Source organism: Lissotriton vulgaris, chromosome 12, assembly GCF_964263255.1.
Source record: "Lissotriton vulgaris chromosome 12, aLisVul1.2, whole genome shotgun sequence".
In the NCBI taxonomy this organism is placed as follows: domain Eukaryota; kingdom Metazoa; phylum Chordata; class Amphibia; order Caudata; family Salamandridae; genus Lissotriton; species Lissotriton vulgaris.
In genome coordinates, this window is record NC_141700.1 from 699,972,806 (window position 1) to 700,237,423 (window position 264,618).

Below are 264,618 nucleotides of genomic sequence, written 5' to 3' on the forward strand. Positions count from 1 at the left end.
CCTTGCCCTCTGCCTCTCTTTGCAAAGCCTCTGCCTTTTGAGTTTTCTCCTTGCGCTGCGCTTTTTGTTTGCTTTTCTTCGTTGAGTTTCCGCTGTTGGCGGGTTAACGGTCGCAGCGTTTTGTGTCTGTCCTCCACGAGAAAACCCAATTCCTCAGATGGTGTATATTTAGTAGGAACTAATCCTCGATTAGTGCCTCCTGCTGCTCCTTCATCTGAATCATAACTGCTACTTCTAGAGCTCATTTCTGGTTCTGATGTCTCCAATCTTTGCTCATTACCACCTGTTGCCTCAACATTTTTTGCTGCCAGTGCTTGTCTTTTTACGTTATCGAATTTGCGCGCAAACGTGAAAATCCTACCAGTTTCGTAGTCATTTTTATCTCGTGCAAACTTATATTGCTTGCGCTGGCTAATTGTTTCCTGGTGTTTTACCAGCCTGGCGTCTATCTCCTCTCTTTGTTTTTTAATGAATTCCTTGTTATCTTCCATTTCCAACTCCTTATTTAATTCCTCTATTTGCTTAATGATTTCTATGCGGTCAATCTCAGCATATTTTATGAGCAAACAAACCATGTTCATTGAGGCGTCTAAATTCATCGTGGCCCACTCTTTCAACAGGAGGGGATTGGGGTTCTCAAAAGATGGCGCTGTGAGTATCCTCAATCCCCTAGGCACCCGCCCCACATCTTTATATTTTTGCAATGAACGGTGCTCCCACCATTTGGTGGTTTCAGTTCTCAAAAGTTTCTCCAAGCGTTTCATTTTGCTTTTCAAATCCGTCGTTTTTTCATTTGCCTTAGCGTTGTCATTTTTGGCTTTCAGTGTCGGCAAATTAACAAACATTTCTTCTGCCAATGCCTCCCGGTTTCTTAAAGCCTCTGCTGGTAAGGACATTCTGCTTCGAGCAATAAACCAAATGCCTTTTACCAGGGAACGGAAATACGATCCCCAGCAGTCTTTCAGTACTGAAAACGCAGCTCTCCTTTCACCCGCAAACTGGTTAGCCGGTAATTCGGCACTCACGGACTGGTCGGCTTACCCGTCTGGGATCCACACGGTGCTTCGTCGATGTCCTCCGACTTCTCCAAAGCTCCGCAGCGGAAACCTCCAGGCTGTCCGACACTCCGCTCCGTCTCACACCAATGCGGGGGGCTGTATGCTCTTCTACTCCTTCCGGGTCAATTGTTGCTTCGCTTCCGCGTTCGGCCGTATAACACAGCAACCCATAGACGAAAGGAGGGTCTGTAGAGGCGGCAACGGCCGTTAACCGCCCAATAGAAATCCGTTCCAACTCCTAATTCTCGGCAAAGGTACCGAGTCCTCGATGTAGGTACAGACCACAAACACTGCGATTTGATTTCAATTCAAGGGTGGTTTATTGTTCTTCTGTCCCCAGCATGACGCGTTTCGGCTGCAACAAGGCAGCCTTGATCACATGACTTAAAAGAACCAATAAGTGCACTTATATACTGTGAGTGTCCCCAATGAGACTCAAGTACAACATAAACATGGAAGAAATACTACGTAAACGGAGCTATTATCTAAAATCCCATTAATAATGTACAATGGTCCACGAGCAAAAGGCAAATTCATTTCATAATGATATGTTTCGATATATACACTTGAAAAGGCAAATTAATATATTTACACACTATATACAAATAAATATATCATTTTATACTAATGCCTGTAGAATAAAGTGCATTGCCCATCATATTCACGATTCTCTCCAAGTTACGTATATAAATATTCCCAAGTTGCAAGAAGTCATAATTAGGGAACGTGCAAAATATGCTGTTTAGAAAGTGCAAAATAGTGATAATGTGCAAAATTGTGCTAGTTAAAACCGAGTGTTATACTCAAATGTTTATAGGGAGTGCATTGGTGGTGGCACGTTAATTTAATCTCTATTTATGAAGAGTTACATGCCACCCTCTAACAGTAGTAAATGTGTGTAACAGTCACAGTAACGCCAAAAAACCATATTCAGACAACACATTTGATGTGGCACAACGGGAACATCATGGCATAGTGCCCAATGTCTGATAAAAAAGCTCCCCACGGAAGGTACGGGGCCAAACGGGTATATATACTGGTTACAGTGAATATATATATTAAATAATTAAAAAAACATTTTCAGCATAATTTTTGTATTATTCATTAGATTTGATTAAAACGTATTTAAATTATTTTATTTGATTACAATTTTAAACGTTTTGTTTAATTATTTCTTCTATTTCTATATTTCAAATACTCATTTTTAATTAATTGTAAAATGAATTTATCTTTTAATAAAGCATATATGTAAATGAAAATTTGAAATAAACTATTTTATTTAACATTGTTGTCTATGAGGTATTGTCATCAATCCCATGCTCCATTGATTTTCAGGGGGGTGTATTGCAGTACCTATGAGCGGTCTTGCGTGGTGCTGGATTTACTCCAAGGCTGAGCTAGAGTATATTTATGACAGTTTTTGGGTCCTATCGGATTTAGTAACTTTAGAAGTTCAGTTTGCGAATAGCAATAGGCTTGCTCTTTTGGCAGGTTGTTTTTGTATTTGCATGCCCATCCCTGAACCCCTCCTTACGCCTCCATAACCCCCTGCCATATAGTAGTAAGTAGTCTCCATTTTTCAGCCACTCGCCCAAGTTTCTTCCACATAGGCTGCTAAAAGGTATACCTATGTGCAGTTGCGTAGCTAGACATACTGCCACCCTTGGCGGCCCCTAAGTTTGCCACCCGATGCAGGTGAGAGTTGGGGTGGGTAGGTTATCGCGTCCGACTTGTCCCGGGGATGGCAGTAGTCGGCAGACATCACTTTCTCACCTCAGCCGCCTCCAAAAAGTGTGACTCCCATGAAAAAATACCCAACCTGGCTTACCTGCTGTCTCTGTGTGTGGAGGCCTTCACAACTGGGACAGATAGCTCTCTACAGAAAAAAACTGGTGAAGCAGAGGTTTCTGCACATAGTTGTTTAAGTACCATTTTGTAGTACATAAGGAGCAATATTGTAGTACTACTAAACATACTACAAAGTGCAGCTTGTGAATAGGTCTCTGTGAGACTTTCAATTCGAAGTGTGCAGTCCATGGGGTCTGTCTCTTCACTCACTTCATGAACTATATTGGATATCTCTACTTTGAGGTCTGTCTCTTGTCTTTCTACATACTTCACCCATTGTCTACCTCTCAATAATCTCTTTCATTCCCTCTGCCCTGAGTCCTCTCTTCCCAATCATTACATCCATGTCATTCAGTTGCTTCACATTCCACTGTGATCTGTCTCCCCATTCACTTTATTCTTTAGAGATACTCCTCTCCTGATTGATTCAGAGGGTTGACCCTCACTCCTTCTGAGCTGTGTACTAAACGTCTGAGTTCCTGCTCCTTCCTAGGCCTCTCTTCTCACCCCTTATGCCATGTGCCTCACAGAATGGCCATGACCACGAAGGATTCTTAAGGGATAACTAAATGACCATAGCTCACTGGGCTTGCATGAACAACCTTATAATCATAAACTGGCAGGAAGAACTGGAAGGTGTCACCTGAAGGCCCCTCCTGTTGGTTCCTGACAATTGTCCTTAAAAGGCTGTCAGCTTCTGCCAGGGTCATAGTTGGGTTGTACTGGTGTTTGAAAAAGGGCAGGCAGCTGGGCAGCACTCCACACCCTTTTGCCAGTAAAAGTCCATACCATGTGTGACAATCACTCACAAACAGGAACTAGGAGACTCAATATAGTAACTCATGAGTCCATGAAGAATCCACAGGTTTGGCTTGGCTTTAATATTGGCCACATCATGCATGTTAAAATATTAACAAATTAAGGTAGGGTATGAAAACGCTGAGCACAGTTCATCTTCCTGCTCCTGTAATCAGCCTGAAATGTAGCAAAAGCTTGGGTTGCAGGGTTAATTTCTTGTTGGTTTCTCCCTTCCCCTATGACTTGGTTGGTTTCAGTTTCAATTTATTTCTTGTTTCAGCTTTCAGGTAAGCCATACAATAATGATCAATATGTTAACAATCTACAGATTCTTTAGATACATATAATACATCAAAAATGGGCAGATACATATAACTTATCTACAAATAACCTACAGAAAAATGAAACCTGCAACAAGCTAATAAAGTGCTGTGTGTAATATTCGAATGAGCCAACTCTATTCTTTGATGCCTTAAATTGTAAATCCATCTTGCTGACCTAGTTGGTCAATAGCTATTAAATGCGTATATGTAAAGCATGACCTAGAGATGTATGGCGCACAAACCAATAAAATCCTGGGTTGCCTCTAGGCAGTTACATATTGGCAGTCTACTAAAAGGTGAGGGAGGCAACTTTACTTGGATATAAAAATTACAAATAAAAAGAACATTTATTGGTATTCTGAACTGTTCAAAAAGCTAATAAAGTTCTACGCGAGATTATCATAAAACTCATTGCTAGTGTTTACGACTTAAAGTGTCAATCCATTCAAATGACCTTGTCTAGACGAGTGGCTTATAAAAATATATTCTTACAAAACATGACCTCACCAGTGGTGAATCTGCGCTGTCTATAGGCAGTCGAAAGGACTACACTATAATAATGTCACCAATAGCCAGCCACTCACATATAAAGTGGAACCTGGAAGTAAACTTTGTTGTGGAGTAAATCGTAACATTTAAGAAGCTTACATAATCTCCTCTAGAATAGAAAAACACTCAGGCGCCAATATTAAACATACTACAACCTCCATCAATGCTGTACAAATAGGATTGTAAAAGCAGAAGTTCAAAGCAATGGTGGGTAGTGGTCTTGCTTAATGAGCAAGCTTGCTATGATTTTTAATCTTACGTCTCTGGTTTTTGTCCAATTCTCTGGCTTTCCATGCGGCGTATATGTAAGATGCTACAACCTGATACATTTTCAAACAATCTGTTGTGTGGCAAAGTGTTAGTGCATTCTTGCAGTTCCTCATATGATGTTTTAAGAACAGAGGACAGAGATAAAACCTTTGAAGAGTTAGTGACGTGACACAGAGAAGCATAAAAGGCATGAGTGTTTCTTGGCCACCCTGAGGGCAGCCGCATGAGTCCTCAATTGGCCCTCGAACCTTGGACCAGGAAAGACTGGATCTGTAGGGGGTCTAGCCTGAGCCTGAGATTTAAAGTCCTTTTCTCTGATGGCCAAATCAGGTCGAGGTATGGTTCGCATCCTGGTTCAGGCTTCAGAGCCACATGTTTTGTCAGTAGAAAAATTTTCATTGCCTCGTGCATCTACCACATACACGCCCAATATTTATTTTTGACCACTCGTGATGTGGCTTTATTCGTCGTTTCTGGATTATGCCATAAATCTGAGTAGTCTATTCACATGAGATTGTGCTCAACATGTCCAAACCAATGTAGTCTGCTACAATTATGTCTTTTCAGGAGATCCTTCAGGGTCTATCAGTACACTACAAGGTAGCTGGGGTAGACCAGACTCACATGCAGTAGCCTATGAGAAGAAAGGCAATGAAGTCCTCCACAGATATCATTCCCAGCTCTCCTTTGAGTACCACCATTGAAGTTCCTGAGCCTTGGTGTAATAATTGCTCAAAAAGGAATTTTCCAATTTTTGATGAGCTTGCACTTTTGTTTGATGCCATATTCCTGCAACGTAAGAACTTGCTGACACAGCTTTTGTTTTATATGCGGTAAGTACTGGCTTTATTATGTGATTTTTGCAGTTGTTTGCAAATCTCCATATTGCTCCAGCCAGTTGGGACAATATTGCCTTGGACTTGGCTGCCCCAGTGGAGCAGGCCATCCCTCTGAATGCCCAAGTAGTCATAGGTTGCAACTTGGAAAATTAGTTTCCCATAGATCCTGAAGGTCGATTTTAATTTAGCTTTAGATGTTATTATAACAAATGTTGTTTTTTCTTTGTTCATACTTAGCTTCCTTCTTCTACAAAATAGTTCAAAGACTTCCAACAGTTGATGCATTGACAATTCTGATTGTACCAGGATAACTGCATCATCTGTGAACATCAGGATTGGTATATGCTCGTTCTCCAGTTTAGCTACAACAAGGCAGAGATTGGCAAGAAGCTTCCCCATGCCATTGATATAGATGTTAGATAGGGCTGGGGTGAAAATGCAGCCCTGCCTACCACCTATGTGTATACCAAATAAAGTTGTGCGTTGCCCTGTGCTTCCATATTTCACTGTTCTGTGTTGCCATTATATGGATTGATTAGCACTCTTAATAGATTATTAGGTACTGCTTGTTACTCCATGAAGTTCGAAAGAACTGATCGATCAACACTGTCAAAAGCTGTCTTTAGGTCTAGGAAGATGAGAAAAATTGAAGAATTCCTCAGATTTGTGTACTTTCGGCAGATCATGTACAATCTCAAAAGTTGTTGAATCACACCTTCTGCCAATATGGCATTAAAAGCCACCGTCAAAGGATGAGTCAAATGTCCAGATTGCATTAAACACATGGATTGGCACCCTGTCTAGGGGAGGGGATAAACCCGATTTTTGATGCTGGATGGCCTAAGCTACTCCCGTTTGATAAAATGTGTCTCCTATATTACAATGGTAGCACAGGAGGTATAAGAGCATGTTGCCTCTTTTGGCTTCTATACGGGTCCTTTTCTGTGTTGCTCTTTTCAACCTCAGTGGACTATCAATATAACAAGGCAAAATGCTCGACCCATCCATAAGGGCTCATATTGGCCTTCAGATATCTGGGCGGACCTTCACAGTATAATGCTCCAGTACTTTTTTGTGTCCCTCTGGTCAAATGCCCCTTGCAGAGCTTGTCAAGCCTTGGTAAAATGGTTATTCTTCTTGTATTTTATAAGTTGTTTGTATGTTCTTCTGGCTTCCGCCAACTGTGCCTCTACCCCCGGTTATTTCTTCTGTTTTTGAGAGCTGCAGGAAGTTCTTTTTTCATTTTAAAGCAATCCGCATCATACCAATCAAGATAGGAGTCTTGCAGGTTAGTTCCCCTGTTTCTTGGTTATCCAGTAATACTTGATTGGTAACTTGGAGAAATACCTTGAAAGTTTGGACCATCTCAGACTCTGGTACCTTACCCTCCATACTCAAAGCTTCATGTGACACTTTCCTCTGCTGATAAGAAAAAAGATTGACTGTTTCCCATTTGATGGCTGCTCTGGATAGTTCTTCCTGTTTACATCCAGGCTCAATTTGAAGCTATATGAAGGTTTTGTGTTATACCAATGCTTGAGTTGAGTGTCTGGGAAATCGAGCACACTGTGTTGTGGATCAGGATCATGTCCAATCCTCTCTTCGACGCACATATCAGTGACCAGGTACCCAGCCTTCCAATTAATCATGATGTAATCAATAGTACTGACTCGCTTTCCTATTTGCAAGGTCGCTTTGGAGGATTATCAGATGTACTTCTACAATTTAGTGGTCTTAATCCCACATTTGAGATGATCGCACATAGATGCTCCCCTTTCCTAGTTGCTCTGTAACCTTTAGGGAAGCCCTCATGCAAGGTCCTCCTCCATTACTGCTTGATCCTGCAAGGGTGAAGACTGGTGTTCAAGTAACCGCTTAGTATTTTTATTCTATTCGGGTTATCAGAATACGAATTGGCAACAGCACATTACTGGCTCAAGGTAGTCAACAGTGCGTCAAGAGATTTTAAGAGCATAAAACTTTCCTCCTCCCCACACTGTACTAAACAAACATTGATAAAGTGTATTATACCTTCACCCTTTTCCAGTTTTAGATGTTGGGCATTATTATTTAAGGAGCTAAAGGTTATTTTAACATTGTCCATAAGACAAGCTTTTGCTCAGATTTGGAGTCCACCCTTTGCTCTTCCTTTTTTCTGGCTTGTGACAGGGGTGTTAAAGGAGATAAACCGCCATTGATCAATGTTTCCCTAAACCCAAGTTTCTGCAGGCAGTAAACGTCTTGCTTCTTCATGCAAGCGACCCATCTTCCATCTTTAGACGTAGTCCTGCAATATTCCAGCTTATAAACTGAAGTGAGTTGGCAGCAGGATATAGGGATTGTTGTGTTTCCTATGACTGATTACATGGTTGCCCAGGAGTTTTAGTGGGATCCTGTTGGGACGCTCGGCCTGTGTTACCTCGTCCCTGAATAAAAGACCAGGAGCCAGGAGTGAGGTACAGACACGTCTTTATTTTACTCGTGCCTACCTGTAACTAACTTCACTTTTCCTCTTCCGGCGTTCCCCCGCCCTTTCCTATTCCGCGTGCCCAGTCTGTGTCCCAGGTCAGGCAATGACGATACAACACTTCCCCCCTTTGTACAAAGAGTCTTACTGTCTCTCAGATTTTTTCAATGAGGCGTGCTGGTCGTCTGACATGTCGCTGGGGGCGGCTGAGCTGTGCCGATGTCCGGATTCGGTGACTTGCAGCCTCTTCATATCTTACCGGACTGGAATGATCTCTGTCACTGTTCTCACTTTGACTCACTGACTCAGTGGTAGACTCATATGGCTGAGTCTCATCATGACTGTTAAAGTTGCACTTCTTGAAGTACGAGATGTTGCGAGTTATCCGTTTATGATCTGCCTCTGCTGTGATCATGGTCCCTTTCTGTCTACTGACTCTCAAGGGATGGGCAAGGTAACGACTATCCGCTTTCGTTCTTCGGTCACGCCGAACTATCACCCAATCTCCTTCTTGGATGTCTGCATGTTTCGTGTGTCTGCGTTGATCGGCATAGGTCTTCATTTTTAGTTTCTCCTCATAGTCCAGTTTGACCAGTGTGTCATGATCAATGTACACAGCTTGAGGCTGTAGGGCACAATCTAGTGTAGCCAGCCGTGTGCGAGGAATTCTCCCTAGCATCAGGGTGGCTGGGCATTAGTTGGTGGTGCTGTGAGGTGTGGTGCGATATGCTCGCAGTACTTCATTTAAGGTTTGTTGTATGTCTCGATGAGCCAGTTCTGCTTGTTGGACCGCCTTCTTGACAGTCCCCATAAAACGCTCTACCATGCCATTAGCTTGAGGCCATAACGGTGTGATCATTTTATGCTTAAAGTTGAGGTGCTTTGCAAAGTCCGCGAATTTGTGGCCATTGAACGGTGGTCCATTGTCAGACTCCACTCCCAGCGGAATACCCCAAGCTGCAAAGGCCTCATCAAGGACTGGGATTACTGCAGTCGCCTTGGTGGATGACACTAGATGCGCAATTGGGAATCGGGAGTACTCATCCATGATGACGACAATGTACTGGCCCGATTTTAAGGTGCCAAAAAAATCAACGGTTATTTGCTGCCATACTCCATCTGGCAGCTCTGACATTTGCAAAGGCGCTGGCGGTTCATCACGGCTCACCAGTTGACATGAGACACAGTCTTTGGGAGTGGGCTCCACCATCTGATCGAGTGACGGGAACCAGACACGCTCTCGTAGAGCCTTCTTGGTGGCACTTATTCCTCTGTGGCATTCATGGGCAAGGTTAATCATGCCTTGCCGTAGTCTTTGTGGGATTACTATCCTCCCCCCTCTCAATAACAAACCATCCGCACTTATGGACAGTTCTTCTTGGATGTGTTTGAATGCTACGAGTTCTTGGATATTCTGAGAAGAGTTCTGGGGGTTGTCTTTTACGTGTCTCCACGAGTTGTTGCGTTTACGAGCCATGACATCTTGGAAAACAGGGTCTTGACTGGACGCTTCACGGATCGCCTCCAGGGGCACTGTGGGTGGACATGCGGTGTCAATGACAAAATGAATATACTCCTCTGCCAACGAGCACCTTTCACTGGTATGTGTCTGAGGGTGTCGGGAAATGTAGTCCGCCGGATTTTCCGATTTCCCTGGCTTGTGGATGATGGTGTATACGTAGTCCTGGAGACGTAGTCTCATCGTTCAATGCGCTGAGGCATTTTGGCTTTGGGATTACCAAATATGGTGATGAGGGCTTGGTGGTCCGTGATGAGAGTGAAATGTTTGCCATATACGAAAAGATGAAAATGCTCGCAGGCCCAAACCACCGCAAGACTCTCCTTTTCAGGTTGAGAGTACGCCTTCTCGGTGTCGGTGAGGCTGCGACTGGCATATTCGATGATGTGGCGTTGGTCTGAGTCTTCATGATATTGGGCCAAGATGGCGCCCAGGCCCACCGGGCTGGCATCAACAGTAATTTCTGTTTTCTTCTTAGTGTCGAAATAGGCTAGGTTGATGGCAGAGCTGACAGCTTTCTTAATCTTGTTGAAGGAGTGATCACAAGCAGGTGTCCACAGAAATTGCTGGCCTTGACGGGTGAGTTCCCTGAGGGGATAGCTGATGGTAGCGTAATCCCGGATGTAACGTACGCAGTAACTCGCCATCCCCAGAAACGATTGAAGGTCGCTGACGTCTCGTGGTGTCGGAGTGTCTGCAAGATCGGATACTTTCGCTGGGTCTGGCTTCATGCCGTCTTTGGAGAAAATGTGACCATAACCTCAGGGTCGATCTGTGGAATTCGCACTTGTCTGGGTTCAGAGTTAGATTAGCGTTCAGTAGTGCATGGCATACTCCATCCAGAGCGGTGTCATGCTCAGTTTGATCTTTCCCGAACACTAGGATATCATCGCTGTAGTTAAAAGCGTTTGGGATCCCCTGAATTACTCGCCGGATAGCTTCTTGGAAAATCTTGGCAGCCGAGGATATGCCGAAGTTTAGGCGTTTGTAACGGAAGAGTCCTTGGTGGGTCATGAAAGTCGTAATATAGCGTGACTTTTCGTGCAATTCCAGTTGATGATAACCCTTATTGAGGTCGAGCTTCGAGAAGACAGTAGCACCATTAAGGCGAGCGATCATGTCGCTAGTGTGTGGTCCTGGATGGCGCTCCCTCTCGATGGCTGTGTTGGGCGCGCGCATGTCCACACACAGGCGCACTTTGCTGTTGTGCCCTTTCTTGGGCACTACCACCACTGGGGATACCCAAGGGGTGGGCCCTGATGTGCGTTCAATGATGTCTGTCTTCAGCAAATCTTGGAGTTCATCATCCACTGCCTGTTGTAAGTGAAAATGTACTTTCCTGTGGTGTTGCGCCACTGGGGTCACTTGTTCGTCGATGTGTAGCTTTACTCTGAATTGATTGAGTTTTACTAGCCCTTTGAAGAGATTTGGAAACTTGCAGACAATGTCTGGGGCATCCTCTGTCATGTAAAGGAGTTCCACAAGTCTCAGGCGTTCTGCCGTTGGCAGACTAAGTAGGCAGTCGGCCAGATCTGGGCCTTCAAATACATGAACATAGGTTGGAATCTGGCGATCCTTGTAGGAGAGGGTCACGCTAAAACGACCTAAGCATGGCAGTGGTTTTCTGGACATCCAAGTGTATACTCGGACAGCCGCGGGTTCTAGTTTCAGCTTTGGCGTCATGCTTTGATATTCAAGAGCACAGATGTAGTTTAAAGAGGCTCCTGAGTCCAATACAAACTTGGCAGGGTGATCTCCTATTCGGATATCTAATATCGGGTATCTTTTCAGCCGGTCTGGGTCTGACACCATGCAGATGTATTCGTCACTATCCTGTGACACAGGTGTGGGTAATGATGACTCACTAGATGTCGATCTTCGTGAACGACATGAACTGGCGGAGGGTACACTCGATCTGGATGAACTAGAAGAGCGCCCTTCTCTTCCTTTTACTGCTCGAGCGTGGTGTTGTGTGCTTGACCGCGACGTGGACGACCTTCGCCCTGATGGTCGAGTTTGACAAGCTACTTCAAAGTGGTTCTCTCTTCCGCAACGATGACATAGTTGACCAATGGCTGGACATTGTCCAGAGTGGGGGTATTCTTGGCCGCATCTGTAGCACGTTGGTGCCGTCTTGCTGTTCTTGGTATGTCGTGCCTCCTGACGTGACGACGTCCTTTGTGAGGTTGTGAAACGTGTAGGTTTTCTGGTCTTGTGATGGTCCGACCGGTGTTTCTCCTCCCTGTGTGCTTGCATCCTAAATGCTTGCTCTTTCTTTTCAGTCTTGTTGACTTCCATTTTCCTTGCGTGATCTTCTGCTTGGTCGTTGATTCGTGTCATTTCTTCAATCTCTTCGAGAGTATAGTGTTTCTTCAGCAGTCCCCGACGCAGAGATTCAGATTGGCAGCCTTCAATTATGCGAAGTCGCAACGCATCTTCAGTGGTGAAAGCGTCAAACTCACAGTGTCAGGCCAAATGCCTGATGCGGACGATGAAGTCACACATGTGTTCATCTTTTTCTTGGTATGCTAGATTAAATGTGTAACGCTTATAATCCAGGTTGTGTTTGTGTAAGAATCTCCGATCAAGGGCCCCTTTTACGTCATCATAGGAGGTAGCATTTGCGGCAGGCAGTTCTTTGATAATCTGCGCAATGTCTTTTCCAACTAAGTTTTGCAAGGCTGTTAATTTTTGCTTAGGGTCTTGCACCTGAGTCCCAGTCATGTAGTCTTCAAAATCTTCCGCCCAGCTTTTCCATTTGGGCCCCATGCTGTTTCCGGACGTCAGCTCTAGTGGGTCTGGTGGCCACAGGTATGGTACCCCCATGAGCATTTGGGGAGATGGTGCGAGAGGTGGTGGGGTCGGAGCCGCTGCTCCTGGAGCGCCTGTCGGGTTGGTGTTTGACATCGTGGCTTAGATTCAGTTGCTTAACTGACTGCCGCTTGAATTTTTTGGCTGTTTGGGTGCAAAATTCAGGGTTGCCTGACATCAAGATGGCCAACCCAAAAATTCAATGGGAGTCTATGGCTGGCGCCTGACCTCAAAATGGCCACCGCTCAGGACAACAGTTTCCCACTTGAAATTCAAATCCATCTTCTTTCCTGTCTTTTGCCCTTGGAATTTTATTCTGGCCGGTTGTTCCAGCAATCGGGACTCACCCTCACATGCTCTGCTGCAGCTGGCAGGGTCAGGGACGTTCTCCGGTGCCTCGCTGTGGCTTCGCGCTGTTTTCAGGTCGGGCGGGCAGATCAGAGTCAGTTTTCGGGTCGGGCAGACTCGAGGCAGCGATCGGGGCAGCACAGGCAATTTCCTGTAGTTAGGAAGCCGTCGCGCTTCCAGGCAACTTCAAATGTGATGCCCAGAGCATTCTTCACTTTTCGCTCTCTTCTGCGCGATTCCGATGACAGGCTGCAGGCTCACTGATTTTCTGGCCGTGCACGGACGGCAGGGGTTTCCGAGGTATGAGGAGGGTTTGAGGATCCCACCCTCGTCGCCAGTGTTACCTCGTCCCTGAATAAAAGACCAGGAGCCAGGAGTGAGGTACAGACACGTCTTTATTTTACTCGTGCCTACCTGTAACTAACTTCGCTTTTCCTCTTCCGGCGTTCCCCCGCCCTTTCCTGCAGCCTTGCTGATTTCCCAGCCCGCAGCCTCGAGCACACGCCCAGCTGGATGACACAAGTCAGCTGGTGAAGGCAGTGTATGAGAACTACAAAAGTAGGTGGTCTAAGTCAGGAACGCGCTTGGCGTTTCGTCTTGGACCCCCGCCTAGCCTTTCTCAGTTTCCCAGGAATTTTCACCCGCACTTACCTGAATCCCTGCATCAGTGTCAGAGAGTAAAATGTCCTTGGCGTTCTCCTCCCGACGTCTTCTGTACTTTGATTTCCGGGTTACCGCTCCTCTTCAGCAGCTTCCTGCTGTAAGGCATTCCCTCGCCAATCAGCTTCATTGCTTCTCATTTTATCCAGCATTCTCTAAGCTGTTTTTCCTATACCTGGGAAAGAGATAAAAAAACAAAGAGAAGTATTTAAAGAACCATTGTTTTCTTCACTAAATACTAAACTTTCTATATCGCTTAGTGTAGAAATAAGATACTTATCTGATTCTGCCTCTTTACAGCGGTATGGATTCATGCTTCTTCTCTTATGCTGCAAAATAAGAGAAAGATATTAGTTCCTTAAATTTGAATGGCTTAGATAATTTACCTAGCCTAACCCTGCACCATTTTTGTGCACCAATTCTTTTGGTTTTTCCTTTTTTGTCCTGACTAGGCAAACACGTTTTTTGGGGCCAGATGTACGGCCCTTTTTTCCGGCGAAAATGGGAGATCCTCCCATTTGCGACCACAAAAAAAGGTAATGGCATGTACAAATGCTATTTTGTGAGACACTGACTCGCAAAATAGCATTTGGGACTCTCGCTATTAGGAAGGGACGCACCTTCCTAATAACGAGTCACCTTGCCATGTACTATTGATTTGTGACCACATTTGCTGCCGCAAAACACTCGCAGTTTACCACCTACTTCAGGTAGGTGGTAAACCACTTGCAAACGGGAAGGGGTCCTCATAGGACCCATTCCCCTTTGTGAGTATGTGAGAAAATATTTTTAAGAGCAGCAGAGGTACCAGGGACCACTGCCTGCCCTTAAAAAAATAAAACTGAAAAGTTTCATTTTTTTTAATGAAGACAGTTTTCCTTTAAGGAAAAGGGCTGCATTTAAAAACAAGAACTGCTTTATTAAAAAAGCAGTCACAGACATGGTGGTCTGCTGACCACAGCAGGCCATTATCCCTGTGAGTGCTAGCCATTCCTAATGGGGTCGCAAATTGCGTCCGCCTCATTAATATTAATGAGGAATGCAATTTGCGACCCCATTAGGAATCGCAAACAGTGTTTCAGACACTGTTGTACATCCCAATTTGCGAGTCGCAAATCGCGAGTCTCAAATGAGACGCAATTTTGAAGTCTCAAATTGAAGGGGACGTAAATCTGGCCCTTTGTTTTTTCCTAGTTCTTCAGAATAATGACATTTTTATGGATCTATTGAATTATGATGGTTGTCTCCGTTAAGGTTGGTATGTTTCACACTTAACATTGTTTAATGCTTAACTTTTGCAATCAAAAAGAGTAGGATTTGCATATTTTTTTTACCTTTTAGATATCACTGTCACAGTTCCAGGTTCTAGTTGTTCATGTTTTCCTTATCCTATCAATTGTTTTTCTTTTGCTTCCTTATCCTACCAGCAGAGCATTGAACAGGTATATTCCTACCTTTAATTTCCCATTTTTATTGCCCTCTTATGATTCCAGGGTCATACTTATATTTTTGTACTTTTGCCTATTAGGCAATACGTGAAACACCACTCCGGACGGACCGGTGGATGATGCTCCTTCTCCCTTTCCTTGTTTTGTTTTCCCTTCTCCCTCACCTTCTCCTCTTTTTGCTTTGACATTGTTAGGCGAAGGAGGAGGGTGAGGGATGTTGGGATTTAGTATCTGTTCCTTCCACTTCGCCTCTGCGAAAACTCCAGGTGAGCCTCACAGATCCCACCTACATTGATGCTGTGTAATTAAAAGATAAGAAGTGATTTTGGGTTGTCTGTCTGTTAAACAATGTGGAATGTATGACGTTACAACGCATACGTTTACAACGCATACCTTTACAACGCATTTTTTACAATGCAACATCCATTACAACGCATTCCATTATAACGCATGCCATTACAACAATTTATTCAAAACTACCTTTACAACGCATTCCATTACAACGCATACTACCTTTACAACGCATACCATTACATTGCATGTATGGTAAGTATTGGATAGTGTAGGGGTAAAAATTACTATTCTAACTTCAGGGGGGCGCAACAGTAGGGTAAGTGTTGGATAGTGTAGGGGTAAAAATTACTATTCTAACTCCAGGGGAGTGCAACAGTAGGGTAAGTGTTGAATAGTGTAGGGAGAAAAATTACTATTCTAACTCCAGGGGGTGAAACAGTAGGGTAAGTGTTGGATAGTGTAAGGGTACTATGCATTGTGATGGTATGCGTTGTAATGGTATGCATTGTAAGGACTGCGTTGTAATGACATGCGTTGTAGTGGTATGCATTGTAGTGTCATGCGTTGTAATGGTTGCGTTGTAATGGCATGCGATGTAATGGATGTTGCATTGTAACACTTTAGTTGTAATGGTAGTGCGTTGTAAAAGTTGCGTTGTAAAGGTTGTTTCCCAACAATGTGGATCAGCCACTACACCTTGAGTTGTCACTACATGGAACCTCCGTTTCTTGAAAGTGTCTTTTGATGTGAGGGGAAGAGAAGGGCCGCATGCTCTATTCAGGGCTGGAGGGTTAACAGGCCATATGTTAAAATTCAGGTTTGGGTACTTTTTCAATCACACCTTAAACATTAGAGAGTATGGTTCAGGGGAGCGGCTTGTCGACTATTACCCCCAAATGCCAGGTCTGGCGTGCTTTGTAATGGGGCCCACAGCAATACTGTGATGTCATAATGATAGAGTCTGTTCTCTTCCCTGAGGCTCCAGCTGAGGCACAAAAAGTACGCGAATCAGATCATTGGATGTTATTTGAAGCGATCCTGGTAGTGACCTGGTTGGTGAATTATCACACATTGCCTTCTTTTGACAGGATGATCCGTAACCAAATGTCAAAACCCCTGCAACTAAAGGGAGACACCCTGCTCCTCACCATCAAACTTTAGTCTTCAGAAAGTGGTGCCTTCCCCTAAATCAGGTGAGTTGGTGCAATGAGGTAACTCTGCTGGTATTGCTATACCAGTATCATACCTTGCTGTGACATAATAGCCAAACAGCCGCAGCACAGTCTTAAAAAATGGTGCATAGGTAATACCTTAAGGGCCTGCTGCATCAAGGGCCAGATGTAGGAAGCCTAATACCGGTCGGTTACGGACGAAATTACCGAATTTCGGCCGTTACCTACCGGTATTAGGCTTTTCAGATGTAAGAGGCCACATTTCAGGATTTGGTAATTTACCGAATCTGTAATTTAAGAAATCGGTAAATTACCGAATTCTTAAAATACCGATTTGGTAAATTACTGAATCCTGAAATGTAGGGAGCGCTCAAGTGAGTGCTTCTTACATTTAAGGATTTGTTATTTACCACCAACTATTAGTTGGTGGTAAATGAAGAATTCCTTTTAAAAAGCAATTTTTTGCTTTTTATTCAGTGCCATGTGCCAGACATACATGCCCTTGGGGCATGTATGTGTGCCACATGTGCACCCATGCACTATTCAGGGGTGCAACAGGGTTTTAATGTGACACCCTGCCACCCTTGAAAGTGTTCTCCCTATTACCGATTCAGTATTTACGGAATGGTATTTACCGAATCGGTAATTCCCATTCATTCCTATGGGCCTCCAGGCCCATAGGAATGAATGGGAATTACTGATTCGGTATTTACCGATTTGGTAAATACTGAATCGGTAAATATTGATTCTTAATTACCGAATCTTACCGATTCTGTAATTTTTACCGAAAAATTATCTACATCCCATTTACCTATTCTAATAGGTCAATTGAAATTACCTACATCTGGCCCCAAGTCCCATAAAAAACATGCCAGCCTATGCAGGCCTCATTTAACAGCAGTGAAGTGCGCCTGCCCTGCATGTTCTGATGAAGTCACCCAGTCAGTCTGCTAAGGAGCGCTTTGCATCCCCAACACGTTGCCACTCTCCTCCACACAAATGCCCCCCTTCCGCCTTGATGCATCTGGCATAAGATAGTGGTTGGGAGAATGGTAGAGTGCTGCCCAGGCCTCCAACCTCAGTTTGCAGCTTAGAGTCAAGGGCACCAGTCACACTTCATGCACAGGTAGTGATCTGGAAACTAGAAATAATTGGACGCAGCAGACCATAAATGCACTATACCTTTGACTTGGCTGAGGGAGATTGTACTGCCAGATGATTGTCTTGCCTGCAGTGCCTCACACTGTAGGTGGCAGACCTGGATGTGTGTTTGGGGTGTATAGGTCCCTTGGAGACACACTTTCCCAGAGGGCAGGGCCATGTTTACCCACTGCCCACAGAGGAAGCCTTATCTTGGGTTTACGTCACCTGGAATGGATGGCATTGCTGACACGCTCCAATCACAGCCATCGGCTGGGTCAGGCTGTCCTAAACACCCCAAGCACTACTTCTATTTTAAGATCTGCTCCTGGCCCTGCATTCTGTGCCGTGGCGGGGTGGCCGGGTCACGCACAGTGGCAAAGTTGGCATAGCTGTTGAATCAGATGTTTGCTTTATAATAAAAGAAGAAGGGATAATCTTGGTCAATAGAACGGTGCTCAAATCTAACACTGGCTGTTCCTCAGTTCAAGGTGTGCAGAATTGCTTTTTCTTTTGCGTTCATGGAGCATGACTATTTACACATTTGTCTCGGATCTCCCTTTGTTCAAGCCTATTTCTTCAATTTCCTCATACTTTCCTATTGCATAATTCTTCCTGTTTGATTCAACCCACCTTGACTAATCTTTTCACTCATTTTATACTTCTCATTCAGTGGCTGCGTTAACCCCACTGGGATATTTCTCTCTATTCACTATAACCTTCATGGGAGACTCTCTTCTCACTCATTCTGGGGTTTGCCCCTCACTCCTTCTGAGATCTGTATCTTAAAGTACTATCTCCACAAGATTTTTCAGGCCTGTCTTCTCACTCCTGCCATGTGCCTAACTCACTGGCCACCACTAGTGCGGGAATCAAAAGGCACAACTAGGTGGCCGACATGAAGGATCCTGTAACCTGGATCTGACTGATATAAGAAAGCACTGCCAGTGACCACCTGTCACGTGTCACCTTAAGGGAAGTGCGCAAACAGCGCCACCTGTTGGGCACCAGTAGTTTTTGGGAATTAAAGGTGGTGAAAACCTTAAGCACATCCCTGGTTTCTGTACTGAGGAGCATTTCCGCCAGGGGTCTGGCTAGGTGGTTGTGCTGAGAGAAGGTCACACAGATGCACCACACATGCACACGAAATAAAGACGCCAAAGCTTAGGCTTGACATTGAAATTGACTACAACAGACATTTTGAAATAATAACAAATTAAGGGGCATATTATCAAGAAGCGGCGTTAAAATTATTGCCGCTTTAGCAGCAGAAAACTGCAGCTAAAGCGGCGATAATGGGCTTGATAATATGCCCTTGAGAATTCCAATGTTCTGGTGTCAACATGGGCTTCTTGATAATATGCCCTTGAGAATTCCAATGTTCTGGTGTCAACATGGGCTTCTATTGGAATTCTCAAGGGCATATTATGAAGCCCATTATCGCTGCTTTCGCTGCAGTTTTTTGCCGCTAAAGCGGCGATAATTTTAAAGCCATTCTTGATAATAGGCCCCTAAGATAGAATAAAAACACCCTGGCCACAGTGCACCTTCCAACATCCTAGACCAAGTCTGGAATCTGCTAAGGGCTTGGCCTAGAGCACGCAGTCCCTGGTAAATCCACCCTGCTCCTATGACTTGGGTGGTAATGATCCCACCTGGCTTTCTTTTCGTACACCGACTTATAGCTAGTTATCAAAATACCTGCAACTAAAGGTGGACCCTCTTGATCTTTCACCTTTCAAATGTAACTTACAGGTGGTGTTACTTAGCACCCATACTAGGTGAGTCAGAGCAACCTAGTGTCTCCCCTGGTACTGCCTTATCAGTATCATACTCTACAGTGAGAAAATTACCTCACAACTGATGTACAATGTTAAAGAATGGTGCAAGGTTGACCTATCTAAATGAAAAATTGGTTTCTTGACATGTGTATATTGTTTTAATTCATATGAAATTAGTTTTATGTTTGCTTAGGTATATTAGTTCTTTTTAACTAAACTAGGGACCACTTAACTCCATTTTGAGGCCACCTATTTTAATAATTTAACTGTGTCTGTGATGTATGAAATAATTTTGAATAAATAAATACATATATTTTTAACTTGTGATTAAGTCAGTGCATTGAGGTTCCAATATATGTTCTATTGAGCTGTTTACCTGAGCACGTTCAGGATATTAGTTGCCTAGGAAATTTTTCAATAAAAAAATGTTATTCTGGATTCAGGGGGTCCTTGTTTCAATATAAACTTATCTGTGGGTATGCCACATCACAACACATTATGAAAACCACGCACCCCAAGCACGCCCCCTTTAACAGCAGTAGCGTGTCTGTGGCTGGCGACGCACAATGAAGTCATCAAGTCTGTCTGCAAAAGAGGATTTTGTGACCTAAGTGCCTTGTCTCTCTCCCTCAGTCAAAATCCCCCGCCCCTGGCAGATATGATACCCGGCCACGGAATATTGGACTGGGAGGTTGGTAGGCAGCTGGCAAGGGCTCAAACCCCATTTTGTTGCCAACAGGCTATCACACTTCATGCACACACAGTAATTTGGAGACAAGAAATATTTGGACTCATGGGACCAAAACATCCACTACAATTTTGATTTGACTCAGGTTGATCAATCAATCAATCAATCAATCACAGCATTTATATAGCGCACTACTCACCTGGAGGGTCTCAAGGCGCTAGGGGAGGGGGGGTCCGCTACTGCTCGAACAGCCAGGTCTTGAGCTGCCTCCTGATGGCGAGGTGGTCCTGGGTCAGGCGGAGGTGGATTTGCATGAATGCCTTGTCCACAGCGCCTTGCTCTGTGCACGTGACAAAGCTGATCATGTGCCTGGGGTAGGCAGGTCACTTTGTGGCACACTTTCCCAAAGGGCAAATCACTTTAACCACTGATCACTTGGTATTGCCTCAAAACGTCAAAAATAACACTTCTAAAAATAACACTTTCCAATTATTGCTTCTAAAAATAAATACTTTGGAAAAGGAACACTTTCCATGGTCATTTTTCCCAAAATGTATTGAAGAAAGGACATTGTGAAATGGGTAAAAGGTTTAAGAGTTAGGAGTTAAGTGTATATGGGGATATGTGTATGGGGTTTGGGACATACAAGTCAGTGTATACGGTCAATGGTTTTCGGTGTAGGGGTAAGCATTAGGCATTAAGGGCATAGGATTTTAGGGGTTAAGAATATAGGGCTAACAACTAGAGTGTGGGGATATGGGGTTAAGGATTAAGAGTTTGGGGTTATGGGTACAGGGTTAAGGGTTAAGGGGTTGGGGTAGAAGATTAAGTGAATGGGGTACAGTGTTAAGGAGTGGGGTATGAGATTAGAGTTAAGGGTTAGGAATTTGCATTCTGATGTTATCGGTAAGAGGTTGGTGCACAGGGTAAAGGTATAAGGCATACAGTGTCGAGGTTAACGGCTAGAGTACAGAGTTAAAGAGACTACGCATAGGGTTAAGTGTGTATGGTACGGATGTATGATTTTACAACGCATATATTTACAAAGCATGCCTTTACAACGCAGGTTTTACATTGCAACATCCTTTACAATGCATCCATTTACATCGCATACCACTACAACTAATTTTTTTAAACTACATTTAAAACACATTCCATTACATCACATTATACCTTTACAACGCATCCCATTACAATGCATAGCATTACATTGCATTTAAGGTAAGTGTTGGATAGTGTAGGGGTAAACATTACTATTCTAACTCCAGGGGGTGCAACAGTAGGGTAAGTGTTGGATAGTGTAGGGGTACTATGCGTTGTAATGGTATGCGTTGTAATGACATGCGATGTAATGCCTGCGTTGTAGTGACATGCAATGTAATGGATGCATTGTAGTGATATGCGTTGTAAAGGATGTTGCGATGTAATGACTGTGGTGTAAATGTAGTGCTATGTAATGGTTGTGTTGTAAAGGTTGTTTCCCGTATAGTACAGGATTAAGGATTCGAGTTTTAGGCTTGAGGGCATATCATTAAGGAATTATGGTTAAAGGTAAAGGGGTTTAGTTATAGGGTTATGGCTAAGGGTAAAAGGTTAAGGAGATATGGTTAACAATAGGGTTTGCAGTACAGGGTAAGAAGTTGGGTTAAAGGGCTATCCACTATGATTGCATTTTTTTAGTGTCGCCATTGGAAATGTGTTTAACCCCTTCGCTGCGGGGGTTAATCCTCCGCTGTGCTGGGTCGCCCCCATGCTCATGACGAGCTGAGCTCGTCATGAACTACGGCGCTCCTGTGCTCATGACGAGCTCAGCTCGTCACAGGTGTATTGACTCCCGTGGAACGCTCAGCACAGCAGGGGAATTCTCCCCGCACCTGAGCGTTCCACGGGCCATGACGAGCTGAGCTCGTCATGAGCACCGGAGCGCTGTGGCTCATGACGAGCTCAGCTCGTCATGAGCGTCGAAGGAGTTAAAGTATGTAGGGGATTGTTACAGTTAGTTTTAGTCTATATGTTTAAATATTTTTTTAATGAGTTGTTTTTTTTCACAATAACAATGCACTTCATGTCAATGGAACAGATTACTAGTGATGTGAGTAGAAGAGTTAAAAAACAACTGATGCTACTTCATGGAAAAGCCTTTGAGTTAGCCAGTACATGAACCACTGAGGAGGTGTTGTCTTAAATTCACATCAAGTAGGACAGATGGCACTGCGGACACGCTCTAGTCACAGCCTTCGACTGGGCATGAATCCCTCCATTGCACGCCAAGGACTAACTCTATCTTGAGGTCCGCTCCTTGCTCTGCAATGTTCCTGAAGTGTGACCAGGCTCGGCAAGAGGGCAAAGGTGACATTAAGGTTGTGCCAGCGGTCTCCTTCTCAATAAAGGACTAAGGAATAATCAGACCCAGTTCAATGGTGCTAAAACCTTCCATTCAAGGGGTGCAACATTGCTTCTGCTTGTCCATCGTCGAGCCCTGTCTCTTATTTCACTATAAATTTTAAAGATCTTTATTGGATCTCACTTAATTCTAACCTGTCTTATTTCCGTCATCTTGCATCCTCTTTTAATCATACCATCCATCTTGTTCGCCTGCTTCGTTCTTCCTTGAGATATCTAACTCTAAATTTAATATAAGATTCCTTACTCATTCAGAGATTTGCTTCTCACTCATTTTGTGGTATTTACTCTAAATGCCTGTTTCCTCTGTCCTTCTCAGGACTGTCTTCTCCCACTTTTGGCTATGTGCTTCACACAGTGACCATGACCTTCAGAGCCATACAAAGGGATATCTAGCTTGGAATAGGTTGACACACCGCACAGAGGATCCTGTGACATAAAGCAGACCAACCAAAGGAAAAACTGCATACCTGTTGGGTGTCACCTGTAGGATAGAGAGCAAAGGACGCCATCCTTTGCGGCCTGGCATTTGTGAATGAAAGTACTGTGGGCTCTTTCAGTGCAGCTCAAGATTCTAGTCAACAGTGCACCTTTGGTGGGTGGTATTTGTGTTGGGAGGCAGGCACTCAGCTGCCTCCCCTCAACCACCTTTCTGCTAAGACTCCAGAACACATATCACAATCAAGCACACACAGTCAGTGGAAAACACAAAATAACTTGTTCAGTAGATAATAAAGATGGCACATTCTTGGCTTGCCTACAAGTCTGGAAAATGCCTATATTTTGGAACATTCACAAATTAAGATGAGGGAAGAAATCCCTGACTACAGTGCACCGAATTGCAACTAGGGGAAGATCCTGTTTTGTGCCATGAGGTTGGCATATAAAGTGTAACCCTTATGGCTCCACTGTATGCCTAGGACTCAGTTGGGAATTATCCAACTCAGCTCTTTTCTGGTACACTCATGTCCAGCCAGATGCTGACCCTGTGACCTTTCAACTTTGAACTTTAACTGTCAGTAGATCTTACTTTGGAACCCACTTCCCACAAAATGGCTAGTTGGAGAAAATAGGTGACTCCTCTAGTACCACTACAGCCGAGCAGCGAAAAGTCCCCCCCCCCCCCACCCCCTGACAATTACTGGAAAAACACACTGACAACTACCCAGCACGCACTGCAGAACTACACTTACATACACCATACCACTCTCCAAGAGCTTGACTCACTGCATAATTGTTGCCTATCCTCTTCCTCATGGCTGATGCCCACCAAAGTAAAATATAAGAGAGTGAGTGAAGCAACTAATGCTCATATGTTGCATCTGAACAACAACCTCATCCCTCTGAAAGGGGAAGGAGAAACCGTCATCTTCATACATCTTTTTGTTTCCTTTCTAGCCATCAGTCTCAACCATCATTGATGTTGTTGCAGCACCAGGGCAGAGTCAGTCAAGGTGAAAACCCACTTGTTTACAAATACCAGTAAGTGAAAAAAGCCAATGCCAGAAAAATCTTCAAGCGTCCCTCAGTAGCAAGGTGTGTGCTTTCATAAGGCCCCATGGATTTATGGTAGATGTAGTCCTTCTATCTTTCATTTCATTTTCAGTCTTCACTTAACAGAAACTAGTGACTGATTTTAAATGAGCTAACCTTCTTTCATTTGAACAATCCCATTTTCTTAAGGTACCTTCCTGACACCATGATTTTTTGCTTTCATTAAAGCTTTCCAGAGCACCCTAACTTTGTTAGATAGTGCTGAATTTGAATGTTGCTGAACAATTCAAATAGTAAAATACCCAGGTACAAGTCCCTGCCATCGAACAAACCCTCTGAGCAAACACTGGGCCCTGAAGATGCAAGTTTCAAAAACACAAAATAGATTGTGGCATTACTCAAACATTGCCGCACAGGACTTTTCACAAGCATTATAGCTGACAGGGGTGAAAATCCACCACCTTCAAAACACCCAGAAGTGAAAAAATCCATAAAGTGAAATTTAGTCCTCTTGTGGCAACCAGCAATTGTTCGGCTCATACTGGTTCTGTCCTTTCATCAAAGTGTGTGATGAGTTGTGGAACATGTCCATAACCAACTCATATTCTTAATGACGTCCAGCGGCATTGCTACATCTAATGTCTCCAAAGGCATGGAAAGTTATTCAGTCCACTTATCAAAGACTAGAGGCCTTGCAGAAAGGGTGCTCTACCATTGGGATGACAATCTTCTGAACTCCTTCTATTTAAAATGAGTAAAGCAGTCAGCAACTTTGTTTTCTATGTAACATCTTCCCTGTAACACGTAAGATGGCCCCCAGCACAAAGCCTTTTTCTTTCCCCGTGTTTTATTTGTATGTGTATAAAAAACCATAAATAAACATTTGTAAAAAAAATTTAAAAAGTGAGTACAAATTTACTATAGAGAACGTACTTACCTTTAGCAATTAAGGATCAGTAGTAAGAAGAACGTCTCCCGTTTGCACACCTAAAGCAGGATCATGCTCAAGCATACAATGTACGCTCAGAATATCACGCACCCTATTGGCCAATTGAAGCAATGTCTCACCACTGCAAAACCCAAAAGCGGATGGCGAACTGGATGAACTGGCAATTGCCTACATGCAAATTTAATACCATCCTTGCCCAGCAGAGCCCTACTATAGATCTTTAAATCTTACATAATCTGCCAAAAGATGCATAGAAATGTGAACAAACTTCTTAACCTAAATAAATACTTACAAAATTCTTCTTGTGATCAAAAAACGCAGAATCATGGGGAAATACTCTTGCTTATTCTTTCATAGGTGTCACGCCTAGCGGGTAAACTTTAAAATCTTTTTCTGCAGGAGACACAAATGGTTCTGTTACCATCCCTTGTTCACATTCCTAATGCACCTTCATTGAATGTACAAGCATTTCCCTGGTCAATTTCAAATTTACTGGGTAAAAAAACTGCTGAGGACCACAATAGGTAATAAGAAATTCCTCTGTGAAATCAGTTCTGTAATTATCGCCAGAGGAGGAAGCACCCATCCTGTGTGGCCTTACTGCGGTACAGACATGCACCACAATGCTTCTGAGGTTGCATCTGCTCACACTTTGACCTAGAGTGTCCCGGTCTGTACCACCTGCATTTCTAGAAATACTTGCAAACATTTCTTGACTGGCAATAACCTACTTCAAACTGTTAGTAAACTATAGATAGTTGTGCTGAACATCCCCCACTTCATGGAACCTATGCAAAGGACTGGTTAGCTGTTCTACACTTGGCTTCACTCCCGAGGTTACTATTCACCTTATCCACACACCAGTCATGATATTTCTGCAATTTGGAGTACCTTTGTGTCTATTGTGTAGTCACTGTACCTCTTGAGGCTAAAAGAAGAGACAGTCTGTTCAGGTGTTTCCTCTGTAAATATGGTGGCCAGAATTGAACATCTTAGGTACGAGTTCTCTAGTCTCAAGAGCAGGGTCATCTAATATGCTTGCTCTCAAGATATAACCATGTTTCCCCAGAATGCAAACACAATTCTTCTTGCCTCTCTCGTGTAGAAAATTCAGTGATAAAAATGTCCATATTACCACATCCATCTGGGTTGAATAATTTCAGCGTTTCGCACCCCCATCCAATCCATATATACACATACATGATTCGATGCTGTAGAGAAATAGTGCTCTTGAGAAGGAGACCAGACCTTGGAATATGGGACTATTTCACAAGTTTCATTATATGCCTGCATTCCAAACTTAAGTTTCTTTTGGCAAATATATTTAGTAAAAATTCTGTTATGTACAACATTTTGTATTAAAAAGCATTGGCAAAGTTAAGACATCTGGCTTTAGATGCTGTGTTATTGGCTGTGCCAATGCTTGTATCATTTGAATTTTTTTTTTTAAGTAGGACAGAAACCATTAAAAAAGGCACATGTGCATGCGCATATGTGTAGATACTCAGCTGGCCATCTTGTAATCCTTTTTAGGTCTCGGGACTGTTAAGCTGCGAAGCAGCTTCCGGTCATTAGGTCTCGGGACCGTTAAGCTGCGAAGCAGCTTCCGGTCAGGAGAATTAATGTGGCTTAGTAGGGCTTCAGAACCCGCCTCCCTGCTCTGTCTCTCCACCATTGGCTGGCTTCCTAAACAGAGGCCAGCCATTGGAGGAGAGAGCCGTCCCTCCAAAGAAGCCCCGTCTTTTTCGGATTTGGGGGCGTCATTTTTGCAGTTCTTTAGACAGTGACGTCGTCCGTCACTCAGAACAGCAAAGCACGCCCCCAATCCGAAATTTTTCAGAAGTTTTTGGCCACCATTGTTGCCTGTCCACCGCCGAGTCTTGAAGTGCAGAGAGCCTCCTCCTCCAGTCGCCCGCGAGCCTGAAGGCAGCACCGCAGTGAAGGTGAGCCGTTTTCCTGCCTACCCCGGCCTTTGCAAACAGCGCTTGAGCTCGCGACGCGCAAAGTGCTCCTCGTGCCCCCCCCCCCCCGCCGTTCAGGTCTGTTGCCGTGTGAAGCTACGCGAGCTCCGAGGCCCGCATGACACTGTTCTCTTGCTGCTCCCGACTTTTGACCCAGATGTCCCCGTTTCCTTGCTGCTCCTCGCTGTTTCTTATCATTTGCATCCAGCCTGATCCCGAGTTTCTGTCTATCTCCCCCAACCCCCCCTTCCCTCCTTCGTCTCTCGTCGCACACCCCCCTACCCCCCTTCGTCTCTCCTCACCCCCCATTTCCGCTGCTCACCTCCCCCCACTCTCTCCCCACGGAGCTCCCATCTCTCTCGTCTACTTAGCTCTGAAGGACACTCCAGCAGTCGCGACGCCGTGGAGCACACACCTCAGCCCCAGGACGCAGAGAAGCCCCCCGAGCCCCCATTTTGAACTTGCGCAGAGTAGAGGACAGCACCTCATGCCCTCACGCGGCGTTGTCGCGGGCCGCAACTTTACCTCGCCAGCCTGGACTCTGACACTTAGACACAGTAAGTACTGAGGCAGCCTGCTTGCCATTTAGTGCGCTGTTGCTAATTGTCACACTCTGCTCCGGTGCCTGATAGCTGAATTCAGATCCCCAAAAGATAAGGAGCCTTCCACGTGATATGTGTCTCAGTGTTCTGTTATTGTCAAACAAATTAATGCGACCCAGCAGACAGTGCGTGCCCAGCACCCCCTCGTGGATCCGCGCCCTGCCTGCTGTTTTTTCCGGAAAGGCCTTCGCCCTGCTGGCCACGCGTGCGGTGCCCTTATTGGCCAGAGGCAGACAGATGGAAAACTAGCAGGCAGCTTTGATTTTCCTTCCCAATACACTCGCTGCCTGCCTAAGTGGCCGTTTTAGTCCACAGCACCCGGCCCACATGTGCAGCCTGGTATGCAGGAGATCTTGGGGCCAGTGACATTCAAGGCAGTGTGGCAGGACAAGGGAGTCTGACTGCTGTAAACAACAAATCGAAAGGTTTAATAGGTATGTTAAAAGGTACTGGGGATGTGTGTCATGCCACCTCACTTAACATCTAGATAATAATTAGCTGCGGAATTCGGCACATTTCCCAGTTCCAACCGTTTTTTCTTAGCATGTAAGATTCATAGTTCAGTTTCTATTAGAAAAAAAAAACGTAAGCAAAGGATTAGATGATAATCTCACCCCTGGCATGTTCTGGAAAACTTTGGAGCTTTTGAGTTGATAGCGGTGAGATGCTTTCACCAGATCATGGCCTATGCAAACATAGTTTGTGTCTGTTTCCATACTTGTTTTTTTAAAGGGGATATTTGAAAGTACACATTTATGAAAACATTACTAGGTCACTTTACACTTACAAGAAGTATCAGATATTACCTTTAATTGAATTTTGGATTACAATATGGACCACACCTTTGCTGCTGGAGTGGACCGGAAGACAACACAAACATGAATGTTTCCTAGTGTAATGTAACTGGTGCTCGTTTAAAGCGCTCCAATACCTTAATATCAAGTTCAAGTGATGCTCTATATAAAGAACTGAAAAAAAGGTGCCTCAAACAAATTTTGGGTTGCCCCTGGTGCATTAACATAGTTTAAGTAGCTGTTTACAGTAAGCATTGAACTGCAACATGGGTTAGGTATCAGAACGTCAAGCCTTCACTTGCCTTACCTCACTTGTGTGCAGAGTGGTGTGTGCTGTTGAGTGCAGTGTGTGAGTGTGTGCAGAGTGGTGTGTGCTGTTGAGTGCAGAGTGTGAGTGTGTGCAGAGTAGTGAGTGCAGGTGCAGAGTGCAGAGCTGCGAGTGGAGGTGCAGAGTGTTGTGTGCTGTTGAGTGCAGAGCTGCGAGTGCAGGTGCAGAGTGGTGTGTGCTGTTGAGTGCAGAGTGTGAGTGTGTGCAGAGTGGTGTGTGCTGTTGAGTGCAGTGTGTGAGTGTGTGCAGAGTGGTGTGTGCTGTTGAGTGTGAGTGTGCAGAGTGGTGTGTGCTGTTGAGTGCAGAGTGTGAGTGTGTGCAGAGTAGTGAGTGCAGGTGCAGAGTGCATAGCTGCGAGGCAGGTGCAGAGTGTTGTGTGCTGTTGAGTGCAGAGCTGCGAGTGCAGGTGCAGAGTGGTGTGTGCTGTTGAGTGCAGAGTGTGAGTGTGTGCAGAGTAGTGAGTGCAGGTGCAGAGTGCATAGCTGCGAGGCAGGTGCAGAGTGTTGTGTGCTGTTGAGTGCAGAGCTGCGAGTGCAGGTGCAGAGTGGTGTGTGCTGTTGAGTGCAGAGTGTGAGTGTGTGCAGAGTGGTGTGTGCTGTTGAGTGCAGTGTGTGAGTGTGTGCAGAGTGGTGTGTGCTGTTGAGTGCAGAGTGTGAGTGTGTGCAGAGTAGTGAGTGCAGGTGCAGAGTGCAGAGCTGCGAGTGCAGGTGCAGAGTGTTGTGTGCTGTTGAGTGCAGAGCTGCGAGTGCAGGTGCAGAGTGGTGTGTGCTGTTGAGTGCAGAGTGTGAGTGTGTGCAGAGTGGTGTGTGCTGTTGAGTGTGAGTGTGCAGAGTGGTGTGTGCTGTTGAGTGCAGAGTGTGAGTGTGTGCAGAATAGTGAGTGCAGGTGCAGAGCTGCGAGTGCGTGCAGAGTGGTGTGTGCTGTTGAGTGCAGAGTGCGAGTGTGTGCAGAGTGGTGTGTGCTGTTGAGTGCAGAGTGCAAGTGTGTGCAGAGTGGTGTGTGCTGTTGAGTGCAGAGTGCGAGTGTGTGCAGAGTGCTGTGTGCTGTTGAGTGCAGAGTGCGAGTGTGTGAAGAGTGGTGTGTGCTGTTGAGTGCAGAGTGTGAGTGTGTGCAGAGTAGTGAGTGCAGGTGCAGAGTGCAGAGCTGCGAGTGCAGGTGCAGAGTGGTGTGTGCTGTTGAGTGCAGAGCTGCGAGTGCGTGCAGAGTGGTGTGTGCTGTTGAGTGCAGAGCTGCGAGTGCAGGTGCAGAGCTGCGAGTGCAGGTGCAGAGCTGCGAGTGCAGGTGCAGAGCTGCGAGTGCAGGTGCAGAGCCACGCTCTGATGCCTTCAGTGGAGCAGGGGGAGCTCTGCAGATGGCCACTGCCCACCACCTGCCAGAACCCCGAAGCTTTGAACTGCATGACGAGCACCACTGCCTCTCTGGAAACCCACACCGGGGTCACTCGCAGAAAAGCAGAGGACCTCTTCCTCTGGCCGGAGGTTGACATTAAAGCAGGCGGGCAGGCTGCCCCAGAAAGCATAACATTTTAAAAGAAAGAAGCCTGGTTTGTGATGTGTCCGTGCTGTGCGCTAAAACAATGCTTTGGTGAAAAAGTACTGATACAGTTATTCGCCTCAAATATAAATAGTCGGCACTATTGTTAGTAAAAAGCCTCCATTGTATTCTATTGACAAATGGGTTATTTACCACCAATTTAGATAAAGCAGTGTGTCTATGAGCGCATTTGATGTTATGTTTTTTCTTACTACCCTAGAGAGTTGCGAAACGCATTTCAGGTCATGCTCATTAGCTCAAGCTTAATGGCAGAACTGGCTAACATGCGTGGGGTCGGTAAAGATTGACAACCCTCTCACAGCATTCCATCAGGCTGAAATACTCACCGCTCATTGCATTAGACAGATGCTGTTCTATGTGCACCATTTGGTAGTTGAACCATGTGGTTCTTGTGCATTGTGTGTCAATCCTTAATTAGAAATCAGTCTACGCAAGGTTGTTGTGTCACAATCAGTAACTAGTCCACATCACCAATATTGGACCGTTCAACTTGAGGTGTTAACGACTCAATTTTATCTTTAAGATTTTTAATATGAGCGATGCCTAGTTCAAATGACCAGGTTACAAATAACAATTTTTATTTAAGTATGAATATTCAAGGGCGATGCACAAGAGATAGTATGGTGTGTGGATTCGAATACCAACTGAGTTGCACCAGGATGTGGTTGGACTGGAAAAGAAGGATGAAATTGGGATAGTGCATGATACAGCATTTATGTACGTATCCATGCTCTTCTTGCACCCTGGGGCTCATTAATTATTTCTCTGCATTCTATTGTTTACAGCAGAGTACAGTGAAGGTAAATGCCACTGCAAGGGCAAGCCCACTGTGTATGTGTCTTTTAAAAATCAGCGATGCACAAGATAATGTTGTTGGCATTTGCTTTTTTCCCAAAGCCCTGATTAAAGCCTCGCTGGAGCAAACAAGTTGTTTTTGAGAACTCCACCGAGGTACTGCCGAGCAAAAAAAAAAAACTGTCCCACAAAGCGTTTCCCTTGTGGGAGCGAGCGGGGGCACCATCTGTTTGCAAGTTAAGTACAAACAGATGTCGCTAAAGCTCGCTCCCGCAAGGGAATCACCAAACGTGCACGCGTTGCCATTGAAAGCAATGCAATGCGGGCACGTTTTTGGCCTAAAAAATGAATCGTTTCCAAGAGGTCTCCTCCTACGCAGCACATGCGCGCTGCGTAGGCAAGACCTAAAAGAGGACTGATTTTGTAAACAATGCATGTAAATGATAAACAGTATGATGTGTGGTGATCCAGTGCACTTAAGAGATGTAAAAAAGCACCTCTTGTATTCAATGCAATCACTCCATAGGAGACAGAATGATACTCCCAATAACCAACAGCATTAGGTGAGAAGGGAAACACATCGCTAGGCACAGCCAGGGACCAAAAAAGGGGAACTGAAGGAGACTATTTTGGTGTGACATCATTGTGCTTAGGCAGAGTGCCATCGCTAACACAGAAGGCAAAAAGTGGGCCACCTCCTTCCCTCATGTTTTTTGCTGTGGTGGGTGGAAGCAAAATGTGAATGACATTTCAACAGACAAATAAAAGAAGAGGTCTCACTCACGATATATATATTTTTAAAGATTTCTGGGAATATCAATATCTTGGCTTACATTAGACCTGAAAAGAGTCCTTGAAGGAGAATAGTTCCAACTCCTGCTGGCGATGGTTGGATGATCGCCACAGTTGTGTCTTAGGTTCATTATGAGGTAGAGTTTTAAAACATTTTTCAAGGGCTACACTAAACAACCAGTCCAGACATGGGTAGAGTTTTATCTTCTACAAGCTTCAGTTTTCTCATATTGACTGCTTTTGCACAATTCCTCAAAGAGTCAGCCTTGCTGCACACATATGTAACTTTTATCTATAACCTTACTGCGTTCTTTTTCCAAGATCCTGATGTTTTTCACTTGCTGTGCTGATTGGTCTGCACCTGAAAGAGACATCACAGACGTACACATCAGGCAGCCTGGCGTGCTCTCCATCGCCTTATATGTGCGCCGGAGTCTGCCTCACTCTATGTGCTATTTGGAAGCCTTGGGCAGTTTTATGTGCAGTGGTCGAAGCGCATAAAAAAAAATATGGCCACTGTGATGCTGCTTGCAAGGGGGTGGAGTGAGTGAGCATGAATGTGTGGTCAATGGTGTGGCTAAAAATACAAATATTATGTAACTTTTTGGGTGTTTCACCTGAAGGTGAATACAAACAAAATAAAGCGCAGCTTAAGAGAAAATTACATGCAGGTTATGTTAATCAGTGGAAAATGCACTATTGCAAACCATTAAACCTCTATTAGTTAATGCACTGCACCAGAAAGCCAAAGAATTGAATCCTGGTTGGTGCAGTGAAGAAGTTTTACTTGTGCATGTTTAGTGCTAAAGGTCCTAGTTTGTGGCAGAATTAACTGTGAACATGTAAGTCATTATTTTAAACTTGCATTACACACAGGATAAGATGTGTGCTACAAAAAGGTAAAAGGTACAAAAATGCATCCAAAATATAGATTTTAGTAATACCCCCACTGTACATAGTGCAACTCTTTTTAAACAGTTTTTTAAAAGCACACACTTCACAGCTTAATTGGTAGCTCCCTTACAATAACTCTAAAAAACAATAAATGTGTGTCATCAAAAAGCAATTTTTTCCATAACTGTCCTGTAAAAGCACACATTTCACAGCTCAGCTGCTAATCTCCTTGTGACACCACTCAAAAAAAATCTGTATTATCAAGAAACTTCAAGTGATTGAAGCACCCTTTATATTTGCAGATTAACCAGTTGCGCACATTTATATTTCTTTCAGGTGAGAGGGTATCCTGGCAACATGGGCGTCAGCGGGGGGGGGGGCAAGGAGGGGTGCTTGCCCCCCCTGCGGACGCCCATGAAAACCGTCACTTCAAGACAGGGTTCTCACTCTCTTTCCTCTCCTTTCCTTTCTTTTATTTGCTTCCCTGTGATCCAAAAAAGAAAGACGCTTTTGCTGGAAATGTCTTATTTTTCTGACATTTTAATTCCAAAGTGCGGCATTGGGAATAAAAGGCTAAAAACATGAAAAATAGATAAATAACTAAATTAAGTAAGACAGAGTGGTAGCAAACTGGACAAACTGATTTTATTCACACTGAAAAACAGTAGCGCCACTTTTACAGAGTTTGCCAGTGAAGTACAGAGTTTGCCAGTGAAGCGCTATTTTTGTTTTCTTGTCTTTGTTTTCCCTGGATTTGGAACTAGTGCACCAATCCTGGAGGTACTGCAATCTGTGGATTGGAAAACAAAATGCTGCGGCTCTGCGTCCAAGAATGTGGTCTTTTTACCATACTGCTTACGTTTAGAAAGGATATAAGCAATGGCCATTGAAATGGGTCCATTCAGGGCACTGTAGTCGTGTCCTTAACTTTTCAGGCAAAAGCACTCACTGATTTCTGAATAGTGAGTGTAAAAGCGTTACGGTAACCATGTTGTTCCTGCTTACATTTCCCATGGTTTGCTAAATTTTGCATTCCCTATATGTGTTTGCTTTTTCCAGGATGTTGTTACTTTTTTTTTGCAGGCCGCATATTGCTCTTGACTAGTGCGTAATTTAAATTGAGCCGCATGAGGGGCGTGGCCAAGATGGCGGGCTGAGAGGACGCACTTGCCGTGAGCTCGCGAGCCCCTGGAAAACCTGCACCTCCCCACACCGCTGATCTCCCCCAGATCGAGCGGACAACGCACCCAGTACTCCCCGTGGTGGTGTGGAGCAGTCCGCAGCCCTCAGTTACCCTGCCGCGGCGGAGGAGCCGCTAGAGAACCAGCCGAGGCGGAGGCCGCCGGAGGATTTGCCGGGAGGCCCGAGGACCCCCGATCACGAGGCTTTGGTAACCCGACGAGGGGGGCCTGTAGCACGGGGTGGATCAACAGATTGCGAGCGACTCGACACAGCGACCGTCCCCGGTGGATGCTGGGTCGGCCTTCCTCGGCGGAGCGGAGCTGCATTGCCGGTGGAAGCGGAGGCGGAGCCAACAGGAAGTAACTACGCAAGCCCGGGGATCGGGTAGGCCGCGGGGCCTGCACCACGTGGCCCGGCCGGGAGCCCCTCCTTTGACCACTGCTGGGCGCTGCCGGGCCCTCTGGCGCCCTCGATCACCTTTGCGACCTCCGGCTCCGGCCGCCGCACAATCTGCGAGCTTGGCCCCCGGCTGTGCGATACTCGAGTGGACCAGTGGGGAAAGCCTGCCACGATCCCCGGAAATGGGCTTAGCCGGAATCATCGGATGTGGTTTCGGGGGCGATCACTGGAGAGACTGTTTGGAGAGGCCCCCGATGTACTGGTAGACCCTGACCTCCGCATCGGGCAGCGCGACACAAAGTCTGGGAATTGAGACTACGCCAGCTCGGCGCTGGTTCCCCGAGCCAGAACGAGCGGCCATTTTGGACGGGTGCGGAGCGGTTGCATCGACCCTCATCCGAGGCGTGCGGGGGCACCTCACTGGGAGTGATCCCACGTTGGCACGAGCTGTGTGAACTGCCACCCACTGCTAGACTGCGGCCCAGCCTGTAGCGCCTCCTCACCAAGGCCCGCGGGCTTGCGTGATCCCCGCCTCTCCGCGATGTCGAATGCCAGGGGACAGAAGAAGGGTGATCGGACTTTGCCGGACATGCTGGGACGAGGCGCGCCGAGGCAAGACAGGAACCAGCCCGCTCCGAGCCCCCCGACTAGCTCACGGGGCGCTGAAGGTGGGGAACCCCCGGTGACTAGATCGTTCTTGGAGTCCCTGTTCAGCTCTTTGAGGGAGGACTGTCAGGCCTTGAAGCAGGAGGTGGCCGGGGAGGTCCGGGAAGTCCGGAGAGAGGTGGACTCCCTGGGAGAGCGAGTGAACACTGTGGAGATGGCTGGCCACTCCAGAGACGAGGAAATCACCCACCTGCAACAGGAGGTCCTGAGGCTGAGGGACCAACAGATCGATCTACAAGCCCATGCCGAGGACCTTGAAAACAGGTCCAGGCGGAACAACATCAGGGTCCGTGGAGTTCCATCCAACGAGGAGGGTGAAGACGCGGCTGCCTACTTAGGAGCCCTGTTCCGTGAGATACTGGGGGAGTCCGAAGACTTCCCAATTCGGATCGACAGAGCACACAGAGTTGGCCGGCCTCGCAGGGCTTCGGCGCCTCCTCCGGACATTTTGGCCCTCTTACCGGATTTCCCCTTGAAGGAGCGGATTCTCCGTGAGGCAAGGCGGCAACAGCATTTCCGCTTCAGAGACCACCCGGTGGCTCTCTACCAGGACCTGTCCGCGATAACACTGCAGAAACGGAAGGCCTTTAAAATTGCACGGACTTCTTGAGGGAACACGACACGCAGTACTCGTGGGGGCATCCCTTCCGCCTAATCTTTCGATGGAATGGAACTTTGCACCAGCTCCGGTCCCTCCAAGATGTCTGCAGGGTGCTAGGAATCACTGCATCAGACATGGACACCCCGGCGCCTCGTCGCAGATGGAGCACGCGAGATGGCTGGCAACTGGTCAGGGAACGGCGATCCCCGCTGCCCGCGAGGCCTGACTCGCCCACAATTTGGGCAGAAATGACTAGCGCCATACAGGAGGCCTCCAGGACTACGGCGAATGGCGATGTGGCCTTGACGGCCTGAACTTGCTCCGGGGGGAGTCTGCAGTAGCCTATCTTCATTGCAAGTGCGGGGGTTCCGGGGGTGGGGGGTGGCGGGGGTGCTGGTGGTGGTGGCTGGACGTCCATTAGAACGACTTTCCACGGCCGTCCGCTGAGGACCAGACTGGGACAATGACGTATTTTTAATGGTTTGGGGAGAGGGGGGTGGGCAGGGGAGTTGGACGGGCAAGTTCGGGGGTTGGGGGTTCACTGGGTGGCGGGGGAGGAGGGGGGTGTGTGGGGTTCCAGGGAAGGGGGGGTTCACACAGTTGGGGGTTTGGGGGTTCGGGGACTGTACTGTGCCGCGGGTTGGTTTGCTTTCACTGTGCGCTGGAGCCACTTGCTGTGGCCTTTGAGTTTCGTCCGGTGGGCCTTGCCCGCATTGGTGAGCGTTTCTGGTGTTCCCCTCACTGATGGCCCTTAAGATTGTTACCTTGAATGTGAAGGGGCTGAATAACCCGGTTAAACGAAGGGCTGTACTGTCCCTCCTGGAGGACTCGCAGGCAGACATTTGTCTTCTGTAGGAGACCCATCTGCTGGCTAAAGACTGTCACAGGCTGCGGACCCCAAAGTTCCCCACGCAGCTTTTCTCTTCCTGCGCTTCCAAAACGGCAGGGGTAGCGCTCATGTTATCTAGGAGGTTCAAGGGGGAGGTTATGCATAAGGTAGCGGAACAGAAGGGGAGGCTCTTGGCGTATAGAATCAAGGCAGGGGGACTGGTGTTTACTATAGGCTCCATATATAGCCCCAATGATCGTCAGGATCAGTTTCTACACAGGGCGCTGGAAGACGTGACGTCCACCCCTGATAGACACATCGTGATTGGGGGGGATTTGAATGTGGTCTTTGATGCATCCTTGGACAGGTCGGTGCAGAGGCGCCTACAATCGGGGGAGCTTTCGGGCTCGGTTCGTACCCGTTTGGAGGAGCTTGATATGCACGACATGTGGCGCCGCCTCCACCCCGCGACTCACGCATACTCCTATTATTCCCACGCCCACAAATCATATGCAAGGTTAGATCATCTCTTGGTGACGGGCCCGATGTACGAACTGGCCTCGGGCGCCGACATGGGGGTCCTGTCTCTCTCGGATCCTGCCCCGGTGGAAGGCACTTTCCGACTGCCTCCGGTGTCTCCCTCGAGAGGGGTCTGGCGCCTCAGGGACACTCTGCTGCACAAGCAATCGGTAGTGAAACAGATCCGTGAATCCATAGCGGAATTTCAACGTATTAATGACAACGATGACACCACCCGCGCGACGCAATGGCCAACCTTGAAGGCTGTGCTCCGTGGTGAGTTTATTGCCATCTCCTCGGCGGAGAACAAAGATCGCCAGCTTAAGAAGGACGAACTTACCCGCCAGGTGCAGGAGCTAGAACAGGTGCATCAACGGACGGGAGCCCCTCGTGTCTGGAGGCAACTGAAGGCCGCCAGGAAACTCCTGACCGCGCTTGACATGGACAGAGCGGAGTACGCAGTACTTCGCCTGAAACATAAGTACTACACTGGCGGAGACAGGTGCGGCCGGCTTCTGGCGCACAAACTCAGGGTACAGCACCAGCAGCATCGGGTGAGGGAACTAGCGGTCCCCACTGGAGGGACGGTCACGGAGGATGGACAGATAGCGGAAGTTTTCCGTGGTTACTATGCTGACCTCTACGCCGGCGTTCCCCCCTCAGCGCGAGCCGAAGCAGACTATCTAGAGTCGGTGTCGCTTCCGTCCCTGACGCCGGACCAGGCCCAACATCTTGAGCGGGAGATTCGGATTGAGGAGGTGATCACGGCGATCTCCCGACTCAAAAACGGGAAGGCCCCGGGACCTGACGGTTTTATCCCTCTCTTCTGTAAGACCTTTTGTCAGGACCTCGCACCACTTTTGACGCGCCTATTTAACTCGTTCTATGAGCCGGGCGCTATCCCCCCGGAATTCCTTCAGGCTACGGTATCGGTGATTCCGAAACCGGGCAAGGATCGGACTGCTTGCGGGTCCTACCGACTGATTTCACTTTTGAATACCGACCTGAAGATCTTCACCAGTATCCTAGCGGCACGTCTGGCACTCCACCTCCCGGGTATGGTTGACCCGGATCAGGCGGGGTTTGTACTGGGCCGGCAGACTGTCGACAACACTAAAAGGGTGACCCATATACTGGAGAAGGCCTCACGGATACCCGGGGAACGCATGCTCCTTTCCATTGATGCGGAGAAGGCGTTTGATAGAGTGCATTGGCCTTATTTGGAGAAGGTTTTGGGCAAATTTGGCATAGGCGAGAAGTTCAGGCACCTGGTGTTCAATTGCTACCGATTCCCAGCTGCGGTAGTGAGGGTGAACGGATGCAGCTCTCAGCACTTCCCAATAGAGAGAGGCACCAGGCAAGGGTGCCCACTGTCACCGTTGCTTTTCACTCTTTATATGGAGCCGTTCGCACAAAGAGTCCGCCAGAACCCTAACGTCACAGGTGTCCGTATGGGGGAGTTTCATCACGTAAATACTAACAGGAGGGGGGAGAGAGAGAGTCAGTGGATTCAGTCTCCCGAGTCATATACATAAACAAAGTGGAATCCACTCAGGTGATAGTGATCCCTAAGGTGATGGGGAACACACAGTGTTGTTTAAATGCCCCTCACACACCAACAGGCCCCTTGGTGTCATGCTTCATCATCGGGGCCTTCGCACCCCTCTACGGGATGCGGCGTGCTACGACTCGCGAATACGCAGGAGCACTTGACGTGAACTATGTGTGGGGGTGTGTGTTTTTTACAAGGATGTGAGTGAGGTGAGGTGAAAAAAGTGAGTGGTTAAAAAATACCTGGCACGTGGGAAGAAAAAAACTTTATTAAATCCCCGGCTGGTATTATTAAAATTTAAAGTGCAGGGCGTGGTTATAGAAAGATACGTATTAGGGTATCAAACCACTGTATTAAAAGTCAACATGTTTCGGAGGTCAAAGCCCCCTTCTTCAGGACAAGGGTGTAGAGTTTCATCACGCCCTTAGTCTCTACGCGGACGACGTGATATTGACGCTCGACGATCCTGGGAGGTCATTGCCTGCTTGTATTGCAGAACTGGAAACCTTTGCGGCCGTAGCGGGTTTCAAGGTAAACCTTGGGAAGTCAGCGGCCCTTGACATTTCGCTGTCCGGCTCCACCAGGACTGACTTACAGAGGCTTTTTCCCCTGAGCTGGTCTAGGGATCAGGGACCCTATTTGGGGATTCTTCTAGCGCCCTCTCTTCCTGCTATGGCCACGGCCAACTATACGGCTTTAAGTACAAAGATCAAAGAGGAACTGGCCCGCTGGGACAGGGGCACGTTGTCGTTGCTGGGAAGAGTGGCCGCGGTAAAAATGACCCTCCTGCCGCAAGTCCTGTACCTATTTCGAGCTCTCCCGCTGCAACCCCCCAAGGGATGGCTAGCACAGACTCAGTCTGCTATCACACGCTTTGTGTGGCAGGGCCGTAGGCCTAGGATCAAGAGAACCATAGCTACGCTAGCGCCTGAGTCTGGTGGCCTTGGGATACCGGACCTGCATAAGTACTTTCAAGCTGCTCAACTGCGCTACTTAGTGGAGTGGAGCCGGTGGGAATCGGACAAACACTGGTTGTTTCAGGACCAGGCGGTGGCGGGCAGGACGCTGCAGGAGGTGCCCTTCCTGTGGAGGCCCCACCGCCCCCCCAACCTCTATGCGTCCTTTGTAACGCGGGTCCCGCTCCGAGTGTGGGACTCTGTGTCCACCAGGCATGACCTTACCACTTTTCCCTCTCCTTTCACGCCAATAGTTGGTAACCCAGACTTTGGCCCAGGTATGGAGCCGGGAGCCTATGAACTCTGGCGAGCGGCCCGCTGCTCCGCCTTATTTCATATGTATGGCCCGGAGGGTGCGGTTTCCTTCCAGGATCTACGGCGGGACTACGGCCTACCCGAGACGGAGCGCATGCGATATATGCAGGCGCGCCACTGGGCGCTACAACCGCAGGTGCGAGCATCGGCGGACCGGAAGCTCACAACATATGAGCGTTGGCTGGTAACTCGCTCATCGGACGCCAGACTTATTTCTGACCTTTATAAGATGTTGCAACCTCCCCCCTTTCACAGCTACAATCCCGGGAGGGAGAGGTGGGAATGAGAACTTGGACGGGCGTTGAGCCACACTGATTGGGACCACATTTCTTACCGGGCACGACACTCTGCCTACCACACTGGGCTCACGGAGACTTTCACAAAAATTACGACTTATTGGTATCGCACCCCCGAGAAACTACATGAAATGGATCGCTCAATACCCAAGACATGCTGGCGCAACTGCGGTCAGACCGGCACACTCACTCATATACTATGGGACTGTCCCCTGCTGACTCCTTACTGGGAGGAGGTGCTGAATGAGATTGACCAGTGCTTTGAGATTGAATTACCCCGCTTTCCCGCCTATGTTCTACTGGGCTTGCCAAATGGTTTAATGTACCCAGTAAGATCTAAGAGAGGTAGGCAGATAGCGATCGCCCTGGGATCGGCTGTACAGAACATACTCATTCACTGGCGCACTACCACACCTCCTACTGTTGTTGGCTGGCTACATAGATTGTGGCATGTCCTAGGCATGGAAAAGCTGTCCCTGGTGGTGGCGGGGGAGGTGGACACCTTTGATGAGCTGTGGGCACCATTTCACACATTGTTAAGATCGGAATTCAAGGAAATCACTTGCCCTAGATATCTTAGATTGCTACGGCTGATGCCGCCGCCAGATCAGCCAGCCTGAGCTGGCCTGGTAGGCAGTTAGAGGGAGGGATGGATACTATGCTGCCACAGTGAGAAGGCGGAAGGTTGACGGCACAGTACAGGGGGAGGGGGAGGGAGTTGGGGGGTTGGGGGGGGGGTAGTTGGTTGGGGGGGGGGAGGTTTGTCTTTCTCCTTCCTTTTGTTTTGTTCCCACCCACAGGCCTTGTGACTTTGGCACGAACGTGCCCATCGCACTGAACGAACTGCCTTCACGCATCTGTTGAATTGTACACACTGATTTGAGGGGTGCACCTGTGGTTATTTGTCTGTAATGTTGTCCCCCTTTTTCTTTTCCTACTGCAATAAAATACTTTAAACCTAAATTGAGCCGCATCCAGGTGTTCATAGCGGGCAACAATTGGGTTGTAGTTGAAGACAGTGGGAGTTTTTCTCAGTGGGGCAGTACAGTGTTCAGTGGGGGTAAGGATGTGGCACTATGGTCAGAGCTGTTGAATTTGGAACTGGGAACCAGGTTCAGCCTTAATAACCAGTCCACCAGACCACTCTCCGGCGAGAGCACAATCACATGCTAGACCTTAGAAGGCTTCGCAACACCTTAGAAGTCCTGGTGTCTTCGCACCAGCAGCTGGACCCTAGCCTGACAAGTGTAGGTCAACCTTCAAGGCTTGTCCACCACTATCCGTACTGAAGTTCACCTCCAGTCTTGCGGGCAGGCCTATGAAGCAGCACACCCTAGAACAACAGTCACTGAGGTCACAAGACCCTTGAGAAGGGCCAGCTCCAGGGCAGTGCAACCAGTGTGACCGCACCAGGTGCTGACTTTAGGTGGAGCCATCATGTTTGCAAGTATATTATGGTTTTAAAAACGCTTGCTGCCTCCTTCCTGGCCTCCAGCAATTTTCGGCAACAATAAAAATGTCATGATGACTCTGGTGATTAATGTTCTTCCTAGAGAGAGATCAGAATTTTGTCTAGTGGAAGTTTTGACTCATGGAAAGGTAGCTCAGAGGGTTAATGTACCGGCTGCAAAGAACATGCGCCATACAGATCACAAAGTGCACATAATGTAAATAGGTCAGTGGGCTACTGCTTTTGTCAGAGAGATCCTTTTGTTACTTGCAGTTTATAAGTTAAAATCCTAACTTAGAACAGTGAGCTATTAACTGTCATCTAGGAGCTGCATTTAAACTGCAAGGTATAAATTAGATCGTTATGTCCCCCCCCCCCCCTCCCCCCCCAGTCTTTGATTATCCTAATGTCCCAAAAAGTGTTCGTTTGGACAGAAATCAATTCTGATTATTAAGGAGAACCCCCACCATGGTATTACGTTTTAAATTACGGGTATTGTGTTTCTCCAGACCAATCACTATAAAACTATACGGGCTTCTAGTATGGTTGTCATGTGACTCCTACACCTTGTAGTCCTTAGTCTTATGAAACATTTTCTATACAGTGATTTACACACATATTGATTGTCTCTGTGTAATGTGTGTGATGTAAAGTGCTCTGACGCTCTACAATGGTATGAGTGGCGCTGTAAATCAAATAAAATGCATCTGAGAGAGAGTGGTCATGGAAACTGGGGGGCACAGTTAAAGGGTGGCAGCGAGGGAATCCATGGCAGAGGTGGTCATTGGGGGGCACTAACAAACATTAATGCACAGGACACCACCAGTGCTGTGGCTGGCCCTACCCTTGAGGCCAGTCTGCCTCACCCATAGGTACCTCCATTGGCATTGTTTTCAGCAATAATAGCTGCAACTCACCAGGGATTGGCAATGCAGGATTTCCACGCACACCTACTAAGTTCGCAAACTTACAGTCACCAGGCTTCATTCACAAGCACTTTTAACATGTGCTGCCTGCTGTGGGGCCACTGGGATTAATTATGCAGCAAAGGATGACTACATTATGCCGTAGTGTTGACTAAATTATGCATTAAAAAAAATGCTGCAGCGTAATGCAGTATATTTTCAGATATTTTATTATTTTGACATGTGTACACATGCTAACAGTCTCTGGAAAGATGTTTCCTTATTTGTACAAGTGTAATATACAAAGGCAGCAGTGAGAAAGGTGACCAGTCAACCTTTACAATAGGCCATCCACTCCGCACCAACTTAAGTCACATTTTATATTAACGTTTGATATGTTTGAGCTACAAACAATTTATTAGTTTAAATGGTCAGATCATGCAGCAGATCTTGCATTATGAGGCAAATATGGCAGAGCCATAATTTTAGAGAAAACATTTGCAAACTAGGATATTTTGCCATTCATGTTTGAACTGCTGTTGTGGAACAAGGGAGTAGTGCTGATGACAGAAACTCCATGACCTGGAGACAAATGGCTAGTGTTTCCACATTTTATCGTATTTGGTACATTCTGTGATTAGAAGCATATCCAACTTTGTGAATATATTTCAATGTCAATAACTCATTACAACCTTAAATAATCATGTGTATCCATTGGTTGATTACACTGGGCAGTGAAATGCCAAACAAATACAAAAAATTGGGATGTCTGCACATTCTGGCCACACCTCTGGCTCCACCCACAGATCCAATCTCTGGGTTATTCCCGTCCTTTGATTCTCCGCCCGCTGTTCCCCTACTTTTTTCCCCCACTTCGACCACTGTGTAATACTCAGCATCCCTGGACCTGTGATGTGCCGCCGCTACGGGCACCGCATGTGCCACACATTTACGGTGCCAGGCTTCCGCATAAGGGAGCTGGCCATTATTGTATCCCTAAACTTGGGCACGTTGTCAGTTTGACATTGACTACACGTAGAGGGACTCTGTTTCTTTTAAAAAATATAGCTAACATTTGGACCTATACATTTTATTTTGGTATAAATTAATTGATTGTGTGTAAAAGTTAGCAATGCCCGGGGAATTCTAGTAAAGGGAGCACCCATTGGCGAATCACTAGCGTGTGTGATTGCTGAATTATTAATTACTAACTTTGACGTTGTGCTTCAACTTTGGATAAAAGTTATCATGAATTCTAGCACCAAGAAGCCAATATTGGTAAATATGTGTGCTACAAATAATCCCGAACATACACTGTGCATACAATATATTTAATCTGATGCTTTAATCATAGGCTGTTTTAAAGTATTCTGATAAAAATCTAATCGTGCTGAAGACAGCCTTGATTGGTGTTGGATCGAGGACCCGGAAGTCTGCACACCTAGCAGTTAGAGATAAGCAGCTTGTCAGAAAGTTTAGCATTTTCCCTACAGGCGGTGTTTGTTGGCCTGTGGCCGTGTCAGTCACATGTCCTGGATTCCTGTCATTTAATTGAGTCTATCCCTGTACTGCGCCCCAGTGTTTCATGTGCCCCACCTGGCACACATCATGTTGGAGGATGGTGATGATGTTAACATTTTGCCCCCCCCTGGAAAAATGTCTGCGGACGCCCATGCCTGGCAAGACAGTTTGTTTAGTTGTCTGCCCCTCCCTCGATTTGATTTCACAGCACAGGAGACTCCCTGCCTTATACTTCAGCAGAAGGATTTCAAGTGTCAGAATTAACCGTCCCGCGCAGGTTTTCTTTTCACAAAAAGCAGGGGAACTGTGTTTCTAAAATTAAAAAAGTATGGGCACATTGTGTCCCTTTGATCCCCCTTACCCCAACCTTGAACACCGATTACCTGTAATTTTCACAAATGCAGCAATAAACTTGGGTGGTCGTATGTGAAAATTGAAGGCTGTCCTCGCCTACAAAAGTCACACAAGAACTTTTCATACAGTTTCTCATGAGATAAACATTTCTAACGCAATGCCAGTGACAGCGTCCCACTTCCAGATAAACAGTTACCAGAGTACATTGTCTCTTTTTACCATCCTCCCGACAGTTAAAGTTATGCCAACAGGATAAGTAAAAGAAAAACTAAATCACACAAAATACGTTAAATCCAATAACTGGAATATAGCGAAGTTGCGCTCATATAAAAACTATTTTGTCTATGCCTATCACTTGGCATGGTATGTCAGGAAACTGACAAAACAGGCAGAAGGCGCCATTCCACATCCTGGAGGCCAGAGTAAGTAAAAGGGCTGCAGGTGTAAAGAAATGTGTAGGGCTGGGGCAGCAAGATCCCTGCTCTCAGATATGACCAGTGAGAGAGCGCAAACTGAACGAATTGTAGTAGTGCATCACACTTACACGTAGTACGCACAATCATGAAGAGAAATGCCATGAGTGCCGAGAATATTCATCTATAGTTGAAATGTGTGGTTAATCTAGAGATATTATATAGAAGTGGAACTAATGCAGAGATGTGTGAAAATGTATAACCTTATTAGACGTGATTAATCCAGATCCATGTCGTGTAGCTGCTAAAATGTAAGGATGACATGCTACAAGCACAGAACGAAGTAGGCCTCAGGGCCAGAGCTGAAGGGGTTGGGAATGGTATTCATTTGCACGACGTGGATTGCACTAAAATGATATTTAGTCTGTTTTCGATAGGTTTATATTTTATAGATGTGCTTACTTAATCATAAAGTAGAGTATTAACATGGAGAATAATCATTAAGAGAAATGTTGTAGGCCTGAAATGTTTAGCCATGCTTGATTTACACGTATTAGTATGAGCCAAGTGCGCCGAGACGGAATGTTGCAAACTTCTGTTAGAAGTTTATGAGAATTGGGATCCTGGCTGCAGATGTCTGTCTGCAAGTGAGAAGGGGGATCCAATTATACATAGAATGAATAGAAGGTTGTTCAGGGAAATGAACCAGACATGGAGGAGGGTTTAGGAATGTTTGAGGGGTATCAGCGGGCCGGAGAAGAGTCTGAGAAGCAAGGTCAACTCTAACGCACGAGGCCCCAATGAGGATCATCATGGAAAAAGCCAGAAGCAATATCACGTGAGGGGCGTCTCTCGAGGGGCGTCTCAAATGAGATTGTGTTTTTGTATTAGGGACAGCACCCCTGGGTGGAGTTAGAGCAGATGCCTGAGGACCCTTTAGAGAGCGGATGGGTAGGCAGAGAGGGGTCATGACTGGTGATCATAGGTTTTCATCTAGATACTAAGAGTGGGTGATCTCCCCAGGGAGTCATTCACCGCTGACACCTTTTGGTAGGTTGAGATTCTGTTAAGTAGGGATACCATCTAGAACAGGGTAGGGACAGCCTAACCTGACCCTTTTATTCCGGCTGTAAATGATTGAGAGATCACAATACGTGTCTATGCTTGCAGCTCTTTTAATTTTGGAGCTAGTCCTGGTAGTTTTCTTTGCTCGTCTGAGGGTTTTCAGAGAGCACATGTATGTAATCGTACCCATGTATTTGGTGAATATCATGCTGAGATGCTTGTATTTGCAACTTACCCTAACCTTATAATAAACCTTTGAAAGCTAGAAGTAGTTTGTGGTTCTTCCGAGCGGAGTCCATTATTGATTGAACTAACCTGGTAAGAAAGGCACTTTCTTCCCTCAATGACAGGCAATAAAGGTTCAGTCGACCAGAACGGGGTTTAGATCAAGGGTGACAAGATAGCGATCAAAATCCCGCCCCCGCAGTTGGTAGCTATAGAGGATGGTTGCCTTCTTGAGGAAGGTGATCTAGGCCAGGTTAGATTACCCCAAGGCCCCTAGAGATCGATGATCGGAAGAGCCGCCCGCCGAAGAAGGTCCGGATGACGTGAGACAGAAAAGCAGCAGTATCGGTCGAGAGTGAGTATAAAGGGTCATGCGTGTTAGATTGCGGTGTTTTTGTGTTGTATCTATGTTGTAATGTCTGGCGGAGTTGAATGCCTGTAGAGTGACTGTGGAACAGGTTGTGAGCGCGCGCAACCGGTGAAAATCTTGAGTTCAAGGAGAGCTTAAGTGGTTCGGGTGTATCGGACATCCAGAGTAATTGTCAACCAGAGTGAAGGGGGTCATGAGGTACCATTGATCGCCCGCAGGACCGAGATAGGGGGAACGTAAGAGTGAGTGTATGAGTAACGGACGCTGGTCGGAAGTTACTGTGTGTAAGCAACCTATCTGAGGGACGGAGGATGTTTCGTCAATTGGTGTGACAATTACAGATAGACTGTGGACGTACAGTCAAGAGAAGTGACGGCTTGGTCGGAAGTAGTAATTTTTCGGTGTATGAATGGGACGCATGCATGACCGGGAGACGAGCTGAGAAAGGAGGGGTGCTGCTGCGAAGCAGAGACGAGTGACGTCAGAAAGTGCCGCGCTGAGATTGGCCGGCCGGAGCAAGACCGCGCTGTGATAGGCCAGCTAGCAAAGCCGCGCTAGGATTGGTGGATTGTCATCAGGAAGTAAACAGAATAGTGAGGCTGGAAATTGTGCGTATAATCATGAAGTGTTTTAAATGGTTAAGTGTTGGATCTAGCCCTGATCTCTTGACTGGGTGAGAGCTTTCTGCTTAATTCAGAGACTCTGTCCCTCACCACCCCTTGTTGTAAATATTTAAATGGTTAAGAGCGGCGTTTAAAAGAGAGAGGCGGAGATCTTATGAAGGGGAAGAAGCCCCGCCGGAGGGTACGCCGGCTTATTATATGGCGGCAAATGTCGGGCTTCACACTATAATGTGGATATCGGAGTGGAGTAAGATTACAGAAGGAAATGAGGAATTGACGTTTCCAAAGTATGGGACGTTTAGATTAGAGGTGCTACATAGATTGAAAGCAGTCATGACCTCAATGAGACCTATGCCTAGACCGACCCAGTTTGAAGCTCTCAATGCTTGGATTAGGGCAGCGCACGAGAGAAACCTGAATAGACGACAGGAGAGGGTGAAACGATCGGTAAGAGCAGTGCAGGATGCCAAATGGGATGCGGATGCTAAAAGATGGAGAGTACATAACATTGAAGTAAACAAACTGTACCCAGTATTAGAAGTGCCAGGAAACAAAAGCCCATTAGAAGAAGATGATGAGAGTGAGACAGAGGACAGCTTGATAAATAGGTTACTGACAGATAGGCCACCCCCGTATAACAAAGAGTCAGGAAAAGGTGAGACTAGTGGAGGGGGGGGCAGCATAGGGGAGAATAGACCGCTTCCCATTACAGATTGGGATCCCACTGCAAAGAAGGAATTGTCCCAACCTAGTCCGGTGCAGCAGGTGGTCGGAAGGTTTGTGGTACAACGGGTGCCGGAAACGGAGTGTGCCACCTCTTACGCACTACCAGATGCCCTGCAAGTACCTGTTACTATAGGCCCTATAGTATCGATATATGACCCAGAAAGAGGTAGAGGGGAGGAACAGGTACGGAGGGACAGGGAAAGAGTGGAGACGGCAAGGAGGAATGACATGGTCAATTCTCCAATCAGCTGCCAAGGCCAAGGGATTGGAGCACCCCGGTACATACAGCAGAAGATCAAATGGGAGGTCCGGGTGGCCCTAGATGGCCGGAGGATATGCGGGGATCAGGACGGAAATCCTTTCAAGAGCTAAGCGAATACATGAAGAAGTGGGATGAAGCAGTAGAGGCTCACAAGAGCATCATAGCAGCAGAAGCTAAAAGGGAAAGCCAAGACAGCAGAACCCGGACTCACTGCGGGGCTGATGAGAGCAGTCCGGAGTGGGACGGGAGGGGACAGGACAGTAGGGGGGACACCCATCTTTCCAGGGGTAGAAGAAGACCAGACCTGGAAAATAGGAGCCCTGAGTGTGGGGGGGGTGTCTCGCCAAATGCACGGTGATGGAGACAGGAGAACTCAAGAGTATAGAAACAGTTTCAAGTGCACCCACTATGTGTCTGGAAATAGTGGACAGAACGGGAGTTGCGAGAGGCCTCGCCATACCCCCTGCGATTACGAAGAGGAACGCAGTCCAGGGGATATGGGGAACCGAGAGGGATCTTACCAAATATTGAGTGACACTAGACAGAGAGAGAATGACAACCGAAGGGAGAATAGCAGGGAAACTGGCCGTGTGGAGAGAGAAGAAAAAGAGAGTGGACAGAATAAGATTGGGGGTAACAGGCCCGTGTTCCATCACCTTCCAAGATCGGATGGCCGAGCATGGGACCTAGAGAGATGGGAGCAAGGGAGAACTCTCCTTAACTCTCCTGAGCCCAAGCGTAGGGCTCGGAGTTGGGATGGTAGAGAGGCCAGTGAAACCCCTTCGAAAGACATACTGCGGGCTAAGATAAAAGCCAAGAGACTCGATGTCGCCAGCTTAAAGTCAGATCTGGATGACATGATAGACGGTACCCTACCTCTAGAAAGAATGGAAATGTATGAGCAGGATGAAATACTGTTCATGGCAAAGGACATCACTCGAAAGGCGAGAACAATCCATGAGAAGTTAGTTGAACTGGCAGGAAAATATATGGTGGACCTGTCAAGGACCAAAGCATTACAGGGTAACCACAGGCTACATTATTCAGACCGAGACCTAGATGAGAGAAGAACAATAGGACTGAAAACACACATAAGGGAACTGATCACTGGGATAAGGACGTGGAGGACACTAGATAAGTGGGAGGAAAGGTGGTCCAAGAAGGGGACCGTCAGGAGAAGCATGCTTGGTATGACACCAGGAGGATTACAGAGAATAGAGGCATACCCTTTGCGGGAGGTTGCAAATGGGAACTATGTACATGTGCCATGGAGCAGGGGGGACTTGGCAGCTTTTACCAACTCCTTCCCGAAATTGAGGGAGAACCCGGTAGAGTGGTATAAGCAAGTAGAGAGGTTTGTAAAAATCTCAAAAGTCCTATGGATAGATCTGAACACCCTGTTTGACATAGTGGTACCAGGAGACTTGTGGACAGCATGTAAGGTTAGTGCTGAGTGGCCCACCACAGAGCCAGAGAGAGATGCACAGACTAATGGACCGTCCGAGATAGTAATGGCAAAATACGAGAGAGTGATGACTTGGTTGAAAGACAAGGTGCCCATGCAGGATATAGATTGGGTCAAAATAGATCGAACCAGACAGGAACCCAAAGAGACTGTTCATGAATATTACGAGAGATTGCTGAAAGCGTTTAAACAATATAGTGGGTTGGATGTAATGGACCCGAAAGACATAGGGCAGTTCGTGTCTAAGTTTGTCTTGGGTTTAAGACCGGATATTAGTTTAATGATTCAGCAACACTTGATTTGTTGGCAAAATAAACCTTTAGATGAAATTCTGAGATATGCCAGGTACTGTTGTGATGAGATAGACTCCAAGGCAAAGAAGCTAAAGGAGAAACTGATGGTGGTGCAGATGCAGTCGGCTGGTAAGGGTGGACAGCAGCAACAGCAGCAGGGAACAGGAACTGGGGGTAAGAAACAATATAGCCAGAACAAGGGCAATGAGGAGAACTCCACCTTTAGACCAAGGGTGGATATAGCCGCATTGAAGAAAACGACTCGATGCCACCAGTGTAACGAGGTGGGGCATTGGAAACGCGAGTGTCCCTACAACGTAGAAATTGGAGAACAGGAGGTAGAGGAGGAAGAAGTTCAGAGTACTCCGGTGAGAGGGGTAACACCCTACCAAGGAAAGGTGCTCAAAGGGGGGACCCCACTCCCACGAGCCCAGTTCCCCCAGCCACCCAGGGTAGGGACCATGGGTAAGACATATAGACAGATGCCTCTGTTTGTAGGAGGGGAAGAATGCTACTACGTTGATCCGTTAACAGGACAGAGAGTGGAAAGAGAAGACTGTGCCCTCAGGGCAGCCTTAGACGTGGACCAAAGGGGACCCTACGTTGAGGCCGAAGTGGCAGGATGTCCCACGACATTCCTAGTGGACACAGGAGCCACTCGATCCACCATAAGATCAGCCGCGGTTCCAGGCCTGCCCATGTCTGGAGAGACCATACAAGTGGTGGGGGTCGCAAACAGGAGAATGACTAGCCCATTGACAGAACCAGTGCAGGTGAAAATAGGGAAATACAGCGATGAGCATCAGTTTGTGGTTTGCGATTCTAGTCCTGTATGTCTGTTAGGAAGAGACCTTTTGTGCAAATTAAATTGTACAATATACTGCACACCACAAGGAGTGGAGGTGTTGACCAATGATGACGATGCGGACTTCAAAGTCGCAAATTCAAGAATATGTGTGGAGCTGTATCCCACTTTGACCGTGGATGAGCTCCCATGGGATCTGAGAGAGACTGTAGCACCAGAAGTGTGGGATTTCACTGGGGAAGAGATCGGACTGGTCAAGGGAGTGGACCCAGTGAAAATTGTAGTGAAACCACATGCCGAATTTCCAAGAACACCCCAATATAAATTGACTCCAGAAACGATTGCAGGCATAAAGCCTGTGATCGAGTCCATGATTAAGCAGGGAATATTGAAGGAAATCGTGGGTAGTCCATGCAACTCCCCGATTATGGGTTTGCAGAAACCAAATGGGAAATTCAGGATAGTGCAAGACCTCCGAAAGATTAATAACATAGTTGTTTCATGTTGTCCAGTGGTACCGAATCCATCAGTGATACTGTTTCAGATACCGTTTCAAGCCGAATGGTTCACTGTGATAGATCTTTGCCAGGCTTTCTTTTCGATCCCATTGGACGAGGATAGCCACTTCCTTTTCGCTTTTAAGCTGGAAAATCGCGTATTAACATGGTGTCGTATCCCCCAGAAGGTATACAGAGAGCCCATCGATCTTTAACCAGCTATTGAAGAAAAATCTTGAAAGTCTAGTGCTGCCCCAGAAGTCGGTTCTGGTCCAGTACATAGACGACCTACTTGTGGCGTCAGAAACTGAAGAAGCTTGCAGGGAGGACTCCATTGCTTTGCTAAATCACTTAGCTGTAAATGGGCACAAGGTGTCCCCGGGAAAATTGCAGTACTGCCTGACCGAAGTGCAGTACTTGGGGCACAGAATTGAGAAAGGCAAACGGAAAGTGTCACCAGACAGAATAGAGGCGATCATGAAGATGAATGCGCCCAAAACACAGAGAGAAGTCAGGATGTTCCTAGGGATGGTGGGGTATTGCCGACAGTGGATAGCGAACTTTTCACTGAAAGCAAAACCCTTGCAAAAACTGACGCACAAGGAGGTGAGTGATCCGGTACCATGGGACAAAGACTGTTTGATGGCGTTCCTGCAGCTGAGAGAGGACCTGTGTCGCGCTCCTGCTCTGGGAATGCCTGATTACGATAAACCATTCTTGCTTTACTGTTGTGAGAGAGAGGGTTGTGCGTTGTCTGTGTTGGTCCAAATTCATGGGAATGCCCGTAGACCAGTTGCCTATTTCTCAGCTACTTTAGACCCAGTAGCTGCAGCGTTGCCCGGATGTCTCAAATCCGTTGCTGCAACAGGTGTCAGTATCGAGCGATGTGAGAACATCGTGATGGGGCACCCGTTAGAGGTGTACGTGCCCCACTCTGTTGAATTGTTGATGACCAGGACCAAAACACAGCATCTGACCAACAGCAGGCTCACGCGCTATGAGCAAGTCATTCTTGCTGCAGAGAACGTGACCCTCAAGAGATGCTCTGTTTTGAACCCTGCTACCTTGATGCCTCTCCCAAGTGATATCGATGATGATGGATGTACAGACCATGATTGCCTCGATGTGACTGAACTATGCACCAAACCGAGACCTGACATCGTGGATGAGCCACTGACTGACCCCGATGAAGTTTTCTTTGTCGATGGCTCATGCGTAAGAGACGAAGTTGGGCAGTTGAGAGCAGCTTACGCTGTTTGTACAATTTCTGGAGTTGTGGAAGCCGGATGCCTGGAAGGAGTACACTCCGCTCAGGTAGCCGAGATTATTGCATTGACGCGTGCCTGCCTGGCAAGCAACCAAATTCGAGTCACCATATACACCGACAGCCAATACGGTTACGGGGTAGTTCATGATTACGGGCAGTTATGGTCTCAGAGAGGTTACATGACGTCTTCAGGCTCTCCCATTCGAAATGGAGAGTTTGTGCGTCTACTGTTAGAAGCTTTGCAATGTCCGGCAGGGATTGCAGTTGTAAAATGTACCGCTCATACTCGAAATATGGACTTCGTGTCACAAGGCAATAGATATGCCGACGAAGTTGCGAGGTACTGCGCGGAGCAAGGGTACTCTTTCACGGAGGTGGAGGTGGGTGGAATAAATGTAAGAACTGAATTAGCCATGATATTGGAAACTGTCGACACTTGGGATGAGCTGAAGTGCATGCAAGATAATGCTCCGAATTTTGAAAAGGAAACATGGGAAAAGGCAGGATGTGTGATGGGTGAGGCTCATTTCTGGGTCTCGGCAGATGGCAGGGCAGTGTTACCCAATGAGCTGGTGAGCCCAATGGCTAGACAAATTCATGGTCCAGTACACCTAGGAAGAGACGCTATGTTGAGAGTATTTAGACAGACCTGGTATAATCCTAAATTCAGAGTAGCAGCCGAAGCAGTGTGCCAACGTTGTGTGACCTGTCAGCAGTTAAACGTAGGAAAAAGAACACCAGTTGCACTGAGCCACATAGGGAGGTCTGGAGGTCCATTTAATCGAATGCAGTTAGACTTCATTGAAATGCCAAGGTGCAACCGCCTCCGTTATGTCTTGGTGGTTGTTTGCGTATTTTCCAGATGGGTCGAGGCATACCCCACACGCAGGTGTGACACCCTCACAGTAGCCAAGTTACTGCTTAGGAAACTCATCCCCAGATTCGGGGTGCCGGCCTCTTTGGAATCAGATAGGGGAACGCATTTCAACAGCGAGCTTATGAAGATGATTTGTGCGGCCCTGAACATAGATCAGAAATTGCATTGTAGTTACCGACCAGAAGCCTCAGGAATCGTGGAGCAGATAAATAGCACCATAAAGGCCCGAATTGCAAAGATGTGTTCATCTACGTCCCTGAGTTGGCCTGATGCTCTGCCACTGGTCCTTATGAGTCTCCGTAGTACCCCAGACAGAAGAACGGGACTGTCGCCTCATGAGGTGTTAATGGGGAGAGCAATGAGGTTGCCATCTGTACCAACTACTGCACTGTTAAACATCACAGACGATATGATCCTGGACTATTGTAAGGGGCTGTCTGACGCCATTCATTCTGTGTCCCTTCAGGTGCAGGCTGCCGAAGTTCCGTCGTGCCAGGACCCGTGCCATGACCTGTGCCCTGGTGATTGGGTGCTTGTGCGAAAGCACGTGAGAAGAAGCTGCCTGGATGTTCGCTGGCGTTGGCCCTATCAGATCATCCTGATCACGAACACCGCAGTAAAGGTGGGAGGCCTGCCCAATTGGATCCACGCGTCGTATACGCGGAGGGTTCCAGCACCTCTGGAAGAAACAGCTCCTCTCTCGGATGGAAGTCCAGCTGTGGACCGAGAAGCCATAGAGGGGGCTAGCCAAGCTGTAGAGGTGCCAGAAGAAGCAGGGAACGAGTCTGATCAGCCTGAGGACGGTCAGTACAAGAGCGAGACAGACGACGCTACTGAAGGAGAAAGTAGCTGGGAGTACAAATCCGATACTGACCAGGCTGAAAGAGAGCGAGAACAAAGCAGGAGGACAAGGAGCAGGAGGGTAAGACGTGGAGAAGCCAGCTGGCCTCAAAGAAGGAGTTCAAGCCTGAGGTCGACTCCAGAGAGAACCCTCCCTCCAATATCTGAGGACTCAGACCAGGAAGGAGGTGCTCAGGGCTCTGAAGCACCAGATCTAAGGAGATCAAGGAGAGTACGTGTGCCTAGCAGAAGATACGCCACCCCTGAGTGGACATATCTGGCGACAAATGTCTTTGGAGCGGGAGACAGGGAGGATACGAGCGGTGGTGGTGTCCAGTTCTGAGCCCATCATCACGGTGGAAGTACAGCTGTTAGTACCCGGAGTCGAAGCAGAAGGGTCACTAACTTTCACACTCCCCAGTCCTCTCCGCCTGAGCAAGTTAAAGCACATGTTTTTCACCGAATTGCAATTCCCCGACTTTGGGACAAAGATAACCAGCCATGAAGAGCACGTTCTTCGTTTGGAAATATTGAACTATGCTATTCAAGCCGCAGGTCCGAAATTAATCGTAGATGCTTAAAGACTTTTGTAAATAAGCAAGAAAAAGAAGATTACCTAGCGCCTAGGAAGCAGAGAATCTTAGGGACCTTCCTATAAGTTGATGGAGAAGGGCTAGGGTTGTCTGTGTTAAAAGCTTTTAAAAGACTTTGCAAAGGAGTTGCCAGCTTCCAGTCGTGGGGTTTTAAAGACTGAAGGAGCAAAAGAGACTGTAAAGGAAAGAGAAAGAAAGAACTTTTGCGTAGGAGCAAGAAAAATCCTACTGTCTGACGAAATGGACGCCGGCACCCCGAATCGTAGAGCCAAATGTATAAAAGGCACATTAATAGTAGGAGTGATACTTCTAATAGCTTTAGTCGTCACAGTTTCATATGTAGTGGGACATGAGAGGGAGGCAAGGGTATCAGATGAGAAGTCCGTAGTGACACCAAAACCCACTGTTGCTGGTGAGAAAGGAGAAAACATACAGGAGAAGGCGTTATTAGCAGCAGAAGCCCGTAGGTTACATATGGATGAGTCCCAAGGCGACTTTAGGTCAAATGCTTATGCTAAACTTTTGTATGAATATGTGGATGCCATGGAGGTTAAGGACTGTTATGTCTGCATGCAGTTGCCGGCGTCTGTAGATGAAGGCATTAGATACCATCACCTCCCGCTGACATATGGCATTACATGTAGCTTATTGCTTAGTATATTTTATGGGAGAGATAGTTTTGAATACTATTTCTCCAATTATGATTCAGTGTTACCAGAAGTCCCAAATTACAAACAAATGAACAAATGGGACTACTGGAAGAGTGAAGACAGATTGGCCAAGTTCTTCATTCCTTGGATTACCTTAGATACTTCACATGCCCGTAGAAATAATCTGACATGCAAGGTGTCAGAGGTCGAGAAGAAGTTTATAGGGCAGGTGGATGATAGATACAGAAGGCAAAAGATTTTGAAAAAATCAGGACAATGGAAAACAGATTGGACCGAAGAAGGGAAGGCACACAAGAGAAAGGGTAGTAGTGGTCCAATAGCTTTGGATAAAACGCAGAGAGGAAAGTTATGTCTTCACAGAGCCAAAACGTATTATGAAAATGTATACGTAGGAGAAGTCAGTTGTGAACATGCTTTCAATTTAGAATATTATACAAAAGATTTCTTGAAAGGAATGCAAGTGATTCCAAATGTATATTTTGTGTGTGGAAGAAATGCTTACGTGAGACTGCCTGACAACTGGTATGGCTCATGTTATTTGGCAATTATCTTCCCCAAAATATACCATGCCCAAGACTTAGAGATCATCGAGGGCAAGGCTCCAGCAAGGGGGAGAAGAGACCTGGGAGATGCAGAAATGGTTGGAGATGTATTTGGAGCCGTATTTCCTCTTTTAGGACTGATCCTCAATGATGTCAAAATTAGACGACTGGCAACAGTCGTAGACAGATTGTCTGCTAGCACTGCTAGGTCCTTAATGTTGGTGGAAGGAGAGATGCAATCGATAAGGGCCATGGTGCTTCAGAACCGTCTTGCCCTAGACGTCCTGTTAGCAAAAGAGGGCGGAGTCTGTAAGGCTTTGAAGGTCCAGGAATGTTGTACTTACATTCCAGACAATTCAAAGCCCCTGGAGAAAGTTATCATGAACATAACAAATATCCACAAAGAGATCGAAGACCTGAGTAGAGAAAACGTTTGGGAAAAAGTGGGTCATGGAATGGGTGACGTTGGAGGTTGGTTTGCCAACTTGGGAAAGAGCTTTGTGTGGTATGTGCTGAAACCTATCATCATAATATTGATCTGTGTGATCATGTTGTGGGGATTGGTGAGGGCATACAAATGGTATAGATCAAAGAGATTGGAGAGAGCCCGGAGAGAACAGCTACAGAGACTAGCTGCAATACAAGACAATCAGTATAGGAGCCTGAGGGCTCTAGAAACACAGAAGCGAGGGACATTAGCAATTAGTTCAGTTTAAATGTTGATGATGACCCTAGAGGTCATCAAAGGGGGGAACTGAGAGAGCGCAAACTGAACGAATTGTAGTAGTGCATCACACTTACACGTAGTACGCACAATCATGAAGAGAAATGCCATGAGTGCCGAGAATATTCATCTATAGTTGAAATGTGTGGTTAATCTAGAGATATTATATAGAAGTGGAACTAATGCAGAGATGTGTGAAAATGTATAACCTTATTAGACGTGATTAATCCAGATCCATGTCGTGTAGCTGCTAAAATGTAAGGATGACATGCTACAAGCACAGAACGAAGTAGGCCTCAGGGCCAGAGCTGAAGGGGTTGGGAATGGTATTCATTTGCACGACGTGGATTGCACTAAAATGATATTTAGTCTGTTTTCGATAGGTTTATATTTTATAGATGTGCTTACTTAATCATAAAGTAGAGTATTAACATGGAGAATAATCATTAAGAGAAATGTTGTAGGCCTGAAATGTTTAGCCATGCTTGATTTACACGTATTAGTATGAGCCAAGTGCGCCGAGACGGAATGTTGCAAACTTCTGTTAGAAGTTTATGAGAATTGGGATCCTGGCTGCAGATGTCTGTCTGCAAGTGAGAAGGGGGATCCAATTATACATAGAATGAATAGAAGGTTGTTCAGGGAAATGAACCAGACATGGAGGAGGGTTTAGGAATGTTTGAGGGGTATCAGCGGGCCGGAGAAGAGTCTGAGAAGCAAGGTCAACTCTAACGCGCGAGGCCCCAATGAGGATCATCATGGAAAAAGCCAGAAGCAACATCACGTGAGGGGCGTCTCTCGAGGGGCGTCTCAAATGAGATTGTGTTTTTGTATTAGGGACAGCACCCCTGGGTGGAGTTAGAGCAGATGCCTGAGGACCCTTTAGAGAGCGGATGGGTAGGCAGAGAGGGGTCATGACTGGTGATCATAGGTTTTCATCTAGATACTAAGAGTGGGTGATCTCCCCAGGGAGTCATTCACCGCTGACACCTTTTGGTAGGTTGAGATTCTGTTAAGTAGGGATACCATCTAGAACAGGGTAGGGACAGCCTAACCTGACCCTTTTATTCCGGCTGTAAATGATTGAGAGATCACAATACGTGTCTATGCTTGCAGCTCTTTTAATTTTGGAGCTAGTCCTGGTAGTTTTCTTTGCTCGTCTGAGGGTTTTCAGAGAGCACATGTATGTAATCGTACCCATGTATTTGGTGAATATCATGCTGAGATGCTTGTATTTGCAACTTACCCTAACCTTATAATAAACCTTTGAAAGCTAGAAGTAGTTTGTGGTTCTTCCGAGCGGAGTCCATTATTGATTGAACTAACCTGGTAAGAAAGGCACTTTCTTCCCTCAATGACAGGCAATAAAGGTTCAGTCGACCAGAACGGGGGTTAGATCAAGGGTGACAAGATAGCGATCTAAATCCCGCCCCCGCACCAGGATCTCACAGGTAAGTGATGTGGCGAGAAAGACAGATAAGTGGTCATAGAGTTTTTTTTGCTAATCTTGTAATGAATGCTATCAGAAGTTTTGGCAGTGGAGAGGGGGCCATGGACAGAACTTTACCTTACAGAGTTTTGAGAACAGGGACATTTCCCCTACTAGCTGGGTCTGGTGGCTGAGTTGACTAATGCATCCACTGTAGGGGCTTGTGTTTGACCTCTTAGCCACATGTTCAAATCCGCTTGGGCTCACTCAACCCTTTATCCTTCTGAGGTAAATAAAATGAGTACCATTGAATTGTATAACAATAAACATCTTTTATTCAGCACCAAAATACCTTTCTGAGTGCACATGCGCTTTACAAACACACACGTTATGTTATGTTACTAGCAGATGAGCGACAAGTATAGATTTTGACTGAAATAAGAGTAGGCTGTTGAATCCCTAACCTTGATCAGGGTGCTCGAGGAAACCTTTCATACAGGAAAATCACGTAATATTTGTTAAGAAACAGACTGTATGAATATCCAGGTTCGACTCGCGTCATCCAACTTAAGAAAAGTCAACAGAGGTTGACATTGCTGAGCCGCACCGCCTACGAAGCATTAGCCTGGCTGATACAGAGGCAGTTTGTGATAAATGTGATATCACGCCTTCGCTTATCAGGAACGTTTGCTTTGGTTTGAGGTGTGGCCACCTCATTGTAATACGTGAAATGTGAACACAATGATGAAGTATTGCAGTTTGAGCCTGACTGAGTCAGAGATCAGAAGACAGAATCACTGCTCTAACTCGATCGAAGTAGTCGCACAAGGAGGAACTTTCTACCAGCAATTTTTGTGAGAAAGGTGGATTCACCAAGGAGCCTTCATCATTGACTACCTGTGGTCAAGGACTCACAAAGGGGATAACCTTCAGTGTGGCCCAGGTGGAACAAGCAGAATAGACTTCTTTGAAAACTGTGTATCTACAAGGACAAACAAATGGAATAACCTTCTGCACAGACTACGTATGGCCAAGGTCTTCGTCACATACCGCATACATAAGCAGAGTGTGCCCAAGGACTGACACCCTGGGGAGCCTTCTGCACAGACTACAAGACCAAAGAGTAACAGAAAGAGGAGACCTCTGCATAGACAAAGTGTGACTGCAGAGAGATACAAAAACACTAGCCTTGTGTATCAAAATCAACTACGTTTCAGCCACGACTGCCTACGAAAGGGTCTTCTGCATGGACAAGGGAGTATCCAGGGACTGACATATATTGGAGCATTTGGCATAGAACAAGAGGAACCAAAAACTTAAAGACCAGATTTCCACACTTCCAGACCACAAATAAAGGGGATTTCTGCATGAATATACCTTCCTCGCCCTTAGACTGAAAGACAGTCCAACATAGTTAGTTTCCCAACAGACGTTAAAGGGACAAGGCAGACTGACAAAGAAGGTACATTTAAAAGGACTTGGTCATAGAATTGGGGTTTTTTGTGAAGTTGGTAAAAATCTGCAAAAGCATCCCTCTTCTGTCCACCTTTTGCACATCATGTGGATCCCGGCACGTGGCGACTGAAGATGAAGCTCAAAGCCTGTGTGATCCAGGGCCTCCTGGGGCTCCTCTTGATCCTAGACGTGATCTGCGGTGAGTTTTTTAATTTTGGGGATATTGCCTTTTTCGGTTTTATAATCCCATCTCTACTGCCCTGAAATAATATGTCTCCCATACCTGTGTTCTACCTAATGATAGTGAGAAAAAGCAGAAGTAATGCAGGGAGGAAGGGATAAAAAAAAACTAAAATCTAAAATCGGTTAAACATTTGTCAAACTGACCATGGTCTTTAAATGTGAAGAAATTAATCTACAAAATGATGGCGGGAGGTAAAAACAGAAATAGAATGTTAACAGTACACTTAAATCCCTTTTTAGGCCAATGCATCGATATATCAGTAGAAGACGGTTTAATTTGAGTTTTGAAGGGATCTTCAGGCAAAAAGAAAAACAACCTTGCTTTTTTTAACCATTGCAGTGTCACCAGCAATGATAAGAAGGATTCTTCCACGTACCATTATTTGATAATGTTTATTCGGGTTTTGTCATTATTGTGACTGTTGTGGCATCATTCATTGGGTTACTTTTTACAAGGAAACTGGGGAAAAACATAATCGGAGTGAAAGGCAATGCTAACGCTTACACGCTCCATGGTGCATATATATATATAACCTATGTGACCACCCCAGAGTGACGCAGGGTCTTTCTCGCAAGACTGTTCTGCTACTAAATCAGAAAAAAGTACTGTAAAGCAACCAGATATGCTTCATGATATGTGTCTGTGACAGACCAGCTACAGTAACTAGACCCAGCTCTTGGTCACTGACACACCAGCCTATTCATTTATTAATGGCCCGGCTACAATAATGGCCTGAAGCTCGACTTGACATTTATAATTTGCATCTGATCATCTTACTGGTCGTGTGTGAGCTGCTGGACCAAAACGACCTAATGAATTCACAAAAAAAGTAGCATTAAATATGATGAAATAATTAACCCTGGGTGAAGCACTACGCTACGCTCGCAGAGTTTGCGAAGTTTGCGCAACTTTGCACTACGCGAGCTGCACGTAGCACAGTGTGAACACGCGCAGTGCAGCGTAGCGTAGTGCAGTGCTCATTTTTTGCTTGTTCGCGGTCCTGAACGTCATGTTCGCGACCGCGAGCTAGCAAAATGACATCCCGGCGAGATTCTCAACGCGGGAAGGTAAGGTTTCTCATTGTGAGTGGTTGCGCATGCTCGCAACCGCTCTCAATGAGAAACTACCAGTTCGCGTTGAGAAAGCTGCAGCTCGAGTAATAATCTACTCGAGCAGCAGAAAACTACAGCTCGCACTGTGCAAGATGCCGTTTTCAATGATTGCACAGTGCCGGATGCTTGTCCGCACTGTGCAATCATTGAAAACGCATCTTGCACAGTGCGAACATGCTACTACGCAGCTCGCGTAGTGCTATGTGAAGTTCGCGTAGTGCGAAGTGCACTTCGCGTAGCTTCGCGTAGCGTTACTTCGCAAACTACGCCCACCCTTAGAAATAATAACAATACTGTTGAACACCACTGAGACACATTTATGAGCTTTAGAAACACATAAATGGTACAACAGCGTAATATGGTAATTATATTGGCTTATGGCTGTAATCAATATAAAATACGTGCTTTAGCCTTCATTTTTACTAAACTCTATATATGGGGGTTTTATTTGGTGCCCAACTAGCCAAGGCTAAGTAAGCCCATAGGGGCAGAAACCCAGATTACAATGCAAGTGGTTTTCACAAAGAGGAAGAGTTGAGGGGTACCGGAGTCAGTAGAGAGAAGAAAGGGTGCACAACACTGGTACTTCAGGTCTGGAAAAATAATTCAATAAAAAGTGCAATATGTCTTTCGAATGCAGTGTATAGCAGCTATGTTTGATAGAAAGAAGCAAGGATGCACTTGCAACTGTAGTGAAAAGCAAGCAAGTCTAATCTCACTTAATTGACTATTTAAACAAAAGATACATCATTTTGGAAATTTAAGCAAGGAGAGATGGTAAAAATAAAAATGAAATACTGGCTGATTGGCAAACTGTATTTTGTAGTACTTAAATTAGTTATACAGTAGTGCAACTCACATACTGCAAAATGACATTCATAAAGCTACGGATGGAGGCCTTCTCCTTCGCCTCTCCGATAGGTTTTATTTGGAGATCTCCGCCACAATAGCAGTAGGAGCCGGTGGATTAGTCCTGTTCTCTGGTGTACTTAAAAACATGGATTCTAATACTGCATTTGTTTCAGGCAGCCATAATGGAAGAATGCGCACCTGCTTCTTGGGAAGGAAGTATGGCAATATCTAGGAAAAGTCAACCCTGATTGAAGGAGTCCACCAGTGTTTCTATTGGCTTATTACCCAGTGACGTATTGCAGAAAGGCTACTTTTAGGTTTAGCCTGTGAAACAGCTTCAGAAGTCTGCCTGACTATTGTTCATTCCACACAATGTATGCATAATACACAATATGTATATCGGCTTTTGGTCAGTGGCTTCATCAACTGGTTTGTTAAATTGCATTTCATATTCTGCTTTTGCCCATCGCAGCATGCAGAATGGGGCAATGGGACCACCCAATTTACCCATTGGCTATTTTCACTTTGAGTGACTGCATAAGTCCTGTGCACATTGTTCATTTCTGCCTTAATATGGTCCTTTTCTCTTCAGTGGCAAGGCTTGTTCAAAAGGATGCATTTGTTTTTTTAACTTCGCTTAAATAACTGCTACTTATTTTATCTGCAATTCGGGTGCCCAGTTAGATGATGAGCTATTTTATACATCCGTTATAAAGTTTCTGCTATAAAGTGACAAAGTAACATTATAGGTGCATGCAGCTTGAGTGTTTGGGGGGTCTTTTTCCATCACAAATAATAATATTATGTGTGGGACAACTGAAGGGCGTATTTGTTAAAATCCAATCAGTGAATGTTTTTTTTTACCTTCATGGTGGGCATGTTAAGGTGGCAAGAGATTTATTTTATTTCTGTGGCATCTGCTTGCAATCATTTAAAAAATATATGTATTAACCAGCACAAGCTTGCCAAGACCAGATATTATGGCTTTGCCAGTGCTTGTTTCATGCTGTTGCGTTAGATCAACCCCTCCCCTGCTGATGACGGAACCGCTCCGTCATCAGCTGCGGTGGCGCTGTGCTGATGACAGAGCGGTTCCGTCATGGCCCACCCGACGCTCCTGCGCGGCGCGAATTCCGCGCCTGCGCTGAGTGTTCTATTGAGCGGGCGGGGCATAAGCACAGCGCAACCGACGCTGGTGACGGAACGGTTCCGTCACCAGCATGCGCCCGCCGCATTTCCGCCCCGCCCCCTTAGCACTGCGGCGGAATAGCCGCCGCAGTGAAGGAGTTAAAGACTGGACAAGGAAATGGGGAATATTTACTACCACTTTCTGTGGACACTCATGTGGCTCAGAACATGTTTCTCTTTAGGTACCATTAAAAAGTTCAATGCAGCGCAAAACTGCAGCACGCCACGTATAAAAGGTACACATCGCTTGCAAAGCCTAGGCCAAAATGCGCTTCCACAAGCTCAAAGTGGCCATAGGCTGTCTGTATCCACTGTGGACCAATGTTTTATTATCCACTTTAGATTTCCTAAACTTATCAGAAAAATCAATCTGCAAGAATAGAATCCAATGGGTATTGACGCAGCAACCATAACACAATGCTGCGTTCCAGCTCAAGGGTAGAACATTTGTTAAAAGGAGAGATGTCAAAAGGACTCCCAGGTGCATTCTGGGGTAATAAAATGTGTTCTATTACAAATGTATTCTACAATCTTTAAGAAAAACGGATTTAAGGCCAGTAAATTTTGTTTTCCTCTCGGCTACACCTTTTAGCTGTCTGCTGGCAGACCTTTTGTTTCCATTACAGAATATACAGAGTGGCTTTTGGGTCAGCCCCTTGTTCTTGAATGGATGGTTTTGTTATCTATCTCACATGCCTGCTTGTGATTGGATGGCTTTCATCCCTATCTTTTGTTTGTCCTGCCTAGCAGCATTCCATTCTCACAGTGTTCATATTGGATGATTTGCATTCTTCCACTACTGACCTGAGGGGTCCCTTTTTCATTTAGGTTTATTTATTTCCACTGCCATGGCAGTGGAATTAAACATGGATGAATTAAACAAGGCTGTGATCAACTCTTTTATTAAACACACATTTAGTACTGAATAGCAAAGGACAAATTTGAGTTTCCTACTACAGTACAGTCAAATGGACATAAGAAATAAACAGTTTTACTGCCTCACAGAATGCAGGCAAGAATTACTTTACCCAAAGAAACAACTCTACAAATAGTCATGAGAGCTCTTCAGTGCGATTTTACATTCTGCACAAACTTGACCGGTTACGTCCTGGTTTGGTGAAATAACTTTTGTTATAACAAAAGCAAAACCACCATAACATACAGCATATATGCGGATGCACAGAGTATAAAATGCTGTTCCTTGCCATTTTTCAAGAAGGGGAGAGACATCATGCCCCACCTGAAGCGTCTCCTATTTTGAGTCCTGATACAGTCCTACAGCCAGCAATGTAATAAATAATACATTATAATAGATAATATGTATGCATATGTGGGGGTAGGTAGTCATAGTTAGGTCTGCATTTCAATAAGAAAAAACATTGTTTGTTTTCCTAATAACTTTGGCTCTGTTTGACAAATCTTCACAACACTTTCAAGAAAAAAGTCTCATGCACCTCAGCTCCCTCCTTGAAAGTTTCAGGGTGATCCGTCAAGAGGAGGTCCAGAAACGGTGTCCCAATATGCAATTTCCCCATTAAATTTTCAATAGGAAAATTGACCAGCGATACCACAGAAACTGCTAAAGGGATTTACACCAAATTTGGCAGAAAGCTAGTTTTTGGTCCAGAAGTGTGCCTTTTTATGTGGTGAAAATCCGTTCAGCAGTTTTTGAGCAGTCAGCACTCCAAAAATGTATAAATGTCATGCTTCAGAGGATTCACGCATGGGAGAGATCTCAAGCTGAGGTCTAATTGCCACCCAGCTCATCAATAATGATGTGCCGACAGCCATATTAGGATTCGGAACTCAGTCCTGAGTCCTAGAAAAATGGTAAATAACAAGTTTAAGGAAGCAGGTCAGGAATACCTAAACCCCTAGGCCTGGTAGTAGGGCCCCACAGGGAGCCCGCCTTCGGCCAAACATTTTTTTAAAAAGGTTTGCTGCAAACTCACAGAGGTTCCATGAATCCACTGCAAAATTATTTTTAAAAAATGTGGGCTTCCATGTTATTGAAAAAAATAACCTTTGGGTGGGATACGGCTCATGGGGGTGGCGGACAAACACATTTAGGGCCAAGGGTGTTGCCACCCTTCCCAAGCCTCTTGGAGGCCCCGGGATCCCCTTTCCCTGGAGCCAACAATAGGATAAAGGGTAAGGGGGCATGCAGAACCTTCCCTAAGCCTAAAAAGGCTTTAGGGGCCCCATCCCCCAGGGCCATACATAAAATAAAGGGAAGAGTGGGTGCGCAGCTCCTCCCCGAACCTCAGTAGGCTCAGGGATCCCATACCCAGTGGTTCTATAATGTACAGTGTTCCTGGGGAGCTCACCTCTGTGACATTGTACTTCCTTGTCTGCCGGCACACCCTACCCACACTATCCTGGGCAGAAAAACTCAACTTCGCTCCCGCCCAGCCAAAGCTGAAGGTGGTAACTCTCTCCAGCACCTAGTATGGCGTTTGCTGGGGACCAGGCTGGGGCCACGGGGGCTTGGGGGCACCACCTGAGGGCCCTCAAGAGTGCCAGCAGTTTGGGTGCCCTGTGGGGGCACTGGGGGACCCACTTACTTTTAAAAAAAGGTCCCACAAGAGGAGCTGGCTAGGAAATCAAGGGCCCTGGGGCCCCAGTGGTCTCTAACCGAAATTGGTGCTCTGGGTGTCCAGGCTGGGCACCAGGGCACCCATTTAATAAAAATATGGTTTCTCCTGCCAGCACACACAATGTGTGCCAGCTGAGGCCGCAGGGGTCCAGGGGTTTCCTCACGGCCCCCATCTATAATAAAACATGTAGGCTTCCCGGATGAGCACTAGGACACCCATAAAAATATTTTAAAAAGAAAAATAAAATGAGTGGGTGGAGCCTCTCAATTATTATTCACTGCGCCATGACGTAGCTCTGCATGATGCCATGCGAGGGCTAATTACAATGTTTTTTAGCTTGATAGTGTCCCTACAAGGAGCAGGTTCACCACCAAGCATTTTTTTCAATGTTGTTGGGGTGGGGGCTGGAAGAGTGTGGTAGCCCCCCAACTACATAAAAATAAACAGTAAATATCCTAGGTCATTAATTCCATAGCTTGAGGAGAACTGACCATATGTTGTAAAGCACTCCTAGCAGAAGCTCTATGCTCTTTAACAGGAGTGCAGAGGCCCCTTGTGGTTATTTTTATAATTGCATTTTGTAGGCTAAATGTTATAAGAAAGACTCATAGACATGTTGGTTTTATTTTAAAATAAAATGTGCCTGAGTCTTTACTATAGCATTTTTCAGCCTACAGAATGCAATATTAGAAACTATATCAAAAAAAGTCACAGCCATTTTTTTAATTAAAACTTACTTAAACATTTTACAATAATCACAATTATGAAACATTGCTTTGTGTGAATTACTGAAATATACATTAGATTAACAATATTGGTTATTTTTTGAGAAAGAAGACAGGTCTGCTTTATATATATTGATATGTTCACCACTTGAGAAAGCCAATTGGCTTACTTTTTACATGTCAATGTTGCAACGCTTCGACAAAGTCAATAAGTCTGCCTGAGTGTGGCTAGGACCTGCAAGACCAACCGCAAGCTATGCAGCCAGAAGGCATTTGTTCTATGGGGTTGGCTGCTTGTAAGGCGATGAATGCATGGCCTAGCAGCAGGCGAATCCCTGCAGCCAACCCCATTCCATGCACAGCTGCTTGCCTGTGAGGGGCTCTATGTAGGGCTCGGCGACCAACCCCATGCCACGTAAGGCCAAAAGCCTGCGCCGCAGGGGTTATTGTTATTTTTGATTTGTAGCGCGCTCAATCACCTACAGGCCTCTAAGCGCTCGGGAATCGATGGTAAACAACAACTTTGACAGTACAGAGGGCATCCACCAGCCTAGGTGGCTCACAGGGCTCTCCTGAATAACAGCGTTTTCAGCCCCTTTCTGAAACGTAGGAGGTTTCCTTCCTTACGTAGTGGCTCAGGTAGTGTGTTCCATAAATGCGGAACCAGCACCGAAAAGGCTCTTCCGCCCTTGGTGGCAAGTTTGTACCGAGGGCAGACTAATAGCTGAGAGTCTGAGGATCTAAGAACTCTCTTTGGGCTGTACATTGCCAGGCGATCTTTGATGTAAGCGGGTGCCATGCCATAGATGGCTTTATGGGCGATGCACAGGTTTTTAAATTCCATTCGCTCCTTAATAGGGAGCCAGTGGAGGCTTTGTAGCAGGGGGGATGCTTTAGTGTGTCTTGGCTGTCTGAAGATAAGACGGGCGGCATCATTCATCACCACCTGTAGCCTATTTGTCAAGGTTTTTGGTAGGCCAAGGTAGAGGGCATTTCCATAATCTATGCGTGAAATCACAGTAGCTGCGACGATGGAACGTAGCATAGATTGGGAAATGATAGGCACCAATTTCCGTAGCTGTCGGATAATATTAGAACAGCTGCCCACAACTGAGGAGATTTGGCTGACCATAGAGAGGTCACAATCCAATTTAATCCCCAGGCTCTTCACGTTCAAACTGGGTTTTGGGGCTGGACCTAACTCTGCGGGCCAGTAGAGGTCACACCATGGTGAGGTGGCAGATGAAATAACCAGAACCTCAGTCTTATCTGGATTGATTTGTAGGAGGTTTCCTGTCATCCACTGGACCGTGTGTCTCAAGATATTCTGAGTGTGGAGTTGGGCGGTGTTTGTATTGTCAACACTCAGCAGCAGCTGCGTGTCGTCTGCGTAGTTATATACTGTGCAGCCCATAGTCGCCAGGGAGGCAATCAGAGGCTGCAGATATAGGTTAAACAGCAGTGGGGATAGGGCCGAGCCCTGAGGTACCCCACATTCTATTTCTCCCACTGCGGAGATTTCTTCTCCGAGTTGTATTCTTTGTGTCCTTCCTGACAGAAAGGACTGCAACCACTCGAAAGCCCGGCCTTTGATGCCAAATTCACTCAGCCTTTCCAGTAGCAGCGCATGGCTGACGGCCACCCAATGCAATTACCCCACATATTACAACACTCTTGGCATCTTCTATGATATAATTGATAATATCACTGCAACATTTGCAATGACACCATTGTTGACAAAATTGTGCATGGCGGGGACTACCTTTAACAGGGAGATCAAAATCATAAAGGTAATGCTGTATTGTGCTTTTTTTAATGTCACACATTTCTTTGGGCCTGGCAGCAGCATCCATCTTAGGCAGTGATTAAGGGTGACCAAATTTTGATAGGAGCAATATTTCCAGGTGGAATTCTGCCACCTGCAATTTCAAGTGTCTCGGGGCCCGGAAGTTTTGAGTCCTCAAACTTCAGTCCTGATAATTCCAGGTCTGGGGACCCCAGACCCGTATTTTTTGCTACAGGGGCTTATAAACAGCAGGACAGGCCAGCCTCAACCAACCCATGCAGCAGCACAGGCGAAGAGGCAATGCTTTTCCCAGACAGATGAAAGCAGTGGACTTGAGGGGGCAAAGTACATGCACAGGGCCCCCGACGCTCCGGAGCCAGTTCAGAGCTCTCATGCCAGGGAGCTGCCAGTGCCAGAGGGGGCCCCCAGGAGCTCGGGGCACCCGCACCACAGGGGTGGTGGGGACTTTTGTTACGCCACTGGACTAAAGCCTACCAGGCTCGCCTGGTCCTCAAACTTGCAATGGGCCTGACTGAAAATATGAGCATTTTTCTATTCAGAATCGATTTATACTTCCTGGTAAAGAACTTGGGGGCATATTAGTAAGGGCTTCATCGCTGCTTTAGCGACACGTTTTGCTGCGATATTCAGGCATTTCGCCGCTATCGCTGGATATTGTAGCACAATGTAGATAAACGTTGCTAATAGCATGTTTTCTACGCTAAAATATCCAGTAATAGGCAGCAATAAAATTAAACGTGCTAAGCGCGTTTTGTGATAAACATAGCAAGTTCTTGCTAATATGCTCCAGGGTATCTCTGGGTCTGTGTGGGTGTTGTCGGTTCTTTAGAGAAAACCTATAATCACTGTGGGGCATATTACCAACAACTAGCGATAATTATCGCTATGTTGGTTTAGCGGCGATTTTTTTATCGCCGAGCTGCGGCGATTTTTATCGCTTAGGACCCTTGCTATTATCAAGGTATATCTCCTAAGCGATAAAAGTCGGCCGAAATGCATGAATATCGCTGAAAAGTCAGCGATATTCATGCATTACCGAGCTAATGCTCTTAGCCATGTTATCCACCTTCCATTGGATAACATGGCTAAGAACTGCTCAGGGCAGGCTTTAGCTTTTGGAGATATTCTCGCTTAGCGCGAATATCTCCAAAAGTTGGTAATAGGAGATAGCGATGTTAGCGACTGTTTCCAGTCGCTAACATCTTGGCACGCCCACTTGTAATGTCATTAGTGATAAATATCACTGACATGCAAAGCGGGGCCCAAGATGGTCGCTATCTCCTACTAGCTGTCGCTAACTGGTGTTAGCGACAGCTAGGTAATAGGGAGATAATTTTATCTCCGCTTTCTTGGCTTTTAAAGCCAAAAAAGCGGAGATAAACCCCCTTGATAATATGCCCCTGTGTTTTTTTAGTATCGGTCAGAAACTGATTCTGGCTCTCTAGTTTCCCCACACAAAAAACTGGCGTACCTGTCATCAGGGCTTTAAGGGGTACATGCAAGGGTGACAAAATAGGTCTTAAAGTCTCGGTCGATATGTCTTGCAGACTTTGTGACCTTGAATTTAAGTACTGTCCCCAAATGGACCTTCGGTTTCACCATGATTTCTGGGATTCACTGAATAATGTGTGACTTTGGAAATATCACTATATGTTTTCATGCCACAATTGTTAAATATATTACATGCTGGGTTTTTGTGAAACTGGGATGGTGCAGTGAGCTAAAAAACGGTGTTGGATCTAGCCCTGATCTCTTGACTGGGTGAGAGTATTCTGTTTAATTCAGAGACTCTGTCCCTCACCACCCCTTGTTGTAAATATTTTTGTCCACCCTAAGCGTGGAAGGGTATACTCAGATGTGAGTCCCTTGCTCATTGCACCATCAGGATTCAAGCAAGCCGGGCCGAAGAGGCTGAAATGCCAGAAACCGGTCCCCGGTAGCTTGTTTCCTTCCCAGTGTAAGAATTGGCTTTTGTAGTTTGGTTTGCCCTGTTCCCATCATGCACTGGGACAGGAACAGACTAATTTGCATACAGTCAGGTTCTGAAACTGGGATGGTGCAGTGAGCTAAAAAACGGTGTTGGATCTAGCCCTGATCTCTTGACTGGGTGAGAGTATTCTGTTTAATTCAGAGACTCTGTCCCTCACCACCCCTTGTTGTAAATATTTTTGTCCACCCTAAGCGTGGAAGGGTATACTCAGATGTGAGTCCCTTGCTCATTGCACCATCAGGATTCAAGCAAGCCGGGCCGAAGAGGCTGAAATGCCAGAAACCGGTCCCCGGTAGCTTGTTTCCTTCCCAGTGTAAGAATTGGCTTTTGTAGTTTGGTTTGCCCTGTTCCCATCATGCACTGGGACAGGAACAGACTAATTTGCATACAGTCAGGTTCTGAAACTGGGATGGTGCAGTGAGCTAAAAAACGGTGTTGGATCTAGCCCTGATCTCTTGACTGGGTGAGAGTATTCTGTTTAATTCAGAGACTCTGTCCCTCACCACCCCTTGTTGTAAATATGGGTTTTTGTGATGGCACTAATGCATTTCAACATATTTTTTTTTACCTTACCTCCCTACTTGTATTAGTCATTCTTTACTGCATTTATTTGTGCTTGTGAAGTCAGTGAATCCGTTTACTTAAACATTCCTTTCAAATTTTACAGTAACTTCAAATACAAGTCTTGCTTAACTTCTCTGTTCATCAATATTTAGTTTGTATTCTTTCCTGGGCGAGGTATTTTACAAGTTACTTATTTTCTCTGTTGGACAGGTGATGTGGCATTTGACTTAAGCTTCCTTGTCCTAAGCCAATTACATTGTTTACCTATCTCGTTTTTGGCCCTTCAGACTTGTTTTTCTGCATGAGGATCGGATATGCCTATCTTGAACTCGAATAAAAATATCGTTGCTTTTTTATGACCTTGTTTCTGATTGGCCATGTCAAAAACTACTGTCGTACCCATGGCTCTTGAGACCTAACTCCGGCTTCTGTATTTCATTGACAAACATCATTTGTAGCGCACAAAACTTGATGTGCTATTACTTGCAGCGGCAAAATATGTAAACTTGAATGACAAACAGTAATTAGATGTTTTTCCCTGTTCGCCTTTTCTTATGTTACTTTGTGAAACATATCGTGCTTGCAGTTGCTATTCTGATAGGTCCACTCAATTCTCTCAAACTTGCTGGGAATTGTGGCCTTCTCTTTTGCGTTCTTTTACTTGACGACTTTAATCGCTTTAATTTTGAGTGTGTGTGTACTTGGTTGCTTTCTTTCCAGTCTCATGTATGTATGTATGTTCTTATATAGCGCTCGATTTTACCCTTGGGCATCTCGGCGCTTGCATTGTGAACCCGTCCTGGTTTTTCCCTGTGAGATCACCCGTGCTGGGCATCCCCAAGGTGAAAGTCAGGCATCCCGCCGCGGGGGGCCGTTGTGGAGATTAAGCAAGCTTGTTGCCCAGAGCTGCATAGTGTGAACTCGTGCTTAGAGTGGGCACCGAAGCGAGAATTATCGAGTCCGTGGACAATTGGGTTCAGGACCCTGCTGCGTCGGAATCGAACCCTGGTCCCGGGTCTGACCTCAGCTTCAGGGTCTGCCTCCTCTAACCAGTGAGCCACACTTCTCCACTAAATTTCTTTCACTGCCATTGTTTTTGGCGTCAAAAGGCTTTAAATGTTTGTCTGCAGAGGGGCGAGGAATGGTAGAAAAATAGGTTATCTGTTGTTTTTTTTGTATTTTTTTGTATTTTTTTTTTACAGTTGCTGTGGTGAGGATGTTTTCTATTTCATTTACCACGTTTGCAAAAACAAACACATAAGAACACTATCAGGGTCTACATGTTTGCGTTCTAAGCATAAGTAATAACGTTTATTGTACCAGATTAATTACAATAATTACAATCACCAAAATATATAACATAGTATCGTCTGGTTTGCATATAATATATACCCTCGTCTTGTCTGCATATTCTGACAAATAGAACAACACGGTCTTCTACTATATAGGATGCACTAAATGCATGCTCTAATAATTCATGGGGAAAAAAACCTTTAGGAAAAAAACATTCAATACTAAAAACAGTGAATACATTGATTTATAAACCATGGGGCAGACTTACTCAAGCTTTGCTATTGTGCCACGCAATGTTACGAAGGGCAATACAAAGGCTTATTTGGGATAATCAAGGCCATTTTTGCATGGCCTTGCGTAGTTTTTTAAGGAAATGTAACGCAATGCAGCAGCGTGCGTTACATTTCTTAGTGGAAGGCTGACATGGGCGGAGCATGGGCGTTCCAGTGCATCCACCCAGGGATTGCACGCATTTACAAATTTACTAAAGTTTGTAACGCTGGAATTGCGTGAAATTGGTAAGTCTATGACAAACAGATGCAACCTGGAGAAAAAAAAACATTGTCCTCAATATTTCCTCTTTTTATACTTGATGGATTCTGCATCAGGCATGATCAATCAGGGAGATTGTAAGCAAGCTACTCACCTGCGAGGGTCTCAAGGCCTGGGGCGGGGGTCTCTTTTTGGTACGTGGCAGGTGATTCTATCGTTGAGGTATTGGGTTCCGGTGTTGTGGAGTCATTTGTATGCGTGGGTGAGTATCTTCGAAGTAACTCTCTTCTCGATGGGGAGCCAGTGGAGATTCCAAAGGTGTTGGCTGATGTGTTCATATCGAGGGATACCGAGGACTAGGCTGGAGGCGGTTTTCCTTATTGTTTGGAGCTTGCTGAGTAGAGACTTGTTTATGCCGGCGGAGAGGGAGTTTCTGTAGACTAGTCCGCTGGTTATGATTGCGTGGGTAACTGTCTTCCTTGACTCGAGGGGGATCCATTTGAACGTTTAATGGAGGATGCAGAGGGTGTTGAAGCAGCTGGAAGTGATGGCGTTGACCTGTCACTTCATGGAGAGGGAGGAGTCGAGTATGATGCCGAGGTTCCTGGCATGGTCCGTTGGAGTGGGAGGCTGCCGAGGGCCACCACGTGTTGTTCCATGCTGATGGAGTGGTTCTGAGGACGAGGACTTCTGTCTTCTCCAATTTGAGCTTCAGGCAGCTGTTTTTCATCCAGGATGCGACATTATGCAATCCTTCCTGGAAGTTGAGTCTGGTGGTGCTGGGGTCTATGGTGAGGGAGAGGATGAGCTGGGTGTCATCGGCATAGGATACTATGCTGAGGCCCTGCTGTCTGACGATGGCGGCAAGGGGGGCCATGTAGACGTTGAAGAGGGTTGGGCTCAGAGATTACCCCTCGGGTACTCCGCAGTTGATTTCCATGGGTTCGGAGAGGAAGGGTGGCAGTCTGATCCTTTGGCTTATGCCGATGAGGAACAAGTGGATCCAATCGAGGGCGGTTCCTTGAATGCTGGCATTATGTAATCGGGTGGCGAGTGTGCGGTGGGAGACGGTGTCGAACTCTGTTGACAGGTCGAGTACGATCAGGGCTGCGGTCTAGCCTTGGTTGAGGATTGTGCATAGGTTGTCTGTGACGGCGATAGGGCGGTCTCGGTGCTGTGATTGCTTCAGAATCCGGACTGAGAGGGGTCGAGCATGGAGTTGTCTTTGAGGAACCTACTTAGTTCTGCGTTGACGGTCTTCTCAGTGACTTTGGCCGCGAAGGGGAGGAGCGAGATGGGCCGGTAGTTCTTGTGGTCCATGGGATCTGCTGAGGGATTCTTGAGCAGGGGTCTGACTTCTGCGCATTTCTAGTCGTTCGGCAAAGTGCCGGTCTTAAAGGTGGTGTTGATGGTGAATCATAATTCTGGCACGATGGCAGCAGCGGCCTGTGGTAGTTGTGAGGTGGGCAAGGGTCTATGGGGGCCCAAGAGAGGATGCCTTTCATGTTCGAGGCCGTCTCTTCGGTGGTGACCGGTGTCCAGGCAGAAATGGTGGGCTGGGCAGCATTGCTGGAGGGTGGGATTGTTGTGGAGTCAGGAGTTTGGTTGTGGAAGCTGTTGTAGAGGTTTTTGACCTTCAGGTGGAAGTAGGATCCGAGCTTGCCGCAGAGGTACTGGGAAGGGGTGATGTCTGTGGTTTCACTGAGGGGTGTGGTGAATTCCTGGATGACACTGAAGAGTCCCTTGGAGTTGCTGCAGTTGTTGAGGATTTTGTTGTGGATGAAGGTTCTGTTGGTGGTTCGGATCCATTGGTGGTACTCTGTCATGGCTTTCTTGTAGGAGGTGTGGTTTTCAGGTGTCTTGTTGTTTCTCCAGTTCTTCTCGAGGCGTCTGCAGGTGCGTCTGGCTTTCTGGAGGTCGGTAGTGTACTAGGCGGCCTTCCTGGTGCGCTGTTTGTCTGAGTTGCGTAGTGGGGCGAGCTTGTCTCTGCAGTTGGAGATCCATGTGGGACATTCCCTGGCTGCATGGTTGGCGTTGGTTGCCGCGTTGCGGTGTCCTGGGTGAGGGTGGAGTTAAGCTGCTCCTCAGTGACTCTGCTCGAGTTCCTTCATGGATGGCGCGAGCGGGTTAGGGTGGCTTGGATTTGTTGACAAAGAAGTGTACGTAGTGGTGGTCTGTTCATGGGGGTTGCGTTGTGTGGCTGATATAGAAGTTGTTTCCTCTTGCGAAGATGGGGTTGAGGGTGTGTCCTGCCTTGTGGCTTGGTGTGTTGATGAGTTGTTTCAGTCCGATGTTGGAAAATTTGTCAAAAATGAGTGTGGTGGAGTTGGGGTTGCTGGGGTTGTCGAGATGGAAGTTCAGGTCTCCAATGAGTACGTAATCCATGGAGGCAATGGCGTGGAGTGCAATGAGGTCGGTGATCGTGTCAGCGAAGAGGGATCGGGGGTTGGGGGTCTGTAGGTGAGGGTGCCCTGGAGTGTTGAGTCAGAGCGGGTCTGGATCTGGAAATGGCGGTGTTCGGCCGTCGAGAAGGTGTCACTCGAGGTGGAGAGTCGGAGGGAGTTTTTGTGCGTGGAGTCCTCCTCCCGGTTGGTTGGGGCGGTCCTTTCTCTGGATCTTGTACCTGTCAGCGATGGCGATGTCAGGGGCCGAGGAGGCGTTGGTCCAGGTTTCTGTAAAGAAGGTGACGTCAGGTAAGAAGGTGTCCAGGAGGTTCCAGATTTCTACGGCTTGTCTGTTCATCCAACGCACGTTAAGGAGGATGTATTTAGGGAGGCGGGCGGTGGTGAAGTTCTGGCTGCAATGATGGCATGAGAACTGGCCATGGGTTGTCTTCGGCATGGACAGTTGGCAGTTTTTTCTTCCGGGGTTGAGTGCCAGGAGGGTGGCTGAGTCGTAGCGTTGAATGGTCGGAGATCCAGGGTCCCTAGCGCTGGTTGCCGTCGGGTTGCCGACGGGCACGGACGGGCTGGCCCTTGGTGCGCCTTCGGCGTGCCAGCTGCTTGAACCCACAGCAGGCGCCATAAAATAGGGGAGGGGGAGAGTTGTGCAGCTGGGAGGGGGGAACCAGCAAGGGGGAGGGGCCACAGGGGAAGCAGCGGCTGGCTGAAACACAGGCTAAAAATACAATAGAGATAAAAGCAAAAATACATTGGGCAGTAAGGGAGAAGAGCAATTCTCAGACCAGGAGGTCAGAGGACTTGCCTAGAAAGAGGAAAATGCCTTTTTGGGTTGTTTTGTGCAGGAAGGTATCCCTCTTTCACTATGGAGCAAGGGTGCCTGCGCTGGCATTGGCACTAGACAGGCTCAAGTCTGCCAGTGCAGGGAGAGAAAAGAAAAGTGCTACATCATAGCAGGTATGGTGCTTTTCAGCTCTTTCCCATTTAGGCTACGCAGCTCAGCAACGTGTCTTGCTGCACTGTGTTGCGTGAATTCTTAATAAATCTGTCCTCTAACATTTTACGAAGAAAATTAACCCCTTCACTGCGGCGGCTATTCCGCCGCAGTGCTAAGGGGGGAGGGCGGCCGAGCGGCGGGCGCATGCTGGTGAGGGAACCGCTCCGTCACCAGCGTCGGTTACGCTGTGCTCATGATGAAGCGGTTCCGTCACGGCCCCGCCCGCTCAATAGAACGCTCAGCGCAGGCGCGGAATCCACGCCGCGCAGGCGTGCCGAGCGGGCCGTGACGGAACCGCTCCGTCATCAGCACAGCGCGACCGCAGCTGATGACGGAGCGTTCCGTCATCAGCAGGGGAGGGGTTAAAGTAGTTTTCTAAACGTGCCCTGCAAGAATTTAGCAGTGCGACTCAATTCTACTATGTTTAATTTAAACAGTGATTTAATGCTTTTGTGCATCTTGAGAGTCTGTTAGCAGGAAAGACCTGTTTATTTTAAATCTTTCTCTGTGTTGTAACCCCTTGGCAGAAGTATATAAAAGATGCAGGATTGTTTCTTTGTAATAGTTACACAGCCTGCATCTTTGATTGACAATAGCTTCGATAAGTAAGTTGACCTTTATTGTTATGCTCTTTGAACAATTTTGGTTAAAATATTTGAACTATAAAAATATTTTTTCTAATAAAGTTAAAAAAAAAAAAAACGACATAGAGAGGCTCGTCAGTAGGGTGGCAGACTTTCCTGATTTCTGCAGCCTTGTTCAGCAGTTGCGGTGCCTATCCTGGCTCCTGCAGTACAAGAAACCCAATGCCCTACTCTTTATCTTCAAGCAGGACAGTGCCAGCGAGGGGACTTGGGCAGACAGATTCCTCTCTTCAAAGCAGTTCATCAGTCAGGGGCTTGTGAGACAAGAGGGCTGGCCGGCATGTCTTGAGTGGCCTGGCATGATGTACCAGCCCTGACACTCCACAACATCAGCACAGAGGATTGTTCACTTTTTATTCCCAATTGACTATCCAAGGTGCTCTGAAGGCTGAGATAGCGATTGGCCAAGGCTAAGTAGAAGAGGTGGAAGAAGGACTGCAACTCAGAAGCACATTTGATAAACGCCATGTCTAGTCAGATTTACAATCTATTTAAAAGACAATAGGGCCTGGTTTAGGAACATTGAAATAACCCCCCTCCCCTCACCCCAAATCCCCCCAGCAACTCCTTCATGGGGGGAGGATACAAAAAAAACAGGGGGAACTTTTATTAAAAATCAGAAATCGGATCTTTTTAAAGGTCACCTGCAGAGCAAAATCTGGGTACGATTTTGATCCTCAGGCCAATCTCAAGACAGTGCAGATTGGACATTAAGGGGGAGATTTACTAAAATTTTATGCTGTGTTTTCGTTACAAAAGTGACGCAAAATAGCGCAAAATCTTTTTTTCCTAATGTGCTTTCCAGTGCTAAACTTTGCGGGGAATGAGATTTTAATATCAATTTATGAGCAATTTAATAACTTATCTCATTCGTCAATTTTGGACCGGTTTTTATCTGTCATTGAGTAAAAGACAAACCCCGCATAGGTTAGATAAGCCCCATTAACTGACGCCACTCTGAAGAACCACTTACAACTGATGAAGTTTGAAAGTTTTATATAAAAGTCAAATTTAAATGCGAATACAATCCTCTCAGGATAAATCTCAAAACGTATACAAAAGAATACAAAATCAATTCAAATCAGCAAATTAAAGCATCGATGTGAAGTGGTTCCTTTGCGTCATCTACAGAAAGAGAAAATAATCAAGTTAAATCTGTCCCTACTCTATACTACGTGACATCCCTACTTCGCAAGTTCCTAACCTAAAAAGGTGTCAGCAATTTGACTTCCAAAGAAGTTCAAACTCTCTTAGCCTCTAAAGGTAACTTAAGTTTAAGAAGCAGTACCCTCTCTGCCTACCCATCCGCTCTCTAAGGGTCCTCGGCCTACTGCTCTCTTGCGCTCTGATCTCTCTCAGCGCATCTGCTCAAGTCATCTATTCTGAGCTCTCTATGATGGCCTCTGCTCGGAGCTGTTCGCTTTCGCCTTCGCCCTTCGCTCTTCGCTAATTGCTAACTTCTCCCCGGGGTGCTGTCCCTAAAATACACAATCACAGTGTGGGTGGAACGCCCCTTCGACGCCCACCACGGACTTTCCCCGTGAGGTCATCTTCTAGCTTTTTTCATGGCTTCATCTCTTTGCGTCGTCCGTTAAGTTGACCTTTCTCCTCAGATGTCATCTTCGTCTTCTTGTTGGTGACTTCATTCAATATTACAATTGACATTTTCGGAGCATAAGTCAATTACCTCAGCAGAACCCTAATCTTTATAGTTATGTATATAACCTTTCTTGGTCCTGTGAATGGACTTCTCAAAACAACTCTCAAATTCCAAGCGCTTCTTATCACGTTTAGGCCATAAACTTTGTCCAGCGTTGTCACCTTAAATCTAGCAAGCACTAGACTCCTTGGCTCGCACGTTCACATCAAGGCTATTCACGACTCCTGTGAGCCCACTAAATTACAAACAGCGGACTACACTCCTGCGAACCCTTGGTCAGTCAGGTTAAAACCACAAATGACCTAAACCCTTCTAACATTTCTTACAAGAAGCCTTTAACACACATTTATATATATTCGTATTTAGCAAATCCTTTACATATAAGTGAATATATTGTACATATAAATTACATAGAGTATAACTTTATATTCTCATTTGTTACATCGCCGTATATGTTCTCTGCACATTTCTCCATGTTACATTTCACGCGGTTTCTCCATTTAAAGCTACACACGTACATGAATTCTACTTTGCAAGTTCTACATTTCGTAAGCATTTCTACAATTCTATACATTAGCCCACTACGTATACGGGCCTTCTAAATCTAATACATGTTCAAAAGTGAATACAGTTACATTTCCTATATAACTTTTGATTATAACAGTTAACTTTATGCTATAAGTGTCAACTTCACGTTACAACTCCTATGTTTATGCGATATGCTTGTAAATATGGTTCATACATGTTTTTTATTCAAATTGCGCTCTCTCAGTTCCCCCCTTTGATGACTTCTGGAGTCATCACTAAATGCAATTTGAATAGCACCCTTACACAGAACTAGTTACAATATTCCCTCTTTTCATCGTTTCGAGAGCTCTTAAACTTTTGTACTGTTGGTCTTGTAATACAGCCAATCTCCTTTCTTGCTCTCTCATGGATCTTTGTAACCGGTTCGACCTATACCATTTATACAATTTTACTAACCCTAATATTGTAATTATGCAAATGAATACTATCAATACAGGTTTTAATATATACCACACTATGCTTTTACCAAGGTTGGCAAACCAATTTCCAACCTTTCCTACTCCATGACCTACTTTTTCCCAAACATTTATTTTTGATAAATCTTCGATCTCTTGATGAATCTGTGTAATGTTGCTTATGACTTTCTCAAGTGGTTTTGAATTATCAGGAATATAAGTACAACATTCCTGAACCTTCAAAGCCTTACAAACTCCGCCTTCTTTTGCTAGCAGTACATCTAAAGCAAGTCGGTTCTGAAGAACCATTGCTCTAATCGACTGCATCTCGCCTTCTACTAACATTAATGACCTTGCAGTGCTTGCAGATAGTCTATCTACAACTGTAGCTAGTCTCCTAGTCTTAACATCGTTAAGTATTAAACCTAACATAGGAAACATCGCTCCAAATATGTCTCCAACCACTTCTGCATCTCCTACTTCCCTTTTCGCTCTCATCGAAGCCTTTCCTTCTATTATCACTAAATCCTTGGCATGATATATTTTGGGGAAGACAATTGCCAAGTAACACAAACCATACCAATTGTCAGGCAGTTTTACATAGGCATTTCTTCCACATACAAAATACACATTCGGAATAGCTTGCATCCCTTTCATGAAATCTTTCGTATAGTACTCTAATCTAAAAGCATGTTCGCAATTTACTTCACCTACAAATACACTCTCATAATACGTCTTGCTTCGAGTTAAACATAACTTTCCTTTCTGCGTCCTATCCAAAGCTATTGGACCATTGCTACCTTTCTTTTTATGTGCCTTCTCTTCTTCGGTCCAATCAGTTTTCCACTGTCCTGACATTTTTAGAATCTTCTGCCTTCTGTATCTGTCGTCTACTTGTCCTATGAACTTTTTCTCTACCTCTGACACTTTGCAAGTTAGATTATTTCTGCGTGCGTATGATGTATCTAATGTATCCCACGGAAGAAAGAATTTGGCTAATCTATCCTCCTTTTTGTAATAGTCCCACTTATTCATTTGCTTATAATTCGAAACTTCAGGCAGGACCGAATCATAATTTGAAAAGTAGTACTCGAATCCTTCCCTACCATAAAATATACTAAGCAGTAAACTACATGTTATCCCATAAGTCAATGGGAGATGATGGTATCTAATGCCTTCGTCTACAGAAGCCGGCAATTGCATACATACATAGCATTCTTTGGCCTCCATGGCATCGATATACTCATATAATAATTTAGCATATGCATTTGACCTAAAGTTTCCCTGTGACTCGTCTACATGTAATCTACGAGCTTCATGTGCCAGTAACGCCTTTTCACGTATTACATTGCTCTCCTCCTTCTTCCCCACAAGAGCAGGTCTCAAAGTCGTTACAGGCTTTACATCTGCTGTTTCTTTATCACTTTCATGTCCTATTATGTATGATATTGTCACTACTGTAATTATGAGAAAAATTACTACCGTTATAAGTGTACCTACTATGCATCTAGCTTTTCGGTTTGGGTTGCCGTTCTCCATGTTATCAAACAGCTTAGCTTCTTCTTTTGCGAAAAGTTTTTCTTTTCCAGTCTTTGTTTGCTTTATTTGCTTTCTCAGTCTGTAAAGTGCTCTTTATCAACAAAGTCTCTTTTTCGCAACAATGTCTTTTCTCTTTTAGCAACAGACAACCCTAACCCTTCTCCGTCCTCTAAATGTAATCCCTAATTTTTTCTCTTCTTTCCACTCGGCGCTAAATTATCTTCTTCTTTATAGCTTATATACAAAAGTCTTTATGCATCAACAATTATTCTCGCGCCTGCAGCTTTCACAACAATTTCCAATAATTCAAAACGAATGACCTTTTCTTCTTCCTCTGGAATTTGATGACCAAAAGTCGGAAACTGTAATCTATTTAGCACTAGATCTTGGATTTGACTCAAATATGGGGGTATGGGAAGTGTGAAAGTCAGTAACCCCTCAGTCTCGAGTCCAGGCGTCAACATCCATATCTCCACTGCCACAAATGGATCGTGATCGATTACTTTCACTTTCTTCACTCTCCCAGATTTCTGTCCCCAAGACATCTGCTAGATAAGTCCACTCTGGGGTGGTGTACCTTCTGCAGGGCACACGTACCCTTCTCGATCTTCTTGGACCTTCAGTTCCTGAGTCTGTAGTTTCCTCTTCCTGATCCGATTCTTCAGCGATCGGGACAAGAGCTCTTTCTTGATCTGCTTTTAAGCTTGGCCTTCTCCTTCTCTCCGGCCAACTAGCTTCATCACTCCTTGTCCTCCCGCTCCTTGTTCTTGGACTTGTCTCTTGGTCACTTTCTGCTTGCTCAGTATCTGATTCGATCTCCCAATTACTCTCTTCTCCTGAGGCGACTTCGGTCCCACTGGTGTCTTGACCTTCGTCGACCTGTTCCGTCTCAGTCTCAGCCTCTTCGATCACCTCCACAGCTTGGCTTTCCCCCTCTATGGCTTCTCCGCTTTCCGCCGGATTCTCCTCCGAGAGAGGAGCTGTTTCTTCTAGAGGTGTTGGCACTCTTCGGGTGTGTGAGGCATGTATCCAGTTTGGCAAACCTCCACACTTTACTGCAGTATTCGTCACAAGTATGACTTGAAACGGTCCTCTCCAGCGCACGTCTAAACAGTTCTTCCTGACGTGTTTTTTCACCAAAACCCAGTCCCCCGGACTCAGGTCATGGCACAAATCTTGTGCTGATGGAACCTCTGCAGCCTGGACCTGGAGGGACACAGAATTAACGGCATCAGATAGTCCCTTACAGTAGTCCAAGATCAAATCGTCTGTGATGTTCACTAGTGCTGCAGTCGGAACCAATGGCAATCTCATGGCTCTCCCCATTAGCACTTCATGAGGAGAGAGACCTGTTTTCCTATCTGGTGTGCTACGTATGCTCATAAGAACCACTGGAAGTGCGTCTGGCCAACTCAGGGATGTTGATGAACAAACTTTGGCAAGTCTGGACTTGATTGTGCTGTTGATTTGCTCTACAATCCCTGAAGCTTCTGGTCGATAGCTGCAGTGTAACTTCTGATCGATACTCAAAGCTGAACATAGCATCTCCACTATTTCGCTGTTAAAATGAGTTCCTCTGTCCGATTCCAAAGAGGATGGCACCCCAAACCTTGGTATCAACTCTCTAAGTAACAGTTTTGCTACTGTAAGTGTATCGCACCTACGTGTAGGGTAAGCCTCAACCCATCTAGAAAATATACAAACAATCACTAAAACGTATCTGAGTCTATTGCATTTAGGCATTTCTATGAAGTCAAGCTGCATTCTATTGAAAGGCCCCCCAGACCTCCCAATGTGACTCAAAGTGACTGGTGTTCTCTTGCCCACGTTTAGTTGCTGACAGATCGCACATCGCTGACACACTGCTTCTGCCACTACTCTGAACTTCGGGTTGAACCACGTTTGTCTGAATACTCTCACCATAGCGTCTCTACCTATGTGTGCTGATCCATGCAATTTCCTTGCCATTGGACTAACAGGTTCATTTGGTAAAACTGCTCTCCCATCTGCAGATATCCAGAAGTTCATCTCACTTCTAGTACAACCCGCTGTTTCCCAACTCTTTTTCTCATCATCTGGTGCATTTTCCTGAACACTCCTTAGCTCATCCCACGTATCTACAGTATCCAACAACATTGTCAATTCAGTTCTTTCTTGGATTCCCCCCACTTTTACATCAGTGTGAGAATATCCCTGTTCTGCGCAGTAACGCGCTACTTCATCCGCATAGCGGTTACCTTGGGACACAAAATCTACATTTTTTGTATGCGCAGCACATTTGACAACTGCAATGGCTGCTGGACCTTGCAATGCCTCTAACAATAATCTCACGAATTCTCCATTCCTAATTGGAGAACCCGAGGAGGTCATGTAACCTCTTTGAGACCATAACTGCCCGTAATCATGAACTACCCCGAAACCATACTGGCTATCGGTGTATATGGTGACTCGAAGTTTGTCGCCTGCTAGGCAAGCACGCGTCAAAGCAACAATTTCAGCTACCTGAGCGGAGTGTACTCCTTCCAGGCAAGCGGCTTCTATTACTCTCGTAATTGTGCAAACTGCATAAGCTGCTCTCAGCTGACCGATATCGTCTCTTACACATGAACCATCAACAAAGAAAATTTCATCGGGGTCAGTCAATGGCTCATCTACGATATCGGGTCTCGGTTTGGTGCATAGTTCAGTCACATCAAGGCAATCATGGTCTGTACAAATTTCATCATCTATCTCATTTGGAAGTGGCATCAAAGTTGCAGGATTCAAGACGGAGCATCTCTTTAGGGTCACATTCTCGGCAGCCAGTATGACTTGCTCGTAGCGTGTGAGCCTGCTATTTGTCAGATGCTGAGTCTTAGTCCTGGTCATTAACAATTCTACAGAATGCGGTACGTACACCACTAACTGATGTCCCATTACCACGCTTTCAGAACGTTCAATGCTGACACCCGTTGCAGCTACGGATTTGAGACATCCGGGCAACGCTGCGGCTACTGGATCTAATGTAGCCGAAAAATACGCCACTGGCCTACGCGCATCTCCATGTATCTGAGCTAAAACTGCTAACGCGCATCCTTCTCTTTCGCAGCAGTAAAGCAAAAATGGTTTTGTGTAATCAGGCATCCCTAAAGCCGGGGCACGACATAAGTCCTCCCTCAGCTGCAAAAATGCCATCAAACAATCTTTGTCCCATGGTACCGGATCACTTACTCCTTTGTGCGTCAGTTGTAATAACGGTTTTGCCTTTAGTGAAAAGTTAGCTATCCACTGCCGACAATAACCGACCATACCTAGAAACATCCTGACTTCTCTTTGTGTTGTAGGCGCGTTCATTTTCATGATCGCCTCTATTCTGTCTGGAGACACCTTCCGTTTTCCCTTTTCAATCCTATGGCCCAAGTATTGCACCTCAGTCATACAATATTGCAATTTACTTGGAGACACCTTGTGTCCGTTCTCGGCCAAGTGATTTAGCAAGGTTATGGTGTCTACTCTGCAAGCTTCCTCAGTTTCTGACGCAACTAGGAGGTCGTCTATGTACTGGACTAGAACCGAATTCTTGGGCAGTACTAGACTTTCAAGATTTCTTTTTAATAGCTGGTTAAAGATCGATGGGCTTTCTGTATACCCCTGGGGGATACGACACCATGTTAAAACGCGATCTTCCAGCTTAAAAGCGAAAAGATACTGACTCTCTTCATCTAAAGGAATCGAAAAGAAAGCCTGGCACAAATCTATCACGGTAAACCATTCAGCTTGGAACGGTATCTGAAATAATATCACTGATGGATTCGGTACCACTGGACAACATGAGACAACAATATTATTAATCTTTCGAAGATCCTGCACTATTCTGTATTTCCCACTAGGCTTCTGCAAACCCATAATCGGGGAGTTACATGGACTTCCCACAATCTCCTTCAGTATTCCCTGTTTAACTATGGATTCGATCACAGGCTTTATTCCTGCAATCGTCTCTGGTGTCAACTTGTATTGCGGTGTTCTTGGATATTCAGCATTGGGTCTTACCAAGATCTTTACTGGTTCTACTCCTTTGATCAATCCTATTTCCTCTCCAGTAAAATCCCACACCTCAGCTGACACTTTCTCCCTCAAATCCTGTGGAAGCTCCTCCACTGTTAAGGTAGGATATAGTTCCACGCACTCCTGCGAGTTTACAACCTTAAAATCGGCATCCTCATCATTGGTCTGCACTTCTACTCCTTCAGGTGTGCAATGTATTGTGCAATTTAGTTTACACAACAGATCTCTTCCTAGCAAACACACAGGGCTAGAATCACAGATTACAAACTGATGTTCGTCACTGTAATTCCCTATCTTTACTGACACTGGTTCTGTCAAAGGATTCGTCATCCTCTTGTTTGCGACTCCTACCACCTGAATCGTCTCTCCCGATATTGGCAGACCTGGGACTACCGCTGATCTCAGCGTGGATCGAGTGGCCCCCGTATCCACCAAAAAGGTTGTAGGACATCCAGCTACTTCAGCCTCTACGTATGGTCCCCTCTGATCTACTTCCAGGGCTGCACCTAGAGTACAGTCTTCCTCCCTATTCACTCGTTGCCCTGTAAGAGGATCAACGTAGTAGCATTCTTCTCCTCCTACAAACAATGGCATTTGTCTATAGGTTTTCCCTCCGTTTGTAATGCGAGGTGGTTGAGGAAACGGGGCTCGCGGAGTCTGAGTCCCCCCTTTGATAAACTTTCCCTTCGGGACTGCGGCTCCCTTAACCACGTTATTCTGTACCTCTTCCTCCTCTTGTTCTAATTCCCCTGTCTCAACATTGTAAGGACACTCGCGTCGCCAATGTCCCACCTCATTACACTGATGGCACCTCGTTGTCTTTTTCAGTGTCGCAATATCCATTCTCGGCCTTGGTCTTTCCTCCTCATCTCTGCTCTGATTATTCTGTTTCTTTGCTTGCGTTCCTGTTCCCTGTTGCCGCTGTCCACCCTTTCCAGCTGCTTGCATTTGTACCAGCATTAGCTTTTCCTTGAGTTTCTTTGCCTTCGAATCTATTTCGTCGCTACAGTACCTTGCATATCTCAGAATCTCATCTAAAGGTTTGTTCTGCCAACAGATCAAATGCTGTTGTATCATCAGGCTTATGTCTGGTCTTAATCCTAGAACGAACTTCGACACAAACTGTCCTATGTCCTTAGGATCCATTACGTCTAACCCACTGTATTGTTTAAATGCTTTCAGTAACCTCTCATAGAACTCGTGAACTGTCTCTTTGGGCTCCTGAGTTGTTCGATCTATCTTAACCCAGTCTATGTCCTGCACTGGCACTTTCTCTTTTAGCCATGTTATTACTCTTTCATATTTTTCCATGACTCTATCTGATGGACCATTTGTCTGGGTATCTCTCGGAGGCTCACAAGTGGGCCATTCAACATTAAGCTTGCATGCCGTCCACAAATCTCCGGGTACTACGATATCGAACAACGTGTTCAAATCGATCCACAGCACCTTTGAGATCTTCACGAACCTCTCTACCTGCTTGTACCACTCTACGGGGTTTTCTCTAAGCTTCGGGAAGGAATTAGTGAATGCCGCTAAATCCCCCCTACTCCAGGGTACATGAACGTAGCTTCCGTTCGCGATTTCTCGCAAAGGGAAAGCTTCCATTCGCATTAGGTCTGTATCCTTGGACTTCCCAATTGTACTTCTTCTGACAGATCCCCTCTTAGACCACTTTTCCTCCCATCTATCCAGATCTCTCCATATTCTAATACACATGATCAGTTCCCTTATGTGTACTCTTAGTCCAATGGTTCTACGTTCATCTAAATCTCGATCTGTGCAATTTAACCTATGATTGGGCTGTAAAGCTTTAGTTCGTGACATGTCTATCATATACTTCTCTGCTAATTCGGATAGTTTTTCATGAGCTGCCCTTGCTTTCCGAGTAACATCCTTGGATAAGAACAATATTTCATCTGGTGCGTACAGATCCAACCTCTCTATTGCCACTGTGCCGTCTATTATTTCGTCCAAGTCTGATTTTAAGCTCATTACATCAATCCGTCTTGCTTTTATTTCAGCTCTCAGTATGTCAGTCCTAGGTGGTTCGCTCATACCCCTCTCACCTCCACTATGCGCCCTACGCCTAAACACAGGTGAGTTATGAGGAGTTTTCCTTCCATCTCTTTGTTCCCACCTCTCTAGATCCCAAGCCTTTCCATCTTCCCGTGGGGTGTGGTGGAACATTACTCCATCCCCCATCCCTACATTGCGTCTTTTCGGCTCGGTTTCTCCAGATACGAGATAGGATCCACCGTCTTGTTCAAAACCACTATAACTCGCTTGCTGTCTGGTGTCGCTCAATAAACGATAAGGTCCTTCATGGCCCTCCATGCTCCCGCGATCTCGATCCTGATCACCAGAAGTATGGCGGGACGTTTCGCGACTCCCTATATTCTCGTGACTTCGCTCACGTTCACCGGATGCATGGCGAGACCCTTCACGACTCTCCATGTTCCCGTGATTCCAATGTTGTACTGTTTCACCCGGGGTATGGTGAGTGCATCTGAAAGTATTTCGGTACTCCTGCGTCCTTCGTTCCCCTTCACTAAAGGTGACGTGAGGCACTTCGCCACACCCTGCACTCCTGTCGTCGCACATTTGCCTATTGCCGCTGATAGTAGGACAATTATTTCCTCTGCTTTCCTGGCTCCCTCTCTCCCACTCCGGGCTGCTCTCGCCAGCTCCACAATGAGAGAGAATCCTGTTATCCTGGTCTCTCCACTCTGCTCCTGTTTCTAAACTTTTATTCCGAATCTCTTCAGCAGTATCCCATTCTTTCAGGTATTCCCTTAATTCCTTATGGGATTTCGGTTTTGGTCCCCTCAAGTCCATTGGCCCTCTTTGGCCCCCCTGTTCTACCCAGGGACCTGCTGCGGCATCTAATGGGGTACTCCGACTCATCGGTGCTAGTATCTGCCTCTGAGGATTCATCATGGTATTCCTATTCTCCATCTCTGCCCTTTCCCTGTCCCATCGTGCCTGTTCCTCCTTCTGGACCCTTCTGGGTTGTAGATTGACACAATAGGGCCTATGGTAACAGGTACCTGTAAAGCGTCTGGCATTTGGTAGGACCTTGCATGTTGCGTTTCTGGCATTTTCTGGACCACGAATCTTCCCACTACTCTCTGTTCGGAACTAGATTGAAGTACTTCCTCATCTTTCTTGGGATCCCACTCTGTTACTGGGATTGATTTATATTCCCCCCATCTAGCTCCGTCTTCCTGTTGTAATATGGGACTTGCGGCCCCTCCGCTGTACGGAGGTGGTCTATCTGTTAATAGCCTCTCTATCAGATCCTCCTCCGTCTCGCTTTCCTCATCTTCCTCTAGAGGTTTCTTTTCTCCCGTAACTTCTAGCATCGGGTACAGTTTGTCTGCTTCTATCTTTTGTACTCTCCACTTTTTCGCTTCCTCGTCCCATTTAGCATCCTGCACTGCCTTTACTGATCTTCTCACTCTTTCTTGGCGCCTTTTTACGCTCTTTTCGTGTGCTGCTCTAAACCATGCACTAAGGGCTTCAAACTGTGTTGGCCTCGGTAGAGGTCTCGTTGCAAGCATTACCGCTTTCAGTTCGTTCAACACGTCTAGCTTAAACGTTCCGAATCTCGGAAACGTCAGTTCCTTATTCCCTTCAGTTAACCTATTCCACTCGGAAATCCATAGTATCGAGTGTAAGCCTACATTTACTGCCATATGATAAGCTGGTGTGCCTTCTGGTGGAGCTTCTTCTCCGGCATATACATTTCTTCTATTCCTCCTAAAGATTGCTCTTAAACTCTTAAAACACTTCATCTTTGATAATCTACAATTTTCCCTTTACTCTTCCTTGTTTACGTCCCGATGACAACCACCAACCAATCCCTACACGGCTCTCGCTAATCAGCCTATCTCAGCGCGACTCTACGCTGACCGACCAATCTCAGCGCGGCTCTACGCTGACGTCACTCGTTCCCTCTGCAGCAGTTCTCCTTCTTTCTCTACTTGTCTCACGATTCCGCATGCGTTTTCATTCATACGCTGAAAAATGACTACTTCCGTCCAAGCGATCACTTTTCTCTGACTGTACGGCCACAGTCTAACTGTAATTGTCACCTCAACTGACGAAACGTCTTCCCTCTTACGGTCAGACGATCGCCTCAACTGATAGGTTACTTAGACACAGTAAACGTACGACCAGCGTCCGTTACTCATACACTCACTCTTACGCTCCCCCTATCATCGGTCTGTCGGGCGATCAATGGTACCTCATGACCCCCTTTCAATGGTAGACAAATTACTCTGGGTGTTCGATACACCCGAACCACTTAAGTCCTTCCCTGGAGCTTAAGATTTCATCCGGTTGCGCGCGCTCACAACCTTCCCTCAATCACACTACAGGCATTCAACTCCGCTTGACATTACAACACAGGAACAACATAAAACCGCAATCTTACAACGCATGACCCTTATACTCACTCTCGACCGACTCTGCTGCTTTTCTCTCGATACACCGTCAGCACCGTCTTCGGCAGGGATTCTTCTTCTGGTCGTCGATGACTAGGGACCTTGGGGTAATCTAGACCTGACCTAGGTTGTCTTCCTCAAGAAGAAAACCATCTTTCTCTGCTACCAACTGCGGGGAATGAGATTTTAATATCAATTTATGAGCAATTTAATAACTTATCTCATTCGTCAATTTTGGACCGGTTTTTATCTGTCATTGAGTAAAAGACAAACCCCGCATAGGTTAGATAAGCCCCATTAACTGACGCCACTCTGAAGAACCACTTACAACTGATGAAGTTTGAAAGTTTTATATAAAAGTCAAATTTAAATGCGAATACAATCCTCTCAGGATAAATCTCAAAACGTATACAAAAGAATACAAAATCAATTCAAATCAGCAAATTAAAGCATCGATGTGAAGTGGTTCCTTTGCGTCATCTACAGAAAGAGAAAATAATCAAGTTAAATCTGTCCCTACTCTATACTACGTGACATCCCTACTTCGCAAGTTCCTAACCTAAAAAGGTGTCAGCAATTTGACTTCCAAAGAAGTTCAAACTCTCTTAGCCTCTAAAGGTAACTTAAGTTTAAGAAGCAGTACCCTCTCTGCCTACCCATCCGCTCTCTAAGGGTCCTCGGCCTACTGCTCTCTTGCGCTCTGATCTCTCTCAGCGCATCTGCTCAAGTCATCTATTCTGAGCTCTCTATGATGGCCTCTGCTCGGAGCTGTTCGCTTTCGCCTTCGCCCTTCGCTCTTCGCTAATTGCTAACTTCTCCCCGGGGTGCTGTCCCTAAAATACACAATCACAGTGTGGGTGGAACGCCCCTTCGACGCCCACCACGGACTTTCCCCGTGAGGTCATCTTCTAGCTTTTTTCATGGCTTCATCTCTTTGCGTCGTCCGTTAAGTCGACCTTTCTCCTCAGATGTCATCTTCGTCTTCTTGTTGGTGACTTCATTCAATATTACAATTGACATTTTCGGAGCATAAGTCAATTACCTCAGCAGAACCCTAATCTTTATAGTTATGTATATAACCTTTCTTGGTCCTGTGAATGGACTTCTCAAAACAACTCTCAAATTCCAAGCGCTTCTTATCACGTTTAGGCCATAAACTTTGTCCAGCGTTGTCACCTTAAATCTAGCAAGCACTAGACTCCTTGGCTCGCACGTTCACATCAAGGCTATTCACGACTCCTGTGAGCCCACTAAATTACAAACAGCGGACTACACTCCTGCAAACCCTTGGTCAATCAGGTTAAAACCACAAATGACCTAAACCCTTCTAACATTTCTTACAAGAAGCCTTCTACACAGTATAACCTTTAACACACATTTATATATATTCGTATTTAGCAAATCCTTTACATATAAGTGAATATATTGTACATATAAATTACATAGAGTATAACTTTATATTCTCATTTGTTACATCGCCGTATATGTTCTCTGCACATTTCTCCATGTTACATTTCACGCGGTTTCTCCATTTAAAGCTACACACGTACATGAATTCTACTTTGCAAGTTCTACATTTCGTAAGCATTTCTACAATTCTATACATTAGCCCACTACGTATACGGGCCTTCTAAATCTAATACATGTTCAAAAGTGAATACAGTTACATTTCCTATATAACTTTTGATTATAACAGTTAACTTTATGCTATAAGTGTCAACTTCACGTTACAACTCCTATGTTTATGCGATATGCTTGTAAATATGGTTCATACATGTTTTTTATTCAAATTGCGCTCTCTCAACTTGTTCTCGCTGGAAATAACGTAAAAGGAATGCGAAGCAGCGGATAGCGCTGCTTCGCATTTCTTTGCGGCATGGGGGCATGCCAAGGGTGGTGCATGGGCGTTCCCATGCAACCCCCCATGTTTTTTCACGCTAACCAAATTTACTAAACACAGTAGATTGGGTTTAGCATGAGAAAGCTATGCCTTTTTAAACTAAGCGCAAGGAAGGAGAAATGCTTTCATTTGTCCTTCCTATTCCGCCTTTGCATGCTTGCTGCACTGTGCACCACGGAAAGTACGTGGGAAAAGCTTTCCCTCGTGTCTAAGCATAGTATTTTGTACAGGAAGGGTAGCCTTAATGTGCCTTTGCAAAACCTATGCTAGACTCACACACACACCCTAGCGCTATGCCACTAAGGTGGTTCCTGGCGCACAGCAGTTGTAATCAACGCCGGCGACAAGGAAACGGGAGGAGAGAGCTATATCTTTGAAAATATGGTGCTTTCCTGCTCCTTCCCTGTCGCGCAACACAGCGGAACCTCACGGGAGGCTTCGCTGCGTGGAGATTTGCTAAATCTCCCCCTCCATTTTTTGTATCATATATAGTATTAGAAGAAACTTAATGCCAATGAAACAACCCCCCCCCCCCCTCCACACACACACAATACAGTCCGTGGCCCAAAGGAGACAAATGTTAATTAAAGTGCTCTGGAAGTGAAGGAGTCATAGGATTCAGCATTAAACTTCATGAATCATAAGGCATCTAACACCAAATTCTCTTCCTCCTGCCCCACGACAACATCTCCCCACCCCAACACCATCCTTATTAACAGCTGCCGCCATTGGGACTTAGTACTTGAGCATATGCTTTCCCCGCGACTGCTTCTGAAAAGGATGCTGCTTGGGAGATGGTCTGTAATTGTCATTGACCTAATAATTGTCTCCAAAAGGAAAACTGTCCTGCAAAGAGACATTTAGGGGAGATGTGGTGTAAGACCTTTTAGGATATAGATGTTCAATACAGAAGTGGATTAGTCAGGAATGGAAACGTACATTTAGATGCATCAAGCCAAAAACCGCTCACTTTGCGACCGGTATTTTTGCATTTGGGATGCATCATCCCAAATGCAAAAATCGCAATTAAAGAAATCGCAGAATTGCGATTACTTGCATTTAAGGACTTTCAAATTGAGATTCCTTAAATGCAATGCATTAAAGTAAAAAAATTAGCGATTTCGCTAATAGGGGTCGCAAATTACCATGAAGTTGAACTACTCAGAAAGGGAAAGGAGTCCCAAAAGTCCAGCACATAGGCCCAGATGCATCAAGCTTAAAACCGCTCGTAAAGGGGCAGATTCTCAGAATCTGCCCCTTTGCGTCCGGTATTTTTGCATTTGGGATGCATCATCCCAAATGCAAAAATCGCAATTTAAGAAATCGCAAAATTGCAATTACTTAAATTGCTCTTGCATTTAAGGAATATCAAATTGAGATTCCTTAAATGCAATGCATTAAAGTTAAAAAAATTGCGATTTCGCTAATAGGGGGCAAAAATTACCTTGAAGTTGAACTTCATGGTAATTTGCAAAAACTTAGAAAAATGCACTAAAGTGCATTTTTCAAAGTTCCATTTTACACACAAACATGCCCTTAGGGCATGTGTGTGTGCAAGATGTACCCATATGCAGATTTCAGGGGTGCAACCGGGTGTGCTTTTGACACCCTGGCACCCTTGAAATTGAAATCTCAATTTGCAATTCTCTAATTGAGAATCGCAAATTGAGATTGTCTTCCCATTCATTCCTATGGGCCTCTAGGCCCATAGGAATGAATGGGGAGGTATTCCTTAATTGCGAGTCGCAATTAAGGAATTTTAAGAAATCACTATTTTTTAAGCGAGATCTTCGTGCAAGCATTTTGCTATTCCTTATTAGCGAATCCTTATTTTTCGCTAATAAGGAATCGCAAAATGGGTGCTTGATGCATCTGGGGGATAGTGCATAAATAGTCAGTCGAAACGAGGTGTAAGAAAACACAATTGAAACAAAAGCATACCTGGAGTAAACATGAAAGGAAAACCAGCAGTCTAAAGAGGGCACAAAATTATAGAACAATATTGAATCACTGGGGCTGGAGGACATGTTTACCACTTGGTCACTGCTGAGGAGGAAAATGTGTAATCAGATCCTGCCTAGACGTGAGTGTTGAGTCTGAGGCAGATGGGAGTACGGAAATCCCCAATGGCCGAAGCGGTCAGGTAAGGGACAAGCAATGGAAAAGCCTCAACAGGTCCTAGATTGAAGCATGATGCCTAGATAGGCAGGCGTGCAGCCACTCGAGACCTGATAGATGGTGCACTACTGCGTACGTTGAAAAGCCTAAACGTTACTTGGAGTGGTGTGGCCTAGTCTGATTGAATGATCAGAATTGGAGTAAAAAACGCCTAAAAAGGAGCGGAACTTGAGTGGCCCATCCAATAGATTAAAAGTACATAGAGTAGTGCATTGCATATACACATCTAACATGTTATATCACCTTTAAATTAATATATAAAAGTCGAGAAAATAGATATAGAAACCTGTTATAGGCCTATATACAATGAGGAATGGGAAATTGTAAAAAAATAAAACAAATAGCGATTAAGACTTTAGAAGTGGAATAGAATAATAAACAATATGCCTGTGATGCATGTCTCACTTGTTGGTAATGCTCTACTAGAGGCACTTTTGCTGTACTACAGCATATTGTAATTGTATGTGCTAATATTCTGCATCAGATGCATGATGAAGTGTTGCCAACATAGATGTTAGCACATGGGCACCAAATTGGGTGCATTGCGTTCAAGAATCATAGTTGATGTGGTATTTAAAGGAATAATGTAAGGTTCAAAAACCTTAGTGTTAATTTGTGATAGGGCAAACACTTCAAGTGCCATTATTTTAATGACCCGACAATGGTGGCCTTTTTGTAGCTTGTGCTTGTTACAATAACGGGGGAGATGTGATCATATTTCCTAGAGAAGGTATTCAAGATGGTGGCAGAGTGTAGGTTTGCCTGAGGAGGAGCTAACCTTATTTGAAGACACCTCTCAGAAGAACATTTCCATAGTCGATTTGTGAAATTAACAGTTCTTAGTCGGCTTTTTTGATCTGGTTTGGGGAGGAAAGGTTTGATGCTCTTTAGTAACTTAAGTTGGCAGCCAGCAATGTTGGTTTTATATTTTAAAAAGGGGGTTCTTTAGGGAGGAGAAATACTCATTTGTTGGTGGGAGCAGGTTTACTGAATATGCTAAGCCAGAGTGATGGGGAAATTGTGATACAGGTAGCGTCTGCCAAGAGGCCGGTCTTTGGTGGCCTTCCCACTCATAATGACCCCCTGGCATATTGAGGAGTATTAAGCAATACAAAAGGGATGTAGTTCATGGGTGAGGGAAGGGAAGGAGGATATAGGTCAGGGAAAGGGAGATAATAGATCAGGGATCTGCTCTGATTGCTCAAAAGCAAGAGCCCTCCACATCCTTGTGGGTGTTATGCTTCATCATGAGGCAGCTACTCGTTGGGCCGGCCCTGCCGGCTTTGCCGGAGGTCTTTTGAGCAAGAGATGTGTGTTGCGGTGTAGGGTGGAGGTGCTGTAGGTGTAATTGGTGCAATGTGTATTAGTGGTTAAAAATAGCTAAGAGATACCAATTAAATTTAATAGGTGGACAGAATGCAGAACAATGTCATACATTCACCCCAGTACAGAGATCTGGGCCTAATTCCATTCGTTTTTTTGCACTCCACACCACCCCAGTTCAGACAAGGCCATATGCAAATCAGTCTGACCCTGTGCCTCATGGGAACAGTCCAGCCCGAACTGCCAAACCATGTCTTTCCTGGACCGGAAACAAGCTTCCGAGGACCGGTTTCTGGCATTCCAGCCGTCTTCAGCCCGGCTTGCTTGAATCCAGTGGTGTGAAGAGCATGGGGCTCACGTCTGAGCATACCCATCCCACTCGGGGTGACAAATGCAAAAACCACAGTTGATAGACAGAATGCAGAACAATGCCATACATTCACCCCAGTACAGAGATCTTGGCCTAATTCCATCTTTTTTTTTTCTTGTTATGATTAAAAGGCAATGGGTAACTGAATGTGGACGTAATTGTCCTATTCAGCTCATAAAATAGGTTGTGTCTAGATCAACATGTTTCTTGCCTCAAGCGTAACCATCGATCTGGGCAATTCTTCAGGACAAAAAATGTAAACCTAATCTACTTGTGGTTGCGGAAAATGTATATAATATTAGCAAACGGTATCCCAATCATACAAACAAATCCTTTCAGTAAAGTTTACCTAAGGATACCCAAAACCCGACCTATGTTCGGTAAGGTACTGACCCCTTAGGTGAGACCATGCTAGATGTGGAACAAAAGGTTTCCATCGCGCTGATTCAGCTGTGACCTACCCCTTCTCTGCTACCCTGGAGGTGTGAGGAAATTGTGATACAACTAGAGCCTGCCACAAGGCCTGTCTTTGGTGGCCTTCCCTCTCATAATGACCCCCTGACATATTGAGGAGTACTAAAAGAAAGGTATTCACCTTGTCAAAGAAACATAGAGTATTATTAACTATTTAAAATAGGGAGGTTTCAGTGCTGTGTCTTCAGAAAAAGCTGGATTTCAATTTGCTTATCGGTTGATTGTCAGAAGTATAACTTCAAGACTGGGAGGCAACACACCTCTATAGACGTTTTGCCATGTAGGGGAGGTCTTTGATGGGTTGGTAATTATCTAATATTTTAAGGGTGGTCATCATTATTTTATGGCGATGATGGACATGGCCTCGTTTAAGCAACTCTGAGACTAAGCCATGTTTGAGGGGGCAGTAAGGAGGAGTGAGTTATTCTGTCTATTCTGAAGCAAGCAGGAAAGGTCAAGTCAGATGAGTACTGGTTGGTGGTATTAGAAAATTGTGCCTCGAGGACATGCAACCTCTTGTTAAATTAATCAAAGTGTGCTGCATGGAAGGTTTTGAGAAAATTATAGATTATAAGGGTGTTAACCATCTTTAAGGAGAGGCAACTTGGAACCCAAAGGATTTAAAATTTCATATAAAAATATTTGGGTGAAAAGTAAAATTGAACCTACCATTGTTAGTGTGGGCCTCGATAAAAGCAAGGTGTTAAAAGAAAACTCACCAAAAAAGGTAGTAAGTAACAAGTCTACTTTTGGAGGATTTTCTGTCGGTGCAGAAGCCTGTGGTGGATTTACCTCAAGAATAAGAATAGGAGAGAGAAGATAAATCTTTTGGCGAATTCACTAGAGATGTAGTATTCTCCAAAGGAGGACTTACCTCTTTCTAAATAAACCAAACTCTAAATCTATCAAGTACACCCTCTAAATGTTTAAGTACTTAAAAGAATAAAACAGGTATATTCTAAAAGAGCAGCATAGAAAAACCTGGAGAGAAACAATTTTAGTATTGCTAGGAAACAAATGGGAAAACAATGTAATTAATAGCTATGAGTGGAAAAAAGCCTTACACATGACCCATGGGTATGACCTACATATACAGTGAATATACATATAGCCATCCTTGCAGAGGGAGCCTTGAAGGTATACCCCCTAACTAGCAAAACCACAATATCGATAGGACACAATATCGAGTACAGAACATCAAAAGAATATCGACTGGTAAGTAAAGTATAGATTTTCTATACCTAACTCCACATATAAGCACCTACGTGGCACATATATCTTCAAGGTATGTAGATGTGAAGTTAGGAGTAGTGCATTTATTTTTCCCTGTATGCATTTACCTTTCGAAATGTTATCCCTCCATATTCTATCCTCGATATTCCTGTACCACTATATTATTGGTGGCGATATTCAGCAATATAACCAAAATCCAAGGCTCTTTTAAGAAAGTCTAAAGTCCAGAGGTACAGCAGAGCTTTATCCGGTCTACTGGGCTGAGTAGCATATGATATTTGCGTAGCTTTTTTAAGCTTTGCGACGGGCTTTGAGAAAGCGAGATAAGTTTGAAATAAGTGGAATTTTACTTGACAGGACAGCCCAGCCATGTACACAAATGAAATTGAAAGTGTACTTTAGACAAGTAATAGTAAAGAAAATTGATGGTAGTTTTAATTTAGAAATATGGACTTGTCAGGAATTACTATGGACTGCACAACTGCAAGATTCGCACGTAAAACAAATATATATTTTAAGTTTAAACAACATGGTATAATTGATTTATTAACTAATATAAATAAATGTTTCATAGTGAAGAAAGTCGTGAAGTGATGTTTGATAACATGCCGTACAGTGTTCTCTGTAATTTTCTTATTATATAATGTTCTTAATGATTTTGCTTTCAACAACATCACATTAAAGTCCAGGAGAACACTGAAAGAAAAGAATGTGAATCACAGGTTAAAATCATAGTTAAAATAAGAATGTAATTCTTGTGTACTTTCACTTTAATTATGCCCTACGTAATTTCAGCACTTTACCACATTTTGCATCTTATTACTGGAAAGGCATACTGAATAATGCGGTTGGTTATTTGTGATTGCTATCATTGGTAAATATTGCCCGATACAGAAGGACAAATTTCCACCGCCTAGTAAAATTTGGTCCGCCGGGGTCAAAATGATCCATTACGCAAATTATGCATTTTCCCAGCATTAGCTGCATTGACAACAATCATTACGTTTACCAAAACAAACATACTAAGATGTCCGCCTCCCAAACAAATAATCAAGAATCTATACTGGGACTGGGTGCAGGCGGAGGAGTTGCATAGTTCCAAATGGGGGCCCCTCACCGAGCAGTTCATGGAGCATAAACCTGTCAGGAAGCTTGAACCTTTCCTTGACTTTATTCAAAAGCCTAGAGACAGGTCACTCTATTTAAAGTTGAGGTATGGTACTCTCCCGATTATTGAAATCACAGCAAGCTGGAAACAGTGCAATTGCCGATCTGTCTCCTGCCCAGGTTGCACAGCGCCCAGGGAGTCCCTAGCCCATTTTCTTTTTGTGTTCAATGAATATAGGGTGGCGAGAAGAATATGGCTGAAACCCATCTGTAAAGGGCTGGGCTTCAGGAGTCACAGGATGGCACAACGTATCTTAACATCAGATACTACATCCCTGGTTGTTGTCTGTGGGGTAGCAAAGTACTTGGGTAGTGCCTGGTTGGCCCGTACAAAGCTGTTAAGGGAAAAAAGTGTTAGGAGATAGCGGGCTCACACAGACTGCCTTGCTGTGATTGTATTATAGCAGCACTCAGGTTTTTATATGTGTATAATTTTATTGTATTTTTAATGATTTGTACAATGGTTGTATGTGTAAATGGATCTCTTTTTTATAGCTGGAAGATGTACATACTTTTATGATAAAAAGTTTTATCGAATAAAGTACATACAACAACAACTAAGATCAGACCTAAACCAGTCTTAACATTTTAAATGGGTAGAAAGGAACCATAACCAAATACAGCAGCGTACAACTTAAATTATGTTTTATACATAGTTACTCAGGTAATGATCCAGGAGTTATTTTCTTGTTGGGTGGATCACTGTCAAAATATCAGAAACAAAAATATTGTGTGGACAGAATATCGCGTCAAAAATATTGAGGACAATAATATCAAGAATGTAAGTGCAAATATGTAAGCATAGATTTACTTTTCTTAACTCAACATCTATGTACCTTGAAAAAAAATATATACATATATAACTCTAGGGAGAGTGGTAAAGATTCTTAGACATTGTCTCCTCAGAGATAAGAAACAGCCCAATAAAGATCAAGGGGAGACACCGAGATTCATCACAACATTCTAAAGTGAATGGAATACAGTAAGACAGATTAACTCACGCAACTGGCATATCCTCAAATCAGATAGTGTGATTGGTAAAAGCCTATCAGATCATCCTAAAATTACCTACAGGCGCTATCGGTCCCTTGAGGACACTCTTGTACAGAGTCACTTTGAAGGAATTCCTCAAAACCCAAGAGTGAGCAGCCTAACTGGATTTGTCCCCTGTTCCAAATGTAAAGCTTGCAGGAACAATACTAAAACACTTGCATACGAGATCCCTGGGAAAAAACAGAATAGAACTATTAATAAATTCTTAACCTGGACTACTCCCTATTGCATTTACTGGTTAGTCTGCCCATGCAGAAAGTGTTACGTGTGTAGCACCATACACCCAGTGAAACGTAGAATTCTAGTACATGCCAGGGCTATTGAGAAGACAGATTTCTCTTATTCCGTGGCGAAACTGTTTCCCAGATTTCTGCAAAAACCACAGTTGATGGACAGAATGCAGAACAATGTCATACATTCACCCCAGTACAGAGATCTGGGCCTAATTCCATTCGTTTTTTTGCACTCCACACCACCCCAGTTCAGACAAGGCCATATGCAAATCAGTCTGACCCTGTGCCTCATGGGAACAGTCCAGCCCGAACTGCCAAACCATGTCTTTCCTGGACCGGAAACAAGCTTCCGAGGACCGGTTTCTGGCATTCCAGCCGTCTTCAGCCCGGCTTGCTTGAATCCAGTGGTGTGAAGAGCATGGGGCTCACGTCTGAGCATACCCATCCCACTCGGGGTGACAAATGCAAAAACCACAGTTGATAGACAGAATGCAGAACAATGCCATACATTCACCCCAGTACAGAGATCTTGGCCTAATTCCATCTTTTTTTTGCACTCCACACCACCCCAGTTCAGACATGGCCATATGCAAATCAGTCTGACCCTGTGCCTCATTGGAACAGTCCAGCCCGAACTCCAAGCCATGTCTTCCCTGGACTGGAAACAAGCTTCCGAGGACCGGTTACTGGCATTCCAGCCGTCTTCAGCCCGGCTTGCTTGAATCCAGTGGTGTGAAGAGCATGGGACTCACGTCTGAGCACACCCATCCCACTCGGGGTGACAAATGCAAAAACCACAGTTGATTGCCAGAATGCAGAACAATGTCATACATTCACCCCAGTACAGATTTCACCTAAGTGATAGAAATTTCCTGAGATTCTACTGTTTAGACCATGTTCCTGCTCACGAACGGGGAGGCAACAGAGAATTAAAATTACGCAGACTTGAATCCAGATGTATAGTTGATTTGCAGACTACATTTCTGATAGGATTAAATATGGAGGAAGAGTTAGCAATTCATATGGGATAGAGACTGCGATACTATATTCTCATAAATGGATCTGACTGTGTTTCCTTACACTGTGAATTATCTGAAAAAGTTCAACTGTACTCACAAAGGTGCTTTCCTATGTCCTAAGGAGTGTAATTTAGACTATGATTCTTTCTCATGTATTATTTAACAGGCACCATCATGAAAAGCATGATTTCCTATTTCTATAATCATGTTTAAGATGTTTTGTATCTCTCAGCCATGTGAATGCTTGATTAATTGCTCATACAGAGCTGTATTGAATTTATGTATTGTTATGCACGTATATGAATCACTGTGTTGCTTTTTGATATTTTTACCCACTATAAGATGGCACCCACGGGCTATACAGACTTGTTAGTCAGTTAATTATGTTGATGTTCATGTGAAGAGCGTACCAGTAATGATAGTTTTTTTGCTTTTTTTTGCATTTCTGTTTATTTAAACATGTTGTCACCCTGTCTCCTTTCACAGTGGAAAAAGGCGCAAGCCGAAACGCGCCCTGTCCCCTTTCATTTCTCAGTAAAACAAAATAACCGAGTTTACCCTTAAACGTGAGCGGTCTCCTCACTTCTTTTGATGTGAGAGTTGGAGCTGATATGGTTGGTGAACAAGCCGGCGTTACCGGCGAAACACGTTCAACAATTGTGGCTGACAATTAAAACCAACTTTGTGCACGGAGACACGGCGTCGACATTTCTTTTTTGGAAAGTAGCTTCATGTTATCGGACTTTGTCTGGGAGTCCGTTTGTCGACGCGCCCTCTGTTTAGGAGGCGGGAGGAATAACCCAGCGTTGTGGAGTTATATATATATATATATAGCATTTGTGTTTCCAAGTCCCCGTTTAATCCAAACCGGACGTTTCAGGTTGGAACGGTTGGGGAGATGAGGAGACACCGGGTCCAGGTAACATGAGGCACGGATCACAGACATTTACGCAACACCTACCCGCCCTGCACCACATCGCCCAGAAGTGCTACACAAAACAGTGCATGCTGGGACTGGTAGTCACAGGACATGGTGTGACTTTCCAGCGATGGTTACGATAGGCTCTCTAAGTTCCGACTAGGGAACCCTTCTTTGCAGCCACGGTATTTATAATACCAACTCCTCGCTCCACACTGTGAAACGCCCCCTGGGGAACTTTGTACTCTGCTGCTAGCTCTACGATAGGCACCTACCAATTGGGGGCGGAGCTGCATAGAACCAATCAACGAAGGGCACGATACTATATCTGTGAAACCCGCCCTACACTTGAACTAACATACCACTGGCGCTGAAGAAGGCTCAAACAACTGCCGAAATGCATTCGCCGAATACGGTGGCAAAACTGTTTTCTGTACCTGCAAAGGAATAAATGGTGTTTCTCCCTGCTTCCCCTGGTGTGACCTCGCACTTTGTCTTCGGAAGAGGTGTGGATGCTATATTCAGCGCGATCTCCAGTGTCGCGCAGACGAGGTCCCCGTTCCTAGAAGCAGGCTCTGGCTCACTTGTTTCCACGTCGTGGTACTTTGGATTGGATCCGGGTGACCGGAATGACCAGAGCTCACCTGGCAACGCGGAATGAGAGGAGGCGGTGTCGAGGCAATTCTGCTTCACGTTGGGCAAGGAGCATTTGTGTTTCCAAGTCCCCGTTTAATCCAAACCGGACGTTTTCAGGTTGGAACGGTTGGGGAGATGAGGAGACACCGGGTTTAGGTAACATGAGGCACGGATCACAGACATTTACGCAACACCTACCCGCCCTGCACCACATCGCCCAGAAGTGCTACACAAAACAGTGCATGCTGGGACTGGTAGTCACAGGACATGGTGTGACTTTCCAGCAATGGTTACGATAGGCACCTACCAATTGGGGGCGGAGCTGCATAGAACCAATCAACGAAGGGCACGATACTATATCTGTGAAACCCGCCCTACACTTGAATTAACATACCACTGGCGCTGAAGAAGGCTCAAACAACTGCCGAAATGCATTCGGCGAATACGGTGGCAAAACTGTTTTCTGTACCTGCAAAGGAATAAATGGTGTTTTTCCCTGCTTCCCCTGTTGTGACCTCGCACTTTGTCTTCGGAAGAGGTGTGGATGCTATATATGTATATATATATATATGTATATATGTATATATATATATATATATATATATATATATATATATATATATATATATATATATATATATATATATATATATATATATATATATATATATCATCAAGGTACATATATGTGGAGTTATATATAGTAAAACTTTGCTTACCTATAGAAGCTCACCTTCGCAAAATATTTGCTCTTGATATCCTTGACACAATATTTTGTCCTGCGATATTTCTGTTTTCAATATTCTATCCAAACAGCTTGTCCGGCTTTATTCCCAACCAGGAAATATAATTTTTGCTCGTGATATTTTTACTACATGGCAGTAGATTTTATTCCTACTGGTATTTGTCCAGCTGTAAAATTCATACAACACAGGCTGCATTTTTTTCCGCCCGTAGTAATGGCCCTGGCAATATTTAGACCCAACGTTATTTCTACACTTCTGTTGGTAATAAGAGCATTTTTGGCAGGTAATAACTCAGTTGACCGTAGGGTATTGTGGTCATGCTAGAAAGGCCTGGTAGTTCATTCCATAGACAGTCACCTATGCAGCACACTGCTGTTGTCCATGAACAGAATTGCATCCTAAGGGTCATAATTCAGAGCACAATTATCAACGCTTTTAACACTATCCTTATCTGAATCACCCATGCAGTGCCTATTTAAGCCCCTTCAATGTGTGCTACAAATTCTCATTAAAAACATATAAAACCCTGGGTGAACTTATTTTTATATGTAAGTTTGTCACCTTACTTTGAGTCAGTGCTTAATTTAGGCCTATAGTTACAGGTGGGGCCCACCGGTAAATTTTTGGGGGGGACCGGCAGTTATTTTTCCTCAACAGTCTGTGCTCTAGAGCAAGAGATAGGAAAAGACCAAAGCGGGAAAAGAAGGAGGAAGAGAAAGATGGAAATCTGTGACAAACTGAGGAAGCAGGAATTTGCAGTGGAGCCATAATGGGGCAGGGAGTTCTGGGTACCATAGTAAAGAGGCATGATGTGGACTCAAGTGTAGGCAGCCTTGGAGTATGCCATATTGTAGCGTCAGCCTCTGACTTCTGGGTAAAACTTATCCCCAGTGAGATGTTCAATTAAAGCTCACTTATCACGAGTCCCAATGCCGCTATTACTACCTAAAATTAAACCAGCATTAATGATCCAGCCACAGAGTGCTGTTCATATTTTCATTCATTGTACTGATATCGAGTACTGTAGATTACTAAAACACCTCAATGCAGCGCTTTGGTGGCGATACTTGTCTTCAAACAACGGTCATCAGCTCATAACACATAGAACTAGTTTTCTGTGCGAGGTAGTCACAGGGCATTCGTGTAAGAACTTTGAGGAACATCAAAATCGAGCCTTCCAAATGCTATTCTTTGATTTCACTTTCTCTTATCAGATATTAGCCCTTCAAATTTGTAGAACTCTTGTGTACTTGGTGGAACATGTGGTGTTTGTTCCTTGTAGCAGATGAGCTCTCTCACAAGCAATGTCTCGGGCAGTTATCATGATTGGTCATCAATTTTCCAGCATTATATTCACCTTGATTCAATGAAGACATAGTTAATAAAATGGTACCACTGTAGGGAAGTGCAATGAGGGTCTGTAGAGCATCATTTCTCCCAAAGGGTGGACAACCTCCCACATCACATCAGAGACTCAACATCTCTTCTTGAATTCTGCAAGAAGCTGAAGACCTAGCTCTTTGAGTAAGTCCCCTCGAGTCTTGCCTCACTCACCTGCAAGCGCCAATATACTCTCACGAGTGATAGTGAGCTATAGAAATACACATACCAACATTAGAGGGTCACCCAGAAGTTTGATACAAGATGTGACCATTCTGTGAAGCCCTCCTTGATGTCGCTTCTTTATTCTCCCAGCCCTCCCCACACATACTTCAAGTGTGCGCGTTTCTTTTCAATGGTACGTGCCTGGCAGCTCTGAAGGCACACCTGCCAGAACACTCTTTAGGTACACAGAGCAATCACCCGGCAGCCACCCTCTGTGATAACGTTTATCAAAATGTTATACTGTGCCAATGCACACTCTCTTAAGATCTTGACTTTGTAGGTCCTCTCTACTACAACCACCACTGTCACAAGACCATTACCACCACCATTACTATCAGCATTGCTACCAGTATTACTACCACAACTACTGTCATTACAACCACAACCACCATTAACCACTATTGCCATTACCCCCACCAGTACTATTTCACCAATATTACCAGTACCGTTCCTACCACCACAAACATTAGCAACACCATCATAACCATTACCACCCCACCACCATTATGATCATTGCTAGTACCGCTTCTACCATCATTACCACCACCATTACTTTCACCACACTATCAGGCACATGCATCAAAGGATTTTGCAATCGCAAACGGTGCAAATCGCAAAAATCAGCCGTTTGCGATCGCAAAATCTGCTTTTGGAATGCATAAAGGGTGAAGGCCCTCACAATTTCAGAATTCGCAAATATTTGCAAATTCTCAAATTATGATTGCATTTAAGGAATCGCATTTTGCGAATCCTTAAATGCAATACATGAAACTTTTAAAAATTGTGAATTCGCAATTAGGGGGAGCAAATTACCATGAGGTTGAAACTCATGGTAATTTGCAAAAACTTTGAAAAATTCACTTTGTGCATTTTTCAAAGTTTCATGTTGTGCACACACATGCCCTAAGGGCATGTGTGCACACAACATATGTGCACAGATTGATTTCAGGGGTGCAACAGGGTGTCCTTTGGACACCCCTGCACCCTCGAAATCGCATTCTCAATTTGCGATTCGCTAATTGCTAATCGCAAATTGAGAATGTCTTCCCATTCATTCCTATGGGCCTCTAGGCCCATAGGAATGAATGGGGAGGTATTCCTTAATTGCGATTCACAATTTGCGAGTCGGAATTAAGGAATTTTAAGAAATCGCAATTTTTTTTGCGATTTCTTCATGCATAGGCTTTTGCGATTTCTTAATTGTGATTCCTTAAAAATCGCAAATAAAAAATCGCAAAAGCCAACAATGATGCATGTGCCTGTTAGACCACTGTTATTACAGTTAGCACCACCACCACTACCATTATTACCACCACTGATACTAGTATCACCACCATTGCCACTACCAGCGCTAACACTACTACCACAGCCCTCCCGCACATGCTTGCCAGGAGCACTTGCTTTTCAATGGTGAGTGATGGACAGCCTCTCTGACATGCTCACCAGACCTCTCATGTGGTAAGCAGTGTGCCCAATGCATAACCTTTTGAGATCTTGACAATCCAGTGTCTTACTGCTACCATCACAATAACCATTTCTGGTACAACTATTATCTGTTATCACCACCACAATTACCACTAACACCATTAGCATTACCACCACCATTGACACACCCTTCACCACCCTTACCAGCAACACAACTACTGTCACCATTATTAGCAGCCATCAATTCCACTATCACCACCACTGCCATCACCTGTTCATGTGTGCATGTGTGTAAGAACAGTGTGTGTTACACAGTGCTGAGAGTGCATGTGTAAGAGTAAGGGTGATTGTGTGCAAGAGACATTGTGTGTGCGCGCCATCAAGGGTTAAAAAAAAGCCCAGGCACATTTTTACTGTTTTTTTTTTCCCTCTCGAGATCATTTTTAAGTTTTTCTTCCTCTCCTGTAACACTCAACTGTTATAAATCACTGCTTTTACAGCACCTATATGTATAAGTAAACAATTCTGGAGGTCGTTCTGATCCTTGCTGTACTCTCTTACAATGCTGAGGCAGGTGCCCTTTCCCTCCCTCACTCTTGGCATGTCCATGGACGTCAGTGTATGGTAACCAGGGGTTGCAGCTGATAACCCTCCCTTGGCATGTGGCTACCGGTTGTCTCAGGATGATGGATGCAGTTGCAGTAAACAAGTCTCTACCAGCCTTGTTCATTCTTTGTGGAGTCAAGGACCGGCTCCTCGCCTTGCCCTCAGCAGCAAACAGAAGATCACTGAGGCGCTAAGGGCGGTGGTGAAGCGTCAGATGGGCATGAGAAAATGTCCAATATCCCTGGCATGTTGTGGCATCGATGCCCATGATCTTTTTATTTATATATTTTCTGAACACCAAAAAGCAAGGAGTGACCTGCAAACATAGCTTCACAAGTCCTTGTTGTTGGTCTGAACATTGAATGGATGAATGACCAATTTATAAAACACAAACCAATGCCCAATGCCCAAATGAGTCCCTGTGTAGAGGTATGAATACAAGCAAATGGTTTATGCCTGGAACAGTATCGGATAGGATATAAAATGTAGAGTCTAGAATCTGAGCATTTGTTGTCTTTCTATTTACCGGTTTCTACGCTGCGGTACGTGGGTGTGAAGGTGCTTTACAACAACGGTGCAAAAATAACATTTGACAGCTTGTGTGGTTGGTTGCGGTAAACCCACATTTTGATACATTTGAGTTTAAAGTGTACATACATCAGGGAAGAAAATAATGAAATATATATATTTTTTAATGATTTATGTACTTTTTTTTTTTTACAAATTTATCCCAAACAAGCAACTTAATCAAACATATAATTACATAGGTTTAGGTTTTACCACCTACTTTTAATTATCCATGAAATGGCACTATGTCAACTTAGCCATCTATTTTTCTTATATTTTTATATTAACTATGGCCTGTTAATGATAATAGCAAAAAACACAGTTGATGGACAGAATGTAGAACAATGTCATACATTCACCCCAGTACAAGGATCTGGGCCTAAATCCATCGTTTTTTTGCACTCCACACCAGCCTGGGTTAGACACTGGCTATATGCAAATCAGCTCTGACCCTGTGCCTCATGGGAACAGTCCAGTCCGAACTACCAAGCCATGTCTTTCCTGGGACTCACGTCTGAGTATACCCAGCACACTCTGGGTGAAAATTGAAAAAAACACAGTTGATGGACAGAATGTAGAACAATGTCATACATTCACCCCAGTACAAGGATCTGGTCTGGGAAAGACATGACAACTGTGTTTTTTGCAATTTTCACCCCGAGTGTGCTGGGTATACTCAGATGTGAGTCCCAGGCTCTCCACACCACTGGAGTCAAGCTATCCAGGCTGATGAAGGCTGATAGCCAGAAACCGGTCCTTGGATGCTTGATTCCGGTCTGGGAAAGACATGGCTTGGTAGTTCGGACTGGACTGTTCCCATGAGGCACAGGGTCAGAGCTGATTTGCATATAGCCAGTGTCTAACCCAGGGTGGTGTGGAGTGCAAAAAAACGATGGATTTAGGCCCAGATCCTTGTACTGGGGTGAATGTATGACATTGTTCTACATTCTGTCCATCAACTGTGTTTTTTGCTGTTAATGATAATAGACATGTGAGTTCCATGTCAGTTCTAAGTTCCCATTAGTTACTCAATGCATGAGAGGGTACCAAAGGTGAATGCATGCTCTTGTTGTATTTGCTCATAATCACATCTTCACCGAGCTAAACCATGCGCCTCAGAAGCAAGGCTTTGGACGTCCAGTAGTAATTGGGATTGGGGACACTGTATCTATTTTGTGAAATTCCTCTGCCTTCCACAAAGATGTCATCCTGTGTTGTAACAGTGAATGCGTCTGCCATTTTGTAGGTGTTTCTACTTCCCGTAACTTGGGAGGAAGGATTTGGTGAGGTCCAGCGACAGTGTCGACACGAACTAAAGAATCAAAAATCAAAATGAACTAAAAAAGCAAAATCGCTCCAGATGCAAACAGCTCCCATTTTGCAAAAAAGGGAAACCACTGGGGAATGCAAGATTTTCTGTGTAGGGTATTGCAGGGAAGAAGCTGTCTATGTTCAAATTTCATAAGTAATATTAAACCCTATGTAATAGTCCTTAAAGTGAAGTCTGAACAAATTATAGACTATACCTCTAAACAGTGATGGTAAAAGGAGGAGGTCTTCGTGCTAGCTCCCTCCTGTCCAGCTTGCCCGCAGTCTGCTACTCTCTGCTGCCTATGGTTTGTGCTTGCCTGTCCATTTTCTACTCGTTTTCTGCCTTGTTTTCTGCTCATCTTTCTGCCTTTTTCTGCCCACTCCTGCCCTCTATTTTTGACTCTCTCTGCTCATTCTGCCTATTCTTTTGCCTTTTCTGCTCGTTTCTGACCTTTATTTTGCCTCTTTCTGCTCGTTTCTGGCCCATTATTTTGCCTCTTTCTGCTTGTTTCTGACATTTATTTTGCATTTTCTGCTCGTTTCTGACCTTTATTTTTCCTCTTTCTGCATGTTTCTGACCTGGCTTTTTGACTGAGACGTCACATCCACAGCACCCAGATACACCTAGGGGTGATAGTGCTGTGCTATAAAAAATGCTGATTGATTGATTGAAAGCCGTTTTCTCTCTCATGTGCTCTGCTCAACTGATATGGAGCCTTTTGCCAAAGAGGTTAGAAAATCCTCCTTGAAAACTGACAACAGTAAAAACAATGCAATAGGTCAATGCAGACAGCAGTGGGGACAGGACACCACCACCACTGTTTAGCTGAAAGACATATGGCTTGTTTCTTCGGGTTCATGTTATGTCGACATGTGGATAGGCTCTCAAATCTCCATGATAAATAAAGTAACAAAGGTAGTAAGTGCGGACTACCCCAACCCTCTCCTTTGAGATCCTCTGACATCTTGCCCTTCTTCACTGAGCCTAAGCCTTATGACTGTGGCAATGCCCATTCTAGAGCTTGCCCACAGTTCCTACTGAGGCAACAAGAAAATCCTACTGGCAAGGCTTGACTTGACGTCTTCGACCCTTGGCGGCATGAACCCCGCTGAATCTAAAGTAACGTGACCCTATTTAGCCACTATTCACAATATTGGCTAAGGGTCACTGAATGTACAATGCCCAGATCTTTATGCAAAGACATTTAGAAAAAGCTTCGTTTCATGAGGCACAACTTTACACCCTACTGACCCAAACCATGCCTGAGTGCGGCTAGAACATCTCTCCTTACTATCCCTAATTATAAGCAAGTGAATGGGGTGGCGGGTCTTTTCAGCTGATGCCTCCATTCTTTGAACTGACATCCATAAAAAACCAAAGAAAGCCTGATAGCTCAATGCCATTCAAAGGGAAGTGAAATCTTTCAGTTTTAGAAAATTTACCTTTTAGCCAGGATCTCAATTACTTTCAATGTATGCGCTTCTCCCAACTACTACTCTAGCGCCTAGAGGCTGCTTCAGCCATGACTGCTGCACTGTACTTATTTTTCCAAATGTATGCAACTGCAGCAGCTTGAAACAGTCTATGGGCAAGAGGTGTGCTACTAATCATGAGCATGGACCAAATAAAACAGATTAAGCTGGTATTTCACACAGATGGGCCCAGGTGCAACCCTTGTGAAAGGAAATTGAGGAGTAAAATCCCAAAAATCTAAACCCATTAATGCTGGATCAAGACTCTACTGAACCCAGTGGCTGGCCATTAGCCTTACTTGCCTCCTTGGTCTCTCAACACATGTAATGAAATGAAGAATTTATAAAGCGCTACACAGACCCATGGGTATCAAGTCGCTGGATAGACAAACAGGCAGTGAAGTCGATTGGTAAAGCAAGTTAGCAGAGCCAGGTCTTTAAGCACTTCCTAAACTGTAACAAGTTGGGTTCTGTTTTAAGGGAGGTAGGCAAGGAGTTCCATAGTTTGGTGGTGGTGCATGCAAATCTTTTTCCTCCCCACTTTACTTTACGCATCTAGGGGACAATCAAGTTGCCACTGCCTGAGGCTCTCAGTGATCTAGCCGGGATGTAGGGCCTGAAGAGTAAACAGTCAACACAGAATGGAAAACACAGAAAGGAAAAAGGGTTGAACACGCGTACTCTAATCTAAGCTGCAATTGTGGGCAAGCTTGGAACCCCCGATCAACAAGCACTACAGATGCTTGGCCTATCAAAAGGCAGAGGAGGAAGTGGCCTTTCGCAGTTAAGGGAGAACAGTGACAGATACCGACTGCGAAAGACCTGTCCCTCCTCAAGCACCATTCAGCCATGCGACTGCGCGATGAGAAGAAGCCAGGTTCACAGAGATTAATGTTATTCTCAAGGTCCTCTTGGAAGGTGCTCAGAGAGTAACCTACTTCCTGTGATCCTCAGACTGATATTCAGGTAGGTTCAACCAATCATTGAGGGGCAGCAAAGCCTCAGCTAAAGGATGCCATATTTACCACAGAGAACATCTGACCCTTCCCTGGAGTGTTATCTCATGTAATGACCTATGGCTTTTTGCTTTCTATAACCATTATGCTTAAAGTTCAAATTCAAGTTCAAAATATATTAATATTTATATTCAGGTCTTTTAACCCGTTTGATGCTGATGACGGAACCGCTCCGTCATCAGCTGCGATTGGGCTGTGCTGATGACTGAGCGGTTCCGTCATGGCCCGGCCACCGCGCCTGCGCGGCGCTGATTTCGCGCCTGCGCGGCACGTTCTATTGAGCAGGGCGGGCCATGACGGAACCGCTCCGTCACGAGCACAGCCCAACCGTGGCTGGTGACGGAGCGGTTCTGTCACCAGCATGCGGCCGCCCCGCCCTCTTAGCGCTGCGGCGGAATAGCCGCCGCAGCGAACGAGTTAAACATAAATAGATGACAATTTAAATTTACATTAGCATTAAAATGAACAATTCTTCTAATACAGATTCAGTCTTTTTTGTCCTACCCAAAGCCCTAGACCTCTGCCACAAAAACTTGGGTACACTTCATCAATAAAAGACTTCTTCCCTCAGGGTTCCTACATTTCTAGTCTATACATATTTTCAAATATCTTGCCATGGCAAAAGCAACATCTAAAAATTCCATATTCAACAAAAGTGCAAGTGCAGTTTTGCGATGTTTTATATCATACTTTATGAAAAGCATTTAAAAAAAAGAAGGACGAGGCCTATAAAAGTGACAGCAATCGATGAAATATGCTTAAATTGTTATGAAACAAGTCCAACTTGACTCTTGGTCCTAGTTTGCGATAATCTTGAATGTTGGACTAAACGAGTACGGCAACCTACCAATAAGGCCATTCTGGTAGGCTGCATGGTACTTCCTATCCGAGGAACTACCACAGCTCACCAGAGCTCGTTCTATGATCTCCCTGGGTGGTGGGTGCCAGTGAGAAGCAGAATAAACAGAGCTTGTCTCCTAAAGAGTAAATTCAATCTATCCTGGACTGAGCTCCTGTGCATCAACTCCAGGGAGAACTTGGTATTCCATGGGGGAGCAGGTTGTGATTGTAAGCCTAGACAAAGCCTCACTAGAGACATTGACATATTTCAAATATTATTTATTGTGATACAAACAACATTACTAGAAGATAGTACTTGCCTTGCAGGTTCAGGAAAAAGCGAAATTACTTTTTAGGTCTTAAATGTATTCATGAAAATACTGCAGTATTTAACTTATTCAGTGAGGAACTGTGACAGTCAATAACATGATGGTGCAATAAAAAACACACATTGATCAGTGCCAGTAGTGAGTATTGTAAAACATATGAGAGGTCATTAAAATTAACCCAAAGGTTTGAAAACGTAGATTCAACAATCACACATATTTAAAATAATATAGAATCTTTTGCACTATATAGGAGTGGGCGTACTGACATTAAAATTCTGTGAGATTCTGCAGAATTCTGCGAAGGGCGGAGTGACCATTTAGCGCTATTTTTTTAGCGCAAAATGCACCCTTGTCTCCAAAAATGGATGCAAGGAACTAAAATGGAACTAAGAAATAGCATAATCAAATACCAAATGCACTGCAGTGCATATCCCGGGCCATTAGCGCCCTTATATACTCTGCAGTGACTACTGCTGATTATGTAAGGGCGTCCTGGGGTATGCACTGAAGTACATATCCCTTTGTGCCCTTACATACCCTGCAGTGATCCTTGCGGAGTATGTCATGGAGCTGAGGGGTATGCACTGCAGTGCATTTGACATTTGGCACTGCTGTGCTTACCCCTCGGTGCCCTTACATACTATGCAGTGATTACTGCACAGTATGTAAAGGCACCGAGGGGTAGGCACTGCAGTGCAGTCAGTGGTTATTAAATGACTAGAAGTGGGAGCTATACCTTTGTGTATAGAAATCAGTGCAGATTAAAGCTCAATCTGTAGTTGTTTTTAAACATAGAGGGACTGCTCCCTCTTCCCGCCCTTTTTTTTAATTTCAATTTTTTTTTTAAATTAAAATATAGATGTACATATCAGAAGATACAAACAGTACAGAGTATGCGGGGGGGGTACGTTCGGGATTGGGCATAGTCTTGCCACCAGGTTGTGCGCTGTGCATGTTGAGATATCTTCTCGGCTTGACATTCCGTGTGCAGCAGTGCCCCCCCTCGGGAAGAGAAAGAGGAAGACAGAGGTGAGGGAGGGGGGGGGGCGTTCTCAGGCTTGTTCCAAATGTGCGTCAAGGGCCTCCCACATGTCAGTTTTGGCGTTGTGCTCCTTCGAGAAATTGCCCGTGATGTTGTCTGCGCCTCTGAGGAAGGTGACCCAGTTTATCCAATTTTTGAAGGTGGCTTTGGCAGTGTTTTTCCAGTTTGTTAATATGATTTTAACTGCCGTTGTCAGTAGGATGTCCACTAGGTCCCTTTCCTCTTTGTTTCCTAGGCTGTGTGTCATGAACCCTGTGGCTAGATCTACGAAAGTAATTGGTATGTCCTTGCCTGTCACGTCATTGATAAAGTTGTTTACTTTCTTCCAGAAGTTCCTGACTTTTTGGCATTCGAAAATAAAACCAAACACAGCAGATTAATTTCGCTGGCGGAGTGGCAGACTTTATTAGTAATTCCGCATTATAAGAGTAATGCATAATTACCAAGTTCATCAAATTCCACTGGCAGAATTTTAACAATGCCGCCCAACTGGTGTAGTATAATCATTGATGTTTCAACCACGTGTAAGAATTGTGAAAGGGTCATCATCTGGTCACAGTGGTGGAGCTCAGCTCTGGTAGGGCACTATGGTGTGCTACAAGTAAGGGTACCAGTTCCTGGTGGTTGAGGGCCCAGTGATATCATTGATGGGTTTCCTGGAAGAGTCTTGGTACTCTGGTAGCTAGTGTTGTGGCCTGAGGGCAGAGTGGGGGGTTGGCATTGGAGTACTTGACTGACCATGCGTTCCTTACCTGTACACGGCCCGCTTTTCGCAAAGTGTTGTGCTATTGTGAAGAGTAAATGTATGAGCCAGACCTATTTCTCCAAACAGTCAAATGTAATCCTCACTATGTTGCATGCAGCCCTACAACCTCGCGGACAGTGGGCAGGTGGAGATTACCGCCTGATGCTGGCTGCCCTGTGGACCAAATGGTGTCTAGATAGAGGTGCTGTTTAGAGATTCTTTCGCCTCCCACTGACACTGCTGCAGTTGCAGAGGAAAGGAGTTCCAGCAGATGCCATGATAGTGTTCAAACTTCTCAAAAGTATTAAGAGAAATGTTATGTCTCAATCTGTATTGTGTCCTTATTTACACCTGCAACTAGACTTCTAAAGTAATGCATGCCTAATTCTTTGACCTAACATTATAACTCCTAGGCCCCAACAAGGCAATACTGGAACATAAAAATACTTCGAGTTCATTTTAGCACAAGGGTAAAATGTTGAGTACATTTCAGGCGTCCATTCGTTGTTATAGCGTATTATAACTGATTATAGGTTGAGAGCTGGAGCAGCAACTCCCTATAAAGGGCATGGGAACTGGACCTAAACCCAAGTATAAACATTGATCTCTAGAAGCAGGTTTAGTAATTTGCCAAGATCAACAACTGGCCAGACAGAGATAAGATACTTTTCTATAAAATAATGTACTGATATCATTACACGCTGGGAAGGCTGCACCGCCATCTCTATTCAGGCCGACTAGAGTTAGCTGTGGAATGCAAACAAGATACAGCACACCTGGATCACTCATTGTATTTGTGATCAAAATGGTGCCGGGTATGTACTGACGTTGCGCGGAATAAATAATGCGTAGTCCTTTGATGAATATTATGCATCATATCTCCAAGGAGACTAAACAAAGCGGACGCCATGTTAACGTAGCTAGTGTCGTGTATGAAAAAAGATGCAGATTGGGTGTCCTAAACATCTAAAGATATCCAATGTCATTCAGCCCAACACTATTCAACATATACCTGTATCCAGTTGCATCGCTCACTCTATCTTTCGGCCTCCACCTTATGGCCTATGCAGATGGCACTTAGATCATTCTCAAGTTGGATGGTGCTCTTCAGGCTGCTCAAGCTAATTTCTGAAACTATGCCTTCTGTAGCACTTGGATGAACAAGAATGTATTCAAGTTCAGCTCTGAAAAGATAGATTACTATTTGTGGGTGGTCCTGTCTCACTCCTGTCTTGCAATTGCTGGCTTTCATCCCTTGCCCCCAAACCGTCTCCAGTTCCAGACTCGGGTTTTCCTTTTGATTATCCCCTTGCTCTCTCTCCTCACATTAATAAGATCTCTTTTATTTTCTACCTGAGACAAATCCTGTCGCTGCTCATTTCTGGGCTTCACAGTAATCCAGGCAGTGATAGGTTCTCACCTGGATTGCTGTAATTCACCATATCACAGCCTCATCATCTGTCTGACTAACCAACTGAAGTTTGTGAAAAAGTCGCCAGCCCAACATTTGCCCTGTATTCCAAGTTATGCCACCAAACTAAGCTAGTCTGTACTCCAATCATTAGACATCCAACTAAGCTATTCTGTATTCCAATCTCCAGCCACCAAACTAAGCTATCCTGAAACTCTTATGTGCCTGTGTCTCTACTAGAAGCCTTAGGTCAGCCAAGGTTAGGTTTTTAGTTGAAACCAGAACTTAGAAAACTCATCAAGTCAGTTGGTGCAATGTCATTTTAAGCAGTTAAGAGACTCCTCCATCGTTGCAAGGTTATTAAGCATCTAGATATCCCTAAGCATTTAAAAAAATGTATTTCTGCAGAATGCTTGTCTTGACCTCTGGAAGCTAATGCTGCCCTCCCAGCACAGAACACCCTAATGTGCATCTGTGCCCCAAACAAATGAAAATAAAGTATATATAGGGGTTAGTCATGGGTCTCGTATCTGTTGTTTTTCAAATTGGTCTTTTATCAATATAAGCTTGTGACTGGAGAGCTACACAACAACCACTACACCACAGGTTGTGCTATGAATAGCAATGCTGCAAATATTGTTCTTATGATATTCACTAAATTCTATGGCACAGGCCAACCAGATACCGGACTTCAAACAAAAGAGCAGGGCCGGGGGTATAAAAACAAAAACAGTGGAGCAGAGAGGGAGTGAGGCCTTGAGAAGTTGGATGACCATATCCTTAAACTCAACGTAAAATTCTACAAAGGATTTGATCAAACGGAAAACCCACTGATCAAGAAACTTGCTGACATTTCTGCAAACCAAGTTTGACTGTTATCCACAGTCCATCACAGCACTGACCGTGTGAACCACTTTCACCTGTGACAAAGTGTGGGTATCAAAAACACACTACTGTCAGGAGGAAAACAGCCAGAGAAGAAGACGTCTAGACAGAGAGGGAGTGTGCTTGCCGGGCTAAGTGATATTTCATCTCTCCTGCCTTTGTAGGTGTTGATTCTTTATGCAGCACTCCTCTAGTTGCTGATGAGAAGTAAGACTTTCAAGGAACTGTGCCCCATCTCTGGAGTATCTGGCCTGGTTCGGGTTTAAAGAATGGCAAGATGACCAGCATCATAGGTCCATGAAGCAGAGCTACAACAGGAAGTACAAGTTTCTTCCTAGACACATAAACAATACTCATTCTGATTCTGGAAGTACCACAGTAAGGTCCATTGAGGTATCTTTCAATGTTGGTCTCAACAAGCAAAAGGGAAACTTCAGATGATATATCTAGTTCTTATCAGTTGGGCGGGTGGTGAAGCCCCGGCCAATCCACGCCAATGGCTCTACATCTTCAGAATCCAAATGAATCACCTTGGGGCACAATTTCCCTCCTCAGTAGGGTTTCAGATCAGCGCCCAACTTGCACTCTTCCCAAGACGTACTGTGGTGGATAATTCCTATGTGACACATGGCAGGTACAATGTCAGGGGCCTGCTCTGATGGAATACCTTGCACATACCTCTGACACTTGGCATGGAGACAAATGAAGAAGGAAAAGATGAAAAAGAAGTAAAGGATATAGCTGTTCTTGATAATTCTATGTAGGCAGCAGCCAACTTCCATCTTACAGTCACTGATGCACATAACCATCTGTGAGGCCTCATTAGCCACATGTCACAGGATTATATTTAGGTAGCAAGGCCAGCAAGCATTACCTTTGAGTATATATACTAACTCCAAAATACCATAAGTGCTGCCACCAGCCTGGACTTGGACAAAGACTAACCACTCAAAACTAGAGGGTGGGCAGAACAAATGAGCAAATGAGGCTTGCCCCATTCTTAGGGAACACAAGGCTGTCCCTAAGAAGCAACCAATCTGTAATTTGAGGGATTATTTGGGATAAAGGAACAGGGACGCAGAGGCAGTATGAAGTTAGGCAAGCAATTGTATGGGCGCAAAATGTTGGAGCTCTGCCAAGCACTCCTTTTCCCTGTAGAGAATTTGATGATCTGCTCAAGGTCTGTTGCTTCCTAGGTGTTCCCTGCTTCTTTGAGTGTGTATTGCCTGCGAGAGTTCTAGAGAGGGCTCTAGGATCAGTCTGCTTGTCTTCCTAAGATTAGAAGTTGCTTACAAAAGGAAAAAGCGACACAAGTAGTGCCAGATGGGACAGAAATGATTTTACCTCCAAGCATCCTTCTAAGAGCTCTAAGATGAAGGTGAGGTGGGGGCCCCTGTTGTGTAATTATCCCAGAAAGAGTCCCTTCTGATAGGCTTGCTTACTGGCCACTACGAGTAATGTGGTAAAGACGGTGATCCATGAGTGTAGGAAACTTGCATCTAGATGTAGGTGGCCATTTACCGACCGGTAACGGCCGATTTTGGCCGTTACCGATCGGTAAATGGGTGACAGGTATGTAGGGGGCATTTTTTTACCGATTCAGTAAAATTACCGAATCGGTAATTTTACTGAATCGGTAAAATAAAAATTCAGTAAATTTTCCGAATCTGAGGCACCCAGATGTAGGTGGGACTCTTCTGAGTCCCAGAGGCCTTACCGAATCGGTATTTTACCATCAAATCCAATTTGATGGTAAAATACCGACTCCGGTGTGCATGCACATGTGTGCATGCACACCTATGCCATGTGACAGGCAGACCTGCCCTTAGGGCATGTATGCCTGCCACATGGCACCCGAGCCTGTTTTGGGGGTGCCAGAGGGTGTCAAAGTGACACCCCCTGCACCCTTGTGAAAATCGGTATTTACCGATTCGGTAAATACCGAATCGGTAATGCCCATTCATTCCTATGGGCTTCAAAGCCCATAGGAATGAATGGGCATTACTGATTCGGTATTTACCGAATAGGTAAATACCGGATTTTTCCGAATCGTTATTCCAGCACATCTAGAATACCTACATATCCACCCCTCAGATTTACCGATTCTCAATTACCGAATCGGTAAAATTCGGTAATTTTCGGTAATTGAGAATCGGTAAATCTATTTTACCTACATCTGTACATCTGGCCCTTGGTTACTAGTGGAGGGGATGAAGCCCTACTCAAACAACAACCACATTTTTTGTCAGGGTGAAACACAAGTAAACCCCAAATTAATCTGTGTTCTACCCTCTGAGAGCTTGGCTCAAAAGCAATCAGGCTTAACTTAGAGGCAATGTGAAAAGTCTTTATGCAGCACTTCAAACAGTAATAAAGTGAAAACACAACACAAGAAAAATCCCACACCAATTTAGAAACATACGGCCACAAGCATCATTGTTGCCGTTTGCGATTTCTTAATTGCGAAAATTAAGGAATCGCAATTAAGAAATCGCAAACGGCTATGCACCAAGAAATCGCAATTTTTTTTGCGAATTCTTAAATTTCCTTAATTGCGATTCACAATTTGCGATCGCAATTAAGGAATCCCTTCCCATTGATTCCTAGGGGCCTAGAGGCCCATAGGAATGAATGGGAAGTAATTTTCAATTTGCGATTTGCAATTTGCGAATCGCAAATTGAAAATGCAATTTCAAGGGTGCAGGGGGGGTCCAAAGGATCCCCCCTGCACCCCTGAAATATAACTTTAAGTGCATTTTCACACACACATGCCCCAAGGGCATGTGTGTGTGTAAAATGAAACTTTCAAAAATGCACTTTTGTGCATTTTTGAAAGTTTTCACAAATTACCATGAAGGTCAACTTCATGGGAATTTAACTCTCCCTATTTGTGAATTCGCAAATTTAAAATGTTCATGCATTGCATTTAAGAAATCTCAAATTGCGATTTCTTAAATGCAATCGCAATTTTAGAAATCGCAACATGATTGCGATTTCTAAAATTGCCAAAAACATGATGCATCCCAATTTTTTAAATTGCATTCGCAAACGGCCGAAAATTGCGATTCGCACCGTTTGCAAATGCAATTTACTTTGATGCATGTGGGCAATATAGTAATATTAAATACATTATTTGACACCAAAGTGACAAAAATCCAATCCCTAGAATCAGAGGTAGATTTCGGTAAGAGCAGTGCTTTAAAGCACAAAGCGTGAGCTGTAGTTTTCGGGTCACACCTGACCCAAAGTCAATGAAGCGCAGACTGAATACAAAGACCATGGTAAACCCGCTGGACAAAGAACCTTAAATCCTGATTGCAGACCATTGTGAGGTCCCTTGTTAAGACTGCGTTGTGCAGCAGTGGTTCTGAGGAGCTGCGCTGAGAGGTCCTGTATTAAGGGTGTGCCAGGCAGCAGCAATTCCTAAGAGCTACCCCACTAGTAGCATGTAATTTACAGGCCCTGGGTGCATGTAGTAACACTTTACTAGGGTCTTACAAGTGAATTAAAGGTGGCGATTGGAGTAAGCCAATTTTACCATGTTTAAAGGACAGAGCACAAGATCTTCAGCACTGTTTAGCAGTCGTAAAGCGTGAAAAGTTCTAAAAATCATCAATAAAGGGTTCAGAAAACAGGAAGGCGAAGGCAAAAATGTTGGGAATGACTCTGCAGAGAGGGCAACATCCAACATAACCCCCCTCCAGCCAAAAGTCGGGTAGACTATTCAATACCTTGATGGACTTCGTGCTTAGACAATAGAACATGGATGAAGACCCTCCTATTGCATGGCACTTGTTGATTCTATGCCCCTCTGAACTTTTCCTCCGTCTACACTGTCCTGAGCCATTGAGCTCACCCATGGGGAACCCTTCTCCTCATCTGCGGACCCCATATGTGCAGCACATACCCATAACTTGATCCCAGGAGGCCGACAGCACCACCTTGGCCAACAAAGTGATGTGGCACATTCATCCCTTTGGGTCAGAATTCTGTCCTCAACCCAAGGAAAACTCTGCCCATAAGGACAGAAACCAACAAAGGCAACTGACTTCTGTCAATGTCAAGAGACAGGGTTCTCTGTGAGGAAATAGAAATTTTCAGGTATCCAGCGTGTCCCCCACTCGCACCCTATCCATGCACCCATGTTCCCTGTATGTCACATAATTCCCTTCCCGTGCCTGCCATGAAGACGCATGTGCATTTGCATCCAACGTTAACATGTCAGTTATTCAGCCCTCCAAGAAAACCACGTTAATTTGGCTTCTAGGCCTATGGTGCCAACGTCTTTACATGGTGCACTTTTAAATAACGCGAAGCACACGTTTTCCACGTTTTTCTGGCTCAGTCGAGCCAGGCCCTTAATTGAGGCTCCGAGTCTCTTCTGACTCTGAAGCTGCAGTTTAGGTATGCATCCCTGACCTCTGTCTTACTTCCTGCCCAGCAAAGCGGTGCCCGGCTCGGCCTGGCCTGCCTGCCAAGACAGTATTTTGCCTACAGTTATCTGCTCAGCCTCCTCGAAAACACATTCCAGTCTAGTGAAATAGGTAAACATGTTTCCGGCTGCAGAGCAAAAGGCCTTGCCTTCCCGTCTCCTTGCAAGTGATTTACAGCACCCGTTACCATGGTAGGCCCATGGCCCCGCGCATTGCGCATTACACCAAGACACGTATGCACCCACTAGCATTCAGTATTGTACGGCCTCTGCCCGAGAGACCTTTTACTTCAGATAATACATCCTCCAAACATAAGATACCAGATATGTATAGGTGCAGGTCGTTCTGACATCCCAGACACCAAGACTCTTCTACTAGAGCTAAAGTCAAGTCCTCCAGCTCTCCCCAGTTACACATCTTTACCACGTCATGCCTAGTTGCGCACGCACTCAGGGTAAAGGTTTCTGCTGACCCTGCAGAATCTTTCTATGCATCCACCCACCTATGACACTTATGTGACGTTTCCAGTACACACTTCCGTGTACGCCCCTGTACACGCCTGTTTTTATGCCCATGTGTTCTTATCTCTTCTCTTTTCACTTGTTACGCCTACTGTATCCATTTCAACTGTACAGTTTTACTATATATAATGTGTGATGTTAATAAAATATTGAATGTCCCTTCCTGAACCTTAGCGGTGATGGAACTCGATGTCCCGGTTCTCGAGAATCTTAATTAAAGCCCGTATGACTCAGATACCACGGACTCTGCCTCTCATTTTATTGAGCTATCCTTATTGTCATTTAATGTATAGAAAAATAGTCCCAGTAATTTTATTTACCACATAATCTGGCGCCCGAACAGGGACCCCTCCCCTTCATCACGCGCCGGCGATGTAACGCAGGCCCCTGACCCCTTCTACAGCCGTGACGGATTCCTGTGCGCACCTGCGGGTTTTCCTGCTGACTCCCTCAGGCCCACGGAGGAGACGGAGACTGCGGTCCGGCATCCAGACGAGGCGGTGAGGAATGCGGAGAGTCCCGACCAGAGCCCAAGCCGAGAGAGCAAGGTCCGAGGTATCCGGAGGCCCACCTGTTCCGAAGCGCATGCGTAGTATGCGTAGCAGTAGTAGCAGCCAGACGCCGTAGCAGTCCAGTCCAGTCCAGTATCAAGTATCCGAGGCCTTCAGTTTTGCTTCACGGTGAGTACCGTTGTTGGGAACGCATCTAGACGGGTTCATTAATTTGTGCCCGGTCAAGACGGGTCTGGGTACACAGACCCGGTCCAGACGTGTTCACTTAGGTGAATACGGTATGACGTGTCTCCTTACGGGACCGGTATGTCTGTACTGTTTTAGCAGTACATCTAGTAATCCAGTATTCTAGTATTGTTTCTCGAGATTTTCAGAATTGTGTTTTTCTATGTACCAGGTAGTATTAGTCTGAAATGTTTTAATGTGTTTTATGTCGTGGTATGAATGATTGTTTGATATACATTACTGTGTTTATTGTGTTCAAGTTCAAGTAAATTTCAAATATGCCACTGTTTTCGAAATTACGTCAGATAGGAACTAGAAAAGGGATACTCGAAGAAGCAGTTCCCGTCCCGCCTAGGGACACTCCCGGACATTTTATGTACCATAAACATGGCTTAGATGCCATACTGTACTTAGACTTATGGGTTGATTACACTAAGGATCTGGAAGAGAAATATAGATGGCCTGTCTCAGGGACATGGGATGCTGAATGCATCATGAGAGTAGAGGAAGTACTATGGAAAAAGAAAGCCAGACAATCCCAGAAAGATGCCATAGAATTGTGGCGTAAAGAAGCGCATAGAAGGACAGAGAAAGAAATTAGGAAAGCAGAAAAAAGTAGAGAAGAATCAGAAAAAGCCCAAGAAAGAGAACTACTAGAAGAAGGTGAACGAGTTAGAGCAGAACAATTAGACCGACTAAGAAATGCCCTTATTCAAGGCATGTATCCTCTTCTCGCCGAGGGCCTACCCAAGGCGACCCCGGAAGTACCCAGTAATTTACCGCCACCACTGGTTCCAACTAAATTACGTCATAAACAGACCGCAGCTGATATTTTCCTTTCATCTTACTTAGATGACACTGTCCCAGTTTATACAAACAGAATTCCAAATATTAATCCTTACGTCCCTGTTCAAGACACGATTCCCCCTACCGTTTCTCCTGCCACTGGTCCTGCCACTGGTCCTGGCAATCCTTTTACTACACCTGCAACCCAGGGCCAACCGACATTACCTACAACCACTCTTCCAGCTACCTTACCACCAGTGACAGCACAGCCAGTAATGGTTGACGATCACATTTCAGGGGGGGCAGTAGGAGGTCTCCCTATCACCCCGCCTCAAGTTAAACGAACCACACTCAGAGAAGCAGCATTACAACGCACACCGAAAGTAACTACATACGCAGCCCTTAAACAGTACCTTACTGATTGCAGATATGATCCAATATCAGGCGAAGATCAGATGATATTATATTCAATACGTATACGACGTGTTACGAACTATTTGATTATTCTACCAGAAATGAAGGAACATCTAGACAACATATATCATTTTATTAGAACAGGAGAAAGACCAGAAAGTATTCACGAGGCCATGGCACACAGGAAGGTGGAGATTCAAAGTATGATCTTACAGTTTTTGATAAATTGTTTGATAAGGGAACAAGACCAGCCAGGTAAAGATAAAGAAGAGATGAAAATTCTGATAAAATGGAGTGACAACATAGCTGATGGTAAACATAGTAAACAAGGTTGTATAGAATCCATGTACAGAAAGATTCGTAAAGAAATTCTAGACATACACGCAAGGGAAAAAGCAGCAAGAGAAGCTGAGAAAGCGGATGATGACGTCTCAGAAGACGAAGATATAGCAACTGCAAGTGCAGATAGAATAGCTTATGTAGGTAGGGCGAACACCTTTGACAGACCCGTACGCCCAGAATGCAAGAAACGTTTTCTTTCTCCCATACCAGAACAGTGTTCTCTTGAACATCTATTCCAAGCCACTGATAAAGTATTGAAACAACGAATAGGTTACAGTGAACTTAGTACCATGCATGAACAAGAACTGGCCCGGTCAGCAGTCCAATGGGCTGGCAATACTAGTGTATATAAAGATGATTCAGTAGCGCAAACGTTTTTGAATCTTTCCCCAGACGAACAGCGATTAGCTGGTATGTACATGATTCAACATCTCATTACGTTGTATGAGAGTCAGCATTCTGATCCAGGTCCCCTATATAATATATTGGAAGAGTTACTCCCGAAGAGATGGAGAGGCCTAGGTACCGATTTAATTAATGTCATTCTAGAACAACGACACAAGTACAGAACGTTCTTGACTCCACATTTTGTTCCCGTTCCACCCCCAGTAAGGAAGACATTTTACATAGACAGACAGAATCCCTACGAGAAGTTCATCCCGTCCGGAAAACAGACGGTACACTTGAACGAGTATTTGTTTACACACCCTTGACCAAAATGGAATTATTGGAAATGAAAAAATTAGTACCGTGCCATGATAAAGATCCAGCAGGGTTTTACCGCGAATTAAAAGACATGCTCCGCATGGGGGAGTATACATATCCCGATATACTTAAAATGTTAAAAGTTCTGTTGCCAGCCGGCATTTACGAAAAACTGAAAGAAAAAGAATGGGAGGTGGGAGAGAAAAAGATTGATTGGGCAGAATTAGAAAACGAAGAAAATACGCGGGTCCCTGGTACTGGTCTTGGAGAAAAGGCTAAAGGATTACCAGAATTATTAGTACAGGTCTTGCCGAGGTTATTGACAACTAAAAAGGAAGACTGGGATGCAATCTCAGCCTGCAAACAGAAACAAGACGAAGACACAAGTGATTTTTATTCCAGATTCGAAAAATGTTTCATTATTAAGAGCGGCCTGAAAACAAGTAGTGAATCATACCCACATCTTTTTGTGACCAAAGTAGTAGAAAATTCCTTACCCCAAGTTAAAAATAGAGTACTGAAAGTCGAGAGTACATGGCAAGCAAATAGTCCTTCCCAAATGTTACAAATGTTACAGTATCACCAGAATCGAATCAGAGAAGAACACGAACATGAACAGAGACGTATTAGAGATACGAAGATGAAAGTACTAGTTGCCCAGTCCGTCCCAGCTGACAGTCAGAAGAGGGGTAAGACACAGACTAGTCATACTGCAGCTCCTGTTAAAGGGAATTGCAACTATTGTAAACAGCCAGGTCACTATATAAACGAATGTGCCGTTCTAAAATACAATATTGCTACAGGCAGGACGAAAGAAAGACCGCGTCCACCTTGACAAGAACAAGTTCCGCAAAATATTCCGCAGAACACGCGATCTCCTCAGAACACACAACAGACAGTAGCAGTACCCCAACCCCAACCGATTGCTGCCACGCAACATGTTACACAGCAAATGTACCAGTATGCTCAGTCAGATTATCCCGATTATCAGCAGTATTCATGAAACAGCCTAGAGAGGGAGGTTGGCTTGCCCCTTATTGAGGTTCCTGTAGATCAAGAGGGTCCCTATGTACATAGTCAGGTATTAGGGAAAGACAGAAAATTTTTGATTGACACAGGGGCGAGCAGAACTACCATCAGTCATGACGAGGTTCCAGGGGCACCCCTCTCAGGCTCACAGAATGTTTCCCTGGGATTTTCAGGAAAGCCTATTGTTAACGAAGTGTCAAAGCCAGTTTCCCTAGAAGTTGGTCCATTGTCCCGTACTACAGACTTGTTACTCACGAAATCATGTCCAGAAAACTTGCTTGGTATTAAAACATTGAAAGCACTAGGAGCAGTGATTTGTTGTTCTCCGGAAGGAGTGAGATTGTTTTTACGTGATTTTAAAGGCCATTATGTGTTAAGAGATTTTGATCCACGATTGCAGAATGTACCACAGCACTTATGGGCACAAGGTCCAACTGATGTAGGTTGCATGCATATTACACCATATTGTGTCACTCTCAAACAAGGAGTTGTATTACCCCGAATCCGACAATACAAGTTACCGCCTGAGGCTGTAGTGGCCTTACTGAAAATTATAGACGAGCTCATTGCTCAAGGAGTGGTTGTAGAAACTGACTCCAATGTATGTAATTCTCCAATTATCCCGATTCTTAAACGAACTGACCCTAATGCACCTCCAGTCTACAGACTGGTGATTGACCTTCGAGAACTAAATAAATGCATCATACCCCAGTACCCAGTGGTCCCAGACATTTCTTCCCTATTGACTGCCATTGATTCCGAAGCAGCGTTCTTTACTGTAATCGATCTCAAGAACGCCTTCTTTAGTGTCCCCATTCATCCGGAAAGCCAGTATCTCTTCGGATTCTGTTTAGATGGCCGAAGCTTCAAATTTGCACGTGCACCTCAAGGGTTCACAGAAAGTCCTAGTATTTACAGTCAAGCACTGAAACGACAACTAGACTGTATTCACATGCCAACTGACACTGCCCTGCTCCAGTATGTTGATGATCTATTGATCACAGCACGAACAGAACGAGATTGCGAACGTGCATCACTGACAGTCTTGTATTTCTTGGCCGAAAAGGGGCATAAAGTGTCCCCTTCGAAGCTACAATTCTGTGTCCAGCAAGTGGTTTACTTAGGACACTTGCTGTCCAAGAGGGGTAGACAGTTGACGCCAGACCGCATCCAGTTAATTGCACATCTTCCACAGCCCAAGACACAAAAGGAAGTACGGGCCTTCATTGGCCTCACTTCTTACTGCAGGCAATGGATTCCTCAGTATGCATATCTAGCCAAACCACTCATACAGTTGACAACACAGGAGGCAGCAACTTCGACTGTCCTCCCTTGGACTCAGGAACATACACATGCCTTTGATGAACTAAAGAAAGCCTTGTGTCAAGCACCTGTTTTAGCGACACCATGTTACAGCAAACCTTTTACACTTTTTGTCACTGAACGCGATGGCACAGCATTATCTGTTCTCACACAAGATCAAACAGGAAAACACAAGCCTTGTGCTTATTTTTCTAGTACATTGGATCCAGTAGCCCAGGCTCTGCCTGCGTGCCTAAAATCAGTTGCAGCAACAGCTCTAGCTATCAGACAAAGCGATTCCATAGTATTAGGACATCCTCTGACAGTACAGGTTCCACACTCCGTGGAAGTTCTCCTAAACAGGACACAGACTCAACACTTGACCATAGCACGATTGACAGGATATGAACTGACTCTGTTTCAGCCACACATAGAGATCAAACGTTGCAACATACTGAACCCTGCTACACTGTTACCCTCAATCATAGCAGATCCCGTACTACATGATTGTGTGGACGTCATTAATACCGTAACAAAGCCAAGACAAGACTTGACCGACATTGCATTGCCTGACCCAGACCTGACACTTTATGTGGATGGTTCATGTATGAGATCAAGTACAGGAGAGTTAGTGGCCGCATATGCAGTGACTACTGAAACTGAAGTCATAGAAACACATCGTAATGACACACTGTCCGCTCAAGCTGCAGAGCTCATCGCTCTGACCCAAGCCTGCATACGAGCCAAGAACATGAAAGTAAACATATACACAGATTCACAATACGCATTCGGAGTCGTTCACGACTTCGGCGTTCTCTGACAAGAGAGAGGTTTTCTGACCTCCCATGGAGCCAAGATACAGCATGGTCCCCTCATTCAAGCTCTGTTAGAAGCAATACACTTGCCTATAGCCATAGCCATCATGAAGTGCAAAGCACATACTAAAGTCACTGACACCATTTCCCAGGGTAACGACCTGGCAGATCGAACAGCTAAGCCTACAGCTCAGACTCATACAGACATACCGACTGACACGACAAAGACTGAAGTAACTCCACTGACACATTGTATGACGGTCAGGGATCCCACACAAGATGTACTCGACATACAGTCACATGCTACTCCAGACGAAATAAAGAAAAGGACTGAACAAGGAGGGGTCCAGACAGATCAGGGATGGATGACGAAGGGAAAAGCCACATGGTTTCTCCCCGACTCAATGGTTCAAGTTATCATTAATACAGCACATAGTCCAGCACACTTAGGAGAGAAAGCCATGTTAGACAGCATCCAGATTCTCTGGTTCAACAAGCATTTACGTGCAGCAGCAAAACAGAAAGTGCGTACCTGCATGATCTGTTGTCAGTTCAATACAGGCAAAGGTATCCCCGTGGAACAAGGTGGATTTCATCCTCCTGACCATCCTTTTGAAGTCCTCCAGATGGATTATATCCAGATGAACAGATGCTGAGGATTCAAGTATGTCCTCGTAGTTGTATGTGCCCTTTCCAGATGGACAGAAGCTTACCCAGTCCCAGATTACACTGCCGTAACCACTGCCAAACAGTTGGTCCGTGAATTCTTCCCGCGATACGGCTTGCCCCGTGTCGTGTATTCAGATAATGGACAGCCATTCTCGTCCGAACTCATGAAACAGGTATCACTCCTGTTAGGTTACCAGTGGAAATTTCATTGTGTACGACACCCCGAAGCAGCTGGGCTCGTTGAGAGACACAATCAGACTCTGAAAACCAGGTTAGCGAAGGTCTGTGCAGAAAAAGGTGTAGATTGGATGGTAGCCCTGCCGGTTGCCCTCTTTTACATGCGTATGGTAGCCCATTCCAGAACCGGAATGTCTCCTTATGAGATCGTTTTCGGTCGCCCCCCCCAATATGTGGGGTACGCCTATGCCCCGTAAAATCACCGATGTTGACAGTAATATGCTGACAGATTACCTGGCTTCCTTGATGTCTGCACTACTCTCTTGTCGTTCACAGGTCGCGGCTGCCTTCCCGGACAATACCCAGGTGAAACCGCATGAAATCGTTCCAGGAGACCTGGTATTGGTCCGCAACTTTGACCGTTCAAGCCCCTTGGAGCCCAGGTGGAAGGAACCGAAACTGGTGTTAATGACGACGCGGACCGCTGTGAAGATCGAAGGCAGAAAAGGGTGGCTTCATTCCAGCCACATTAAAAGATTTCATGGACTGTGTCCAAAGACTTTTCCCAAGGACTGCCCCGTTTCTGAAACAGACTCTAAACTCCCCCTGTTAGAGAAAACTCCACAACAGGAGTACCGAGCCAAGTTGAGGTCTAGTAAGTCAGACAGCGTTTAATTGTTTAAGTCCCCCTCGGGTGAAGCGGTTAGACAGGTTTCTGACATGTATAAGATAGACCCAAATAGTCAGAGAGATAGGCGAATCGAAAAGAGAGAAAAATATTGCAAAAACCTGCACAGCAGATGTGTCATTACTTTAATTTTTATGTTTGTTCTGAGTATATCGATTGTATGCATAAGCTCAATGCTACATGTTTTCTTTCCTCCTCATGGTTCACATGCACATTCCTTTTCCAATGACACTATAGAGCACACTTTCCGTGACCTGCCCCCTCACGAACTCTCCTATCATCTAGCACTGCGCAACAACACTTTTATCCGTATGTTACACCATTCTCACCAGACCAGCAATGCCACGAATTGCTGGGTATGTGGCCGACTCCCTCCCTATCAGAAATACAAGGGAGCTCTGCCTCTCTTTCCTTACCCGTTTACACATAATGGTTCGTGTGGAGCATGGTTTACTTTAATGTCCTCATTAGACAGTGAGTCTAAAGTTTCCCAAGGCAATTGGATATGGGGAAACTTGAATGCAATTATGAATAAAGTATGTTTCCCAGACAAGGAAGGTTTTCCCCAAAGGACAGGAACCGATCTAGAAAATGAAGTGTATGGATTAGGAAATTTTACACTTAACCTCATGATTCTGAATGTTCAGTCCGAGACTAATTCGGACTTGCCATCCATTACAGTTTTACCAGTGAAAGGTGAATTATGCGTCAGAAAGAATGGTTCAGTACACCTAGGACACAGTGATTGTAATACTGTGGTCGAATTCAGTGATAAAGGAAAGTCTACTTTCAAAGATTCCCGCCATTCTTATTTTATTTGTGGTCAGACAGCTTATGTACGTCTGCCATTAGATTGGGATGGAACGTGTTATATTGCGTTCCTACTGCCTCCTGTTTTTCTAGCCCCACCTGATTATCATCGAAATTCACATCTTGTGCATGTAAGACATAGAAGGGAGATTGAGTCCCCGATTGTCGATCAGACTGAAACAACGTTGGAGCAATATACAAATTTCAATAAAGGATTCTTTTTCTTCATAGGCCCCATTCAAAATAGTAAATTAATACGTAGGTTAACACGAACTTTGGAAGCAGTAGTGAATGAGACTACTTCTGCTTTGGGTAACCTGACCGAAGAGCAGTCTGCTATGAGACTTGTTGTTCTTCAAAACCGCCTTGTCCTTGACGTCATCCTGGCCGATAGGGGCGGGGCTTGTAGAGTGATCGGATCCAGTTGTTGTATTTTCATTCCTAATAACGCACCGTCTGTGTACAAAGCGATCACAAGGCTTCATGAGATAGCTCATCAGATACATCAGAATCCAGGCACCTGGACTTGGTCCGGTTGGCTCTGGAGTGTGATATCCGCCTGGGGATGGAAAGTACTGTCGTTCCTAGGACTAGTATTCCTTATAGTATTCAGTTGTTGTCTCTGTCTACAATGTGGGCCAGCGATTTGCGGCTTGTGCGCCACAGCTTGTATTCCCCGTCCAAGTTCACGATCCCGTTCCCGAATGAAGAAAGATGAGCAAATGATGTTATATGAACAGATAGATGGTCTCATGAAAATAGATATATCCTAAAGGGTGTAGTAGGGGCCAAGGAGGGAATGAGGAAATAGAATTTTTCAGGTATCCAGCGTGTCCCCCACTCGCACCCTATCCATGCACCCATGTTCCCTGTATGTCACATAATTCCCTTCCCGTGCCTGCCATGAAGACGCATGTGCAATTGCGTCCAACGTTAACATGTCAGTTATTGAGCCCTCCAAGAAAACCACGTTAATTTGGCTTCTAGGCCTAAGGTGCCAACGTCTTTACATGGTGCACTTTTAAATAACGCAAAGCACACGTTTTCCACGTTTTTCTGGCTCAGTCGAGCCAGGCCCTTAATTGAGGCTCCGAGTCTCTTCTGACTCTGAAGCTGCAGTTTAGGTATGCATCCCTGACCTCTGTCTTACTTCCTGCCCAGCAAAGCGGTGCCCGGCTCGGCCTGGCCTGCCTGCCAAGACAGTATTTTGCCTACAGTTATCTGCACAGCCTCCTCGAAAACACATTCCAGTCTAGTGAAATAGGTAAACATGTTTCCGGCTGCAGAGCAAAAGGCCTTGCCTTCCCGTCTCCTTGCAAGTGATTTACAGCACCCGTTACCATGGTAGGCCCATGGCCCCGCGCATTGCGCATTACACCAAGACACGTATGCACCCACTAGCATTCAGTATTGTACGGCCTCTGCCCGAGAGACCTTTTACTTCAGATAATACATCCTCCAAACATAAGATACCAGATATGCTATAGGTGCAGGTCGTTCTGACATCCCAGACACCAAGACTCTTCTACTAGAGCTAAAGTCAAGTCCTCCAGCTCTCCCCAGTTACACGTCTTTACCACGTCATGCCTAGTTGCGCACGCACTCAGGGTAAAGGTTTCTGCTGACCCTGCAGAATCTTTCTATGCATCCACCCACCTATGACACTTATGTGACGTTTCCAGTACACACCTCCGTGTACGCCCCTGTACACGCCTGTTTTTATGCCCATGTGTTCTTATCTCTTCTCTTTTCACTTGTTACGCCTACTGTATCCATTTCAACTGTACAGTTTTACTATATATAATGTGTGATGTTAATAAAATATTGAATGTCCCTTCCTGAACCTTAGTGGTGATGGAACTCGATGTCCCGGTTCTCGAGAATCTTAATTAAAGCCCGTATGACTCAGATACCACGGACTCTGCCTCTCATTTTATTGAGCTATCCTTATTGTCATTTAATGTATAGAAAAATAGTCCCGGTAATTTTATTTACCACATCTGGCCTCTGAGTTTTCTACGAGTGGAGGGCAACAGTCTTTGTTATCAGGTACCCTAACTCCCCTCTACTTCCCAACAGTCCTGGTTGATATCCTGAGACTCGATTTTTAGCACAGGGTCCATACCCTGAGGTGGAACAGGGGAAAAATATGAGTCCTTACTCAGCCTCCCCCTCCATCTGGGCTCCGTACCCTCTGCTTGGGAGTAATACTCCCAGAAAACTGAATCTGCCATGAACGGCTGCCCTTCCACCTCTCCTGGTGCTGGCGGCAACTCAGTCCCCAGAATGCAGTCTATGGGCTTCTGAGGACTAACTATGACCCTCCTCTGGGTCACCTCCCCACCCCACTCCAGGGACACCGGGGCCATGAGGCAGAAAATGTCCTGCCCTTGGACCTGACTTATCTTACACACCTGGCCGGTGTACTGCTCTGGAGAAACTAGCCTCTCCACTACCATGGCTAGCCACAGTGTCCCTCAAAGCAGTGACAGGGATCCTAATCCTCTTCGCCCGGTGGAAGTGATGACTTCAACCCTCAGGGATCATAAGCTCACCCTCTGAGTCTATCTCCCAGCTAAGGGACATCATGGCATGCCCTACGACCTGCCCCTGGGGCTACAACCCCCTAAGGCCACATTGGCCACTCTTGCAGAATTCCCACCAGTGATGGTTTTCATAAAACAGAGAGAGTCCTCCTGCTTGTGTCCTAACTTAGAACACTCAAAGCATAGAGACTTGAAGTGGGACACCCTGAGCCACTGCCCACCAGAACCTCGCTTTTTCTCAGATGGAGCATTGAAATCCCTTCCTTTCGACCTTCCCCTCAGTCTGCTGGAGGGAACTTGAAAAACCCTTTTTGGGGGTCACTATGAGGTACCTTGTTGGACTTTCTAATACTGAACCAGAGATCCGCTCTTAAGCAAGCTCGCTGAGATCAGAGAACTTAATGTCAACCAGGTGTTCGCGCAGCTCTGCAAACCAAAGGCTGAACATGTGCTCTCTAGCAATCAGAATGTACAGCCCCTCGTAATCCATCACTTCACTGCCCTGATGACACCCAGATTATAGTCTCAGTGGCAGGCTCCCCTGATGACACCGTTGCACAGTTTCACACCTGTCTTTGTCAGGCCGGGGATTGGATGGCTGCCAATTGTTTGAAACTGAATTCCAGTAGGACCGAAGTCCTACTTTTTGGCAGCCATACTAATTTTTGGTGCCCTACATCGGGCCCATTACCAACACCTACAAATAAGGTGAGAAACTTGGGTGTCACGTTTGACTCTATGCTTTCTTTTAAAAGCCATGTCAATCAGGTCACATCCTTATCTTTTTTCACACCAAAATTACTGATAAGGGTTCTTCCATTTATACCGGTTGAGTTGCGGAAGTTAGTGGTTGCGACTCTGGTGTTATCTAGAGCCAACTACTGTAATGGCTTATTTATCAACCTTCGGAAGAAGTGCCTGTCCAAACTACAGATTGTGCAAAACGCTGCTGCACGTCTTTTGCTGAACATTTTAAGACACAAATCTGTCTCACCAGTGCTTAGGGAACTAAACTGGCTGCCAGTGAGGAGGTGGGTTGAGTTTAAGGCTCTTAGTATCGCTTTTAAGGCCACGCATGATATAGGACTGGGCTTTTTTAAACATAATCTACAGCCTTACATACCTGCTTGCAATCCTCATTCCTCTCATTCCCATAACCTGATAACTGCCAGTTGTAAAAAATGTTCCTGGGGTGGAAGAGGTTTTTTGGTCGGTACGACCAGACTCTGGAACTCCCTTCCTCTACGGTTAAAACAAGAAACGCATCTGCTGGCCTTCAGGAAAGCCTTGAAGACCTGGCTGTTTAACCTCTGACATGGCCCTGAATTGTCCAGTTAATTTCTGTTTGATGAGCTAGCGCCTTGACACCTGCGGGTGAATTTTTGCGCTTAATAAGTCTCCTTTCATTTGATTTCTTCACCCAACCATTCAGCGCCTTGCAAAATTAATCCACCCTATCGACCCAGGACAGATGGATCAGTTCTGGCTCTCCTTAAACTTCTAGAAATTCGAGAGTGGGACCCCTTTAACCAAAGGAATAGGGTTCAAGTTGCAGAAAAAGTGAAGACTTCCTTTGGTGTTGTGCTACTTCTTGCCTTCTCACTCTGGCAATCCTCATACTCTCACACTTATACAGGAAGGAGTCTGGTCATTGACAGAAAACTTAAACAACAAAAGTGTAAAAAATATATGTGTCTGATTTATTTTAGTATATTCAAAACATTTCATAATAAAGCATGAATTAAAAGCATTAACAAAAGATATTTTGTATATAATTCTAAAAACAATTTTTCAAATTGGCATTCTATACACAGATGAAAGAACCTCCAAGACATACAACACTACCAAACAAGCATTGGCATAGCCAATAGGTCTCGCCTTTAGGACCTTATAAGTGTTTAGCCATACAACAGTTAATGTTGTTGCAGTAAGGATATTGTACTGCATTACTAAATACTTATAAGGTCCCAAAAGCGAGACCTATTGGCGATGCCAATGCTTGTTTTTGTTCCTATAGATGCCCTTAGTGGGTCTATGAGCCCAGTGCAACCCAAGAATGAACCAGTGGCCAAGCAAAAGAAAGAAAGATTCCCTAAGAAGACTGTGCAACCTGTGAAGAAATAGGAACGGTTTGTGTAGGTCACTCTACGTAGCTCAGGCATTCCATCATGAGGGTTCTAATCAACTAAACTCGTTAGAAGGGTTGTGGGATAAGTAGGCGATTTCAGGAAAGGAAAATTAGGAATTAGGGCCCTTTATTGCTTCATTTGTTTGGACGGGATATATAGTACTATGTCACAGACTGCTGAGGTTTTTTATTGTATGTGTTTGATATAGTGATATCTGTTCTAGAAAATTGTTCCTTCAGTGGTCATAAGTATCCATAAGCAATATACATCAAATAATTAAGAAAGGTGACAGAATTGTATAACAGTGATTACTTTATCATAGTTTTTATTTTCATTTAAAGCAGTTTTTTCATTTCAGTTTTTCATATAAAAAAGACATGATTCATCATAAATACATTTTTAGGACTCATATTTTATGCTTTTAAGAACACACATAATTAATAACGCACCAGTGATAGAAAAAGTTAATACAAAATTACAATAAACAATTTAATTATAAGGAGGCCACCTGATATTGGATACTCAACTCAATTCGCTAACATACACACATGCATACCACAACCACACTACCAAAAGGGGAAAAAGGGAGAAACTAAGTATTAGTTGACAAGTTCACAGGTTGTCAAATTCTAGGGTCTCAGAAGTATTCAAGACCCCCGCACATGATCGGTCGACGCGCGTTTCGGTGGGTGAACCACCTTCCTCAGGACCTTTTTTCTCTTGTGGATCAAAGATATCAGGGGACGATAAAAGGCAGGCCGATTTATGTTCCTTAGGTACTCAGTTGCTAGATTTTAGAACCGGATATTTGTTAAGAGGCACCAGTTTAGTTGCAAGACAGGGTGCAATTACTCCAACCTGTTCAGAGATAGTTATCTGTTCTCGAGGGAGTCAAATAAAACTTTTAGTGATTGATGGTGCCCTCAGCGGTGCAATACGGATCGATAAGAGGCAGTCTCAACAGCTACGGTATCTTGTTACTGGCACAGAAGAGAAAAGCATTCCTTTCTTTAATCAAAGTTGTAACGCCATTCTTCGGACAGAGGATGAGGATATTCCTTTCTTCGGTTGGGTAAATGACCCCGTTCTTTATACTGCATACATCCGAACATACGAAGTCGCGGAGTCTGTCTTCATCTACCTCGTCCGTCGGCGGTAAAGGTAGATGAAGACAGACTCCGCGACTTCGTATGTTTGGATGTATGCAGTATAAAGAACGGGGTCATTTACCCAACCGAAGAAAGGAATATCCTCATCCTCTGTCCGAAGAATGGCGTTACAACTTTGATTAAAGAAAGGAATGCTTTTCTCTTCTGTGCCAGTAACAAGATACCGTAGCTGTTGAGACTGCCTCTTATCGATCCGTATTGCACCGCTGAGGGCACCATCAATCACTAAAAGTTTTATTTGACTCCCTGGAGAACAGATAACTATCTCTGAACAGGTTGGAGTAATTGCACCCTGTCTTGCAACTAAACTGGTGCCTCTTAACAAATATCCGGTTCTAAAATCTAGCAACTGAGTACCTAAGGAACATAAATCGGCCTGCCTTTTATCGTCCCCTGATATCTTTGATCCACAAGAGAAAAAAGGTCCTGAGGAAGGTGGTTCACCCACCGAAACGCGCGTCGACCGATCATGTGCGGGGGTCTTGAATACTTCTGAGACCCTAGAATTTGACAACCTGTGAACTTGTCAACTAATACTTAGTTTCTCCCTTTTTCCCCTTTTGGTAGTGTGGTTGTGGTATGCATGTGTGTATGTTAGCGAATTGAGTTGAGTATCCAATATCAGGTGGCCTCCTTATAATTAAATTGTTTATTGTAATTTTGTATTAACTTTTTCTATCACTGGTGCGTTATTAATTATGTGTGTTCTTAAAAGCATAAAATATGAGTCCTAAAAATGTATTTATGATGAATCATGTCTTTTTTATATGAAAAACTGAAATGAAAAAACTGCTTTAAATGAAAATAAAAACTATGATAAAGTAATCACTGTTATACAATTCTGTCACCTTTCTTAATTATTTGATGTATATTGCTTATGGATACTTATGACCACTGAAGGAACAATTTTCTAGAACAAATTTCTTTTCTCCCCTCTGTTCCTTGGTCGCAAATTATCTTCTTGAGGGGGTCCCATCTTTCATGCTGTGATATAGTGATATCTCCAAAGAGTTGTGAAATAAGAACTGGGTCAACTCTGTTGTAGCACCACTAAAGCAGATGTAGTTCTGTTTCATCCAAACATCGAACCCCATTATTGAAATATACTCATGTGAGCGTAGGGAATTTTTCTGAGAGCCCATTTCCCACAGAAGCTTGCGTGCAGAAGTACCATCTATGTTTAACTAACAAAATTAAATAACCTTTGACATTTCACCGTATGAGTTGTATGTTGTGAAAGACAACGGATGGGTAAATCTTAGAACGTTTAACCAAAAACATTATGGGATCCCATATGTTTTGTGATCATATGTCTCCAAGATGCTGTAAAGAACGCTGTCTACTGTATGTTTATTTAAATAATCAATGCTTGCTGAGTCTTGTAGATACAGTTAGCTGTCATTGTCCTGATGGAACTAAAAGAATCAGAGTATGTCAATTTGTTAAAGTAAAGATCATAACTTGAAACACATCTCCTCACTGGCTTGAAAGCTCACAGTGAAGATACCCATAACCAAACAAAATGAGATGGCAAATAAATTAATTGTTAGAAATTAGAGATGACGTCATCAACCAATACTAGATTTTCAATGACCACAAAGACCTTATAGTAGGTATACCATATACAAGGGGTAGCCGGAAGCTCAAAAGCCGAGTTGTAAGTAATTGGGCCCAGTACCCATTAGCGTAGTTCCAGTGGACATTCGAAGGTAAGTCGTCATGAGGACTGTAGAAGAGACAGTGGACAAGGGTGCAGTAGTCAGGGTAGGGGACTAGGACCCGGAGGTCAGCGGGCACAGTCTTAGGGAACAGCGGGCCGGAGATCAACAGCGGAACAATCATAATTGACGAAGGGATGAGATCAAAAGAGGCCTGCAGGTCAACACTCACCCTTTTTGTCCATTAGCCACATGAAGATGAAGCAAGGCAGGAAGCCGATGGGCCCCCACAGCACCAACAGGGCAATATCCAGGCTAGAGAAGCCGTATGCCTGCTTGTCCGAGCCGACGAAAACACCTGCTTGCATCAGCGCTGGGTGCCGGGTACTAGGACTGTAAAAACAAAACAAGCCCTGTCCCAGCGCATGTGCAGCACGTACAGCTGGCTCCTCTTGTTTTAACTCTGCGTTACACAATATTCTATAAGGAAACTAAGAGGAAGGGGAATGAAGTGCAGGGGTCCTCAGGGCTAAAGGCAAGCCGGGGAGGTCAAAGGGAAAGAGAAGGGATACATGCGACAGATGAAGGAGAAGAGAACAGCTCAACGCAATTTAGATTCAGCACAGGTATGATGAACCATAGGAGGGGGACACAGCATGGAGATAAAATAAAGCGAAAGGTTAAACTGAGAAGGCGCTGCGCAACGCCGCGCGGCCTTGAAAGCGAAAGTCATCGCGATCGCGGTGAAAGCGAAAGTGATCACGATCGTGATGGCGCGCTCTATGCTTTGCAGGTAAGGGATGCGCGTGCAGCAGGGTAGATGGCAGAGGCGGAGCGAGGTGCGCGCGTTTGTGCGTGTAACCGAAAGCTGGTTGCCGGCAAAAGCCTTTCGAAGCATTTCCAAAAGCCAATGACTAAATGTCTTGCAGGGCAGCGCATGCGCTGACTCAGCAAGACCTAAAAAGGGTGCTATAGAGAGTACAAAACAAGACAGTACACTTTGTCATAGACAATACATATCCATTTAGAAAAGATGTTTAGCTGGAACTTGATAGACTTTATCTCCTTTTCTATCTGTGGTTCCAGCTACTACACAGATTATGAAAACACACCATAGACGCGTTTCGATGGTAGCCAATTCATTTAATAATAGGTAAAGAAACTATAGCAAGCTAAACTGACATGCAACAAAATATTCTAGGTGTAATACATAAAGGTAACCACTAAATATAGTCTGTAAACAAATCAATTGTACACTGATATTATTAAAGAAATATATAGTTTTGTTCATTTACAAATCTCAGTTTTTGTTTTTCTTTAATTCATTTCAATTTAATTAATATACAATAACAATATTCATTAGCAAATGTATATACAAAAATAGAATTCGAATAGAATAAATCATCATATTAGTTCCAGCTACTACACAGATTATGAAAACACACCATAGACGCGTTTAGATGGTAGCTAGTTCATTTAACAATAGGTGAAGAAACTATAGCAAGCTAAATTGACATGCAACAAAATATTCTAGTTGTAATACATAAAGGTAAACACTAACTATAGTCCATAAACAAATCAATTGTACACAGATACTATTAAAGAAATATATAGTTTTGTTTATTTACAAATCTCAGTTTTGGTTTTCCTTTAATTCATTTCAATTTAATTAATATACAACAACAATAATCATTAGCAAATGTATATACAAAAATAGAATTCGAATACAATAAATCATCATATTAGCAACACAGTTCCAAAATTAGAACAAATAAAGTTGAATATACGGTAGATGTAAAGTAGATAGAGGCAATGCGGTAGATGTGAGCTACGCGTGTTTCGGCAATACTGCCTTCATCAGGAAACCGTTTATTGTAATAAAACTATGTGAGTCATAAAATAACATGGAACTCTTTCCCCCTCGATATTCGAGCTTGCCCGAAACTCATGAAATTTAGAAGAGCACTCAAAACCTGGCTCTTTCAGCAAGCTTACAACTAAGGTCCTCTCTAGCCACACACTCTGTCTTTTCTACAGCGCCATGAAACCAATCGGTGTAAGAGCGCTCTATAAATCATTTTTAACATAACATAACACTGTGGTTACAAATTTATATTACATACATATGCACCTAGAATATTGATCATAAGTTTAAGCCTCAACAAGATATATGGCTAAGCGGCTAATTTTTATTTCATGAAAAACATTTATTACTACTTATAATACATATCTTTATCCAGTTTTAAATTTAGAAAAAACTTTTTTATAGCTAGCATATTGTTACTAGACCTTAAGATAGCATCTTCAAGAAAATGGGAATCTTACTCAAACAGGAGATGCACGTGTATATATTTATATATGGCTTTATTCTGCTACAGAGAGATATTATTTACAAAGAATTAAAGAGGTTATAGAGATAATGGAGATAAGACAAAACATATAATTAGAAAAGTTATATTGAAAATAGGTAATAGTATTCAAAAGAAGATAGACAAAGAAAAAGAGACAGTGTAGATATAAGTGGGCCAGGACTCAGCGTATTAACAAGTGCAGGCTCATTTTCAGTAAGATTCCCATTTTCTTGAAGATATATTCAACTTTATTTGTTCTAATTTTGGAACTGTGTTGCTAATATGATGATTTATTCTATTCGAATTTTTTTTGTATATACATTTGCTAATGATTATTGTTATTGTATATTAATTACATTGAAATGAATTAGAGAAAAAACAAAAATTAGATGTGTAAATAAACAAAAGTATATATTTCTTTAATAATATCTGTGTACAATTGATTTGTTTATAGACTATAGTTAGTGGTTACCTTTATGTATTACACCTAGAATATTTGGTTGCATGTCAATTTAGCTTGCTATAGTTTCTTTACCTATTGTGCTTTTTCCCTGTGTATAGCAAGTTCATTGGTGATGTAGGGGTCCCCTTTTTTTTCTAAAGAGCCAGTTCATTTAAACCATCTTTTTCAAGACCACAACATGTTACTCTCCCAGCCTCCTATGGTACGCAAGATTTGGTCCTAAACCTTGGGTAAACTTTATCATCCAAACCTCTGATGGTATAACTGCAACAGTACTTTGTGCAGGGTCCTAAAAGCGGAGTCTGCCACTCTCGTCGGTTTAACCCTATCCAGTACGGAATCCTCAAACTAAAGAAGTATGGCTTCAAATACTCCTAACTTCTGTTTATAAAGTCGATCGTCCTTGGCTTCAGCAATCAGATCTCAGAGTGCGCACGGCGACGCGAGAAAACGCCAGATGGAAGAATTACAGGTGTATTTGATTAAAGGCTAGATCTCAAATATTCGTACCGCACAGACTTTAAAATCGAAGCCAAGGACGATGGACTTCATAAATGAAAGAGCTAACACGAGATTATCTTGGAATTCTGCTTGTGCAATACTTATTGTGCACCTTCTGCCTTACTTTTAAATTGAAAACTGAGAATAGGAGATTTTTGCCAGGTCTGGTAAATATCACACCCCAGAGTACTGTTTTTTTTACTAGGTGGGGTAAATGCCACATCCTAGAGCACTGGATTTTACCAGTTGGGATAAATACCACGTCCTGGAGTACTGGTGTTTACCAGGTGTGGTAAATGCCACTTTCTGGAGTACTGGTGAATACCAGATGTGGTAAATACCACATCCCGAAGTACTGGTGTTTACCAGGTGTGGCAAATGCCACATCCCAGAGTACTGCTGTTTACTAGGTGGGGTAAATGCCAGATCCTGAAGCACTGGTATTTACCAGGTGGAGTAAATATGACTTCCTGGAGCACTTGTGTTTACTAGGTCTTATAAATACCACATCCTGGTGTACTGGTGTTTACCAGGTGTGGTAAATTCGACTTCCCGGAGCACTTGTGCTTACCAGGTCTTGTAAATACCACATCCTGGAGTACTGGTGTTCACCAGGTGTGGTAAATACGACTTCCCGGAGCACTTGTGTTTACCAGGTCTTGTAAATACCACATCCTGTAGTACTGGTGTTTACCAGGTGTGGTAAATACCTCTTCCTGGAGTACTGATGTTTACCAGTTCTTGCAACTACCACATCCTTAAGAACTGATTTTTACCAGTTGTTGTAAATACCACATCTTGGAGTACTGGTATTTACCATGTGCGGTAAATACCTTTCTCTGGAGTACTCTTGCTTACCAGTTCTTGTAAATACCACATCCTGGAGAACTGGTATTTACCAGGTGTGATAAATGTGTCTTCCTAGACTACTGGCATTTACCAGGTCTTCTAAATAACACATCCTGGAGAGCTGGATTTTACCAGCTGTGGTGAATACCACATCCTGGAGTACTGATGTTTACCAGGTCTTCTAAATACCACATCCTGCAGTACTGGAGTTTATCAGGTCTTGTAAACTCTACATCCTGGAGTAATGGTGTTTACCAGCTCTGGCAAATGCCAGATCCTGGAGTACTGGTATTCACCAGGTGTGGTAAATACCCTTTTCTGCAGTACTGGTGTATGCCAGGTCTTGTAAATACCACATCCTGGTGTACTGGTGTTTACCAGGTTTTGTAAATACCACATCCTGTAGAACTGGTGTTTATCAGGTGTGGTAAATACGACTTCCCGGAGCACCTATGTTTACCAGGTCTTGTAAATACGCCATCCTGGAGTACTGGTGTTTGCCAGGTGTGGTAAATACCTCTTCCTGGAGTACTGATGTTTACCAGTTCTTGCAAATACCACATCCTTGAGAACTGATATTTACCAGTTGTTGTAAATGCCACATCTTGGAGTACTGGTATTTACCATGTGCAGTGAATACCTTTCTGTGGAGTACTCTTGCTTACCAGTTCTTGTAAATACCACATCCTGGAGAACTGGTATTTACCAGGTGTGATAAATGTGTCTTCCTAGAGTACTGGCATTTACCAGGTCTTCTAAATAACATATCCTGGAGTACTGGATTTTACCAGCTGTGGTAAATACCACATCCTGCAGTACTGATGTTTACCAGGTCTTCTAAATACCACATCCTGCAGTACTGGTGTTTATCCGGTCTTGTAAATACCACATCCTGGAGTACTGGTGTTTACCAGGTCTTCTAAATACCACATCCTGCAGTACTGGTGTTTATCAGGTCTTGTAAATACCACATCCTGGAGTACTGATGTTTACCAGGTCTTCTAAATACCACATCCTGCAGTACTGGTGTTTATCAGGTCTTGTAAATACCACATCCTGGAGTACTGATGTTTACCAGGTCTTCTAAATACCACATCCTGCTGTACTGGTGTTTATCAGGTCTTGTAAATACCACATCCTGGAGTACTGGTGTTTATCAGGTCTTGTAAACTCCACATCCTGGAGTAATGGTGTTTACCAGCTCTGGCAAATGCCAGATCCTGGAGTACTGGTATTCACCAGGTGTGGTAAATACCCCTTTCTGCAGTACTGGTGTATGCCACCTCCCAGGGTACTGCTGTTTACTAGGTGGGGTAAATGCCAGATCCTGAAGCACTGGTATTTACCAGGTGTAGTAAATATGACTTCCTGGAGCACTTGTGTTTACTAGGTCGTACAAAAATCACATCCTGGTGTACTGGTGTTTGCCAGGTCTTCTAAATACCACATCCCGGTGTACTGGTGTTTGCCAGGTCTTCTAAATACCACATCCTGCAGTACTGGTGTTTGCCAGGTCTTCTAAATACCACATCCTGCTGTACTGGTGTTTATCAGGTCTTCTAAATACCACATCCTGCAGTACTGGTGTTTATCAGGTCTTGTAAACTCCACATCCTGGAGTAATGGTGTTTACCAGCTCTGGCAAATGCCAGATCCTGGAGTACTGGTATTCACCAGGTGTGGTAAATACCCTTTTCTGCAGTACTGGTGTATGCCACCTCCCAGGGTACTGCTGTTTACTAGGTGGGGTAAATGCCAGATCCTGAAGCACTGGTATTTACCAGGTGTAGTAAATATGACTTCCTGGAGCACTTGTGTTTACTAGGTCGTATAAATGCACATCCTGGTGTACTGGTGTTTGCCAGGTCTTCTAAATACCACATCCTGGTGTACTGGTGTTTGCCAGGTCTTCTAAATACCACATCCTGCAGTACTGGTGTTTGCCAGGTGTGGCAAATACCTCTTCCTGGAGTACTGGCGTTTACCAGTTCTTGCAAATACCACATCCTTGAGAACTGATTTTTACCAGTTGTTGTAAATGCCACATGTTGGAGTACTGGTATTTACCATGTGCGGTAAATACCTTTCTCTGGAGTACTCTTGCTTACCAGTTCTTGTAAATACCACATCCTGGAGAACTGGTATTTACCAGGTGTGATAAATGTGTCTTCTAGAGTACAGGCATTTACCAAGTCTTGTAAATAACACATCCTGGAGAACTGGATTTCACCAGCTGTGGTGAATACCACATCCTGGAGTACTGGTGTTTACCAGGTGTGGTAAATACGACTTCCCGGAGCACTTGTGTTTACCAGGTCTTGTAAATACCACATCCTGTAGTACTGGTGTTTACCAGGTGTGGTAAATACCTCTTCCTGGAGTACTGATGTTTACCAGTTCTTGCAAATACCACATCCTTAAGAACTGATTGTTACCAGTTGTTGTAAATGCCACATCTTGGAGTACTGGTATTTACCATGTGCAGTAAATACCTTTCTCTGGAGTACTCTTGCTTACCAGTTCTTGTAAATACCACATCCTGGAGAACTGGTATTTACCAGGTGTGATAAATGTGTCTTCCTAGAGTACTGGCATTTACCAGGTCTTCTAAATAACACATCCTGGAGAACTGGATTTTACCAGCTGTGGTGAATACCACATCCTGGAGTACTGATGTTTACCAGGTCTTCTAAATACCACATCCTGCAGTACTGGTGTTTATCAGGTCTTGTAAACTCTACATCCTGGAGTAATGGTGTTTACCAGCTCTGGCAAACGCCAGATCCTGGAGTACTGGTATTCACTAGGTGTGGTAAATACCCTTTTCTGCAGTACTGGTGTATGCCAGGTCTTGTAAATACCAAATCCTGGTGTACTGGTGTTTACCAGGTCTTGTAAATACCACATCCTGTAGTACTGGTGTTTATCAGGTGTGGTAAATACGACTTCCCGGAGCACCTATGTTTACCAGGTCTTGTAAATACGCCATCCTGGAGTACTGGTGTTTGCCAGGTGTGGTAAATACCTCTTCCTGGAGTACTGATGTTTACCAGTTCTTGCAAATACCACATCCTTGAGAACTGATATTTACCAGTTGTTGTAAATGCCACATCTTGGAGAACTGGTATTTACCATGTGCAGTGAATACCTTTCTGTGGAGTACTCTTGCTTACCAGTTCTTGTAAATACCACATCCTGGAGAACTGGTATTTACCAGGTGTGATAAATGCGTCTTCCTAGAGTACTGGCATTTACCAGGTCTTCTAAATAGCACATCCTGGAGTACTGGATTTTACCAGCTGTGGTAAATACCACATCCTGCAGTACTGGTGTTTACCAGGTCTTCTAAATACCACATCCTGCAGTACTGGTGTTTATCAGGTCTTGTAAATACCACATCCTGGAGTACTGATGTTTACCAGGTCTTCTAAATACCACATCCTGCAGTACTGGTGTTTATCAGGTCTTGTAAATACCACATCCTGGAGTACTGATGTTTACCAGGTCTTCTAAATAACACATCCTGCTGTACTGGTGTTTATCAGGTATTGTAAATACCAAATCCTGGAGTACTGGTGTTTATCAGGTCTTGTAAACTCCAAATCCTGGAGTAATAGTGTTTACCAGCTCTGGCAAATGCCAGATCCTGGAGTACTGGTATTCACCAGGTGTGGTAAATACCCTTTTCTGCAGTACTGGTGTATGCCACCTCCCAGGGTACTGCTGTTTACTAGGTGGGGTAAATGCCAGATCCTGAAGCACTGGTATTTACCAGGTGTAGTAAATATGACTTCCTGGAGCACTTGTGTTTACTAGGTCGTATAAATACCACATCCTGGTGTACTGGTGTTTGCCAGGTCTTCTAAATACCACATCCTGGTGTACTGGTGTTTGCCAGGTCTTTTAAATACCACATCCTGCAGTACTGGTGTTTGCCAGGTCTTCTAAATACCACATCCTGCTGAACTGGTGTTTATCAGGTCTTCTAAATACCACATCCTGCAGTACTGGTGTTTATCAGGTCTTGTAAACTCCACATCCTGGAGTAATGGTGTTTACCAGCTCTGGCAAATGCCAGATCCTGGAGTACTGGTATTCACCAGGTGTGGTAAATACCCTTTTCTGCAGTACTGGTGTATGCCACCTCCCAGGGTACTGCTGTTTACTAGGTGGGGTAAATGCCAGATCCTGAAGCACTGGTATTTACCAGGTGTAGTAAATATGACTTCCTGGAGCACTTGTGTTTACTATGTCGTATAAATACCACATCCTGGTGTACTGGTGTTTGCCAGGTCTTCTAAATACCACATCCTGGTGTACTGGTGTTTGCCAGGTCTTCTAAATACCACATCCTGCAGTACTGGTGTTTGCCAGGTGTGTCAAATACCTCTTCCTGGAGTACTGGCATTTACCAGTTCTTGCAAATACCACATCCTTGAGAACTGATTTGTACCAGTTGTTGTAAATGCCACATGTTGGAGTACTGGTATTTACCATGTGCGGTAAATACCTTTCTCTGGAGTACTCTTGCTTACCAGTTCTTGTAAATACCACATCCTGGAGAACTGGTATTTACCAGGTGTGATAAATGTGTCTTCCTAGAGTACTGGCATTTACCAAGTCTTGTAAATAACACATCCTGGAGAACTGGATTTTACCAGCTGTGGTGAATACCACATCTTGGAGTACTGGTGTTTACCAGGTGTGGTAAATACGACTTCCCGGAGCACTTGTGTTTACCAGGTCTTGTAAATACCACATCCTGTAGTACTGGTGTTTACCAGGTGTGGTAAATACCTCTTCCTGGAGTACTGATGTTTACCAGTTCTTGCAAATACCACATCCTTAAGAACTGATTTTTACCAGTTGTTGTAAATGCCACATCTTGGAGTACTGGTATTTACCATGTGCGATAAATACCTTTCTCTGGAGTACTCTTGCTTACCAGTTCTTGTAAATACCACATCCTGAAGAACTGGTATTTACCAGGTGTGATAAATGTGTCTTCCTAGAGTACTGGCATTTACCAGGTCTTCTAAATAACACATCCTGGAGAACTGGATTTTACCAGCTGTGGTGAATACCACATCCTGGAGTACTGATGTTTACCAGGTCTTCTAAATACCACATCCTGCAGTACTGGTGTTTATCAGGTCTTGTAAACTCTACATCCTGGAGTAATGGTGTTTACCAGCTCTGGCAAATGCCAGATCCTCGAGTACTGGTTTTCGCCAGGTGTGGTAAATACCCTTTTCTGCAGTACTGGTGTATGCCAGGTCTTGTAAATACCACATCCTGGAGTACTGGTGTTTACCAGGTCTTGTAAATACCACATCCTACAGTACTGGTGTTTATCAGGTCTTGTAAATACCACATCCTGGAGTACTGATGTTTACCAGGTCTTCTAAATACCACATCCTGCAGTACTGGTGTTTATCAGGTCTTGTAAATACCACATCCTGGAGTACTGAAGTTTACCAGGTCTTCTAAATACCACATCCTGCTGTACTGGTGTTTATCAGGTCTTGTAAATACCACATCCTGGAGTACTGGTGTTTATCAGGTCTTGTAAACTCCACATCCTGGAGTAATGGTGTTTACCAGCTCTGGCAAATGGCAGATCCTGGAGTACTGGTATTCACCAGGTGTGGTAAATACCCTTTTCTGCAGTACTGGTGTATGCCACCTCCCAGGGTACTGCTGTTTACTAGGTGGGGTAAATGCCAGATCCTGAAGCACTGGTATTTACCAGGTGTAGTAAATATGACTTCCTGGAGCACTTGTGTTTACTAGGTCGTATAAATACCACATCCTGGTGTACTGGTGTTTGCCAGGTCTTCTAAATACCACATCCTGGTATACTGGTGTTTGCCAGGTCTTTTAAATACCACATCCTGCAGTACTGGTGTTTGCCAGGTCTTCTAAATAACACATCCTGCTGAACTGGTGTTTATCAGGTCTTCTAAATACCACATCCTGCAGTACTGGTGTTTATCAGGTCTTGTAAACTCCACATCCTGGAGTAATGGTGTTTACCAGGTGTGGTAAATACGACTTCCCGGAGCACTTGTGTTTACCAGGTCTTGTAAATACCACATCCTGTAGTACTGGTGTTTACCAGGTGTGGTAAATACCTCTTCCTGGAGTACTGATGTTTACCAGTTCTTGCAAATACCACATCCTTAAGAACTGATTTTTACCAGTTGTTGTAAATGCCACATCTTGGAGTACTGGTATTTACCATGTGCGGTAAATACCTTTCTCTGGAGTACTCTTGCTTACCAGTTCTTGTAAATACCACATCCTGAAGAACTGGTATTTACCAGGTGTGATAAATGTGTCTTCCTAGAGTACTGGCATTTACCAGGTCTTCTAAATAACACATCCTGGAGAACTGGATTTTACCAGCTGTGGTGAATACCACATCCTGGAGTACTGATGTTTACCAGGTCTTCTAAATACCACATCCTGCAGTACTGGTGTTTATCAGGTCTTGTAAACTCTACATCCTGGAGTAATGGTGTTTACCAGCTCTGGCAAATGCCAGATCCTCGAGTACTGGTTTTCGCCAGGTGTGGTAAATACCCTTTTCTGCAGTACTGGTGTATGCCAGGTCTTGTAAATACCACATCCTGGAGTACTGGTGTTGACCAGGTCTTCTAAATACCACATCCTACAGTACTGGTGTTTATCAGGTCTTGTAAATACCACATCCTGGAGTACTGATGTTTACCAGGTCTTCTAAATACCACATCCTGCAGTACTGGTGTTTATCAGGTCTTGTAAATACCACATCCTGGAGTACTGAAGTTTACCAGGTCTTCTAAATACCACATCCTGCTGTACTGGTGTTTATCAGGTCTTGTAAATACCACATCCTGGAGTACTGGTGTTTATCAGGTCCTGTAAACTCCACATCCTGGAGTAATGGTGTTTACCAGCTCTGGCAAATGGCAGATCCTGGAGTACTGGTATTCACCAGGTGTGGTAAATACCCTTTTCTGCAGTACTGGTGTATGCCACCTCCCAGGGTACTGCTGTTTACTAGGTGGGGTAAATGCCAGATCCTGAAGCACTGGTATTTACCAGGTGTAGTAAATATGACTTCCTGGAGCACTTGTGTTTTTTAGGTCGTATAAATACCACATCCTGGTGTACTGGTGTTTGCCAGGTCTTCTAAATACCACATCCTGGTGTACTGGTGTTTGCCAGGTCTTCTAAATACCACATCCTGCAGTACTGGTGTTTGCCAGGTGTGTCAAATACCTCTTCCTGGAGTACTGGCATTTACCAGTTCTTTCAAATACCACATCCTTGAGAACTGATTTTTACCAGTTGTTGTAAATGCCACATCTTGGAGTACTGGTATTTACCATGTGCGGTAAATACCTTTCTCTGGAGTACTCTTGCTTACCAGTTCTTGTAAATACCACATCCTGGAGAACTGGTATTTACCAGGTGTGATAAATGTGTCTTCCTAGAGTACTGGCATTTACCAAGTCTTGTAAATGACACATCCTGGAGAACTGGATTTTACCAGCTGTGGTGAATACCACATCTTGGAGTACTGGTGTTTACCAGGTGTGGTAAATACGACTTCCCGGAGCACTTGTGTTTACCAGGTCTTGTAAATACCACATCCTGTAGTACTGGTGTTTACCAGGTGTGGTAAATACCTCTTCCTGGAGTACTGATGTTTACCAGTTCTTGCAAATACCACATCCTTAAGAACTGATTTTTACCAGTTGTTGTAAATGCCACATCTTGGAGTACTGGTATTTACCATGTGCGGTAAATACCTTTCTCTGAAGTACTCTTGCTTACCAGTTCTTGTAAATACCACATCCTGAAGAACTGGTATTTACCAGGTGTGATAAATGTGTCTTCCTAGAGTACTGGCATTTACCAGGTCTTCTAAATAACACATCCTGGAGAACTGGATTTTACCAGCTGTGGTGAATACCACATCCTGGAGTACTGATGTTTACCAGGTCTTCTAAATACCACATCCTGCAGTACTGGTGTTTATCAGGTCTTGTAAACTCTAAATCCTGGAGTAATGGTGTTTACCAGCTCTGGCAAATGCCAGATCCTGGAGTACTGGTATTCACCAGGTGTGGTAAATACCCTTTTCTGCAGTACTGGTGTATGCCAGGTCTTGTAAATACCACATCCTGGAGTACTGGTGTTTACCAGGTCTTCTACATACCACATCCTGCAGTACTGGTGTTTATCAGGTCTTGTAAATACCACATCCTGGAGTACTGATGTTTACCAGGTCTTCTAAATACCACATCCTGCAGTACTGGTGTTTATCTGGTCTTGTAAATACCACATCCTGGAGTACTGAAGTTTACCAGGTCTTCTAAATACCACATCCTGCTGTACTGGTGTTTATCAGGTCTTGTAAATACCACATCCTGGAGTACTGGTGTTTATCAGGTCTTGTAAACTCCACATCCTGGAGTAATGGTGTTTACCAGCTCTGGCAAATGCCAGATCCTGGAGTACTGGTATTCACCAGGTGTGGTAAATACCCTTTTCTGCAGTACTGGTGTATGCCACCTCCCAGGGTACTGCTATTTACTAGGTGGGGTAAATGCCAGATCCTGAAGCACTGGTATTTGCCAGGTGTAGTAAATATGACTTCCTGGAGCACTTGTGTTTACTAGGTCGTATAAATACCACATCCTGGTGTACTGGTGTTTGCCAGATCTTCTAAATACCACATCCTGGTGTACTGGTGTTTGCCAGGTCTTCTAAATACCACATCCTGCAGTACTGGTGTTTGCCAGGTGTGTCAAATACCTCTTCCTGGAGTACTGGCATTTACCAGTCCTTGCAAATACCACATCCTTGAGAACTGATTTGTACCAGTTGTTGTAAATGCCACATCTTGGAGTACTGGTATTTACCATGTGCGGAAAATACCTTTCTCTGGAGTACTCTTGCTTACCAGTTCTTGTAAATACCACATCCTGGAGAACTGGTATTTACCAGGTGTGATAAATGTGTCTTCCTAGAGTACTGGCATTTACCAAGTCTTGTAAATAACACATCCTGGAGAAATGGATTTTACCAGCTGTGGTGAATACCACATCTTGGAGTACTGGTGTTTACCAGGTGTGGTAAATACGACTTCCCGGAGCACTTGTGTTTACCAGGTCTTGTAAATACCACATCCTGTAGTACTGGTGTTTACCAGGTGTGGTAAATACCTCTTCCTGGAGTACTGATGTTTACCAGTTCTTGCAAATACCACATCCTTAAGAACTGATTTTTACCAGTTGTTGTAAATGCCACATCTTGGAGTACTGGTATTTACCATGTGCGGTAAATACCTTTCTCTGGAGTACTCTTGCTTACCAGTTCTTGTAAATACCACATCCTGAAGAACTGGTATTTACCAGGTGTGATAAATGTGTCTTCCTAGAGTACTGGCATTTACCAGGTCTTCTAAATAACACATCCTGGAGAACTGGATTTTACCAGCTGTGGTGAATACCACATCCTGGAGTACTGATGTTTACCAGGTCTTCTAAATACCACATCCTGCAGTACTGGTGTTTATCAGGTCTTGTAAACTCTACATCCTGGAGTAATGGTGTTTACCAGCTCTGGCAAATGCCAGATCCTGGAGTACTGGTATTCACCAGGTGTGGTAAATACCCTTTTCTGCAGTACTGGTGTATGCCAGGTCTTGTAAATACCACATCCTGGAGTACTGGTGTTTACCAGGTCTTCTAAATACCACATCCTGCAGTACTGGTGTTTATCAGGTCTTGTAAATACCACATCCTGGAGTACTGATGTTTACCAGGTCTTCTAAATATCACATCCTGCAGTACTGGTGTTTATCAGGTCCTGTAAATACCACATCCTGGAGTACTGGTGTTTATCAGGTCTTGTAAACTCCACATCCTGGAGTAATGGTGTTTACCAGCTCTGGCAAATGCCAGATCCTGGAGTACTGGTATTCACCAGGTGTGGTAAATACCCGTTTCTGCAGTACTGGTGTATGCCACCTCCCAGGGTACTGCTGTTTACTAGGTGGGGTAAATGCCAGATCCTGAAGCACTGGTATTTACCAGGTGTAGTAAATATGACTTCCTGGAGCACTTGTGTTTACTAGGTCGTATAAATACCACATCCTGGTGTACTGGTGTTTGCCAGGTCTTCTAAATACCACATCCTGGTGTACTTGTGTTTGCCAGGTCTTTTAAATACCACATCCTGCAGTACTGGTGTTTGCCAGGTCTTCTAAATAACACATCCTGCTGAACTGGTGTTTATCAGGTCTTCTAAATACCACATCCTACAGTACTGGTGTTTATCAGGTCTTGTAAACTCCACATCCTGGAGTAATGGTGTTTACCAGCTCTGGCAAATGCCAGATCCTGGAGTACTGGTATTCACCAGGTGTGGTAAATACCATTTTCTGCAGTACTGGTGTATGCCACCTCCCAGGGTACTGCTATTTACTAGGTGGGGTAAATGCAGATCCTGAAGCACTGGTATTTACCAGGTGTAGTAAATATGACTTCCTGGAGCACTTGTGTTTACTAGGTCGTATAAATACCACATCCTGGTGTACTGGTGTTTGCCAGGTCTTCTAAATACCACATCCTGGTGTACTGGTGTTTGCCAGGTCTTCTAAATACCACATCCTGCAGTACTGGTGTTTGCCAGGTCTTCTAAATACCACATCCTGCTGTACTGGTGTTTATCAGGTCTTCTAAATACCACATCCTGCAGTACTGGCGTTTATCAGGTCTTGTAAACTCCACATCCTGGAGTAATGGTGTTTAACAGCTCTGGCAAATGCCAGATCCTGGAGTACTGGTATTCACCAGGTGTGGTAAATACCCTTTTCTGCAGTACTGGTGTATGCCACCTCCCAGGGTACTGCTGTTTACTAGGTGGGGTAAATGCCAGATCCTGAAGCACTGGTATTTACCAGGTGTAGTAAATAGGACTTCCTGGAGCCCTTGTGTTTACTAGGTCGTATAAATACCACATCCTGGTGTACTGGTGTTTGCCAGGTCTTCTAAATACCATATCCTGGTGTACTGGTGTTTGCCAGGTCTTCTAAATACCACATCCTGCAGTACTGGTGTTTGCCAGGTGTGGCAAATACCTCTTCCTGGAGTACTGGCGTTTACCAGTTCTTGCAAATACCACATCCTTGAGAACTGATTTTTACCAGTTGTTGTAATTGCCACATCTTGGAGTACTGGTATTTACCATGTGTGGTAAATACCTTTCTCTGGAGTACTCTTGCTTACCAGTTCTTGTAAATACCACATCATGGAGAACTGGTATTTACCAGGTGTGATAAATGTGTCTTCCTAGAGTACTGGCATTTACCAAGTCTTGTAAATAACACATCCTGGAGAACTGGATTTTACCAGCTGTGGTGAATACCACATCCTGGAGTACTGGTGTTTGCCAGGTGTGGTAAATACGACTTCCCGGAGCACTTGTGTTTACCAGGTCTTGTAAATACCACATCCTGTAGTACTGGTGTTTACCAGGTGTGGTAAATACCTCTTCCTGGAGTACTGATGTTTACCAGTTCTTGCAAATACCAAATCCTTGAGAACTGATTTTTACCAGTTGTTGTAAATGCCACATCTTGGAGTACTGGTATTTACCATGTGCAGTGAATACCTTTCTGTGGAGTACTCTTGCTTACCAGTTCTTGTAAATACCACATCTTGGAGAACTGGTATTTACCAGGTGTGATAAATGTGTCTTCCTAGAGTACTGGCATTTACCAGGTCTTCTAAATACCACATCCTGGAGAACTGGATTTTACCAGTTGTTGTAAATACCACATCCTGCAGTACTGGTGTTTACCAGGTCTTCTAAATACCACATCCTGCAGTACTGGTGTTTATCAGGTCTTGTAAATACCACATCCTGGAGTACTGATGTTTACCAGGTCTTCTAAATACCACATCCTGCAGTACTGGTGTTTATCAGGTCTTGTAAATGCCACATCCTGGAGTACTGATGTTTACCAGGTATTCTAAATACCACATCCTGCTGTACTGGTGTTTATCAGGTCTTGTAAATACCACATCCTGGAGTACTGGTGTTTACCAGCTCTGGCGTTTACCAGCTCTGGCAAATGCCAGATCCTCGAGTACTGGTATTCACCAGGTGTGGTAAATACCCTTTTCTGCAGTACTGGTGTATGCCAGGTCATGTAAATAACACATCCTGGAGAACTGGTATTTACCAGCTGTGGTAAATGACACATCCTGGAGTACCGGTGTTTACCAGCTGTGGTAAATACCCCAAGCTGCTTCTTGATAGTGTTCAAAGCTCCGCGCTCCTGTCACAACAGCCTGCGCGGTCACGCTCCACCTTATCGGCGCAGGCCGAGGTATGCGCTGTGCCTTGAACAAAGTATGCGCTGCCAAGGTAAACACCTCCTGGTGCAGCCGCCCTGTCAATCTAGAGCACTGAGCACAGGGCGGCTGACAGCCCTCTCTTCAAGGGCTTATGCTCTGCTCTAGAGCAGTCTCGAATCACGCGCCTCTCTCGGTGTCTCTCCAAAAGCAACAAAGAGCTTAGGTTTCTGCTTTGCTAAATCGTAATTAGTCTCTCTATGCCTTTGTCAGCCTTGTTTTCTCTTCTTCTCTTTGCTTGTGCTAGCGCCCAGATATAATACCACTCTTCTTGTACACTATACAACTAAATGATTTTAAAATAAATCCAAACAAAATAAGATGCACTTCGCATTTAAACTGCCAATCCTAGATAAATCATACATTGTATGGGTGTGGCATAGTTGGCTTCTTTTTAAGTTATTTTTTTATTTACTTTAAAAAAGAGAAGAAAAGAACAGGACTGATATTTATGTGTGCCTCAGTACAGTACAAATATTGCAGAATACTTAAAAAAACCTATTATAAGGCAGCAAACAAATGACATCTATAATGAATTCCCACTGTACAGAACAGTTACCCTCACTTCATTATTCCAGAATTGCTTAACGTGTGTAGTGGCCGCGCCGTGGGTGAATATTGCTGTGTTAGCAAAGGGGCGGCCCTCATTGATTATCGTCTATTCCACTTCACTTTGGGGGGAGTTAGTGATGCAGAACCTGTCTCTGCGTGCTTGGCCTCTGCAAAGGGTTTCTATGACTAACCGTAGAACAGCGCTGAGGATCCGGTTTTGATCGGCCCACGAACTGGGCGCTAAGAGTGGAACTGGTAAATACTGCAGAGTGACAAGGGGTGCACTTTGCACCCCATTCTGGTTTACACGTCACTGAATAGTGGACTCGCCCTACTGGCACGCTTTCCCACTATGTGATCACCTAAAATCTGTGCCAGGTTATACATGGGTAGAGTCGGATGGGTGAAAAAAATACCCTTGGGAGCAACTCGCATTCAAGTTGTAATATCAAATCAGGTGAAGATAGGGATTTTCGCCCTCTTTGTGTAAGAGCACTATCAGGAACGGGGGTTTATTTTATCCAGTGTTAAATACGGATAGATGTGACATAAAGTGTCGTAAAACCCACAAATTCACAAATATATGGCAAAGTTAAACATTTTCCAACGACCACGAAGTTGAAAATCTTACCTGAGAACTTAGGCCCAGATGCATGAAGCTAAAAACTGCTCACAAAGGGGCAGATTCTCAGAATCTGCCCCTTTGCGACCGGTATTTTTGCATTTGGGATGCAGAATCCCAAATGCAAAAATCGCAAATTGAGAATTCGCTAAATTGCGATTACTTGCATTTAAGGAATCTCAAATTGAGATTCCTTAAATGCAATGCATTAAAGTTTAAAAAATAGCGATTTCGCTAATAGGGCTCGCAAATTACCATGAAGTACAACTTCATGGTAATTTGCAAAAACTTTGAAAAATGCGCTAAAGTGCATTTTTCAAAGTTTCATGTTGCGCACACACATGCCCTAATGGCTTGTGTGTGCGCAACATATGTGCACAGATCAATTTCAGGGGTGCAACAGGGTGTCCTTTGGACACCCCTGCACCCTTGAAATCGCATTCTCATTTTGCGATTCGCTAATTGCAATTCGCAAATTGAGAATGTCTTCCCATTCATTCCTATGGGCCTCTAGGCTGGGGGTTAGTCAGTTCTTTTTTTTAAAAAAAATAGCACAATAGAACCTCTCTATTTAATATTCTCAATACGTGCAGCAGACTGATGACGATGTGCACATCCTTTCTTAAATTGGGTAAGTGGTGCAGTTTGCATTCACGGCGTCCAGCGTGAAGCTGATACCATTGAAGAAAATCTCAGCTTTGGGGTCATTCAGGAACAACTAATTCACGGGCCTCCAGAGGTGTATTTCAGAGCAGCAGCAGGCATGTCACCTGCAGGTCAATAACTGTATTTATTACTTTAACTGGGCAACTTTATTACAACTAATTCACCTGTGCTCATCTCTATATTAGACACACAGCGCCACCAAGTGGTAGACTGAGACTGTCATACGTGCCGGTGTTGACAATTAAGTGCCGGTGCCCAGCACCGAAATTCACCAGCTCAAATTTAGCACTACATTCTCCATATCTTTTAACTATATCGAACCCTAAAACAATACTTCACTGTATTTAAATTATACATGAAACACTGAAAGATGGAGAAGGTTGGCGGGAATGGCGGAAAGTGTCATGAGTGTATGTGTCCACCTGTCTGGTGCATATCAAATGTATATATCCACGACGCTCCCTGAATTAACTTCATCATGGAATATATCTTTTTTAAAGAATACTAGCAGATCATAGTCATAGATAAGAATGGAAGTGTATTAACATCAAGGTATAACAAGCCCATAGAAGGGGCGAATACCTCCCTGATCTAGGATACTTCAAGAATTAGGAAGACATGCTATTGAGTCCTCAGTTTTCCTGGAAAATATCAACATGGTCAAACAAGAATCAGCAAAGCCAACAGGTCTGGCTTTAGCGGGAGAGCTTTTGACTTTGTCAATGCTGCTTTCCTCTAAACATGGCTGCAAATGCACTTGTGCACATGCATGGGTGGCCATCGTAAAACATTTTTGATGTAAATTCTAACAAAGATTTAAAGATTGCTGTCCATTTGCAAGTATGCATGCAAGTGCTAGCATGGGCAAACACTGTTGAACGTTTTTTGAATACTATTGAATATTTTGAATAAATAATAAAAAATAAAAAAAATACAAAACCATTCAAAGATGGCAGCTCAACGGTGGAAGATGAGATGCACAGCACCCAGCATCTAGGAGCCTGGTAACAGTGTGAAGCACTGCTGGGACCTTAGGAAAGTAAAACTAAATAAATAATAATTCTAAAGAAAAGCACATTGGCCCACTAGCCTTGGAATTAAAGGGGACTATTTTTTAGACGGATGTGGACAAGTAAACTGTCTGTCACACTGAAGTTAGTCAATGGATGAACGAGGCTGACCCATTGCCCCATGCAGTATGCTGTTGTGGGTGCACACAGAATGTGAATAATATTACAAAAGACTCAAGGATGAAGAGGGCCCTTAAAAAGTCTTGCTCTTTCTCAGACACTGGAAAGGGATGCAAGTGAAAGGCAAGAACTGCTTGGGACAGAAGGATGATGAGGAGGAGTATGGCTATCAACTGAAGTAGTTGTTAGAAAGGAGTTGGAGGCAATCAGTATGTGGGAAGCTACTGAGAAAATAGAAGTCCTGCAGCAAGGGTAAAGGACTATTAAGGGGTGGAAGGACCACACTACTGGCATATAAGCACCACGTCTCCAAAGTGCATTCTGCTTGCTGCACTTCAAATTAGTTTAAGTACCCAGAACTACAAAGTGATCGCCATCAATACCTGCACAAGCAGCACCTGACACCCTAACACTATTTTCTTTGTCATGGTCATTCATCAGCAGAGAGCAGCCATCTAGATTTGTGGCAGCTTGAAATGGTACTTATAACTTCACTGGTAAAAACCTGATGAGATGAAGGGTCTGGCATCCAATGACCCATCAGCTGAACGGATCCAGGATGGGAGGAATCACACTCCCAGAACATCAGCACTAGTTCTCCCAACTGCACTCTGGCTGTATCCGTTCATAGTGGGAGGAAGGCAACTGTTCCACTGATCCTGCACAGGCTGTATCCAGAAGAAATGTGGTACCCAATGAAATGTCCCTGAGAGTGTCAATGACAGGCTGCTCAAGCCAGAAGAAAAGCCTCATAGTACTGAGCGCTCCAATGACAGCACAGGAGCCCCAGAGCAAAGATGGAGGACTTTGAACCCTTTGAAATGGTCTGTGTTGTTATCACATCAGGGCTCCTACAGCTGAGGGAGATAAGAATGTAGAACGGGAAGGGCCTCCCGAAGATGCAGAAATGGAGGGTTGCTGTTGCACACTTTGAGGGTTGTGATGAGACGAATGCCTCCCTTGAAAGCAGCTCCATGCCACGTCTTCATAACGAATGCAGTGGGGGCAAAAGAGAAGGGGCAGGACATTTACAAAAAGCATGTGAAGTATCCATCCAGTGAAAAGCTAAGAGCTTGTCAACTCACCCAACCTTTCAACAGCAACACTAAGCATTCAGGAATGGCTCCTGTTTTGATGGCGTCTAATTGGGTTGTGAAACCCGCTGTGACATCATACGAATTGCCCCCTTTATAGTGTTCCTGTTGAAGCAAAAGCAAAGGACGGGAACAGGAAACAAACTGCAGAAGAGAGAACAGAATTGAGGGCAATGTTTCAGAGATACAGCCAGAAGCCATGCCCGATAGCCGAAGGAGGCAGGGGTACAGGCCGTAGGGCATCATTCAAGGCCATGGCTAGAGGCCACTGAGTTCTAAGGCTAAGTTCTGCTTGCTGAGGCACACTGGATGCAGGTCAGGGGCAAAGGTCCCACCTGCACAGAGCCCATTGGCATTCCTAAAGGTCGGGCCCAGTGAGCACTATGATTTGGAGAACATGCCATTGGGCAAGACCGGATGCCATTCCCGCCACCTAAAGCACACTGGCCTTGGGCAAGATATTGCTAGTCACAGAGATCTCTGTGCCACCTAGAAGAATTATGCCAAAAGCCAAGTTTTATTTTTTTTTAATGACCGAACTCCGGAGTGATAAAAATGTAAGTTTAATCGCAGGTTTATTTTCTTATATATCAGATGTGGTCAGACCAGCCTCTTTTTTTGCAGCTCTCTTGGAAATCTTTGCTGTCTTGCTCCGTCTTATGAAAATCACGCAGTGGTACAGACATACAATAAAAGACAAATCTCTATTGTGAATATAAATTCTCCACTATACCGCTCATAAATAGTTGAAAAATGTATTATAAACAGTAAGTACCTTTCCATAGCGGCTGTCACTTAGAACGTGCTATACCATGCAGATAGAGTCCATCTTTCTTCCAAGGCACTCTAGCAGTGTAATAAATAAACATACGGCCATAAATGTCAGCTTATCAGATAAGGACTGATTTTCAGGGGAAAATAGCTCAAAATAAAGAGCTAAATTGCTGCTTATCACCTTCACTGTTTTAACAGCAGATCTCAGGAGCAGAGCTTAGAGGCTCCTGGACAGAAGCTTCCCAGCCCTGCTCTGGTACAGTTAAATATTGTACAATGGCCCCATCATGGGTTAAGTTCATCAAAGATCTAACATCCAATAACAGTGGGGTGTAGTAGTAAATCAGTTAATCAAACACCAGGCCCATAATTCAATATATACAATACATGCCATTAGTTAGTGTAGGCAGCACAAGGTCCAAAAAAGTGTTCAGTGTGTGACAGCGTTCACATACATACATATATATGTACACTAATAATGTGGGGCGTTCCAAGGTAATACACCATTCTGTTCAATGTCCACACAGAACAATGGTTTGACATTGTGTCATATGCAGATGACACCCAACTCATCCTCTCCCTATCCAATGAACCCAGTACCGCCAGACACATTTTTCGAGAAGGCATGGAAGCCGTCGCCAAATGGATGAAAATCAGCTGCCTACAACTAAACACCAACAAAACAGAAGTACTCATCATGGGACCAAGCCCCGACGCATGGAACAACACCTGGTGGCCCCCCATCCTCGAAAGCCCGCCCACCCCGAAGGAACACGCATGCAATTTGGGAATCATCCTGGACTCCGAGCTCCAAATGGACCGCCAGATCAACTCCGTCTCATCCTCCTGCTTCCACACCCTCCGCCTCATACGTAAGACCTTCAAATTGATCCCCTTCGAACACAGAAAGACCGTCACTCACGTCCTGGTCACCAGCAGACTCGACTACAGCAACGCACTCTAAGCCGGAATAAACAAAAATCTCACCCGCAAGCTACAGAACATCCAGAACCCTGCCACAAGACTGATCTTCGACCTGCCAAGACACTGCTACATCTCCCAGCACCTGCGCACACTCCACTGGATCCCCATCGAAGCTAGAGTCACCTTCAAGATACTCACCCACACCCACAAGGCCCCTCCATGACTCCACAACACCAGACCAGCATACCTGAACAGCCGACTCAAATTCCATGCACCACAGAGGAACCTACGATCTGCCCAGTTCTCCTACGCTGTGGTCCCCGGCACCAGAAAGACCAGATCTGGAGGCCGCTCCTTCTCCTTACTCGCGGCCCGATCCTGGAACGCCCTGCCGCTCCATCTCAGACAGACAACATCGCTCCCCATCTTTGCAAGAAACCTCAAAACCTGGCTCTTCGACAGACCCCCCTTGAAGGACTGGAGCCTGCTACCCCCCCTGCGCCTTGAGACCCTTACCGGCGAGTAGTCGCGCTTAACAAACGCCTGATTGATTGATTGAGAGACCTCCCCGCTGGTATGTCGACGTTTCGACCCAATTGGAATAAAGCATTGGGTTTCTTCAGGACAGCACATTCTGAATAAAACTTCAAGCATGGATACTGCGCATTCAAGGCTATCCCCTCAACGACATTGGATTCATGGTTGTAGCCTACTGATGTTGGTGTAGGCCTGTATTTGCTCACGCGCTGCCTGGTACCATCAGTTATAAGGTCTCCAGAGCTCAATCACCAGTATGAGCTGTGCCCTGGCCCAGCTAGAACTTGAGGTCCAGGGACCATGGCTTAGGTGAGTAGGTACTGCACTTTTACCAATTAGAGGTTGCAGAGCTACTTTGGTTCTAGATTATCTGGTCCATATAACTCTGTCCATCTATATGAGTCTCTGAAATTAGAAAAGCACCCCCTCCCAGCGTCCTATGCCAGACAACTACAGTGAGATGGCACCACAGCCTTGTGTGCGTGGAAGAAAAGGAGAGCTGTGATGTGCCATGGTGCAGCCAGAGTGTGCCTGAGATTGTTGAGTGCTGAAGTCAAGGGTGTGGAGGAGATCTGCTAATCCTGCCAGCAGGGCCCTTAGAGCAGCAGCAACAAGACAGCCATGCCTGGCAATCATTGCACCACCAGTGTAGGCTGCGGAGAAGAGGGCACTGTTGGGCAGAGGCAGGTGAACATGTGGCCGCTGGAAGGCTGAACGTTGCTGATAAAGATTTTGCCCTGTGGTAAGCTTGATGAAACAGTGAGTGCTGATTATGACCCAGGGTTACCCGAAAAGGAAAAGCCTTTCAGTGCACCATACCTTGCCAGCCAAGGAGACCAAACACAAGAGCTCCACAGTTAAAGAGCTTTTAACTCCATGCATGGTGGTATCTCATCAGCAGAGTTGAGAAGATACAGAGTCAGAGGACCCACGGGTTACAAGTTTGACCCAGGGTTGAGTCATTGCTCCAAGACCTCCTGTAAGACATGGGAGCAGGGGCGGCCTTAGGCATGTGCAAGCTGTGCACCTACACAGGGCCACCAAACCCCAGGGCCCCCCACGCCAATATATATCCTTAATATATTAATCCTTTGAGGATGGATACATATTTGCGTGGCGGCCCCTGGCAGGGATTTGGTGGCCTCCGGCTCTGTTCCACTTCCAAAGAACCTGACCCTCCCCCTCTTCACTGGCCTTGTCGCTCCACCCCGCCCTGGACCCCCTGTTCCGGGGCCCCCTACCTACGCTCCCTGCCCAGGGCCACCTTGAGCCTAGAGCCGCCCCTGATGGGAGCGGCCATCTGGAACATTGACCAGTGACTGCATCAACTCAGGAGAGCCTAGAGGGTCTCAATGTAAGGATCAGTCAGAGCAGAGTAGTGTTTTAACCCAGCGCCTTTTCATGGTTGAGTCGCACACATGAAGTCCTTGGGAGCACCTCATCTTCATTCTCATCATTGTTGCCACATGCTGTCAGATTTCTTTTACAATAAAATAGTCAAACTAGTTGACCCAACACTACACCCACTTCTTTTCTTGAAGTAAACAACTTCTTGCCACCTTCCATTTGGACAGATTTTACCAGAAAAACGATATACTGCACCACCTCAATGCAATGTCTCTGGTTTTCCACTGTTAAGATCATCGAAACAGTTTCATCATTCTTGATAAACAATATTCACTCAATTTGTTCACACTTTCTACTGTCCAGTCAATTTTCTGACTCTTGGAAGCAGACAGTGATCATCCCCGTTATCAAGAAGGCATCACCGGCCCCTCTCCTAACTTCAAATTTCAGATCTATTTCCCCTGAAACCGCAACAATCGGGTTTCTGTTCAGTGTTCAGTTCACAATGTTCACAGTGGCTTTAAACGACATTAGGCTCACCTTGGAAGATCCTCATCCTGCTCGACCTTTCTGCCACTTTTGACATTTCTCCTATAAAATCTTGGTCACAAGGATGAAGGAGATGGGTATCGGTGTCACTGTGTCGAAATTGTTTGGGTCTTTTCTATATGGACACATGCAAGCGGTTTCTTTACACAATTCGTGATCTACTTACAAATTTGTTTCTTGCTGCATCCCTTAGGGATAGTATCTTAGCCCTACCTTGTTTAATCTTTATGTAGCCTCCATACCCATCTGATTGATTTTTTTGGTCTGTCATGTTCTATATAATCGGGTGATACACCAATTATCTTTAGGATCATAGGCTCCCTCTCTGAGGCACCGACGCTTGTGTAATCCAGTCTGGGCACTATAGACATCAGGATGAAGCAAAATTCTCTCTGCTTGAACACAATGAAAACAGAGATTTTTACTTTTGGGAAGTTGGACATATGATGTTCCAATTGGTGACCCCACCAAAACCAGCAGAATTAGCTCTCAATCTGGGAATCATTTTTGCTTCTAACCTACCTTTGGGTCCGCAAACCTCAAAGATTACGTCTACACGTCAACATGTTATTACATGCTGAAAATAAATTGTAAGATCCCCCCACTTCTTCCCTTACACTCCCAGAAGAACCTAGTCCAGTCTTCAATATTAAGTAGACTGGACCACTATAATTTGCTTTACATGTTTTACTGCATTTGTGATTCACAAACTACAATTTATACAAAATGAAGCAGCTCGACTGATCCTCGACATGCCCAAATTTGCCGTCCTCCTTTCAATCTCCTCTTTACATTGGCTCTGTGTTCATAAACCCATCATTTTCAAAACACTCTGTGCAACAAAGATTATTTCTTTCACATTCTTCTCCCTACATCTTTACCTTCTTAACTTTTAAAAATCTAGGCATAACCTGAGATCCTCTCACACCTGGCTTAGCAGCATCCCCGTTTTATAAAGTCATGCACTGGAGGATGTACATTATTCATAGCCACTGATGCTCGCTGGAATAGTCTCTCTTTCAATTGATGAGGTCTGACGGATTTACTCAAATTCCGTATATCCTTAAATACACATCTTTTCAGACAATAATTCCTCTGTAACCATGATCTATATTCTCTGAGGACCTGGGCTCCTTAGGGTATTGTACACTATACAAACAACAACAACATAACATAACATGAAGCTCAAAGTGGACATATTGGAGCAATACGATGACTTTAAAAGATATGCAGATTCCACCTTGGTCTGCTTAGTCTGCTTGGGTGAGGCATAGAGGGCCTCTTGTTGAGAACCCTGAGTATTCTTCAGCAATATGGTGGAGTATGACATCAAGCAGATAACTAGAATACTGCTTCAAACAAGGTTTCTGGGTTCTGATGTCACCGCACCATGTGAAGTTCCTAGGGTGCTCTGACTCCTGACAAGAAGCCCAGACGAAAAGACACCAAGGGCTGGAACTGCTCTTGTAGAATTATTATTCCAAAACGACCAAGAGTTTGTCACTCGTGTAGCCTCCAAATTCAGAGGCTCGGTGTGCAGAGGAAGGATGGCGCTGTTGTTCACCGACTTGAGCAGAGTAACACAAAAAGGAGAAGAGAACTCCTAGAACTTAAGAAGGTGTTCTTAGCAGTGGGGCGTGATGCCCCTCTCAACGACATCCACAGACTAAATGCCATCTTAAATGATGTTCAAGATTGGCTGACAAAGAATCACCTGAAACTCAATCCCGACAAGACCGAAACTCTTCTCATCTCAAACAAAGAAGACAACCCTCAAATCATCGAGTGGCTGAAGTCGATCGATGCTCTTAAAGGTTCTCTCACGCTAGCTGATTCCGTAAAATCTCTGGGCTTCACCTTAGACCCCAAACTAACCTTGACAAACCACATTAAGAACTCGGCAAAAAGCGCATTCTTTAACCTCAGACTTCTGAACAAAATCAAACCTTTCATTCCCAACAAGGACCTTAAACTAGCCACGCAATCTCTAGTTCGATCTAGACTGGACTCTGGGAACTCAATCCTAACAGGCATCCCCAAATCACACCTGGCTCCATTAAAAACAACATTGCACGCGGCAGCAAGAATGATCACAGGATGCAAAAAATCCGACCACATCTCCCCTGCACTCAAAGAACTTGAATGGCTCCCGGTGGATATGCGTAGCACCTTCAGAACGGCCTGCCTAACCCACAAGGCCCTCCACACCGGAAAACCAGAATACCTGGCAAACAAACTCACAAAAGCTGGCCAAAGTACAATCTTGAGAAGCTCTAACTCCCTGCTGCTCATCCTACCAAAAACCAGAAAGAAAAAAACTGCGGACTGCTCCTTCACAGGAAATGCCCCCAAAATATGGAACTCTATCCCCCCGCATATCAGAACCATACCGTCCTATGCGGAATTCAAGAGCCAACTCAAATCCTTGTTCCTCATCCGTTCCCTAGGTCCTGGGTAACTAGGATCAACATCCATCCCCAGAACTATGTGATAACTCTGTATCCTATTACCAAGAAGTCCTACTGTACGAACTTCTCCTCCCCCTAATTGTCATTTGATGATCACCTTTATTTGTTATGTGTCTTTTTGTCCACCTTTTCATTCCTTTTACTGTAAAGCGCTCTGCTACCTTCGGGTCTTGTTAGCACTATAGAAAACTTCTAAATAAAATAAATAAATAATAAATAAAATAAAATGTTCACAGCTAAAATCAGGGTCCAGGGCTGCGGGACGGCCTACACTCGCTTGGATCCACAAGCAGCAAGAAACTTTATGGGTCACAAAAGAACAGCCTGCCAGGCTAAAAGAGTTGATGTAAATTCTGCAAATGACTAAGAAGACAATGTGCAGTGCCTCGGTAATCCAACTAGATTCCCCAGGGTTGGATTCAACTATGTCTCTATTTCTGAATCACTAATAGTGGTGTTTTCTTCCTTCTGCTTCTTTCCTCTAGTTCTTCTTACTTTTCCTTCTTTCAGCTGAGATCTAATGCTGGGATTGATTAGTGTATTGTTCAAGGGCTAGTTTCAGTGAGCAAATCCTGAGAAGTACTCTTTGTTAACGGGCTCTCGCAAACGAATTCTGCTTTCCGTATTCTGAGCATCATCTCCTTCGGAAGTGACAATCTCCTTTGTGGCATGATCGCGACTCCTTGCTGACATGTGGGTTGATCATCTACATCTTCGGATCATGTTATAAGAAAGAGGTTTTGTTTCTCGCCTTCACATTGCTCACTTTGACCTTCTGCTCTTTCTTATCTTTGATGTAGGCAACTAAATCCTCAATAGTGTGATCGAAGGACTGGCATGGTTCCTGAGTATACTTCAGTGCTACTCCTTGATATGAAGAATGAGCTGGCAAAGCCTGGAACAATAGCATGTCTAAATACTTTGAGCATGAATGGACAATATCAGCTACTTTGCACCGATGGGCCTATTTCTTGAGGTGCATCAATAGTCTCAACTATTATTTGTCAGCCTCGTTGCAGTAGGATGCCCTCAAATTCAATAATACGTTTGGGATCAAAATGTGTGCTGAAAGTAGTGAGTCTGGTGCCAAAGTTTGTGTCAAGGCTGAGTCTGAGATAAAAGTTAGTGTTGAGTAAGCTACATCTGGGATCAGAGTTCATGATGAGCGCAGTGAGCCTGGAGTCAAAGTATGTGTTGAGTGCTGTGTCTTTGTGATAAAAGGAAACATATGTCTAGGGTCAAAGTTTATGTTGAGTGCTGTGAATGTGGCATCCAGAGTAAGTGTTGACTGCTGTGACAGCTGCTGTCAGGCCTCCATAAGACTTCATGGGGTAGAGTGAGGGGAATATTTTAGCTACTCCTTCCTGGCATAGTGTAGGTGCCTTCAACTCTCTGTGCCAGCTCCCATTCCTCAACTTCTGCATCCCTCATCATCCTCAACACCAGTCACTCGAAGTAGGTCAAATGGAAAACTATGATTCTCTTTCCATCTCGAAATTTGAATCATAGGTGCTCCAAGAGAGTGGAAATAAGTGCCAGATAGGGCAAGGTTCTGTTGTGTACTTGGGTCACAAAGTAGGTGGAGGTCATTTGCAACCTATCCAGCCCACAACCAAGACAATTCTGGTCTGAGAGGCTCCTAAGACCCAAACTGAAGTTACATCCTTTCTTGACCTGACTGGGTACCATAGAATGTTTGTCAAAGCATATGGTACCATAGTGGCCAACACTGACAGAACCTACTTCTAAAAAGTAACTCAAAAACGTTGTCGTGACTGAGCACTGTCAACAGTCCTTTGGCACCCTCATGGAAGCTTTGTGCTCACCACCTTTCCTAAAGGCACCTGATGTCATCAAAGAATTTATTGTCCAGACAGATGCTTCTAAACATGAGATTGGAATAGTATGTCACAAGTAAATAATTTGGGCCGGGATCAACTTGTTGCCATTATCAGTAATTTTCAGTAGGCGACTCCTCCCCAGAGAGCAGCATTAGAATGCCATTGAAAGGGAAGATGTTGCTGTGGTTTGGTTCCTCGAGAGGCTGAGACCCTACTTGTTTGGCACTGATTTCAGAGTACAAACTGACCGCAGGCCTCTCAGGTGGCTGATGCAGATGAGAGTCGAGAACCACAAACTGTTGAGGGGTCAATTTCCTTACAGAAATGGACTTTACAGTGGAGCACTGACTTGGGCGTGACCATGCCAGTGCAGACAGCCTTTCAATGTTCTCCCACGTAGATGACGAAAACTACCAAGGGATAGGCTAATTGCTTATCACCTTTCATCTGAAAGGGGTTCATGTAGGGAATTGCCTCTCTTTTCATTGTCACCTCCAAAGTTTTGGACCGATGCTGCTGGGTTTTTGACCCTGAGCGTTAATTGAGGACTGCTAATAAGGCCTCAATGTCAGTGTTCTGATCCTAAGGATATGCTTGTTTGGCTTACAACCAATTTGTATGACTTTACTTATTTCCAGGATATGGTACCAGTGGTACTAAGAGCCTGTAAGTCAAAGTGTACCACAAAGGTTGCAGCACCTATTGCGCCACCCTGGATGTGAAAATGTGAAAACATTCCTCCCAGTCTGCCATTGTAGACTGGCAGAACCGTTTAAACTACTGACTTGGCTCTGCTGTCAAGGGTACACGCTGAAAAATCAGCTTTCATGACTTATGAATGGGTCTACTAAAGTTGATACTTCAAGGTATCAAAATGATCTTTGCATTGAAGGCGACTTGATGCCAAAGTCAAATTGAATACAACTTTTTCCAGAAATGCAGCTTTCACAAAGTTGCAAATCTGTTCCCCAAGCCATCTCTCTAGCCACTTGCAGATGTTGGCCTCAAGACAGCCTTTTGCCGTCCTGGGGAGAAGTGTGAATTACTCCCAGGAGTAAGTACAATCGAGGCCTGTTGTAGGAAGACGTGGCACCTTTCTCTGTCAAGAAGCCATGCAGGGTGTGAACCCAAAAGGGAAACTTTAGAAGGAAAGCTGCTGTTGGAGAGTAAATGGTAACCACATATGAGAGTGGCTGTTCTTTTGTTGAGGTAGACGGGCTGGTGTTGGGCACAGTGAGGGGGGACAAGATGCCAAATCATTTTTTCCATGGGTGTATGGCCCTCAGGTAGTCACACCTCTAGGGTCTCACATCGCTACACTGTCTTGCTTTTTGCAATACCAGATGCAGTGGTGTTTTATGTTAAAACTGCCTCTAGGGTGGCTGCCAAGTTTCACTCACTGAGAGAGGGCTCCTGCCATCTTGGGAGTAGGCAGAATAGTGCACTCAGTGATACCTAGATGCCACACATCACAGGAAGTCCCCACCAGAAAGGGTCCTTGCAGACAACTGCTACCTCCCCTATTGGCACTATCTGGGCACAAATATGGCACTACTGGCACCCAGATGTCGGATCACATCTGGACTGGAGAGAGAACCAAAGTAGTACTGCCCTGCTGTGTCCTGGACCTGGCAAAGACAATCTGCACTGAAGACTGCAGTGCACCTACTGATCCTAGGGCTAGCAAAGAGAGGAATGTGTCTGTGGTGCCTGGCTCATGGAAAAGTTACCCCCGAACCGCAGACAGAAGAGGTCAACTTCAAGAGTCAGTTGGCTGATCTCCTGTTACAGTGCCAGAGCCTGCTGGCCTGTCAGTAGCCATTATCGCCTGGTCGCCGATGTGCCGCCTAGATAACCAAGTTCTGGTGCCGAAAAGTTGCACCCTAGTCTGCTGGACCAGAGAGAGTTGTCGGAGCGCAGGTGGGTTGTCCAACACAGACACTATGCCAATGCTGATTTTTTTAAGCATCGGTAAACGAGGATAATGCATGTTTTCCATGACATAGGCCTGTGTCATGGATTGCCATCTTGTTTGACTGGAACGGGTGCCCAAGTCACTACACTCACAGTGATGGGCGGCTACTACCTTCACCAAGAGATAAACAGCACAAGCACAGTGGTGGCAGCATACCAACTAATAATCAGTGGTAGTGACCAGGTTCGTTTTTCTCTGTGTCATGGAAGTGAGGCACACAGACTCATTCACCTTTTTACAAGTCTGATGCTGTGTGTTTAATTCACCCTTGGCCTACATCAGATTGATTTGGAAGTGTGTGCATGGTGGAAACTTGTGCTGAGTGCATGTGAGCGTGCAAGATATACACTACACAGAGGTGCACATGATAAATGTGTGCACGCTGGCAGAGGGTGTTTGAAGTGGCACACCCTGATGCAGTACTGAGAGTCTGTAGCATTGGCCAGTGTGTGCAGACTGAGTGCTTATACTGAACGTGGGAATGCTGGTGGTAGCATGGGACAGGGGCACAACAATACTAAACAGTGGAGTGTGATGTTAATGCATGCTGAGTTCAGAAGTGCCTGTACTGGTACAAGGAGGACCTAGGATTCCATTTTGAGCCACCCAGGCCGGCATGGTGAAAACATGAGGAGTAGAGGAAACTCCCATACAGAAATGTACATTGCTTAATTCCTGTCAGCTGGGTGTGACAAGCTATGGGTGAGGTCCTCCCTGCGCATATCAAAGGCTTCTTTGATACAGTGACAGATCACTACGAAGGGGTCTGGGCACATCTCCGGAAGAGAAAGACGAGGCTGAAAAGAGAATCATTAAGGGTAAGGCTGAGGGCTAAGGATTAACTTTTGATGCACAGATAACTGGGGCTGACATCCACGTGGGAACTCTGGTCACTCTCATGAATCGTGTTGTGGGTTAATCAGCTTCGGAGTACTGCGTGCTGTGACAGACATCCTTCAGGAGGACGAAGAAAGGAGAGAGAGATATCTATTTCAAAGAAGAAGAACCCCAACATAAAACCTCAAAGGTTTAGACCACGAATCACATTTTGTGTATGGAAAAGAACTATAAGTAGGGAAGTCTGCGACACATACTTTGTCATCTGCTGAGCAGCCAGCCGTGCTGTATGAGGAGGGGAAGCTCTGAAAGACTGAGAACTGGGCCTACCAGGTCCTGAGGAATATAACACCTTTGGTTTTTGCAACCCTACTTCATTCTAAGTGACTACACATTATTGACTGAGTCCAAGAGGGGGAAACCCTGTGAACAGGATCTAGTATTTTACATTCCCAGGATGCTGCTACATGTGAATGGCGAAAAAAAGGACACTTATTGCATCAGAACTGGGTAGTCTGGAGGGTGGCTTGACAGCTGGTAGGGTGTCTACCTCAAGGGGAACTGTATTATTGCACATTTAATGTCATTTATCTTTGTACATTTACCTTTGCATGTGTAGAATTAGGGGAACAACACTTACAACGCAACTTTTACAATGCACTACCTTTACAACAAAACTTTTACAATGCAACATCCATTACAACGCATGCCATTACAACGCAACCATTACAACGCATGTCATTACAATGCATACCACTACAATGCATGTCATTACAACGCATACCATTACAACGCATACCTACACTATCCAACACTTACCCTACTGTTGCACCCCCTGGAGTTAGAATAGTAATTTTTACCCCTACACTATTCAACACTTACCCTACTGTTGCACCCCCTGGAGTTAGAATAGTAATGTTTACCCCTACACTATCCAACACTTACCCTACTGTTGCACCCCCTGGAGTTAGAATAGTAATTTTTACCCCTACACTATCCAATACTTACCATACATGCAATGTAATGGTACGTGTTGTAATGGTATGCGTTGTAAATGTAGTATGCGTTGTAGTGGAATGCGTTGTAAAGGTAGTTTTAAAGAATTCGTTGTAAAGGTATGCGTTGTAATGGAATGCGTTGTAATGGATGTTGCGGTGTAAAAAATGCATTGTAAAGGTAGGCACTGTAAAAGTATGCATTGTAACGACATACATCCGTAGAATTAGAATGAAAATACTTATTGTACACAAAATAAGTATCTGACTTTACATTGTGTGCGCTGCATGCAAGATGTGTTGTCACTTGTGTTCACTGATCTTTGTCTAGGCTTCCCTCCTAGGAAGCCTTGGCTGCTTGTGCTTTTGCTATGTTACCAACTCAGAGTCAGGTGCAGAGGGAGGTGCTTGACCCAGTTGAGCGGGATCCATAGTAGAGTGGGCCCGGGGAATCAGGAGCAGACAGCCTCAACCGCCTTGGTTGAGCCTAGTTACCCCTGTTTGCCCTGTGGTCTTCCAAATAGGGTTCTGCCACTTAGTCTGCCCTGTCTGCAAAGTGAGGGGTGCCATCAAATGGCATGTCCTTAAGGGACTGTTGAACATCACTGAGAAGCCTGTCAATCTAGTCCATGCATGAGGAAGAAGCACCACACTGATACCAAGTGCTCTACCTGGGCAGTCAGTTTTGTCCAGGCCTGATTTGATAACGTACTTTGTCTCACCTTGAACATCCGGTATTATTTGTTTTAGGTTAGCACAAAGGTTGTCAGACTGTGGGCAAGAAATTGCTAACCATGTCCCAGAGCATATCCTGGGAACACCCCATAGACAAGTCGAATTGACAAATCTGAGGGCATGACTGTGTACAGCATCTGTTTCCTGAATGCCTCTGTGCAATTCAATTCACTGTCTGGCAGTGTGGCCAGAAACGCAATTGGTTTTAGTTGACTTGTGGAAGCCTTAATCATGAGGCTCTCTGGTGTTGGGTGCTGAAGGAGGAAAGTTGGATTCCCCCGAGTTGGCCTGTGGTATCAGAAAGGAATGTAATGCCAGATGACGTCGGAGCCAGTGCAGTATTCAATACAGGGGAAGGAGTGAAAGTAGATGTTGCCCAGAGTCGCAGTGGAATGGGTCAAGAGGCACAGTCAACTTTGGGGATGGAAACGTAGGAAGGTGGCCTGGTATATGCTGTCCACTAATTAAAGTGGGCCCCTTGTACCAGTACACACGACCCTTATGATGTATGAGGTCAAAGATAACCTTTAGAAAGCTATCCTAGTAGTAGCTGTGGGGAGCAGCCTTCAAGCTTAATCTTGAAGGGATGTAAATCAGCTTGTTTTACCAGAATATCACCTCCAAAATGACTAAATGAAGGAGAACCACACAGTAGTTATATAAAAATATGTATTTATTAATATAACACTCTCTACTATCTTCTACACGGGGATATAACACAAAGGACACAATAAGCAATTAATAGAACAGTCGTAAGTAGCACAATACACAGTGAGCTCCAGGGGAGACCAAACTATAAACTAAAATAATGGTATAACAGTGACGACTTGGTTCAAGACAAGGTCTGGAGCCCGTAGACTTGCTGGGACCCCAAGGAGCCACCCAAGGCGAGTAGACAGGGACCCAACGGAGGCCGGGTGCAGTGTGGGAATACAACCGCAGGCTCCGTACATTTCTATGGGAAAGTTAAGGTTACAGTTTTAAAGTTTAAGGACCCTTCTAGGAGGATTTCGAATGAACTCTTTGGACCTTAAGAGTTTGAAGAGCCACCCCACCCATGGATATCTTAGTACCAGAGTTACCTATCCCAGGGGAGATGGGTGCATAGGTCTGAAGTGGCGTAGGAAACTCTTGTTGTTCTCAATGGAGGGCTGTGAAGAAGTACTGCTGCAGTGAAGGTGAAAAGGTTCCAGTGGAATCCAAGCCTTGATTCTGGAAGAAAGAAACCTGAAAGCAGAGGGGACAGAGTCTGGGTCACTTCAGAGTGACCTGGGGCTGGGGAGAGGAATGCCCACCAATGTCAGGTGCTTCAGGTGCGAAGAAGGGATGCTTGACTCTGCATCCAGAGGACCAAGAGATGTTGAGGAGGACCAGAAGCTGGAGGTGAGCTGTCCCACGAAGGATGTTGAGTGCTGAGGGGTCGGTGTCCAGCGGGAGCACCAACAAGCCATGGCAAAAGCAACCCACGCAGGAAGATCAAGCAGGTTACGGTATGGACCAGCAAGGTCCAGGAGACTCACCAAACAATGGGGAGTCAGGGCATGTCTAGAGCAACCAGGAAAGCCCACAAGAAATCAATATGACCCTCAGGCCGGACCCACAGGCCAAATGACCATGAGTCGCAAGGGGACCTCGAGCAAGATTGCAAAGTACCAGCCCACGGAGCACTCGGTGCGAGGAGGCCAGAGCTCTTTGATGCAAATACTGCTCAGGGTCAGGACCACACGGAGTCCAATGCACAAGCTCGGGAATTGCCAACAAGCATATGCAACTGCAAATGGACGCGGTGCACAGAGGTTCAGGTTATGCGTTCCCACGAGGGATACTGGCCTCAAGCTCAGTGGGAGGGCGGATCGACCTCAGAGACCTACGGAAATCCACCTCCTGTGTTGCTGTAATCTCCGGAATCCTCAGGAGCTCAGAGGCAGAAGACCAGTCAGTTGCGATTAGGTGCCTGTGAAGCAGGGGAGTGACTCCTTCACTCCAAGGGAGATTTGTCTGTTGTCTTTAGTACACCAGAGGTCCTGCATGGAGCCTGTATGGCGAAAAGGCACAAGCTAAGCTTTGGACGGAAAGAGGAACAAAGTTGAGCCCAGTTGAGGTTCAGCGAAGTCCAAGGTGTCCAGGCGGTCAAAGGTTATTGGTTTCTTCTTGAAGAATCTTGTCCACGTAAAATCTAAAGTCTTACAGCCAGGTGAGCCCTTATGTACCCACGGAAGAGGGTTAGATAGATTCAGGGGACCCTCCTAAGGGAGGGGCAGGACAGAGGGGTGGCTACACCCATGTCCTTTGTCCAGTTTCGTGCCAGAGCAGGAGCCAAAGGCTCCCAGAACTGGTTTGAGCTGGACTATGCACAGTGACACCAAATGTGGACCAAGTGCAGACTTTCAGGCACTCTCAGAGTGCAGCCACATAGCCACAATACACTAAATCCTGTCTCAAAGGTGGTCACACCTACTTGTGACAGGATGCCTATTGTGCTGCCTTCCTCTGCTTGAGCTTGGCTCAGCAGCAGGAGGGTACAAATGTGTCTCTGGTCGACAGCATCCATTTTGTGCTGTCCGGGTCGAGAAGGCTGGCACCGGTAAGACCAGTGACCCCACAAAGCTCGCTTCGGAAGGGTGGAATCATACCTCCCAATCTAGTTACTAGTGTGGAGATATGATTCCAAGGTGTTGAATACCAAACTCTATGCAGCCGTTTTTGAGATAGCATTTACTGTGAGGTTATAATGCACCTCTACCTATATGTCCGGCTGAGTCACAGACAACCCAGGAGAATGGTCTGCGAAGGCTGCAGAGAGGCTCTGCTAATGCAGGGGCACCCTCTCACATAAAACCCAGCACCCTGCCTTCAGGATTGTTAAGGCCTACTATAGGGGTGACTTATAAGTTTTAAGTGTAGTGACAATTAGATATAGTGAACCTATATCTAACGTAAGTGGTGCAAGCACCATCTTATACAGGCTGCAGGAGCCGACTTCGAGTTCTATTTTGCATGGTCTCTACTCTCTCATGGGTCGCATGATACATGCTTCAGCCCATGGGAGGCCTCTGGGGTGCCTATGACCTGGGTACAATTTAAGGGAGAAAGCAGAGAGACTGGGGTCCTGATTAGCATGATCCCAATCAGACTAGTAAAAAACAGTGAGGCATCAAGCAAAAAATGAAGGTAACCATAAGAAGTAGATGCTACTTTCCTACAGGAACTGCCAATGGTAAAATGACTGAAGAGCTCCTGGGAATAATAGGGCCTGATGGCATGGGCTCCTGAAAGGTACCAAATAGTATCTTTGAAGGCTTGGATTTGCCGCTGTGTCACCAATGGCTCCGAGAACTAGATCAAGATTAGTGCTGGAGTCTGTTCCATGGTGGGTGGGCAGGTTCTAGAGGAACCTGATGCTCATGCGACATATTCTGATGAGAGTTATTAGAGGGAGAGGCATATTTGGACTTCTTGCCTTTCTTCATCTTTGACTTACATGAAGATTTAGAGTGGGATGATGATCCCACTAGGGAGCAGCCTCAAAACTGAAAATGCATATGCAACTTGATTGGGTTTGGGCCTTCTGAGCCTTCCTACATTCTCTGTGACATAGAGAGTTTGGTCCTGTGTCCGGGATAGCCTTTGGGTTCAGTTGAACACATTTATCATATGACTTCAAGTAGTGCAAGGAGCTGAGATACCAGAGATAGACGTTGTATGGATCCATCACTGACACCTGTCTGTGGCAATGTTTTCAAGGTTTCAACTTCATCATTTTAGGGAGAGACATGCCCCTTGCATACTGGAGGAAATGTGGTAATTTTCTGTAAGCAACAGAAATCTAGTGAGCGAGTTCCAGATCCCATCAAAAGGTGTGAAAGAAAGGAACTGACATCGATGTCGTGCAGAGTTGACAGGTAAATTGTGGCATATAATGTCATTTCCGGTGGGGGTCAGACCAGAAGCAGAGCTGCAATATGACACCCATTGGTTCACGAGAAAATTAGTGGGAAAAATAGCTGGATCCAGCCTTGTGGCTGGGGTATTCACAAGGAAAACAGGCATTTGCAATGCAATTCGTCTCACCTTTTGGACTTTATATGTATTTAGCTATGCAGCCCATTAGCCTGGGTGCTGAAACATTTACTGTTCTTTGACATAGAGAGAAAGTAAGAACCAACTGCGTGACAAGCCTGGGAATACATGGAAAGAAATATTGCCTTTCTGCGGAATATGGTATAGTCCAAACCTCTGTTTTTAATATAAAATCAGGGCCTTTGGTGGTCATATCACTGAAAATACAATATTAGAAAAAAATATGTTGTCCACAGGGGCTCGTGGAAGACAGTTTCTTTGACCTGGATTCTAGAGAATGCTAAAGTGATTCTGGTATTTTACTGACTTCTGCTGGTCGTTTTCTATCAAGAAAAAGAGGCAGTTGAACCAGGAGAAAGCAATTCTGGTATTTTACTGACCTCCAATGGTCTTTTTGTATCAAGACAGTTAAATAGAGGCAGCTGAACAGAAAAAAGTCCCTAAGCAGAAGCAGACAAGTCCTAGAGCTGATCTCCAGAGCCCACAATGTTTATACACATGTAAGTATATAGTAAAGTATATACAAGAGGTCTCGAATGCTCGACCTAAAAATCTGACATGTCCTTCAGAGATGGCCATGATTAGTTGTAAATAGAAAAATAAAATAAAAATAAACTTTCTCTGATGTTAATGGTCTGGTAGTTATGTTTTTTTACTTATAAGCCTTTCAATTCTCACATGCTTTTTATTATAATTGTTATTGTTTCTGAAGGACAAAAAACATAAATCACAAACAAGCCCAGAAATTGCTGGCATCTACAATGTTACAAAGTCCCTTACACATTTTTTAATAGCAGTTTTAAAACGAGTTATAAAATAAATGATTATCTAACTGGAATCTTAAATGCAAGCTGTTGGCTTGGCCATTTCTGCAGGGTCATCCCCCAACTGTTTGCTTTCACCCGCCTCTTTTCTGAACCCATTTTTATTGGCCTTAAGGACTCTGCACATCTTGGCACTAATAATCATTGCAGAAGTGCTTGTTCTCTCTCCTTTACACATGGTAAAATTGGCTTCCACCCAGTTGGCATATTTCATTTAGTTGGAAGTCCTCAGTTCAGTGGTCCTACGTGTACACAGGGCATGCAAATCAAATAGTCCAAGCAGGACTGCAGCACTAATTGTGCTATCCACTTAAGAAACCTTTTAAAGATGTCTCATGGTTGCCATTGCTGTCTGGGTATGCAGTTTTAAAGGTCCATTTCGATCTGACAAGATAAACCTCTTGCCAGACTCAAACATCCTTTTTTTATTACATATAAGCCGCCCCTAGGGTCGGCCCTAAACAGCCCAGAGGGCAGGGTGCAGCGTATTTAAAAAGGTAGGCATGTACATTTAAGTTTTACATGTCCTGGAAGTTAAAAACTCCTAAATTAATTGGTCACTAATGTGAGGCCTGCCTCTCTAATACAAAAGCATTGGGTTAACATTTCATTTAATAAGTGACAACTTTAAATTGAGAATAAGAGGAATATTGAGTTTGTCATCTAAAGAATTGTAATTTAAAGCCTTCTTTCATGGTAAAGTCAGATTTTAAGTCACAATTCTGAATATGCCACTTTTAGAAAGTTGCCATTTTCTTGTCCCAACCATTCGGTGCCTGCAGCCTGTATCCTGGGCCACATGACTAGGTGTAGCTGACAGTTAGTCTTTGTGTATTGCTCCGAGACAGTAAGTCAAAGGGAGGCTAGTGTTGTCAAGATGAGCCACTTTGACTTATTGAGGGGAGGAGCTGTCATCTACCATTCCTTGCACATCACAAAGGCTTTGTTTGAACACCCACAAAAGGTTGTCCCCAGTCCTTTGTATTTCCAGACAAGCTGGGAACAAGGCAGAGATACCTGACACCTACAGAGGTTCGAAACCTCCAGAACCTTATCCTAGATATAACTATTGAACCCTCAGCCACAACTCTTCATGAAGCATCGAGACCTGTGGAAGACTCAGAAGTAGAATTGTTGTGGTGCTTTGTTGCTGGAAGCCTGACACTCTACTGTCCAGATTCCCTGCTGCCCTCCTGATTGAGTGAGAAGGGCTTGGCCTGCATCTTAAACCCAGGACCACCAGAGTGATTCCAAGGGCTAATTGTCTGGCTTCCTGATCAGATCCTCAGGAAGAGAACAGGCTCCAACAATCTTGAACCCAGCAACTGGACTCTGCCATCTTTGAGTCCTGCCATCCCAGTCCTGGACTCTTGGAAGAGGGCCTGCAGATGCTTTGGCAGCTCAACTTTGGTGCCAGGTGAACCAACACAGCACAACACACCGCCTCCTAAAACTCTGCATTGGAACCACAGTACGATACCTCACTACTCTGCATTGGAACCGCTGCAACACAGGACTTCACATTGTAGCCAGCAGCCTCCTCAAAACTGCTTTGCGTGATGCATCCTCAACGCAGGTCTTCATATTGAAAGCCCCTCTTCAGTGGCAAATTCAAAGATGAAGCAGGACTACTGACTAGCAAACCCCTCATCCACAGCATCCTCAAAGACGATGTAGGACTCTGCAGCTTCCCTGAACCGTTGTTGTAAGATGGCCTCGCATTACCTCAGCTGCATGACACATCGTTGATGCAGATCTCACAGCACTTCGCAACTGGGATTAAAGGTACTTTTTTTCAGCTGGCCTCACTTGGTCCAAATAGCCGACCCACACTCCTTCAGAGTCAGCCTGAACTTGTGACTTTGTCCTAGTCTGTCACTGCCAGATATCCACAGTTGTCACTTTGTGCTTTTTGGCGCTATTTTTATTTAAATCTTTAAAATTACATATCCGAGGTTCTAATGACTGGATATTTATCGGTTTAGTCTCAAATAATCTATTCCATTTGACTCTATTTTCCTAAATTGTTGTTGAATTTTTCAAATGTTTTCTTTTCACTTTTTTTTTATTTGAAGTACTGCATAAATAGCTTGCAGGAGACCAATATTGCTCAGAGCCTAGTGTATGGGGTCCTTACATTAACTGTATTCAGGACCACATTGTACCTGTAAATCTGTGAGCACTGCCTAATGTGTTTAACATACAAGATCAACAATTTCAACTGAATATACAATCTTTTACCATGATTTATAACTGCTAAATCTTAATAAAGATTAGAAACAACTTGATCTATTTTTCACATGATTCATGTATTCAACATATGTTATTTTAAATTTATAAATGAACACCGTAATTACATCTCAGGCAATTCTCAAATGACCTTTAGTGACAAACAAACAATACAATAATTCAAAAAACATTTTTGTGACAAAATCTTCATCTGTGCGTTCCAAGTTACACAATTTCCATTGCCCAATGCATTTCAAGACCGGACGTCCATTCTTCAGGGGCCACTGTATAAATCAAACATAACATGATTTACTTTTAGAACACATAACTTTGTAAAGAAAACCAAATGTTATCAAAATTACATATAAATGAAAGTGGTGAATGAAAAAACATGCACTGTGCATAAATCCTTATTAGTTCAACTTAAGTGACAACCAGTATCGCTAATGAATCTGTTACATACTACTTCCACATGACACAATACAGACGTTCCCAGACGCCACAAACGATGCAAGTGAACATCCTATCACCCAATTTTAAACAAAAGTGTTGACGATATGCACTCTCTGTGTGTATCACTGTCCTGCCAAGTGTCACGAATCATGCGTTAGACTAACGTATTTCAGTGGGGTGGTCAGCATCACCGCACTGAAATGCGAAGTCATGCATATAGCGCCTCCTCAGCTGTGCCTACCCGGCGGCCAAGAGAGCCCTGGCTGTAATTAATAACTCAATTTCTCTGGAGTCGAGCGGCAAGCAGCACGTGGTACATGTGCTACAGGGGGCTAGCTGAGCTCATTATGCTTGTAACAGTGTAACAAAACTCTGTGGAGTCATCCATCCTAGTGCAGCTATAGCGCGCAGGGCCACTGGAATTCAGATATTAGGGTCTGCTGCCTGCAATGAGCTTTAGCCGCAATGAAATGAATTCTGTGACCGGACCGATATGTGCTGTTGTTGCTCTTCTGTTGTTTTCAGCCACAGTCAATAATCCAACGTTACACCCGTGCTCTACATATTGTAAATAATATTATTTTTCCAAACTTAAGTGTGTCACTATAATGACCATTGCAACACATCTTACATTTTAACATGCCCCCCCCCGGTGTTGTTTCTAGATGGGTGCATGTTTTTCATGCTTGTTTTTCAATGGTACATTCATTGGTTGGCCAACCCATTGTTTCTACTGCTAATCTGATGTCCAAATGTCGCCCCCCATGCCTGAAAATAAACTGGTTCATGAATTCCGATTATATTTCCTAAAGGGAACCTCTAATCGAACGTGTCCAATGTGACATATGTCAACCATGCCGCCTGTCAATAATCCTATTATATGTCTCAAAGGGAGCGTTTACTCAAACGTGATCTGTGGTGCACAGATGCATTTGGGTGTCAAACCTTATCCTCTTTATAAAAAACAACTAATTTCCAATTTATCATTCAGACCTTGTGGCATTATGGTATCAAATCATTTGATCCAAAATATCTCTCTTCCTAGTAACTTGTTGTTTGGATCCAATGAAGCCTTGAATAGAACAATTTCTAAGACTGAAAACCGTAACTGCATGCTATTGTGTCATTGATCAAACAAATGTGCTGCCAGATTAGAATTCATATTCCTGCTCTGGATAGTACTCTTTTGCTCTGATATGCATGTCTTCATTATCTGTCCCATTTTTCCAATATAAAGAAGATCACGCAGGCATTTGATACAATATACAAAATTTTGGGAATTGCAATCTACAGAATGTTTTAAATTCACAATTTCCCCCGTTCTCGGATGGGCAATGTTATTCCTACAAATAATATTATTACAATGGACACAGTTATGACATTTGCTCATGCCTTTCGGATTGCTGACCATGATGTTCTCTGTGACTGTTAGTAAATCTCTTATATTTCTGGTCCGGCTATTTGCAAATATAGGTCTCTGATTAAAAATTACCCTGAAATCTGACTCGTTTTGCAAAAGTTCCCATATTTTTATTATGATTCTTTTAATCTGTCTTGATTGTACAGAAACTTTTGAAACAAAGACTGTTCATCTTTTTTCAGGTTTCAATTTCTTAGTAAGTAATTCTAGTCTTTCTTTGAGTGTGATGCAGTCTTCAGCTTGCCCTAGGATTGTTTTTGGATATCCTCTTTTTTAATATCTCAACTTAATTTTGGCTATGGCTTCTTGACTTTCTTCTGGTTGTGACGTAATCCTTTTGACTCCCATCGTTTGTGAGTATGGTAGGTTGTTCAGTCGTTGTTGAGGATGGTAACTCTGGAAATGTAAAGCATTATTCCTGTCAGTAGGTTTCGTATGAACTCTTATTTTTATGTCGGCCTGATTCATTTCAATCCAAACGTCCAAAAACGCTATCCCTGTCTTATTGAAGATGTGAGTGAATTTGATTCTTTCGTTTTTTTCATTGAGTGCCGCTATGTTTGCCAGTAATGCTGACTCGGTTTGTGACCAAATCAAGGAAATATCATCAATAAACTTGAAATAGCACACATTCTTCTGTTGCAAAAATGTTGTCAGACTCAAATTTGGCCATGTAGATATTGGCATAAGCTGGGGCTCCCCCACAACCCATAAAAGTCCAGCTGATTTGTAAGAAAAAATCACTTTCCCACTCAAAATAACTATGTTGTAAGCAAAATTATAGCAGTTCAAGCAAAAACACGTTGTTGGCTCTCAGGGTTGTCTGGGTGACCAGTGCCCATTCGATTGCTTCCAATCTCTCAGCCAGAGGAATATATGTATAAAGTGCTGTCACGTCTACAGTGCACAGAATCCAATTATTCATGTCAACCTTAGATAAATTCTGCAACCGATTTAAAAAATCTGTAGTGTTTTGTATATATGACTGCAAAGATTGTACAATTGGTTGAAAAAAATGACACACTACTGAAGAAGCAATATGCCTATATTGACTGAGGAACTTCCTGCAGTCAATCTGCTGTTGGGTAGTGAGGCTGCCTGTCACGGCTACACCATCCACTGACCCATCATCAGGGTTCTGAGAGAAGAGATCTGGGAGTCAGTCACTCTCTTCTTCCTGTCCCTCATAAGTTGCCATGAGTTGCCATGAGCAAGCCCATGTCAGCCTTGTCTGTGTAAGGTATGAGCCTGTTCACATGGAGCACCCTGTGGGGGCTCCTGGGAGTGCCAAGGTCCACCAGGCAGGTGACCTCACTCTTTTGCTCAATAATGGTATAGGGACCACTCCACTTTTCTTAGAGAGCTGCAGGGGCCACAGACTTCAACACCCATACCTCTGCCCTGGCTGATAAACAGTCTTTTGGTCATGTCAAGCTTTCTGTAATTCTTGACTTGCCTCAAGGTTTTTGCTGGCCTTCTTCATGTACTCAACCATCCTGAAGCCAAGACCAAGTACATAGCACAACTTGGTCTTGTTTAGGAGGTTTGAGAGGAAACTCCCATCCCTACTTCACCAAACACAGGGGACCCCTAGCTGGATGCCCAAACAGAGGTTCAAAGGGCTGTAGACAACCCTCTTCTGTGGGACCTCTCTGTAGGCAAAGAGAAGGCAGGGCAACAGCATATCCCATTTTTGCCTTAGATTTTCTGGGAGGCCCATGATCATGCCCTTGAAGGTTTTGTTGAACTAACCCATTGCATTCTGGGTGATAGGGTGTTGTGAATATGTAGTTCACACCACACTCCTTCCACATGCAGTAACGTATCTTGACATGAAGTGTGTACCTCTGTCAGTTAAGACATCCTTAGGGAAGCCCACCCTGGAAAAAACTCCCAAGAGGGCCCTTGCCACCACTGGTGATGTAGTGAATGCCTCTGGATACCTAGTGGCATGGTCCACCACCACTAGTATGTAACTGTGTCCAGATGCTATTGGAGGGTTCATTGGATCAATTATGTCAATCTCAACCCTCTCAAAGGGAACTCCCATCACAGGTAATGGTATGAGGGGGAGCTTTGTGGTAACACCTGACTTACCACTGGCTTGACAGGTAGTACAGAAGTGACAAAACTCCTTTGTGTCTTCTGAAATGTGAGGCCAGTGAAAGTGAGGGACAAGTCTGCCCCAAGTCTTACTTTGACCTTGGTGTCCTGCTAAGGGAATATCATGTGCCAAGGTGAGTAGGAGGCCCCTAAACCTCAGAGATAGGACCAACCTCCTGGTGATACCAGGCATGGGGTCCCTACCCTCTTCTAAATAGATCCTGTGAGATCCACTGACACTCCCAGCAGCCGCAGCAGCAGCTTGCTGCCTAAGGGGTTCAAGAGAGGGGCAGGTTTGCTGCTCCAAATTCAGGTCTGCCCTGGAAGGGCTCCCTGTCCCCAAGAACCCAACCTGATCAAATGCAAGCTCACCTGGGACAGTTCCTTTACAGGGACTAAGATCCTCTCCCTCATGAGACTGATCCTCACTCTGAGTCTGGGGGAAGACACTGCCTTACCCCTCCTGCTTCTTCTCTTGGAAGGTCCCTGGTCCATTGTTCCAGGATCCAGGGCTGCTTCAGTGGTTATCAGTTTGACCTGTGACCTGGTCACAGCAAACACATCTACAGTGATGCTCTGCATTGCTGCATGAGTTCTAAGTTCCACATCAGCTTAGGCTGAAGTCTCCAAATCATTGCCCAACAAACACTCTGCTGGAAGGTCTGAGCTAACCACAACTTTCTTAGGGTCAGTTACCCCTCCTTAGTTGAAATTAACAACTGCCAAAGAATGGTCAGTCCTGACATTGTAAGCATAGGTCACTTGGTACATTTCTCCAAGTACGATTAGGTCAGGGGCCACAAGATTCTCTGCCACCATAGTGACACTTGCACCTGTGTCCCTGAATGCCATGGCTTCCTTACCATTGATTAAAGGCTGCTGTCTGTATTTGCCCAGATTACTGGGACTGACAAATAAGGTGGCAGAGCCATGTCATCATCACAGACAAGCACAGCCTGAGCTGGAATTCTGACTAGGCCAGAACCCATCTCAGAGTCTAAGGTTAACCCTTCTAATCCCTTTTTCCCCGTACCACCACTTTTACTTGTGCCTGGGGGCGCAGTTGCCTTAGGGGCAGTGGTAGTAGGAAGATGTTCCTTGGCGTTTTCACAATCAGCATCCTTTTTCCAATGGGTCTTTACCTTAGAAAGTAACACCAAGGTTTATTTTTGCCTTTAACTTTGTTGGATTGTGACTCCCCCTAAAATGCAGGTTTTTGGAGCCCTGATGATGACTCCTTTTTGTCTTTACCCTTGTCCCCACCGTTATTTTGAGGTTTAGAATCTTGTCTTAGGGGCAGAGGTGGTTGGAGTTGTATCCTTGGCCTTTGGACAATTGGCAAATCGTGTCCAATGAGTCTTTTCCTAACATAAGTAACACCAATGTTTCTTTTTGCCTTTTCCTTTTTGGAGTGTGGAGTGTTGGCACTTCTCTCGGTCTTCAACTTTCTAGAGCATACATGGCTTTCAGTTCTTGGAATGAAAGCTTACTGCATATAGAAGGCAAAGCGCCACTGGCATCTCATTTTGCAGACATACTAAGGGCCTCATTAGGATCGCGGACGCCCCAGAGGATGAGGGAACGTCCGCATGGGCTGCGGCATTCCCTCATATGCGATTAGGATGTGACCGCCACCCTGGCGGTCACATCCTGGATATTTAACATTGCGGCGGGTGCTGCTTCAAGCAGGACCTGCGGCAATGTAAAAAGTGCATGTTTAACATTTACATGCACAAAGCGGCAGGCACCGCGCGGTGCCTGCCGCTTTGTGCATGTAAATGCTGGGGGGTACCATAGGTACCCCCCATGTGCACCCCCCACCCGCCAACACCCTGGGGGCCCGCAACGGGCCCCCAAAATCAAAAGTACACATGCTTTTCCACGGCGGAAAAATCGCCGCGGAAAAGCATGTTTACAAATGCTTCGTAATTTGGCTGGCGGTGTCTGATAGACACTGCCAGCCAAATGAGAGCTTTTCCGCCGCGGTTGTAATCCGACCACGGCGGAAAAGCAGCGGACAGAAACCAAGACCCACCAGCCATCGTAATGCGGCGGTGGGTCTTTGGTGAGTCCGCAGAGAATTTTCCGCTTCCTCCGGTCCGGAGGTGGCTTCCGCCGGCCCGGAGGAGGCGGAAAATCCTCCATCATAATGAGGCCCCCAGTGTGAGAAGTTGGTCTGACATATGCTGTCCACTATTCTAGTGGGCACCTTGCACCAGTCCAAACGACCCTTATTGATGGTAGGTTAAAGACAACATTAATAGAAAGCTATCCTAGTGGTAGCTGTGGAGAGCAGTCTTGAAGGAATGTAAAGCAGCTTGTTTTACCAGTTATAATCTCGTGAATGACCAAATGAAAAGAGAACTACACCAAATATATATATATATATATATATACAATATATGTATTTATTCTAAACACTAGTCTCTAGTCTCTTTATGAGGCTAGAGGCAAAAGTACATTCAGTAAACGTAATAGCACACAGTAAATTAGCACAATATATGTGGAGCCCTAGGTGCATACCAAACCAGATATCAATAAAGTGGTATAAGAACCACAACTTGCATAGATACAAGGCCTAGAGCCTTCAGAACCGCTGGGGCCACCAGGAACCACCCAAGGTAGTGACACAGGGGACCCACGGGGACGCATGCAGTGTCTAAACACAGCTGCGAATCACCATTAACTTCAATGGGAAAAGTCGCAGTTGGAAATTGAAAGATAAAGGATACTTAGAAGAGGACTTGGAGCAAACCCCTTTAGAACTAGGAGGTTCTAGAGTCAACACCCATGGGAGCACCGTAGTACTCGAGTTACCTCACCCAGGGAAGCCAGGTGCATAGGTGTCTTTCCGTGTCAGGTTTCGGCGTAGTTTTCAATGGCGATCTACTGCAAAGTGCTGCCGGCATCCAAGAGGAAAGTGTCCGGAGGGATCCAAGCCTGGATTGGAGATGTGAAGAACCTGAAAGCAGAGGGGACATAGTCTGGGTCACTTGCCAGTGACCAGGAAGACAATAGGCGGATGCCCACCGATGTCAGGGGATTTCAGGTGAAGAAGGTGAAACTTGACTCTTGAGCCACAAGGTCCTGGAATGTCGACGATGACCAGGAGCTAGATTCCTGCTGTCCAGCTAAGGATGTCGAGTGCTGCGGTGTCGGTGCCCGGATTGCACCCAACAAGCCTTGGCAACAGCAACCCACGCAGAAAGCAGAGATAGGCTTCGGTGTAGACCAGCAAGGTCTGGGTGACTCACCACTTGGTATGGAGTCAGAGCATGCCTGGAGCAACCAGGGAAGCCCAAGGAAAAGTAGAGTTACCTTTGAGGGGACCCACCAGTCGACGGGATCGCAAAGGGGCCTCGAGAAGAAATGCTAGAAGCAGGAACACTCGTGGAATGTAGGCCCACAATCTTTGGTGCAGCTGGTGCTCGGGCTTGGACTACAAGTAGCCCAATGCTAAACTTCCGGAAAGCTCGGGAAGTTGATGCACTAGCAAATGTGCACGGTGTCCAGGAGTTCCGGTCCCACGTCACTCGGGGGGGCTGCAGGTCTCAGCGTTGCTGGGATTTCGTGTCGCCCCTGCAAAGTCTGGAAGTCCTTGTCCTGTATCACAAATACATCGGAGTCGGGAGCTTTGGAAATGTAGGCTGGCAAGATGCTTCTTTGGTGCCTGTTTGAACAGGGGAGTCACTCCTTGACCCCAAGGGAGATTCTTCAGTCCTCTAATCGTTAGTATAACATAGAAGTTACAGGATTCTGTTTTCAGAGTTTCGTCCAGGTGTAATCTAAAGTCCTGTTGCCAGGGGTCCGTTACTTATGTTGTGTAGAGTTTTAGGATCCAAGCGTAATTTACCGATTCATGCCCTTATATAGGTATAATTCACCTTGCCCTTACATAGGCATAGAAATCATATCCATATTTAGACATAACCCATCCAGTCCAAATACAGGCATGGCTACTTCCACTAGTTCCAAAAAGCCACAACGATTTCTTGGAAAACTCGGCTTCAGCAGTCAGGGACATCCCCTTTCTTGAATATTGATTTGTCCTAGAAATCATGGCGTTTTCAAAGAACTACCATTCCCTTGGGGTTCTTTGGTGATGTTATTATGTCCGACCTTCTGTCAAACCAGGCATCTTCAAGGTATAAATATGCCTGCACTTGCCCTAGCAAACGCACAGTGGTTTGGAGCAGTTCGACTATCTACTTGCCCGACGCAGCTCACTACAGCAAGTGCCGAAGGAAGCCAACCCTCCAGCTGACGCACTGACAGAGAGGCTGCATTTCCCTCGCCGAGAATCCAGCTCAAGTGTTTCCAAGCCCCCCTCGCGGGGTGTTGGGAAATCGAGTCCGAGACAGAGATACCAGACCTCCTTCATTCTAAAACCAAGGTACGGAGCTGATTAGACCCTAAGATAAATCTTAGATAGATTCTTGGCAAAGAAACTAAACCTATGCTACACCATACTTACTTCTTCCCTCGTGCTAGACTTAGCTTAGGTACATTGGGGTAGGCGTATTTTTGAAACACCAGTTGAGTACTTTTTAGTCTTTGTTATTTATGTATGTATTTTTTGGCTTAGAAACCATACCATGCTTTTACAGTATTATGTTATAATACTCTTCTTACTGTACGCATTATATTTTGCAACCAGTATTACGATGGTAACAGTTCATTTCTTTTGCATGAAAAAGAGGACTGTTCAATAAATCCTTTTATTGAAAACACCCGCCTCTCTATTTCTCTGCACCTCTGATGAAACGAAGCATGCACGATTGACTGAGTAAAATATCTATCTATTGTTTCCACGACTCTGAAGATACGCTTTATCTTGGGGAAACAAAGTTTTCATGTTTATGCGGTTGTCAGAAACTAATCCCTTCTTGTTTGTTCGAGAACGATTCTAGTGACCTCTGAGCTAGCTGGCACTCACAGCTAAGTTTAATATAGTCGATAGAGACCTAGTCGACCTAAGTCCTACGTCAAATCTATAGGATATGTTATTCCAATGCGCAAAGCCTATTGGGAATATAGGAACTAAACTACATGGCGCCAACGTTTGGTAAGGCACTAATTTAACGCTAGAAACTAGAGTAACTCAGTCGTGCTTTTCACAGAGAGCCCCTTTTCCCGTAAAATACTCCAATAGATGTCTGGAGTGGGTTAAAGGATAAAATATCTGCCATAACTGAGTAGGACGAAAAAACCTATGAATTAGTTTTTGGTTTGTTCAACGTTGAAGGATACAGTGGTCCAAAATATTGTGCACCTTATCTTTGTTTCCTTGAAACTTGCTCTGCAACTTTCATTAAACAATGTCGCGTAACGGCGACAATAACGCAAACGGTGGAGCTGCAGTAAATGCAAACCAACCGGGTTTTGATGTTACAGGTTTCCAAGAAACCAACGAGGGTGCTATAATCATCCCGGAAAATTTAAGGAAAACCATCACTACAAAGCTTATAACACATGGCCTATCATCGAGAGGTGGCAGGGTAATTTTCATAGAGGCACATGAATATCGGCAGACAGAGGTATTCTATTCATGGATTGTCTACACTGAAGCAAATCCAGTAACACATGTGTTCCACTTCTAAAAAGTAGAGGAACCTCCAGTGCAATACACTCCTTTCGAGGATGTTGAAATTCCATTAACATACCAAGAGCATGCGCTCTGGTTTAAAGGCGCCCTACAACATCAAAATCACATTACCAGGCTCGGTCCACTAGGTAGACTAGGAGCAACCTGGCCGGTATTAGCCAGCTATACACCACATCCTGCCATTGAAGAAATGTCAGGTCCAGAACTATTAGTTCAACTAAAACAACTAATTAAAATACATAGACAATTGGTTCAATATGTCATGCGGACTCTAACAGTCCAACCTCCTATAAGGATTCCACAACACACCCCTCACCAGGAGAACACAAATAAAATTACACCAAAGACTATACAATCAGTCATTGGTAAATTACCCGTAAAAAGGGAACAAATTCCATTCTGGATAGCTCAATAAATTACTCAAATAGAGGCAGTATTTCCTGATAGTACATCTCATGAGAAACACAGGATTCTAACAATCTGTTTACCAATGGGTATCGCACCACACCTGGAATACTGCAACACGTGGGGTACAGTCTTTGCTGCAATCAACACAAAAACTCATGGGGCCCGATTCACAGAACTAACTTAAGACAAAATCCTAAACTTAGTACTTTTGGTATTCACAGAAGTTAGGATTTTGTCTTAAGTTTGTCTTAAGACAGATTTAAGACAGACTTAAGTTAGGATTTTGTCTTAAGTCTGTCTTAAGTCTGTCTTAAGACAAACTTAAGACAAACTCCTAACTTCTGTGAATACCAAAAGTAGTAAGTTTAGGATTTTGTCTTAAGTTAGTTCTGTGAATCAGGCCCAGAGTGTTCCATCTATGGCGGTAATACCAGACGTCCTGAAACAGATTCAAAATTAATACGGGGCAGAGCTTTGAATCTGGGTATGAAATTACTGAAAGAATTCAAACAAGTCTCAGCTATAATATTAGCTAATATTAAAGGTGAAGCAGCATCCGTGGTGATCCGCCAAAAAATAAGAGCAATAGATATAAATGAGCAACCATATGAACTGGCCAGAATAATGGAAAAATCCTATGAAAAACAAGGTACAGATAGTTTGGGTGGAAAACCCGTCAAACCCCAACTAACAGAAAGTCCTGAAAAGGTATTTATTAAAAACACTCTCACTGGTCCTAAAAAGAAGTGGGAAAACACTAAACAGACCCTTCCTAAAGAGAAACGTTCTCAATCCAGAGGTAGGTCTCCTCAAAAGGAGCCCTCTGAAAAGAGGTATAACCTCAAGAACAGGGATAACTTGAGAAAACCCGATAGATATCAAGATACTGATACACGTTCCTCTCGTACCTTTCAGATTTCCTCACAGAAATCGTAAAGAAGAGGACAGTCAGAACATAAGGAAGAACGCGTGCAGTTCAAAGACGATCAACACGTTCCAAAAAATAAGAAAACCCAATTCACCAAAAAGAAGGTAGCAGGTCTGAAGATCAGACATGCCGAGGATCTTGAGGACACAACTCAAGAATGGGGAATGGGCCCAGACAATGCTAGACAGCGCAGCAGAAGTCACCATAGCTCGCAAGATCTTGTAGGATCATCTGGAGACAGTGGACTTAAATGAGTACATTCATGTTGAAACAGTTGATACCAGGATTAGTGTACCCCATAAGTTATATGAAGTAACACTCCGGATGGAGGGGGACATAACTAGGAAAATAAGAGTACTCTTTTGGGAGAAGCTCTCTAAGGGTTATGACATTCTTCTAGCTGAAAAAGACTGGCCACCATAATTTGTCAGGGAGTGCCCACATGGCGAAGATATCATTATGCCAGCCTTCTCAAATCATATTCCAATTCACTTAAAATATACCTATGCCAGAAAATGGGCTGTAGCCCAGGTTCCAGCATTATATAAAAATCATGTAGGATGGGATGAGGATTCTCCTCACCATAAAATCCAGTTAAAAACTCAACCAACTGCACAAAGGCAGTACCCAGTAAAGCAAGAAGCTAAAAAAGCAGGTCAGGGAGATTTTAGATCAACTTGAATACCAAGGGGTGATTGAAACATGCACCTTGTCAATGAACAATCCTTTGTTTCCTGTCTCCAAACAAGACAATGCCTATCGTCTAGTTTTGGACTACAGACATTTAAACTCTTTTTGCAAAACCTTTGCAGTACAGAATGCACACAGTGCAGCACTGATGTACATCATTGTGTGTAAAAAATATAAAACCACATTAGATATTTCTAACTGATTCTTCTGTCAAAACATTGCACCAAAAAGCAGGTATCTGACCGCTTTCTCAATTATGAGGACATAACGTCACTTCTGTCGTCTCCCACAGGGATTCAAGAATAGTCCAGGGTTATTTTCGGCCAGAGTAACAAAGTTACTACAAACGTATGATGATGAGGCATTATCTTATGTTGATGACATCTATCTTACAGACGATGACTTGGATAGGCACTTGAACAGAGTGAATACCATAATTCTTGGCTTCGCATCTGAAGGGTAAAAATTTAATTTTAAAAATCGAGAATTGCCCATCTCAACATCCTATTCTTAGGATAAGAACGTTCAAGTGAAGGCAAAAGCCTGGCAGCAAACTTTTTAGAAAAATGTGCGCTGCTCCAACCTCCAAAAACGCTGAAAAACCTACGGCCAATTCTAGGTTTCCTGAATTTCGGAAGAACATACATTCTAAATTACGCAGAAAGGGTTAAACCTCTCTACGAATTAATCAAACCTGATTTTAAAACAACTAATTGGCTCAAAAGCACACAGAAATGTTGCATTCAGTGCAAACAGACATGTTAGCAACATCACATTTACAGACACACGTAAACGAACGCAACATCATAATACGAATCATCCTAGGAAGATGCAGATTCACGTACTTAACCTTTAATGAAGGTGAAAAAGTACCAATTGCTTATAAATCACACTTGTTCACACAAGCTGAAATGAAATTCACTTCAACAGAAAAAATTCTGACGGCGTTTCAAACTGCAGTAGGAAAAGAGAGAGCTCTCCCACTGGGTAAACGCATAATGGTCGTTACTCCTGTACCTGCCTTAGAGACAGTGACAAAAGCAAGCATTCCAAATGCAAAGGCTTTTCATCTGAGATGGATACAATGGGTTAACTCTCTTGCTGCAACAGACGTTGAATGCGTTTTTGACCCCTACTTGAAAACTCAAGAATTTTTACAATACAAACAAGAATGTCCTCTGCCCACTGAGCTTCTGCCTCTAGAACAGTACGAATGTATAATCTATACAGACGGATCAGCACAGCCCGCAATTGGGGGTAAACAAGCTTATAGTGCTGCGTGCGCGATTGTTAAAGATCGCTGGCGATATGGTAAATTCAGCTCTTTGGTCACAAAAACTCAATCTCTAGCTGAACTACAGGCTTTCATGTGGCGCTTGAAAATACCGATCGAGTATTCCCCACACTCATAGTGTGCGATTCGTATTATTGCGTTAAATTGTGCAATGAATACTTGCAGAACTGGTTTCAAAGATGCAAAAGGTGGCACAATTAAGCATAAGTTGCTTTGGGAACAAGTAGTTCAATTACAGAAAGAACTACAAAAGACTCACATGATCCATACACTGAGTCATCAACGTGATGGCGTTCGCATTGCAGGGAATTCATTGTCTGATGAGGCCGCGAAGGCAGCTGTGCAAACGGCTTCCGTAGCTGCAATCACTCATTCAAAAACAAAAATAGACTGAGAAATAATGCAGGCTGTCACTGCTTATTTATTTATTTATTTATTTTATTTATTTAAAACTTGTAATGCGCAACAGCTACCCGCAATGGGTTTCCCGGTGCCAGGGATAGACTGAAGGAGAAAATGGACATTTACAACAGCATTATTGACAGCTAAGACGGCCAGAAATCTATTGGAAAAGTAAAGTTTTTATTTTTTTTCGAAAACAAAACAAATTAGTTTCGGATTTCTGGGCAGTGGGTAGCGCATTCCAAGATTTGGGACCTAGGTGGGAGAAAGATCTTCCCCCCATCTTCGCAATTTTGAATCTTGGAATGACAAAGTCACGGTTAGCCGAAGATCTTAATATACGGCTAGGCCTGTAAGGTTGGACAAGGTTCTGAAGATACTTGATTTTAAAAAGGTAACATAGGGCTTTGAAATTAATGCGGATCGGGACCTTAAGCCAGTAATGCACGAAGAGCCTGGGTGGCCGAATATCTCCTGGGGATGTTACATAAAAGTCGAGCCGATGAATTCTGCACTACCTGCAATTTATTTATGGTTGCGACATCGGCGCCAAGGTAGAGGACGTTGCCGTAGTCCAGGCGAGATGTTACTAACGCCTGGACGATGGTCCTCCTGGTGGCATAAGGCAACATCCAAAGAATTTTCTGAAGCCATCTCAAGGTGGAAAAACATATGGCAGCCACCTTGGTAGCCTGTTGCCTCATAGAGAGCTTGTCATCTATGAGGAATCCGAGGTTACGAACCACGGGGACCGGTTGAGGAAGGGGACCCATGGCCACCAGGCCAATGTTGCGGGCCCCAAAGCTCTTTGTGTTTCCCCAAGATGACAATCTCGGTCTTGTCACCGTTTAGTTTGAGGAGATGCCTCTGCATCCACTCAGCCACACGTGACAATCCAATTTTCAGATTAGATACAATGTTGCCTTCAGTGTTGGAGAGGGAGAAGACAATTTGTGTGTCATCGGCGTATGAAAAAATAGTCAGCCGAGCATCCTCTACGATGGAAGCTAGAGGTTTGATGTAAATATTAAATAATAACGGGCTTGGAATGGACCCCTGAGGAACGCCATACGCTGAAGGACGAATATCAGATGCGGCTTTCGTGGAGAAGACCTGGAAAGTTCGCTCACTTAGAAATGAGGCAATCCAGGCCAATGCAGGACCATCTACTCCCAGGGACCGGAGAGAGTTCAATAAGATGGAATGAGACACGGTATCGAACGCCGCACTCAAATCCAAAAGGATGAGGGCAAAAGTTTCCCCGCGATCGATACTGTGTCGTAACCTCTCCGTTACCCCGAGTAGCGCAGTCTCGGTGGAATAATGCGCATGAAAGCCGGACTGAGAAGGATGTAAAAAGTTCTGATTTTCTGCAAGATGGGTAAGCTGAATGTTCACGTGCCTCTCCAGCACTTTAGATAGAACGGGAAACAGGGATATCGGTCTGAAGTTGGCGAGGTTGGACATATCAGCTCCTGCCTTTTTTAGGAGAGGGGCCACCTATCTTCCAATCCGGTAGCACGTGGGACTCATTTAATGAGGCATTCAAAAGTCTCATGAGAACTCGCCGAGGTTCAAGATCCAGCAGCTTTAAGATCTTTGCAGGTACCGGATCACGCGGTGAGCCGGATCTAACGCTGTTCAGGCACGGGGCAAATGAGGTGTCGTCAAACAGTTGCCAATGGGTTACCGCTGCCTTTGGATACAGGGATTCTTCCACGGTGATTGGTCCCGGTAGATGTTCACTTTCTGTCATGGGGATGCTCATAGATTTATATATGTGCTCGACCTTGGCAATAAAAAATTCCGCAATAGCATTGCACTGGGCTTCTTCCAAGGCCGGGGGAGTCGGGATGGTGTCTGCTCCTGTCAGTTTTTTGACAACCGCAAAAAGGGTGCGGGGACAGTTCTGTTCTTGTGTTACTGTGTTTACAGTATACGCAGCTCTCATAGCTTTACATTGGGAATGGTATCCCTTCAAGGCTTCTTTATAGGCAGTCTTTCGAGAAGCCGAGTAAGAGTGCCTCCATTTTCTTTCAAGAGCCTTGCAATTAGTTCGTAAGGCCTTTAAATCGGCCGAGAACCAAGGTGCAGGGCGGCGATGAGATCTGGAGAGTTTCGGGATGGGGGGAAGAACGGTATTTACCGCGTTGGTAAGCAAGTGTGATACAGCAGTGTTCAAATCCCTAAGTGGGACATAGCTGTTCTCAGGACGGGTGTTAAAAAGGTGCTGGTTAAACTTCATAACGTCGAGTTTACCCCACTGATGAATTAAATCTCCCATACCATGGCTGCTCACAGCAATTTGCTTGATGTTAAATATAGCAAAGTGGACTGCAAAGTGATCAGACCACTCTAGCGGGCGAGCACTCTGGTAGCAATCAAAAGGAAGGGTAGAAAGAATAGGGTCCAATAAATGCCCCGCCGAGTGAGTGGAGCCCGAGTTGCACAATGTAAGGCTAAGAACCTCAAGATCGGTTAAAAAACATTTACTGATAGTACATAAGGGATCTTCAAGATGCAAATTTAGATCTCCAAGAATTGTAAAGTTTTCTGCCCTAAGAAGCAGCGGAGCAATGGAGTCGGCAAACGAGGATGTCCATGCGTGGGCATTGCCAGGGGGGCGATAAATCAAAAGGCCAGACATTATGAATTGAGGGTTGATTGCGAGTTTAAAAAGCGCCGCTTCACATCCAGACAGGGGAAAGGTCTCAAGTTTGCAGAAATAACAGGACTTGAAAATAATAGCGATGCCACCTCCCTTTCCAGAGGCTCTGTCCTGCCTCAACATAACATAGTTGTTGGGGACTGCGATGGCAATATCTGGGCCAGAACTTTTGTGGAGCCAGGTTTCAGTGAGAAACAAAGCGTCTGGCTGCTCGATAACAAGAAAATCAAAGATGTTTGATTTATGTTTTGGGAGGGACCTACAGTTAATGCTCCAAAACTGGAGAGTGGAATGTGTAAAAGGAGTTTTTTTAGTCCTCCGTCTGCCTCGTGTTCGAACCTGGTTCATTGCCTTACAAGTAGACATTTTACCAGTGTAAAACTCACAGCCGGCGCATTGAAATTTGTGAATCGGTAGAGTACAGGTGGTGCAATCTAAAGAAGTCTGAGGGCAAATAGTTTTCAGAGCCTCACCGGAGTAATATAGGGTTGTAGAAGGCATAGATCGTACAGCCGACCGAGATGGTAAAATCAATGTAGCCCCAAGGCTCGTACTGGCGCGGACGGGCGCAGACGGGCGCAGACGGGCCGGACTCTGGCACGACTCAGGCGCAGTGAAGGCGCGTCCGCTGCGCGTCACCGCTGCGCTCTGTGTAGAGTGCCTTAAGTAGGCGTTTCCCTAATTGGCAGAGCGCTAGGACGCTAGAGCGCTCGAGAATGGCGTCCTGCAAGTGTCTCTTTCACCCCCAAGATGGGGAGCTCTGAAACAAACCCCCGGGAACCGGACCCGCTCGACCAGCGGTGGAGTCAACAATTAAAATGCAAGTAGGTGGCCAGAAGGAAAGGCAGGTTAAAAAGAGGGCAAATACAAATTATACTCAAAACAAATAAAAAACGGGATATTTAAAAGCGAGTAGCGCCGATATGGCCGCGCTGCAAATGTGATGTAGGGTTTCTTGTCCAGGCTTACCCCGGAGATACAGACGCCTTAAGTAGGCGTTTCCCTAATTGGCAGAGCGCTAGGACGCTAGAGCGCTCGAGAATGGCGTCCTGCTTCCAATAAAGACAGCGGTAAAATGTTACCAAAAGGCTTTCCACTCAAGTACTCATATATAGCTGATGTAAATAATGTTCCTTTTGCTCAAATCCCTGGAGTGGGGGATAGGGTAATTCCAAACATGGAACATAGATTAGGACTAATTTTAGCAGCACATGAAGGGCTCGCATCTGCACACGCAGGTGTTTCCGCCAAAGTGTCGTTATTAAAACAGAGATACTGGTGGCTGGGCATGAGGAAACAGACCAGAAACTAAGTTATGGAATGTGAAATCTGTCAGAAGATGAAGGTTTCAACAGTAAAACGCCCAGCGCAGACGCCCCTTTTAATTTCAGATAAACCATAAGCATGCGTTTACCTGGACCACTGTGGTTCCTTACAAAGGGATGGCAACTACAAATATATCCTGGGCGTAGTGGATTCATGCTCAAGATTCATTTGGATATGGCCTCAGTGCTCGGCTGACGCTCGAACTGTTACAAAAGATTTGCGAGTCTTTATCGGCACATACGCAGCCGGCACGCTACATTCAGACCAGGGTCCTGCGTTTAGCTCTCGAGCTTACAATGAGGCCATGGCCAGCATGGGCGTTGCATTGCGGTATTCAAGTCCACTCCATCCTGAGGGAAATTCTGTAGTGGAAAGAAAAAACTGGGACATAAAACAATCTATAACAGCTAGGGTATTAGGCTTGGGGGACGGGTGGGTCAAACATTTAATAAGTGTCCAACGTAGTTTAAATAATCTGCCAAGAAGTTCTCTGGGTGGAATCAGTCATATGAAATCCTTTTTGGTACAATAATGCTTGTCCAGGACCTCGATCATCACACTTCAGTGGTAGAACAAAAACCTTTTGATATCAAAGACCGTTTGGCTGTTTTGCAGGACTTAAATGAAACAAGAAGTCCAAGCAACACATTGCAGAAGCCAACGACCACTGAAGAAAAACCACCTGTCCCAGCAAGGCCTGTCTGGATTCCAAAGATTGGGGATCTAGTCAGAGAAAAGATCGCGGATAAGAAGGAATTTGGGCCTTCTTACAGAAAACCAGTACCTGTGCTAGCAATCCACAGCTCAAGAACAGTGTTACTGCCGTCCCTTGCTGCAAGAAAGGAGAACAGGATCGTATCAATCAACCTGGTAAAAAACACATCATGTGGCCGATAATGAATAGTAGGCCCAGTGATGCAGCAGAAGACCAAATCTCGCTTCTATCTAAGATATTCAAACTGAGAGGCTCATCAACATTGAAGAATCTACAGTAAGGAAAGAAGGACTACGCAACAAATCAATGGAACTTGTGCCTCTTGAGACCCAAATAACAGTTTGTCAAGAAGCTCCTGTCTACAAAGATATAGCATCTGACTATACTAATATGACAAGGGATCAAGCAGCTCCAGCGATTTCAAATAATCCTGATGCAATACCAACAATTGACAGAACTGCCTCTAGCTATTTAATCAACTTTGATACGTTTTCTGAGGATCCCAGTGAGACCGAAACCTCGCCAGCAAAAAGAACTTTTAAATAACAAGCAACAGAACTTTTTCACCAGCTTGAAAAAACGTATCTGGTTTCACCATGGGTTGAACTTTGGATTGTGCTAGGCATACTTTTCCTCCTACTTTGGCTAATTCTTGTATTAAGTTTGGGAATGCTGATAAATGGAAGATATAGTAAAATGGACACAGCAAGTAAAAACATCAACTTGCTCCTGAAGCCACACAAATCATCTCATCGTGAACAAAGAGACTTGACATCAGTGAACATCACAGCCGTTCCTATTCCTGGTGGTATAGCATGGGACAGAACTGATTATGACGTTTATGGTCTGGCAGAGCTGTTGAAGATTCCACATCAATTCAAGGTTTCCTTGAGTGACTTTGTTTCTCCCAGCACATTTTCTGATGATTGGGACTTTGATACTATTAATAATATGATGTCAGATTTAGAGATGTCTGCAAAATTTACAAAACATTAATACTTAGAAGGTTCCTCAGATTATGAACACATGTATTGTTTTAATCACTATGGTCATCATTATTTGTACAAATCTGCAATCCCTAGAAATGTATATACTTTCAATCAATGGGAACATTGTCCAACGCTACCAAAAGATAGCTCAAAAACATTCTATGAAAAATGTCCATACTTCTCAGGTTTTAATGTCTCAAATGCAGAAACATTTTACTTAAAAAATGTTAATAAAACAGGAATGAAAAGTATGTTAACTAATACAAAGCAAATTTATTCTGCTGCCTTTTATGCTCAGCTGTCCTCATTAGGTTTTGACTTTTGGAAAGACAACATTGAGACAAAAACTGTCTGGGGCACAAAAGACTGGCAGGTGCAGGGAATAGAAGCTTTATTTAGAGCCTGCATTATTCCTGACCAAATAATATTTTTGAATGACACCTTGCAACAGATATCCTGTCTTGGCCTGGCCAAGATAAAAGATTTGAACAAACCGTCCATACCTACACCTACACCTGATAGTAAGAATACTTCAGAGGGGGTGGTCGACATAAATCACTTTTATTTAAAAACAGAGCTAATCCTGATTGGAAAAAATGGTTAATCTGGCCCACAGGCACAAACAACTGTCATGATAGATTCCTGAGCAAAACACAAGGATTTACAGTAACTAAGCCAGACCCAAGATATGTCCAGAGACAACATCCAGGGATAGTAACAACTTACAGTGTAGAAAAACTGTGCCTTGAGTGGCTACAAAAATCTACACTCACAGAGGTTAAACAACACTTATCTTTACGTAAAGATGTCGTTGATTTAAGGGACTACTTACAAGGTCCTGCAAAACAACGTCATAAACGTTTCATATACACAGGTATGTATGCCATTTATAATGAAGCTTGGAAAACGACACAAGCAGAAACTGCAGAAAGAATACAAGAAATTGATCGTATTGATTTACAGAAAGCTGTCTCTGTAGTTGACAATGGATTAACGACTCCTGTATGCAGAATTTATTCTTTGGACAGCATTGCAGCCTCTGCCATTGACATAATAGAACAGGACTTATTCATGCTACAGCATGGTCAGTCACAATTGCGTTCTATAATACTTTTAGGCTGGACGTTACAAAATCTTGGTTCTGGATACGTGCCATGGCGTCTAATCAATACTACGTCATTGTTTTCTGTATTTAACGTTACAGATAAACAAATCACTCTGGCACAAAGAGGAGCAGACTATACGGTGCTGAGCATTGAAAACTGGAAAGATTACCATTAACTGTTTCGGACAAACCTGCAACAGAATGGATAATACATAGGACAATCACTCTGTCCGTCACAATTTTAGACTTTCAATATTGTTTGAAACATATACCAGCTGGCGTGTATGAAAGGTTGGGTAAGGAACACATAAAGTCAACCTGGGAATTACCATACACACACAGATGTTGGAGTGGGGGAAAATAAATATTTCTTAGTGGTACAAACTGCAAAAGCGCACTGAGCAGTTCACTTTTATGTCAGGGTATTAATTTACACGGTGCCTGCGATGGTTCTTCAGCCAACTTATCCTGCCACCTGCAAGGTTGTCCGGCAGCAGTGGTAGATCCAATTTTTAGGCAGCTTTCCAATGGGAGCTACATAATGTTGAATGATCACAGCTTTTGTGGAATAATGCCAGGAATAGCCTATCTCGTAACTTTGTCAGCTAGGGTCACTTGTTGTATGCAAGTATTGTTTCCTAAAGCTTAGACAGATGGGGAGTCGCCGTTATGGCCTTCACTGAACATCTCTTCTTTTCAAATTGATACTTTAAGCAGAATGAAAGCCATTCTTTTACAAAAAACTGTGCCACTGACCTCGTCCAAAGAGACGTATGATCTGCAAGTTGCAAGGTCCTCTGCGGGGATAATATCCTTTTATCCACAAATTGCCCAATACATTTCGCAGAAATGTTAGGTCGTATCTTAAACATGTCTGATACCAGTGGTATTGTACAAGACAGTTTTTTCGGAACTGTTACCACCTTTTGAAGCAGTCCTCAGCACATTTCCAAACTTCATGCACTCGTGTTTGGCAGACTGCCTCTTGTTTTGGAACTCGCAGCAGGAATGTTATGTTTGCTACTTCTGCTTCGATATGGCAATCCACCAACGACACTCAGATCACCATGGAGAATACCCTTCTGGCGATGAGATGTTGTGAGCGCATAATCCAGATTTTGGGTTTGGCTCGTTTAAGAGATCTGAATACCACATGGTTTCTATCATTCAGAGCAATCTGGCAAGATTGCATCTTACCTGTTTTATGATGCCTGCTATGTGGAGAAGAATGCGTGCTATAACATCTGTCTGACACTCCCATCAGTCATGCCAACGGATGTTGATACTTTGCTTGGTTCGGTAATGGCTCATGCATTGTGTTGTCCCGAACGGCTATCAATCCTGATGACGGCATTCATGGAGATCTGACCGGCACAACCAGCTGACGGTGAGATACGTGGAAGAACAGGCACACAGGTACCATCTACTGCGAACATTGCTAATGCGACTGACACTGGTGGCGATGCTTCTCATCTGTGTACAATTGATCTGCTTAACAAGGTAGTCCATCATTCACCTACAGTAGTAGACACATTCTTTTCAAGCTTAGAAGATTTGATGTTTTCTCCAAACAATGACACTGACTTTTGAAATTGGCACACAGCGTTCTGATGAACTCTGAATTCGACCTTCACTTTTCAAAACAAAAACTTTAACTTTGGAACTCTATTTTTCTACGATTTGACTTTTTTTTCCAAAATTGAACTTTTTTTGGTACAAAGTAATCTGCTTAAAGTAGAACTATTCTTAGAGAACAAGAATTCTTTCAACACTTCCAAAGAGACAATATTTGATCTTGTCCACAACTGAATTAATTTATATATTCTGCCATGGAATGCTCTCGCCTTTTTTCTTCTGTATTAAGAGCCATTTCATTAATGTAATTTCATGATTCATTTGGATAGCATTTCCAATGTCATACTATATGCTTTGAATGAAAATATTGCTTTTAAAATGCGTTCAGCTCAAATGCTCTTTTTCGTGTACAACCATTTTGAATGCATTTTATGTATTTTAGGAGGGATTTTTACACATCATGCTTTAGATATGTTTTGAATGCTTAGAATTTAGTAATATCAAACATAATAAAGTGGAGTGGGTGTTGTGTAGCGTTACAGGATCCAAGCGTAATTTACCGATTCATGCGATTCACCATGCCCTTATATAGGCATAGAAATCCTAACCATATTTAGACATAACCCATCCAGTCCAAATACAGGCATCGCTACTTCCACTAGTTCCAAAAAGCCAAAACGATTTCTTGGAAAACTCTGCTTCAGCAGTCAGGGACATCCCCTTTCTTGAATATTGATTTGTCCTAGAAATCATGGCGTTTTCAAAGAACTACTATTCCCTTGGGGTTCTTTGGTGACGTTATTATGTCTGACTTCACGTCAAACCAGGCATCTTCAAGGTATAAATATGCCTGCACTTGCCCTAGCAAACACACAGTGGTTTGGAGCAGTTCGACTATCTATTTGCCCGACGCAGCTCGCTACAGCAAGTGCCGAAGGAAGCCAACCCTCCAGCTGACGCACTGACAGAGAGGCTGCCTTTCTCTTGCCAGGAATCCAGCTCCAGTTTTTCCAAGCTCCCCTCGCAGGGTGTTGGGAAATCGAGTCCGAGAAAGAGATACCAGACCTCCTTCATTCTAAAACCAAGGTTCTGAGCTGATTAGACCCTAAGAGAAATCTTGGATAGATTCTTGGCAAAGAAACTAAACCTATGCTACACCATACTTACTTCTTCCCTTGTACTAGACTTAGGCTAGGTACATTGGGGTAGGCGTATTTTAGAAACACCAGTTGAATACTTTTTGGTCTTTGTTATTTATGTATGTATTTTATGGCTTAGAAACCATACCATGCTTTTGCAGTATTATTTTATAATACTCTTTTTAGTGTATGCATTATACTTTGCAACCAGTATTACAATTGTAGCAGTTCATTTCTTTTCCATGAGAAAGTAGACTGTTCAATAAATCCTTTTATTGAAAACGCCTGTCTCTCTATTTCTCTGCACCTCTGATGAAACGAAGCATGCACGATTGACTGAGTAAAATATCTATCTATTTTTTCCACGACTCTGAAGATACGTTTTATCTTTGGGAAACAAAGTTGTCATGTTTATGCGGTTGTCAGAAACGAATCTCTTCTTGTTTATTCGAGAAAGTTTCTAGTGACCTCTGAGTTAGCTGGCACTCACAATTAAGTCTAATATAGTGGATAGAGACCTAGTCGACCTAAGTCCTACGTCAAATCTATAGGATATATTATTATAATGCGCAAAGCCGATTAGGAATATAGGAACTATACTACACTTACACTAAGAAAAAGGGGTTGGACATACTCTAGGGACCGACCTATGGGAGGGTTTGGAAAGAGGGGTGGTTACACCCATTTCCTTTGTCCAGTTTTGCGCCAGAGCAGGGGCTGAGTGTCCCTGCTACCGGTTTGAATTGGACTATGCACAGAGACACCAAATGTGCCCCCAGTGCAGAATTTCTGGCACTCTCAGTGTGCCCCCACCCAGCCCCAATACACTAAAGCTTGTCTGGGAGGTGGGTATACCTTCCTGTGACAGGAAACCTATTGCCCAGGCCTCCCCTGCCTGAGTTTCGTCCAGCAGCAGGAGGTCAGACACGTGTCTGTGGCTGCAGCATCCATTTTGTGATGCTGGGGCTCGTTTAAACTATTACCGGGCAGACCAGTGTGTACATGTCTATCCCTCTAGAAGGTTGGAATTCTACCCCCGCCACCAGGACTGGCGTGGGAGGGGTAGGATTCCAAAGTGTTTGACACCAAACACAACATGTTTGAATGCAGCCATTCCAAAGTTAGCATTTACCCCGAGATTATAATGCGCTTAAGAGTATATAGTCTGGCTGCATCATAGAACAGCCTCAGAGGATAGATTCCGAAAGCTGTGGAGGGGTCCTGCTCATGCATTGGCACCCTCTCACACAAAACCAAGCACTCTGCCTTCAGGAGTGACTGGTTTATATGTGTCAGTGATTAAAGGTAGATATAGGTAACCTATGTCTTAGTAAGGGGTGCATGCGCCACCTTACCCAGGCTGCAGTAGCAGTCCTGTGGTGTCATTTTGGAAGGCTTCCCATGGGTGGCATAATACATGCTGCAGCCCCTGGTAGGCCTCTGGGGTACCTATGCCCTTGGTACCTAAGATACCATACACTAGGGACTTACAAGGGTAAGCCTATCATGCTTTAGATATGTTTTGAATGCTTAGAATTTAGTAATATCAAACATAATAAAGTGGAGTGGGTGTTGTGTAGCGTTACAGGATCCAAGCGTAATTTACCGATTCATGCGATTCACCATGCCCTTATATAGGCATAGAAATCCTAACCATATTTAGACATAACCCATCCAGTCCAAATACAGGCATCGCTACTTCCACTAGTTCCAAAAAGCCAAAACGATTTCTTGGAAAACTCTGCTTCAGCAGTCAGGGACATCCCCTTTCTTGAATATTGATTTGTCCTAGAAATCATGGCGTTTTCAAAGAACTACTATTCCCTTGGGGTTCTTTGGTGACGTTATTATGTCTGACTTCACGTCAAACCAGGCATCTTCAAGGTATAAATATGCCTGCACTTGCCCTAGCAAACACACAGTGGTTTGGAGCAGTTCGACTATCTATTTGCCCGACGCAGCTCGCTACAGCAAGTGCCGAAGGAAGCCAACCCTCCAGCTGACGCACTGACAGAGAGGCTGCCTTTCTCTTGCCAGGAATCCAGCTCCAGTTTTTCCAAGCTCCCCTCGCAGGGTGTTGGGAAATCGAGTCCGAGAAAGAGATACCAGACCTCCTTCATTCTAAAACCAAGGTTCTGAGCTGATTAGACCCTAAGAGAAATCTTGGATAGATTCTTGGCAAAGAAACTAAACCTATGCTACACCATACTTACTTCTTCCCTTGTACTAGACTTAGGCTAGGTACATTGGGGTAGGCGTATTTTAGAAACACCAGTTGAATACTTTTTGGTCTTTGTTATTTATGTATGTATTTTATGGCTTAGAAACCATACCATGCTTTTGCAGTATTATTTTATAATACTCTTTTTAGTGTATGCATTATACTTTGCAACCAGTATTACAATTGTAGCAGTTCATTTCTTTTCCATGAGAAAGTAGACTGTTCAATAAATCCTTTTATTGAAAACGCCTGTCTCTCTATTTCTCTGCACCTCTGATGAAACGAAGCATGCACGATTGACTGAGTAAAATATCTATCTATTTTTTCCACGACTCTGAAGATACGTTTTATCTTTGGGAAACAAAGTTGTCATGTTTATGCGGTTGTCAGAAACGAATCTCTTCTTGTTTATTCGAGAAAGTTTCTAGTGACCTCTGAGTTAGCTGGCACTCACAATTAAGTCTAATATAGTGGATAGAGACCTAGTCGACCTAAGTCCTACGTCAAATCTATAGGATATATTATTATAATGCGCAAAGCCGATTAGGAATATAGGAACTATACTACACTTACACTAAGAAAAAGGGGTTGGACATACTCTAGGGACCGACCTATGGGAGGGTTTGGAAAGAGGGGTGGTTACACCCATTTCCTTTGTCCAGTTTTGCGCCAGAGCAGGGGCTGAGTGTCCCTGCTACCGGTTTGAATTGGACTATGCACAGAGACACCAAATGTGCCCCCAGTGCAGAATTTCTGGCACTCTCAGTGTGCCCCCACCCAGCCCCAATACACTAAAGCTTGTCTGGGAGGTGGGTATACCTTCCTGTGACAGGAAACCTATTGTCCAGGCCTCCCCTGCCTGAGTTTCGTCCAGCAGCAGGAGGTCAGACACGTGTCTGTGGCTGCAGCATCCATTTTGTGATGCTGGGGCTCGTTTAAACTATTACCGGGCAGACCAGTGTGTACATGTCTATCCCTCTATGTGGAAAATAAGTACAAACTTGGTGAACACTATCGGCGCCATCTTGCCCCTTTCCAAGCCCATTCGTGCGCGTAAGCGGCAGCCATTTTGAGCACCATGGCCTCCCTGCCCCTCGCTGATAGCCAGCGCGTCTCTCTCTCTCTCTTAACCTCGCAAGCATTCCCCCGCACGCTGACAACCCCCGCTCTCTCATGCCTTGGGTCATAAACCCCTTCTCGGCGCAGCTTCACCACGGAATCCCATCCTGTTCCCAGCGCGACACCTCCCCTCATTCCTTTCATGGCCTCAAACCCTTCTGATGCAAACCCCCTTTTCCTGTGTCCCCGTTTGTCTTCCCTGTTCCCAGGCCGCCACCTGGCCCTGCGGATACTGTTTATTACCCCGTACAGTAGGAAGCTTCCCCTCCCCATCAAAAGATCCCCGAACCGATCAAAGCCCCCACCCCATGAGATCCGATCAAACCCCATGCATTCCGTGAATCGGCGGAATGCCCTGCTGTGCGACAACCATCACCTGTTGTGACCGGGGTGGGGAATCCAACTGTAAATGTATGTGGGAACGGGTCTGAAGGGGAGATTCCAAGGATGTTCTTTCAAGTACTAAAGTATTGCGAGAATGTGTTATGTGCAATAAAGGTCGTAAACCCTAGTATAAGAGGCCAGGCCTCAGAGATGTGGTTAGAGCACCTCGTGACGATACTTGCTGTCTGAATTGATGTGTTCTCCTCCGGAGAGAATAAAATCCTCGTTTACCGCCTTCCAGTCTCCAGTGCCTGCTTCTTCATTGATTAATATTGGTGGGTCATAGAGGCGATACCGCCGGGCAACATAAAAGGGTCTTTGGTTACCGGTTGTCTTTGGAACCCTTTTTAACAATTGGCGCCCCAAACGTGGGGCCCATCAGCGACTCGTGGATCCAGTGGGAGAGGTCCCGACGACAGAGTGAACGACTGCAACGATCGGAAGGTACCCTGTCCGATAGACCCTTGTCTGACAGCCGATCATCCGAACTTCACTGGTTCCGAACAGACCTCTCTCGAGTGATCTGCGGTCCTGACTGGGAACCATCAGGAAGTGCCACGAGAAATACGAAGAGAAGAGGACGATCGGGCGCTGGATTCGGAAGACGAGAAACTGTCCATGCGGTCCGGGTAAGGTCGTGTAAACACGACGAATTGCGAAAGTGATAGATAATTGGAAGTGGTTGATAATTGTTGAGAAAATACTAGTATTACTTTTTGTTAATTTATTAGAGATTCACTGTCTACAAACGGAGAAACAACAGGCTCTCCCTTTATAAACAGCGAAGGATAGGTACGCACCCATCGGACCCATCTTTCTCCCCCATTGATTAACTGTTATAGATTGTTTTCTGGAGATTCTCTGTCTGCAAACAGGGAAAAATAGGTCCCCTCTTTACAGATAGTGAAAGGGTAGGTGACGCGAACTTTTGCGAGCCTACTTATTCTCCCCATTGACCATATTGATTTTTTATTTTTGACCTAACGTTGATTGTTCAGAATTGGTTCATGAGGTATTCACTACGTGCAAACAACGTAGAATAGAAATATTCTGTCTAGTCTTTGCGCGCAGTGATAAGATAGGTAGTGCTGACTATTATCCCATTGTGATCCGTCATGCCTGTCTTCTCCCCACTAGTCAGTAGCCTGTTTAGCCCGGACCGCTTATTAGAGATGAACCATCCGGCTCCGCTGGAAGGCACCCCTAATAAGGACATGTTCACAAAGCATGGATTAGTTGCTATAGCCTATAGCCAGCTGTGGCATAAATATACAAAAAAGGATCGAGAAAGACAGTGGCCACTGAGAGGATCCTTTGATCTAGACAAAATAGAAACGGTAGAAATAGCCCTTCGTAGGAATGAAACAACACCTATTATGCTCGATAGTCTCGGCATGTGGCGCAAAGAAGCCACACGACGAAGGGAAGGCGACGAATCTAGAAAAGATGAGGGGACACGACGGATAACCCTCCAAACGTCTAGTAGGCAAAGGGAAGGGCCAGCGATGGCACAGTCCCGAGGAGTAGACATGGAAAGAGAACGGTGTAGAGGGATGTGCCGACAAGCCAACCCCGGAACACAACGACCCGAAGGTAATCCCCCGACATTACGCACAGGACGAACAGATGTAAAACAAAACCAATGTGCTTTTTGTAAATGTCTTGGACACTGGAAAGCCCAATGTCCGATTCTGCAAAGCATAGGTAAGAATGGAAGGTTGACAGAAAGGACGGACCGGCAGAAAGGAAAAAGGCGTGAGATAAAAACCAATCAGACTAGTACAGACAGGACCACCCCGTTTGATTATGCTCGATGGCACAGATTTCGTCAGACCAATTTTAACGACATGTTAGAATTCTGGGACTGATTGCTCTCTGTTGCTCCCCCACTCTGAAAAACAAACACAACTGCAGGTCAGTGTAAACAACCCCCCCCGTTAGAGAAAAGACTCAAGGAAGCCAAGCGTCTATTATATAACTTAGGATTTAATTACGGTAAAACACACAACCAACAGTAAATAGAATAACTAGTAGAACTCTTTAAAAAAACAAACTTTACTAATAGGAAAAATACAAAACATATTATGCTCACTCCGGAAGTCTCCCAATGTAACAGTTTGATGGTCCCGCCCATCCGAAACACATAGCACGTGTGGGGCGGGGCCTGCCAGCAACCATGAGCCAAAAAGAGATTGCTGGCGAGAAGGTACTGGAGACCCCACACAGCGGGCAATGAAATGGTCTTCCCATACTGCCCTTCCAGGGATGGCGTCCCCCGGACCGTGAATAGGGAGGGGGCGGATGAAAATGACCCCCTCCCTTGTATCTCCTGGTCCGGCCATCACGAATTCCTCCATCGAACGGATGCAGGGTGGGCAGGGAGGAAGAGGCGACGCGGACGAGCCTCTTCCACCTCCACAGGTAGGAGGCTTCCCTGCCCTGGCCCGACGCCGATGTCCTCCAGCCGGGCGACGGCCATATTTCCGCAACACAGGACACACAATGCCCGACTCGTATATTTTCTCAGTACAGGATATACAAGACCCGGCTGGTATACTTGCGTGGTACAGGACACACAATGTCCGATGGGCATATTTACGGAGCACCGGATGTACAGTGGTCCCCCAAGAGTCGGAATCAGGGGTGTAGGGTGGTCATCATGTGCGCCCCTGATTCCAAGGGACGGTGTAGGATGCGCCGGGAGAGGGAGATGGCACGGACGAGCCTCCCTCACCTCCCCAGACGAAGGCTCCACTGCTGCACCCTGGCGCCCCGAACCAAAATGTCCTGCTCCAGCAGCATGATGCTCTGTCTTTTGCCATCACAAGAAGTTTCTTCCACTCCTGATGGATACGGCAAAGGTGGCTGCCACAGGGTCTCAAAATGGCGTCTGGGCCCTCGAAAGGCGGGTCTAGGCCGCCGGAGTAACTTTGTCCGAAATTGCAACTCGGGCACTTGCCCACCTGGGCGCAAGCCCCCACCATCGACAAACATCCCCTCGACTTTGAAGATTCTACCAAAGTCCCAAGGGCCCTCGGCCCCTTCAGGCTTCCGGTGAGGAACAGTTGCATTGATCTCAAATGAAATAACCACGGCACAGCAACAAGATGGCGGTGCTCTCGTGTCTGCATCAGCCTCCGTCTGAACCACCCAGGAACATTATGAGCTAACGAACTCGAGCAAGTTCCGGCTGAACATCAACATGACCCGGTAAGAGAGACTTTACCCCCTCCCTCTCTTGATTGACGGCCCACACCACCAGCCCCTTTGTTAGCACAGTTTTCTTTTGGACTGCCGAAAGGGACTCTGGTCCAACCGCCAATTGTCGGGGATATTTTGCCCCTGATGCTACTTCCGGACTAAAACCGGCCTCGCCCAAAATGGCGCTGGTATCAATGAAAACTAACGGATGCCTCATGGTGTTCCTTAGCTAATGAAACTTGATGTACTAAGATATATATATATATATACGAACCATTGCGCACTCGATGTTAAAGGGAGGAGGGTTCACTTGGCGAACATTTAAGAAGGGTTCCGTAAAATGTTGATTTCAATGAACAATTTATTTTTTGATATTTGTTGTAACTGATACATAACGTCGCTCATGATGCACACCCGCGGTTTACATCTAGGAAATGTGATTACGATGAGCTTGACTGTGTTTCCATTTATGAACTGAAATGCCCCTGATTCCTTCGTCACGCAATGAAATGTTTTTGGTTACTTGCAAATAATTAATTAGACCTTTTTACATGTTCTTGTGCTACAAAATAACCCCCTACTGTATGTGCTTCCATCGACGACATGTCAGACCGAAATATGAATTGCGCTCTCACATTTTACGTACTGAATAATTCTACAAATAAAGGTCTTAAAAAAGGCTATGGATAGGCATCGCATACTTTTGTAAATGCGGGTATCGGTGGGAGGGTTTTTCTGTGCGCAACTGTTCTGCTCTTTTTTTTAAGGTTATCCGAGAAATGGTTGTTCGGCCCTGGGTTGATGGTCGAATCAAAGGTATGATACGCTGCCTCCAAGAAATGCGACTAAGCTCAGGAACTGACGTATGAAGAAGGACCTCGACTTCTGAGAATGGGTAAAGTAAAACGGTGTGATCGATGAAAAGTTATAAAGATATGGTGGTCGAAGGTACTAAGGTACAGGGTTGAACGAAGAGCTGATATGCCTTAGAACATCACAGCTTTGGGAATGATTTAGGGATCCCGATGGCCGGATACATCTCACTACACACGATCCTTAATGCCATCCTCGAACCTCCCCATGAACCACCTATCACATTGCCTGCCCCCATGACTTTAGGAAACCAGAACCCAAAGGGATTATATCCCGAAGAGATAAGTACGAGTATGTGGTAAGTAAAGGACTTTCGTGCCTATACATTTGATGTGTTCGAATGTTGTCCCCCTACCCCCCCCTTTTTTTCCCCCCTTTTTCCTCTGCAGGTTACATTAGAATCCCGATTAGAGTATCATAAGGGATCTGGAACCACGTCACGCCCGATGCATGAAAACGGACTACCGCTGCAAGACGACACAAAAAGGACGCCCTGCCCGATGCACGACCTTTTTGTACTAGATCTAATGCTTTTCTGTCCCAAAACTGCATGCCTTTTACATCCTAACACAGACCCGAAACGTCTAACGTTGGGTAACGCACTGAATAGCCCAAACAATACACGGTCATTCTCTATGTCCCATGCGTACTGTTTTGCCTATTCTCTCTCTCTCTCTCTCTTTCTCTCTCTCTCTCTCTCTCTCTCTCTCTCTCTCTCTCTCTCTCTCTCTCACTCTTTCACCCCTCCACACTTTCCCTCTTCCTAGCGACTGGCACCTAATTGGCGAACCTGGTGCACCTCCTGATTGGCCTCAAATACCACAAGTATTTGCAAAAAATTTGTCCTAAATAAAATTGTATCGGTACCACGTTACTGCCTCTCCTTTTCTACTAAAATATGGATGAAATTTAAATTGACCGATAAGAAAGGGACAGGTAAGACGACTAAGGTTCCCTAAATTTGACCCACTCTCAGGGAACTATTTGTCAGTGGCTTCTGTGATAAAATGTGTCTGTGGTAATGCGACCATCCCCATTGAAAATTGTCTCCGTACCCCAAGCTGTAAGAAATGATCGGGACACCCCCATCTACCCAAAATGCCCCCAGTTTGGTATCAGCTGCCCTGAACGAGAACTCGAAAAACGCCCCTTGCTCTCCTAATCGCTTTTCATAAGATCCCACCTTCCCCGAGGATAAGTTTAATAATTATCGCAAACCACCCCCGAGTTTTTGTAGTAACCAGGTTGCGAGGATTTATATAGAAAGTTAGAAAGATGTATGCAAAGTTAAAAATTAGATCGAAAATCGAAAGACCTTGTTGCTGTAAGCCTTGCTGAAAATAAGATGTTTTGATGTAATGAGGACTTGTTTAGCCTATGTTCTTCCCTCAGAAGGATGCCTATCAGACTATGGTGAATAGCACGTTGCACTTTTTGTAAAATACAAGGCCCTGAAGACCAGCCTAGCCCTGCAAGACTCGTACTAGGGAAATGGGTCTCTGCCAGAAGAACTGACATCTACTATAATAGACATATGACAAATGAACGTAATAATCATCAAAGCGTCAAAGAATTAGCCAACAATAGGAAGTTGTAAGGAATCCAGCAAAATCCATCATCAATTGTTTATACGTAAGCCACAAAAATCTCAAATGTAGCGAGTACTTACCCCAGTTGCTTGGTGTTGGGAGAGAAAATAGACTTATGTAATTACCTTTTTCTGCAAAATCTCTAAAGACTGTCTTTTCAACACTCATTTAAGGGTATCACTGTCGGAGGGGAAAGAGACCGGATGTGGGAGCACGCGGCCTGACTGCGGATTGTGGAACATCAGCGACGGAGGCCGAGGCGAGACCACAGCAGTAAGGAGTCGCAGGACGGGGCACTGTTTCAAACAAAGCTAAGGAAAGGGCTGACCTGAAGCCCCTGCTCTATGATCAACGTGTGCCAAAAAGTCCCCGCTCTCTGAACATGGTTACGGACCCGCCTGTCGCAAACCCTCCGTCCCCCCGATCTGTTCCCGACTCGGCCTTGCTCCATCCCCTCCTCCTCCGACCTACCATAAGGACTGTTCACACCCGCACCTTTCCACCCGAACTCCCAAGTTCCTCCAAATCCTACTGAGCTACCCAGAGAAGAGTACTCCCTGCGTCAGAAGGGAGGGAGCTCCGACTAAGTAGACCACGAACTATGTTAAATCCAAGAACGGTGACCTAGAACTCCACCAAGGGTCGCCTCCGAAGAAAAGATAAACAAAGTCTGTGGTTCTGCCCGCTACCAAGCACCCTGAAGATGATGGAAGCAACAGGAAATGCCCACCACAGAGACACAAGAAACGAACAGATCTCACAATTCTGGAACAATTGCACTTTCCATTGCAAAATCTATGCTCTACATTACGGAAGAAGATGCACCTGCTCCAAAACCGTAACGCATTTCCCCTACGAGGTCTGGCGAAAACCAAACAGAATGCACCCCTGCCCGCAGACGATTCAATCCACATGAACATTTCTGTTGATAGGTAATCCAGGTGCTCCACAGTGCCGACAGAAGACGACAAAGGACAACGAGAACTCTGATATATATATATTTTTTACTGTATCTCATTTCTCTCCCAACCACCATTGGACTGACTATGCACCCGCCGTATACAAAAAGGACTTACTTATATGATAACTTACCAGTTCTTATTCTATGATCTGTACCCAACGCCCTCGCTACATAATTCTAGTCTGATATTGCATTACGATGACTTTTTTGCAACCAACTTAACGATGAACCCGCCTACTAAATGATGAGATTTTTCAATATGATGTTTATAATGTGATGTTTATGTACAGTTCTTTCACCTAAGTCCCCTCTCCCTTACTTATGACCGCTGCATATAGGTGTAGATAGGAAATAGGCCAGCAAGATGTCTTGGAAATGTTAAAGGGAGGACTGTGGAAAATAAGTACAAACTTGGTGAACATTATCGGCGCCATCTTGCCCCTTTCCAAGCCCATTCGTGCGCGTAAGCGGCAGCCATTTTGAGCACCATGGCCTCCCTGCCCCTCGCTGATAGCCAGCGCGTCTCTCTCTCTCTCTTAACCTCGCAAGCATTCCCCCGCACGCTGACAACCCCCGCTCTCTCATGCCTTGGGTCATAAACCCCTTCTCGGCGCAGCTTCACCACGGAATCCCATCCTGTTCCCAGCGCGACACCTCCCCTCATTCCTTTCATGGCCTCAAACCCTTCTGATGCAAACCCCCTTTTCCTGTGTCCCCGTTTGTCTTCCCTGTTCCCAGGCCGCCACCTGGCCCTGCGGATACTGTTTATTACCCCGTACAGTAGGAAGCTTCCCCTCCCCATCAAAAGATCCCCGAACCGATCAAAGCCCCCACCCCATGAGATCCGATCAAACCCCATGCATTCCGTGAATCGGCGGAATGCCCTGCTGTGCGACAACCATCACCTGTTGTGACCGGGGTGGGGAATCCAACTGTAAATGTATGTGGGAACGGGTCTGAAGGGGAGATTCCAAGGATGTTCTTTCAAGTACTAAAGTATTGCGAGAATGTGTTATGTGCAATAAAGGTCGTAAACCCTAGTATAAGAGGCCAGGCCTCAGAGATGTGGTTAGAGCACCTCGTGACGATACTTGCTGTCTGAATTGATGTGTTCTCCTCCGGAGAGAATAAAATCCTCGTTTCCCGCCTTCCAGTCTCCAGCGCCTGCTTCTTCATTGATTAATATTGGTGGGTCATAGAGGCGATACCGCCGGGCAACATAAAAGGGTCTTTGGTTACCGGTTGTCTTTGGAACCCTTTTTAACATCTAGAAGGTTGGAATTCTACCCCCGCCACCAGGACTGGCGTGGGAGGGGTAGGATTCCAAAGTGTTTGACACCAAACACAACATGTTTGAATGCAGCCATTCCAAAGTTAGCATTTACCCCGAGATTATAATGCGCTTAAGAGTATATAGTCTGGCTGCATCATAGAACAGCCTCAGAGGATAGATTCCGAAAGCTGTGGAGGGGTCCTGCTCATGCATTGGCACCCTCTCACACAAAACCAAGCACTCTGCCTTCAGGAGTGACTGGTTTATATGTGTCAGTGATTAAAGGTAGATATAGGTAACCTATGTCTTAGTAAGGGGTGCATGCGCCACCTTACCCAGGCTGCAGTAGCAGTCCTGTGGTGTCATTTTGGAAGGCTTCCCATGGGTGGCATAATACATGCTGCAGCCCCTGGTAGGCCTCTGGGGTACCTATGCCCTTGGTACCTAAGATACCATACACTAGGGACTTACAAGGGTACCCCAGTAACCAAACTGGAGTGTACCTAAAGTACAGGCAATCATTTAGAGAGGATAGCATATAGGCTGGGACTCTGAATAGCAGGATCCCAGCCAAAGTAAGTCAAAAACCATCAAAACACCAGCAAAAAAATGGAGGCAACCATGTAGTCAGATTCCACCTTCCTACACTCAGTAGAACTTACTTATTCTAAATTAGCATTATATGTACCTAGTACTAGTTTTTTTAGTTAAACAATAGAAATATTTATCTGGTAAAACAATGCAAGCTTGAATCCCAACCGCTGCCACAAATGTGAGAGGCTGGCCTGGTATATGGGGTCGACTAATTAAAGTGGGCACCGTGCACCAGTCGAGACAACCCTCAGTATGATTTTACAGGTCTCAGGACAACCTTTATAAAGCTATAGAAGTGGTAGCCTGTGGAGAGCAGCCTTCAGGCTCAGTCTTGGAGTGTTAATCAGCTTGTTTTACCAGAATGCAACCTTATAGTATTGACTAAATGAGAGGAGAACCAGACAGTAGTTATAAAAATATGTATTTATTAATATAACACTATCTAGTACAACACAATATCTTCTACACAAAGATAATCACAAAGCACACAATACTTAAGCACAAAAATGACAGTAAATAGCTCTAATATACAGGGCCCAGGGGAGGGACCAAACCTTATACTAAATAATAGGGCTGAAGTGGTGTCGGAAACCGCCTTCAAACCCATTGGAGGATTTCAAAGAAAAGCCACTGCTGGAATGGTGAAAAGTGTTGGAATTCAAACATGGATTCTTGTTTATGAGTACCTGAAAGCAGAGGGGACAGAGTCTGGGTCATTTAGGAGGGACCAGGGGCTCGGTAGACAAATGCCCACCAATGTCGGGTGCTTCAGGTTTGTTGATGGAGTCCTTGACACTGCAGCTGCGAGGACCAGGAGATGTTGAGGATGACCAGGAGCCGGATACGAGCTGTCCCACAAAGGATGTTGAGTGTTGAGGGGTCGGTGTCCGACTGGAGCACCAACAAGCCTTGGCAGCAGCAACCCACTGAGAAAGGTGAAGAATGTTACGGTGTAGACCAGCTAAGTCCAGGAGACTCACCAAGCACTGGGGAGTCGGGGTGCATCTGGAGAAACCAGGGAAGCCCAGCAGAATTAGAGTTGACCCTCAAGGGGACCAACAGGCCAGATGACCAAGAGTCACGAGGGGACCTCAAGCAAGTTCAGCAAGTACCAGCCCACAGAGCACTCGGTGTGGGAAGGCTGGAGTTCTTTGGAGGAGTGATGATAGAGTTCAGGGCTACTCGGTGCTCAATGCACTAGCTCAGGAGTTTCCAACAAGCACATGCAAATGCAAAATTATGTGGTACACAGGGGTTCAGGTATTGCAGCCCCACAAGGGATTCTGCCCTTAAACTTGATAAGGAGGTAGCTGGGACCTCAAGGGACTTGGAAACCTACCTCCTGTGATGTTGGAGTCTTCAGAGTCCGAGGGAACTCAGGATCAGCAGACCCGTCAGTTGCGGTGAGGTGCTTGAGGTGGGGGCTTCTGCCAATGACTGAATGTCTGCATGAGGGGCACACTTGGAGTCCCTGTGCATAGTCCAGTTCAAACCAGTCCTGTGAGCAGTTGGCTCCTGCTCTGGGGCGGAACTGGACAAAGGACATGGGAGTATCCTCCCCACTTTCCTGACCCCTGAATCTGTCCAACCATCTCCCGTGGGTACTCTAGATTCGATGTGGACAAAATTATGAGCAAGAAACCACTGAACTTCAACTATCTGGAAACTATGAAATTCGCTTGACTTCGACTTTGCACGACTTCCACTCGCTGTCCGTCGAAAGCATCGTCTCTGCACCATACAGGCTCTGTAGAGGACCTGTGAAGTATCAAGGACATCTGAAGTATCTCCCTTGGGGTGAAGGAGTCACTCCCCTGCATTCGCAGGCACCCTAACGTAACTGACTGGACTGCTGATCCTGAGCTCCTGCGAACTCTGAAGGCTCCAGCAACACAGGAGGTGGTTTCCTATGTTCCTTGAGGTCGAGCTTCCCTCTCACTAAGTTTGAGGCCAGTATCCCTCGTGGAGACCGCATAACTAAAACCCTTGTGCACCGCTTACTTTTGCAATTATATATGCTTGTTGGCGTTCCCAACTAAGTGCATTAAGCTGTTGATATCCCCAACCTCCGCTCAAACTTTGTACAAAGGACTTTGACCTCCTCGCACTCTGTGCCCTGCAAGCTGTTGTTTTGTGGTCCCCTTATGACTCCTGTGCCTTCGGCCTGTGGGTTTATTTGAGGGCAACAATGATTTTTCTTGGGCTCCCCTGGTTGCTTCATGCCTGTCCTGACTTCCCTTGCTGTGGTGAGTCTCTTGGTCCTTGCTGGGCAAAACTGTGACCTTCCTCGACCTTCTTTGTGGGTTGTCACTGCCAAGGCTTGTTAGTTCTCCCACCAGACACTGACCCCTCATCACTCGACATCCTTTGTGGGACAACTAGTATCCAACTCCTGGTCGCCCTCGACGTCTCCTCCTCCCCGTGGCTGCAGAGTCAAGGTCTCCCTCTTCACACATGAAGCACCCAAAATGGGCATTCATCTACCGAGCTCCTGGTCACTCCTGAGTGACCCAGACTCTGTCCCGTCTGCTTTCAGGTTCCTTCCTTCAAGAATCCACCTGTGGGTTCCACCGGACACTTTTATTCTTCCCAGCAGTAGCATTTCTTTGAAGACTCCCATTGAGAACGATGGTGGTTTCCGACACCACTTCGATCCTATGCACCCGGCTGTGAGAAGTTGGCCTGGCATATGAAGTCCACTATTCTAGTGGGCACTTTGCACCAGTCCAAACAACCCCTTATTGATGGTAGGTTAAAGACAAATTTTATAGAAAGCTATCCTAGTGGTAGTCTTGAAGGAACGTAAAGCAGCTTGTTTCACCAATCTATATCTTGTGAATGACACTAAAGCCTGTCTGGGAGGTGGTTACACCTCCCTGCGACAGGAAACCTATTCTCCAGGTCTCCCCTGCAGGAGTTTCGTCCGGCAGTGTGAGGTCAGACGCATGTCTGTGGCTGCAGCATCCATTTTAGAGAGGAAAGCAGATAGGCTGGCACCCTGGATAGCAGGATTCCAGCCAAACTAAGTCAAAACCCATCAAAACACCGGGAAAAAAGTGGGGCCAACCATGTAGTCAGATTCCACCTTCCTACACCATATTCCCTGGGTTAGGTAACTTTGGTACTTCAGTATCAACGGGTGGGGCGGCTCTCCAACTTTCTATGTTCTAAAGGGTTTCTTCGTTATCCACTGGGAAGGGTCCTTAAACACTAAAACTGCAACCGCAACTCTCACATTGAATTGTACGTAGCACGCAGTCGTGTTCTCGCACTGCATCCGTACTCCGTGGGGTCCCTACCTACTCACCTTGGGTGGTTGTTTGGTTTTCCAGCGATTCAACAACTTCTAGACACTGTCTTGACTCGAGTTGTGGTTCTCATAACACTGTTTTAATATATGGTTTGGTCTTCCCCCGGGAGCCACTGTGTGTTAGTGCTACTTGAGATTGTTTCTGTGCTACAGTATTGTGTGCTTTGTGTTTATCTGCTTGTAGCAGATACTGTGAGGTATTTAAGGTGTGTTATAATAATAGATACCTATTTTTATAACTACCGTGTGGTTCTCCTTTCATTTAACCAATACAATAAGATCGCATTCTGGTAAAACAAGCTGCTTAACATTCCTTCAAGAATAAGCCTGAAGGCTGCGCTCCACAGCTACCACTTGGATAGGTTTCTAAGGTTATTGTTGAGCTCTTAAATCACCATAAGGGCTGTTTGGACTGGTGTAAGGTGCCCACTTTAATTAGTGAACATCATATACCAGGCCAACTTCCAGCAAATGCTGTTGCAGGACATCGCATTGCGAGCCCCTCGTTGACGACATCCTCGATGACAATGCAGGACTTCGCATCTCAGCCCCACAGCTTCTTGGAAGCATCACTGCACGATGCATCTCCACCTTAGATCGCATTGTCTGAGAGACCCATTCTCAATGCGGGATCTTGCAAGGCTCCGCAACAAGGATTTAAGGTACACTTTTACAGTGGGTATAACTTGGTACCTAACCAGCCCACGCTCTATTGCAGTCAGACTGAACTCAAAACTTTGTCCCGGTCTGGCGCATCCAAATAACTAGTTGACACTTTGTGCTTTTTTGCAATTTTCACTTAAATCTTTAAAATTGCATATCTCAATTTCTACCGATTGGATCTTTGTTATTTTGGTCTCAAATAATTTATTAAATTCTACTCTATTATTCTGAATTGGTTTGGAATTTTTCTTGCATAGTGTTTTCACTTTATTACTGTTTGAAATGCTGCATAAATACTTTATACGTTGCCTCTAAGTTAAGCTTTACTGCTCAGTGCCAAGCGACCAGAGGGTTGAGTGCAGGTTAAATTGGGTTTTGCTTGTTACTTTATCCTGAGTATTGTGGCTGCTGCTTGAGTAGGCTTCACCCGAACCCCAACCAGTAACCCAATTTCTTACACAAGCAAAATTAGTAACCAATATTTAAAGTTAATAAAATAATATATATAAAAAGGGCACATTCTACCAGCTTTGGCCCTGAGGAGAAAAAAACTATTTAACGTGGATATGAACAATGTGCACAGAAAGGCATTCCCTCAAAGTGAAGGGAGAAAATGGGTAAAGCGTGCTGATCCATTGCCTCATGTTGTGTGCTGTAGTGGGTAGAACCAAATTGGAGTGACAAATGCATCCACCAGCTAATCAAAAGCAGTTGTATGTATATATATATATATATATATATATATATATATATATATATATATATATATATATATATATATATATATATATATATATATATATATATATATATATATATACATATATATATATTTATATATATATATAACATATTTTTGGTCAAGCAGTATTCTGGAGAGAAATGTCAAGCTTCCTAAAAGCGCATCTCTAAAAAGTGTAAAAAGTGATTAATAGTGCTTGATTAAAGTGAATGATTAAAGGACAAAGAGTTCACAAACTACAAGAGCAAAAGGAACATAACAGGCTTACACATTGAGTACTTTTTTTTAAAACCCCAGAGGCAGTACTATGAAAAATATCTGTCCTTATATCTTCTTCATTTTAAAAATGGTTTATAAGAAAAGCAGTTTTCCAGACGTGAAAGCAAAAAGTAAATTAATAATGATATTTTTAATGCAACCTATATATTCAAATATTTATAAAAATAAAGTGAAGGTATAATTTTATGTGGATGAGATGTTTGTGTGCACCAAATTAATGGTTTTTCTTTACTTATTCAAAAAACAACTAACACTCCACAGCATCAAGCGGAACACCATCCTTTACATCTCCTGCTATAACTATTGACCACTCCCTAACTTCCACCAACACAAGCGGCTCAAAGGAGACTTCAGAAAATGAAATTAATACCTCATCAACTGATACCAGCAAAAAAAATCCAACCTCGACCAAAACGGATTTTACACTTAGTGAGACAACATCAGATTTCTCCAGTGCCCATTCGACACCGCCTCAAATAGCCTCAGCTTCGCCCAGCACCTACTCTGCATCTAAGACTGCCTTGCCTTCCTCCAGCACCTATTCTACAGCAACAGAGACAACCTCATCTTCACCCAGCACCCATTATACAACTACTGACATATTCTCAACTTCTTCCAGCACGGATTCTACACCTACTGAGACAATCATAACTTTCTTCAACACAGTCTCAAATTCCTTAAGTTCCATTTCTACAACAACTGATACAACGCCGGCATCCTCCATTACCCACTCGAAATTTACTGAGAATGCTTCATCTTCCCCAGGCACCCATACTACATCCATTGAGACATTCTCACCTTCTTCCAGCACCAATTCAACACCTGTAGAGAGACTCATAACTTCTTCCAGCACCTCAACACCGACTGACACAGTCCTAACTTCCGTGACCTCCATTTCTACCATAACTGAGACAATGCAGGCTTCCTCCATTACCCATTCTAAACCTTCTGAGAATGCTTCATCTTCCTCAGGCACCCATTTTCCTGTTACTGAGACTGTCTCAATGTCATCAAGCACCAATTCAACACCTAAGGAGACTCTCATAACTTCCTCCAACACCTCAACACCTACTGAGACAGTCTCAACTTCAATAAGATCAGTTTCTACAACAACTGAGACAATGCCGGCATCATCCTCTACCAACTCTAATCCTACTGAGACTGCTTCCTCAGGCACCCATGTTACATCCATTGAGTCACTCTCAACTTCTTTCAGCTCCATTTCAACACCTACGGAGACACTGATATCGTCCTCCAGCAAGCCAACAACTACACCTACTGAGACAGTCTCAACTTCCGTAAGCTCCATTTCTACAACAACAGAGATAATGCCGGCATCCTCTACTACCCACACTAAACTTACTGAGAATGCTTCATCTAACCCAGGCACCCATGCTACATCCATTGATACATTCTCAACTTCTTCCAGCAAAAATGTGTCACCTACTGAGGCACTCCTAACTTCCTCCAGAACCTCCTCACCTACTGAGAGAGTATCAGCTTCCATAAGCTCCATTTCTACAACAACTGTGACATCGCCGGCATCCTCCACTACCCACTCTAAACCTACAGAGACTGCTTCCTCTTCCTCAGGCACCCATGTTACAGCCATTAAGACAGTCTCAACTTCAAGCTCCAAATTGTCACCTACAGAGACAGTCATAACTTCATCCAGCACCTCTACACCTGCTGAGATAGTCTCAACTTCCATAAGCTCCATTTACACTACAACCGAGAAAACGCCAGCTTCCTTCACTACCCACTCTACACCAACTATGACTGCTCCAACCTCCTCCAGCACCCATTTTCCTGTTACTGAGACATTGTCAACTTCTTCCAGCATACATTTCACACCCGCAGAGACGCTCATAACTTTCTCCAGTACCTCTACACCTACTGAGAGAGTCTCAACTTCTGTAAGCTCCATTTCTACAACAACTGAGACAAAGCCAGCTTCCTCCACTACCCACTCTAAACCTACTGAGACTGCTTCATCTTCCAACCGCTTTCATATTCCTATTACTGAGACGTTCTCAACTTCTTCCAGCACTCACTTAACACCTACTGAGACACTTATAACTTCATCCAGCACCTCTACACCTACAGAGACAGTCTCAACTTCCATAAGCTCCATTTCTACAACAACCGAGGCAACGCCAGCTTCCTCAACTACCCACTCTAAATCTACTGAGACTACTTCATCTTCCTCCAATACGCATTTTACTGTTACTGAGACGTTCTCAAATTCTTCCAACTCCAATTCAACACCTAAGGAGAGACTCATAACTTCCTCCAGCACCTCAACACCAACTGAGACAGTCTCAACATCCGTAAGCTCCATTTCTACAACAACTGAGACAACACCGGCATCCTCCACTACCCACACTAAACTTACTGAGACTGCTTCATCTAACCCAGGCACCCATGCTACATCCATTGAGACATTCTCAACTTCTTCCAGCACACATTCAACACCTGAAGAGAGACTCAAAAATTCCTACAGCACCTCTGCACCTACTGAGACAGTCTCAACTTCCACAAGCTCCATTACTAAAACAATTGAGACAAAGCCTACTTCCTCCACTACCCAATCTAAACCTGCTGAGACTGTTTCATCTTCCCCAGGCTCCCGTGTTACATCCATTGAGACATTCGCACCTTCTTCAAGCACAGTTTTGACACCTAATGAGACACTCAGAACTTCTTCCAGCACCTCAACACCTACAGAGACAGTCTCAATTTCCATAAGTACAATTTCTACAGCAACAAAGACAACACCTGCTTCTTTTACAACCCACTCTAAACCCACTGAGACTGCTTCACCTTCCTCAGGCACCCATGTTACATCCATTGAGACTTTGTCAACTTCTTCCAGCACAAATTTATCACCTACAGAGACATTCAAAACTTCCTCCAGCACCTCTACAACTACTGAGAGAGTCTTAACATCCCTAAGCTCCATTTCTATAACAACTGAGACAATGCAAGTTTCATCCACTACCCACTCTGAACCTACTGAGACTGCTTCATCTTCTTCCAGCACCCATTTTCCTGTTACCAAGATATTTTCAACTTCTTCCAGCACCCATTCCACACCTACTGAGACTCTCATTACTTCCTCTAGCACCTCAACACCTACTGAGACAGTCTCAACTTCAAGAAACTCCATTTCTCCAGCAACTGAGACGAAGCCAGCTTCATCCACTACCCACGCTAAATCTACTGAGACAGCTTCATCTTTCTCCAGCACCCATTTTCCTCTTACTGAGACATTCTCAACTTCTACCAGCATCAATTCCCCACCTACCGAGACACTTATAACTCCATCCAGCACCTCTTCCCCGACTGAGATATTGTCATCTTCTTCCAGCAGCCATTCCACCACTGCAGAGACACTTATAACTTTATCCATCACCGCTACACCTACTGAGGCAATCTCCACTTCACTAAGCTCCATTTCTACAGCAAATAAGACAACACTTGCTTCTTTCACCACCCACTCTAAACCTACTGAGACTGCTACATCTTCCTCCACCACCCATGCTACACCCATTGAGACATTCTCAACTTTTTCCAGCAGCCATTCCACTCCTTCAGAGAGAGTTGTAACTTCATATAGTACCTCTAAACCTGCTGAGACAGTCTCAACCTCCGTAAGCTCCATTTATGCAACAACCGAGAAAACAAAAGCTTTCTCCATTAGCCATTCTAAACCTACCGAGACTGCTTCATCTTCCTTCAGCATCCATTTTCCTGTTACTGAGACATTTTTAAATTCTTCCAGCACCAGTAGAACACCTACTGAGACACTTATTCCTTCATCCATCACCTCTACACCTATTGAGACAGTCTCAACTTCCGTAAGCTCAATTTCCTCAACAACTGAGAGTATGCCGTCATCGTTCACTATCCACTCTAAACTGACTGAGAATGCAACATCTTCCTCCAGCATTCATTTTCCTGTTACTGAGAAACATTCAACTTCTTCCAGCACCCATTCAACACCTACTGAGACACGTATTACTTCATCCATCACCTCTAAACCTACTGAGACAGTCTCAACTTCAGTAAGCTCAGATTCCTCAACAACTGAGACAACACCATCATCCTTCACTACCCCCTCTAAACTAACTGAGACTGCTTCATCTTCCTCCAGCACCCAATTTACTGTTACTGAGACATTTTTAACTTCTTCCAGCATCCATTCAAAGCCAACTGAGACACTTATAACTTCATCCATCAACTCTAGACCTACTGAAACAGTCTCAACTTTACTAAGTTCCATTTCTACAGCAAGTGAGACAACGCCTGCTTCTGTCACCACCCACTCTAAACCGACTGAGGCTGCTATATCTTCCTCCAGTACCCGTTTTCCTCTTACTGAGACATTCTCAACTTCTTCCAGCACCAAATTCCCACCCACTGAGACACTCATAACTCCATCCAGCACGTCTTTCCCTACTGAGACACTGTCAACTTTTTCCCGCACCCATTCCCCCCCTGCAAAGACACTTATAACTTTATCCATCACCTCTACACCTACTGAGGCAATCTCCACTTCACTAAGTTCCATTCCTACAGCAACTATGACAACACCTGCTTCTTTCACCACCCACTCTAAATCTACTGAGACTGCTACATCTTACTCCAGCACCCATGTTACACCTATTGAGACATTCTCAACTTCTTCCAGCAGCCATTCCACCCCTTTAGAGACACTTCTAACTTCAAACAGTACCTCTAAACCTGCTGAGACAGTCTCAACCTCCGTAAGCTCCAATTATACAACAACCGAGAAAACAACAGCTTCCTCCATTACCAGCTCTACACCTACTGAGACTGCTTCATCTTCCACCACCACCCATTTTCCTGTTACTGAGACATTTTCAACTTCTTCCAGCATCCATTCAACCCTCACTGAGACGATTTTTACATCACCAATCACCTCTAAACCTATTGAGACAGTCTCAACTTCCGTAAGCTCAATTTCCTCAACAACTGAGAGAACGCCATCATCCTTCACTACCCACTCTAAACCGACTGAGACAACTTCATCTTCCTCCAGCACACACTTTCCTCTTACTGAGACATTTTCAACTTCTTCCAGCACCCATTTGACACCTACTGAGACACTTATTACTTCATCCTTCAACTCTACACCTACTGAGACAGTCTCAACTTTAGTAAGTTCAATATCCTCAACAATTGAGACAACGCCATCATCATTCACTACTCACTCTAAACCGAGTGAGACTACTTCATCTTCCTCCAGCACCCATTTTCCTGTTACTGAGACATTCTCAACTTCTTCCAGAACCCATTCCACACCTGCAGAGAAACATACAACGTCATCCATCACATCTTCACCTACTGAGACAGTCTCAACTTCTGTAAGCTCAATTTCCTCAACAACTGAGACAACACCATCATCCTTCACTACCCACTCTAAACTGACTGAGACTGCTTCATCGTCCTCCAGCAACCATTTTCCTGTTACTGAGACATTTTCAGCGTCTTCCAGCATCCGTTCAACTCCAACTGAGACACTTATAACTTTATCCATCACCTCTAGACCAACTGAGAGTGTCTCAACTTCACTAAGCTCAATTTCTACAGCAAGTGAAACAACACCTGCTTCTGTCACCACCTACTCTAAACCTACTGAGACTGCTACATCTTCCTCCAGCACCCATGTTACACCTATTGAGATATTCTCAACTTCTTCCAGCAGCCATTCTACCCCTTCAGAGACACTTATAATGTCATACAGTACCTCTAAACCTGCTGAGATAGTGTCAACCTCCGTAAGCTCCATTTATACAACAACCGAGAAAACAACAGCTTCCTCCATTACCAGCTCTACACCTACTGAGACTGCTTCATCTTCCACCACTAACCATTTTCCTGTTACTGAGACATTTTCAACTACTTCCAGCACCCATTCAACACCCACTGAGACACTTATTACTTCATCAATCACCTCTACACCTATTGAGACAGTCTCAACTTCCGTAAGCTCAATTTCTTCAACAACTGAGGGAACACCATCATCCTTCACTACCCACTCTAAACCGACTAAAACTGCTTCATCTTCCTCCAGCACCCACTTTCCTCTTACTGAGACATTTTCAACTTCCTCCAGCACCCATTCAACACCTACTGAGACAATTATTACTTCATCCTTCAACTCTACACCTACTGAGACAGTCTCAACTATAGTAAGCTCAATTTCCTCAACAACTGAGACAACGCCATCATCATTCACTACCCACTCTAAACCGAGGGAGACTACTTCATCTTTCTCCAGCACCCATTTTCCTGTTACTGAGACATTCTCAACTTCTTCCAGAACCCATTCCTCACCTGCAGAGAAACATATAACTTCATCCATCACCTCTACACCTACTGAGACAGTCTCAACTTCTGTAAGCTCAATTCCCTCAACAACTGAGACAACACCATCATCCTTCACTACACACTCTAAACTGACTGAGACTGCTAAATCACCATCCAGCAACCATTTTCCTGTTACTGAAACATTTTCAACGTCTTCCAGCATCCATTCAACTCCAACTGAGACACTTATAACTTCATCCATCACCTCTGGACCAACTGAGATTGTCTCAACTTCACTAAGTTCCATTTCTACAACAAGTGAAACAACACCTGCTTCTGTCACCACCCACTCTAAACCTACTGAGACTGGTACATCTTCCTCCAGCACCCATGTTATACCTATTGAGACATTCTCAACTTCGTCCAGCAGCCATTCTACCCCTTCAGAGAAACTTATAACTTCATACAGTACTTCTAAACCTGCTGAGACAGTCTCAACCTCCGAAAGCTCCTTTTATACAATAACCGAGAAAACAACAGCTTCCTCCATTACCCACTCTACAGCTACTGAGACTGCTTCATCTTCCACCACCACCCATTTTCCTGTTTCTGAGACATTTTCAACTTCTTCCAGCACCCATTCAACCCCCACTGAGCCAATTTTTACTTCACCAATCACCTCTACACCTATTCAGACAGTCTCGACTTCCGCAAGCTCAATTTCCTCAACAACTGAGAGAACACCATCATCCGTCACTACCCACTCTAATCCGACTGAGGCTGCTTCTTCTTCCTCCAGCACACACTTTCCTCTTACTGAGACATTTTCAACTTCTTCCAGCACCCATTCAACATCTACTGAGACACTTATTACTTCATCCTTCAACTCTACACCTACTGAGACAGTCTCAACTTCGGTAAGTTCAATTTCCTCAACAACTGACACAACGCCATCATCATTCACTACCCACTCTAAACCGAGTGAGACTACTTCATATTCCTCCAGCACCCATTTTCCCATTACTGAGACATTCTCAACTTCTTCCAGAACCCATTCCACACCTGCAGAGAAACATATAACTTCATCCATCACCTCTACACCTACTGAGACAGTCTCAACTTCAGTAAGTTCAATTTCCTCAACAACTGAGACAACACCATCATCATTCACTACCCACTCTAAACCGAGTGAGACTACTTCATCTTCCTCCAGCACCCATTTTCCTGTTACTGAGACATTCTCAACTTCTTCCAGAACCCATTCCACACCTGCAGAGAACCATATACCTTCATCCATCACCTCTACACCTACTGAGACAGTCTCAACTTCTGTAAGCTCAATTTCCTCAACAACTGGGACAACACCATCATCTTTCACTACCCACTCTAAACTGACTGACACTGCTTCATCTTCCTCCAGCAACCATTTTCCTGTTACTGAGACATTTTCAACGTCTTCCAGCATCCATTCAACTCCAACTGAGACACTTATAACTTCATCCATCACCTCTAGACCAACTGAGATTGTCTCAACTTCACTAAGCTCCATTTCTACAGCAAGTGAAACAACACCTGCTTCTGTCACCACCCACTCTAAACCTACTGAGACTGCTACATCTTCCTCCAGCACCCACGTTACACCTATTGAGACATTCTCAACTTCTTCCAGCAGCCATTCCACCCCTTCAGAGACACTTATAACTTCATACAGTACCTCTAAACCTGCTGAGACAGTCTCAACCTCCGTAAGCTCCATTTATACAACAACTGAGAAAGCAACAGCTTCCTCCATTACCAGCTCTACACCTACTGAGACTGCTTCGTCTTCCACCCATTTTCCTGTTACTGAGACATTTTCAACTACCTCCAGCACCCATTCAACACCCACTGAGACACTTATTACTTCATCAATCAACTCTACACCTATTGAGACAGTCTCAACTTCAGTAAGCTCAATGTCCTCAACAACTGAGACAACGCCATCATCATTCACTCCCCACTCTAAACCGAGTGAGACTACTTCATCTTCCTCCAGCACTCATTTTCCTGTTACTGAGACATTCTCAACTTCTTCCAGAACCCATTCCACACCTGCAGAGAAACATATAACTTCATCCATCACCTCTACACCTATTGAGACATTCTCAACCTCTTCCAGCACCCATTCAACACCCACTGAGACACGTATTATGTCATCATTCACCTCTACACATATTGAGACAGTCTCAACTTCTGTAAGCTCAATTTCCTCAACAACTGAGGGAACGCCATCATCCTTCACTACCCACTCTAACCTGACTGAGACTGCTTCATCTTCATCCAGCACCCACTTTCCTCTTACTGAGACATTTTCAACTTCTTCCAGCATCCTATCAACACCTACTGAGACACTTATTACTTCGTCCTTCACCTCTACACCTACTGAGACAGTCTCAATTTCAGTAAGCTCAATTTCCTCAACAACTGAGACAAAGCCATCATCATTAACTACCCACTCTAAACCGAGTGAGACTACTTCATCTTCCTCCAGCACCCATTTTCCTGTTAGTGAGGCATTCTCAACTTCTTCCAGAACCCATTCCACACCTTCAGAAAAAATTATAACTTCATCCATCACCTCTACACCTACTGAGACAGTCTCAACTTATGTAAGCTCAATCTCCCCAACAACTGAGACAAAACCATCATCCTTCACTACCCACTCCAAACTGACTGAGACTGCTTCATCTTCCTCCAGCACCCATTTTCCTTTTACTGAGACATTTTCAACGTCTTCCAGCATCCACTCAACTACAATTGAGGCACTTATAACTTCATCCATCACTTCTAGACCAACTGAGATTGTCTCAAGTTCACTAAGCTACATTTCTACAGCAAGTGAAACAACACCTGCCTCTGTCACCACCCACTCTAAACCTACTGAGACTGCTACATCTTCCTCCAGCACCCATGTTACACCTATTGAGACATTCTCAACTTCTTCCAGCAGCCATTCCACCCCTTCAGAGAAACTTATAACTTCATACAATACCTCTAAACCTGCTGAGACAGTCTCAACCTTCAAAAGCTCCATTTATACAACAACAGAGAAAACAACACCTTCCTCCATTACCCTCTCTACTCCTACTGAGACTGCTTCATCTTCCACCACCACCCATTTTCCTGTTACTGAGACATTTTTTACTTCTTCCAACACCCATTCAACACCTACTGAGACGCTTATTACTTCATCATTCACCTCTACACCTACTGAGACAATCTCAACTTCTGTAAGCTCAATTTCCTCAACAACTGAGAGAACACCATCATCCTTCACTACCCACTCTAAACTGACTGAGACTGCTTCATCTTCCACTACCACCCATTTTCCTGTTACTGAGACATTTTCAACGTCTTCCAGCACCCATTCAACACCCACTGAGACACCTATTACTTCATCAATCACCTCTACACCTATTAAGACAGTCTCAACTTCGGTAAGCTCAATTTCCTCAACAACTGAGAGAACACCATCATCCTTCACTACCCACTCTAAACCGACTGAGACTGCTTCATCTTCCTCCAGCACACACTTTCCTCTTACTGAGACATTTTCAACTTCTTCCAGCACCCATTCAACACCTACTGAGACACTTATTACTTCATCCTTCAACTCTACACCTACTGAGACAGTCTCAACTTCAGTAAGCTCCATTTCTTCAACAACTGAGAGAACGCCATCATCCTTCACTACGCACTCTAAACCGACTGAGACTGCTTCATCTTCCTCCAGCAACCATTTTCCTGTTACTGAGACATTTTCAAAGTCTTCCAGCATCCATTCAACTCCAACTGAGACACTTGTAACTTCATCCATTAATTCTAGACCAACTAAGATTGTTTCAAGTTTACTTAGCTCCATTTCTACAGCAAGTGAAACAACACCTGCTTCTGTCACCTCCCACTCTAATCCTACTGAGACTGCTACATCTTCCTCCAGCTCCCATGTTACACCTATTGAGACATTCTCAACTTCTTCCAGCAGCCATTCCACCCCTTCAGAGACACTTATAACTTCATACAGTCCCTCTAAACCTGCTGAGACAGTCTCAACCTCCGAAAGCTCCATTTATACAACAACAGAGAAAACAACAGATTCCTCCATTACCCTCTCTACTCCTACTGAGACTGATTCGTCTTCCACCACCACCCATTTTCCTGTTACTGACACATTTTTAACTTCTTCTAGCACCCATTCAACACCCACTGAGACACTTATTACTTCATCAATCACCTCTACACCTATTGAGACAGTCTCAACTTCTGTAAGCTCAATTTCCTCAACAACTGAGACGCCATCATCATTCACTACCCACTCTAAACCGAGTGAGGCTACTTCATCTTCCTCCAGCACCCACTTTACTCTTAATGAAACATTTTTTACTTCTTCCAACACCCATTCAACGCCTACTGAGACGCTTATTACTTCATCCTTCACCTCTACACCTACTGAGACAATCTCAACTTCTGTAAGCTCAATTTCCTCAACAACTGAGAGAACACCATCATCCTTCACTACCCACTCTAAACTGACTGAGACTGCTTCATCTTCCACTACCACCCATTTTCCTGTTACTGAGACATTTTCAACGTCTTCCAGCACCCATTCAACACCCACTGAGACACCTATTACTTCATCAATCACCTCTACACCTATTAAGACAGTCTCAACTTCGGTAAGCTCAATTTCCTCAACAACTGAGAGAACACCATCATCCTTCACTACCCACTCTAAACCGACTGAGACTGCTTCATCTTCCTCCAGCACACACTTTCCTCTTACTGAGACATTTTCAACTTCTTCCAGCATCCATTCAACACCTACTGAGACACTTATTACTTCATCCTTCAACTCTACACCTACTGAGACAGTCTCAACTTCAGTAAGCTCCATTTCTTCAACAACTGAGAGAACGCCATCATCCTTCACTATGCACTCTAAACCGACTGAGACTGCTTCATCTTCCTCCAGCAACCATTTTCCTGTTACTGAGACATTTTCAAAGTCTTCCAGCATCCATTCAACTCCAACTGAGACACTTGTAACTTCATCCATTAATTCTAGACCAACTAAGATTGTTTCAAGTTTACTTAGCTCCATTTCTACAGCAAGTGAAACAACACCTGCTTCTGTCACCTCCCACTCTAAACCTACTGAGACTGCTACATCTTCCTCCAGCTCCCATGTTACACCTATTGAGACATTCTCAACTTCTTCCAGCAGCCATTCCACCCCTTCAGAGACACTTATAACTTCATACAGTCCCTCTAAACCTGCTGAGACAGTCTCAACCTCCGAAAGCTCCATTTATACAACAACAGAGAAAACAACAGCTTCCTCCATTACCCTCTCTACTCCTACTGAGACTGATTCGTCTTCCACCACCACCCATTTTCCTGTTACTGACACATTTTTAACTTCTTCTAGCACCCATTCAACACCCACTGAGACACTTATTACTTCATCAATCACCTCTACACCTATTGAGACAGTCTCAACTTCTGTAAGCTCAATTTCCTCAACAACTGAGACGCCATCATCATTCACTACCCACTCTAAACCGAGTGAGGCTACTTCATCTTCCTCCAGCACCCACTTTACTCTTAATGAAACATTTTTTACTTCTTCCAACACCCATTCAACGCCTACTGAGACGCTTATTACTTCATCCTTCACCTCTACACCTACTGAGACAGTCTCAATTTCAGTAAGCTCAATTTCCTCAACAACTGAGACAACACCATCATCGTTCACTACCAACTCTAAACTGACTGAGACTGCTTCATCTTCCTCCAGCACCCATTTTCCTGTTACTGAGACATTTTCAACGTCTTCCAGCATCCATTCAACTCCAACTGAGACACTTATTACGTCATCCTTCACCTCTAGACCAACTGAGACTGTCTCACCTTCACTAAGCTCCATTTCTACAGCAAGTGAAACAACACCTGCTTCTGTCACCACCCACTCTAAACCTACTGAGACCGCTACATCTTCCTCCAGCACCCATGTAACACCTATTGAGGCATTCTCAACTTCTTCCAGCACCCATTCAACACCCACTGAGACACTTATTACTTCATCAATCACCTCTACCCCTATTGCGACAGTCTCAACTTCTGTAAGCTCAATTTCATCATCAACTGAGAGAACACCATCATCCTTCCCTACCCACTCTAAACTGACTGAGACTGCTTCATCTTCCTCCAGCACCCATTTTCCTGTTACTGAGACATTTTCAACGTCTTCCAGCATCCATTCAACTCCAACTGAGACACTTATTATGTCATCCATCACCTCTAGACCAACTGAGATTGTCTCACCTTCACTAAGCTCCATTTCTACAGCAAGTGAAACAACACCTGCTTCTGTCACCACCCACTCTAAACCTACTGAGACCACTATATCTTCCTCCAGCACCCATGTTACACCTATTGAGACATTCTCAACTTCCTCCAGCAGCCATTCCACCCCTTCAGAGACACTTATAACTTCATACAGTACCTCTAAACCTACTGAGACAGTCTCAACCTCCGAAAGCTCCATTTATACAACAACAGAGAAAACAACAGCTTCCTCAGTTACCCTCTCTACTCCTACTGAGATTGCTTCATCTTCCACCAAAACCCATTTTCCTGTTACTGACACATTTTTAACTTCTTCTAGCACCCATTCAACACCCACTGAGACACTTATTACTTCATCAATCACCTCTACACCTATTGAGACAGTCTCAACTTCCGTAAGCTCAATTTCCTCAACAACTGAGACGCTATCATCATTCACTACCCACTCTAAACCGAGTGAGGCTACTTCATCTTCCTCCAGCACCCACTTTCCTCTTACTGAGACATTTTTTACTTCTTCCAACACCCATTCAACACCTACTGAGACGCTTATTACTTCATCATTCACCTCTACACCTACTGAGACAATCTCAACTTCTGTAAGCTCAATTTCCTCAACAACTGAGACGACACCATCATCCCTCACTACACACTCTAAACTAACTGAGACTGCTTCATCTTCCTTCAGCACCCATTTTCCTGTTACTGAGACACTTTCAACGTCTTCCAGCATCCATTCAACTCCAACTGAGGCACTTATAACTTCATCCATCACCTCTAGACAAACTGAGATTGTCTCAACTTCACTAAGCTCCATTTCTACAGCAAGTGAAACAACACCTGCTTCTGTCACTACCCACTCTAAACCTACTGAGACTGCTACATCTTCCTCCAGCACCCATGTTACACCTATTGAGACATTCTCAACTTCTTCCAGCACCCATTCAACACCCACTGAGACACTTATTACTTCATCAATCACCTCTACACCTATTGAGACAGTCTCAACTTCTGTAAGCTCAATTTCCTCATCAACTGAGAGAACACCATCATCCTTCACTACCCACTCTAAACCGACTGAGACTGCTTCATCTTCCTCCAGCACCCACTTTCCTCTTACTGAGACATTTTCAACTTCTTCCAGCACCCATTCAACACCTACTGAGACACTTATTACTTCATCCTTCACCTCTACACATACTGAAACAGTCTCAATTTCAGTAAGCTCAATTTCCTCAACAACTGAGACAACACCATCATCCTTCACTACCCACTCTAAACTGACTGAGACTGATTCATCTTCCTCCAGCACCCATTTTCCTGTTACTGAGACATTTTCAACGTCTTCCAGCATCCATTCAACTCCAACTGAGACACTTATTACGTCATCCTTCACCTCTAGACCAACTGAGATTGTCTCACCTTCACTAAGCTCCATTTCTACAGCAAGTGAAACAACACCTGCTTCTGTCACCACCCACTCTAAACCTACTGAGACCGCTACATCTTCCTCCAGCACCCATGTTACACCTATTGAGACATTCTCGACTTCTTCCAACACCCATTCAACACCCACTGAGACACTTATTACTTCATCAATCCCCTCTACACCTATTGAGACAGTCTCAACTTCTGTAAGCTCAATTTCTTCATCAACTGAGAGAACACCATCATCCTTCCCTACCCACTCTAAACCGACTGAGACTGCTTCATCTTCCTCCAGCACCCACTTTCCTCTTACTGAGACATTTTCAACTTCTTCCAGCACCCATTCAACACCTACTGAGACACTTATTACTTCATCCTTCACCTCTACACCTACTGAGACAGTCTCAATTTCAGTAAGCTCAATTTCCTCAACAACTGAGACAACACCATCATCCTTCACTACCCACTCTAAACTGACTGAGACTGCTTCATCTTCCTCCAGCACCCATTTTCCTGTTACTGAGACATTTTCAACGTCTTCCAGCATCCATTCAACTCCAACTGAGACACTTATTACGTCACCCATCACCTCTAGACCAACTGAGATTGTCTCACCTTCACTAAGCTCCATTTCTACAGCAAGTGAAACAACACCTGCTTCTGTCACCACCCACTCTAAACCTACTGAGACCGCTACATCTTCCTCCAGCACCCATGTTACACCTATTGAGACATTCTCAACTTTCTCTAGCAGCCATTCCACCCCTGCAGAGACACTTATAACTTCATACAGTACCTCTAAACCTGCTGAGACAATCTCAACCTCCGAAAGCTCCATTTATACAACAACAGAGAAAACAACAGCTTCCTCCATTACCCTCTCTACTCCTACTGAGACTGCTTCATCTTCCACCAAAACCCATTTTCCTGTTACTGAGACATTTTTAACTTCTTCTAGCACCCATTCAACACCCACTGAGACACTTATTACTTCATCAATCACCTCTACACCTATTGAGACAGTCTCAACTTCCGTAAGCTCAATTTCCTCAACAACTGAGACACCATCATCATTCACTACCCACTCTAAACCGAGTGAGGCTACTTCATCTTCCTCCAGCACCATCTTTCCTCTTACTGAGACATTTTTTACTTCTTCCAACACCCATTCAACACCTACTGAGACGCTTATTACTTCATCATTCACCTCTACACCTACTGAGACAATCTCAACTTTTGTAAGCTCAATTTCCTCAACAACTGAGACGACACCATCATCCTTCACTACCCACTCTAAACCGACTGAGACTGCTTCATCTTCCTTCAGCACCCATTTTCCTGTTACTGAGACACTTTCAACGTCTTCCAGCATCCATTCAACTCCAACTGAGACACTTATTACGTCATCCATCACCTCTAGACCAACTGAGATTGTCTCACCTTCACTAAGCTCCATTTCCACAGCAAGTGAAACAACACCTGCTTCTGTCACCACCCACTCTAAACCTACTGAGACCGCTACATCTTCCTCCAGCACCCATGTTAAACCTATTGAGACATTCCCAACTTTTTCCAGCACCCATTCAACACCCACTGAGACACTTATTACTTCATCAATCACCACTACACCTATTGAGACAGTCTCAACTTCTGTAAGCTCAATTTATTCATCAACTGAGAGAACACCATCATCCTTCACTACCCACTCTAAACTGACTGAGACTGCTTCATATTCCTCCAGCACCCACTTTCCTCTTACTGAGACATTTTCAACTTCTTCCAGCACCCATTCAACACCTACTGAGACACTTATTACTTCATCCTTCACCTCTACACCTACTGAGACAGTCTCAATTTCAGTAAGCTCAATTTCCTCAACAACTGAGACAACACCATCATTCTTCACTACCCACTCTAAACTAACTGAGACTGCTTCATCTTCCTCCAGCAGCCATTTTCCTGTTACTGAGACATTTTCAACGTCTTCCAGCATCCATTCAACTCCAACTGAGACACTTATTACGTCATCCATCACCTCTAGACCAACAGGGATTGTCTCACCTTCACTAAGCTCCATTTCTACAGCAAGTGAAACAACACCATCTTCTGTCACCACCCACTCTAAACCTACTGAGACCGCTACATCTTCCTCCAGCACCCATGTTACACCTATTGAGACATTCTCAACTTCCTCCAGCAGCCATTTCACTCCTTCAGAGACACTTGTAACTTCATACAGTACCTCTAAACCTGCTGAGACAGTCTCAACCTCCGAAAGCTCCATTTACACAACAACAGGGAAAACAACATCTTCCTCCATTACACTCTCTACTCCTTCTGAGACTGCTTCATCTTCCACCACCACCCATTTTCCTGTTACTGAGACATTTTTAACTTCTTCTAGCACCCATTCAACACCCACAGAGACACTTATTACTTCATCAATCACCTCTACACCTATTGAGACAGTCTCAACTTCCTTAAGCTCAATTTACTCAACAACTGAGACGCCATCATCATTCACTACCCACTCTAAACCGAGTGAGGCTACTTCATCTTCCTCCAGCACCCACTTTCCTCTTACTGAGACATTTTTTACTTCTTCCAACACCCATTCAACACCTACTGAGACGCTTATTACTTCATCATTCACCTCTACACCTACTGAGACAATCTCAACTTCTGTAAGCTCAATTTCCTCAACAACTGAGACGACACCATCATCCTTCACTACCCACTCTAAACTGACTGAGACTGCTTCATCTTCCTTCAGCACCCATTTTCCTGTTACTGAGACACTTTCAACGTCTTCCAGCATCTATTCAACTCCAACTGAGACACTTATAACTTCATCCATCACCTCTAGACAAACTGAGATTGTCTCAACTTCACTAAGCTCCATTTCTACAGAAAGTGAAACAACGCCTGCTTCTGTCACCACCCACTCTAAACCTACTGAGACAGCTACATCTTCCTCCAGCACCCATGTTACACCTATTGAGACATTCTCAACTTCTTCCAGCACCCATTCAACACCCACTGAGACACTTATTACTTCATCAATCACCTCTACACCTATTGAGACAGTCTCAACTTCTGTAAGCTCAATTTCTTCAACAACTGAGAGAACACCATCATCCTTCACTACCCACTCTAAACCGACTGAGACTGCTTCATCTTCCTCCAGCACCCACTTTCCTCTTACTGAGACATTTTCTACTTCTTCCAGCACCCATTCAACACCTAGTGAGACACTTATTACTTCATCCTTCACCTCTACACCTACTGAGACAGTCTCAATTTCAGTAAGCTCAATTTCCTCAACAACTGAGACAACACCATCATCCTTCACTACCCACTCTAAACTGACTGAGACTGCTTCATCTTCCTCCAGCACCCATTTTCCTGTTACTGAGATATTTTCAACGTCTTCCAGCATCCATTCAACTCCAACTGAGACACTTATTACGCCATCCATCACCTCTAGACCAACTGAGATTGTGTCACCTTCACTAAGCTCCATTTCTACAGCAAGTGAAACAACACCTGCTTCTGTCACCACCCACTCTAAACCTACTGAGACCGCTACATCTTCCTCCAGCACCCATATTACCCCTATTGAGACATTCTCAACTTCTTTCAGCACCCATTCAACACCCACTGAGACACTTATTACTTCATCAATCACCTCTACACCTATTGAGACAGTCTCAATTTCAGTAAGCTCAATTTCCTCAACAACTGAGACAACACCATCATCCTTCACTACCCACTCTAAACTGACTGAGACTGCTTCATCTTCCTCCAGCACCCATTTTCCTGTTACTGAGATATTTTCAACGTCTTCCAGCATCCATTCAACTCCAACTGAGACACTTATTACGTCATCCATCACCTCTAGACCAACTGAGATTGTGTCACCTTCACTAAGCTCCATTTCTACAGCAAGTGAAACAACACCTGCTTCTGTCACCACCCACTCTAAACCTACTGAGACCGCTACATCTTCCTCCAGCACCCATGTTACCCCTATTGAGACATTCTCAACTTCTTTCAGCACCCATTCAACACCCACTGAGACACTTATTACTTCATCAATCACCTCTACACCTATTGAGACAGTCTCCACTTCTGTAAGCTCAATTTCTTCATCAACTGAGAGAACACCATCATCCTTCACTACCCACTCTAAACCGACTGAGACTGCTTCATCTTCCTCCAGCAGCCATTTTCCTGTTACTGAGACATTTTCAACGTCTTCCAGCATCCATTCAACTCCAACTGAGACACTTATTACGTCCTCCATCACCTCTAGACCAACTGAGATTGTCTCACCTTCACTAAGCTCCATTTCTACAGCAAGTGAAACAACACCTGCTTCTGTCACCACCCACTCTAAACCTACTGAGACCGCTACATCTTCCTCCAGCACCCATGTTACACCTATTGAGACATTCTCAACTTTTTCCAGCACCTATTCAACACCCACTGAGACACTTATTACTTCATCAATCACCTCTACACCTATTGAGACAGTCTCAACTTCTGTAAGCTCAATTTCTTCATCAACTGAGAGAACACCATCATCCTTCACTACCCACTCTAAACCGACTGACACTGCTTCATATTCCTCCAGCACCCACTTTCCTCTTACTGAGACATTTTCAACTTCTTCCAGCACCCATTCAACTCCTACTGAGACACTTATTACTTCATCCTTCACCTCTACACCTACTGAGACAGTCTCAATTTCAGTAAGCTCAATTTCCTCAACAACTGAGACAACGCCATCATCCTTCACTACCCACTCTAAACTAACTGAGACTGCTTCATCTTCCTCCAGCAGCCATTTTCCTGTTAATGAGACATTTTCAACGTCTTCCAGCATCCATTCAACTCCAACTGAGACACTTATTATGTCATCCACCCCCTCTAGACCAACAGGGATTGTCTCACCTTCACTAAGCTCCATTTCTACAGCAAGTGAAACAACACCTGCTTCTGTCACCACCCACTCTAAACCTACTGAGACCGCTACATCTTCCTCCAGCACCCATGTTACACCTACTGAGACATTCTCAACTTTTTCCAGCACCCATTCAACACCCACTGAGACACTTATTACTTCATCAATCACCTCTACACCTATTGAGACAGTCTCAACTTCTGTAAGCTCAATTTCTTCATCAACTGAGAGAACACCATCATCCTTCACTACCCACTCTAAACTGACTAAGACTGCTTCATATTCCTCCAGCACCCACTTTCCTCTTACTGAGACATTTTCAACTTCTTCCAGCACCCATTCAACACATACTGAGACACTTATTACTTCATCCTTCACCTCTACACCTACTGAGACAGTCTCAATTTCAGTAAGCTCAATTTCCTCAACAACTGAGACAACGCCATCATCCATCACTACCCACTCTAAACTAACTGAGACTGCTTCATCTTCCTCCAGCAGCCATTTTCCTGTTAATGAGACATTTTCAACGTCTTCCAGCATCCATTCAACTCCAACTGAGACACTTATTACGTCATCCATCCCCTCTAGACCAACAGGGATTGTCTCACCTTCACTAAGCTCCATTTCTACAGCAAGTGAAACAACACCTGCTTCTGTCACCACCCACTCTAAACCTACTGAGACCGCTACATCTTCCTCCAGCACCCATGTTACACCTATTGAGACATTCTCAGCTTCCTCCAGCAGCCATTCCACCCCTTCAGAGACACTTGTAACTTCATACAGTACCTCTAAACCTGCTGAGACAGTCTCAACCTCCGAAAGCTCCATTTATACAACAACAGAGAAAACAACATCTTCCTCCATTACCCTCTCTACTCCTTCTGAGACTGCTTCATCTTCCACCACCACCCATTTTCCTGTTACTGAGACATTTTTAACTTCTTCTAGCACCCATTCAACACCCACAGAGACACTTATTACTTCATCAATCACCTCTACACCTATTGAGACAGTCTCAACTTCCGTAAGCTCAATTTCCTCAACAACTGAGACGACACCATCATCCTTCACTACCCACTCTAAACTGACTGAGACTGCTTCATCTTCCTTCAGCACCCATTTTCCTGTTACTGAGACACTTTCAACGTCTTCCAGCACCCATTCAACACCTACTGAGACACTTATTACTTCATCCTTCACCTCTACACATACTGAAACAGTCTCAATTTCGGTAAGCTCAATTTCCTCAACAACTGAGACAACACCATCATCCTTCACTACCCACTCTAAACTGACTGAGACTGCTTCATCTTCCTCCAGCACCCATTTTCCTGTTACTGAGACATTTTCAACGTCTTCCAGCATCCATTCAACTCCAACTGAGACACTTATTACGTCATCCTTCACCTCTAGACCAACTGAGATTGTCTCACCTTCACTAAGCTCCATTTCTACAGCAAGTGAAACAATACCTGCTTTTGTCACCACCCACTCTAAACCTACTGAGACCGCTACATCTTCCTCCAGCACCCATGTTACACCTATTGAGACATTCTCGACTTCTTCCAGCACCCATTCAACACCCACTGAGACACTTATTACTTCATCAATCACCTCTACACCTATTGAGACAGTCTCAACTTCTGTAAGCTCAATTTCTTCATCAACTGAGAGAACGCCATCATCCTTCCCTACCCACTCTAAACCGACTGAGACTGCTTCATCTTCCTCCAGCACCCACTTTCCTCTTACTGAGACATTTTCAACTTCTTCCAGCACCCATTCAACACCTACTGAGACACTTATTACTTCATCCTTCACCTCTACACCTACTGAGACAGTCTCAATTTCAGTAAGCTCAATTTCCTCAACAACTGAGACAACACCATCATCCTTCACTACCCACTCTAAACTGACTGAGACTGCTTCATCTTCCTCCAGCACCCATTTTCCTGTTACTGAGACATTTTCAACGTCTTCCAGCATCCATTCAACTCCAACTGAGACACTTATTACGTCACCCATCACCTCTAGACCAACTGAGATTGTCCCCACTTCACTAAGCTCCATTTCTACAGCAAGTGAAACAACACCTGCTTCTGTCACCACCCACTCTAAACCTACTGAGACCGCTACATCTTCCTCCAGCACCCATGTTACACCTATTGAGACATTCTCAACTTTCTCCAGCAGCCATTCCACCCCTGCAGAGACACTTATAACTTCATACAGTTCCTCTAAACCTGCTGAGACATTCTCAACCTCCGAAAGCTCCATTTATACAACAACAGAGAAAACAACAGCTTCCTCCATTACCCTCTCTACTCCTACTGAGACTGCTTTATCTTCCACCAAAACCCATTTTCCTGTTACTGAGACATTTTTAACTTCTTCTAGCACCCATTCAACACCCACTGAGACACTTATTACTTCATCAATCACCTCTACACCTATTGAGACAGTCTCAAATTCCGTAAGCTCAATTTCCTCAACAACTGAGACACCATCATCATTCACTACCCACTCTAAACCGAGTGAGGCTACTTCATCTTCCTCCAGCACCCACTTTCCTCTTACTGAGACATTTTTTACTTCTTCCAACACCCATTCAACACCTACTGAGACGCTTATTACTTCATCATTCACCTCTACACCTACTGAGACAATCTCAACTTCTGTAAGCTCAATTTCCTCAACAACTGAGACGACACCATCATCCTTCACTACCCACTCTAAACGGACTGAGACTGCTTCATCTTCCTTCAGCACCCATTTTCCTGTTACTGAGACACTTTCAACGTCTTCCAGCATCCATTCAACTCCAACTGAGACACTTATTACGTCATCCATCACCTCTAGACCAACTGAGATTGTCTCACCTTCACTAAGCTCCAATTCTACAGCAAGTGAAACAACACCTGCTTCTGTCACCACCCACTCTAAACCTACTGAGAACGCTACATCTTCCTCCAGCACCCATGTTACACCTATTGAGACATTCTCAACGTTTTCCAGCACCCATTCAACACCCACTGAGACACTTATTACTTCATCAATCACCTCTACACCTATTGAGACAGTCTCAACTTCTGTAAGCTCAATTTCTTCATCAACTGAGAGAACACCATCATCCTTCACTACCCACTCTAAACCGACTGAGACTGCTTCATATTCCTCCAGCACCCACTTTCCTCTTACTGAGACATTTTCAACTTCTTCCAGCACCCATTCAACACCTACTGAGACACTTATTACTTCATCCTTCACCTCTACACCTACTGAGACAGTCTCAATTTCAGTAAGCTCAATTTCCTCAACAACTGAGACAACGCCATCATCCTTCACTACCCACTCTAAACTAACTGAGACTGCTTCATCTTCCTCCAGCAGCCATTTTCCTGTTACTGAGACATTTTCAGCGTCTTCCAGCATCCATTCAACTCCAACTGAGACACTTATTACGTCATCCATCACCTCTAGAGCAACAGGGATTGTCTCACCTTCACTAAGCTCCATTTCTACAGCAAGTGAAACAACACCTGCTTCTGTCACCACCCACTCTAAACCTACTGAGACCGCTACATCTTCCTCCAGCACCCATGTTACACCTATTGAGACATTCTCAACTTCCTCCAGCAGCCATTCCACCCCTTCAGAGACACTTGTAACTTCATACAGTACCTCTAAACCTGCTGAGACAGTCTCAACCTCCGAAAGCTCCATTTATACAACAACGGAGAAAACAACATCTTCCTCCATTACCCTCTCTACTCCTTCTGAGACTGCTTCATCTTCCACCACCACCCATTTTCCTGTTACTGAGACATTTTTAACTTCTTCTAGCACCCATTCAACACACACAGAGACACTTATTACTTCATCAATCACCTCTACACCTATTGAGACAGTCTCAACTTCCGTAAGCTCAATTTACTCAACAACTGAGACGCCATCATCATTCACTACCCACTCTAAACCGAGTGAGGCTACTTCATCTTCCTCCAGCACCCACTTTCCTCTTACAGAGACATTTTTTACTTCTTCCAACACCCATTCAACACCTACTGAGACGCTTATTACTTCATCATTCACCTCTACACCTACTGAGACAATCTCAACTTCTGTAAGCTCAATTTCCTCAACAACTGAGACGACACCATCATCCTTCACTACCCACTCTAAACTGACTGAGACTGCTTCATCTTCCTTCAGCACCCATTTTCCTGTTACTGAGACACTTTCAACGTCTTCCAGCATCTATTCAACTCCAACTGAGACACTTATAACTTCATCCATCACCTCTAGACAAACTGAGATTGTCTCAACTTCACTAAGCTCCATTTCTACAGAAAGTGAAACAACGCCTGCTTCTGTAACCACCCACTCTAAACCTACTGAGACAGCTACATCTTCCTCCAGCACCCATGTTACACCTATTGAGACATTCTCACCTTCTTCCAGCACCCATTCAACACCCACTGAGACACTTATTACTTCATCAATCACCTCTACACCTATTGAGACAGTCTCAACTTCTGTAAGCTCAATTTCTTCAACAACTGAGAGAACACCATCATCCTTCACTACCCACTCTAAACCGACTGAGACTGCTTCATCTTCCTCCAGCACCCACTTTCCTCTTACTGAGACATTTTCAACTTCTTCCAGCACCCATTCAACACCTACTGAGACACTTATTACTTCATCCTTCACCTCTACACCTACTGAGACAGTCTCAATTTCAGTAAGCTCAATTTCCTCAACAACTGAGACAACACCATCATCCTTCACTACCCACTCTAAACTGACTGAGACTGCTTCATCTTCCTCCAGCACCCATTTTCCTGTTACTGAGACATTTTCAACATCTTCCAGCATCCATTCAACTCCAACTGAGACACTTATTACGTCATCCATCACCTCTAGACCAACTGAGATTGTCTCACCTTCACTAAGCTCCATTTCTACAGCAAGTGAAACAACACCTGCTTCTGTCACCACCCACTCTAAACCTACTGAGACCGCTACATCTTCCTCCAGCACCCATGTTACCCCTATTGAGACATTCTCAACTTCTTCCAGCACCCATTCAACACCCACTGAGACACTTATTACTTCATCAATCACCTCTACACCTATTGAGACAGTCTCCACTTCTGTAAGCTCAATTTCTTCATCAACTGAGAGAACACCATCATCCTTCCCTACCCACTCTAAACCGACTGAGACTGCTTCATCTTTCTCCAGCACCCACTTTCCTCTTACTGAGACATTTTCAACTTCTTCCAGCACCCATTCAACACCTACTGAGACACTTATTACTTCATCCTTCACCTCTACACCTACTGAGACAGTCTCAATTTCAGTAAGCTCAATTTCCTCAACAACTGAGACAACACCATCATCCTTCACTACCCACTCTAAACTGACTGAGACTGCTTCATCTTCCTCCAGCACCCATTTTCCTGTTACTGAGACATTTTCAACGTCTTCCAGCATCCATTTAACTCCAACTGAGACACTTATTACATCATCCATCACCTCTAGACCAACTGAGATTGTCTCACCTTCACTAAGCTCCATTTCTACAGCAAGTGAAACAACACCTGCTTCTGTCACCACCCACTCTAAACCTACTGAGACCGCTACATCTTCCTCCAGCACCCATGTTACACCTATTGAGACATTCTCAACTTCCTCCAGCAGCCATTCCACCCCTTCAGAGACACTTATAACTTCATACAGTACCTCTAAACCTGCTGAGACAGTCTCAACCTCCGAAAGCTCCATTTATACAACAACAGAGAAAACAATAGCTTCCTCCATTACCCTCTCTACTCCTACTGAGACTGATTCATCTTCCACCACCACCCATTTTCCTGTTACTGAGACATTTCTAACTTCTTCTAGCACCCATTCAACACCCACTGAGACACTTATTACTACATCAATCACCTCTACACCTATTGAGACAGTCTCAACTTCCGTAAGCTCAAATTCCTCAACAACTGAGACGCCATCATCATTCACTACCCATTCTAAACCGAGTGAGGCTACTTCATCTTCCTCCAGCACCCACTTTCCTCTTACTGAGACATTTTTTACTTCTTCCAACACCCATTCAACACCTACTGAGACGCTTATTACTTCATCATTCACCTCTACACCTACTGAGACAATCTCAACTTCTGTAAGCTCAATTTCCTCAACAACTGAGATGACACCATCATCCTTCACTACCCACTCTAAACTGACTAAGACTGCTTCATCTTCCTTCAGCACCCATTTTCCTGTTACTGAGACACTTTCAACGTCTTCCAGCATTCATTCAACTCCAACTGAGACACTTATAACTTCATCCATCACCTCTATACAAACTGAGATTGTCTCAACTTCACTAAGCTCCATTTCAACAGCAAGTGAAACAACACCTGCTTCTGTCACTTCCCACTCTAAACCTACTGAGACTGCTACATCTTCCTCCAGCACCCATGTTACACCTATTGAGGCATTCTCAACTTCTTCCAGCACCCATTCAACACCCACTGAGACACTTATTACTTCATCAATCACCTCTACACCTATTGAGACAGTCTCAACTTCTGTAAGCTCAATTTCTTCAACAACTGAGAGAACACCATCATCCTTCACTACCCACTCTAAATCGACTGAGACTGCTTCATCTTCCTCCAGCACCCACTTTCCTCTTAGTGAGACATTTTCAACTTCTTCCAGCACCAATTCAACACCTACTGAGACACTTATTACTTCATCCTTCACCTCTACACCTACTGAGACAGTCTCAATTTCAGTAAGCTCAATTTCCTCAACAACTGAGACAACACCATCATCCTTCACTACCCACTCTAAACTGACTGAGACTGCTTCATCTTCCTCCAGCACCCTTTTTCCTGTTACTGAGACATTTTCAACGTCTTCCAGCATCCATTCAACTCCAACTGAGACACTTATTACATCATCCATCACCTCTAGACCAACTGAGATTATCTCACCTTCACTAAGGTCCATTTCTACAGCAAGTGAAACAACACCTTCTTCTGTCACCACCCACTCTAAACCTACTGAGACCGCTACATCTTCCTCCAGCACCCATGTTACACCTATTGAGACATTCTCAACTTTTTCCAGCACCCATTCAACACCCACTGAGACACTTATTACTTCATCAATCACCTCTACACCTATTGAGACAGTCTCAACTTCTGTAAGCTCAATTTCTTCATCAACTGAGAGAACACCATCATCCTTCACTACCCACTCTAAACCGACTGAGACTGCTTCATCTTCCTCCAGCACCCATGTTACACCTATTGAGACATTCTCAACTTCCTCCAGCAGCCATTCCACCCCTTCAGAGACACTTATAACTTCATACAGTACCTCTAAACCTGCTGAGACAGTCTCAACCTCCGAAAGCTCCATTTATACAACAACAGAGAAAACAACAGCTTCCTCCATTACCCTCTCTACTCCTACTGAGACTGCTTCATCTTCCACCACCACCCATTTTCCTGTTACTGAGACATTTTTAACTTCCTCTAGCACCCATTCAACACCCACAGAGACGCTTATTACTTCATCAATCACCTCAACACCTATTGAGAAAGTCTCAACTTCTGTAAGCTCAATTTCTTCATCAACTGAGAGAACACTATCATCCTTCACTACCCACTCTAAACCGTCTGAGACTGCTTCATCTTCCTCGAGCACCCAGGTTCCTCTTACTGAGACATTTTCAACTTCTTCCAGCACCCATTCAACACCTACTGAGACACTTATTACTTCATCCTTCACCTCTACACCTACTGATACAGTCTCAATTTCAGTAAGCTCAATTTCCTCAACAACTGAGACAACGCCATCATCCTTCACTACCCACTCTAAACTGACTGAGACTGCTTTGTCTTCCTCCAGCAGCCATTTTCCTGTTACTGAGACATTTTCAACGTCTTCCAGCATCCATTCAACTCCAACTGAGACACTTATTACGTCATCCATCACCTCTAGACCAACTGGGATTGTCTCACCTTCACTAAGCTCCATTTCTACAGCAAGTGAAACAACACCTGCTTCTGTCACCACCCACTCTAAACCTACTGAGACCGCTACATCTTCCTCCAGCACCCATGTTACTCCTATTGAGACATTCTCAACTTCTCCCAGCAGCCATTCCACCCCTTCAGAGGCACGTATAACTTCATACAGTACCTCTAAACCTGCTGAGACAGTCTCAACCTCCGAAAGCTCCATTTATACAACAACAGAGAAAACAACAGCTTCCTCCATTACCCTCTCTACTGAGACTGCTTCATCTTACACCACCACCCATTTTCCTGTTACTGAGACATTTTTTACTTCTTCCAACTCCCATTCAACACCTACTGAGACGCTTATTACTTCATCATTCACCTCTACACCTACTGAGACAATCTCAACTTCCGTAAGCTCAATTTCCTCAACAACTGAGACATCATCATTCACTACCCACTCTAAACCGAGTGAGGCTACTTCATCTTCCTCCAGCACCCACTTTCCTCTTACTGAGACATTTTTTACTTCCTCCAACACCGATTCAACACCTACTGAGACGCTTATTACTTCATCATTCAACTCTACACCTACTGAGACAATCTCAACTTCTGTAAGCTCAATTTCATCAACAACTGAGACGACACCATCATCCTTCACTACCCACTCTAAACTGACTGAGACTGCTACACCTTCCTTCAGCACCCATTTTCCTGTTACTGAGACATTTTCAACGTCTTCCAGCATCCATTCAACTCCAACTGAGACACTTATTACGTCATCCATCACCTCTAGACCAACTGAGATTGTCTCACCTTCACTAAGCTCCATTTCTATAGCAAGTGAAACAACACCTGCTTCTGTCACCACCCACTCTAAACCTACTGAGACCACTACATCTTCCTCCAGCACCCATGTTACTCCTATTGAGACATTCTCAACTTCTCCCAGCAGCCATTCCACCCCTTCAGAGGCACTTATAACTTCATACAGTACCTCTAAACCTGCTGAGACAGTCTCAACCTCCGAAAGCTCCATTTATACAACAACAGAGAAAACAACAGCTTCCTCCATTATCCTCTCTACTCCTACTGAGACTGCTTCATCTTCCACCACCACCCATTTTCCTGTTACTGAGACATTTTTAACTTCTTCTAGCACCCATTCAACACCCACAGAGACACTTATTACTTCATCAATCACCTCTACACCTATTGAGACAGTCTCAACTTCCGTAAGCTCAATTTCCTCAACAACTGAGGCACCATCATCATTCACTACCCACTCTAAACCGAGTGAGGCTACTTCATCTTCCTCCAGCACCCACTTTCCTCTTACTGAGACATTTTCTACTTCCTCCAACACCCATTCAACACCTACTGAGACACTTATTACTTCATCCTTCACCTCTACACCTGCTGAGACAGTCTCAATTTCAGTAAGCTCAATTTCCTCAACAACTGAGACAACACCATCATCCTTCACTACCCACTCTAAACTGACTGAGACTGCTTCATCTTCCTCCAGCAGTCATTTTCCTGTTACTGAGACATTTTCAAGGTCTTCCAGCATCCATTCAACTCCCACTGAGACACTTACTACGTCATCCATCACCTCTAGACCAACTGAGATTGTCTCACCTTCACTAAGCTCCATTTCTACAGCAAGTGAAACAACACCTGCTTCTGTCACCACCCACTCTAAACCTACTGAGACCGCTACATCCTTCTCCAGCACCCATGTTACACCTATTGAGACATTCTCAACTTCCTCCAGCAGCCATTCCACCCCTTCAGAGACACTTATAACTTCATACAGTACCTCTAAACCTGCTGAGACAGTCTCAACCTCCGAAAGCTCCATTTATACAACAACAGAGAAAACAACAGCTTCCTCCATTACCCTCTCTACTCCTACTGAGACTGCTTCATCTTCCACCACCACCCATTTTCCTGTTACTGAGACATTTTTTACTTCTTCCAACACCCATTCAACACCTACTGAGACGCTTATTACTTCATCATTCACCTCTACACCTACTGAGACAATCTCAACTTCTGTAAGGTCAATTTCCTCAACAACTGAGACGACACCATCATCCTTCACTACGCACTCTAAACTGACTGAGACTGCTACATCTTCCTTCAGCACCCATTTTCCTGTTACTGAGACACTTTCAACGTCTTCCAGCATCCATTCAACTCCAACTGAGACACTTATAACTTCATCCAACACCTCTAGACAAACGGAGATTGTCTCAACTTCACTAAGCTCCATTTCTACTGCAAGTGAAACAACACCTGCTTCTGTCACCACCCACTCTAAACCTACTGAGACTGCTACATCTTCCTCCAGCACCCACGTTACACCTATGGAGACATTCTCAACTTCTTCCAGCACCCATTCAACACCCACTGAGACACTTATTACTTCATCAATCACCTCTACACCTATTGAGACAGTCTCAACTTCTGTAAGCTCAATTTCTTCAACAACTGAGAGAACACCATCATCCTTCACTACCCACTCTAAATCGACTGAGACTGCTTCATCTTCCTCCAGCACCCACTTTCCTCTTACTGAGACATTTTCAACTTCTTCCAGCACCCATTCAACACCTACTGAGACACTTATTACTTCATCCTTCACCTCTACACCTACTGAGACAGTCTCAATTTCAGTAAGCTCAATTTCCTCAACAACTGAGACAACACAATCATCCTTCACTACCCACTCTAAACTGACTGAGACTGCTTCATCTTCCTCCAGCACCCATTTTCCTGTTACTGAGACATTTTCAATGTCTTCCAGCATCCATTCAACTCCAACTGAGACACTTATTACGTCATCCATCGCCTCTAGACCAACTGAGATTGTCTCACCTTCACTAAGCTCCATTTCTACAGCAAATGAAACACCTGCTTCTGTCACCACCCACTCTAAACCTCCTGAGACCGCTACATCTTCCTCCAGCACCCATGTTACACCTATTGAGACATTCTCAACTTCCTCCAGCAGCCATTCAACACCCACTGAGACACTTATTACTTCATCAATCACCTCTACACCTATTGAGACAGTCTCAACTTCTGTAAGCTCAATTTCTTCATCAACTGAGAGAACACCATCATCCTTCACTACCCACTCTAAACCGACTGAGACTGCTTCATCTTCCTCGAGCACCCATGTTCCTCTTACTGAGACATTTTCAACTTCTTCCAGCACCCATTCAACACCTACTGAGACACTTATTACTTCATCCTTCACCTCTACACCTACTGAGAAAGTCTCAATTTCAGTAAGCTCAATTTCCTCAACAACTGAGACAATGCCATCATCCTTCACTACCCACTCTAAACTGACTGAGACTGCTTCATCTTCCTCCAGCAGTCATTTTCCTGTTACTGAGACATTTTCAACGTCTTCCGGCATCCATTCAACTCCAACTGAGACACTTATTACGTCATCCATCACCTCTAGACCAACTGGGATTGTCTCACCTTCACTAAGCTCCATTTCTACAGCAAGTGAAACAACACCTGCTTCTGTCACCACCCACTCTAAACCTACTGAGACCGCTACATCTTCCTCCAGCACCCATGTTACACCTTTTGAGACATTCTCAACTTCCTCCAGCAGCCATTCAACACCCACTGAGACACTTATTACTTCATCAATCACCTCTACACCTATTGAGACAGTCTCAACTTCTGTAAGCTCAATTTCTTCATCAACTGAGAGAACACCATCATCCTTCACTACCCACTCTAAACCGACTGAGACTGCTTCATCTTCCTCGAGCACCCACGTTCCTCTTACTGAGACATTTTCAACTTCTTCCAGCACCCATTCAACACCTACTGAGACACTTATTACTTCATCCTTCACCTCTACACCTACTGAGAAAGTCTCAATTTCAGTAAGCTCAATTTCCTCAACAACTGAGACAACACCATCATCCTTCACTACCCACTCTAAACTGACTGAGACTGCTTCATCTTCCTCCAGCATCCATTTTCCTGTTACTGAGACATTTTCAACGTCTTCCAGCATCCATTCAACTCCAACTGAGAAACTTAGTACGTCATCCATCACCTCTAGACCAACTGAGATTGTCTCACCTTCACTAAGCTACATTTCTACAGCAAGCGAAACAACACCTGCTTCTGTCACCACCCACTCTAAACCTACTGGGACCGTTACATCTTCCTCCAGCACCCATGTTACACCTATTGAGACATTCTCAACTTCCTCCAGCAGCCATTCAACACCCACTGAGACACTTATTACTTCATCAATCACCTCTACACCTATTGAGACAGTCTCAACTTCTGTAAGCTCAATTTCTTCATCAACTGAGAGAACACCATCATCCTTCACTACCCACTCTCAACCGACTGAGACTGCTTCATCTTCCTCGATCACCCACGTTCCTCTTACTGAGACATTTTCAACTTCTTCCAGCACCTATTCAACACCTACTGAGACACTTATTACTTCATCCTTCACCTCTACACCTACTGATACAGTCTCAATTTCAGTAAGCTCAATTTCCTCAACAACTGAGACAACGCCATCATCCTTCACTACCCACTCTAAACTGACTGAGACTGCTTCATCTTCCTCCAGCAGCCATTTTCCTGTTACTGAGACATTTTCAACGTCTTCCAGCATCCATTCAACTCCAACTGAGACACTTATTACGTCATCCATCACCTCTAGACCAACTGGGATTGTCTCACCTTCACTAAGCTCCATTTCTACAGCAAGTGAAACAACACCTGCTTCTGTCACCACCCACTCTAAACCTACTGAGACCGCTACATCTTCCTCCAGCACCCATGTTACTCCTATTGAGACATTCTCAACTTCTCCCAGCAGCCATTCCACCCCTTCAGAGGCACTTATAACTTCATACAGTACCTCTAAACCTGCTGAGACAGTCTCAACCTCCGAAAGCTCCATTTATACAACAACAGAGAAAACAACAGCTTCCTCCATTACCCTCTCTACTCCTACTGAGACTGCTTCATCTTCCACCACCACCCATTTTCCTGTTACTGAGACATTTTTTACTTCTTCCAACTCCCATTCAACACCTACTGAGACGCTTATTACTTCATCATTCACCTCTACACCTACTGAGAAAATCTCAACTTCCGTAAGCTCAATTTCCTCAACAACTGAAACATCATCATTCACTACCCACTCTAAACCGAGTGAGGCTACTTCATCTTCCTCCAGCACCCACTTTCCTCTTACTGAGACATTTTTTACTTTCTCCAACAGCCATTCAACACCTACTGAGACGCTTATTACTTCATCATTCACCTCTACACCTACTGAGACAGTCTCAATTTCAGTAAGCTCAATTTCCTCAACAACTGAGACAACAACATCATCCTTCACTACCCACTCTAAACTGACTGAGACTGCTTCATCTTCCTCCAGCACCCAATTTCCTGTTACTGAGACATTTTCAACTTCTTCCAGCACCCATTCAACACCTACTGAGACACTTATTACTTCATCCTTCACCTCTACACCTACTGAGACAGTCTCAATTTCAGTAAGCTCAATTTCCTCAACAACTGAGACAACACCATCATCCTTCACTACCCACTCCAAACTGACTGAGACTGCTTCATCTTCCTCCAGCATCCATTTTCCTGTTACTGAGACATTTTCAACGTCTTCCAGCATCCATTCAACTCCAACTGAGACACTTATTACGTCATCCATCACCTCTAGACCAACTGAGATTGTCTCACCTTCACTAAGCTACATTTCTACCGCAAGCGAAACAACACCTGCTTCTGTCACCACCCACTCTAAACCTACTGAGACCGCTACATCTTCCTCCAGCACCCATTTTACTCCTATTGAGACATTCTCAACTTCTCCCAGCAGCCATTCCACCCCTTCAGAGGCACTTATAACTTCATACAGTATCTCTAAACCTGCTGAGACAGTCTCAACCTCCGAAAGCTCCATTTATACAACAACAGAGAAAACAACAGCTTCCTCCATTACCCTCTCTACTCCTACTGAGACTACTTCATTTTCCACCACCACCCATTTTCCTGTTACTGAGACATTTTTAACTTCTTCTAGCACCCATTCAACACCCACAGAGACACTTATTACTTCATCAATCACCTCTACACCTATTGAGACAGTCTCAACTTCCGTAAGCTCAATTTCCTCAACAACTGAGACACCATCATCATTCACTACCCACTCTAAACCGAGTGAGGCTACTTCATCTTCCTCCAGCACCCACTTTCCTCTTACTGAGACATTTTTTACTTCCTCCAACACCCATTCAACACCTACTGAGACGCTTATTACTTCATCATTCACCTCTACACCTACTGAGACAGTCTCAATTTCAGTAAGCTCAATTTCCTCAACAACTGAGACAACACCATCATCCTTCACTACCCACTCTAAACTGACTGAGACTGCTTCATCTTCCTCCAGCACCCATTTTCCTGTTACTGAGACATTTTCAATGTCTTCCAGCATCCATTCAACTCCAACTGAGACACTTATTACGTCATCCATCGCCTCTAGACCAACTGAGATTGTCTCACCTTCACTAAGCTCCATTTCTACAGCAAGTGAAACAACACCTGCTTCTGTCACCACCCACTCTAAACCTACTGAGACCGCTACATCGTCCTCCAGCACCCATGTTACACCTATTGAGACATTCTCAACTTCCTCCAGCAGCCATTCAACACCCACTGAGACACTTATTACTTCATCAATCACCTCTACACCTATTGAGACAGTCTCAACTTCTGTAAGCTCAATTTCTTCATCAACTGAGAGAATACCATCATCCTTCACTATGCACTCTAAACCGACTGAGACTGCTTCATCTTCCTCGAGCACCCACGTTCTTCTTACTGAGACATTTTCAACTTCTTCCAGCACCCATTCAACACCTACTGAGACACTTATTACTTCATCCTTCACCTCTACACCTACTGAGACAGTCTCAATTTCAGTAAGCTCAATTTCCTCAACAACTGAGACAACACCATCATCCTTCACTACCCACTCTAAACTGACTGAGACTGCTTCATCTTCCTCCAGCAGTCATTTTCCTGTTACTGAGACATTTTCAACGTCTTCCAGCATCCATTCAACTCCAACTGAGACACTTATTACGTCATCCATCACCTCTAGACCAACTGGGATTGTCTCACCTTCACTAAGCTCCATTTCTACAGCAAGTGAAACAACACCTGCTTCTGTCACCACCCACTCTAAACCCACTGAGACCGCTACATCTTCCTCCAGCACCCATGTTACTCCTATTGAGACATTCTCAACTTCTCCCAGCAGCCATTCCACCCCTTCAGAGGCACTTATAACTTCATACAGTACCTCTAAACCTGCTGAGACAGTCTCAACCTCCGAAAGCTCCATTTATACAACAACAGAGAAAACAACAGCTTCCTCCATTACCCTCTCTACTCCTACTGCGACTGCTTCATCTTCCACCACCACCCATTTTCCTGTTACTGAGACATTTTTAACTTCTTCTAGCACCCATTCAACACCCACAGAGACACTTATTACTTCATCAATCACCTCTACACCTATTGAGACAGTCTCAACTTCCGTAAGCTCAGTTTCCTCAACAACTGAGACACCATCATCATTCACTACCCACTCTAAACCGAGTGAGGCTACTTCATCTTCCTCCAGCACCCACTTTCCTCTTACTGAGACATTTTCTACTTCCTCCAACACCCATTCAACACCTACTGAGACTCTTATTACTTCATCATTCACCTCTACACCTACTGAGACAGTCTCAATTTCAGTAAGCTCAATTTCCTCAACAACTGAGACAACACCATCATCCTTCACTACCCACTCTAAACTGACTGAGACTGCTTCATCTTCCTCCAGCACACATTTTCCTGTTACTGAGACATTTTCAATGTCTTCCAGCATCCATTCAACTCCAACTGAGACACTTATTACGTCATCCATCGCCTCTAGACCAACTGAGATTGTCTCACCTTCACTAAGCTCCATTTCTACAGCAAGTGAAACACCTGCTTCTGTCACCACCCACTCTAAACCTACTGAGACCGCTACATCTTCCTCCAGCACCCATGTTACACCTATTGATACATTCTCAACTTCCTCCAGCAGCCATTCAACACCCACTGAGACACTTATTACTTCATCAATCACCTCTACACCTATTGAGACAGTCTCAACTTCTGTAAGCTCAATTTCTTCATCAACTGAGAGAACACCATCATCCTTCACTACCCACTCTAAACCGACTGAGACTGCTTCATCTTCCTCGAGCACCCACGTTCCTCTTACTGAGACATTTTCAACTTCTTCCAGCACCCATTCAACACCTACTGAGACACTTATTACTTCATCCTTCACCTCTACACCTACTGAGACAGTCTCAATTTCAGTAATCTCAATTTCCTCAACAACTGAGACAACACCACCATCCTTCACTACCCACTCTAAACTCACTGAGACTGCTTCATCTTCCTCCAGCAGTCATTTTCCTGTTACTGAGACATTTTCAACGTCTTCCAGCATCCATTCAACTCCAACTGAGACACTTATTACGTCATCCATCACCTCTAGACCAACTGGGATTGTCTCACCTTCACTAAGCTCCATTTCTACAGCAAGTGAAACAACACCTGCTTCTGTCACCACCCACTCTAAACCTACTGAGACCGCTACATCTTCCTCCAGCACCCATGTTACTCCTATTGAGACATTCTCAACTTCTCCCAGCAGCCATTCCACCCCTTCAGAGGCACTTATAACTTCATACAGTACCTCGAAACCTGCTGAGACAGTCTCAACCTCCGAAAGCTCCATTTATACAACAACAGAGAAAACAACAGCTTCCTCCATTACCCTCTCTACTCCTACTGAGACTGCTTCATCTTCCACCACCACCCATTTTCCTGTTACTGAGACATTTTTAACTTCTTCTAGCACCCATTCAACACCCACAGAGACACGTATTACTTCATCAATCACCTCTACACCTATTGAGACAGTCTCAACTTCCGTAAGCTCAATTTCCTCAACAACTGAGACACCATCATCATTCACTACCCACTCTAAACCGAGTGAGGCTACTTCATCTTCCTCCAGCACCCACTTTCCTCTTACTGAGACATTTTCTACTTCCTCCAACACCCATTCAACACCTACTGAGACTCTTATTACTTCATCATTCACCTCTACACCTACTGAGACAGTCTCAATTTCAGTAAGCTCAATTTCCTCAACAACTGAGACAACACCATCATCCTTCACTACCCACTCTAAACTGACTGAGACTGCTTCATCTTCCTCGAGCACCCATTTTCCTGTTACTGAGACATTTTCAATGTCTTCCAGCATCCATTCAACGCCAACTGAGACACTTATTACGTCATCCATCGCCTCTAGACCAACTGAGATTGTCTCACCTTCACTAAGCTCCATTTCTACAGCAAATGAAACACCTGCTTCTGTCACCACCCACTCTAAACCTACTGAGACCGCTACATCTTCCTCCAGCACCCATGTTACACCTATTGATACATTCGCAACTTCCTCCAGCAGCCATTCAACACCCACTGAGACACTTATTACTTCATCAATCACCTCTACACCTATTGAGACAGTCTCAACTTCAGTAAGCTCAATTTCCTCAACAACTGAGACAACGCCATCATCCTTCACTACCCACTCTAAACTCACTGAGACTGCTTCATCTTCCTCCAGCAGTCATTTTCCTGTTACTGAGACATTTTCAACGTCTTCCAGCATCCATTCAACTCCAACTGAGACACTTATTACGTCATCCATCACCTCTAGACCAACTGGGATTGTCTCACCTTCACTAAGCTCCATTTCTACAGCAAGTGAAACAACACCTGCTTCTGTCACCACCCTCTCTAAACCTACTGAGACCGCTACATCTTCCTCCAGCACCCATGTTACTCCTATTGAGACATTCTCAACTTCTCCCAGCAGCCATTCCACCCCTTCAGAGGCACTTATAACTTCATACAGTACCTCTAAACCTGCTGAGACAGTCTCAACCTCCGAAAGCTCCATTTATACAACAGAGAAAACAACAGCTTCCTCCATTACCCTCTCTACTCCTACTGAGACTGCTTCATCTTCCACCACCACCCATTTTCCTGTTACTGAGACATTTTTAACTTCTTCTAGCACCCATTCAACACCCACAGAGACACGTATTACTTCATCAATCACCTCTACACCTATTGAGACAGTCTCAACTTCCGTAAGCTCAATTTCCTCAACAACTGAGACACCATCATCATTCACTACCCACTCTAAACCGAGTGAGGCTACTTCATCTTCCTCCAGCACCCACTTTCCTCTTACTGAGACATTTTCTACTTCCTCCAACACCCATTCAACACCTACCGAGACTCTTATTACTTCATCATTCACCTCTACACCTACTGAGACAGTCTCAATTTCAGTAAGCTCAATTTCCTCAACAACTGAGACAACACCATCATCCTTCACTACCCACTCTAAACTGACTGAGACTGCTTCATCTTCCTCCAGCACCCATTTTCCTGTTACTGAGACATTTTCAATGTCTTCCAGCATCCATTCAACTCCAACTGAGACACTTATTACGTCATCCATCGCCTCTAGACCAACTGAGATTGTCTCACCTTCACTAAGCTCCATTTCTACAGCAAGTGAAACAACACCTGCTTCTGTCACCACCCACTCTAAACCTACTGAGACCGATACATCTTCCTCCAGCACCCATGTTACACCTCTTGAGACATTCTCAACTTCCTCCAGCAGCCATTCAACACCCACTGAGACACTTATTACTTCATCAATCACCTCTACACCTATTGAGACAGTCTCAACTTCTGTAAGCTCAATTTCTTCATCAACTGAGAGAACACCATCATCCTTCACTACCCACTCTAAACCGAGTGAGGCTACTTCATCTTCCTCCAGCACCCACTTTCCTCTTACTGAGACATTTTTTACTTCCTCCAACACCCATTCAACACCTACTGAGACGCTTATTACTTCATCATTCACCTCTACACCTACTGAGACAGTCTCAATTTCAGTAAGCTCAATTTCCTCAACAACTGAGACAACGCCATCATCCTTCACTACCCACTCTAAACTGACTGAGACTGCTTCATCTTCCTCCAGCAGTCATTTTCCTGTTACTGAGACATTTTCAACGTCTTCCAGCATCCATTCAACTCCAACTGAGACACTTATTACGTCATCCATCACCTCTAGACCAACTGGGATTGTCTCACCTTCACTAAGCTCCATTTCTACAGCAAGTGAAACAACACCTGCTTCTGTCACCACCCACTCTAAACCCACTGAGACCGCTACATCTTCCTCCAGCACCCATGTTACTCCTATTGAGACATTCTCAACTTCTCCCAGCAGCCATTCCACCCCTTCAGAGGCACTTATAACTTCATACAGTACCTCTAAACCTGCTGAGACAGTTTCAACCTCCGAAAGCTCCATTTATACAACAACAGAGAAAACAACAGCTTCCTCCATTACCCTCTCTACTCCTTCTGAGACTGCTTCATCTTCCACCACCACCCATTTTCCTGTTACTGAGACATTTTTAACTTCTTCTAGCACCCATTCAACACCCACAGAGACACTTATTACTTCATCAATCACCTCTACACCTATTGAGACAGTCTCAACTTCCGTAATCTCAATTTCCTCAACAACTGAGACACCATCAGCATTCCCTACCCACTCTAAACCGAGTGAGGCTACTTCATCTTCCTCCAGCACCCACTTTCCTCTTACTGAGACATTTTTTACTTCCTCCAACACCCATTCAACACCTACTGAGACGCTTATTACTTCATCATTCACCTCTACACCTACTGAGACAGTCTCAATTTCAGTAAGCTCAATTTCCTCAACAACTGAGACAACGCCATCATCCTTCACTACCCACTCTAAACTGACTGAGACTGCTTCATCTTCCTCCAGCAGTCATTTTCCTGTTACTGAGACATTTTCAACGTCTTCCAGCATCCATTCAACTCCAACTGAGACACTTATTACGTCATCCATCACCTCTAGACCAACTGGGATTGTCTCACCTTCACTAAGCTCCATTTCTACAGCAAGTGAAACAACACCTGCTTCTGTCACCACCCACTCTAAACCCACTGAGACCGCTACATCTTCCTCCAGCACCCATGTTACTCCTATTGAGACATTCTCAACTTCTCCCAGCAGCCATTCCACCCCTTCAGAGGCACTTATAACTTCATACAGTACCTCTAAACCTGCTGAGACAGTTTCAACCTCCGAAAGCTCCATTTATACAACAACAGAGAAAACAACAGCTTCCTCCATTACCCTCTCTACTCCTTCTGAGACTGCTTCATCTTCCACCACCACCCATTTTCCTGTTACTGAGACATTTTTAACTTCTTCTAGCACCCATTCAACACCCACAGAGACACTTATTACTTCATCAATCACCCCTACACCTATTGAGACAGTCTCAACTTCCGTAAGCTCAATTTCCTCAACAACTGAGACACCATCATCATTCACTACCCACTCTAAACCGAGTGAGGCTACTTCATCTTCCTCCAGCACCCACTTTCCTCTTACTGAGACATTTTTTACTTCCTCCAACACCCATTCAACACCTACTGAGACTCTTATTACTTCATCATTCACCTCTACACCTACTGAGACAGTCTCAATTTCAGTAAGCTCAATTTCCTCAACAACTGAGAACCCACCATCATCCTTCACTACCCACTCTAAACTGACTGAGACTGCTTCATCTTCCTCCAGCACCCATTTTCCTGTTACTGAGACATTTTCAATGTCTTCCAGCATCCATTCAACTCCAACTGAGACACTTATTACGTCATCCATCGCCTCTAGACCAACTGAGATTGTCTCACCTTCACTAAGCTCCATTTCTACAGCAAGTGAAACAACACCTGCTTCTGTCGTCACCCACTCTAAACCTACTGAGACCGCTACATCTTCCTCCAGCACCCACGTTACACCTATTGAGACATTCTCAACTTCCTCCAGCAGCCATTCAACACCCACTGAGACACTTATTACTTCATCAATCACCTCTACACCTATTGAGACAGTCTCAACTTCTGTAAGCTCAATTTCTTCATCAACTGAGAGAACACCATCATCCTTCACTACCCACTCTAAACCAAGTGAGGCTACTTCATCTTCCTCCAGCACCCACTTTCCTCTTACTGAGACATTTTTTACTTCCTCCAACACCCATTCAACACCTACTGAGACGCTTATTACTTCATCATTCACCTCTACACCTACTGAGACAGTCTCAATTTCAGTAAGCTCAATTTCCTCAACAACTGAGACAATGCCATCATCCTTCACTACCAACTCTAAACTGACTGAGACTGCTTCATCTTCCTTCAGCAGCCATTTTCCTGTTACTGAGACATTTTCAACGTCTTCCAGCATCCATTCAACTCCAACTGAATCACTTATTACGTCATCCATCACCTCTAGACCAACTGGGATTGTCTCACCTTCACTAAGCTCCATTTCTACAGCAAGTGAAACAACACCTGCTTCTGTCACCACCCACTCTAAACCTACTGAGACCGCTACATCTTCCTCCAGCACCCATGTTACTCCTATTGAGACATTCTCAACTTCTCCCAGCAGCCATTCCACCCCTTCAGAGGCACTTATAACTTCATACAGTACCTCTAAACCTGCTGAGACAGTCTCAACCTCCGAAAGCTCCATTTATACAACAACAGAGAAAACAACAGCTTCCTCCATTATCCTCTCTACTCCTACTGAGACTGCTTCATCTTCCACCACCACCCATTTTCCTGTTACTGAGACATTTTTAACTTCTTCTAGCACCCATTCAACACCCACAGAGACACTTATTACTTCATCAATCACCTCTCCACCTATTGAGACAGTCTCAACTTCTGTAAGCTCAATTTCTTCATCAACTGAGAGAACACCATCATCCTTCACTACCCACTCTAAACCGACTGAGACTGCTTTATCTTCCTCGAGCACCCACGTTCCTCTTACTGAGACATTTTCAACTTCTTCCAGCACCCATTCAACACCTACTGAGACACTTATTACTTCATCCTTCACCTCTACACCTACTGAGACAGTCTCAATTTCAGTAAGCTCAATTTCCTCAACAACTGAGACAACGCCATCATCCTTCACTACCCACTCTAAACTGACTGAGACTGCTTCATCTTCCTCCAGCAGTCATTTTCCTGTTACTGAGACATTTTCAACGTCTTCCAGCATCCATTCAACTCCAACGGAGACACTTATTACGCCATCCATCACCTCTAGACCAACTGGGATTGTCTCACCTTCACTAAGCTCCATTTCTACAGCAAGTGAAACAACACCTGCTTCTGTCACCACCCACTCTAAACCTACTGAGACCGCTACATCTTCCTCCAGCACCCATGTTACTCCTATTGAGACATTCTCAACTTTCTCCAGCAGCCATTCAACACCCACTGAGACACTTATTACTTCATCAATCACCTCTACACCTATTGAGACAGTCTCAACTTCGGTAAGCTCAATTTCTTCATCAACTGAGAGAACACCATCATCCTTCACTACCCACTCTAAACCGACTGAGACTGCTTCATCTTCCTCGAGCACCCACGTTCCTCTTACTGAGACATTTTCAACTTCTTCCAGCACCCATTCAACACCTACTGAGACACTTATTACTTCATCCATCACCTCTACACCTACTGAGACAGTCTCAATTTCAGTAAGCTCAATTTCCTCAACAACTGAGACAACACCATCATCCTTCACTACCCACTCTAAACTGACTGAGACTGCTTCATCTTCCTCCAGCATCCATTTTCCTGTTACTGAGACATTTTCAACGTCTTCCAGCATCCATTCAACTCCAACTGAGACACTTATTACTTCATCCATCACCTCTAGACCAACTGAGATTGTCTCACCCTCACTAAGCTACATTTCTACAGCAAGCGAAACAACACCTGCTTCTGTAACCGCCCACTCTAAACCTACTGAGACCGCTACATCTTCCTCCAGCACCCATGTTACACCTATTGAGACATTCTCAACTTCCCCCAGCAGCCATTCCACCCCTTCAGAGACACTTATAACTTCATACAGTACCTCTAAACCTGCTGAGACAGTCTCAACCTCCGAAAGCTCCATTTATACAACAACAGAGAAAACAACAGCTTCCTCCATTACCCTCTCTACTCCTACTGAGACTGCTTCATCTTCCACCACCACCCATTTTCCTGTTACTGAGACATTTTTTACTTCTTCCAACACCCATTCAACACCTACTGAGACGCTTATTACTTCATCATTCACCTCTACACCTACTGAGACAATCTCAACTTCTGTAAGCTCAATTTCCTCAACAACTGAGACGACACCATCATCCTTCACTACCCACTCTAAACTGACTGAGACTGCTACATCTTCCTTCAGCACCCATTTTCCTGTTACTGAGACATTTTCAACGTCTTCCAGCATCCATTCAACTCCAACTGAGACACTTATTACGTCATCCATCACCTCTAGACCAACTGAGATTGTCTCACCTTCACTAAGCTCCATTTCTACTGCAAGTGAAACAACACCTGCTTCTGTCACCACCCACTCTAAACCTAATGAGACCGCTACATCTTCCTCCAGCACCCATGTTACACCTATTGAGACATTCTCAACTTCTTCCAGCACCCATTCAACACCCACTGAGACACTTATTACTTCATCAATCACCTCTACACCTATTGAGACAGTCTCAAGTTCTGTAAGCTCAATTTCTTCATCAACTGAGAGAACACCATCATCCTTCACTACCCACTCTAAACCGACTGAGACTGCTTCATCTTCCTCCAGCACCCACTTTCCTCTTACTGAGACATTTTCAACTTCTTCCAGAACCCATTCAACACCTACTGAGACACTTATTACTTCATCCTTCACCTCTACACCTACTGAGACAGTCTCAATTTCAGTAAGCTCAATTTCCTCAACAACTGAGACAACGCCATCATCCTTCACTACCCACTCTAAACTGACTGAGACTGCTTCATCTTCCTCCAGCAGCCATTTTCCTGTTACTGAGACATTTTCAACGTCTTCCAGCATCCATTCAACTCCAACTGAGACACTTATTACGTCATCCATCACCTCTAGACCAACTGGGATTGTCTCACCTTCACTAAGCTCCATTTCTACAGCAAGTGAAACAACACCTGCTTCTGTCACCACCCACTCTAAATCTACTGAGACCGCTACATCTTCCTCCAGCACCCATGTTACACCTATTGAGATATTCTCAACTTCCTCCAGCAGCCATTCAACACCCACTGAGACACTTATTACTTCATCAATCACCTCTACACCTATTGAGACAGTCTCAACTTCTGTAAGCTCAATTTCTTCATCAACTGAGAGAACACCATCATCCTTCACTACCCACTCTAAACCGACTGAGACTGCTTCATCTTCCTCGAGCACCCACGTTCCTCTTACTGAGACATTTTCAACTTCTTCCAGCACCCATTCAACACCTACTGAGACACTTATTACTTCATCCTTCACCTCTACACCTACTGAGACAGTCTCAATTTCAGTAATCTCAATTTCCTCAACAACTGAGACAACACCACCATCCTTCACTACCCACTCTAAACTCACTGAGACTGCTTCATCTTCCTCCAGCAGTCATTTTCCTGTTACTGAGACATTTTCAACGTCTTCCAGCATCCATTCAACTCCAACTGAGACACTTATTACGTCATCCATCACCTCTAGACCAACTGGGATTGTCTCACCTTCACTAAGCTCCATTTCTACAGCAAGTGAAACAGCACCTGCTTCTGTCACCACCCACTCTAAACCTACTGAGACCGCTACATCTTCCTCCAGCAACCATGTTACTCCTATTGAGACATTCTCAACTTCTCCCAGCAGCCATTCCACCCCTTCAGAGGCACTTATAACTTCATACAGTACCTCGAAACCTGCTGAGACAGTCTCAACCTCCGAAAGCTCCATTTATACAACAACAGAGAAAACAACAGCTTCCTCCATTACCCTCTCTACTCCTACTGAGACTGCTTCATCTTCCACCACCACCCATTGTCCTGTTACTGAGACATTTTTAACTTCTTCTAGCACCCATTCAACACCCACAGAGACACGTATTACTTCATCAATCACCTCTACACCTATTGAGACAGTCTCAACTTCCGTAAGCTCAATTTCCTCAACAACTGAGACACCATCATCATTCACTACCCACTCTAAACCGAGTGAGGCTACTTCATCTTCCTCCAGCACCCACTTTCCTCTTACTGAGACATTTTCTACTTCCTCCAACACCCATTCAACACCTACTGAGACTCTTATTACTTCATCATTCACCTCTACACCTACTGAGACAGTCTCAATTTCAGTAAGCTCAATTTCCTCAACAACTGAGACAACACCATCATCCTTCACTACCCACTCTAAACTGACTGAGACTGCTTCATCTTCCTCGAGCACCCATTTTCCTGTTACTGAGACATTTTCAATGTCTTCCAGCATCCATTCAACGCCAACTGAGACACTTATTACGTCATCCATCGCCTCTAGACCAACTGAGATTGTCTCACCTTCACTAAGCTCCATTTCTACAGCAAATGAAACACCTGCTTCTGTCACCACCCACTCTAAACCTACTGAGACCGCTACATCTTCCTCCAGCACCCATGTTACACCTATTGATACATTCTCAACTTCCTCCAGCAGCCATTCAACACCCACTGAGACACTTATTACTTCATCAATCACCTCTACACCTATTGAGACATTCTCAACTTCAGTAAGCTCAATTTCCTCAACAACTGAGACAACGCCATCATCCTTCACTGCCCACTCTAAACTCACTGAGACTGCTTCATCTTCCTCCAGCAGTCATTTTCCTGTTACTGAGACATTTTCAACGTCTTCCAGCATCCATTCAACTCCAACTGAGACACTTATTACGTCATCCATCACCTCTAGACCAACTGGGATTGTCTCACCTTCACTAAGCTCCATTTCTACAGCAAGTGAAACAACACCTGCTTCTGTCACCACCCACTCTAAACCTACTGAGACCGCTACATCTTCCTCCAGCACCCATGTTACTCCTATTGAGACATTCTCAACTTCTCCCAGCAGCCATTCCACCCCTTCAGAGGCACTTATAACTTCATACAGTACCTCTAAACCTGCTGAGACAGTCTCAACCTCCGAAAGCTCCATTTATACAACAGAGAAAACAACAGCTTCCTCCATTACCCTCTCTACTCCTACTGAGACTGCTTCATCTTCCACCACCACCCATTTTCCTGTTACTGAGACATTTTTAACTTCTTCTAGCACCCATTCAACACCCACAGAGACACGTATTACTTCATCAATCACCTCTACACCTATTGAGACAGTCTCAACTTCCGTAAGCTCAATTTCCTCAACAACTGAGAAACCATCATCATTCACTACCCACTCTAAACCGAGTGAGGCTACTTCATCTTCCTCCAGCACCCACTTTCCTCTTACTGAGACATTTTCTACTTCCTCCAACACCCATTCAACACCTACCGAGACTCTTATTACTTCATCATTCACCTCTACACCTACTGAGACAGTCTCAATTTCAGTAAGCTCAATTTCCTCAACAACTGAGACAACACCATCATCCTTCACTACCCACTCTAAACTGACTGAGACTGCTTCATCTTCCTCCAGCACCCATTTTCCTGTTACTGAGACATTTTCAATGTCTTCCAGCATCCATTCAACTCCAACTGAGACACTTATTACGTCATCCATCGCCTCTAGACCAACTGAGATTGTCTCACCTTCACTAAGCTCCATTTCTACAGCAAGTGAAACAACACCTGCTTCTGTCACCACCCACTCTAAACCTACTGAGACCGCTACATCTTCCTCCAGCACCCATGTTACACCTATTGAGACATTCTCAACTTCCTCCAGCAGCCATTCAACACCCACTGAGACACTTATTACTTCATCAATCACCTCTACACCTATTGAGACATTCTCAACTTCTGTAAGCTCAATTTCTTCATCAACTGAGAGAACACCATCATCCTTCACTACCCACTCTAAACCGAGTGAGGCTACTTCATCTTCCTCCAGCACCCACTTTCCTCTTACTGAGACTTTTTTTACTTCCTCCAACACCCATTCAACACCTACTGAGACGCTTATTACTTCATTATTCACCTCTACACCTACTGAGACAGTCTCAATTTCAGTAAGCTCAATTTCCTCAACAACTGAGACAACGCCATCATCCTTCACTACCCACTCTAAACTGACTGAGACTGCTTCATCTTCCTCCAGCAGTCATTTTCCTGTTACTGAGACATTTTCAATGTCTTCCAGCATCCATTCAACTCCAACTGAGACACTTATTACGTCATCCATCGCCTCTAGACCAACTGAGATTGTCTCACCTTCACTAAGCTCCATTTCTACAGCAAGTGAAACAACACCTGCTTCTGTCGTCACCCACTCTAAACCTACTGAGACCGCTACATCTTCCTCCAGCACCCACGTTACACCTATTGAGACATTCTCAACTTCCTCTAGCAGCCATTCAACACCCACTGAGACACTTATTACTTCATCAATCACCTCTACACCTATTGAGACAGTCTCAACCTCTGTAAGCTCAATTTCTTCATCAACTGAGAGAACACCATCATCCTTCACTACCCACTCTAAACCAAGTGAGGCTACTTCATCTTCCTCCAGCACCCACTTTCCTCTTACTGAGACATTTTTTACTTCCTCCAACACCCATTCAACACCTACTGAGACGCTTATTACTTCATCATTCACCTCTACACCTACTGAGACAGTCTCAATTTCAGTAAGCTCAATTTCCTCAACAACTGAGACAATGCCATCATCCTTCACTACCAACTCTAAACTGACTGAGACTGCTTCATCTTCCTTCAGCAGCCATTTTCCTGTTACTGAGACATTTTCAACGTCTTCCAGCATCCATTCAACTCCAACTGAATCACTTATTACGTCATCCATCACCTCTAGACCAACTGGGATTGTCTCACCTTCACTAAACTCCATTTCTACAGCAAGTGAAACAACACCTGCTTCTGTCACCACCCACTCTAAACCTACTGAGACCGCTACATCTTCCTCCAGCA

General features: G+C 44.6%; 1 protein-coding gene across 1 annotated transcript; it reads left to right on the top strand.

Annotated features, from left to right (window-relative positions):
• Nucleotides 1–58,557: 58,557 nt before the first annotated feature.
• LOC147678030 (uncharacterized) lies at nucleotides 58,558–243,586 on the top strand. The gene is made up of 4 exons (XM_086945604.1): nucleotides 58,558–59,465; nucleotides 217,390–224,445; nucleotides 224,533–243,476; nucleotides 243,566–243,586. Exons 1-4 carry the CDS (start codon nucleotides 59,399–59,401, stop codon nucleotides 243,584–243,586), a joined length of 26,088 nt encoding a protein of 8,695 aa, XP_086801730.1. The 5' UTR covers nucleotides 58,558–59,398.
• Nucleotides 243,587–264,618: the final 21,032 nt, after the last annotated feature.

Bases quoted from the DNA above. Each gene is read 5' to 3' on its own strand.
- LOC147678030 (XM_086945604.1), top strand. From the start codon at position 59,399: ATGAAGCTCAAAGCCTGTGTGATCCAGGGCCTCCTGGGGCTCCTCTTG. The intron at 59,466-217,389 runs GTGAGTTTTTTA...AACACTCCACAG, and splicing joins GATCCTAGACGTGATCTGCG to CATCAAGCGGAACACCATCC. The intron at 224,446-224,532 runs GTGAGACTACTT...CCACACCTGCAG, and splicing joins CACTACCCACTCTAAACCGA to AGAAACATATAACTTCATCC.